This window comes from Pithys albifrons, chromosome 2, assembly GCF_047495875.1.
Source record: "Pithys albifrons albifrons isolate INPA30051 chromosome 2, PitAlb_v1, whole genome shotgun sequence".
Classification (NCBI taxonomy): domain Eukaryota; kingdom Metazoa; phylum Chordata; class Aves; order Passeriformes; family Thamnophilidae; genus Pithys; species Pithys albifrons.
In genome coordinates, this window is record NC_092459.1 from 69,897,110 (window position 1) to 70,185,467 (window position 288,358).

The 288,358-nt window shown below is 38.7% G+C and overlaps 1 protein-coding gene across 6 annotated transcripts; it reads left to right on the forward strand.

Annotated features, from left to right (window-relative positions):
* The first annotated feature begins 433 nt into the window (after positions 1–433).
* Positions 434–156,293, forward strand: QKI (QKI, KH domain containing RNA binding). Of its 6 annotated transcripts, none has more exons than XM_071549423.1 (8): positions 434–670; positions 38,698–38,840; positions 66,111–66,227; positions 107,094–107,237; positions 143,145–143,232; positions 145,516–145,812; positions 148,427–148,501; positions 153,146–156,293. In XM_071549423.1, the coding sequence occupies exons 1-8, from the start codon at positions 529–531 to the stop codon at positions 153,160–153,162; spliced, it is 1,023 nt and encodes a 340-aa protein (XP_071405524.1). In that variant the 5' UTR covers positions 434–528; the 3' UTR covers positions 153,163–156,293. The 6 variants fall into 6 exon arrangements, with proteins under 6 accessions (XP_071405524.1, XP_071405525.1, XP_071405526.1 ...); XM_071549424.1 differs by having other exon boundaries at positions 145,519–145,812; XM_071549425.1 differs by having other exon boundaries at positions 145,540–145,812.
* The last annotated feature ends 132,065 nt before the right edge of the window (positions 156,294–288,358 follow it).

A 288,358-nucleotide genomic window follows, 5' to 3' on the forward strand; every position in this document is an offset into this window, starting at 1 on the left:
CAACAGCGGGGAGACACCGGCGGCGGCTCCTCGGAAGCAGCAGCCGCGCCAGCAGCGCCCGCCCGCCCCGCGCGTCCCCTCCCTCCCTCCCCCGCCGCGGAGACAGCGGGCAGCGCCGAGAGGAGAGCCGCGCTCAGCGTGTGTGTGCGCGGGAGGAGGAGGAGGAGGGGGGACACACCGAGGACTGCGCCGGCCGAGGGCGCACGGAGCAGGGAAGCGGCGGCGGCACCGAGAGGCGGCGGCGGGTCCTTGTGCCCGGGGAGGAGGGCGCAGCCCGCACGGGGGTTTCTACCGAGTTTCCTCTTTTTTTTTTTTTCCTCGGTCCCTGGGACTCAGCGGCGGGTCTGCGTTTGTCTCCGGATTTGAATCCTCCTCCTTCTCCTCCTTCCTCGGGGAAGCTCCCCTCCCCGCCCCCTCCCCTCCCCCACGCCTCCCTGCCCGCCCGGAGCCAGCGGGCGCCCCGTGCCGCGGTCGCGTTGCTCGGCGGAGCTGCTGCGGGCGCTCGCCGTGTCTGCGCGGGCTTGGAATATGGTTGGGGAAATGGAAACCAAGGAGAAGCCGAAGCCGAGCCCCGATTACTTGATGCAGCTGATGAACGACAAGAAGCTGATGAGCAGCCTCCCCAACTTCTGCGGGATCTTCAACCACCTCGAGAGGCTGCTGGACGAAGGTAAAAGCGCTCGCCCGGCCGCCCCCTCCCCCGCCCCGCCGCCCTGCCCTGCCGCTCCCTCGCCGGGGACCCCGCTCGGCCGCCACCCCAGCCTGGCCGGGCGGCGGGGGCGGCCCGGGGCCTGTTCCGCTGCTCCCCGCACGCTCCCGGCCCCGCTGGGAGCCGAAAACAAAGGGGAAGTGCGGGCTCTCCCCGCCCTGGCCGCCGCCGTGCGGTGCCGGGGGACTCGGGGAGCGAGTGGGAGGGGGCGAGGCAGTCCCGGCCGCGCGGGTCTCCGCTCCCCCCGGGGGGTTTCCCTCCTTATTATTTCCTTTCTGATTTTTCCCCCCCTTCTCTACACCATCTCCTAAAACCGGGGGAAGGGTAACTACGGCACGGAGGGGAGGGAGCGAGGAGAGGAGCTCAGGAATGCGCTCTGGGGGAAGGCAGGGAGGAGGGGAAAGGCTGGCTGGCGGCTGGCGCTCCCCTCCCTCCCTGCTCTCTCCCTGCCTCCCTCCCTCCCTCCCGCGGCGGCGGGGACAGAGGGGTCCTGCGGGCGCCCCGGAGCGCTGCGCCGCCCGGCCCCGGGGCCCCGCCGGGGGGGCGGGTGTTTGGTTGCGAGATTTGTCTCTTCTGGAAGCTGCTTGGACTTGAATGACTAAGGCGGAGGGGGCTGAGCTCTTTCTCCAGCTTTAGATCTACCCCACCCCGAACTGGCCGCAAACTAATTGCGATTTTCCTATATTACAAGGGAAGCGAGCGAATTCTTCTTTCAGTTACCCCTTACCTTTTCCAGAAACTTAACTTGAAAGGCTCTTATGTGTGACTTTAGTGAAGAGAAAAAAAAAAGGATTACGAAATTGCCTGGTCTGCTCCTGCCAAATGTCCACCCCAGCCCCGCACCCGCTCCTGCCGCGGGGCGAGGGCTCCCCCCCCGCACCCCTTTCCTCCATTTTCCCCCCTAAAAAACTTTCTTCAAGGTTAAACTTCTACATATAAATAATCACATTTTAGCGGTAGAAAAGTACGTGCTGGGAACTTACTTTGTCCCATACGTTTCCCACTGCAGTAGGAAGACCAACTATGTTAAAAATAAGGTGATACACTTGTTCTTAGTATTTTAAATTTTCTTTAAACTCGGGTTCACAGGTTTGTTTTTCCTGTCAAAGGCATTTCCTTTCTTACCACTTTAAACCTGGGTTTTCTGGAGAGCTAGACCTGTTTGTTTAATCGCATGTGATAGTTTTGTTGAGTACGATAAGGCCATAAATTATTTATACAGTTTCAACTTTTGGGGATTCTTAAAGTGAAATACTGATTTTCGAGATTTGGAGTTAGGATTCTTTTTTGCGGACATATTCCTCCTCATTAAAAGAAGTTTGGGAAGTTGTTGACCTCGGAAGATGAAAGAACTGGTTATATTTGGTAGAACAACTCCCCGCCCTCTCCCAAGACTGTAAAAATGAGATAGCGACTGTAGTACAACACAAAAATAGCATATCCAGAAAATGTTACCCTCTGAAATATGGGATAGAGGAGTTAAAAACCAAACCAAACAACAAACCTGGTGAAGAATACTGAAATACGGACTGCGGGAAACAATATAATGGGAGGTTTTATTTTTATTTTCAAGACTCTTGGAGGAGTTTGAATTTGTATTGGAGCAAATGGGAACGTGAAAAGTAAAACTATTTAAGACTTACGTTCTTGGTCACCACAGCAAACAACCTCTTCAGGATAGTTAGACTCATGATAAACATCAAGAAGAACCTTGACTAAGAAAACTCCTTTATAGCACAAATGAGCCTTCCAAAGGCTTAAAACTGGATTTTTAAATTCCTGAATCTCTTCAACTTAATGTATTTGGCCAGAGGAGGCCCGAAGCCTTTTTTTCTTTTTTTTTTTTCTCAAGAGAACAAAAGGGAAGAAAAACATTTCCCGATACAAAAAGGCCACTGAAAAAGGACTGTCTGAAATACTTACATCTTGTCCTATATTTTGAAATATGGAAAACTCTGGAAGTCTGTTTGTGAAGTACTGGAGTTCCAAAATGAGGGCTCTCAAGACTCTTGCTGAAAAAGTTTAAGGACTGTGTTGAAACTGTTCTTCACACTCTTCTTCAAAAGAAAAATAAATAAAATACAATCTGTGTTTCTAAACAGTCTCTGGAAGAACCGTGCTATCCCTTTAAGCTTTTCTGCTTTTCCTGTTTACGTTGGCGATTCTGTGGAAGTATTGTGGAGGCAGAAAACTTTTTGGAATGTTGAAAAAAATGTTTCATGCAAATCTAGTAAATTGCTTCAAGACTTCAAAATTTGAACACTAAGGGGCGCCAGTTGTTTTTTTTTCTGAGGCGAGTCCGGCCTCTGAGCACCAGCACTGACTCGGGCAGGGAAACTAACAAATGTGGTAGAAGATGCCAAAGAATGACAAAATACTTGTGGATTTGTGCAGGTATCGGTATTTGCGTGCGGTTACATGTGTTGGATGCTTACAGTCAGCATTACAGAGGTGCAATAGGCAATAGCAATGAACAGTTGAGAAGTTGGCTGTTTACCTTTAAAGCACTTACCTGGTTAACAGAGGGGGACTGTTAAATGTCTTGAACTGTGTGCTACACTGACATCCTCCAGCAGAAGGGTTTAGCAACAGCGAATTACAGGTTGGCTAGAAAAGTCTGCAAGACTTGGAGTGCTTACTTAAAAGTATATTATTTAATAGTCTTATCAGTTGTTTCCTGGCACCTTTGAGAATACCAAGTATTTGGGGCAAGTGCTTATATATATAGATATATAATCTAAAAACAGGTTTACAGGGTTCAAGTTCCCTCTTTCCACCTTCTGCCATGTAATTTGATTTGCTTCTAGTTTATTGTTTTGTGCTTTAGGTAGGTGGGTTGGAGTTTTTTTAGTTACTATACAACCATTTTCCTGACGGTTTTGTTTATACTTGAGAATAATAATATTATGATCAGCCATTGTCTTTTATGTTGTGTGCTGATCCAATTGAAAAAATAAAGTCACAACCCTAAAAATTTAAACAAATTAAACAGAATTGCGTTCCCTTCTGGAATGCTGTTTTTTTTAATAATAATAATAATAATTATTTTTATTATTATTATTTATTGTTGCATGCCAGTATTTAGAAACAACCCAAGTGGGCATGTGATTACTTCTTGTAATTGTATGAAAGAAGAGATAGAAATGGATTTGCCCAGTTTAAGTTAACAGTACATCTAATCTGGTTAGGTTACAGAATGTACATCTCCTTTTTTGGGGCCATTTATATGCTGTGTGTCTTATCAAAAACACACTTTCTTTTCTGAACTCTGTCTTAGTTTTTGGTCTTTAAAAATGTTAGTACTTAACTTGGTAGATGGTCTCTGCCTTATGGCATTTAGTTTTGAAGATCAGCTTAAATGTAAGAAGTATATGGAGGAAACTTTTTTTTTTACAAAGAACTACTTTATAATAAAATATGAATGTGACAGTTTTGCTTAGATTACAGTTATTTTTCCATATGTGTCCTTTCAACTTCTTATATGTAAATAAGGCTTTTGTGGATTAACAAGGATGTTTAAAGTGCACATCATAATAACTAGGAAGCTGAATTGTTTTTATCAGACTAGTGCAAACCTGTGGGAAGAGAGGGCTCTTCCTGAATGTGGAATAGGCTGTATTTCCTGTAATTGTTTGCACCGTCAAATGTGACCTGATTTTTTTTTTGTGCTTTAGCTTCTCAGATACTAACTTTTTATGATTATAACCTACATTGTTTTTTCTGACAACTTCTATATTTTAATGCTCCCCTTTGTGGACAATGAACAGAGTTGTACCTGTTTTCTTGCACTGTTTTTTAAATATTAAATTGGACATTTCAAACTCCTGAGTAGTACTCTGCCCTGTTGAAATTAATGAGGTACTTTAGTTGTATTCTTTTAGCAGATTATGAACAAATATGTCTAACTTATTAACTGAGATCTAAGTAGTATAATTATTTTAATTTGTGCCTTGTTTTTGTGAATCTGTAAGTGGTTAGGCTGCTGCACCCGGTTGGAATGTACATGGATCAGACCTGTTTTTAAAAAGCTATTGAATCAGACATCATCAAGAATTAGTTTTTCTTTGATAAACTGTACCTCAAAAACTTACGTCTTCCCATCAAAACTGTGTTGAAGGTGACATAAAAGTGTGTCTGCTTTTAAATGTAAATTAAACTGTGCATCTAGCTGTTGGAGATAAATCTAATTTAAGCTGCTGCTTTCTGCCTACCAGTTATAGCAAAGCTAGCTGTAAGAACATCTAGGTAGGCAATATGAGGATAAATTTTTCTTGGATGTTGCTCTCTTTGTTTTGTTTTCTCACTGAGAGAAGTGCATGTGAACTTGCAGGGCCCACTGCCCAAAACTGCAGTTTTAGTGTCAATGTCGTATTAACCAAAACACCTGCGGGAGCTGGGACTGAAGAACTGTGTCGTGGTGCTGTAAATGAATTCTCCCTGAGAAGTTATCTAGTTACTTTTGTGCATGACCTTACTGTTTGTGATTATGTAAATGTAGCCTGTGATTTGCAGACTTGGCAGGTTTGATGGGGGGGTCTCTGACCACAATCACATTTCAGTTTTTCAGATCTTGCAACAACCCCCCTTTATTTAAAAGCAATGCCTCAATGCAAAGTTAGGAGGGGATTATTCTTTAGGATAAAGGCCTTATGATAGGCATTTGCCCAGAGAGTCTCAGAGTAATTTTTAAACATTGTGTTTTAAAGTTAAAATTTTCAAAACAGTATGTCACAAAAGCATTGAGTATTGTTTGTGTGCTGTTTATCATTAGTGCTCTTTTGATTGCTTTTTAATCATCTTTAAAACTTAATGGTCTGAGGTGTTTTTTCTGATTTTTGATTGTCTTGTAATAGCAAGGTTGTAAAACTTACAGAACTTGTGGTCAAAAACTTTATAAGAGCCCTTCTGGGGTGTGGTATTTATTCTGTTGAGTTTGTTTCTTTTTTTGTAATACCTCAGAGCAGCCACCTATAACATCAGAGCAAAAGCTCCATTGCACTTAAAAAAAAGTGAGACTTCTTTTTCTGACTTGTGGAAAAATATTTAAAACTTCCCCCCTCCACCTCTGCCAGCAACAGTTCATTTAAAAAAAAGTTATTTTTGGAGCTGTATCTGCAGCATTTATAATCACCTGGTATGTAACTTACAAGGGTATTTTTCTGACTGATAGGAAGGAGTTTTAAGTTAGTAAAGTAGTTATTTTAAGCTTGTGTTTTAAAAGCAGTTTGTTCACAGTTGCTTACTAGTAATTAATTATTCAACTGTCTACCTTCAGGGTTTTTTTTACGGAAGAGTAACTGGAACAGACTTAGTTCTGTACAAGAGCTGCTGACAAACATGTTAAACTGAGAGAGACTTGTTCAAATTGATAATTTTTGTTTAGTGCTGCTTGTTCATTAAGGTTGGAAAACAGTTACATTTTCCTCATCTGAAATTGAAAAAATAATATCTAAAATAATCATTGTCATATAAAAATCTCTTGCTATGGTTGGAAACAGCTGAGTGACAAATGCCGATTAGATTAGGGAGTGGCAAGCGATGCTTTCATAATGCACAAAGGAAAATAATGAAGGTCTGTTGGTTAATATTAAAGTGTGAAAAAAACCCCAAACCAGCCACCAACAAGTAAGAACAACTTAATTTTAGGAGAGCACTTAGAATGTCCTAATTATGAAAATGAAATTTGCATGCTTGAAAAGATAGAAAAAAGTTGCTGGTGTTAGATGAGCGCTTTGGGTGTGAAGAAAAGAAATGAATGGTTACTTTTGTAGGTTAGTAAATTCTTTGACCAAGTTACCTGTTGCAGTCATTCTTAAATTAAAACTATTTTCCTCTCACTACAGTAAACAATGCCGAGTCAGGAATGGGGTGCTTAAAATGATGTGAATTGTGTAGGTTTTGTTAGGAAAGGAAGTGCATTTGAATTGTCTTTAATTGCTGTTTGTGACCATAAAGTGTACTGCGTTTAAGAGAATGTGTACTGATGTAGCTACCCTATTAATTAGGTGTATTATTAGATGCTGATCTGGTATATATTCCATGGCTGACAACATAGACCTGTGGCAACGTTAATTATCAGACCGTCCTGACAGCTCAGGCTGATTGAAGTACAGCAGGAGTCTGCCATGGAAACCGATGGTTTATATTTGACTGCATATATGGAATGTTGGGGGGTTTGAGGGGGGGGGACAGGAGGGAAATGTCTTGCCAGGAAAGCTGTGAAGTGATGAAATGCCCTCGCTCAGTGACCCTTGTCTTTATTGAAACATAACTCACAACTTCTCATTCGGGCCATGTGGATTTTTCTGTATTGATTTTAATCGGAATGCTTACTATGAAAATCTTCTGTTGATTTTGACATTTTATTGAATTTTAATAGCCAGTGCTGAGAAAACTAGAAGGAACAGTAAAACTGCCAGGGTTTTAATCTCATTATGCTTAATACAGTTGGTTAGTTCAGTAGTACCACAAAAGTTGCATCTGTGGCTTGGTAGCAGGGAGATGTATGTCTGTGAGGGACATTGGAACTCCTGTTTCAAGCCTGAGAAGATGAGAGATGTAATGTTTATAATCTGATTTACATACGTTTGCTTTGCTGAGACAAAGAGTGGGGTTGCTGAAAGTTAGGCAATGTTACATTTCTTCTTTTGACTTCAGAACATACCCTGTGTAACCTTGTGCAATGCAGTTAAATCATGTCCGGATTTGTGTATCTTTTCCTTGTTTTTCTTGGAACTGTTTAATAGAAGTGGAGTTAGCTTTTTAGTAGAAGAGCTTAGATTTTTGAGGCAGTTTATGCTTGAATGGGCAAAACATCTGCGACAACTTTAAAGAGAAATAGTATCTGGCTTCATTAGTAGAGCTGCCACTGCACTGTGTTACTCGTGTGTCCATTGCAGGCCAGCTGTGTGTCTGAGAACAAGACAGCACAAGTTAAAGTGCACTGTGTTACTTAAACCCGTTGTCTGAGACAGCACTAGAAGTTGCAGCTTTTTTGATCTCTGCAGTTATTTTAGCAGGTGTTAGTGGTCAGAACAAGTGTGTTAATGCTAACAGGTTTTTTTAATTTATTTTATTCTCACGACTTAAAATGCTGAGTCAAAATTGAAAATACGTTTTCAGTTACTTTTCATTTGAGAATTGATTTTTTTATACTTGGTATCAAATAGTAAGTCTTGCTTTTCAGTTCAGTGCAAAAAAAATTGTTCTCTTGAAGAGAAACGGCAGTAAGTAGCTATTAATGCACTTTAATGTTTTTGGTTGTGTATAGTTGGGTAGTGCACTGAAAGTCAATTTTTTGTATCGCTTTAAAGAATATTTTTGATTTTTTTTGCAATGCTTTTACTTTACTCTGTACTGTATTACGAGAGAAGGTTTGTGTTTCCAGCACAGGGTGTACTGGAGCAGGTTTTTAATACTTTGTACTATAATTGTAGTGCTCTAAGAAGCGCCCAGACAGGAAGGTCCTCAGGATGCCCCTTTTTAGAGGGGATAAACCGTGAAGCAATTTGCATGATAACTCACTGAAGTCTGAGGGGATTACTAATCGGAGCAGTTAACACTTCAGTGGTATATAACCTTATGAATGTTTATGCTTCTTTAAGACCTGATATGAAAAGGAAAAGCAATCCCAGCATGACAAATAATTAAAATCTTTTTACCTTGCTGGGAAGTTATGTTGACATAATTCTAAGGGGTAATGCATCAGAACAGCTGCTGATGTCAGAGCAGAGGCAGGGGAAGATAATACAGTATTTTATACCCTTATCTGGTGGATCAGTTTCTGGCTTAAAAGGTCAGCTGATGTTCTGTACTGGTCAGGGATTTTTTGAGTTTGTTTTTGTGTGGTGTTGGCTTTCTTTTCAGACAGATCAGAGCAGTGATCTAACTCCCCACATGTGATCTTGGAGTAGTTGTGTTGGAACAGTGACTGAGGTTGCTCGATACTGAAGATGTAGAGCAGAGCCTTGGGGAAGGAAGTACATTTGCTTAAACGTTTACTTAAAAGTCTGAAACTCCAATTGATGTCAACTGATTGTGCATCTGGTCTATTCAGAATTTTAAGGATGTGACTATTTTCAGGCTAGCTGACACTAGATGGAAGTCAGACTTTGCTGAATTCTTTAAATCCTTTACCTGTTGAAATAATGAACCTCCTTGTGCTTTTTTCTAATTCAGATTAAAGAATTGTTTTGGAAATCTCTGTAACTGTTAGTTGGTCAAAATGTCCTGTCCTAGCTCTGGTATATTTTCTCCATTAATGTCTAGGAGGTGGAATGCACCTGAAATTTTAAAAAGTAAGCAACAGATCTGCTAGCACAAGTATTAATACGAACTTAATGTTCTGGTTCATATATTTAAATTGCAGCTGAACTAAAACAGCCAGCTCATGTTGTATAATACTTCCATTTATTTATCAGACTTCAAAGCAGTAGCAAATCAGTTAACAGTCTTAATGCAGCTTAGTCTAATAACCTGCAAATAATTATGTCAAAGTTGATGCATATTTTCAGTTTTTAGATGCAGAGCAAGCCCAGTCCACTTCTGTTTGCTGTGGAATATCTTAGGTTTGCTTGTAGAAATGGGAAGGAGGAGAACACAAGGACTAAATCCTCTGACACGGTGCTGTTTGCTTTTGGACAGTGTGGCTCATTTGTTCATACTGCTTTTAGTTAGTTTCAGTTTGTCTCATTTTGAAGAAGCATGAGATGCACTCCTGCAGCATGGAAAAGCAGCATGGATGTTTTCTCAGGAAGTTGTTGCGTTGTTGTCAACCCCCTGCCCCAAACTTACTAAATAACTTTGCCTAAATACCACATGTACAATCTACTGACGAACATGTTCTTGTAACGGTTGGTTAGTGTGTTAAAGGTGAAGGTTAAAGTGCTGTAAGGGGCCAGCTGTCTTGTTAAGTGTGATGTTTTTGCTGTGAAGATTCTGTGCAGTGAGAAAGTGGTGTGTGTTAGATGTTGGTAGAGACAAGTTGTTGATAGTTCTTTAATTGCTTAAGTATCTTATCATCTATAAAGATAAGTATAGTCAAAGAGGCTCATATACAGTCAGTTTACGAGGGAATTACTGCTGCTTTAAATCACTTGAGACTTTTATGGAAATCTGATACTGCCTCTGGATCAACCTGAAGCAAGACTCCTTGTACAGGTTCTTGTGTTCCTGCTTTTCATTTAGTTATGTCAACTTTGTGCTCATATAGACTTAAACAAAATCTGGCCACAGATGATGTGGTAAGGATCAGAAATGAATTCTAACCAGGATTCTATCTGGAAGGCTAATCATTGGTGTACTAAAATATCTTGAAAGGAAGGATAATACTTTAGTACCTCTCAGGTATAAAATTAGTGACTGAAATTGCTTTTAGAGGGGAATTGTATTTGGATGTTTTAGTAAGAAGTTTGCAGAGATTTAAGTCATGTTTTGAAATTTCTTGCTGTGTTTTTGTTTTGATTCTCTGTAGATAAGTTTTATTTTTGTGGCAAGACTAGTATAATCCTATGCAGGGAAAAAGCCTGGAGAAAACATAACCTAAAGTTATCAAATCCACCTTAGAAGAAACAAAGACAAAAGATACAACTGTCTTGAGAAAAGCTTACTGAGGTTATGAAATTGAAAAAAAAAACAAACTAGAGTCCTGTGGCATTTAAGATACATGCTGCCATTTTGAGGAGAAGGGGAGAAAACTTCTCCATGTCAACTTAATTATAGTTTAATTGAGGTTAAGTTCTATATGCATCAAAGTATTTCTTACTTCGAATAATTTGGCTGTAGCTTCCAGGGATGGAAGGGGTTGTGTGGAAGCTTTGTCTGTAGGTAATGGGGTATGTAAACCTAATGCCTATTGATTTGGTAACTGTATTTTATTCATAACTATTCATGAGGAATCTTGTTGGTTTCAAATGGGAGGTTTAATGCACACTGAGGGCACTTGGTAGTGCTGTGTTTTAATACTGTTAAGTGTCTTCAGAAAGATACTCTTGCGTCAGTCTCGGATTAACATAGGATGAATAACAGAGCAATTCATCAGCCAGGCAGCTCTGAAGAGTGTCAGCAAGAAAGCTGACGATGATGAATTGGAGAGAAAGGGATGCTGCTGCAGTAGAAAGCTGCTACAGCCAGTGCTGGGGTGTTGAGGGATGGCACTTGGTGTTTAGGTGTATGCTGGTAATTAAGTGAGGAGGGACTGCGCTCTTTTGCTTGACTGAGTAGAAAAGAAACACGTCCCTTCTACATTTTATGAAGGTTGCTGAATTCAACAGCTTAAAATGACAGATGGACAACTGGTTTGTAATTCATTGGAAAAGATTTATGTCAGTCTTCAGTACTGATAAATGTGAATTATGTTTTGAAGACAGACTGGTGAACTTCCCTTGATGTTTGCAGTCTCAGCAACCTTATCTGGCAACTAAAGTTTGGGTAAATTAACTTTAAGGCATGTTTAGTTTATTTTAAATTTAATTTTCCTTCAAGTCCTGTGCTATCTTAAATCTCTCAGCTTTCAGTTAGTTCCAGTTACTTCAATTACTGGTTACTTTCAGTTTTAATTTTTCTCCCCCCAGGGTAAAGAAAATAGTTGGGAATTTGAGGGGGGGATTATCTTCTGTCGGCCTAATAGTGTAACTGAGTGGCTTTTGTCATGTGCACAGGTCTTTCTAGTCCCATTTATTTAGTATGGTTTGTACTAGAATTGTTTTTGCTCGTTGTTATATCAAATTATTGAACTCTTCATACATGGAAAACAGTTGCAAATAATAACATTCAAGTTCTTAACTTTGTAGGGGCTCTTTGTATGCATTTTTTTTCTGACTGCTGACTGACTGTAGGTTACTAAATGTGTATGTACAGGCTTTCTGAGCCCTGAGCAGAATTCAATACTGAAATCTATATCAAAGACAAGTATTTCAGTATGTTATATAGTAGTCATAACTAGTGTAGTGTAATGGTATATTATAAATTGCTGCAAAGATCAAACTACATTCTTAGTGCAGTTTTCTGGATTAAGCCTCTTTGATGCTGAAAGTTTTGAGCAATTGTTAATAACTAAAATGTGTTCCTGAATAATCAGAAGGATATTGTGATCTCTCTTTCTTCAAACTTTCATTATGTGCTCTTAGGGTTAAATTTCAGGTAAAAGATGGGATACTATTAGAGCACTAACATTTAAGGAGCTTTTTTCCTAGTCTAGTCATGGGTTAGTAGTTTCTCATAGTATGTAATATAGTTGAAACACAGCTTATGCTGCTGTAAAATTTTTATTCCTCCTCTCCCCTCCCCCATGTAAAGTGAAGTCATGAATGTTGCTAGCAATGAAATCTGGATACTTTCTAGGCTGTTAATAATGAAACTTAATGCCACAAGTATGGATGCAATATTTTGCACTTATCAATATTGTTATAATGAAAAAATTAACATAAAGGAGACAGTACATTTTGAGAATTCATAACTGTGTAAGTAACTACAAAATTGTATTATATGTCGGATTTGAAATGGCGAAACTGAACAGACCATTATATGAAATGAACAGAAAAATCAGAATAGATTTCCTTGAACTGAAATGTCTTTCTGCTCAGAAAATTTTACTAATTTACAAAAGTTGTACAGCAATTTAGTTAGCCTTCAAATATTATGAGGTTATACATTACACTTTATTTAGGAAAGGAGAATAATGCTGAGATATCAAGCTATCTGTAACTGTTGCAGTGTGAGGTCTGAAGCAGCGTGTCATCTGGTTGGAAACATCTGTTTGGCAGAAAAGTTTCTTCGGCTAAGAGAGGTGGAGATACTTTATATTGGAATTAATGTTTGTACAATCTAATCAAGGTTTTTCTCTGCTTGTATTGTCTTTTTGCCAACACAACCTATGCTATTTTTTCTCGTGCTTGTCACACTGAGCCACTCTAGCCACTCCTTGCCCATACCTTTTCTGACATAGCCAAGAGTTACAAAGCAGGTGTATCTCATTTGGCAGCACCATCAGTGAAACTGTGCTGTCACTTACACAAAAAAGTAACATTAAAGTGGGGTTTTTTTCCCCCAAACCTGACTATAAAGGGGTTGTATTTTGATGTTGCATGAAAACAAAATACTGTTTGATAAGAGACCTTGGAGACCACTTTCTCTCTGAAGTAGACAGCATTTTTTTGTTTGCAAAGTTAACAGAGCTAAGTGAAAAGTTGCTGCAGGTATTAAAAGGGAAGTCTGTTGTTGGGAGATTTAAATAGACTACACTGAGCCTTCACCTGTTTTGGAACTTTTTGTTAGTATCTAAGTGAAAAAGGTTGAAGACCACTGATTTAAAGCTGTTTCCATTATAGCAATTCTTCTTGTCCATGGGCTGAAGTAAAAATTTGGAACAAGAAACTTCAAGGAGATGACAAAATTAAATTGCATCCACCATTATGTGTATTGAAACTTGTTTCATCTATACGCATTTATTCTTTTTTTAGGACTTCCTGCTGTTACATATTTATTGAAGTAGTGAGTATGATGATGTTTTGCCCAGATGAGATGGAGAGAATCTAATGATGTGTCTGTAGAGTCCAATTTGCAACACTGGAACTACAAAATACTAATGTTAATTGCTGAAAGTAGGTATAAGAGGTGTAACCTACCAAATTCTGTCTGGTATGCTATTATTAAAGTATAATTTCAGTAGTAAACTGTCTTTAAGGGTATCTCTGCCTTTCAATTTTAATTCCATGAAAATAGCCACACTGTTGTCATTTGCGAACAGATATTAAAGGAAATTTTAGATGGTCAAGTACCTTTAGCTGTAAATATTTCAAGAAATATTTGTTGTTTGTTGTTGGTTTTTTTCCCAAGAGACAGCTCTATGAGCTGATGGGACCTGTTTTTTGATGTTAGTGATAAATGAACTTGGAAGAAAAAGACCTTTAAATGGGTTTAAGTTCTTTTATCCCAAAGCACTTGAGGTGCAGGTCTTGCTTATGCAGTAAATCTGTTCCTTAAATCAATTCTGAACATAATGTCTTAATTTATAAGGTCATTTCTGGTGGATTTAAGAGATAGATGGGACTAGTGTAATTCAAATCTATACCTGTTAGAAGACTATAAAATTCTGTTAAAAATTACATGTGATGTAAAATTAGCATTCAGTATAAATATTGGATGTTTAGTTTCGGTGATAGGTTGCACTTTTTGGATGCTTTAGTTTGTTCATAAAAGAGGCTGTTTTTAAATTCTCTTAAGTTTGTCAGCTGAAGAGAAAATTTATGATTCTGCAGCTACTCTGTGAAAACTTATCTTCAGCATTCTAATTATGTAAGTAGGAGAGATCTTGGCTACCAGACTGGTAAAATAAATATTGGTTTTGTTTTAATATTCTCTGTCTGTTTCTACCATGTGTGTGTATACAGACACGAGTACACTCTGTCTCCTGTCCTCTCCCTCGCTGCCCCTGTTTTGCTTTTGTCATAGTGGTACTTGTTAATACCTCTCTCTTATAGTAGCACTTACCCACTTAGAAATGTTGGCTCTATGGACAAGAACTAATACTACAAAAAATCATGTTTTTTTCTGATGTGATTAAAAGTTATACATCAGATTGCTGTATTGTAAAGACAAAGGGGAGGAGGGAAGAATCTACTGTTCTAGTTTACATATCTGTGTATGTACTTTGAGGAACTAAAATCTTCTGTGAATGAATGAAGAACATGTTCATGTATCTTAGAAATATCAGAATTATAACACTTTCAGTGTTTTTGTTAAAAATGAAACTATCTGGGTTTGATAAGTAGTATAAACAGATTTCTATTTTTGGCATCAAACAAAATTTATATTTAGTCTCAAAAAATCTATTATTCTTAAAATGCAGTATTGAAATTTACCTATGGAATATGGTGGCTATAATAATGCTAATTCCCATATGGATATTTTTTGTGCTGGTTGTTGCCTCTTTTCTGGTATTTATCGGTGTCTTGTAGAACATATTCCTTGATAATATATGCCATTTTAGTTAATTCTACAGATTCTTACAAAACAACAACCCTTCTTTCATCATGGTTAGAAAAGCTCCCATCTCAGCTTTTGCTGTAATGGCAAGAGGTAAATACTGATGCTGCATTATCTTATCTAGTTGGTAATTTCATCTAATAGTGCCGGGACTTGACGTGCCAATTGTTAAATGCACTGGGCTGTGAAATAATTGGAACTTCAGCTCACAAATACCAAGCTATTGTTTTCGATAAAGTTGAGTTGAAATCTGCTTTCTATGCTGCATTGCAGTGTAAACCAATTAGTTACAGTGTGACAAGATGCCATTTTTTTATTGCCGAAAGAAAGTTTCTGGTAATATTCTGCAATGTGAACAAATTTTTGGCAGTTTTGGCTGCAATTTAAGTTAATTTTATAGACAAATATGTCTAAAGAGCCTTTGGTTGTTTAACTTTGAATTTTACAGTTCATGTTCATCAAATGGCTTCTCAAATGATTTCTCTAGTTTACAGTGCTGTTCATGCCATGCAATATGTACTTTTTATTACTCACTGAAGTCTAGGTGGGAGCTCCATTTAAAGTCATGTGGCCCATGATAAGGAGCAAAACATCTCAGTTGTAAAAAGTTTAATAAACTTTCATATTTGTCCATAATTTACTTAATTTTTTAACGTCTGACAGTTAGATATCGAAGATGGTTTAACATATTTTTCTTATATTTTCAAAAGGCACATAAGAGTTGGCCAGAACAGTGTTACTACTTTGAATGTTGTCTTCACTTAATGTGGCCTTATGAAGTGAAGTGAGTTATGAAGATATTACAGGATAGTTTGACTTTTGAAATACATCAGCCTTGTATGAGATACTGTTTGCTTATCTAATGACAAAAGATTTTTGAAAAGTGGTGCACATGATGGAAAATGAAATACACCATTAGTTAAGGTAGGGGAATAATAATTTAAATAAGCTAATATGTGAAATTGGCATGCTGTGCGTTTAGCTTGGTTACCTCTAATACAGGTTGGTTACCTTTCAGTGTGACTAATACAGTTGTTTCACATGCTAAAATGACATTCTTGTACTTTTTCTTGTCAAATACTAAGGGCTTAATGTTTTTAATTGCTTATTACATATTATCTTTTATTGTTTTACTGTAGATTAGTCTTTTACTCTGTGAAGCCTAAACCAATATGAATTTAACTCCCATCATAAAGATTTGGCATGTGGCTTTAAGGTAGCTCTTATTCCTGTTCATAGATATCACTTTGCTCTGTCTTTCCAGTAGTATATTTTTGTCTTTAAAGTACAAAATTAATATTCTATCCTGATTAGCTTAAGTAGCATTTATAAAAAAGAAGCAAAGTGAAGTTAGGAACATTTTCTTTGATAGTTATTGGAGGAGGACATTAAAACATGTAACGTATTTTACTTGTATTATGGTTACTCCTATGACTTCTGTATCGAGAGAGTAAATATTAATTTCCTTTTTTTCTGAGTATTTTTCAGCCACGCCCAAAGACTTAAGGAAAAATACATTTTATGGAGGTGGGAAAAGTCAGTGTAAACCTGAAAACAAAGTTTGTGGGAAAGAAAGGGATGCTTATTATAAAGAGAGAATGTATAGAAATAAAATTAAGGTAGAGTGCTTTCTCAAAAGTATAAATATTTCAAGGTGATTACATATATTTTAGTAAGGAGTGTAAGGTGTATATGAAGATGTAGTCTATGTGCGGACTGATTTTGATCTTAGAAATGTTTTGATTGATGCAAGTAGGCAAGTTTTAATGTCAACATACTTGTGTTTAAACTGTTAACTTTTAAAAACACTTAATACAGGAGGTGTAACGGTGGCTTTTACTGAAAAAGTTGAACTAAAGGTACCACCTGTGAAGAACTTCCTCTGAGATATACCTGCTGTTAGGGCTTTTTCAGGTGAGCGATAGGTCCTTGCATTACACTGGAGACGCTAATGTCTGAATGGATGTGATGGCTGCCTTGGAATGATGCTGCTGTTAGCTGTGAAAAATGTCCTCCTTATGATCCTTGTGCAGCAGGCCGTGGAGTGCAGCACATTTTTATAATAAAGGTGATGAATTTAATCGCAAACTGGCAGCCAAATGGAAATTGCAGACCTTGATACTGGGAGAAAATTGCCTATAAAGCAACTCCTGAGAGAGCAGGCTTTAAATTTATCCACCCATTTCGACATTGAGGAGAACACAGGAATTGCAGGATATTTGCTTGGCCTGTTTAGTTCAGATGGATGACACTTTGTTCTTCCTTTATTTAAGAACTGGTTACAGTGTTGCATTGTTTTTTTAAATAGAGAAAAAAAGATGACCTTGCTGCTTAAACTTTATATAGTATTTTGGAAAAATCTATTGCTTTATTAGCTTGATATTTTCTCCTATTATAAAGTCGGACCTATTGTGCATAATAACTTAGCAACTGCTTCACAGGTTTCTCCTTATGTCAGATTTAACCCTACTGTGATTTGAGATTTAAAAACTGAATATCCACGTATTTGAAAACTACTTGCATTGAAGCAGTGCCATACATAATTTAACTGATTGTGAAGTCCCACTGGAAATCTCTAATAGTATGTTAATATAATTTCTGGTAGAGGCACAGCGTTTTTCAAAATTGTTCATACTGGTACATGTCAGCAAAATTTTAATCCCTTATATTTAGTAGTGTCAAATGCTGATGTTGTTCCTATATGATACCTAGGAACTGAATGTACAGGTATGATTCCCACATATGATGGGCACTTTATAAAAAAAAAAAGACAAAATACTGTGTAAGGAGCTTACTAAAAGATGGTATGCTTATCAACTGTTCATAGAAAGAGTTGCAGATACTTTTTTTAGAAATAGGTACTTTTATTGGACTCTTAACAGAATGCCCTAACTACAGCATTTCCTTTTTGGGTGCCTCGAGAGGTGAGCATCATTCAGGTGAAAGAATGAATAGCCCTGGATTTTGTTACTGACTTTAAGATGAAGAGAATAGGAACACTTAAGATGGGAAGTGTGGCATCTGGTAAAGATATTCTTTCAAATATCTCATTGGTCCAGTTTCTCCTCTTTAAAGACATCAGAAATATGATCTGTATTAGAATGACTGTCTTGGTTATGTGGATCCCTAAGATAAAATATGGCCTGATTCTTAGTAAGTGTAAGAAATAAGAGCCGCTTATTTCTTGCTCTTGATTTAATTTTGTTATGCTCTTTATGAAATCAAACCTCTTACCAATTTCTTACAGATTTTATTATGTCTTCATTTTAAAATTAATATTTATTTATATTTTTGGTGCTGTAAAGCTTCTTGAGAGGTAGTACTCTTATTACCAGAAGACATGAGGATTATTAAGTCTCTGTGTGACAAAAACAGTTGAGCCTCATTTTGGCAGTAGTTGAAAGTCTGTCAACACTCCGTATCTGTAGTTCATGAGTAACTCATCTGTATTCCTGTGCTTATAGACTTATAGCAAAATAAAATGAGTGGTAGGCAAGTTCTTGACTGTCTTTTACCATATTGGATGATTTTTATTTTTCTATAGAAATCTATGGAGTAATGTTACTATAGAATATATTTTCTACATACATTTCTATATTTTCTGGTCACGAGAAAAACGTGACTTGCTTCAGAAATGTGCAGTAGCACTTACACTGCTGTTATGCTAATGTTCTAAGATTGCAGTAGGTTCAGATGAACATGTTAACTGGAATTCCACACTTTGTTGTGTGAGGGACCAGCTTTTCCTTAGAACTCTTTATTTTGCTGCAGGGAGACATGTTCAGATACATACGGGCATCCAGAGTTACTGGTGTAACATTCACTCCTGTTCCCGTGCTTTTTCTTGCCTTCTGACTGTAAGCATTCAGAGGTACCTATTCGATTAGGAAAGACCAAATACAGGTCTGGAACAGAGCTGAAACTGAAATGTATTTGATGAGTTAACAGAAAAAGAGTTTGTCCAAACTCTTACTTCAAAATAACCGTAGGACCTATTTTTGCTTTCATTACTGGTACACCTTGGAGAGACGTTACGGAAGATAGTTTTGAACTAATTTAGTAGCTTGATGATGCAAAAAGTTGATTCTTGTTTGGAAAGGTGTCCTTGTTACTTCCTGTCTGCTAATTCTGGCATTCAGGGAATTCTTTAGTGATCTAGTTCAGCTCAGTAACCTGGAAGGAAACTAGTCAAGCAAGCCAGAAAATAGATGAATGGTCTTTTTCTCCATTAGTGAGTTGAATTGGTCTGCTAAGCCAGAGCTGGTGTGAAAGATGTTAAGGAACTTCATTTTCCAGCAGCATTGTGGTCTTAAGGTTAGCAGCTCTTCTTACCCTTCCAAGGAAGAAGTGGTATAGCAAAACGGACATTTTGGAGTAATAATCCAGATTTCTGATTTCTTCTGGACTTCTGTGCATAATTTGGGATACGGAGTCTCTTTCCTTTGTAGCAGTGAACCTTCTTGTATTGTCATTTTTTTAATCTATTTTTTACAAGTTTCTTAAGATATGCACTTCTTTTCTGGCATGAGTGGTGCGTTGTCTTTTTAACTATGCAATTTTTTTTTCTATAAAAAGAACAGGTGTAATTTCATACAGCTCATTGTGATTGTTCTTTGCATCTTCTATTTGGTTATCATTAACTTTATTTTCACAATTCTTTCTTCCTGTCAGTTAAATGTCTGTGTAAACTTAAGCTTCTGTACTGCCATTTGCCTTTGCTGAGTTTCAGATTAAAACCCCAAACAAACATAAAACCTAAAACCCAGAATAATTTAATATCCCTTTAAAAATTAGTTCTAACTCGTGTTACAGCTAATGGTAAGATGTAACAAAACTGCCAGTTCTAACATTTTAGTAACATCTACAGTGTGTGTTAATGCTCTGTTATCTTCAAACAGATTGATTTTCAAGTTAATTTTTTTCCTACTGGTTTTTGGGTTTAGGCATATATCAGCACAGAGGAAGTGCTTGTCAAGGCAACAGAGAGGCTGTTCTAACTTCTTGTCACTATTTCTCTGAGTATGGTGCCCTTACGAGCTTGTATGGTCTATTTCCAGTAACAGTGATTGCATTGGTATTTACCCTCTGTAGTTGCATAAAGTCGTCTTTGCAGTTTGGCAGTATTGTCTGTATTATATCAAAATGGGTTTCCTTTTGCAGCTTTTGTTTGATCCACTGTGGTTTTCACCTTGAGTTTCAACATGGAAAATTGGCTTGGTTTACTTTCTTTATGCCAGTGATCTTATCTTGTCTTCTCTATCTTTTCACTAAACTGTTTTGTAAGGTCTGTTCCTATAACTAGATACATTATACTGTCTACTTCCACCTTATTTTTTTACTTTCTCATATTGATACCTACATTGTAAGCTTTCAGAAAGCTTTTTCTTGAGATTGAGAGATTCTTTACAGTACACAGTACAGAAGGTCTCGATGCTGTTGTAAATTGCATTGAAGGCCATCTGTGCCTTTTGACTTTTTCTGGCTTACTTAAACTTGTGTGTTCTGTGCTGCTTGCTTACTCTGTAATGATGACTCTTGTTTTATTTTAAACATCTTCTGTTTTTATTTTCCACTGTTTCCTTAGGAGTCTTAAAATTAATTATGTTTTAAATGTCTTTGTTACACTATTCAGAATGGTGTGGACTTATTTCTGAGTTGTTACTGTTGAACCTTAGCATTGTGTATGAGAGAGCACATTTTTTTCCCCACTCAATTTACTTTGTTGGTAGCATTAGATTTCATCTGCTACACTTTTTATTCCAGTCCTCTTGAAGAGTCTCAATGTATTTTATCATTATCTTTCATAAGTATAATTTATGGAACCCTTACTGTTCATAGTTTATCTTTCATTTTGCTTTGGTGACTGAATTTGTAAAGCTCTATTTTCAGTTTCGCTCTACTAAATACGTATCTTGGCATTTGTCAATAAGGGAGACGGGGCATCTGGTCATTCCCCAGTTAAGGAAATTGATCTGTGCATCTGATAGTGTGCCAAAATGACTTAAATTGAGATGTTACGTCTTTTGAGAAAGCTTTATGAAAGTCTGGGAAGTCCAGTTCTGTTCTTGTTATTTCATTGAGATGTTTTAAGAATGAAACTATCTTCGCCCCCTTCAATTTTTATTTTCATTTTCTTAACCAGATGTAGAAGCTGTGTTAGAAGCAGATGATTTAAGAAAGAAAAGATTACTTACTTAGTACTCTTTGTTATTGAGATGGGGGTCTGAATCTGTAAAATTAAGGTTGCCTTTTGATTATTTTTCTTGTAAGAATGGAAAATGAATGGAAGGATGTAGGAAACTGAATTTCGTCCCGGTTTTACCAATTACTGATTTTTTTCTGAGTTGACAGTCAGTTTACTGAAGTGCAGAAACAAAGTAAATTTTAATAGATTTCTCCAATGCAAGCTCTGTGGTTCAGTCTTGAAATAATTTGGCAAAGTCTTAGTAAATATTAAAGCAGGTTGCTGAAATACACATCTCTTAATTTCATTGCAGAATGTGCTTCTATATTCATACCAACTGAAAACTTTTAATTTAGGGTCTCCTCCCAATACTGCGAGTTGTGAGGAGGTGTCCAGGTGCTTCATCTTGCAGTCAGCATTATCTCCATGTTTAATTTCATTTACTGACCTAAAGGAGAGATGTTGCAGGTGACAGATTATTCCCAAAGTTGTTGGGGTGGTTTCTTTTATGGATTTTTAATTTGCTTCTTTAGGAGGAGTTGGGGGATTATGGCAGCCACTTACCTAAATGGAGTGCAGAGCTCCCGATATTCATGTCTGCTTTTGAAGTGCATGGCTGCAATTTTTAGTTCAGTGTTAGTTTTTCTGGGGTCTTTCTAGATTTATCATGACAGTTGATACCAAGGCTGCTGATTTTCAAAGCTGAAATATAAAACAACTAAGATGTTTTCATTCAAGACTCATCACAGAATTGTACTCATGTAAACTTTTCCTGTCAAGCTGAAATGTATTCAGCATGAATCCAGGCTGTTTTGAATAGGGTTACTGGTTGTGTTTCTAGTTCTTTGCTACGTTGTATGGAGCTTTATAGACTTAACCTACAGTGCTTTTTCTTACTTTAAAGAACACTTTACTGTTCCATGTTCTATAGCAAAATCATGTTGAAAAGAGTTTTTAAAGTGTCAGTGAAGACAGAGGACCCCAAAAAGCTCTTCTGTGGGATTTTTTCTCTCTTCATTTTGGTTTCATTTTTGTTTGTTAGTTTTTTGGGTTTGTTTTTAGTTTTTTTTTTTCACAGCACAATGTAATTGAAAGCAGTCAAGCTCTTACCACATTCTCTGCAGGTCTAGTGGCAGGAGGGGATTGCCTATTTGCCTTTTTTTCTTTATCCTTCAAAGATGATTTAAAAAAAATTGTTTACCCCTGCAGCCAGAATGTGAGAACAAGTGAAAGAGAAGAGAGACAGAAAGTAGCAGAAATAGAAGCGTGAAGGGCTCTTGTAGGTTTTGGCTGCTTTTTTATTCAAAGCTTTTAAAAACAAGTCTTGAATGTTTAATGGAGGAAGGAAATGAAACTTTTCTACTCCCGCTCAACGTAGTATGTGTTAAAATTTTATTTCCCTTCTGGTAATGTAGCTGTAGCTCTATACCATTAGTAGTTGTGCATGGCTGTGATTTAATGAGCGGCGGCTCATCTGCCTGGGCAGAATATACTTCTGGCAATTAATGCTGGAAGCAGGAGTGTAAGCTGGTGTGTAGTTGGGGCGTTGTCATGGTTGCATTTTGATAGTCTGTGTTTGAAGTTGAAATACATTTGGCATAGTGGGGAGCATGGTGGTGTTTTGCGGGGGTGGTGGAAAGGAGGAAGGGCAGGGAGGGGTGTTCCTGTGGAATGTTTGGTGCTTTTTTTTTTGTTTTTTCTTAAAGCAGGAGGTGGTTCTCCTTTTGAAGCATAAGATAAACCACGACACAAAATTCAAACAGTGACTTTATGGGCAGGCTAGCAAATGTGATGTTATCTTTCACTGTAGTATCTGGTACCAAACACTATCATACTGAAAAGGAACACATTCCTAATATGATACCTGTAATCCTAGCTTTTCTAGTGCATAAATTGAAATCCTGTTTCAGTCATTCAGAGTATGGGTGTGTTTCTGAAGAAGTATATGAATTATGTCATGTAAAGCTGCAGATATGATCTCAGGAATGTGTGGTCCTATAATATATATTTTAAATAGCTCAGATACAACTTGTGATTATGTTGCATTATATATTCCACTAAATGGCCTTTTCTGTTGTACTAAATTTGCAGAACTACCTAAAGCTTCTCATGCTTAGTGTGTAGTTCAGGCTTCAGTTAAAGCAGTGAAAAAGTTTTCAAGAATGAATGTGGGGGAGAAGTCCTAGTATTTTAAAACAAAATACACTTAAAATTTTCTGTGAGAGGTTGCTAAAGTGAGTGGTTTTGTAATTTTGTCTGGATTTAAATGAGATAGGTCTCATGTTTGCATTTGAGTATTTAAATGTGCAAAATTAGTATCCTGCTGAGTATGTGCTGCACCTCCATCAAATGTCTCTGACTGAGCTATCCTATAGGATAGGCATGCTTTACTCCAGCCTGAGGAAGCCATGTAATTGCTGCTGCCAGTTTCTGTGGATCTGGGGGGTGGACTTGAGAGAACCGACTGAGTTTCCCATGTTGTAAGCAAAAGCTTTGGTTTTTTTCTGAAATTTCAGCTTTTAAGAAGGAATTGTTTGTTTGTTTTAAACAGAAAGATGGTGTTAGGTTAAGATGGTCTGATGGTGTATCTGTCCTTCGTAGTTTGTGGAGGTAGTAGAGAGTGTTGTGTGGAAACAAGAATTGACTCAAGGAATGAAGAATTGTATGTTGCTAGGCAAAAAATGGGACTTGAGCATGGAGGCAACACAGTTTGGAGTAAGAAAAGTTTTGGAATGAGGAAAACAGTCAAAAAGTATGTGTCTGCTACAGGAAACTGCTTTTCAGAACCTGGAGTAAACTCAAAGTTTTGGAGTCTTGCCATGTCTTTGCTGTCAGGAAAGATCTGTGAAACCCAGAGACAAATTGTCTCATTCCTCCTATGCTGCTGGACAGTATCTTCTTCTGCTGTCAGTTAATACCTTATTTCATGCAGCAGAGGTCTTTGAATGGAAAAATGCCAGTCTAGCTGACTGGTTGAATTTAGCAAGTTGCCAGATACAAGTATAGTTGTTTCGTGACAGTGAAACTGATCCATAAGATGCACACAGATGAGAACTTTCAGGCACGCTTGTTTTGGAAAAGTGATGTTTCTGATATTGGAGAATTTCAGGCAGCAGTTCTCTGAAGTGTTATTAGTTTTTTTTTGTTTGGTTGGCGGTTTTTTACTTTTTTTTTCCTCCACAAAGGAGTAAGAACCAGAGCTGCCTCTGAGAGACTTGCAGGGTCCTACTACGGTGCTATCAGATTTGAGTGATTGTCACAGGTGACTTGTAGAATAACAAGCTTATCAAGGAAACAAAGGATAAGTAAGGAAGGAGGAAAAAATGATCATCATTCTACTTAATGAGTATTAGTCACAATTACTTGAAAATTTGTCCATTACCTTAAATATGTTGCTTAACACATCTGTGGTTTTGTTAATGCTGTGTATGCATATTGTGCTGGATTTTGCTGTCTCAAAGTACGTGTCTTGTAAAAACTGAGAAAACCCCACGAAAGTCATCTGCAATGATCAGATATATTTCAGAAGGGGTCTGGATGCTTATTAAAGAGACCCCTATGCCCTTAAAGCATTGTAAAGTCACATTTCCTTTTTTTTGGTAGATTACACCAAAACATGCTCAAAGTGTATTCAGTTTTTATCTTAAAAGTTAAACGTGTGCACTGAGTGTTTTAACAAGTACTTAAGTTTGGGATGTGTTTTCTAGAAGCAATTGTCTTTAATGTCCTAGGGGAAAAAGAAATCACATCTTTGATTTCTTTATAGTGTTTCATGAAATTATTCATAAAGGTCTTTTTCCTTGAAAAGTACAATTCCTTCAGGCTTTTTAGAAAATGCCTCTTGGTGTTAACAGGAAAATATTAATTTAAAGACAAGGTATAGCCCAAGACAGTGTATACTTATTTATGTGGAAAGAAGCGATGCACTTACTGTTGAGGGTGATACCTTACTGGTGTGGTGTCTCAAAGCAGGGTCTAAATATCCAGTAATGTTAATAATTATTGTTACTGATTAGTAATAATATTTGAGGATTAGAAATATGAATAATTATTTCAATTAATAATGTCATTTTTGCTATGTATTTTGGAACCAAGGGTATATGATAATATTGTCATAGTTCCCAGGCAAGTTACCTTGTGCAGCTCTAAAAAAATTAGCAGCGATTGATCAAGAAATAGTAACCTCTTCACATTCCTGATGAGAGAGCAATTGATGTTTTTTTGAGGAAAGGCTGTGGTTTTGTTTTATTACGTTTTAGTTGGCTGCTGATTACCAGCATATGTAACCATGTTGCTGGGACTCTCCTGGCAAAGGGCCTAAGTTATCTGTGCACCCTTAGATATGTTCAAGGTAGTTTTGACTTGTGCTGACTAAAATACTCCAAGGGTGATTTTGACTGTGGCTGCCTCACTGTCAAGGCAGAAATGCTTAATGAGGGACTGATGTTATATACAAATTGAATACCATGTGTAAAATGAAAAAGAAGGGTGATTGGAATGGCCAGCCTAGTCTGTTTTACTCTGATTAATTCTAGAAATAGTACTTCTAGAGTAGTATCACTAACTGAATACTTACTTCTGTATACATAGTAGGTAGGCCCTCTACAGCCTCATTATTCTGAGTGCAAGCTCCGTTATGTTTGAGGGCAGTGAGAGTGTTCCTGTGCTTGTGGAAGTCCACCTAATAGAGGAGGTAGAACTCTAGTTTTTGAAAAGTGAGTACCTGTTTATCATGTAAAGGAGCAACAGGAATGTGAATCTACCTATACCACTGATAGTCAATGGGATTTTGAAATAGTATAAAAATACTCTTAAATGGAGCTTTTTTTTTAAGAGCTCTGCTTTTTCTTGACAGAAATGGAACATTTAAAACATGGTTTAAGTAGGTTTTTACATATTCAACTGCAAGTTAAGTTAAACATACCATTCACTTTGTGGAATAACAATAAACAAATTAGGGCAAATAACAGTAACTTTCATTGTAGTAAAAGAAACCTAAGTAGCAATGTTCTTATTTCTCACTTTGTCAGAGTGTGATGATGGTAGCAGTAGTTGATTCTCTAAAGTTTTGCTGTCTGTGCATGTTTAGAATGAGTTAGTTGCCTTGCTGATTTCCTGCTGGTTGATAATGTGTTGAGTCAGGTGGCTGAACTAATGCACAGTACAAAAGGATGGATAACAGTAAGATTAGTATACTAACATGTCTCTTCATTTTAACTTATGTTCATGTCTGAAAAAATACTCAGCTTTAGTAAAAATTACAATTATCAACCACCTGCTTTTTTAACCTCCAAGTTATGTCTCAGGTTTAGTTTAAGATTTGGTTTGCTGCCAGGTTTCACTTCCCCAGAGAACCATGTTTACATGGATACATTAATCTTTCAGGAACTTGCTTAGGTGTATGTATTTGCAGTGATTTCAAACACACTGGTTTTTGTGTTTCCTCAAAGCTGATGAAAAATGATCAGCTTTTCAAAGGTGAGTGGTTATCTTAATCACTTCAATGTGATACTGCAGTTGTTTAACAGTTGTAATAGAGGAACTCAGTGACAGTTTTTAAGTAGTGCTATTTTTCTGAATGTACCAACTAGCATAAATACAAGCATTTTTTTAATCCTTTCAACACCTTGGTTAAAGTAATGATGTTACTCAAATTTTTTCTGGTTATATTTCAGATATATAAGTCTTCGTTGCTGATTATGTTTGTATAATAAATTAAAATTTGCAATAAGGTAAAACTTCTTAAGCATATGTAGCATTCTTAATAGATTCTTTTTAAGACTGGTGCTTGAAATAAAAGATCTAATCTTGCTGTACATATGATAGGCATGGGTCCTAGAGCTGTTTGATAAACCATCTGCACACAGAATTATTTACTTTGTGGTGTGTGACCTAATTTGTTTTAACTTGAAGGCTATCTTGGTAAGGAAATCCTATCCCAAGCTATCTATCATTTATGTTATCTGAAAACAGATCATGTTTTGATTTAATTTTTTTCCCCAGGGAAGAAAATTCACTATAGTAAGTTCTTCCAAAATCACGTGTCTCAAATTAAGTGTTTATTACTACTGCACTTGTGGCCAGTTAAAATCTATTTAATTTTTCAACACATGTTGCTCTTGTAACTCTTTTTATGGTGGCACTCCTTAATGTATTGATAATGAGCTAATATCTTTTTTTTCCTTTCCTATGAGTGGCTGTCCATTTTTCCATAATGCAAATATACTTTAATATTTTCAGTATTATTATAAATGAAGATGACTGAAATTGTGTGCATCTTTTTAAGAGTTGCTTGTGCAGTTTTTTCCAGTCACTGTTGAAAATGCCATACAAGCTATGTTGAGATACTTGCTCCTTCACTGCTGTCACTGCTTGGTGTCCCTCCTGGTCAGTGTGTGATTGATAATCGGTTTTGCATCCCATCAGTGTCATACAGAACACTTTCTGTTGGTGGGGGAACCTCCTTGTTTCGCAGCAATAACAGTTTAGAGTGAGATTCCTCTTCACTAATTAATTTTTAGAGATTATTCTGTTCACCCTTTGTGAGTTTTTTTCATCACTTTTGGTCAACCTCCTTATGATTAGTATTACTTTTAACACAGCTATTGTCACTTTGTTTTAGCTTGTACCTGGAAGAGCTTTTCTAGGAGTCCGCCTTTCACACAATCATAGAACGCTTTAAGGAACCTTAAAGATCATATAGTTCCAACTTCCCTGCCATATTTTAACCAAATTTCTTCAGTTAAATTCCATGCAGAGCATTGCATGGGGAACTCACCTTAGCATTGCACTGTTTTCTTGAGCACGTTTACAGCTCTTGTGTTAGTCTAGCACTGTTAGTCTATCTGTGGTAAACTTGTCATTTGCTTTACAGACTTTCACACCGTTTTTTTAAGTTCTTCAACATATTTGAAATTTGGCATAATAATAACAATGGACTAATGTGTCTGGATGGAGTATTTATTCTGGAACAAAGTTTTGGAGTGTTTCCCTGCATGACCACATGTTTGCTTATTGTACTTCCAAATCAGAGCTTTCAGTTTTTCTCTTTCCAACATTTGTATTTGATCTCTTGTGTTCAGATGATTTGCTATCAAGTTTGATTACCTCATCAAAGTTACCTGTTTTGAAATCTAATCTTAGTAATAACTTCATTTGATGGGCATCTCCTTTGAAGTCGTCTCTCCTTACTAAAGCCAAGTGTTGGTTCACCAGGAGTGTAATGGATAAGTTTATCAGTTTGTGACACGCAGGAATATTTGACTAGTGCTATATTAAGAAGTGGTGCCTGCTAATTAAGCTTTGTAGCTTAATAAATATAAACTAAAAGATGTGTTTGGATGTGTATAATCTTTTGACACCGATGGATAATGCTTAATTTTGGTCAGCTGTGTTGTCAAGCTGGTTAAGCTACAGTGCTGGTTATGTATTTGGTTAAGTAGAGATTGTGATTAAGTAGACTTTATGTGCTTCCTATTGTTTGGAAGTCTTCCAGTGCTTTAATTTAAAGTTGCACAGTGGTTCCTCATAATGTAATTAGTGCCAGAGAAATGCAGTTGTTAATGTGTTTAATGTCATAGATTACTAACTTGTTGGTGCTGGTACTTGTCTGTCAAAAATGTTTACTTTCTTAGGCTGGTGAATAAAATGCTAACGGAGCCAGGGTAGGGCAGCATTTAAAACAGTGCCACGTGATGGGGGAAAGTGTGTGTAAAAGTGGGATTGTATTACTGTTGTATGTAGTCAGCAAATAAAAAGTAAATTGGGAATGAGAGGAACTAGTCATTCCTATTCAAATGGATTATGTTACAGTTGGAGTTATGAAAGCCGTCAGCCCAGCCTCTTACCAAATTGTGCTTCAGATATACATAAAGAGACCTTGCTTACAAGTACTGGAAAAGCCTTGTTTTGATAGGCTTGCAGCTTAGAACCAAAAGTGATCAATTAATAACTAATTCACTTGATTATCACTAGATACGCTTGTTTTATCACATTTTGATGTTTCGTATCTTCCAGTATTGGGTAGATTCCTCAGTTGATAACCAACAGTCACAGGTTTTTTATATGTCACAGATAAAAAACTATAGTCCCCAAATCCAGGTTTTTATAATTAGAGTGTTTTCATCAGCATCTCAATGGCAGTATTCTGTTTTTTAATACAGAATGCATAATGTTAATACTTCACAACTAATCAGCTAATACTAATTACTTTTTCTCTCCTTTAACTCATGAAGTATGTAGGTATGGTCCAGATATCTTAGCTTTTCTAACATATCAGGTAATCAGTGGCTGCACTGACTGAGTTTTGTGACACAGAAAGACGTGCAAAACAGTGTGAAAAATTGACAGTGGAAACAGGAGGATATAAATCTTTCCAAAAATTCCTGAAATACTTTATATTATTGATCAAGTTTTGTGTTCTCTCAGATTGGGTTTGCATGTTAAAATGTGCAAAATCTACTTTGGCCTTAAAATAACTAGTAAAACAGAAGACTCACTAACATTACTGTGGTAGTGAATAGGTAATTATTTTTGTGTGATCATGGAAGTAAAAAAATTCCCACACTCCTTTCATACGAAAGACAAAGTGTACATGGAATGTTTTCTTGTCATTGCTATCAGTGGAGGATCATTGTGGGTGTTTTCCAAAGACTGAGAAAAAACCTGCATGTGCTCTATGTTTCTCTTTGTAATTGCTGACTCTTTTAAGATGTGTTCTTGAATAGGGGAAAAAATTCTAATGGTGTTGCTGTTTAGTTTTCAAGTAGGTTTTTTTAGTAGTTTTTACTTCTCAGTTCCAAGAATAAGCAAACCTGAAATTTAGGTAAAATCCATCATCATTTTAATTCTACAGTAAACTTTAAAACTCAGTATTTTCTATTATTGTTTATATTTTATTATATTATTTATATTATTTTTAATTGTATTATTATTCCTTGGCTAGGAATTTGTTAATTACTTTGTTTGAGTTTAAGGTTGTAAAATAGTGTCTTGCCCTTTACTTTCAGGAACTCCTTGCACATACTGGCAGAGCAGCAGAGTGTGGGATTTCTGTGCTAGTGCCAGTGGAATTCTGGTATGAATTAGGCTGCTGTTTTCAGAAGTGCTCAGTATACTTTCTGAGAGAATGTTCTTCTGGCTTTAACTCGACAGCTTTCCATTGCATAACTTCATAGTTGGTCAATATAAATACAGTTTATTTCATATATGGAGAATATACCCGTGGAAAGCAGACAGAAGTTGATTCTGTTGTGAAGGGAACATGGGATAGTGTTTGGGTAGAGCAGGTCCATTGCAGACCAGTCAAGCTACATTGCTCACAAAGATCAATTTAAAAAAACATAGTAAACTGAGGTAACAGATTTTTGCTTAAAAAATACCCACCCAAGGAACTAACACCATAGAAATTCTGTCTGAGCTGATACTGTCAAGCTGATGTTTTTAAATAGCACCAAGTAACATTGTTTTTTAAATCTCATAGAATGGATGACTCCTTTCATTAACCTTTGTGGTGATTAGTCATTTGTGCAGACTTGTCTCACTGTAGATTCTCCCACATCTGAGATATTCAAGTTGTTTATTGTGGTTACCTGCCAGACATGTGATTTATGCTACTAGGTGTGGAAAGGAAAACAAAAACTTTGAATAGATTTAGCATTTTGATGTTCATTTATCTGTGCTAGCTGTAACTAAGGAAGAACATTGAGGTGTTGGAGCGAGTCCAGAGCAGGGCAATGAAGCTGGTGAAGGGTTTAGAGAGTAAATCCTGTGAGGAGCAACTGAGGGAGTTGAGGCTATTTATCCTGGACAAGAGGAGACTCAGGGGTGACCTTATTTCTCTACAACCACCTGAAAGGAGGTTGTAGCCAGGTGGGAGTTGTTTTTTTTTTCTCCCAGGGAACCAGTGACAGAGAGGAGAACATGGTATTAAGCTGCCTCAGGGAAAGTTTAGGTTGGGCATTAGGAGAAATTTCTTCACAGAAGGGTGATTTAATATTGGAAGGGGCTGCCCAGGGAGATGGTGGAGCCACTGTCCTCAGAAGTCTTTCAGGAAAGACTCAACGTGACACTTAGTACCATGGTCTAGCTGACGTGATGGTGTTGGGTCACAGGTTGGACTCAATGGTCTCAGGGGGCTTTTCCAACCGAATTGATTCTGTAAGTATTTAGGGACAACTTGCTGCCAAAGGGAACTAGAGTAGATTTTTGTGATGGCAGTAATTAAGCCTTGATACACATGTGAGCCACCAAATCTGCTTCAGCAGTTGTGCTGTGCTGATGGACTTTACTAATGGCAAATGTTTTGAAGAGTTTGATGCTGCTAATCTAACCCATATTGTAAGGAAATTTTGTAAGAAGCAGAACAGTGTGTGTTCATTTACGTGAACTGAGTTATTGTGTAGGTTTAATCTAGTGCTGAGACTTAACACATATGAATATTCTCTATTAATTTTCCAGATCTTTAATGTTAAGGAAAGTTAAGTGTTTTAAAAGTTAAGTCTTAAAAATTTAGTTTAGTTTTACTGTTTTCTGTCTGTCAGATAGTTACTTACCTCAAGAAACTTTTCGTTTTACAAAGGTACTCATCTGGATGTGGATGGATAGTGTCTGTCAGTTACTGTGTTATGTTAGTTCAATATGCCAAGGAGACTGCTGAAAAGTTCTTTCAAATATGCTCTTGGGAACTTCTATACTGATTCTTATGTTATTTAGGTTTTTGAGTGTAGTGCTGGGATATGAGGAGACACATACAAGAACTTCACGTTAAATGTACAGTTTTTTGAGCTTACCAAGAAAATGAGGAGACGACTGTATTTAATCTTCTTTATGTTATTTTTCTATGCAAATTCAGATTACCACTGTCAGATGTAGTGCAGGGTTGATAGTCTTTTTGCCAGACCTGCTCTGGCCATTTTGATGTATCATAATGTTAAATATCATAAATGCGAGTTTCAGTAAGTGGAAACAACTGCATGACTGTTTTAAATTTGTCAAGTAATTATGTCAGTGTTCAGTGTCATTCTCTAAACCAAAATTGCTGATACATGAAAATTTGTCAAAATTCTGTTTTAGCAGTTTGGATGGTTGATCCTAAGTCTAAATTTTCTTTTCACTCTGTAGTGGTTTCTGAAGGAACGATGCTATGAATCTTCTTTGTCTGATGCTCAGGCGTTTCACTGATTAATGTCGGGGGTGGGAGGTGTAAATGCTTGCCAGCATTTTAGTCTGTGTGTATACTGATGATGCATGCAGGGTGCAGGTCCATGTGGCACAACATTAAAAATTACTCTTTTTTTGCTGGCGTTGCTATTTCTGCTGCATCAGCAATAGTGGCAAATAGTACTGGTGTTAACTGTGAAGACTGTTAAATTGTGATGAATAAAACCAACTATTTCTTTGCCAAGTAAGCATACTAAAGCTGCCAGATTAGAAAACACATGAGTTGCAATGTTCCACCAATAATAAAGCACTTAAAAGCTTTTTGTTGACATTTATACAAAGAGAACAGATGAGTGTGCCCTATTTGGTTTTGATGTTAGTTTAATACAAACCTTACAATTGCCCACAAAAGGAGTTTTGCAGGCTCTTCTTGCAAAAAGAAATGACTGAATTTTGACACCAAGAGTGCTGACAAATTGCTGAAAGTGCTGCCCACTTATCATTGGACTGACAGTTTAATCATTGAAAGAGTACAGCTGGATTGGGCACAGAGGAGCAAAGGAGAAGGACCTATAGTTTTTCCAATGCATTAAAACAATGAATTGAAATTTGAAATGCAAACATTTTTTATTTTGTTGGGTGACATTGTTGCTGACGTGTACGCCATATTCTCAGTGGTGGTGTGCAGAACTTTGACATTCATTTTCATTTCTTCTGAGAGATTGTGGTTATTGATCTAGTGCATTAATGGTGTGGTGTTACTTTGGGTTTTCTATAGGTTGTATTTGAATTTGGTTCATGCTGTGTCAACAAGGTTCTTTTTGTGCAGAGGAGGGACATCAGCATGCCACTCATCTCATAGTTTGAGTACATGCTCTGTATTGGCCTTCATAACACTTTTAAGAGAGGTTATAATTCACTTGTCTTTACAGATTTTTCAGTAAGAGTAGAATATAGTAGTTACATACTTTTTCTCTCCATTCTTAGTTATGTTTTCCATATTGCTTACAATATTATTGGATGCTGTTTGAAGTGCTGTGTATTTTATAAAAAGAACTGGTATCTAGTTGCAGTTTTCTAATTGATGGATAATGCTTTAATGGAAAATGGAATAGTTTGCCTGTATAAATTCTGGATCCATATTCGGTGGTTTTGGATCCTCCAAAGTGGTAGTTATATGCTGGTATATTGGAATGTTTTTAAACTACTAGTTTGGAGACCTTTCTGATTACAAAAGAATCAGAAACAAATGTATTGTGTTGCTTAAAAGTAACTCTTAAGTGCCTACATTGATGATCTACCATCAGTTGTATGCAATAATAACATTTTATAAAAATATTAGCTTACTGCACAGGTTTTGTTGCATTTAAAATTAAACTGTGTAGTCATAAAGAATGAATAGGGACTTGAATCATTTATTTCCCTGCCTGCTCCCTCAGCACAATGCATGTTAATTTTTTGACTTTGATGGACTCACTAAAGTCATCTCTGATAGTTATCAAAATTTTTCACTCCTTGCAAAAAACCATTGTTGAAATACTGAAGGCATTATTTATTCTTCATTTTAGTGCCACAGTCTGTAAGGGAGAGGAAAAAAGTTACTTTTTTTCTTGTCAAATACATAAAATTACGCTGTGTGTAAAAAATTTAGTGTCATTGATATTTTGGGCATAACTTGATATCTGTGAGAAAATAGAAAACTGAAACAAAATATTCTGTGCATCACCAAGTGCTGTGTAGATCTTCAGCTGATGAACATAACTGTTTTTCTTACCATAACTCTTAAACTTTTAGCTCTAAAATTAACTTTATTATTTTTTTATATGGAAACTAGCTTGCGTTTGAGAATCTTTAAAATTGTGGTGCTTCACTTTATTAAGGAAGCATGCCCACTTGTGTTAAAAGATGTTCAGTGGTTTGGTTCACTCTGAATCTCTTGCCGATTTTGGCAGTTGGTTTGCCCCACCCCCATTTTCTGTGTGTTGTGAAAATCATGAATGATGGTTAAGGGTCTCTTTTGTGACAGATAAACACTTCTTATTTCCCTTTTCAAAAATTAAATTCCATGTGCGTTGATGACTGCACTTTGACTTAGGAAGGAAACAGCTGAAAGTGGTGCCACTTTAACTGTTCAAACAGATGTAGCTGAATTGGAACAAATGGGTAACATCAGAAGATTTGTTTCAATTCTTCAAATTCTTAGTTCTGGCTTAAACTGCAAGAAGTTCATTAGTTTTAAGCAGTGTCCAAGTCTGCTGCTCTTCCAAAAGATAAAGTTTTGTAATTTAGAGGAAGCCTTCATGGTGAGAAATAGTAAAGCTGTGGTCACTGGGGATGAGAGTGGTTTGCCAAGTGGTGGGAGAGGAAGAATTTGAACCTTTTCAGTGATTTTCTGCTTTGAATATTTTTGCTGGATGGTTTATGTAAACCTATTTTGCGTTTCAATCCAGCAGACTTAAACACGTGGAGTGTCTTGCTTCCTCTAAGGGAATAATTGACAGCTGAAAAGGAGTAACTTCTTAACAGCTTTTAATGTGATGACTAACACTCAGGAACACTGTTCTTTGTGTGCTCAAGAGGGAAGAACACTTTAAGTTTCATGAAGAAATCTAAAAAGTACATATCTCTAGACCAGTGTGGGCATTAAAAACAGTATGTCCTGCTTCAGGTTGTATCCTAGATAGAGAGATGGGAAGAGATCATCTGTAGCGGTAGGAAACAAAAGATTACATTACTTGTATAGTTTTCAAGGACAGAGGAATTAAAATGCCCTCTGGACCAGAATGTATGTCATTGCTACCATGGCTGACTATGTCATGCCATATTAAGGTGGAAAAAGAAAAATATATTGAAACCAGTTTGTCCTTTTTTGAGTCTGTTCCTCCACTACCCTGCTGTGAGCAAGACAAATTTGTCATTTGCTGCTAAACTTATTGCATAGAACATACGGACCAGGGTATTGTTAAAGGTGTGTAAGGTGGGTTTTGAAATCCTTCATGTGAGTTTCTACTTTCACCCCCAGCAGAGATGAATACTTAAATCTTCTGAAATGAGACTTATTACTGCATTTGCAGAACTCACAGGTTTTAGAAGCGTGGTGAAGCTGCTGTATGCTTTTTTTGCATTATAATTATCTCTCCTTACTAACTCTCCTTTAAATCCCTAGAGTGTTACACAACATAATTACCCCTGCAGTGTTATGACAGAGGTAAAGTACCTAGAATTGTACTTAGATGTTCACTTTTAAAGTAAAGCTTTCCTTATTTTTAAATCAGTTGACTTCCTATGAGATGGAAGAATCTGTAAAGAATTGTAAATGTGAAGGAGCTAAAGGCTTGCCAGTGAACCTGAGAAGTGTCATTTCATGAGAGACATGCCCAAGAAACTACTTGGTAGTGTGTAAGAAATGTGAAATAAGTCTAAATAAAAGGCTGTTTATTTGAGTTTCCCTCTCTCTCTTATTTTCCTCTAATGATACGTGAATTCAGTACTAGAAAATTAAAAGGTGTGATTTGAGGATGTGACCTTCCTACTTTTGTGCTAGTCCTTGGATTTTTAATTACTTTAAAGTGTTTCAGAACAGAATAAAACAGATGCTTGGCAGAGCTTAAGGGAGAGCAGAGCTTTTAGCTTTTCTACATGCTGCAGGTGAGGCTTTCTGGAACCTTATTTACTCCTGATGAATTTGAGAGAGGTACTGAATAATTCTGTAGATTCTCATAGCTGCCTAAAGCTAGTGGCAAAATTGCAAGATACTCGAGGGACTAGAAGCTTGAATTGGATATAATGGAGACTGTAAAAGGAAAGATTGTCATCAAAATTCAATACTTTGTATGGTGTCTTGTGGAGACACTAGCGATGTAATTAACCAAGATGCAGATGAGGTAATTGCTATTAGTCATAAAAGAAAAAAATAAGTATTCTTTAAGATGTGTAAAAGGATTCAGCAGAATCTGAAAAAACCCAGGAGGCATATTGAACAGATAAGTGACATCAGGAGTGTTGTGTTTTGGACAATGCTTGTAGTGGGCTGCACTGATATGTTATGAAGGATGATAAATTGTGTTCTATCCATAGCTATAAGTGAGAGAGAATGGGTGAACTGAGATTTGATCTAATTATTTTGTCACTTAAGCAGCAGTCCTTCAGTTTTGTCAAATGCCAGGTAAGTGAAAAGGCAGGCTCCCAGATAATGCATTACAGAGAAAGAGAGTTTGGAGACCTGATCAGTAGTTAAAGAAAACTGAAAATACCTGCTTGTTATTTTACCTTTTGCATCCAAATGTTTCTTCTGAGGTCTTAGGGAAAGTATCTAAGGCAAGAGACAAGATAAAATGCCAAGAAGCAGCAGAAATGGTATTACTTGAGGAGCCAGTGATACTGCTGAGTTGATCTAGCTGACTGTCCCTTTCCTGATGTTTGTCATTATTACCGCTGACTTGAGTGTGGAGAGAGAAGATAAAAACCTATACAAGCAAAGAAAACTAAATTTCAGGTGTTTGGTCTGTAGTGGAGTAGCAAACCTTGAGTTGGTAGGTGTCTCTGTAAAGTTTGAGGCATGGTAGATAGTTTAGGTTTCACACAAGCCAGAATTGAATGGTAGTCCTCAGGTTATCTATGTGTGTTCTGAATGTTTGACTTTCAAGTGTTACGAATGTGACATAGGATTATTTTCAAGGGAAAGATTAAAATAAATGTTCATTTTCTCCTCTGAAAACTAGGATGTCTACTGATTATGTTCTGTATGAAAGATATGTTTTAGAAGGAAATTTATATTTGGCAGCTACTCAGTAGCTGCCAAATATAAATAAAAATGGCCATGGTGTTACTTATGCCTCAGTACTTCTGCAGACTGCCTATCTTGTTCCAGTGTAGTGTGAATTAATGGAAAATCTGAAGAGAATGAAAAGGAAACAGAGTCTGCCAAAGGATAATAGTATTTGTTCAAAGAGATGTGCTGAAGAATTTTTTTATATACAGAAGCTGGTATAAATACTGCTTGAAGTTCTGAGGAATTTGTACTCATTGCCAAAATTGTCAGTGTAGAAGGAGATGAGGTTTTTGAGCTATGATTCTGTGGTGACAAAATTTGTGTTTTCCATTCTAAACAGGTGTTAACTACCAAATCATGATGTAGCATACATGATTATGTCAGTTTCCAGTGGAGAAACAACTTGCTCTGGAGTATGCATTTCAGAGATACCTCATTTCTGACGTTCTCCTCCTGTCCCACAGCTTTTCAAGTGGTGAAATCTCAGCTATTAATCATTTGCCAGAGAAGAAACTGATTATGAAACAGAGGTTATATTAATCCCTTGTCTGCTGCTAGAGTTTCAAGTGACTTCTTTCTGTGGCTTCCTGTGTTTAGATGAAAACATAAGATTTCTGGGTTTGGTGTCATGTTAATGCTGAAGGTTTTGAAAGCAGATGTAACAGTTCTGAGTAGGAGACTGGAATTGCTGATATCTGGTTTTGCTTTACAGCCTGTGCTATTTTAAGTCTTAATGCTTTGGGAACAATCCTGTTTCAATGTTAGTTTTTATGTTTGAAACTTGGTTAATAGGTTCATTTTAAGTAATTTTTCAGTGATTTTGAAATAAACTCATTGAGAGCTTTTTATAATCGTTGGGATTCCAGAAGTTATGAAATGTGGGATTTTTTTATTCTTTAAGCATCAATTCAGATACCAGTTTTAACAGTTGTAGAAGTAAAATGTAACTTCTTGTTTAATGTATTTTTTGGTTAAAGAAGAGAAGATTTTTTTGACCGTTCTCAGATTATTACAGTTTAGTGGCACTTACCTAGATTTGAATAAAATTATTCACTTTTAATTACCCTGTTTATGACCATTGAACTACAGTTTTCAAGTAAATACTTCAAGGTGTGAATAATACACATGTAAATAGTAGAAACAGTACTTACAAGACCACCTTTGCCATTCCCTGGTGCTGTTGCAAAGTTTCTCGTTACTTTGAAAAGCAGTAGTAGGGCTTGTGGGTGTGTATAGAGATTGCCCAGGTCTCTGAAACTGCACTTGTCTTCATTTTTTCGTTATTTTGCTGGTTGTAGTCAGTAGAACAATATTTACCAGTTTATTGTCACAGTGTGTGCTCAGTAGCTGCGCGTTTTGAGTTGTCCTGTTTCCCATTGCTGAAAGATGCACCATTTAATTTCCAAATATTATTGTTAATCCCTTAGCTAGCAAACAGTACTGTGTAGATGCATTTTTCTACTTTTTTGTGTTAGGTACAGATTTTCAAGTTTTTGCTCTCTAGATGCTTAATTATAAAAAAATACATAAGAAACCTGGTTTTATACGCCTTTAAAATGATGATATGAACAGTCTCATAAAGTGTTCTGTGGAGCTGCACATAATTTTTACTTCAATAGCTCAATTCCATAAACAGGATAAGTAGGTGCCATGTACAGACATGAAAGACATGTAAGATGGGTGCTGAAATAAAACCTAAACAAACAAAACAACCCTGCTACAAGACAAAAAAAGATAAACCCAGAGCAGATTTTTCAGCTACTATGATGTTCACAAGGAGAGGAAGAAAATAGCATTAAGATTTGAGAAATAATAGAAAAAGAAGACTGTCATGCTAGATTATAACATGTTACTATATTTGATGCCTAATATACGTTTTTCCCCCCACAGAAATTAGCAGAGTACGGAAAGACATGTATAACGACACATTAAATGGTAGTACGGAGAAGAGAAGTGCAGAATTACCAGATGCTGTGGGACCTATTGTACAGTTACAAGAGAAACTATATGTGCCTGTAAAAGAATATCCAGATGTAAGTATATCTTTTTAGTCCCTAAATTATTTTTTGATCCTTGTGGTCGTTTTTAAATGTAAATTTCGTGTGATGCCACCCTTGGATCCTCACTGAGTTCCTTTGAACACTTCCTAGGGAATCAGTGTATGTTCCACTTGGCTTGATTTGCAGTGAGTGTGAGTGGAAGCAAGTTGTGTTAAATACCAAACTAGTATGGATTACTAAGCCATAGATCTAAGATCTGAATTATCTTGTTGATTCAGTACTGTCGGCCCTGAGACACTGTGTAGTGAATTTGATGAGGAAAGTAGTTCTTCAGAGGCTGTTTTTTCCTCTTGGTGTGTCTCTAAAAGTCAGCTGGAGAATGCTTAGAGGCCCATTAGAGACCTTTTGGAGACTGTACTTAGTCTCAATTACTGTTTGTCCCATACCTGTGAAACCGGTTCATTTGCATATAGAAGTGTCTTTATCTTAGCGTTGGTTGTCCTGTTTTGCCCCCTTCCCCCACCCTGCTTAAGCAGAGCTTCTTGCTTGTCTGTCGATGTTGTGTTCTCTGTTGAATGTTCAGTTCTATTGCATGCTTACCTCTTGAGGGAGAATGGTTTAATTTAACTAGAAGAACTCTTCTGAGCTCCTCTGGTCTGAATGGTTTCTAAAAACTACTTGGGAAAAATAGTTGTGTCAAAACTACCCCAACTGCCCCAACCATTTTCATTGATCACTGACAAAATAAGGAATTGTAATATTCTTTCCTAGTAATGCTTAGAGCTTCTGTTGCAATGAAGAGTGTAGGGTCCAAGTAAGGCATTTGCACACTGGTGTGCTATAAAGTGGAACAAAGTACTGAACAGCAAAGAAAGGAAGCAATACCTGTGTATTTTAGTGGCTTTTCTTTGTTAATTAGATTAGGCTCTCCAAATTGAGTTTTATTATTTCAATGCTGTTTAGAACATACAGGCCTCTAAATAAAACCTCATTGTGCTCCATTAAGAAAATTAAGTGCAAGTCATTATTCAGAACAGAACATTTAAATAAATGTCTCCTCTCCCTTTCCAGTTTTCACAAAGTTGTTTTGCTTTGGAGTTAAAACGTCTCTATTGGGAAAAGCATTCAAAGAATTTGCATTTGCAGTGAGGAAATTTCTCTCCCCTTCCAAATCAAATGTGTATCTATATACATGTATGTGCATGCATGCGTATCCCCATACCAAACCCAGTGATTATTTTGAAACTCCTTGGAGTTACAGATTTTTTAGAGGAACTATGTTATGCAATTCCATAAAGCCATGGAAGTAGCTCTGGACATAGATACCTTCTTATATCTTAGAGTTGTGTTGCTTAATGGCTTTTATTGCTTTCTTATTGAAATCTTGGTTTCATAACCTGACAATGCATTCTTTGTGAAGAGTTGCCTCAGTTACTTGTTATAGTTGATGCTTGCTGCATGAGGATCATGAGTAAGAAAAAAGGAATTGGATTTCCAATTACGCTTATTATTAAGCTGCTGGTCTAGGGATCAGGGGTTTAGTAGCTTAGCTTAGCTCTTCACTGTCAGTTAATTATCAAATATAATGTAAATAAGCAGGAAATAGTTTCTCTCTAGTTACTCTAGTCAAAACACTTAAGCTGTATAGCGTCACTAGCTATTGCTAGCTCTTTGTGTGTCTTCAGGAGAAAATCCTTGGAGCGTTCACTGATTTATTTTAATAAACTAATGCATTTGGAAGTTGGAGAAACTTTTGGTTTGTATACATGTGACCTAGAATAAAAAGGTAGTTGGTTCTTGTGAGATGATGTGAAATGTGTGCTAGAAAATGTGCACCTTCTACCACTGTGGTGGTACCTGGCAGTTCAAGCTTCATTGTAGAGCCAAGCTGTGTTCTCTGTGTGCTCCTGCTTGTGTACATGCTTGTATTTGTTCATAGCTACTTGGAATGAGATCTTCACGGCCTCGTTAATTGGTTAACTCACTAGGATATACCACTATATGGGAAAAATAGCTATGACTTTTTTTATGTAGGCCCTTTCTATTTCTGCAGGGTAGAAATTAAATAACCTCCTTTGGATTCAGGCTAGCATGGCTTTCAGAAGGTCTGGAGTACAGTGATTCTAACTTGTCGTATAAAAAAAGGAACATAAAATTCGCTTGTAAATTCATTTCACTTGTCAAGATAAATTTGTGTGTAAAGATAAAAATTATCACCTGTGATTACATTCACAGTGTTACGTGAAACTTCTTACTCATATTTAGCAATTAATTGATAGCAGATACAGGAAAGACATGTTGTGCTGGCTATCAGAGAGAGTTTGTCAGATAAATCTAGTTAATTCTTTCTATTGCCATAGTTTTCTTCCAACTGCTAATACTGTATACCTTACAAAGGCATAAAGTTGGATAAACCTAAAGTAGCTCAGAGAAGTGACCAGAAACTTTTTTCTGTTATATATTGAACAGTGTATTTAATAACAGAAATTAAAAAACAACAACAAAACAATCCACCAGTGAAATTTAATGATGTTCTAATAAACTTTTGTTCTGATAAACATTTTTGACATAGAATTTTGAGCATATTGATTAGTTGATTGTAGTGAGTACTGGAGAGTACAATAGTGCCATTTTTGTACGCAGAATCCTCAATTATTTGTGAGGCATAAAAATAATGATCTGCTAAAAGTTTAAACAAACATGTTTCATATATACATAAAAGCAAACATGTATACATATGTGTATAAAAAATGAAAAAGTAAATTTTAATATCCTGCATTGCTTTGATGGTACTGTTTGACTATCCTTTGGTGACCCACAGAGGAAAGAATATATAAAATGGAATTTAAAGGCTAAAATAGTTACATAAAATCCCCTATAATCTCTTAATCTATATATTATATGAATGCATATTGAATATTTTAATATTTATTCAAAGGCCACAGTTGATGCAAGGTTCAACTTCCCAAAAAAGTGATTGCCTGAAACAGCCTGTAGTTTTTAGGTTCTCACAGTTCAGAATCTTAATTTCTGCTTCTGTACTTGTAAGTGGAAGATATGCAGAAATCTTGCTAAACAATTGCTAACTTTCTTTGGTGTATTGTGTTAATAAGGAATATTTTGCCATGATGGAATCACAGTTAAAATTACATAACTATTGAGCTAGTCTGCTTTCTGGCACATTTTTTTTAACTGCAAGCTGCAGTTAGGCAATTGGATATAGTTGTATCATTTTCTTCTAGCATCCTTGAAAGGTGTTTAATCTTTATAGAAATTTTTGTATTAAAACTGAGATTTGAGCTACTTAGCTTTTCTGGACTGTGCATATGCTCTTGACACTTAAGAGAAACTGTGAAGAAGGCACCCAGAAAGTGAAAATCCATTAGTTGTTCATACTTTGCTCTTCAGGTAAAAATGTGTTCTCTACAGTGTAATGTTTGTACTCTCCTGTAAGTCTTTTGGTGTTACAGTTTGAAGACATTTCCAGTTCATGGAGAAATATCCTCCATCAGAGTTTAAAAAAATGCAAAGAAAAGACATCAGAAAAATTATTGAGCTCTTAAGAAGTGGAAGAATGGAGGATAAGCTATTGTTTGTGAGTGAACAGTTCATAGTCTTTAGTGTTCCTTATGCTTCAGATAAATGATTAATTTTCTTGAATTTCCCCAAAGAGCTGAGACTAAACTTTCTGCCTGATGCCAATTTAAACAGTTTTTGGAATTAGTACCTACAAATGTTAAAATGAATAAATGTTTTTTCTATTATAATCATGGCTTCATTATTAATAAGTACCCTGTTAGCTCTGATTAATGTGAAATTCTCTGTTGGAACTCTTCTGTGCCTCTTCTGTAAAAATGTAAGAACTCAGTAATTATCGCATCTAAAGTAGCATGTCCTTTGAGTATACTGAAGCTCAAAGGCCAGCAGTGATAAACAGCTTGTGCGTACTTTCTGACCATTTTAGTTGAAACTGTTTAATTAGTACAACAGAACGATGAACATGGGGATTCATTTTACTATGGGGAACTCACTGACAAAACATTTAAATCCTTTTTCAATTTGGTAATATCAGAGTTTAATAGCATCCCTAATATGGATTAGGAAAACGATAGCATCATCTTTATTTATTGTTCTGGTTCTTTTACTTAAGCTTTTCATTCCCTAGTGGTAAGTAGGGAAAGAGGCTAAAAAAGCTGGCCTTGTTTACCCTTGTAATGGGAAGGAGAGAATTTAACTGTTCTCTGTAAATAAACTTGAGCTACAGAATACTGGCAGGGCTGAGGGAAGATCTGGGAAAAGATCAGCTGCTGGTGAGAGTGCAAATGTATATGAAATAACTAAAGTAGTTTGGTTACTAATTTTCTGTCTGAATAAGATCATTGGAAAAACATCCAAGTAGAAGCAGGGGGAGCAAAAAATTTGATTTTGAACTTTATATCTTCATGAGAGGCTTTATGTGCTCTGGTCGCACATGGTAAGGGAATTGACTGAGCAAGGGCCCATTTGTTTAGATGCTGATTAGATAGAGATATGCCTTAATACTTGTGCAAAAACTTTTTACCCTTTCTCTATAATATTTTGTTGTTAGATACCCTTCCATTTCTGACCACCTGATTCAACTTTGGGCAGTAAGGTTTGCCCCCCCCCCTTCACACTCAATAACTGTTTGGGGGTTTTTTATTTGTTGTTGTTTGGTTTTGTTTGGGTGTTTTTGTTGTTGTGGTTTTTGTTTGTTTTTGGGTTTTGTTGTTGCTTTTTTGGTAGCTGCAAGATGTCGTCATAATTTTAGTCAGAAATAAGCTAGTCAAATCTCCAGAGCATGCTTTTCCTGGGATGGAATGGAAGACAGTCTGAAATACACTGGAATTAAAAACACTGTCCTTCAGTCCTGATAGTAATCTTGAAGGCTCAGCATCAGGTGAGCAGTACCAATTAACCTGGTTCCCATATCTCCATTATTTCTTCACTATTAAACCCTTCAAGAATTTAGTGCAATTAAGTTAGGTGATTACCTTGTCATTTATCTGCTAAGTGTTCTTCCCATTTGATTCTTACCTTCAAATTTTGCTCTTTGATGATACTGTGGTTTTTGTATGGTTGTAAATAAAACAAAAGGAAGATAGGGTGAAGGTTAGACAAGTAAGGAGTAAATAGCATTTGCTTTGACAATGTTTCCCTTAATATTTTTCAAACTAAATTTGGAAATCTGAGAGGAGAAATAATTCTGGTACTGGCAAACAAGTTGGGCATATTTATCAGGACACCATTCTGTTATGGTGACGCTTATATTAGTAACTTCTTCAAATTAGTAGCATAGGATTAAATTTCTGGTTTTATATGCCTGTTCATATGCAAGCTATGCCCAGCATGTATATGACAGTTCTAGCAGAAAGTAATGGGTTTTTTTCTTATTTACGTAGTATACTCCAGTATAACCAACAGCTAATGCTAGGCATTTGGGAGCCTCTGTTCCCCATGTACGAAGAGGAGTGGTTGTATATGGGCAAGCCAAGTGCATTAAGGGAGAATGCTAGTCTAGAAATTAGTCCAAACAGTTAGTTTGAGGATACCTGTTACTTTTCTCTGAAGTATCTAAAATTATTCTAATAAATTAATCCTATTAAAAATTTTTAACTTCAGGAATTAGGAAATTTAAGATTGCAAAGAATGTGTCCAACTGAACTTTTGAAGAGCAAGTCTGACAGTCAACATCCCATCATGCTTGTTTTTGCTTGTACTGTGCCTTCCATTATGTCTCCTGTCATTTTCTGTGCAGAGTCAGGCTTTCAATGGGCAATCTGTTTGATCAAAGCTGTCTTCTTAATACTCTCTTTTGTTTTGCATTCTGCACTTTATGCACATACATGTCTTTCTTTCATGGACTACAGAAGTGTTTGGGTGCATGGTTGCAGTTGATCTGTGCTACAGCTGTGGGGTCAGTTTGTCAGTGCTTGCTTTTGCTGAACTATTTTTCCTCAGAACTTTTACTTTGTGTAGCAGCTCTTGCAAGAGAAGAGTTGTGTGCAAATACAAATAAAGAAAGGTCAGCTGCGAGGCAGAGATGTTTGTGGGATATTGATTTTGTTCTACATTGGGTTTTTGTTCAATCTGTTCTTTCAAATGTTTATTGTAGGAAAGAGGTTTTATAAAAAGAGGAGGAAGTGCTTCAGCATGGTATTTTTTTTTTGCCTGCTACTGTGAATAAGTCAGGTATGCTCGGGTACACCTGCATACCCTTTTTTCTGTAAATTAATACCTGATGTACTTTAACTAGGGTTGGAGACTGCAGTGAACATGGAAATACACCAAGTGCTAAAATGTTACTTAAGAGGGCAAGGTATTGTTGGTGTTTAAAACACATACGTGAATGTGCAAATTACTGTTACGGCATCAGAGAACCCTTAGTAGTTGTACTCCCTTACTCAAAGTCAAAAACAGATCTTCCCTTTCCTTCAGAGAGCTGAAATGGACTCCTGAAGGATATGGGGCTGGTTGGTATTTGAGAAGTACAGTGTTTAAGGAAGGAGGAAATACAGAGACAAAAACCCTTTCTTGAGAATTAAGAGGTTTTTAAACTTTTTAACCCTCCTCTGATTAGTTGACAAAGGAGACCTATAGGAATAAGCTGCAGTACTTTGCCCAGAAACTTACCGTGCTATCTGCCCCATCCCTGCAGTGCTCACTCAGCTTTTGGCAGATGTATGAGATATTTCTTCCTTTTTAGTCATTCTGTAGCTTAGTTATTACTGTGTGTACACTCAGATTTTTAAGGAGTTGCCCTTGCAAAAGTAATTCAATGCTTTGCTGTCAGAGGTCAGCATGAGCTTGGTAACTTCTTATAGGTAGATCAGTGAAATACAAGTCTCTGCTAATTGTGTTTGCTCTGTGTTTTACCAGAGTAAGAAGGCACCAAGCCCCATCCTGAATCGCTATTAAAAGTAGTGTTGAATTCCAGTCAAAATATCAGCTTAATTTATAGCTCTCCTAAACCATGTGCTTATGTAAAAATCAGTTTACATGCCCTCAATACTAAAAGGTCTGTTGTTTATTACAGTGATTTTGCTCACAAGCCTTGTGGGTGCATATTAACTTAAGGAAAAAAGTTACCTTTTAAGCCATATGGTCAACTGGTTTTTAAAAGTGTTTTTAGGTTATGCTGTTTCTGAAGTTCTTAACTCAATAATACATTAAAAAGTGTATATCATTTGTCAAGGAAAAGTTTTAAGTGTAATGTTGCATTTGTAGCATTCATTTCTGATCGGAATTTGTTCCATAATTCAGAAGAACAGGGTTGTTTTTGTCTGCATTTTTGTCTCATCAATGTGGTCACTTTGTCTTTTTACATGATTTTTCTTGAGAAGGAGATTGTACACAAATCCGGCTTCTGGAGTAAATTTCCATTTAGGCATTTCCTTTCTTCTTACATGTTTTGTTTCATAGCTTAGGAACTGTTTACCTGCCTTGGTTCTGAACGTTGGATTTAGAAGAAAACACAGATATCTGTGCATAGGAGATTCTGAGTTTAGCTAATAGGTACTAGCCTAGCACTAGCTGTTGGTCATATTGGAGTATACTAATTAAATAAGAAAAAAAACCCATTACTTTCTGCTAGAACTGTCATATACATGCTGGGCATAAGTTGCATATGAACAGGCATATAAAACTAGAAGTTTAATCCTATGCTGTTAATTTGAAGAAGTTAGCTAATATAAGCATCACCATAACAGCATGGTGTCCTGACAAGTACGTCCAACTTTTGTGTCAGTGGTGTAGCTAATAGGTATGCCTTATCATACTGTGGATCTGTGCAATTTATTAAATTAGTCTTTGCTGTTTTTAAAGGTGACAAGAACAGTAGTTGGACACCATTGGTTCATTTCAGTTACTTTGGTCTAATATTCACGGTTCTAAGCTTTTATGTTTCTTTTCTTTCTTAAGAGCAGTGTAAAGTAGTGAATTCTGTGAAGGCACTGATTCTTTTTGAAATTCGCTACCATACTTTGAAATAGAGCAAATTCTTTTTCTTTCTATACACTCAGTATTTTAAGAAAAATAATGTTGCTTGATGAGTAACCAGTTCCTTTTTGCAACTTGCACTCATTTTGGTTGTCTCTTATTATACAGTACTCCCTCTCAACTGAAAGGCTCATGCACCTGTCCTAATCGTGCACGTTCATCCCCCCAACACTTCATTTGCTTAGTTTGAGTAATGCTTTTTCAGAAGGCTTCTGTTTCTTTAGAGTACTGACATAAGTGTGATCGATATCCCTCAGCTATATGGTGTATAAACAATGAGAACATGCTGACCTAAAACATTCAAGTTCATTCTAGTTGCAAACCTTACAATCTGTGGTGTCAAAGGACACTGAAGGCTTTGCCCTGTTGTCAGTGATACAAGGACTGCTTTCTCTGGGAAGACTGTCAACTGAATTATGATTTAAAGTTTTCTTAAATATGCAGCAGTTTATCAGATTTTTTTCCCCTGGCAAGTACAGGTGGCCTAAAAATGTGAATGCTGCATTAAATAGATATCTCTATATGACTGTTCCAAATTTATTATCATGATTAGTGGAAATGACCAGTTATCTTGCTAATGTATCTTAAGTACTGATGATAATGAATGTATTATTCAAATTAACATATTAAATGTCTGGGTCATACTATTTAACCTAATTGCTTGAGTTTTATCCTTTGAACTCATTTGACTATTTGATTTCTATTGTTTTTAAAGTGACTGTCACTTGCATTGAAAGTAAAGCAAAGCTGCTGCTACTCAACACAAGTACTAAAATGGTGTTTTTTGGGCTTCAATCTCTTTGAGTTTTTCCAAGTTATTCTGGCTAAAATAGTATTTTGCGTATTTGGTTTTTTCCTGCCACAAGTGTAGGTGTTGCCCTTGAGACCTGGAAATTTGTAAATAAGGACATTTGAGTCCTTATGAAGGATTTGAATTTTCTTCTGTGGGTCAGCTGATCGGCAAGATGAAACAGGAGACACCTGAAGCTCTGGCTTTGTGATATAAATAAGGCTGCCAGATAACATACAGCGTCAGTACTGACAGGTAGATTGGCATGTAAACCTGAAGTACATCTCAAAGCTTGAGGATAACTCGTGAGCTGTTTCTCCTGTGGTAAATATGAGGTAATTTCTCTTGCAGTGCCTGTGGTGGTGTTGGTTATCACAGGCCTGCAGAAAGTGGTAATATCCATCTCCTTACTTCAAAAGCCCCAGCAGAAAATGCCAAAGCTAGAAACGAAGCCTGACTATAGTAATTGTTTGTATCCTCCTCTTTGAATTGTATTGTAATTGTAGATATTTGGGGTATTCTTTTCAGTATGATTTGATGTCCAAAGGTGCTGCCACTGCTGTCTTACTAGACTGTAATACTGCTGCTCGATACTGCTTGATGCTGGCTGAAGCACATAACTTTATTTTCAGACTTGTACTCTTAAATACTCCCAACCAGGTGGGCTTTTAAGGTGTTTTATGTGCTTTTCAGTTTGATTTGTTGTCTTTTTATGCATTACCTTCTTACAGTTAGAGCAGAGAGTTAAGGTTAGTAGTAGCTTTTAGCAAAAGTAATTTAGAGCTAACAAGGCAGATTAGATCTTAAAACACCAAAGGAAATACTGCTTTGAGCTATCTTCTGTGTTTCTGACCTGTTCTGCAGTTCTAGGCTTGAATTTTGCAATCTTACAGATTCTGGCAGCTGTACATATAATAGTGAACACTTTTTATAACTATCTTTTTGCAATAAATTATACATTCAATTTTTAACTAAATATGGTCAACACTGAGAAATGAGTTTATTAGTTCTTTTTTAGAAGAAATACTTTTACAACAGCAAGTAGACACTGAGAGCTACTTGTCTTAAATTTCTCAAGTATAAATTTCTTTTACTTGCTTGAAGTATGTCACTCGAGGTCTATAGTAGAACAAGAAATGCTACCAATTATATAATCCTACTTGTTTTTGTTCTAAACTTTTGGGAGGGGAATTGGGGTTTTTTGGGAAAAAAAATTAAAATTGCTTTCTGTGACATGTTTCAATATTTTCATGGCATAAAATTCTAGACTTAGTTTGGTAAATGAACTCCTAATGAACATAATGCAAGTTTAAACTGTGTGCATGGAAATTGATGGTGATGTATGAAGCTCCTATGACTAAGCATGCTCTTTCTGTTTAAAAAGTGAAGTTTTGTAGTTCTGATTGTTGAAATACTTTGGAGTATTTTCAACATGTTGAAAGATATAAATAGGTATTTCAGAAGTTAATTAAGTCTTAAATGAGCTGAGAATTCCGATTTACTTTCCCTTGTGCATTCATTCAGGTTGTTTTCACTGTAGAGCTTTTTATCTGTGAATTCAATTGCAGTTGCATTGCCAATGCTCAAATGTGTGTAACAGTTAAAGGAGCAAAGCAAAAGTTAGATAATATTGGTTCCGATTATCAGTGGCAATATAGTCAGCTAAATTAAGCAATTAAAATCAGTCACATGACTGAAAACCATGTTTATGTTTAGGAATGTTAAATACCTTAGTTTGTCATTCAGTTCAGATATTTGATAAAACACATTTTTTTCCCCAAAATACCTTGCTTGAATATGGAAACTTTTCACAATTGTAATTGATAATGCCTAAACTTTATCCAAAAACCAATACTATGCATCTTTATCATGGGTTTAGTTGCTCTATTGCTAGGTATGGTGCTTTACCACATTATTTCAACTTTGCTTGTCAGTGTGGTATTGTGGAGAACAAAAAGGTTAATTATTATTTTTATAATACAGCTTTAAGGCCTTCTGATTTTGAGAGTGTGCAATTTCTGTGTTTCCTTCCTTCCCATTAGCCTTTCACAGTGGCTAATCAATATATTTTTGCAAACTAGAACTGTAAAAGACTCAATAACCCAGCTTGAAATCTGTTGCCTGAAAGGGATGCAGAACTTCTTCTAAAGTTTCAGTAACTAGTAAGATAAAATAAAGTGGTTACCCAGTACCTCTTGTCTGCGTAAACTTGAGTATAACCTCAAAGCCTGGTTTTGCACCATCACTTCTTTCTTTTGAGAGGAGGAAAAGTGACTGCATTTTTCTGGTAAATTATAAAAGGGAATAGTGTCCCTTAAGTATAGGAATTTCCATTTCTTCAAGTATTTTTAACTATAGTATCACTATTTGCAATGGTGCTGCAATTTAACTGTATCTTTCTCACTTCTAATTACTGAGAAATGGAAGTAGTCTACAGCTAAATTGCCAACTTTAAGTGCCTTGGGTAATGTCACATGTAGTCACATCTAATTAAAAGGTATTATTATGGAAATTAGTTGTTGGACTGTATATCCTGAGGATCCCTTGTTATTGGAATATGAGTTTAATGATGTAAACTGTGAGGCTTAGAGGGCACTGCTGGATCCTACAATTAGGTTTTGGAGACCGATTTGCACACAGCACAACTTGGTAATTCTCTAGATAAATGTGTCACGATTCCCAAGTAGAGCATGGAATTGAACAAGTTTTACTCATCTCCTGGTGTTATTGAAACTGATGTCTTGTCTCTGTTCTGAAAACCTCATCTGAGTGAATAGGATGAAACACATTATTCACTATCTTGCTTAAGCATGCCTACTATTAGATTGTTCCCAGGATCTGATTTCCTGAGAGAGTTTCTGTTAAGAATCTTTCAATTACTGTTTAAAGGTTTTTATGACCACTTAAAGGAGGGAACAACCAAATGGTTCTGTGGGCCTTTAAATAATTGTAAATGGGACTCTAATGATAACAGAAATTCCCATTTTAAAACCATGAAATTGTTAATTTGTCTATCTTTACAGCTTTCTCACTTATGTTGATAATTCTGAGCAATTTAAAATCCAATTATTTCCAAAATATGACAGTAATTAGATTAGTGTTTTTACATGAACAGAAGATGTAGTATAAAATTCATTTTGAGGGATATTATTTTATAGTTATTTGAAGTGGAATTTAGACTACCCTATTAAGATTTTATTTAAACTTGTGGTTTGAGGAAAAGGGTTAATGTTAAAAACAATCTTAGGTGGAAAACAAATGTGACTTTAACATACTTTGTGTTATGTATAAAAAGCAGTGAGAAAGCAGGAATGGAGCAAATAATGTAAATTAATGTAGTACTAATGGGGAGTGTGTGTGTTTCAGTTCTATTACGTGTAGATCCGGTGCTGCTAATTAAATGTGCTAACCCCCCAAATTACTATTTCACTGCAGATCGAAAGTTAATGTTTGGATAAACAATTGCACAATTTATAAACAGTAAAAATTAGTTCAGAAATGGGGAGAGAGAGGCAAAACCCAAAGTGCTTTTTGCCTTGAGTGTCTTTGACAAGGCATGGCTTTTGTCTTTGATAACTGATAAGGTCTCTGGTTTGTTGTTGTGTGTTCCTGTGTCTTCCATTCCGTCTGCTGATCCAGCCTGCAGTGTTGTCAGCTCAGTGAGGAATGTCAGGAGACCGCAGCAGAAGGGACATTAAATGGTTGACAGTGAGGGATGGCAATAAATGAGATGGGAGCTAAATATATAGGTTTGTGATATTCTAGCTGCTAGCTTAAGTCCTGCTGTTTGTTGCTGGGTATACTAGCCTTAAAAAGGAAGAGAATGCATTGTAGCACCAAGAAGAAAAAAAACAGCTGGTGGCTTATCAGTCAGACCTAATGACAGAGAAGGTTAAAGAGTTTGGAAGGACAAACCTTGAAAGAGAGCTTTCATTAATAACACAACATTTTAAATTTAGTATAGTTTTATAAAACTGAAACTTTGCAGGTTTCAGTGGCTTGTTCAGCACAAAATGACATGAATGCTTTGTTGTCCCAATAAAATTATTTTAAAAAATTGTTTATTTGTTTTTGATTCAAGCAGTTTGTTAGGTGAATTTTACAGTGACTTTCCTTTGATGTTTTCCTGCTCCATAATGGGACTTTTGGAAACAGTTTGATACTTGATTAAGTAGCTTGGAGTTTAATGATTAATTTGGAAATAAAAATATTTATTCTTATGATAGATGAAGGCATGAATGCTCTCAAATGGTATAAACTTCATATATCTTTATTATAGAGATAAAGAAAAGTATAGTGATTTTAATTTGATTTTATCTTTGATACATTTTCAAAATGAAAGTTAATGTTTGGGAAAATTGGTGTTTAATTGCTGAAAAGGCTCATATTTGACATGTAACTTACAACTACATCTAGTTCTTCTACATGCCGTAAAGGCTTTGAGAATATAGGACTGAATTAAGTACAACACCTCAGTTGAAAAATTAGTCCTGCTTGGTATTGTTTGCTGCTTCTTCTTGTCTGAGATTTCTACAATTTCTTCTGAAGAACCTGTTTAGTTCCTCCACCCAAGCTTGGTTGTTCCTCCTGGCTTACAGCTGTCAGCTGTGCCAAAGGGAAGTGAGAAGCAAATCCTCACGTGTGGCTCCTCAGCAGGTGAACAGGCAATGAACAAGCCTTTCTGTCCTCTCTTCTGTACTTGTAGTAAGCGTTGGCATCCTCATGCTGAGTTGAACAGGTCCCTGAAAGAGGCTGTGGTCTAAAGGCAGTGAAACTATTCAGCTTAAAAGCTTTCAGTGAAGAGGACTTTGCCATTCTTTTGGTTTTAAAAGTTCCTTGTGTGTAAAATCCTCCAGCAGCATAAACTGATAGATATGATGGGAAGAGATCGGGAAATTCTGGATCTCCTCTTGTTAAGGGGGTATTGGCCCTTCCCTCCAGTTGGTTGGGGTGTTTGTAGAAGTGAGGTGTAGCCCAGCAGCTTTAGTGTCAGCTTTCAGAAGACTGCAACAGTGATAGATGGGTCTCATTTGTCTTAATATTAGAAGCTGGTTTTATTCCCCCATAATAGGAGCAATTTCTCCTTGTTATGGTAGTACTCAGAGTGATTTTCTGTAATTTTGAGGTGGTCTTGAATTAATGTATGTTTCTGTATATATTTATTTTCTCTATAGGTGGTACTAAAATAGGTACGTGCAAGTTCAGGTGGACTATATGTAGCAGGATGATGCACAAGATATGGTTTTCAGGCCTTGAATAAAAGAGATTAGAGAGATTTGAGCTGCTTTGCTCAGGGATTTTGATCTATTATGTTTAGTCAGATTTACTTTTTTTTAATGTACATCTGTGTAGAGAGATTGATGGTGGTGGAGCTATACAGTAATTTGAAACTCTTCTATTGCATTTATATGATGCCATTTCTGAAGTTCTGATTGCCTTTTTTAATTAGCAGAGCAGTTCTTTATGGATCTTAATTTTGAATTTTGAAGTTGTTTAGGTCAGTGCCAATATTACCTATGTGGTACATTTTACAAAAATATGAGAATAAAGGTCAGCAAAACTTTGCTAATTTAATAAATTTGCCATTATTCCTTCTGCCTATCCAATACAAGTGCTAATTGTTTATAGTATTAGGTTTTTTCCCAAGTGATGATTTCATTGGTCACAGTGAAAAAACAGAACACAACTTTTATAGCTTTGTGTTAGAGGTCAGTAATTTAAGAATTATTCTTACATTCTTTCTAACTTTGTAGTCTGTTTCTCTGACTTAGGCCATGTCTCTTTAAAAACACTTAGGGAGCACAACTTCTGCAATGTTTTGAAGTTTCTTGACAATATAATGCAAGGTCTTCATGACAGCATTCATTTTCACAATAAATGTAGATCTCTGTTTGGGTTTGGATTGTTTTCTACCTTCCAACTGAAGGTTCTATTATCTAATGCCAAAACTATATGGTGCAGCTGTAATTCTGCTCCAGAAAAGTGAAAATTGAAAAAAATTTTCTTATGCAATCCTAAGAGAGTAAAGCTCCTTAATAATCACCTAATTTTGAACTAAATGATAAATCTCTTGGCATAAATTATTATATCTTGGGTTAGTTTTCAGAAAATGGAATGGAAGAGAGTGTTAGTTAGAAGTGATAATTTGCCAAATCTAGCAGGCTAAGAGACTTATGTTTTTGGTATTCTGTTACATAGACTCACCTTCAAATTGGCCAAAGAATTCATGAACAAATCTTGTTAGTGCTGTAGCAGCTAAACTGGCAATACCAAACCTTTGAAATTAAAGATACTATCTTTGCATTAATGTAGAAAAAAAATCTTTTTCCCCCACCTTTGATAAGACATGTATGCGTCATGTTTAAAAAACAAAGGGGAATCTTCTGCCCAGGGGAGCTGAAAATATATTTTCTGGGAAGATTTTGTTATATTTGGTGATTGAATATGTGGATGAAAATTATGTTGGTGCCCTAGATAACATTTTGAAGTTAGTGATTTTTGGATGTACGGAGATTATTGCATCCTGAATTTTTATGATTACATTTTGATGATGAATTCTGACCAATACCTAGTTCAAACAGATAACAAAGGAAACTATATTGGCTTCTCTGACTAGTTTTAATTTATACAGTCAGGTGTAGCTACTGCTGAGTTTCAGTGCTAAGGAAGTGTTACTTAGAAAAATATCTATCATTGTAATATGTCATTAAAAATTTTCAATACCTGAATGTAAGAACACAATGTATTTAATTTGAATACTTGGTTGTTTACTCAGGTTTTCACATAAAAGCGTGTTAGGAATTGGGAGAAAAAAGTTTCATACTTCAGTGTAATACTTTCGGTGTTTTGGTTTTGTGGTGGTTTTGGGTTTGTTTTGTTGGATTTTGTGTTTCGTTTATTTTTGTTTGTGTTTTGGGTTTTTTTGGTTTTTTTTTGGTTTTTTGAACTGTGCCCTCAGATATCCTTGTTCTTCAATCAAGAAAGCTGTATTACCATTATTAAAATGACCTGGAAAGCTAGCCTGATTTTCTTCCCCCCCCTTTTTTATAGACCTGATGTAATGTATTTACATGAGGTTTGTAAAGCTGTTTGTCAGTTATACGCGGTCTCAAAGCTTTCAGCACAGAGGTTATTAGAGGTGAATATTGTGGATTTAAAGGATTTAGCAATTCATTCTAAATCCCAGATATACTTCTAAATGCCTTTTTTTTTCCTTTTTAAAGGAGTATCTGAAGCAGTAGGTTGTGGTCTGCTGGGTTAAAATGGTATTTTGACATCACATAAATAATCTGGTTTGTCTGGTTTACAGCTGCAGTGATCAGAAAGATTCTGAGCTTCTTGAATGATCACCATATCAGTGGCTGATATTCTGCTCAGCCAGGGACAAATGCAAGTAATCTGGTAACTGGCAAGTCAACTCTACCAACAGAGCTAACATTGCCCAGTTGGGGTGTGTAAATTGTGGCACCCTTCCAGGACCTGAAGGGGCCCTACAAGAGATCTGGAGAGGGACTTTTCACAAGGGCCTTGTAGGGGTAGGACAAGGGGGAATGGATTTAAACTGAAAGAGTGTAGAATTAAATTAGATATTAGGAAGAAATTCTTTACTCTGAGGTTCAGGCACTGGAACAGGTTGCCCAGGGAAGCTGTGGATGCCCCATCCCTGGAAGTGTTCCTGGCCAGATTTGATGGGGCTTTGACCAACCTGGCGTAGTGGAAAATGTTCCTGCCTGTGATGGGTTTGGAATTAGATTATCTTCAAGTTTCCTTTCAACCCAAACCATCCCATGATTTTATGAAATGGAAAAAGTTGATCTTTCTGTTTTAAGATGGTTATGTTGTTGTGGTGTCTTGGGGCTTTAAACGTATGGTAGTGCTTCATAAAAACAATTTAGTTTTTATTGTAGCAAGCAATATATCTATTAAAATTTATCACCCAAGTAATGTGACTTCAATTTTCTGTCTGAAATTACATGGTGTGCTGTTTTCTTGACACATTCCAGAACACAATTGGTAGTAGTATTTAATTTGTTAAATAATGTTGTGATGGCAGAATACAGGGACTAGCAGAGAGAACTTTATGGCTCAGTAGGACTCAGGATTACCTTTGGAAAACTTAATGCTTCTGATTCTTGTAACTAACAGAATTTAATGTAAGTGAAAAAAAAATCTCAAAAAATCCTGATTTGTTGTATTAAAAAAATCACAAAAGTTCGCATTTATTGAACTGCCTATTTTAATATTACTTAGAGAACATCACTAGTAAGAAACAGTAATAGACAAGTAGTGCTTAAGGTAGAGCAAGCTGTGTGTTGTGGTAATCCATCCTTTGAATAATGAAACGTATATTGCTGATGTCCAAGAAGGAAAGGCAGCAGTTCTTAATCCAACAGGGAGAACAAGGTGCTGCGGTTCCATCACTGATTCTGTACTATCTTGTTATTAAAGCTTTACTGAAAAACAGATAAATTTCTACCAGCACTTATTAAAGATCGCATACAGTCTTTATATAGGCAAGATCTGCTTGGTATGTGTCCAAGGAATGCTAAATGCTGTGCTCAGTTTTGGTCAGCCAGCTGACTTGCAGCGTGCATGTGTTCATTCAAGAGGTTTTATTCAATTCTGAACATAATGTAAACAATTCAGTGTCTGAATTGTACTGATGCCACTCTACCAGCAGTCTCGATGAGGTGAGTTAGAGGTTAAACAGCACTGAGGAGAACTGACTCATGCATGCCATTCAATATAAATGTCAGTACTTAGAACAGGGATTGAAGGTGTTCTTCCCTGCTCCAAATAGCACTCACTAGTAAGCTTGATAAACTTTCTGAAGATCTTTGCCTTCTCGACATCCCATGGAATCTGTACTGTTCTCATTGACCTAAGAAGTTGTGCTTAAAAATCCAATTAAAAATAACGGAATTTAAAGGAATTTAACCTGTTACCAAAATTACTGCTACACTTACTGCATTATACAATACCTACGTTAAATGTAGATCTGGGAGAGAGTAATAGATACAAGTATTTGTATGGAGAGAACTCATGTACTCTGTTACTAGATGAATTTTTTTATTGTAACCTCTGATACGTGTAATAGGCAGAACCTGCTGGTATTTTTGTATAATATATCACAGATGTCAAAACACTGAATGTTGACTTTGTTCTCCTGCTGCACAAATACTGTATTTTAGTGATGTATTAAAATTATGCTCATATCCTTTGTTTTTGCATTAATGCATATTTTATGTACAGAAGTTTTTGAACTAGACTAAGCTGGTCTTACTCCCACAATAATTATCAGTTCTTGCCCATAAAAAGGCAAGTTATTATCTGGCTTTGATGTTGAAATGTGATTATGGTAACTGAATTGGGAACAAAAAAGCCCAACCCTATAAACTATGTTCACAAGTATCCAGTGTACTAAATAAAGACAGGACCAGTCTTAGTGAATTACTTATGTACTAAAAATGATGTTTGTTCATTTACCAAACTGAGGAAAAAAAATCTTTTCATTATCTCCCTTTTCCACCAGTGATAAAGATTTTGCTCTTTTCTTTGTGATGAATCAAATTTTAGAGAATTGGAACTACTTTAAATATTTTTAGCTGTAATGACCCTTTTATTAACTGTCAGGGATTAAATTGCTCACGCTTGAAGTAATCTTGGAGGTATTTCAAATGATATTCTAGAGGTTTTGATTTTGTTACTCTAGCACAAAAGTATGTATGGCCAGACTTCGCAAACGCAGATTTGGGAAGGGCTCTCCCCACGAGCCCTTCCAGCCTGCGCAGTGGATGTTTTAGGTGAGGCACAGCATGTGCAGAACTGGCCCCACCCTTTAAGTCCTGATGTCCATCTGCCACGGCCGAGCGAGCTTGGACAGTGACAGTGAAGTCCTCAGGACTGTCACAGCACCCGGTACTAACCGGGGCTGACCCTGCTGAGCATCCAAGATGTGACGGAATGGGATGGCAGGGAGGCATTGAACTGCCAGGGGACGGTCCCACTGAGACTCGAACTCAGGACCTTGGGACTCAGAGTCCAGAGTGCTCTCCTTTACACCACGGGACCGCCCCAGCACAAAAGTACTTCATTGAAAATATGACAGATCCTAATTTTCTGAAGGTTGATATTCAGTATTTTGGTCCCCAGTACCTTAATGATTTTATTTTTGTGTTTAAGTGATGAACAGATTATTTCATCATAATTTGTAAGCTTAAGTTGCTTACTGCACAGCATTTCTAATTTACTACTTAACTTCATCACTTAAATGCTTCAGTAGTTCTCATTTGGCTTTGATTATAGTATTAGAATGGTATATGTCAGATACACACAGCAAATGTAAGTGGATATATTTGGCATAAGCAGATTATACATCTCATGCTGGTATTCACTATATACGTACTTTGGCCTTTACTTGGTTATTTTGCTTAGAAAACATCATATATTTAGGAATGGAGAGAATGTTTTTCAGACATTGTTGTCTGCAGCATCTCTTCTGTTACCAGTAGTAGGTGGTTTTGAAAGAGATTTCGGGAAACAACTTCACATGCTGTCAGTAGCAGTCTTAACCACCAAAATTGAGTTGTATGTAAAAATTAACTTCTAAATGTGGTTACTATTGTCTGTGTTCACGGTATTGACACATGACAATACCATCTGCTTTCCAGTCTCCTCCCCCTGTAAAATCTTATCAGATTGTCTAAACTGTGCTAAACATGTGCCAAATTCCAGTGGAACATGTTTATTCCTCAAAATACATGCTAATGCAGTTAATGAAAGATTTTACAGTTTCAAAACTATTTTAGTCTTGAAACATTATACTTTCCCCATTTGATTTCTTAAATGGATGCAAGTGGCTGTTTATGTAAACTTTGCCACCTTTGTTTCTACTTAATCTGTGCTCACTAAGTGAGCTTTATGTAATGCACTTGTTTTTATTTGTTAGTAATTATTACTACTTCAACACAAGCTGTGTAGCTGTTTTCTGTTGTGATAAGTTGAATCACTGAAAACAATAAGGCATGGAATATATCTGAGGTTTTCTATTCATGGAAAAAGAAACTTTTGATTTTGTTAGTTGCAGCCTATCAAAACTGTAGTGGTATCATCTTGTGTATGGGATGAGATAGTGGTAGCAGCTTGAAGTATTTAAAGAAAATACTTGTACTGGAAGAAGGGGGTGGGGCCTGTACATGTTAACTGAAAGACTATGTCTTTAATCCATCCCTGCTGGTGTCTTACTGTCAATTTTATTCATGGTCATTCTTACTAAAGGGAAAAAAACATGTGTGCACAGGTCTGCATGTTGGTTGTATTAAGACTATGTCTATGTGTGTTTGTATATGGACATGTACATAAATATAAATAACTACACCTGTGCTTCTAAAAAAGCTAATGCAAAATCCACCAAAAATCCAGATAACAAAAAATCCCCAGAGCAACAATGAAAAGCCTTTTTTTTTCTTTTTTTTTCTTTTTTTTCCCCCCAGAGTTGTCATTGTGGAAATGGTTATATGGCCATGATACATTAATTGAATAGATATTGGAAAATGTTATTGCTGGAAAGCATATTTGGTGTAAGGTAGGGTAAATTGCCCATTTGTTTTTTTCTTTTCCCCTATAAAATGATTCAGATTACTTTCTCAGAAATAACAGTCTCAAAGGTACCTATCTATAATACTATGCTAAAAGTTTCATTTTCTTTATTAAACACTAAACTATCTAACTGAAAGTATACTATCTTCCCTTCTTAAGGTTTAATATGGCCTGTTTTGTTTTCTAGTACCTCAAATGATTTTATACTTGTTTCAAGTTATAGACTTTCAAAAAGTCAAATTAGCCATATGTCTGATTTATTTTTCCCCCATCATTATCTAAAACAACTGAAAGCAATTCAAGCTTTTTCTAATATATGCAGAAATACTTTATGCACAAACAACTATCTTACCAGTATCATAATCCAATATTCCTTTAAAAAGAAAGCAATAAAAAAAACAAGCCTAAATTTTGGTGCATCAGTGAAAGCTTTTGCTGGGTTCCAAATCTCATCTTCTGAATATTTGTTTTGTCAGCCTAGTGCTATTTTTTATATTCTGTGTTAATATTTCCAATTTAAGTTTTCATGTAAATGTTGCAATTAAATGCAGGAGCTATTTTCTTCACACTTAAATTCAAGTACATTTTTTCATTTTGTGTCTTTAAGAATATATTAATACTTCAGAGTAATGCTGATCTTACAGAGAGTACTCACATTAAACAGACAACATCGTGAGTGTCATACACATTCATCACGCTTTCCTTTGAATGCCTTTGTTGTCTTGCAGTTCCTTTGTGTCTCTTCATTGCTTCACATCCACGGTTGGTGTTTCAGCCTGTGACTCTGTCAGATTAAGTTATCTCCTAAATGGTTCTGGAATAAGACTATTACGATCTGAAGCCATAGGAAGTTTTCTCCAGAGTGGCTAAACTGACTGTCAGCATTGCTGCTTAAGATAAAATTACCAGATATTCTCCATTGTAACACCCAGTTTTAAATTGCTTCTTAACCTTGACATGTTTTAACCACTGAACCATGCGGAGTCTTGGTTTTCAGATGCTTTTTATTTGATGGAGAAAATCATATGAAAATGAAATGAGCAAGAAAGACTTTTCTCTATGGCTTCAAAAAGCAAACTATCCACCAGGACATTTTGAACCACGTTTTTGCATTGCTTTAGTTTGTTTGATGTGTCAGTATGCAATCTGAAAGCTGACTTGGCTATGTAGAAGGTTGAGTATAAGGTACAATTTTCTCTCCTGATGGAAACCCACATTAAGCTGGCAGAATTATGTCTAACATAACTGGGAAAAAAATATGGATAAAGAAAGGGCTAAGGTGCTCTCCAACTGATTGGGAAGTCTGAAGTTGTTGTACTGTTACTGTTTAACAAAAAAGAGAATTAATGAAATGTAAAGGTAGTCTCAAAATTGAGAATTTATCTTCATATATGGAATATAACTACTGAAGCTGATTTCAACAGGCAGTTACGAATTAAACATCATCGAGTGGACATTTATAGTTAAAAGTGCTCAGTTGTAGTAATTGCAATGGGTTTTTTAAGGAAATCTTTGGATTTATATGATTTTTCTAAGCTGGAGATCAGAAGGCGAGACCAAATGCCAGATTACTAGAAACACAGACATACTGTAAAACATTTGTTATGAATTATTGGTAAAGAAAGGACTAATTTTTGTCTGTTTAGAATTTTTTCCTGAATTTAGTTGCTTATTATTATGCCTTAAAGTATCCTTAATTAAAGTCAACATAAATTGTAGAGCATCTTTTGGGTTTGGAATAATGAGGAACTACTGAGTTTTTCTTAAAACTTTCTGTAAAATAATGTTTAGGCTCTGCATAAAAAGTACTCAAATGTGCATTGTACCTAAGGAACATAAAAGTTTTCTAAGAGTTTTCTTGATTTCCTTAAGTTGAAATAGACTTGAAGAATAGATTGTTCTGGCTTTTGTCCAGTGATAAGTAACTAACTTTGCAGAATCAATGTTTAGTAAATCACTGGAACATTTGCTAATAAGATGGTAGAATAAATTAGTTTTTAATTGAGTTACATAGAATTTTAATCAAATGCATGTGCTTATGTTCTTTCTTGATGGATTTGGATATTTCAATCAAATTGGATTTTTTCAACTTCATTTCCAGTAATGAAGTAAAGATTTTTTTTTATCCGTTAAATTAGATACTGACACATCTTATTTTTGTGTTTCAAAGGAAAACACAAAATACAAAAGTCATAATAGTTTGAGATTTAGTACTACAGCACAACTTCTTCAGATTTTAACTTGAAAGATCCTTAAACACTTCATTTCCCACACTGTAAAAACCAGACAGACTTCTTTGTAACCTCTTTTCTATTAATCGGCAGCTCTGAGTCTTTAGCATAGTTAATTTTTATTTTCCTTTACTACTTTTGATCTGGATATAGAGGCTGGTGAGGCATAGAAGGACTATAAAAGCACCTGGTCTGCTTGGGAAATAGTTTTTCTCTACGTAGGGAATACAAGATGTTTTTATCAGGGAATTTCTGATACTGTGGACTTGTTATGTAGGTCACTAGATGGAAATTTTGTTGGCTCTTGAGAATGTCAGTTGCTGTGGAATAATCATTATAATATCGCAGAGTAGGTGCAAATATTAGTATATAGAGAGCAGTTTCCCCTCAATACATTTGTTTCTGCTTCAACACTTTCAGTAACAAAAATCCTCTCATACAGTCTCCCAACATACGCTGTCCATCTCCATTTTTAAGGGTGTGTGTTTTGGTCATCTTCTCAAAGAAAGGCAACAACTGTCTGATAAACCAGCAAGATCCTGTAGCGTTTTGTACGTGCTGAAAACTTGAAGCTTGGAAGATTAGCAAACTAAGGGACTGTGAGTGATGAGAGAGTGTGCAACATGTGTGTAACTGGTTGGAACTTAAACACCTGAGCTCCACTAATAATTCTTGGCTTTTAATGAATATTGTTAAGTTGTATCCTTGCTGGTTCCCTCCATTGTTCCTAAAGTGTAGAAGATTCTAGGTGGTGCATAAGATGCTCCTGTGTTTTGTTGTGTCGGAAAACACTTTCCTCTGGAGGTTGTTTCTTTACTTCTAATTTCGAGCTGAGGAAGATTTGAGAACATCAAAACAAAACTTAGTTAAGCTTGGTTAAAAAACCCCAGTAAAACAATTATGAAATACCACGAGCGAAAATGTTATATTAGAAAAATATATTGAGTAGAGAGAGATATTAATTGTTGTGGAAGGAAAGGCTGACTTCATTTGGTTGCTTTTTCTGTGTTGTTGATGTAGAAGTTGTTAGCCTTAGCATAGGCAGCTTCTGCTTAATTTTTAATATGATCTCTCCTTTCAATATGTGTGAGCTTAGGTACGTTCCAAGCAGAGCAGTCTTAAATTGGTCAAATAGATTTCTGAACGACTGCTGTTTCTTTACTAGCAGCTCTCTGGGGGTAAGGTGAATCCTACAGTACTAGACAAATGCAGAGTGAAAAAAAGCTCTCAGAAATTAAAGGAAAATATTCTTAGCTTTGTCTTGGTACAATTGTTAGAGCAAGCAGTATTCTTGCACACGAGTTATTTGAAGGGAAGCACAAGGCAATAAAGAGTGTGATTGGGTGAGTGCGTGAGGCAAAGAACATGAGAAATGTTGAGGCAGATGTTGAGTGTTTTTGAATTTGTCAGATGTGTCGTTCTGATAATTCTGTTTGATAGTCTAGATGGCCTGACAGGTAAGAGAAGCAGTAGCGGCAGGTACAGCTGGATTCTGACAAAACTTTTGCGACTGGTCAAGTTACTCTGTGTTGTGTTCCTGAGTTGTAGTCTTACTGGTCACTACTCCATCTCTGACAAGAGTCAGAATTATTTTTTCCTATGAGTTCTGAGCTAGGACTTTAAGGTGATTGTCTGAGGAACTGAATACTGACAGTGATCCATCGATAGAAAAACTAGGGGATCACTTGTTAAAGTAATGATTGGCTTAATTTGAGATAATTGATTACTGCAAGTCAATTAAGATTGCACCTCAGGTGGGATCCTGCAGAATTCTCCTTCATCTTGGATCTCTAACACATTCAATATTGGATATCAGAAAAAAATTCTTTCCAGAGAGAGTAATCAGGCATTGGAATGGCCTGCCCAGAGAGGTGGTGGATTCCCCATCCCTGGAGGTTTCTAAACTGAGATTGGACGTGGCGCTGAGTGCCATGATCTGGTAAAGGAACTGGAGTTGGACCAAGGGTTGGACTTGATGATCTCGGAATTCTTTTCCAACCCAATCGATTCTATGATTCTATGATTCAAAAAAAACTTGGTTGGTAGGGTAAAAAGTGTGTTTAAAAAAATATCAAATACCTCTGAAGACAGAATTAAAGTTCAAAACTGTGTTGAAATTACTGTGCCTAAAGTCAACCATGTGGAATTTATTACAAAAATGTAGAGCCCTGTTGTTGTAGACTGGCGTAAGAGTTGTATATGAAACAAAAATAGTGAAAATGAGCGAGGGCGAGGTAATGGAGAAGCATATTTGGGGTCTGTGAATGTTGAAACAAACATAAGAACTGAATTTTGGGGAGAGGGAAAGAAGCAGCCTGGGATGTGCTAAAGAAGAATGTGGTTTGTAAGATAGAATTTTCTGACTAACTTAACCTTGTTGAAGTCTCAGTTGAAGTTGCCTTGCCTTGCCTAAGCATCCTACTTTTAGAAATTAACAAATTGGAGGGTCCAAGAGACATAATGAGAAGGAACAGAGATTTGGAAGGAATAGCTATCCAAAAAGTTTCAAAATGTTAATACATTTATTTTAGAAAGAAAAGACAGCATTGAGCTGCCTTGGAACAATTTATGAAAGCTCTGGAGAAGGTACTGGCTTAACATTTAACATAATGTGTTGCAGTTTAAATCAGTGATTTCTTAACTAGAAGTTCTAAATAGTGTTCAAACAACATGAATAAAGTTGCACACTTGAGAGTAATTCAGATTCTTCCTTTTTTTCTTAGGATCTTGTATTGCTCTATTTTTTTAATCCAAATTAGCTTACTATTTGTTTATTCTTTTAATCATCATCCAAATTCATAAAACATTAGAGGCTGCTGGTTTTTTGGGGTTATGAAGAATATAATAATAATCAGCTTGTGTCTTGGTTAAAAGATTGATTTAAACCAAGTTTGCAATATTATTTTAGCATTACTGGTAGAATGGCATAGATAGCTAAAGGTTTAGTGTGCAGGAAGTGTGGCTTTGGAGACAGTCACGTAAGATGCTGTATAATTCTGATATTAAACATGGTATGTGTAGCGTGTAAGATTGTAATAATATTTCAAAGATGAGTGTTATTGCTTGTAGCTATACATTGCTTTATGTAGTCTTACTGAACGTTCCTTAATTTCTTCTGATTCACAGTTTTTGTGTGTGTTCATAAGTTCCTTTAGTCTTTATTCCACCCTGCACACACCCCACACGCCCCTCCAGCTGATTCACATTTCTTTGTTTTCTGAGCTTACAATACTAAGTAACTTTGGGAGGGTATATTCCCTATGAGTAGTTTAGTCACTGTGAAATATGGTTATTTTTGTTGAAGAACTTTAATTTGCTTCTGTTCATAATTTCTGCGCACTCCTAAATCACTTCTGGTCTTTGCAGTTTTAGAAGGATTTCAGATATGTTGAATTGTAGTACTCAAACCCAATTTTAATTAGCTGAGGAAATGAAAACCAACAACTTATTCACAATTCAATTGAATAGCTTTGTTTACCAGGATCTAAAATATTCAGACTTCTGTTCTTACTACAGAGTTCCTGTTCTTTTAAAATCTTCTTTGAATTTAATGTTCAGTCTGGAATTTCTTAGTTTTGGGTGTTGCACTGCAGTTGTCACAGGGTACTGCTGTATGTTTTCAATACTGCCATCACTTAGTGCCTTTTTTTATTTATGTCATAATTTCCAGAGTATTTGGTTGAAACTAATGAAAGGGGAAAAACCCCTTGGAAAAAAAAGTAGGAAATACGTATGGTGGTATTACTGTGTTAAGCATAGGCAGAGGGCTGTCTGCTACAGGTAGCCAATTAAATGTGAAATACTTGCTTTATTTGTATGTACAACTGAGTAAATTATACAGCTTACAAATAGTGGTGGTGCTTGTGTTGTGTTTGTATGTATACATTTATTTTTATATATGCATATTTTATATTTATGTGTGTGTATATATACACGTGTGTGTATGTGACAATACAGTGTTTTTGAGAAATGTTGCCCATAAAATCTAAAGTGAGAATTTAAGAAGCCCCATTTTGGTTTTTTGAAGGAAATGCTGTGGCAGGGTAGATAAAGAAAGGTTTCTCTAGGTGTGCTTCCCAGATTGAGCCCACCCGAACAGCATGGAATGGTGACAAAGAGCATTTTCTGCAGGTTCCTGAGCTGTGGGCAGGGAGCAGTAAAACACTGAGCATAGAGGCCCTTCCTGAAGGTCCTGTGTCATTGTGGGACTGGACCTACACACCTGGCACCTGAGCAGTCCCACCACACAGAAGTTGTGTGAATGTCTGGTCATGCAACCAGACTCTCTGTGTTTCCATGGCATGATGCACATTGTTGGCCTGTACATGAGCGTATCTGGGCATGTTAGTGCTGAGAGAGAGTGGTTTGTAGTTTCTCTGACAGAATCATACATTTTAATGAGGAAAATAGGAATACCACTGCTGTAGACTGTCTAATGTTATGTTTAAAAGACCTAGTTTCACCTGAAACCTGTACCCCCCAAAGCTGGAGTCACATATATATCTGATACATGAAAACAGTACTTGCCTAATTCTTCAGCCTCAGGTATGAACACTGTGGTGTTCTAAACCATTAAACACTTGATACTTTTAGAGACAGAAATACATCTTGTAAAATTTTATATTAATTTTGTTTACTTGCTTTTATAGAAATATTTTTTTTTTTCAGTTTAACTTTGTTGGAAGAATCCTTGGGCCCAGAGGACTAACTGCTAAACAGCTTGAGGCAGAAACAGGATGCAAGATAATGGTCCGGGGGAAGGGCTCAATGAGGGACAAAAAGAAGGTAAGCTCTTGAAGGGTAGCATAGTTTCAGATGCATAGTTCTGCTTTCTCATGGAGGGTAAGCTCCTGTCTCTCATTCTTACTTGTTGTGTTGTCACTGTATGCTTTTTCATTGTCTGGTGTCTTTTACAGACCTAGTAAATAACACACGCTATCTTGAAGTTAAATGTGTGTGTGCTCCGTATTGTTGCAATTGGGAGTCTAGCAATTATAAAGTATTTTTCTGTAATAAGTGCCTTATGATTGTTTCAGGTAAAGGTAAAAATTGAATTTAAATGTATTTTTCTAAGAAAGAGTTGTTAGCCTCAAAGGTGTTACTAATAATTTTCTTGTACTGAATTACAAGAGTAGTGGTTTGTGCAAGTATAGTGTGGATTGAAGAAAAAAAAGAAAAGTTTAATGTATTTCTGTCAGTGAATCTGGTCTGAATGAACCAAAAGGCACTGTGTTTCTGGTTTTGTGTTGTGTTTAGGTGGAGTTGCAGTGTAATTAGGGCTGTTCCTTGCCTTGTCCTGTAATGTGCCTGCTCTGCCCATATAAATAGGGAAACTGCATTATGGAGCCATCCTGAACATCAGGTTGTTCTCTTGGTAACTGTTTTTCTAGGTTTATTTTCTACCTATTTCCAATTTGAAATATGCACTCAACAGTGTTCTTTACCTCTTTGTTCCCAGAAGTATTTTTTTCTTTTGGTTCTCTTAGAAACACTTCCCCCTCTTTTCCTTATCTGTTCAGCCACATAGTGCATTCTATTGATACATGTGACACATTAAAATTACAATAGATAGCAAATGTCTACCCAGTTCAAGGCTTCCTTCCAGATCTTATCACTATCACTTTGAAATTTCATTTGATGCCTCTTGTTTTTGTAATATGCTGTAACACTGTCATCACCCTTTCTCTTATTCTACCTATGGCTATTTTGAATTTTGAGATTTCCAGTTTCTGAGCAAAGATCTAGTCTAACCTAGAGAGGTTTTGGTTATCTAGGTTCTGTAGAAGTAAGACAGTCTGACTATCTGTGTTTTTGTTAAAGCTGTAACAATCTTCATTCTTTTAATGCCTTTCATAATAGGTTGCACTGAAGATGTGGGACCAGCTAGCAATCACGTTCAGTTTCTACAGCATCAGCAGGGCAGGCACTTAGGCACCACCAGTCTGTGTAGCACATGTCCATGCATTACTCTCCACTGCCAGCTGGGATAACAGCACCTTCTCTGCAGTGTTACATGTTCTCACCTTGTCTGTTCAACCTTCATGTATGTCTTGGAGTTGGTGCAGTGCCTGTTACAGAATCACAGAATGGTGGAGGTTGGAGGGACTTCTGGAGGTTCCTCTCTTCCAGCAGTGTTGCTGATGAGCATGTCCAGGTGGCTGTTACGTTTAGAGTCCTGCCACCGCTGTGCTTCAGAACCTGTCCTGTCCTGTGCTCTTTAGATAGCTTGGGCAGGTTTACTGTCTGGGGAAGTGGTGTTTTTGGACTGATTGCCTTCACCTTCCATGGGTTTTTTTGTTACTATTATTTTTTTGTCTGTTTGGAAGAAACTAGGCAGTGGGAGTTACTGACTTTTGTATTTAAGAAAAACCTTAGAGAAGATGAGTCCTTCTGTGTGAGTCGCCTGTTTCTTTCAAAGTTTAATAAGGAAAGAAAGCTTATCGTCAACAAGGGACAAGTATGGCAGATCAGCTGGAACCTCATATACATTAAAAACTACAAATTCATTCAGCCAGCACTTGAATGTCCATTACATCACCTAAGCTGGTAGTCTCATATTTTTGGAGCACAGAGTACTTGGTCACTTAATGAGATAATACTGCAGTTAGTGTTGAATGTATTTGAGTGATATCGTAGTAGAGTATGTTCGAATACCAAATAATATGATACTGGTTGTAAACCAGTTTCAAATACCAAATAATTTTCTTTATAAAACTGACTTTTGTGCCATTCATTCCTAATCTTTCTAAAGTTCTTTTGCACTCCCAAGGTGATTTGTATTGGTTGTTAGTTTATATTTTTCAGAATGGACTTTTTGGTGCTCTATCTTTGTTGATGCTGTAGGAAGAATTTCACGATCCTTGATTATGATGCAGATTGTGATGCACACCAGTAAGAAATTTCTTGTAAAAATAAAGATTTGGAAGCTGTATTTAAAACATGGTGATCAAAACCAGATTAAAGTAAGAATGAGTGATATCTGTCAGTTTGGGGCATAAGTACCTTTCTTGCTTTTCCTTCTTTTCCTGATAAATTACACTTAGAGATGAACTTCTCAGTCTTGCAGTGCAACTTTCTTGATGGTCTGTGCCATTTAATGATAACTACCTTTTTTTTTCATTTTCTCAAAAGGCTTCTCTCTTTGCAGGTTGTACTTCAAAATGCTAGTTCACTTCCAAGTTTAAATACAGAGGTAATAGTATTTTTTCCATGAAAGTTTACACTAGTTCTTTTTTTAAACCGTTCCTTCATTTAGAGTCAACATTGGTTAGAAAAGTCCATATTTGAGATTTCTCCAGTTTTTCACTGAATTGTTCTTGAAACTTGCTGACAAATTTCCCTCAGAAAGCAAGGGAAATCCTCAAATTGTTTATATCTGAGGCTCCGCTGGTAATCAGAACATCTCCCTAGGCAGCTTTTGACAGATTTAAAATCAAAACCTTAATTACTGAGAATATTTTGATTAGAGCCTGGGGGTGCTTGATGGAGATTATTGGGAAGAGGAGAGGGGTTTGCAGGCATCCATCAAAAGCTAGTGAATATGTAACTTTAATAAAGACCAAGTCATTTGGTACTGAGGAAAACTAGTAACTTACACACAAGTTAAAGAATACTCATTAGTAGAAGTGAAGACTGTCCAATGATGGGTAGGAAAACTGTATTTTTTTACATCTCCCTTGCCTTATGTAAGTTCTGCAAAACAGATGTTGACGCACCTTGGGAAGTCAGCCCTGTGCTCTTTAACACACTTAACACATTATCTCACTTAGAGGGGTATGAAACTTTGCAGCATCAGGCTGCTGGCTCGTGGCAGTCTTAGTCAACTGCATTATTTCCCATTTCTTCCTACTTTTAGACAAGAATCTCTTCTAGAACAGTGCATGATGAGAGTGCATTATTCATTCTTACTTAATGAGGAAGCATCTCATTATGTATGATACACAGAATTTTTTCCTTAGAATTGGTTATTTTGTATGGAAAGGCAGGCAGCTATGCAATTCTGAATTTGAAGGACTCTGTGCCTTCATCCACTGTAGCAGCTTCCATTCTGTTGCACTTTATTTCATATTAGGTCATTTGAACTGATTTGTGGTTTCTGACCTACAGCTTACTCGTTCTTACATCCCTGTTCACTTTGAAAGCTGAAGTTACATATGGTTTCATAAAAGACAAGCTCGCAGTTAGTACCAGTCTTGACCTTTGGCTTGTGTAGAGTGGTTACGGTAAATAGATAATTCCAGTTCTTTGAACTTTCTGATTTTCTGTTTTTATAGTAAGGCTGAAAAGGAATTAGAAGCCCCCTGTCCTTTGTACATGCACAAAGTTTGAGGGAAAATTTTCAGAGGGGAAAAACTTAGCTGTCTTGTGGTCAGGATATTTTACTGAATTTACGTACTGTATAGTATTATAGATTTGTAATATTTTAATGGCTTTTAGTCTTTGAAGTGTCATCTGATACACTTTGATTTCCAATGGAAAGTCTTCAGCATTTGGTTTAGATAATAAAGTGATGTTAGATCATATATATACTTTGTCGTGTGTCTTGTTAAAGAAGCTCTGTTATTGCTACCCTATTTGTAAGATGTTTAAGTTTTTATATTTGAGATGTTGAGATGCAAAGTATTTAGCATATGGTAGCCAGTGGTGAAGCTGTTCTGTGTTTCAAAATCGAAGTTTGACCATCCATCATTGTTCTTATGCTCTGGGAATAAATTGCTTGGCTCAGTCCTGTGGCTTCTAAAAAGTGCCTCTGCACACAAGCATGCTGATGGTGTCTGACAGCTTCATGTATCTGTGGTGACAAATCATGGCCACAGTTTAAAATGGCAATTTAGAAAAATTCTGTCACTCATTGTGAGGGTGGGGTTTTGACTATTTGTTAATACCCTTAAGAATTTCAGGGAAAAAATTGCTTTAAGTGACTGGGACATTGACATGTGAAAGTGAAAAGCAATTCCACACACATGACTAGAATGACTGTACTGTTACTTAAAAAAATAAATTTAAAATAATCCCTTTCTGACAATGCTGGTGGAGTTTCTGCAGGTCAGATGCTTACTTTTACGTTTAGAACTATAACTAGCAGAATCCCTTGTCAATATCCATTGTTAAGGGTGCTGGTTACGAAAATTGACTTCTAGTTAGTGGAAGCCAAGTGAGACAGTGCAGAGTAGCAGTTCAGCATGTTTGATATGCTGAATTCTGCTTTGTTAATTTCTGTTGCAAATCACAGCTACAACTTGTGTATGTAAGAGAGTTACATTCACTTTTAATTGCTATCAACTTCTGTGACTATACATTAAAAGTTACTGTATGAGCAGGCTCCTTAGCTAAGATTGATATGTCTTATACAGCATGTGTTATAAACTTGGAATAGAAAATTACTTAAATCATTGAGAAGGAAGTGTTTAAGATGCTATCCTGGTAGCAATTAACTTCAGCATCCAGTATGTTCTACAGTCAAATTTCCTCTAAACACGCTTTCTTGTAAGTATGCATGTCTTTGTTAAGTTTGATTTCTCGAATTGATTGATCGGGCTTGGGAGACTTTCTTCATACTTAATTTTTGACCACTGTAGTATTTGGCCTTTTTTTAAACTAACTCTAAACAAAATCCCACATATTAATATAAACTTAAATGTTTACTGTGTCACAATTGCTATTTTAATAAACAGTGAAAAATGCATCATATTAAGCTGTATGAGAATTTGTATGCAGCTATGTGAAGAAAAATGCTCTAGCTTAGAATCCAAACGTATTTAAGGGTATACTTGGTGTTGATACCACTTTGTCTTCCTAGAGGTTCATTGTAAAACATAAGATGTAATGAAATCATTTCTAGTGGCTTGTAAGCTACAGTTTTTTTCAGTAGTGAGTACTTCAGAAAATAGGCTTTTCTGTTCCAATTTCAAAGCCTTCATTGCATTTGTAACCACTTATTTTGAATGCAGCCAAAAACAGCTGAATTTTATTATTACTATTTTTATTAAAGAATTGTTGAAGCATGGCCTTTTTCCCTTTTCACTGACAAAAACCATGTCTCTTGGGTTATATTGCTGGTAATATTTGAGCAGTGACCCTTTCAAGAGGTAAGAGTTTACACTGTTAGCTAATAGCATAAACAAAGAAAAAATCTTCACAGAAAAAAAATCCCTTTACAAGTAACTGATTTAATAACACAAATAAATGCTAAGGACTGTCTAGTAGAAACTGTACTTCAAAGAATTAAAAATGCAGCCATATTGAAGGTAATAGATATTATTTCTTGAATTACCCTTGACTGAAGGCTGACTCCTTTTAAGCCTGTTCATGGGCATTTTGTAGTCCAGAATTTCTGGAGTATTATCTTTGAAATCTTAACCTGCACACATCTTTAAGTAAAAAAATGTTCAGTTCACATTGGCAACAGTGAAGAATGCAGACACAATTAGCATAGTTATGTATGGGAATGTGAATTTTACAAGAAAAGAACATTTTTCCTGAAGTTTTATGTAGGATTTGACAAACACTTCTTATTTGAAGTAATTTATTGCAAAAGTATTTTCATAGCTGCCAGGGGAATGCTCTTACTTTCAAGAGCAGAGTGATTTTCTTTGGAAAAAAGAAATAGGTGCCAGAGGACCTTAAAAATTACTGCAAGGCAGTATGAGTCTTTCAGAAAATATTATTAATATGCATTTGATGCAATGCATCTTTTAGATGGTTTATTTTATACATACCTTTGCTCTTTATTGCCCACTTACTAAATATATCCAGTATATATTGCATATATGTCTGCATGAGCTCAATACAAAGTTGCAGCTTGGAGCAGATTTTAACACTCTTAAGACATGGGTTTTCCTCTGTAATGTGAAAGAAACTGGAGCCTTTGGCTATGATTAACTTTGCTATCAAAACTTGTTTATATGTCATTTTGTTCTGAGCAGTTAAATTGGTTACTGAACTAATTAAACATGAAAATAACTGACTTAAGAAAATACTTCTTTAATGCCATTAAATATTGGAAAGAGTAGACTGGAGAAGTGTAATCAAAGCCCGTGCTAGTTGAAATCAGCTCGTATTATGCTTTCCTTTTATTTTTCTGTCAGTTCCCTGTGAGGAAAAACCTTATGATCAAGAGGCGAGAGATCTAGATTATCTTGAAATTGGAGAAAAGTAGCGTGAAGTGTAGGGGGAAAAGTATATCAAAGGAGTCTTGAATCATTGCCTGAACATCTGTGTATAAACAAGTCTGGTTTATAAATTAAAATGCTGTGTCTGTTGAATGAGAATTGACTCATCTTACTCAGTGCTATGGCAGAAATTGTCTTTTTGCAAAATTACTCCTAAGCTTTTGTTAGGTGGGAAGCACAGAGAGCGTTAATTGTGTTATAGAAGGTTGACTAGGCTACAGCTCACAGCTGTTTTTATCTGGCATTTGAATAGGAGCTTTGAAAGACTTGGGGGACTGCATTCTGAATTGTTTTGGGGTACTGACAAAATTGTCTTCAAACATCTACCTGCATTTTACTTTGTCTAGCAAGGTAGTAATACAAGGTTTAAATAATGAAAATCTGCTGTAACAAAACTTTTTCCATACTTAGCAGAAAAGGATCAGAAACAAGTTACTGAACAAGGGAGACTTTGTTTTAGCAGCGGATGGGCATTCTTACGTACTGTCATACAATTTCTTAAAACTTTAATCTTCTCTTGTAAGGGTAATAGTGTTGAATGTTATCTAATAATACTAAAATGAGGGAGTTAATTTTTCTGATGTTCCACAAATGACAAGTTCAGCGCTATCTTACCATATTCATCGTGTGCTGTGAAGGGTAACTAGTGGGGTTGCAGATTTTACCATCATTCTCTTTTAATACTACCACTAAACTCTTTCTGGAGTTCAGATTTTTCTACCTTGCAACCTAAACCTGTTGGCCTACCCCTCAGTGAATGATTTCATGTTTGTTGCAGGGCTGACTTTTTTTCTAACTTTCTTAAGAATTAATGTTGTGATAATCCTGCTTATCAGAAATTTGTTGAGTGTTTGTTGAGTGTTGTGAAACTTTGCTTGCCAATCTGTGTTGTAAAGACCAGACTTAGTTTGAGATCAGGGGAATTTTCTTGTCCTGCTTGAAAAGTCTGCTTAAGTGTGGGATTGGAGTTACAAGCTGTTGATTCAGGGAGGAAAGCAACATGCCTGTGTGATTCTTGAGTAGTTATCAGTTCTTGACCCTTTTTGTTCTCCATGGTTTTTTGGTAGCTGCTGGCAGGCGGAATACAGGTGGTTGTTTACTGTACTGGATGTGGCTCCTTAGGGTCAGATTTACAATTTGGCTGAGGTTGATAGACTCTTTTGAATGGAGTAAAAGAGTAAACACAAAGTAAGATATCACTATTGCTGAAACCAAATACTTGCATTACTAATTGAACATTTGGAAGATTGAGTTATTTGACTTTCTGCTATTTTATTGTTTTCCAAATAGAGACAAATAATCTGTTGTGTTTCCTTGTGGCAATACTGGATTTCTTGTCAACTGTATGATAACAATCACAAATTGTAGTTCCTAGAAGGACTGAGTGGTTTACAATTTAAATTTGTTTAAATGGTGACAGTTTTTCACTTTCCTTAGGTCTTTTGGCTTAGTATTAGCCTCTGTCATGCCTGGACTTGGGTTGAAGTGGATGTTGTTAATCACGGGTTGCACTTGTGCTATGTATGGCCTACAGAACAGAGTATTAAGCATATGAGTGAAATTCAAGTAGCTGTGTAGGTGCTAATAGGTGTGTGGTGGGGCAGTATCCTTACTTTACAGTTTATCCATCTGTATTTCCAGGAGTTTGTCTTTACACTTTTCAGATACAGAGGGGATTTATTAATAGTTGCACATTTTTGTTAGTTGTTTCTGAGAGTAATTAGCTGCTTCTGTCTGCTAACTATTAATATGTTTTCCTTATCTTTTTGGGCAGTAAAGGTGGAATGTCTTGATAAATGTAGGACTCACTGAAGTGCAGGCACACTGAATATTTCATTAAAAATGCATTTAAAACTGCTAACAATTCTGAAGTGTATTGAGTATCTGCATGGAAAAATGACAGTTTATTCAAATGTTTGTTAAGACCAGGTACACAAACCTGCTTTTCTGTTAGAGAAAGCTTGTTACCCTTGCAGTGTATATGTATATATGTATGTCCAGACTTAGCGAACGCAGATTTGGGCAGGACTCTCCCCACGTGGGTGTGCCCTTCCAGCCTGCGCAGTGGATTTTTTAGGTCAGGCACAGCGTGTGCAGAACTGGCCCCACCGTTTAAGTCCTGAGGTCCATCTGCCACGGCCGAGCGAGCTTGGACAGTGAGAGTGAAGTCCTTGTGACTGTCACAGCAGCTGGTACTAACTGGGGCTGACCCTACTGAGCATCCGAGATGGGATGGGATGGCAGGGAGGCATTGAGCTGCCAGGGGACGGTCCCACTGAGACTCGAACTCAGGACCTTGGGATTCAGAGTCCAGAGTGCTCTCAACTCTTGAGGTAGTAAAATATACCAAACGATGCTTGGAGACTGTTTAACTTAATAGAACCTTTTAATCTGTGTAAATTACCTGGTTTGTTTAAGTGCCACAATGACAACACACAGTATTCATGGTTTCTTGATGCATTTGTTGAATGTAATTTGAATCACAAATCAATTCAGTACTGTTTTCCTACAAGACAACCAAAATTTTGTCCTCTAACCTTAACAGCCTGAAAAGAAGAAAACAGGCTGGTTTTGGGCATTGAAAATCAAGTCTGCAGAACAATGACTACATGCAGACAGTAGCTCACATATGCCTGACAGAATGGATTAACGGGCAGCTGAAGTAACAAGAAAACTCTGGCTGTAGAAAAACATTGGGAATATCAAATTCTTGGTTGGTTTCAGTAGAATGTGTTACCGAATTATGTAGAAAATTTGATGAGAATGGGTGGACTGAGTACAGGAAGGAGATGTCTAGCCAGTATAAAAACATCATGAATTTGGCACAGTTGCTGGGAAACACCAGGATGTTTTCATGTGTGAAAAACTAACATTTTTGAGGAGTGAACATATGCACAGCAGTATAGAGAGTAATCTAAAATAATTCACAGAGCAGTTAGATTTTCATAGCAAAATGTATGGGAGATTTTTTTCATACAGAGTCTTTGTAGGATCATGAATATTTTCTAATGTTTGTGTTTCTTTTGGTTTGAACCTAGGTCAACTTTTTTTTGTGTATGCGAGGGTTTTTTGTTGTTTGTTTGTTTGGATTTTTTTGTCCTCTTTCATGAACTTCTCCCTTGTTTTATAAATTACACTCATTTTCCTTACTGTGACATAAGGTTCCACTTAGTTCTCTGTAGAAATCTTCCCTGGCTGTCTTTTTCTATCTTGGTCCTTGCTTACCTCCTTCTCAGTGGTCATGTGCTTTATGAATTATTATAATAAAAGGAAGGTTAATTTCCATGGTGCTTCATTTATCCTCTGAAAACACAATTACATGACATGAAATTGCACTAAACTGAGTTTTGGTTTCTAGCAACACTATCTCTTTGCATGGTGGTAGCAAATGATATAAACACTGGCAGTTTAAAAATAATGTTGTAACTGGGAGACTTGAGCAATGCAGGCAAAGAAGATTACATGAGGCATAAGAAAATAAAGGCAGACTTCTCATAACTACAAGTTGAAGTTATTTAACATGCATAATACCATCTTAAGGGAAAGAAAAAATCCAACAGCAGAAATGCATAGAAAAAATGTTTTCTGAGATTCAGGATGATTGAATTTGCTCTGTTTACGTGCCTTGAAGTTACTGGAACATGAACTTTGAGTGCTGTAGCATTTGAAGAGGTGTGGAGAATAGATAAGGATGTTGCTCTCAGACTTGACTAGAGGTTTCTGTAGGCAAGTTGTAGGTGTGACATGAAGAATGAGTAAAAAGGAAAGGTTAAGATTAATTGTATCTCAAGTAGAATACTTGATACCTTTTGATTCCTGACAAGTAAAAATAGGCAACGCAATTATGAACAAAACTGTCCTGGCTTGGATGTGTTGTTTTGCACATGTACCAGCAGCATTTTTGCATGCACAAATGGAAGGAATTTTTGTTTAAAAGCAATGAGCTGTCTGTTAATGAGTGCCTTTATCTGGCATGTGGGCAGTGAGTGCATATAACCTAAATGTTTGGATGTAATACTTACATGACTTATGATAATGTTTTTTCTGTGCGTAATAAGTCTGATGCAGGTGTTGCTTTATTCCTGATCTTTTCATACTGTTCTGTGATCATGTGTTGTGGCACAAGGTTGGTATGGCTGTTTCCAATGAGGTTAGCATTGCATGGAGGCAAAAAGGAGTTGGATATTCTGGTGTGAAGTTATTTAATTATTTGGAGGGTGTTTTTACGCATTACTCTCTTTGATATTGATACTGGTATTGTGGTGGTTTTCTTCATAGGATTTTTTAAACACTGTTGATAGAAGGTTATTTTATAAAGAAAGCTTATTCAAGCTTGATAGCAAAATCAGACCCTGGAGTTATAAATGAAAAGCTGAAAGCTGGTCTTCCTGTTCTCTTGTGTTCCCTTGGTATAGTCTTGAGTGTTGTACGTGTCTTGACTCTACAGTCTCGAGCTCTGGGAAAAATTACTCAAATCCTGTCTAAAGCATGGATGTGGTCACCTAGTTCTAGGTATTTTTTCTCTTCAGTCTCCTGTACTTCTCCATGTTAAAATGCAGGTTCGTTTTCTGTCTGTCAGACTTTTAAACTCTAGATGCCACAGCCTGATGCTTTGCCCTAGATAAACGTTTTTCCTTAGTAAGTGTGATTGTGTACCTTCATTTGTTGGTCCTTGATGTTTCTGCTGTGGTGGTACTTAAAGTGTAAGAAGAGAAGTGCTGACAGCGCTGGGACCGTTCTGTGGGATAAAGTTGCTCTTCACTTTAGCAACTGCATGTTGGTCTTGAATAAGAAAACAGTTTTGTGAAAGATGGGTCCCATTGCACAATTAATAACAGCTTTGTCACTGCTTCTGTACTCTTTGGAGTATTTTTATAAATGGTTATCTGGAATGTTCAGTGCTGCAGCCGTACAGAAGCGATTAATGTGTCTCTGGCAATCAGACAGTGCTAAAGGATTGGAATGACAAACCACATTTAGCCAACTGACTGAATCCACCTGAAGTGCCTGACTGTTTCAATGGATTCACTTGACAGAATTATTGGGTAGCCACTTAAGATGCAGAACTATTGATTTCAAATGCCCTGCATATTTACAATCTTACGTATTGTAGAGAATTTAATTTTTAGGTGCTGGAATCTTGGGGGGTATTTGGTTTTAACTAGCTTGCTGAACTCATGAAATATACTACAATACATGGTTTCAAAAACAAAAAGCTAGTAGTTAACACAGAACTTTTAGATTTAAAATTATTTTTTTAGAGAAACATTGAGGGTTTTCTGTCTTTTCTGTCTTGATAATATGTATTGTATTCGGTCTCCATCTAATAAGTAATCTTCAAATGATCGAGCAGTCATTGAAGTGTCTGGGAAATATTTATATTTCAAGTTGACAATGCTGGAACTGAATGAATTAAATTTTGACTGACAAAAGGACCTACATCTTAAATGTGTTGGCTCACACGGACTCAAAACAGCATTAATCAGGAAAGCTCTTAAGCTGTATTACAAACCCAAATAAGTGATAAATTTTAAAGTTACTGATGTGGTTTGAAATATTGGAACTAACCTGAAAGTTAGTATGCAGTGAGGACACAAGGGTATTGCAAATACCCAAATTGCTTTTTGCAGCCTGACTAGCGAAATTTTTCAGTATACAGTCTTTTAAAATATAAGTTCAATTAAGCTTGAAGTGCACCTTTTTGGAATTGTTCATTTGGTAAGAAAAAAGAAAGAAACCCCACAATTCTTCCTATGTAAGAAATCAGATACTTTGACTTTGCCATGTCTTCTGTATACACCTGCACAAACAAATGTTTCAAAGAGGAAAGCACATACTATTGATTATGTGTTTCAGTTCTCTTAAGGAAGTCTGATTCTATTATTTGGTTATTGCAGGCTTCAGACCTATTATTTGTAATCTAATTCAGTGCATGTTTCCTGACTTATGAAGAATCTCTCAGGTAGAATAAAGTCTAACTTGAAAAGAGTCATATTTGGCATATTGCTTGTGTTCCTGTTAAACCCACTTGCTTTTGCAAGTCGGAGTATAAAGTGTAGTGGATTTGATTAGACAGCGCTGTATCACCACTCTTGCCAGATGCAGAAAGTGCCAGGAATCTGGCATTATGAGTATGCTTTTTGGAGCCTGGTGTTTCACAGCAGTAGATACAGGACTTTCCCAGTGTCTTCCTTGGAGAACCATGTAATAGATGAGGAAGTGTTTGCAGGGGCACCCCTGGGAAGGACTGTTCGGGTTCCCCTTTCAGCTGTATTGTTCTGTAGGTTAGGCTGTAGTGGGTAGGAGTTCAAATATGCAGGATATCTTTGCCGCTCAAACAGTTGTTTATAGCAACCCTTAGGGAAGAAGCAACAGAAGGAATGTAAACATTGCATGGGCAAGCTGACAGGCAATGAGTTTTACCTTACTGGCTGGTTAAGTAAGGCTCCTGTATTGCAAGAGGAGGGAAAAAGAAAATCAGGTTGAACGTTTAAAGGGAAAAAAAAAAAGGAAAATTTTAAGACCCTCAAAATGTCAAATAATTTGTCATGCATTCATCTGTTAGCTTATAAATGTCAGTTCTTGTAAAAAGCCTTTCCAGCTTTTTCTTGGATCTGACTTTGTGGAACATTTCAGGGTCTACAGCTGTGTTGCCGAGCTAAAGTGATTTTTTTTCAGGTTTTTAAACAGATCTCTGAATCAGGCATTTCTTGTAATTCTTGCAGCTTTCCTGACCTTGGAAAAGGATCTGTGCTCCTTGAAGGCATCTTGAAGGGTGATTGTTGATCATGGACTCAACTAGGAAAGCATTTTATTTACTCCTGTTACCTGGCTTAAAAGCTCAGCCTGAGGAAAGAACTGTTTCAGCTTTCCTTGCAAGTGTACATTTTTGCACAGCTGACTCATTTAACACAGGATTGCTTTTAGGGACTTTTTTTTTCCTCTCCTGCTAGCTTGGAAGTGATTTTTGTGATATTTTAGAGAAAAAAAACAACCAACCCCTGCCCCCATCCTATTTTATTCTTGCACTGTAGAGTTTTGCAAGAGGAAATCTTCAAACTATCAGTGGCAGACCATAGTTGTGGGTAAAAATATTTTATAACCTAGTCCATATAATTTTGCAGTAGTTCTTTTTCCTGGTCTCTTCAGAGCTGGTGCCAAACATCCTTTCCCACCATTTTAACCAGTGATTAGTGGATCTGAGACTGGGGGCTGCTTCTAGAGGACCAGTGAAATGTCTCCTAGAGAACTGGGCTCATAAATGTGGTCTGATATGCATGAGAAATTCTACGTCTGCATGTGTAGTAGAACATATCTGTGGGCCTTTCTGAAAAAAAAAAAAAAAAAAGAAAAACGAAGCGTCAAAATGGCTATTCCTGTCAAAATTACACTAATTACATAGTTTCCTAGTGAATTGCTTTATACCAACGTATTGTTAATATACAATGAAAAAGTCACTGATAATCAATTATTCAGAATGGATTTTCTATATACATTGACAAATTACTGATACTCAACAATTTAGCAACTTTAGCTGTGACATTTATTACCAACCAATACGTTTGTCATTAAATATATAAACTAATAAGTTTTGATTAATGTGAAGATGCAGTGAGCATCGATACTGATAACAACAGGAAAAATGACCTAAGATGATAGTTAACCACTAACATGTATATATTAAATTAATAGTAAGATCCATTTCATTCCCTGATGAGCTGAGTTCTGAGTAGTGTGCACTTCCATATTTGCTTCTAAAACACTAATAAATGCAATCTGTTGGAATGTTTTTAAGACAATAGCTATTTAATGAATAGCTTGTGTGTGCAGGAGAAAAGAATAAGCTTGATTGCTTACAATCTGACATTTGAAAAAGCATTTTTTTAGATCTCTTGTATTTGCATATCTAATTGCTATGTAATCAAAACTAAGTGAACTGTAGCTACTTGAAACTAAAAAATGAAAGGCAATCATCTTTAGAGGGGGAGATATCCCACTCATATGCAAGACTGTCTGAATATTAGAATTATATTCTTCTTGTGTTTAATTATAGGTGTTTGACTGAGCAGTAAATTTATGCCTCTGTATTAAAGGAGTGAATGTGACCCTGAAACATCAACTTTCCTTTGTTGAAGCAAAGCATTGGCATTGAGAGAACTTAACAGTGTTGTGTATTTTGGTGATAAGGGATTGTGCCAGAATAGCTGTTAATTACCTGCTTTGTTTGATATGGAAAGTAGTGGTTCCACACTTTTCTTCCCACCAGTGACGGTACTCAATTAAAACTTGTATTAAACAGTGATAATGCTCTCGTTTATCTGCTGGAGAAGACGTGATGTGAAGAAAATTAACAGGATATTTTCAGCTATTTGGAGATGACTTTGTTTTTTCATGGATCTAGGGACAATAAAGTTTTGTCTTTTCTGATGTGGTAGTGTGTGGTGGGCTTTGGTTATTTATTTTTTACATCTTTATGACTCTTACTGTCTAATAATAGTGACTATAGTGGAATTGAAAAATACAACTTCAGTGTAGTAATTAGAAATTTGGCAGATCCTTGCTCTATCCTTACCCTGTTCCATGTCATTCCTCTGTGTGAAGCATCTGTTGCTGTAGGTACTTATTTCACTGTTTTTTGAAAAAAAGTAGCATCTATTGTTTGCATATCTAAGCAGAAATAACAAGACAGAGTAAAGCAAGGAAGTTAACATGGAAAAACTTGGTAGTCTTTGTTTCTTTCGCATATCAGTGCTGAAGAATATTCTAACAGTGAAAACGTACAGCTACATCAGTAGCCAGCCACAAAGGGTATAATAAAATTGTTAGAATAGCAGTTAAATGTTTTTTATTTCATTCATCCACAGAAATTAAGGAATGGCTTGGTTGCTTTCCTTATGAGCTTTGAAAGGTCTGTGTTCAGCAGGCTTGAACGACTTTATTCTGGAGTGAAAGCTGAATGTTTGATGCTAGACTAATTTGGCCAAAAATACGAAACAGTAAAAGAAAAGGAGTAATTACTGTAGCAGCTTTAAAGCGTGTACACGAAGTCCTTTTGAAGAGCTCAGTGGGTATGGCAACGCATGGTAATTCAACTAGAACTTCGGAGCTTCAGCTATTAGGTGAATAGAGGTCACATGCAGAGAGTAAGATGGGCTGCCTGCAGTAATTAGGCACAATTAATAAAGTCTGTTCAGGAGGCACACTGCACATACTGAATGGTTAGCAGTAATGACTGGTCTTAGATATAACCTTATCTTTTGTTAACAAACAAAAATCATTACAGATAATACATTATCTTAAAAAACTTCATAGAGTGTGGAAGCTAGAAAGGTTTTCTTGTTTTGTTAAAAACCTAAACTTAGTGCCATTGTTAAAGAGCAGAATTCTAGATTGTATTTGGTAGTGGAATTTTGAAATCTCACAGGATGCAATCAAACTGCCATGGAAAGTCAGGTTTAGGGGAAAAATGTTTTCATTGTGTGAATTGATCATGATTTACAAAATGAAAACTGCAGAAGGTCATTCTTAGATGAGATCTTATAAATGGCGTGTTAAGTAGTCTGCTTTTCTTTTGAAAGAAGTGTTTTTCTGACCATATTAAGTGATACATTTCATTAAATTATGAAATTGTATTTAGTTAAGAATACAGTTTTACGTGATTATTGGTTACATTTTCTTTAGGTAATTCATGAAGTCAGTAAATGTAGATTTATTCTTATGCACCACACAGTTCCCCTTTCATGCAAAGTAAACAGTGATAAGCATTACATAAGAATTTGATATTTTCTGTTCTGGCATTTTAAAGTAGAATGATTTCTGTCCGTTTCTTTAACTATTTTTTTTGTCCTCAGTTTTCTGTCTTCCGCACTGTAAAAAAAAAGCATGTGAATTTGACATTCATTCAGATTAGCAGAATTATTTCATGGTATAGCAGTGCTGGATTACAGTGTTAGTGTAACGTGTTAGCTCATCCATTTAGGGTTAGTTTCTGAAGCCATTAGATGGCTTCCTATGATCAGAAGTTCTCATTGAATAGTCATTTCACTTCATAGGCGAGTATTGCAACTTAGACTATCCAGCCACAGATAGTTTTTCTGATATTGAAGATAGTTTGGTAAGGCTTCCTCAAACTATCACGCGTTCAGTATAAAAGCCCAATCTCAAAAAATGTTGAGGCCTGTGCTCTTCCAGAATGAATAGTCTTAAATGGACATATCCTACTTTTTTTTCTCTGTGAAGTGAATATAACAAGACTGTGAGATTTTTTTCTCTTTAAATTAAATTGTTCTGATTATGTTTCATTGACTTCAGTCACTGGAAAAAAATTTTCTAACATTTTTTGAGCGTTTCCTTTGTTATGTGTTTCAGTTCAATTTTTCAGGAACTCTTTCAGGTGTTTTCTTTTAGTGAAATTTCCTATTTCAATATACAAAATTTTAAAACAATGTTGTTATATTCAGATCATCTTTCCAAGAGGAAGAAATTTCTGTGTTGAAATTATTTACCGTGTTAAAATGTGGTAAAGGAACTTTCCTCCCTTAGCAATTGCTTTTCCTAGATCCTTTTTGCATGAGCATCCATTTCCTTTATGTACTTCACTATTCTTTTAGAACTAGCAGTCACTTTTGGGATGAAGTACTCTGTCTGATGAACCTCTAGAGTAAGGTTCCTAAATTTAAGGCTGAGTGGTAATTCTCTTTTTCAGACTAAGGTTTGGATGATTGGGGGGTTTGGGGTTTATGGATTGTTTGTTGGTTTTGTTTTGTTTTTCATTATGCCAGATGGAATGCACCAATCTGGTAACTTTATGCACTCACCCCATGGACAATTTATCATGAATTTCATTCAGGCTGGACAAAAATGCTTGTGCAAAGTTATAACTTGGTCAAATAGGAGAAGCTCACTATGTCAGTAACACTGAAGAAAGGTTAAATTTCTTCTACCAAGAAGCTTTAGGACATGAAAAATGCAGAAACTGAGAGCTTTCAGCTCTGCAAATAGTCCTCCAGAAGAACATTGTTAAGCATCCTGCTGACAGGGTTTATGTACCACCTGAGGAAAATTCAGACCCCTTATCTCCCCCTGTAATATGAGTTGATGGTACTTGTCATTTGAAATATATATACATCTTCTAAACATGCTTTTTTCTCTCTGATGAAAACAGTCCTGCTGAAAGCATGCCATAAAACTTGGTTTTATTGCATATGTACACAATGAATCATAATTTCCAGCAGGCTCAGATCCTGCCTATGTACGATCAGCAACTGAAAATGTGAACAATATTTTATTTATGGTTGGGGCCTATCAAGCGTGTCTCACATTCGTACTTCCACTTTTTGGCTACATAACGATGTATTTACATGCATCTGGTATTTGAAGTATACTCTCTAATGAGGTCGCTCTGAGCACAACTACATAAGATTTTTTGAAGTAGATAGCAGTGATGCTGATGTTCTTTATCGCTTCTCTCCCTTTTTTTAGCCGTGGACATTTGAGAGTGTGATTAAGGGGTAGAAATTCCAAATTTACTGTTAAAGTAAGGAGAATTTTTCCAGTTAGCCCTTGTTATGTCTGTGCCTCAAAGCTAAGAATTTTTTTTTAATCAGATTTTGAGTGGTTACAATTCCTTCAAAAATTATAAAGAATCCATCTAGAAAAAACCTTATATTCTGTGTATTAGCAGAGTCAAGTTATGATGACCTCAGATACACTAAACCAATTTTTAATGATTACTGTCAGATCAGTCCTTTTTCTGATGAAAAGTAATGGCCTATGATATACTGGAGGCCAGATTAATCATCCTGACTATTCCTTGTGGTCAAAGTCTCTGAAATTGGGAAAAAAATGATTTCAAGTTAAGCTTAAGTATAAAAAGAGGGATAATGAATAAGATGTACAGAATAAAATTACAATGTAGTATAATGTAACATTTAATTTATCAAAGTTTTTTTACAAATCACAAAACTTTAGTTCTGTATCTGCATATGTGTGTATATATATAATGAATGTGTGTATATTACTGAAGTATGTAACAATTAAACAATCGAGTTTGCATTTTATGTCTTTGGGGCTTTTTTATCTGCAACTCATTTTCTGCATCATGGGCTTTGTAGATTCCTGTATGTTAAAATGAAAATACCTTATTGGAACAACCTAAAATTTTGGGACTCCAGTATTGTTTGTCTAGATTTAATTTGAGAACTAAAACTTCAATTGTGTAGAATATTTTTTTTCCACAGTAGTGCTGATTCTTTGGTCACACTATATGGCACTTCTGTAGGAGCCAGTGCTTCATTAATCCAGAGCACTATTCAGCACCACACTTTAGTGATTATAATGGGCTTTTGTTGTGTGTCTTGTTACTGGCCTTAACTTAGAAAAACTAAAACCTAAACTTAGTTTAAACAAGTAGGGAGTTTGGAGATATTTTGTTTATTTTAAGAAGAGAAATTAAGTATGCTCATCTGTGCAACAAATTTGAGATTCTTCAAGGACTATTAAAGAGAAAAAAGAAACAAGGCATGATCATACTACACAGACAACAGGAAATGGAGTTCTCTGCATCAAGTTTGATGAGGCGAACAAGGTCAGACCTGAAGGATCAGAGGGAACTGAGAACAAGGTGTTAAGTCTCCACGAAATTGTGACAGCAGTGGGAAAAGGATTTTTTTTTCCCCTAAACGTATTCATAAATGCCCATTTATCTGTGATTTTTACACATAAATTTTTTGTGATGAACCATTTCTTGCTTTCTGCAACTGAGATTTTTCAATATATCCAAATAGGTACTTGAATCCTAGTCTGGTCACTGTGTCTTCATTCCAGCAGGTACAGTGGTTGTAGTGTTAAGAGCTATGTAATTACTTGGAGAAGAGGGTGAATATTAGGACATACAGTGCTCGCAGAGTGCATGGATTTCAGTATCCTGGGACTGTCTGGTGGTTGACATATCACAGAAAAATCCTCCAAACGTAGTCCCTTAAGGAAGGGAAATATTTGAAATGCACAAAATTAAAAACTCAGTATGGAGCTTTGTACTAGTAATTTCTTTACCTGGAGTTTCAGGTGTTACATGTTTATTCAGAGGTAATTCAGCTGCCCTTTGAACTCTTTTTGACTAATATACAGCGCAAACTTTCTTTCTTAGTTGCATTCTTTGTTTTCTTAGTGCCTGTACTTAATGTAGGTATATTGGAAAAACTTTGCATGCCTGTGTTTTTGAATCTTTGTGGCATTTTTATGTACTCTTTGATGATCAGATTTAAGAGGTTATTTGCTGGTGTCTTCAGGGTAACGAATTGGACTAACATCTCCTGCCTAAAACAGGACAGTGTTTTAAAACTCTTAACAGGTTTGTTATCCTACATGTTTTATTATGTTAGAGCAAGCCGTTGAAACAGTTTATATGTATTTAAGTGCCCAAATAAAAACATCACATCTTGCTTTGACACACATCATGCTTAAGTTTTTAGTTTGTCTGTGTATTTTATCCTGTTGGTCTGCCTTAACTTGTTCGTAGATGATGAGCTGTACCTAGTTTTTACTTTGCATACACTGCCACTGCAATGTATGCCTTGCCTTGTGAAGCTCGAGTGCTGGTGTGTTAAATAGTTGCGTATTGTGTACTAAGACACTTAAATTTTATTGCAATCACTTTCAGACTTTTTTTGCCCACATTACAAGAATGTGTCGTTCTACTTAAAAAAAAAGTGGAATAAATCTTAATCCTGGCTGCAGGGTAGGGAGGATATGGAGGTTATACTATATGTGCTTGTCTGAGCATGACTTGCACTGAAAACTTTGGTTTTGCTTTTGTTGAATATTACTGTAGTTTGTTAAATAGTCAAAACATCTTTTACCAGCAGAGGGGAAAAAATTTCTTTCAACAACTTTTGCTGATGATTTTTCTCTCTTATGTGAGCACTTTTTTGTGAAGGTACCTTTCCCTGTGAGACCAAATGATTTTGCAGCGAGAAGTTTGAGTATAGGGTCCAGGCATTGTTTGTAAATTACAGCAGGTGATTAATTTCTTTAGATTCCTGGGGAGAAGAGCACTGAAACTGGTAATTGGGATACTTCAATTTTTTATTTTTCAAAAGTCAGTTAGTCACTCCTGTTCCGTAACATTTAAATGTGATTTAATACTTTCTATGAAGTAGTTGCCTAGGCAGAAATGTTGCATGTGTGGGGTGTGTTACGTAGTAAAAAGGGTATTAAAAGCATTATATAAAAAACAAAGTAACATGTTTTTATGTCATTCATATGTTTGGTAATCTTAAAGTGAATTCTACGCAATAGAAATACACTTTAAGAAGGTAGGTATAATGGATATTCAAATAACCGCATATATCCTTATATTAGAATTTAATTCACAGTGTCTTTACTTAAGTTTTCATCAAATTATGCAGGATTGAAGAGGCTCACACACTCTTAAGCAGAGTAATGCCTGAGCTCTGTAAGCTAATCACATTAGTGGTCCTCAAAGGACAAAATCTTGCAATTGCAAAGTACCGAAGGTTTCCTGTGAGTGGTACAGTTATGTTTGGATTGATCTAATGGCCAGTTCCCCTTAGGATATCTGTTGCCACTGTTTCATGTACATCCTTGGGAGTCAATTGAATTTGTGAGTTTCTTAAATTGGCCCCTGCACAATTGTCTAAGCAGCAGGGGCAGCTCAGTGGACTGCTATTTTCAGTGATAGCTGGTTGTTAAGTGGACTCAACTTGCAGAGTTAAACTTCACCTTCGCATTCCAGGACATGAGATACATGAGTGTCTGCATTAAAATGTTTTCACTTTAGTTTGCTATGTCACCTTAAATTTTGCCCAGAGAAGTAAGAAGGTTTTGATGAAAAGATTTCTTGTTCAGCAGAAATGAGAAAAGAGTATAACTTTTGTGGGGTTATTTGGTGGGGTTTTTTTCTATAGTTTGATGCAGTCTTTTGTATGATCCTGGAATCTCCTGTTTTATAGAACTCTAAGTCTCTCTTCTGAACGAAACTTGCTTTTCTTAATTTTGATTTATTTTTTATGACTTCAAATTTGTTCTTTTTTTCCCTTTTCTAAAATTTAATTCAATTCCCTGTTTATAGTTTCATATATGGAAGGAAAAAAAACACAATGAAAAGTATGACTCCTCCAAACAACCAAGACAAAGGCAAAACAAAAACTACCAAAACCCTCCCCCCCCCCGAAACACAAACCAAAATACCTCCCCCTTTGAATTACGCCACTGAACCCTTTAATTAAGTGCCAGTATTGTTTGAATTGGTACCTTTTGACTGTTGCAACTGGAGAAGTAACATTATAATTGTTGGAAATAGAGAGCTGACTTGAGCAATAGACCTGGCGTGAAGAGGCTCAGGTCTTTGCCCTGTCTAATGTTGGTCAGATTTCAACAAGAACACGTTCCATGTGTGAACATGAATGATGAGGAACTTCAGCCAGTTCACTGATTTGACTTAACTTAAAACATTGACTACAACCCTGTACTGGTTGAGCATAGTTTTTCTCTGATACATAGTTTGTGAATTTGGATATATTTTACTTTTAGGAAAATTAGGCTTTTGTTTTTCTTGAGGATTGCACGTATTTCAAAAGCGGTATCTTTAATTTCACTTTTTATAAAACAAATTAATTTGGCTTTTCTCTTTCTGATACAGTAATTACATTGTTGAAATGTGGGTGGAAAGAAGAGAGAAGGGGCTTTGAACAATTTTTTGAATGGATTACCTGGTACCATCCCATCTTGCTTAAAATTAATGAGCTAGTCTACTTCTCCCAACTGTAATGAGCATTAGTTAAAATAAACTATGCTCTTTGCTCATTTGCATCTGGTATAAGTGGGAGTTTTAATTTTATTTTACTCTTAAATTAGCCTCCTGCTAGAAGATGAAATACACTATTTTTTAGGAAAAAACATTACAGCAGCTTTTATGTTCTGATAACTGCTTCACCATAGCATACAAACAAACTGTCGTACAGGCCCTGTTAGTAGTGGAAGAGTTTGTCTCCCTTTTATAGCTAGCCAGCTCATGGTTTTTTCACTCTTTTCCATTTCCAGAGAACTTCTAACAATTATTTTTTCTACTTATTTTCCTATTTTGAAACATAAAAGAGTTCCTGAAAGGGACTTGAGCTTTTTTCCTTGCTTTTATTTTATATTAGAATATTAAAATACAAACACAATCAAATTTATAATGGATTTTTTCCCTTTTTTTCCCCTTTAGCATGCACAATGTTATAGCATAAATATGCTTGCAAATCACCAATAGTGGTAGGGCACAAATACTTAATTCTGGAAAGGAATTTTGAGTTACTCATTGTTCAAATGAAGGAGAACTTGAAGCATGTAGGGATGAGAGGGGGAAAAATTAAGTTTGGGTTTTTTTCTGTGACTTAGATTTGGTTGATTTTTGGCATTGCTTTTCCTTAACTAGGTTGTATTATATTGTGGCTTCTTGAAATTTCAATCTCAGCAAACAAGAAGGAATTAATTTATGTCCATCACAGGATAAAAAATTAAAAAATCCTAATTCCAACACTTAATGCCTCTCAAACATCTTAAAGAAGCAAAATAGGGCACAAGCCCAATTTTTTTTTGCTTTTCAGGTCTCCTTTAAGAGCAGAGACAGCCATGATCCAGCAGTTTTGGAGGTAGAGGCAAGTAAATGTTTTACTTCTTGTAAACATTCCAGTAAGTTTTGCAAATCACTCATTATTTGAAGAGATATAGTTGAAAAAGAATCTCAGCCCTCCCTCTTCCCTAAATGGTAAATTTGCTTTGTATGATGCTATGTGAGGAAAAATATAGTTAAGCTTTTATTGATTATTGACAGGCTTAACATCAGTTACACACTGTTGCAATACCTAACTGCTGTAGAAATATGCAAGTTCAATATTGGTAAGATGTTTGTGATAATAGTTTTTGGAGTTTTTTCCTTTGAACCTATCTTCAAAATGTAAATGTTTGCTACCTCCAACTGCTGGCATTCTAATCATCTCTGTAGCGTTCTCTCTAAGGACAGGTTAACAAGGTCTTGTGTACTGGTACTAAACCTGTAACTATTTCTCTGCTAGGGACATTTATGAGAACTTGGGTTGAATTTCTTCTGAAGGTGTCACATCACCTAAGGGTTGTATTGGAGGTACAGGAAAGAACTATCTGTCTGTTTTGCTGAATTTTTTTATTATCTTCCTCTTCATTATCATGAATAAAACCAGACAATTTGCATCATTTCATAATAATATGGCATTACATGTATTTGGGAGGTTTTCTCAACTTCTCTTTTATGAGGTGGAAACAAATGTTCTAGTCCATGTTAGCTGGTTATAATGGGAACAGGAAAGGAACTAGATTTTGGTCAGCTTATGTGAGAGAATTGTGCAGTGGGATAAAAAAATTTGCTAGTTAAGAAGCAGTATTGACCCCAATTAATAGCTGTGCCAGTTTGGGAAGGGAGAGGAGGGGAAAAAGAAAGGGGCCTGGTCAGGAAGTGGGAGGTCAGCACTTGCCAGTTGGCAGTGAATCTTTGTTACCTACTGGAAATGCATTTTGAACAAAGTGATTATGCTTGTGCTTTTATGAAGAGCAGGAAACATTGAGAATGAAGAAAATTACCTTTCTTCTAGCAGTCTCTCTAGGGTGTGAGCAAAATGTGGAATTATTCTTGTCCTCAGTTCATGTACAGTGCTGTCTTATTTTTGAAGATGGGTGAAACTGTTGTAGAATGTAAGAAAGGCATGCACATAATGACCTTTTCTATGTAGTCTTACCGTCTTCAACTTTTGTAATTCAGAAGTACATTAACTGAAACTGTAAAACTTTCTTTCGATTTTTGTGTGGGCAGATAAGCATGCAATCTGAAAATGTGTATAATAGACAGTTGAACAAAAGAAGCTTGGAATTTGTCTTCTGAAGAGTAGAAGCAGTTAATTTTTTTAATAGCTTTTTGCATGTTTCTGGTAATGTACTGGAATCTGTTAGAAGTTACTCACTTTCAAGTGTCTTCAGACTCTGTTAACCCATCAGGGATTTGCTTTGTGTTGCAGCTTCATACTATCATGACATTCTGTTTGGTTCTTTTAATCTGTCCAGTACTTATTCATGATACTTCTCCCTTCATTAATATCTTTGGTAGCTGAGGGAAATGGCTAGATCTACCCATGTGCTACGGTCTTGAAAAAGTGGAACTTGAAATTTTGCATAATAAGTCTTAATTTTTCACATTATGGTGACTTGCACTAAAGCTGTGATAATTTGGTTAATAATAGATCTTAGTTTGCACACTCAGTTTTACCCAAAAAGATGCAAATGAAGATATCAGGAAAGGAACTATTTAAAGAGCTTTTTCAAAAACTACTTTCCTTTAGTGAATGTTTTTGTACATTTTACCAGAATTTGTGGGATTCAAAAAGTATACGTGAAACCAGATATCTTTTTGGAAGGATCAGATTGTCTCTAAACAGCAGTTGTGGGACTGCTGATTGAATGGGATCTTGATGCGTATTTAGACATTATCTCCTAAACCCAGTATATATGTGTAAACATTGTGATATTTTATTTTGAATCAAATTATGAGTAGCCTTCACTTTCTTTTGTGTTTGTAATAAGCAGGAGTTTTATTATACTTTGTTTTCCAATTTAAAAAGTAGACAGAATTTCCATAATTAGTCCTTTACAGAACTTATTTATTTCAATAATTTAACAAGCATTTTATTTTAAATCTCTTGCACAGGTACTATATAAAGAGATGATGGTAGTATATAGTATTTTAAATTAACTAAAAAATCTGTGGTTTTCAGCTCATTAACTGTAGAAGGTGCAAAGACTTTAAAACCCTGACTTTAAGGACAGATTTGTTGAAGGACCAGAGAGGTCTCTGTGAAGCCACCAAGAGAGTATTGATGTGTTGCAATCTTCTCATTCCAAGGGTTTATTAAAGTCATACTGCTGAAGGGAACTACCCACTAGCGTTTGGGGGTTTGTGCTTGTTTGAAGGGCTTTAATTTATTTTTTGTTTTCTTGGAGGGTTTTTTTATTGTGTTGGGCTTTTTTGTTTGGTAGGTTTTTTTAAGTCACTGGATTGACATCTCCTGAGAGATAAAGAGGGATACCAACCCTGAAGATCCATCATTTCTGTACTGTAGGAAAGGCTTCCGTAACATATTATCACCAGTGTTCTCAAGAGCCTTTGATTATTACTGCAAAACGGGCACTCAGCTATACAGTCTTTAACTGGCAGGATTTACTATGTGTTAATCTTGAGTTGAGAACATGTGGCAAGTGCTGGATACTCCTCCTTCTGCAGTCATTATAATCAATAGAATTGTTGCATGGAATTGATTGTAAAGAAGGTATGGAACAGAGGTCACACTTTGAGTTATCTAATTGGTAGCTTGAGTGTGTCAAATCCCATGTAATTGTAGCAAGGATTTGGGGCAAATGACTGCAATAAGACTAATTACAGACTGTGTGCAAGGTTTCAGTCATAAATACAGGGGAAGCTTATGTGGTGAAACTTTGAGGCAGTAGTTCTGAATTCTTTCAAGGACTCAACTTCAGTTTTTTGGCCAATATTTATTGTCAAATCTGTACTCAGTGACAAATTTCACTTTTCTGTATTGTTTATAACAAAATTTATTTAATTTTTTAAGTAGAAGTTAGTTTATTTAACTTGCAGTAGTATCTTGCCCTGCTACTTTTCATCTTTCTTAGTTGTTCTTCAGGTTGTTTGTTTACAAATAATTTGTGTCAACTGAGTAAATTCCGAGAGTGGAAGTGTTTCAGGAGGAAATGAAATTACTAAACCCAAAGAATATATAAACACATGCTTGTGTAAGCACCGTAAGAGTAAATTGTTATATTTAAGCATAAGCTTGCTGTTTTAATAGTTTAGGGTGGAAAAAAAAAAGAGAATGGAGATAAAAATTAAAGCTACACTGTTACTATTAAACATGTTAAAATCTAACAGTACTGGCAGTGGTTGTATATAAAATGCTGTATTCCTTGTTCCACTCAGTACTGTGCCACCGATTATGAGTCACTGTTGAAGAAGTTGCTTAAGAAATCAGGGACAACAACAAACTATAAAACTACTATAAACAGTAGTTTATAGCACTACTTGGAAATATTACCATAGTATGAATACAAAACAGACAATATAAAGCAAACCAAACCACCTCAAACCACCAAAAAAACCCCTCCAAAACAACCCACAAAAAAACCCCCAAACAACAAAGAAGAAAATAGGGAAGCGCAAAAGCCAAACAGAAAACCTTTATAAATGGAGGCTCAACCTGAAACAAACCCTTGCAATTAACTGGTGAGCTTTCTAGCTGTAGAGCCAGTGAGTGAATATATGGATTAGAATGACCATGAAATTTAGCTTTTTCAGTTGTTTCCAGCTGGTAAAGAACATCTTGCCTTGTCTGGGCAAGAAAATATATTTGGTAACATGCTGTGAACTTACACCACCTTGTAGTATAATGTCTGTTTAATGGCAGTGTTCTGTGGAAAATATTTGTTACATTAATCAAAGAATTTGTTTTCTCCAAAACAGTCACCAACTGTACAAGGGTCCACTATTTAGAGCAGAGCAAACCACCATGTAAGCACTGGGGTAAGAGCCATTGGCTCTGCTTAAGAGTACCTGGTCACTTAGATAAAGACCTTCTGTAACAGAGTTTCAGGAGACCTGCTGACTGCATAATTAACTTTGAGCATCATTTCTGATCTCACTCCTCTCTGAAAGGCAAGGTGTTCTTCTGATGCTTCTACAAATCTGAAAATTCAGAACACAGTACTGTGGGGAGAAATCACCACGTAAAGAGACGAGAGTGAGTAACTGAGGGACATATTAATTATGTAATTAGTTAATGGAAAGCAATTGCAGAAGCCTTAAAAAAAAGCCTTATGTAATGGGGCAGTATTAGTACAGCTGTATGATGAAGAGGGGAAACAGGGCTGCTGAAACCCAGCTGACGTCTCCTGTGAAATTACATACTTCTAAGAAGAGTGTTGAGATTGCAGATTCAGATAGGAAGATGCTAGAATTAGAGTTGCTGATTATGACCTTTTTGTCTATATGAATTTTTTTTTAGAGTTAATTACTATGCTGTGAGCGAGTAGGTTTTTTTTCTTTGACACACCCTTCCTTAAATATATTGGACATAGTCTGCTTGTTTCTCGGGTCAGCAACTGAGATGTAGCACTTCAAGTGAAAGATGCCGATTGCTTTGCACACCGAACTTGGAGTGGAAGCTTGAGTTTTCTGGATACTTAACTTTCAAACAGCAATTCATGTAAGATTACATTTGCCATAAGTGGCACTAATAAATGCCACTCTGTCCACTGGGCGTTCAGGAGCGTGGGGGTCCCCATCTCACCCCCTGCTGGGAGTGGCTGGGCTGCTGTGAAGCCCGGCAGAAGTGTGAGTGAGGCTGGCAGCTTCCTACAGAGAGATAGACCTGTGCTCTGCTTTGTGCTTAGCTTGTGGAATGTGTCACTGAGCCAGTTCAGCTTGCTAAACAGGCAAAACCTAATCCGACAGCAGTAGTTTGCTGCTGTATTGACTGGCTCTGTAAGGCCCCAGCGACAAAGAGGGAAGGACAAAGGAATGCACCCACTTCTCTTGGTGGGAGTGAGCAGTTCAGTCTTGCTGCTGTGTTGAACTGAAGCCTATGGAAGAAACCCTTCTATGCAAGAAACTCATAATAGTGCTGTCTAGGGATTTGGGACAGTTTCTTTCTCTAAAGTGACTGTGTAAGATCAGTGTTCTAATTATAAGCACAGACATTGTGCCTAAAGTTGTCAATATTAATTTAAGCAACCACTTACGAGAAAGTTTGGTTTATGTTTAGCAGTCTGTTTTCTTATTGGTATAGGAGGTGCTTTAAATCTAAATATTCAGGGTAGCATTCAGCTGCCTAGGCACTTGAGTCTTCCTGCCGTCCTGGCAGACCTGCAGAAACCAGAACTGATTCAGACACCTGGTCTTCATTATGCATCTTTGAGGAAAAATACTAGGTACTATCATATTAAATACTTGATACGCTATTGTTCATTGAGGTCAGGATTCCACAAAGTATTCAGCTTATGCTTGAGAGGTGTTGTAACATTGATTACTTCCCCACTCCTCCTTGCCCTGTTTTTGTTAGTCTGACTCTGCCTGTTTTTGTCAAAACTCAGTTATGATTTACTTACACATCCAAAACAGAAAGAACCATTCCCAGACATTGCAAGATACAGATTTGGATCTAAAGCTCTGGCATTGCAGCCATGTCAGCCTGGCCCTGGCAGTAAAAACAGCTTGCTTTTCTGTACATGGACTCTTTCTTGCATATGGCTGCATTCTTGTAGCCCAGAAGTAAATACTATTGCCAAAGTGTCACTGGTTAAAGTACTGAATTTATATACACCCTTTCTCCTCCTCAACCTGCTCCTGAACCAAGCAAAACACTGGCAGTGTTGAATGTTTGTTTTACCTCTTTATGGCTTGTGAAGCTATTTGAGTTATTTGAAGCTTAACTACTGCCTAGATATGTTTGGTTTGAGTCATAAGTATCTTATTTTCGCTCCTCTGCCAAATAGTAAAAATCTAAAGTTCACAATGTTCTAAAATAAAGCTAACAACATATTACTATAAAAGTGATTTTATTTTACAGTACAAGTAATCTGATTTTAAAGAAATAGTAGTAACTGTTCATATTCTTAGGCTGAGGTCACTTTTTTGTACATATGAAAAGTAAAAGCTATAAACTTATTTTTTTACTTCAGTTTTTTGGGAGTGGGGGAAATAGAATAATAGAAGAAGTTTCTTCTGTATTTTCTTAAATTTAGCTTCTGTAGAGACTTCTCCAACTGTATGCGAAAGTTGTCTATTACATTGTGGACTAAGAGGTGGTACTTTTCAATGTTTTTGGCACACTGAGGTTACGTTGACTTGTTCAATCTAAGTTTCTGTTAAAAATATTATGTACCAACATCCTTCTATACTTTTGTGCAAAGATTTGGATTTTTTCTTACAGAGCCTTAAACAGTTTCTGAAAACATGTTAAGAAGGTTAGTAATCATGTGTTATTGTAAATTTTAACAGTGGGAAAACGGGAAAGAATAATTCTCTCTCAAAAGCTTACAATTATTTTGTAACAAAAAAGCGCAAAGGGTTGGCGTGAGGATATTGCAGTTTTACAGAGTTATCTTTTCAAAATCCTCCTTTAAGACCTACACCAGGATTTATGCAGAGGGATCCCTATTGAGAGATCTTTTATTTTATATATATATATGACAGGCATATGCGACTCCTTCTTGAGAAAGTAGAAGTGTGGATATGTTGGCATTAAAATGCAGGTTGTCAGGAGCTGTTTATTTTGATACTTCCAAAAGGTCACGTAGATTTTTGCTTCTCTTCTTTATATTTATTTCTCTTTCTTTTCTTTGACAGATTGGTAAACTAAGTTTGGAAAAAAAAAAGCCCAGTCATTTATTCCTAATTATTAAAGAACAATTGAAATTTCACATATTATGTATGAATTACTGTAGATTTGTCTGCTTCTTAAACTTTTAGCACAAATGAGTGAAAATTGCTGGAATTTATGTTGTGATTAAGCAGGAATAGCACCTGAAGAAAAGTGGGGTTTATTTTGATACTTCTTGACCCTTAGAATTTGTTCAAAGTTGCTTAGATGTGGAGCTGTCATAAAAGAGCAGGATCCACAGGTGTTTAACTGAGCAGTGGATGAATTTCATACTGAGCTCAAATTACTGATAGGGAGAATGTTTATGCATTGGCCAGCTTTGCTATGCAAAACAGAGAGGAAATAAAGTATGGAATAGAGAAATAAAACTGGTTGAAATTCAGTAAAGACAGATGCCACAATTATGTGCAGCAGTACCTGTTGATGAAAGTTACATGACAGTACTTCAAAAGAGGAAAGAAAATGTTTCAAAACTTGTGAAGTTATACTGCTGGCCTAAGAGCTGATCAAGTTATCCACTGAATACAAAAATACAGTTTGTTTTATGGTTTTTACTTGGCCAAGTGCTAGTGGCGAGTACTACATAGAGTGCAGTTTTCCAAATTCAGCAGGCTATAAATGGTGGTCCAAATTGGAGTCAAGAACAGTGTTTGGGGCTTGGGGTGTTAGTTTGTTTGTTTGTTGTTTTGTTTTCTTGCTTGCTTCTTAACTATTGAAAAAGTTACCTAAAGAAATATTTGGAAATATTATACTGTGTATACTAGAAGACTGAGAAACCAATGAGTAGACAGTTCCCCCCCCCCCCCCCCCCCAAAATACAGATGAGGAATAGTGGTAGCACTTCACTGTAAAAAATAAAGTATCCAGAAATGTGAAACTACTGTTTAGGTGTTTCCTGTAAGTTCCCATTAATTAATCATTTAGGTTTGTTGCACAGATGAAAGTAAAAGTTTAGTCTGAATGGAAAAAGGGAAAACTAGGAGGCTTACATTGGAGCTATAAATAAAGTTTCACCTCAGCATGCTGTTTTTATATGTTTTACGTTATTATTCACAACTGCAAAAAGCCTGCAGTCCAGAGTAAAAACCCAGGAACCCAACTCCTGATGAAGTCCTTTATCATTGGGTTAGGAATGTGTCCTATGTTTTTCCCCTCAGCTCCTGGACAATGATTTGCTTGCTTAAAGGGCAAAGTGGAAAGTGCTGCCTCATATGTTTGTTTGACTTGATGTTAGGGCAGTCTTGCAATGTCAGCCTGGTGATGTTGATACGTTTTTGCCTGAGGCAGTACTAGGATCTTGATGCTCATTTCCTGGACCAGTGTACCAACCTATGAATTGTTACATTGCATTTTCCTGCAGTTGCAACTTCTTTTTTTCAAGTTTCTTGAGCTTGACATGAGTTAGTTTTGGAAAGTCTATTGGATTAGGTCCTTTTGAACGTCAGCACTTTCAGATCTCCTAGTTTGAGAAGCCCAGACAAAAAACGCATCACGTTTCAGTTCGATTAAGACCATTTTTCCTATCAGCATGTACTTTAGTGGAGTTGGGGACATCTTGGTAAGTTTTCGGGTGGAAGAGCATTATGCATTAGCAAGGTTAGTAACTGGATGTACTTGTCTTCTTCCTGTGTAGAAGGAAATACAGTAGTAAATTAAAATATAATACAGCTGGAATGCTGCTTAAATAAAAACTGAGATATGCAAAAGAATCTTAATTTACTTTAAAGAGTAAATTTAATACTACTATATAGTAAAATAATACATTAGTGACATGTTTGTCCTACTTCAAGATTAAATACCTTTTTATCTTCATTAAAACTTATGTTCTCTAGATGTGCTTTTCTATTTTGAACTTCCTATTATTTATTGGTAAAATAAAAATTCTAAAGTATGTTAAGACACTGTAAATTGGGTAATTTAGTATCTGTGTATGGTACATAGGTGCTGTGCTGCTTGATAGGAAGGCATATTAAAGAATATTTATTTTTTCATTCTTTCTCCACTTAAAGCTGAATAGCAGAGTCAGCTTTATAATGATTAATAATGCTCATAAACTCAGAGGCAAATAGGTTTATGCAGAAGTGATTTTAGAACAATTGCAGGTTAATTTGAAGTCAATTTTGTTAGTGATTGATAATGAATGGACTTTGGTCATGAGTTGAAGTACATTCACTATCTGTATTTCCTGATCAGAGAATGCTCTGAGGAATGTGTCCACTGTCACAGATTATGTTTTGTTGGTCTAAGCCTTCATATAAAAATGTCTTTTGTACCTTGAGATTCAGAATACAGAGATACTTCCCTTCAAAAAGCCATCTGAAGCTAACTCTGAATCAAGAAGACTTGCATTTAGGATTTATCGGTATTTCCTTATCTTTTGAGGGAATTTAATTTTTTTATTAGTGAGTGGTCAGTGTGTACAAAGTATCACTGCCTATTCCCTTTGCTGTAGGGAAATAAAATCATACTTTGATATCAGTGTAACTCTGTGTCCATATGAAATTTACTATGCCAGGAATACTGGGTAAGTTAAAATGCTTGTCTGTAGTCCAAAGTCAGAGAAATGAACAGTCTCACTCCTGACAGGATAAAGGTTGATACTTCGTGGTAGATTTAAGTATCAATATTAAAAATTGCATTCCTCTCTAATAAATATATCCAGGTATTGAGTTTATACTGCACATTTCCTGTGCTAAATTCTTGTTTATTTCCCTGAGGATACCAATGCATACAAAACTCTTTTACTTTCATCCCACAATGGTAAAATATTCAGTGTTAACAGGCTCCTGGGTTTTGATAGTACTCGACCATACAGCTTTGTCCACAAATACTACTTTTCACACTGGCACAACTTAAATAAGCAAGAATAAAATCTTGGAGAGAGATGCAGCCTTGTTGTGTGTTTCACAGAACTTACCCTTTGCAGCAGAGTCTGTGCTGTGCTCTCTAGAGCAGCTCCTGTGCAGCCGCTGCTGAGCAGGGCCATGAGTGTGCCAGCTGGGAGGGTGGTGACAGGGGCTTCCTCCTCTGTCAGCACATGGAGAGGGCTGGATCAGCGTTGTGCTGTCGGGCTGGGAAGCCCCAGCTTTAGAAAGATCCAGTGTGGCTTTGCGAGCATGTAGGAACCATTTTGACTGCAGGGCAGATCTGAACTTGGGGCGGTGCCTGGTTTGAAGTTTACTGAGCACAAAGTCTGTGTTGAGGCTTGGAAACAGAGAACAGAATCCTCTTGTGTCATTTAAACTTTTAAGTTTTTTCATGCCATTAGATTTTTCTTCAGTATAGTTCTCAACAGATTCTTTTATAATGCCCTTTGACAGTGTTTGACAGCTATCAAGTAGTTTGAAGAGTGCTGGAAGACACACACTTTTTAAATCCAAAATTGTCTTGGAGGGGGCTTAGTATCCAACAGTAATTTATAATTAAAAACATGGTAGATAACACTACATTGTTTGACGTTCAAAACAGCAGGTATGTCACTGCTAATTTAAGCAAATGATCTGTTGTTTCTATAGGTGAAATCAGAGATTCTAAATGAGAGGTAAGCAGCAGTGCCCTCCCTGACCAGGTGCTGCTCCTTCAGAGTTTGTTATAACATTGGTTTTTCTTCACCAGCTCTCTGCTTGTGAACTGCTACCATTAGATGCTCAGTAGGAGCAAGAGTCTGTGTTAATTTGCCTGACTGTAACTGCACAATTAAAGCAGTTTATCAGCAGGGGTTAGGACAATCGGCGTCTTCTGATGCTGATGTTATAAAATTACTTCTGTTGTTCAAATAGATACTGTAATTAGTACATCATTTTAAACTGGTTTTCTGCAGGGCTGATTTGGAGTTTAATCTGATAAAACCCACTATTTTTTGGTACATACATAAGCACTTATTTTTTGCAGGCCTCATCTAAATTAACAAATTCTATTGAAATATTATTGTCAGGACTATATCTTACAAATACAGGTTTGGGAGTGGGTGAGTTGTTTTTTAGGATTTTTGTTTGTTTTTTTCACTAGTCAGTCCTGTCAAGACTTAAGATTCTGTGGCAAAAATGGAAGGAGGAAACTCCCATTTACACTTGTTGCTGTATACTAGCATGTAATACCTAGTTCTTATACAGATGAGCAGGTTGCTTCATACAAGATGATAAAGATGACTGTGTTCTGTCCCTGGCACATGCATGATGGAATTTCACTGAGGATAGTTTCATCACCAGACATGGTGAGCCAGTCTTTTAAGTGGCACTTGCATGTTAAAATATGCTCTCTTATCTTCTCCTGTTCCCAGTTAAAGCACTGACTTGTGTTGGCACTCAGGAGCCCCTTAGGGCCTTAAACTCCCTTGTCCAGCAGAAAATGGAGGGAGAGGGCAGTGCGGAGGCATTTGCTGCTATCGGCATGTTGGCCTGGCTGTGAGAAAGGCTGGGGTGGTGCTGGGGCCAGTCCCAGTGGCAGGAGTAAGGACTGCTTGGCAAGGGAGAGAACTGTAGGAAGTTACACTGGTCACAAAGTGATACAATAGGACAACAGTAAGAGATGATTCAAGTGATTTTTGCTTAATTAGAGCTGGAATTCTCATGAATATGTATCAGCTGATGTCAGCTTATTTGTGGACTGAAACTGAGTGGTTTATTCCTTCCACAATATGTTACAGAAATCTTCTCTCTTCTGGATGTTTGTTTTCCACTGTCTCTGCAGCAGAGATGCCAAAAACTTAAAAATAAAATTTTGTAGCTCAGGTTGGCAGAAAGAACAGTAACAAGAACAGAAGTTGCGTTGAACAACATTAGACAGACAACTCTTGTGGCCCAAGAAAGGCTGGGAGTAATGACTGGAGGGAAAATTACCGTCCTCTCAGATTCCTCAGACTTGGTTTTACCAGTTCAACTGTGTCAACAAAAGGTTGTAAAGTAAGATGTAAACTTTATTGAACTATTGAGTAATGTTTCTCTTGGATTAACTAATTCAGACGTTGCTGCATGGCTAGAATACATATCAACTCTTACTTAGAAAATACTAAAATTAGATCAGGGCTAAAATTTGTTTGTAGTGACCTAATTTGTGAGTTTTTAGTTAAATTTATCTTTAATAAATTAGCATGTTAAGTTCTTTTTTTAATTCACACAACTTCTAAACTGCTCTTTGAATTATTTTTAAAACTTTGAGATATATATATAGGTGTTTCATTATTGAAAACAAATACCTAGAACTACTGTCAATTCTGTCAGTTTACAGAGAGAATAATCGGGCATTGGAATGACTTGCCCAGAGGGGTGGTGGATTCCCCATCCTTGGAGGTTTTCAAACGCAGGTTGGATGTGGCACTGAGTGCCGTGATCTAGTAAATGGACTGGAGTTGGACCAAGGGTTGGATTCGATGATCTCGGAGGTGTTTTCCAACCCAATCCATTCTATGATTCTAATGTACCTACAGCACAATTTCTTAGACAAAATATATTTGTGGTCATTTTACTAAATAGGTGAATTTCTGCTCTCCATGTCTTAGGTCCTCAATTTGACTCTGCGAAGTGGCTGTGAGTGATTATACTGGTTTTTGTATCTTAGGATAATTTCAATTAAAGTTCTCAGAGTGTACTTGAATTAAACCTTTATATGGTTTAAAGGACTTAAGCTATTCTGAAGCTTTTTAATTTTAACATTCAAGTTGACATTACATGAAAACATTCTTCCCTTTTACTGTTTCCTGTGGGTTTTGTCATTCAGTAGGGAGAGCAGCTTGTTGAATAAGTTGGTGAAAACAGAATTTAATAGCCTATCACTTCAAGATGAGCAAGAGTACTAAGGTTCACTCTCACCACTTGCTTGAGCCAGTGGCTTAATTTCTTTAAAAGGTCCCTGCTGTTTGTACTCAGCTGTGTTTGTATCTCTTTAGTTGCCTACATTACTGGGAGTTGGGATGGAGTGGAAAGCAGTGCATAAAGTCACGCCTTTTTCAATACTATAGACAATAGCTTTCAGGAAAAAAATGCCATGTGGAAAACTTCCTTCCCCTTTTAGCACATTGCTTTCTTTCTTTTTTTATTATCTAACTAATATTTCCCTGCCTGCATATAAACAGGTAGGTGCTAGGGAAGTATTTTTCTTTCAATGTTTATTTCATTTTTCTTTAATGGCATTCTGTCAGCTGGAAAAGACTTGATTCTACTTCACCAGTTTTTAATTGTCAACCTATTTTAGTCAGTTGTCCATACTGTGAAGGTCTTTGTGGTGAGAAATAAAGTTGGAGGGGTTTTTTCAGAGTTGATGATAAAATATTTTGTGATGGCTTTCTCTCTGAAGATATTTTCCCCTTTCAACATTTTAATGATTTTAACAGTTTCAGTCAACTTTGACACTTCTTTCCTGGGGGTTTAAAGTCTTTTGGAATGTATTGGCTTGACAGAGGAGAGATAAAACTTAGTACTCTGGTCTAGGTGAGTTTTGAGGCCTCTGCTTTGTGTAGCTTACAGAAAGCGAGTAAGCTGCTCTCTCATTCTTCTTAAGTCAGAGAAATTAAGAAGAAAGCTTTGGGATGGTATATGAAGATGTAAATAGGAATGGCCATTAAGGCCTGAGATGCAGGAGGTGGAAGGCCACGACTTATAATTACTGTGGTATGATGTGGTGTATGGAAAACACAGGACACAAATTAGCAGTGAGCTGGACTGCAGTATTTCCCCTCATGGAACAATCTTCTTAATATTCAAGTTTGACTGTACAGATTCAAGTCAGTTGCATCCTTTGACTGCTTTTCAGCTCACCTCTAAATCCTTCCCTATGAAAATTTCTGTAGTTATGTTACTTTTTTTTCCTTTTTTTTTGACAGATAAATTTTGAGGGGTTGTAGCAAGGTGTAGGAAGTGTTTCCTTTAAACTACCTGATACATTGACTTTAATAGCAAGATAAATATTAAGTAGTCCATTATTGTGTATAGGTACTCTGAGGATAATGAGTGTATATGCACAGGCAAGAGAAGGAAAGCAAATCTATTTGCAGAATTAGGCTATATTTAAGGATACTGAAACTTCTGCCAAACAAGGAGCGCAGTGAAATTTCATCTGCCATTTATGTTTTTCCTAATGTTCTTTAATTTAGCAGACAAGATAGTTTGTTTGTAATTAAACTCTTCTAATACTGTTCTTTCCCAAGGTTGTGGCATAAATCACTTTACTCTGTACTTTCCTGCATCTTCACTGTCTCAGTTTTTCTTGTATAATTCTTCCATAAACAATTTCTGGGATGTAGGGCAACATCATGCTGTAAATCATGTCTTGTGTATGTAATATAATTTTGAATATATGCAATCGAATTTCTTCTTCACCCAGTCTTTCTCAGATTTTCTGATTTTCCTGCTGCTGATTTTTTTTTCAGTGTACATGTGCTTCCTGCTGTAGTAACAAATGTTTTTTTTTCCCAAAATAATTCTCATGTCAATTTCTGTTACTCCTTGCTGCCTTTCCACTAGGTAGACCTGGGAACTGGGCTGAATTGCTCAACAGTTGCTACTAAAGGACAAGGGGCAATGGGCACACTGAAAGAAAAGAAATTACATTTAAATCTAAGAAAAAGCTTTTTTTATTCTTGCTGAGCACTGGTTGAACACTGAACAGGTTGCCCAGAGAGATGATGGAGTCTCCATCCTTGAAAATGTCCAAAACCTGGCCCTTCCCAATATTGTTGAGTTGAGCATGAACAGGAGCTTTGGACTGGATGCTGTTCAGGGTCCCTTCCCACCACAGCCATTCTCTGTATCCAGAGGTGAATCTGGTTTGTTTTAGTTGCAATTCACTTCAAGACCACCTGATCTTGTAGTTTCTTTGTACCAAGTTATGCAGCAAGGCAAGTTGTAGTCATTCTTTCCTGCCCATCTCTTCACCATTTTCTCAAATTAAAAAAAAAAAAAAGGAAGGAAGAAAGAAAGAAAACCCTAATTAACTCTTAAATTCTTGGGGGCTTATTTCATGAGTCTTAGGAAAGATACTTTCCTACTTGTGTTTCAGGTATATTCAGTTCATCTGTTCAGACTTTACTGTAACAAAACATGATTGAGATAAGATATTTTTAAGACTTGTTGCACAGATAATAAGTCTAATATAACTAAAGGTGTTACTTGGGGGAAATATGTTTTTCCAAACTATCTTTTTAGGATTTAAAATAGAATGAAGTAGCATGAAAAATTGCAGTTTGTAACTGCAAGAGGTTGCAGGATATCTCTCTCCCCTGAGCTTAACTCCATTATGTTTTGCACCTGACTTTCTGTTGTAATGAATGAGCTAGTGTAGACCTGAATTTCCTAGTTTTGGCAAAAAAAAAAAAAACCCAAATAAATAATCAGTTATACACATTAGTATAACACTCAACTAGCATTTTCAATAGAACAAAAGACATTTCTTAGGAAACTGTTAACCCACTAAGAAAACAACCCTGTTGGACAGAACAGAAGCGCTGGAGGAATTCAAAGCCCCTGTTGCTTTGAGGTCTGACCTTAACAATACTTGTGCTTATTGGTCTTACATGCAATGTGTCCCACCTAAAAGTTAAATTAGGGGGGAAAAATCTTCTGTATCATTTCTTTGTCCAAATACAGCCTTTTGTTCTCTTTTTAAATTGAACAAAAAGTTCTTGTGCTGCAACACAGTAATTTGGAGTACAGCATCAATGCTTGATGTACCATTAATCTGAAACATTTAAACAGTGAAAAACCAAGAGGCAGGCCACGTTGTTTTACATAACAAAGAAAGGTTTTTTGTCTTCTAAAGGTTAGGAATCATGAATACATCCACTACAACAGTGTGGATTTTATTTTTCGCTGCTGACAGATGGTAACTCCTCCAAGTCTTCCAAGTTTTTGAGACTTGGCACTGTATTATTTTCATTGTGAAAGAAATCGATAGAGCACCGCAGGGCCCCTTTATGTTTGCCTGCATTGTGTATAAGCATGCTTTTTATTTGTTTATTTGAATTGCTACAACTGCATTTAGGCATTCCTTGTCTTTTGGGAACAGAACCTGCTGATTTTCTTGAGGGCATATTTTCTTCTTATTTGTCCATTTGTCTCTCTTGACCTTTCCCCACCCCGTGATACTACAGTAGTACAAGTTGTCATGCATCTTGAGTTAGTTACTAGTACCTTTCTCATTCCAGCATTACGTCAGTGCCAGAAGAGGTAGTTGCATGTTTCTTGCTCTGCCCTCTGCTGGTTTAGGAACCTTCTCTCATTCATCCTGCCTGTAAATAGTATTTTGTACTACCTCCTATTAATATAGCTTGTCACAGTCTTAAAAGGAAACAGCTCATTCCTGCTTTGCATTAAAAAAAAATTAAATAAAGTGGAGTTTTGATCATAATTGAATAAATAGGATGCAAATACCTTGTCATTGATAGTTCTTTCAAAGATTAAATTGCAGCAGAGAACATATTATAAGTCACCTGAACTTTGTGTCAGGTTCAGTTTCATAAATGAGGGGGGGGTTTCTCTCCCTTTTTCAGCTTCTGAAATTCACAGCTATTTTCACAGCCACCTTTGTTTACAAAGTTGGCCAAGATAACACTTTAAAAAAAAAAAAAAACAAAACAAAACAACCTGCCACTGTAGCTGATAGTATGGATTAATGCATATAGGTATGTTACATAAATAATGAAGTTTCCTTCAAAGTACTGATTCTTTTACATAAACTTTCCATACATCTCTCACAATTCTGTTTTTCCCCCCCATTTTTATCCTTATCTATTCCACAAAACATTGCAGACTCAGATGAATTACAAATAAAACATTCTAAGGAATGGTGATCCCTCAGGTATATATGAATATAAAGCACTGAGAGCATTTGTTTGTATTAAATCTTCAAACGTGTCCTCAGCATGTCTGATTTCCTGTAAGAACGTTTCTTTAAATCTGGGGGGGAAGGAGACATTTGTGATTAAAAAAAATTAGGGAAGCAAAGTTAAAGTGTGAGCTGTGGTTAAACCACAAATGTTCATCTTACAAATAGGAAGCTTGTTTATTATGCCCAGTATTTTAAGTTTTAAATAAGTGGGGTTTATTTATGTAGGCCTTTAGTTTCAGAAGTTGTAATTAACATTTCTCATTTATGAAAGTTTTGAGCCCCCTTTTTTTTTCCTTGTTTTATTACATTTTAAATATTGTCAAATTTAAATGAGGTTTTGGAGAAATTCAGCTAGCATTAGTCACTGCTTAATAAAAAAGGAGTTGGGAAGTTTCTTTTGTGTTGTATTTCATTATCAGTTTTTGAAATACTTGAGTGGTTACTTAAATTTATTGGTATCTCTTGTTTAAAAATTATGTACATTAAAAATATTTTGTTTTACTTGCTCTCTCTTTCTGAAAACATTTCTAAGATTTGTCTTTGTGAATATTAAAGTCATGGATTTGACAGAGTACCTGTGTGATGGTGACTGTCTTGTCACATGCTCCTCTGTCACCTCAGTATTAAAGCCCTGCCGTCATCCTCTCTTCCATTCATCCAGTACACACAGCTCTGCTTGGAAAATTGCAACTTCTGGTCATTTTGTAGTGTTTGAGTCTTAATCTTTTCTTCAAGAGTATTTGGAAGTGATTTTTGCACTTGTCATTTGGAGTGATCCACATGGAGATTCTATGTATGGTATCTGTTTCACTTTTCTTCAGAAGATGAGGTTGCTTAACCACTCATATGTCTCTTCGTTTTAACTCTTGAAAGGCTCCAAAGAATATTGAAAGTAAGACTGTGTTTGTAGTACTTCTTGTTCCTTTGTTCAGCTGGGAAAGGTACTCTTAAGAAACAGCATTTGTGTTGTAGTCTTAAAAACATTATTAGCATATGAGGTTCCAAACACAAACAAATCCCCAAAAAGCTATTTTGAAGCTCAAGTTCCTATAAAGCAAAACAGTCTCCAAAGTATGATGTATGGCTGAAAATACAGTTTATACACAGAATTGAATTAGTCTACTATTTAGGTGATTATATGGAATGTAAGTGCTTCATAGCTTCCCTGTTTTAATTATTTTTAGGAAGAACAGAACCGAGGCAAGCCCAACTGGGAACACCTGAATGAAGATTTACACGTACTTATCACTGTGGAGGATGCTCAGAACAGAGCAGAAATAAAACTGAAGAGGGCTGTTGAAGAAGTAAAAAAGTTACTGATACCTGCAGTAAGTATTTGTATGCAAGCCTTTAATTTCCGTTTTCAGAAGTTACTTTTGTAGTACAACTAATACTTCAGCAGTAAGAGCCAGCCTGCAGAATGGCATCTTAAAATGAAGTTTAGGTATTATTTTATAATACTCTAGTGATCTTTAAAATGTGTCATTGCAGATCAAATTATTCCCTACAACAGAATAGTATTTTAAAGAGATGTTGTCTTTGAGTTTTGGTTGTTTTATAGATAATAGATGCAGGAAATTATCACCTTTAAAATTCAAACACTATTTGCAAACACTAGTTTTCTCACTTTATTTCAGGATTAGTATGCTTCACTTTAAAGCTGAGCAAATACGACATGCTTTTATGTTTCGCTTTGGGATTATTCTGATACTTTAAGAAAACAAGGCATGGGGTTTTTTTCTGATCATCACATTAAACACTTTCCAAAAAGAACAAAATCTTTTAGCATCAAAAAACTTGCTGTCACTATACTGGGGAAAAATAAATGTAGGGAAACTGGAAAATGGGTTGTCTTTCTTGTTTCCTGATAATATAAACTGCCTTCTGGCCAGCCAAATGACTTAAAGCCTTTTGCAGAGACCAGAATCGCCCTGTGAGAGCCCTTCTCTTAGACACATTCTGTATTCCCACACAAAGCAAGGTGACTCAGTGTGGCTGTGTAAGTGCATCCCATGTAATTAACTTCTACCTTGTGCTCATTTTTACCACCACTTTTGAGTCAGTGTAAAATGATGAGAATAAGTTATGTCTTTTTCAGAGGTGGAAAAATTTTCTATATTGTGAGGAAAAATTAAGATTACTTTGTGAAAGAAAGTAGTAGGTGATTTTAAAATGACTACTGATTTTGGGTGCTTAGTGAATGCTAATAGATGCTGGCTATGAGGAAATTTGTGGTGACACAAGCTGTCTCTATAAGCAGATTTATTCAGAACACATTTTTAAAAGTTACTAAAGACAGGGAGAGAGACTTAATTTTTGTATTATCAAAAAATGGTGGAATATCAAGCAGGAGGTATGAAAAAAATGTAATTTACACCTCTTCACATTGCATTGTCAATTTCTGAAAGCAAAAGACAGCTAGAGAAAGTAGATCTTCAGAATTTATTCATTTATTAAAGAGCACGTTAGGATTGAGTTTATAGTCAGGATTAGAAACAGAAAAATATGGGCAAAACTTTGAAATTCTTATGTTCATTCTCTAAGTACAGAGAAAAGAGCAAAGAGTTTAAAAAAACATGGAGCTCAAATTTCTGTGTGATATGGAATTCATGTTGTCATACATCCGATTCTTCCACCTCCCTCTTATTGCTAAATAATATGACTGAAGGGTCAACTTGAAGATCACCTGATAGGTCACAAAACCCCAGTATGCCTGAAGTACAAATCCTCTGGGTATGTTTGTTTTGTGGAGCTGTTGGGTGGGTGTGTTTTGAGCCTCAAAAAGAATTTAGTGCATTAGAAGTTATTTCAGTATGATAGTGTCAGACAAATCTTTGTCTTGAACACACTCTGCCTCATTTAGTGACTTAATCAGTTGGGGAAGCACTGTAATCCTCATTAGAGAGATAATTTTTTCCCCCTTTAATAAAAAGCAACAACACAGGGCTAACTATTGTCCAAATAGAGCATCAGTTGAAATACGCTTTGTCAGTTCTCTTCATTATCATCTTTATATATTATGCATAGGCATAAGACATTTAGGGGATGCATATTACTTGAGTGAGAGTTAAAGGTCTGCTGGTTCTAATTTGTCAGAATTATGCCTTGCTGAAACAGGCACGTGTAGGACATACTAATGAATTGCTATATAGGTGAACTTGTTTTTTACACCACCTACTGCATCTACTCAATTAGTAGAAAAAGTGACTGTTTAATCAAATTATGGTTTCAGGCAGTTTGAGACTTGAAAAATTCAGTTTAGTATTAAAAGTTACAAATTGAAAACTTATATTAAAGAAGTCGTAAACTTTCAAATAATCAGGGTAAGCATGAGGAAAATAGGAAATCCTAACTAATTATAACAGTATTGGTGAAATTATGGGTGTTGGAAGATTGCAGAGATACTCTAAAATGTATGAATTGGAAATTCCGTTTCTTGTGGTAGAATATCTGTAACTTATTACTGTTTTTCAGATAAATATCAAAGGATTAAAATTGAAAAAAATATGTGAACACATTTGTTTCATCACAGTCTAATTTGTTTAAAATTTGAAAATATGTGGAAGAGAAGACTCATTCTTGCCATACAGTGACAATTCTTGGAGTTTCTGAGATGTATTTCAGAAATGTGTTAGTGTTCTGGTGTAAAGAGATGGGAATTAGTTGCTAATTTCATGGAATGATCAGTTATTTTTGTACTTGAGATGTTAAAAAGCCTAATTTCTTAAAACAGATTTCTATTTGAATGTACTGAGATGAACAGACACTATTTCAGTACTGAAGTGTGTTTATTTATGAATCTGTATCACTAGTGATTTTTTTTTCCTTGTGGATTTGAATTAATATTTTTCCTTTCCGGTTGCTCTTGGCTCTTTACCAAGATGGTAGTATAGCCAAGCAGTTTATCTTCAGAAGTAAAAAGGACAACTTGAGGCAGACTGCCTGAATAAGCCTTTTTTATCTCCCCAGGAAGGGTCAACACTTTTTTTAGAATGATTTTTAATTTGTATTTAATCTACATTTCTTTGGTATGAAACTTTTTTTCTATTTTTAATTTTGACTGTACTTCAAGTTTCACAGGACTAATTCTTTTCCTCTTCCCATAGTTCAGTGAGATACTGGTCATTATCTAGACCTTCAAGATCATATGGTATTGCTTCTTCCATGTTTTAATTTGAAGAAAAGCAGAAAGAATAAAGTAGTCTGCAGACTTCAGGGATCACATTGAACTGTACTGTCCTTATGCCTCATTCTGAAGTGAATCCTGCAGATTATTGATCGATCTCTCTCTCAACATGAGAGCTTTGAGAGTTATTTGTTATTTGCAAGAGTTCCGTAAGGATGGGTGGATGTCTTGCAAAGCCAAGACAAAAGGTGCTCTGGTTTGTGCACTGCAGAATGTGAGAAAAAACACAGAACTTGTTTAAGTGGACGTGCATAAGTATAGCGTATGAAATTAGAGCATCATTAAGGGTTTGAAGTTGTTCTTTGAGATCCTGGACTTCAGGGCTCAATTCTGCCTGAAATATGCTGGGCTCCTGCATTTCTAACAGCTCTTCTAGCTGAATGTGTTTGTCTAGATATGCTTGTCATTTTATGAATGTCCAGATCTCTTTGATTACTAATTAGGCTTTATATTGTCTCTGTATAGGATGAGGCACATACAACAGAACTAAAATTATGGATAAATCCTTTTTACCCCTTTTTTCCCTTGACTCCACATGTTTCCTTTCTGAAGGAAACATCATATTTCTAAGCTTCCACCTAGGTATTTTAATTTAGTTTGGGATCATTGTTACTCAGTTCTCTGTGTTGCCCTTTCTGTGTTTGGGCAGTTGTAGTTTTACTTGGTTGCTCTCTCCATCTTCTCTGAAGACAACTACAACACTATTAATTAGTGATGCTCCCTGTCAAACTATGGCTATCATTTGCCACTATGACAATAGAATTTTAAGATTGTGATGGGTAGGAAATACCATCTTTAAATTTATCTCTATAGGAAAGTAAATGTGTTGAATACGGCATGATTTTTAAAATAGGAGAGTTCTTGATAATGATGTTTGGTATGTACTCATTCACTAACTGTCCTCTTGTTTACTCCCTGTTGCTAGAGATGTTATTTTGATGGCATTTTTATTTTTGGTCACTCCTATATAACAGGAGAGAATATAATGAAGGGGCAACAGTACTGGTAGAATGGTTTATTTTGCAGTGGTATAAGCGAGAAGAATTTCTTTCCCAAAGACTGTTTTCAGCAAGTATCATGTGGTGGGGCTGGTTTATTAAAGTAAATTTCTAATACCTCCCTTATAGGTGGAGTTGTAAATTTTCATTATAGTTTATTTTCAGCTACTTAGAGTAAACTGAGCTACTTATAGTAAACTTATAGTAAACTGTCCTAATTTTTACCCTGAGAACTTTGTGTTGTGAATTCCATGGTAAAAACCTGATACAGTAGGGAAAAAACCCACTTAATTTTTAACCATACTTTAGCCTTAGTTAAAAAAAAGTGGATATTATAGTAATACTATATAATTTGTTGCTCTGTAATTAAGAGTAACAAAAGCGTGAAATTTGAAAGATATTAGGAGAAGATTTCATTTGTTCTAACCATCTAAAAAACCACAATAAATGTGCATGCAACTTTGGCTTCCCTGAATAGCTCTTTCTAATTCATTCCTGCATGGTGTGTTGGTTTTACATTTTTGCTTTCACAAGTGAGAATTTAGTGCTGCCTTCTATAGTTTCCCTGTTGAAAAGTTCGTCATGCTGTGCAATCTATTGTTTGCTGCTTATTCAATGCAAGTCATGAAATTAATAAATGATATGGTAGCAGAAAAAGGATAATGCTGTCCTTAAAAGCTTTTCAGGAAATTCCGACATTACACCTGTTTTGTCAGTTCAGATCTCACAGTGCATGTCGTGTAAATGATCTGATGGGAAACTGTACCTCGGGTCGTGAAGCAGCCAAAGGTCTTGGCAGTGACTACTGGATAACACGGTAAACCTTTTGATGTGGAGGAGAGGTGATAGTGTGTTATTTTTAGTGGTGTGAACTGGACTTCATGTTTCCATGAATGCTTGAACCAAGAGCTTGCTGCAGTCCTACCATTCCTTCATGATTTGCTGTTCCTGCTTCCTGTTTCACATCAGACAGTGCTGGCCTTCAGCTGACCGTGTAGGGAATCCATTTCACAGAGCACTTAACCTTGTACTGGCCGATTTGCTGTGGAGTCAGGTCTGTTGTAGCACTGACAGGAGTGACGGAATGACAGACAGACAGGGAAAATGGAATTGCAGCAGACCACCCTTAAATAAACTTAAACTTCCATACAACTGTGAGTTAATATGTTCACCTGCAAATAGGATGAGAACAAAATACCCCGCTGCAGTGAGTTTCTGATCATGATAGTGGAAAGCGAAAGAGAATTGTGGGTGTTCCTCTGGGTCCAGTTTTCTGCTGGCCAGTATGTGTAGTGCTTGTAATTTCAGTAGTTTATTCATAAATTGAATAAAGAATTAGTTATGTTGAGCATTCCTTAAGGAAATTCTGCTATCCATTTTAATGGTCTTATTTTGATTAAAGTTTTTACTCCAACGCAAGTCTGAGTTTTAAAAAGAACAAGAATGTCTTACACCAGGTCTCATAGGAAGTTGTGTACTGTGGTGGAAACACTGCAGACCAGTGGTTCATTACCACGAAAATAATGTCTGTTGTTAGAAACCATTTTTTGAGTCCGTAGTTACTGCAACATACCTAGATGATTTTCAACTTAATTGAAATAAGTCTAGTGTAAAATCCGTTAGATTCCTCAACTCTTTTAAAATGATTGTTGTAGTACAAAGGAGAAAACTGATATTACTCATTAGACTCATTAGACTATTGTTCAGGGTGACAGCACTGGAACAGGCTGCCCAAAGAGGTTGTGGATGCCAGACTGTGCAACCTGCTCTGGGTGAACCTGCCTTGGCAGGGGGTTTGGAAGAGATGATCTCATGAGGCCCCTTCGAACCCCAGCCATTCTGTGATGAAAATAATTTTGAAAAGGGATAGAAAACATACTTTTTATGTTATGATTATAAAGTTGTTTTCAACTTTTCATATTCAGAAAGTTGGCACATAGTTAAAGGGTAAATAAAAATTCATGATGATCTGTGCTCTCACATATTTCAATTGATAGTTTTACAAATTTGGACATGTAGTCATAACTAGATATAATTATGTCTAGTTTTATTAGGTTAAACTTAGGTAGCAGTTCATATAGATTCTTGTTCTCCCTAGGCTTTTCTTACACTAATGGGAGAAAGAAGCTTCTTCAAGCTTCTTATTTCTAAAGCTCCTTAATCCAGCTGTTTCTCTGAATCTTCTGGAAATCCTTGATGGCTTCTGGAATGCAAGTAAATCATAAAGTTACTGCTGAATACCCTGTCTCTTTTCCCCCTTTCCTTCTTCTTCTTCCTCCTTACTCGTTTATTTAGGTACAAATGTATAACTTGAGAAATGGTAGTTCTAATTTCTGAAAAAGACCTTGGGAAACTTACAAAATAGTCTTTTCTCAAAGAGAAACAAAGAAGCTCTGTTGCCTGAAACTCAGTAGGCACATGCCCTTCCAAAGCAGGATTATGCATTGATTAGGAGCTGTAATTAGGTTCTGCATGGGTTTTGTCTGTCTTGCAGAAATGTGCTTAATCTCTTTGGGGTTTTTGGGTGCATAGTTGTGGAAGAAAAAATGGTAAAAATGGTATTGACCTGTTGTGGTAATTAATTTTGTGATATCTGTAACCTCTTTTTAATTTTTCATCCCACTTTTTAAACTTTCTTCCTCTATTTTTCCAGTGCTTCCTGTAGTCTTTTTTTTCTTCTTTTTATTTCTTCTTCCGTATCTTTGTTCTTTTTCTGTTGATCTTGGAGCAGAATGTGTAGGTTGGGATTTTCTATAAAATCTTTTAAAACGTATTTATTTAATTTAAGCTAAGGTTCTTCTTGTCTGTCCATCTTAATGAAGATGATGATAAAACTGCAGTGACTTCCCATGCATTATTTTTCTTACCCTTCATTCTAGGTACAGTTGTGTTTTGGTTGGTTGATTTCTTTTTGAAATCGCAGCTTTATACCCAAGTAAACGAAATGGTAGAATTGTGATTCCTGGCGAGATGTAGTATACAGAGGGGGAAATTTTTGTCCTGCACTTTTAACAAATTTTAATACTAATCACTAACCAGACTATATTAAGGAAGGTCAGATCACTTTATGTACAAGTCATTGTGGCAGTGATTTCTGGGAGAATCTAAGCAATTGCAAAAATTTTTTTGTGAAACAATAGTAAAGCAACTAGTAAATGTTTAAACCATTCTTTATCCTAGTGTTAGTTTGGAAATCTAGATTTCTAATAATACAAAAATAAAGCTTGTCATATAAACATCTGTGACTTAATGCTAACTGATACACAGTCATCTAGTTCCTCTACATGGTGCTATTTTGGTATCAGAACACAGAAAATTCTAACCTCTGAAAAAGTGCTCAGGGTTTTTTCACCTACTATTCAATAGAAAAGTTAAGTGTTTCTTTTTAAAAACAGTACAGAAATGCTTGAACTTCCAGTGGGGGGAGTAGTTAAGGATTCTCTTTCTTTCATGAGTTGTTTATAGGCTAAGGCTTTACTATGGGAACATTATGGACCCTGTTATCAGGAGTAACATATGTGGGCATGACACAAGAGATTGTAGCTAACTGTGTTAAATACCATTCTGAACTAGGCCATTTGTAACATACTTTACATTAAACTGGAGAGGGGTAAACCATCCTGGAAAGTGATTAGATGAGATCTTACTGGAAAGCTGCATCACTTGTAACACGGTTAATAATGAGCAGCATTTAAGACTCCATCCAGTAGTATGGGTTTTTTTGTGGTGTTCAAAATTGTTTGGGTTTTAATAATTTTTATCTTATATCTTGTGTATTTTAAAAAGTATTTTAACAGTTCTGCCTTGTTTTCAAACATACTTTTTAACAGGGATAGCTTAATGAAAGCAAGCACTGCCTTCTAAATTTTCAGTATTACCCTTATTAGCTAATTTTTAATGTTTCCAGAATGTCTGTGTACATAGTAAATTGTGGTCATCAGTTTCACCTTGTGTTGAGGTGTTTTAAATTCCAAATTGCTTGGAAGTACTAGATGGAAGAAAATCTGAACACCAGCAAATCTAATGAAAAAGTCAGGGGTCTCTAACATTGTATCTAGTCCTTTGATATTTTAAGTCTTTTATAAATGTATTGAAAGATGTGAGGTTTTCTTTTTGACCAAACACAGCTGTAGAGACTAAGAACTGTAGTTGCTTTATTTATAAATAAATAATTCCAGCCTTTGATAGATATTTTGCTACATCCTCCAGAAATGTACATTACAAATCCTTTTTCATGAGCCTGAAAAAATTAAAGCCCCAAAGCCACCATTTTGAGTTGGTTGTCTTAAGATCATTTGAAGCAGCTTTGATGAAAACTAATTTTCAGTCATGGAATTACATGCATGACTGTGCTCTCATGTTAGAAGTATTTTCTTTGTGATTCCGTCACTCTTTAGCTTGTGTGTCCTAGTTTTAAAATATTCTTGGCAACCATAGTAACTATGCTGATATAGCTGTAATGCAAGCAAGTGATACATCAGGTGAAATGAAATTAAAAGCTGTATGTACTCCCAGGCACTTGAATGCTGTAGTGGTAGAAGGGCAGTTCTAGTTCATTGGTTGGACTTTTGCCTGTGTTAGGCAGCAGATGGCCTTATTTTTCAGTATCTGCTGGTTTGAGGTTTTAACTTTCAATGAGTAGACCTGTAGCTTCATGGTTCTTAAAGGAAAGTTTAAAAGTTTTAAATGAGAACTTTCTTAATTTGTTAGAATTAACAATCAGAATCATTACTGTCAATAGAAATGTCGGTTAATAAAATCTTCATGTGTTGTGTAGAAAAGCTGTTTGCAGAAGTCTAACCACTTGTTTTTTCGTGGAAGATAACTTCTGAAAGGCCAAGGGATCTAAGAAGAGTGTCAGAATTTCTCCCACAGTTTTAATCTGCTGTAGGGATATATAGTAATACTGGGTTAATATGATTTTTCAGTTAATGGTATCTTGTCACAGATAGACTGTTTTTTCTTAATGCCTGGAAAAGCAAAGGCTGTATTTGCCTTTCAGTAGTGATTCCTGCAATTACTGATTACTTTCCAAGGCAGGGCTTGTGCTATGGAGAGGGACTCCATTAGTGATCCTTGCAGTATCAGCTCTATGCTAGTGAACTCTCCAAAGACTTGGCAGTGAGAAAAGCTTCAGGGAAATCTGTTCCTTTTGAAGATCCAAGGGTCTATTGGATTCAAGAAAGATAAACATGAAAAAATCAGGCTTTTAGAATTTCTCACCTCATATAAACACTTGTTATCACCTATGGTAGCAAAGATACTCTTTAAACAAATAAATTTAAATAGATAAATAAAACTTTCTCTTCTGTAAAATGTGGGGACAGTATTATGAAATACTCTGAGGGGTAAATGTTTACTTAAAAATATGAGAGGTTATTACTGGAACACTTTCTTATGTAGCAATTTGTAGTTTTGCAGGTTTTTCTTGAAAACAGAAGAGTGAGCAAAGTTTATATAGATTGGGGATTGTAGGGGAAATTGAAGGTACCTGGTGTTTACACAGAGTTGTGCTAATGAGCGGTTTAATTGATTTCAGCTTAGAATTAATTCAAAATAGTCTTGAAAATTTTTGTTGAGTAAACCTTCAGGTAAATTCTGCATATTGTTGAAGTATTTTTGTGAAGGAACTTTCAACATTATATATAAAATATCTGCAGCTTCGTTCTACAGGTAAACTAGGCATTAAATGATGTCTTCATGACAAAGTAAATGGGAAGAGTAGCAGTTGTGCAGTCACCCAGGGGTCCTGTCCCAACTGGGCAGCCTTAAAGGAACTCTAACAGTATCATTTGAGAAAAAGTTATGTCTTTTTTCCCATGCAGATCATTCTGCAGTGCTTGGAAAATAAAATGAAGCATGTAAGACACTTAAAAAACGTTAAGTAGTGCAATTTATTCTTATTATGCCATGCTTTACTTTCTATATATATTTTACTGCTTTTAGAACTAATCTGTTTGGAGCAATCCCAGCATACAAATGCTAATCATTATTAGGTAATACTTTCTTTCACTACTGCGTGTAGCTTGGATTTTTTTAAAGGATCCTGAGTGAGTCCAATAACTAGATCGCATTAAAATTAATAGTACTTTGTACATCTGAAGCATTCAGACTCTTCTAGAAATCCTAGTCTAGGTTACTTGTAAGAACTGGAAATATGCACAATTGTGTAGCTATGATAGTAATGATCAGTAGTTTAGGTTTGAAAGCTAGGAATTCATTTTTACTGAAATGTCTCAAATTGATTTGAAAACTTTAGTCATCTTTGCTAAGGCAACTTACATGATGTAGTTGAGACAAAATCTCCTACATATCCTAGGTGCTGGTCTTATTTGGTTTTGCTGCATTTTAATCTGTTTAATCAATTTCCTTCAAATGTGAATCACACATACCCTCTCAGAAGTACTAAGCAACCAAGGAATTCAATGTCATTTAATGAAAAGCATCTGTGATTTAGGGCATGGCTTCTTTTTTACTAGATTCAGTAAATTCTTTCTGATGTAGGTGTCTCTAGTAGAATAATAAAGGGAAAAAGAAACCAATTACTCCTTTTGGTGTTTTGATACCAGTTTGGGGTTTTTTTAATCAGCTTTGCTTTTTACTTTAATAATTTCTTTCACAGAAATGTCAAAGTAGAATCCTGTTTAATTAAAAGAGTTTATTAGCAGGGAACTTTAACTGACATAAGAGCAGTAAATATAGCTCCTTTGTGACTTCTTTAAGCAGCTTGTATTTCAAAGGAAGCTTATGTAAAAAGTAGAAAAACTAAGTTTTTTCTTTAGAATGTCAGCCTGTTTATTTGTGATAAAAAAGCGATTTCAGAAAAAACTCCTAGTTTGAGAGTTGTATTTATGAAAAGCAAACATGTCTATATTCCTCTAAAACAGTATTATTTGCACAAGTTACCAGTCCAAACAAGTTAAATAATATACTAAAAGCATAGAAATAAGGGTTTACTGTGGATTCTGGGGGCAAGAGGATCTTTTTTTCAAATCATCCTTTCAGTGCTCCTCTATACATACCTTCATGCTTTACTTTTGGGTCATCCTTTAGATGTCTAACTAATTAGACCAGCTCTTTTCCTGGCTTATGGCCTCAGAATTATGGCTTTACTTTGTCAGGGTCATATTTGTGTTTCTGATATGAAGTTTCTTTTCCTCAAAAGAATATGGATGTGTTGCATTTATGGCAGAAAACAGTATCTGTCCTGTCTGGCACATAAGCCAGCAAAAAATGGCACCCTCCAGAAAGTGTGGTTGAATTTTGGGCGTTTTTTCCTTGTATTTTCTTGGAGAAGGGATGTTGATACACGTGACTAGTCCTTCTCTTGTGTCAGTATTTATTGATTCAGAAGTATAAATAGATCTGACAGTGATTTAAATCTCAGTTCTGCTTCCTCTTGGAAGCACTTAGTGTTACAGTGCAGAGCTCTCCTTTTCTCGTGGTACCTGAAGTGCAGCATCTTGGGGATGGTAGCCAGGGTATGGTTCTCCAGTCCTTTTCTTTTCTAGATGTTAGTTCTGCACAATTGCAAGAGGGAGAAAAACACATTAAAACCAGAGTTTTGCTGTGCTTGGAGAGAGCCCTACAATCTTGAAGGATCCAATGTGAGTGAAATTGCTTCTCATCTCAATAGTGCAGACCTTCCTTAAGAACAATTCTTTTGTACATTAATCTGTCCACATTTGCTTTTGAAGTGGTTTCCTAGGTTTTCTGTGAACTCTCCACCACTTTCCGGAATATTTGTTACGCATTCTCTTTTGTTGCCTTGTCTAAAATATGTTTCTTCCAGACAAGTGTAGCAATTGGTATTTCCAAATCCTTGCCGAGTCCTGCAGATGTTTAGGGAAAAGAATTCATAAAATGGTGTGTGGACCAATCTGTCACTTAGGCCTCTGTAGCTGACGTCCAGACCTTGCACTCATAACTGTGCACACTCAGAAGTTTTACTGACTTGCCCAAAAGCCTCTGCTGTGTTATTTGCTGGTTATCTTGAGTTTTCTTACTTTTGAGGTGCCCTTTACTCTCCCTAGTAAGACTGACAGTATGTTGATCTTAGACTGTTGAAATAAGACCTTTCAAAAGGGTTAAAACTGGGGACACATATAAGGGTGACTTGAACCTTTTAAATGAATCAGTTGTCTACTTGCATAATCAAAACCAAAGCAAAACCACATTTTGTTGTTGGTGTTTGATGGCTCATGGGGTAGCCAAAGAAACAAAAGAACACACTCACTGCAATACAAAATATGAAGTCACACAGTGATTTCAGATGATGTCCAGGTGCACTGATTAACTATTTGCAAGTGGCAAAGCCGCATGAAGTGTGGGTGGTAGTCTGCGTTTTTAACATCACAGTACAGCAAATATATTTGTAAACTGCCAAATACAAGTGTAGAGTATAGTCTTCAACCTAAAAAGTTCACAAAACCCCCAAAATGAAAATGATACTGTGTCCTTATTAAAGTGCTAAATAATAACACTGAGCACTAATTCTTACTTGTTTAAACAAACAGAAAGAATATTTCTGTACTTGAAATTTGATACTGAACTTTTCTTGAGGGAGGATGGGAGTGGTACTCATTCCTCTATAGAAGAATTTGTATACAGTTTTTGGGACCATACTGCATTTAATATCCATAGGTGGTGTATTGCATGTAGTTTGCTTGTAAACTTCAGTGAACTATAGTATGATAAAACAGCTGCTTTCCTAAAAGGGCTTCTGCTGTACTGCTCCTGTTCGGAGTAGCTGATCTTCTGTTCTGGTTGTTGTAGCACTTACACTGTATATAGGGGAATGGGGTGCAGGGTGAGATGCTACAGTACATGTATGCATTGAATGTCTCACAGGCATATGAAGATACACATTGTATCTGGAACACCAACAGGCACTTAATTAAAATATTAATGTAGTTGTCAAGCATAATGTATGGACAAGCATACTTATGCATCAGTATGGTTTTATCTCAAATACTCTTTACATCTCAGATTTTGTTGCATTATGCTGAACTGTTTATACCTGTTCTTTGGTACTAGTTCTGACTTCACTAGCATGCTTATAAACCACTGAATGAATCACATGTAGAGGTCAAATGGAGCAATATAGGAGGGATTTTTGTTGGGTTTTGGTTGGTTTTTTTCTTTTACTTTTCTGTTGATAGAAGTTAGAGACTGCTTTGCTAATTGGGCCAGATGGATCTGACTGCTTTCTTAGATGAGTCAGCCTACACTTAAAAGATGTTTTTAACAGTACAGCTGCATTTCATTAGAAATGTTTCATGATAAAATTGTCTTTGGGTTTCTTATTTGCCACTGCATATAAGATTTTAGAACTAAATCTGTTCTTAAAAATGCAGTAGGTTTAGAATATCTCCATAATTTTTTTAATGAAAGTTACTGAAAGTTTAACTTCCTCAAATGTTATGAATTTAAAGTCATACTTTGAGAAACAAGTATGGGATGTTCGCTATTGACTTTCAATTAGAAGGGAAATGAGACAATATATTTTAAAATTAAATGCATGGCTTGATCTCTCTCATAACATTTTAAAAGTTGGTTTTCTTTCATTTTGAGTAACTTTCTAAGAATGTGTCTTATTTCTTCGCTAGTCCTGGTACGTTTTCATCTGGAGAAAGGAAGAAAAGTTGTTGTAATGTTTAATATGTGTTTTCTTGCTCTAAAAGAAATGGTGATACGACCAAAACCGAGAAAAGTTTATCCTTGTACTTGAGTCGGATAGTTGTTCTTAGTCCTAGGTTTTACAGAAAAAGTCTGTCTTTTCCTGGCTACCATGTGGATTTTTTCCCTTTCAAAATACTATCTTCAACAGTCATCATAACTTCTTTTGCAAAAGTTCATTGCACTTTTCCTACAAATTATTATATTAAGTTTAACTCTATTGCACTCACACCTGTTGTTCCCTTCTGTGCTGTCATCTGGTCCTGGGCGCGTATCTGACATGGCTCTTAGACTTGTGTTTGGTGTTCCTTGAAATGACTCAAAGTGTTGAGTCGAATTGATTTCTTCATCTCACTAGTGAAAATACTCAACGATGCCACATTGTTCTTTTCACGCAGCTTTGATTTGGTGCTTCCATAAGTTTTTCAGAGACATATTCCTGTTCTTCATCTCAATTGCCACACAGCCATGGATATGTTAGGCATGTAAGTTATCCTTGTGATGAATACCTACTGAACAACATTTACAGCTACATTAAATATTTCTTCTATGACACTTCAGCTCATTGTTCCAAAATGCAGTATTTTTTTTAAAAAGACAATAAATGTGTACATGCATCCAGAGGATATGAAAGCTAATTCAGTAACTAGTATGAAAATATTTCATTTCACTGCAACAATGTTTTCTGATGTGAAAATGTCAAAATACTTTGAATTGTGAAAGTATATTCTTTGCTTATGGCAGTGAATGGAGGCCTCTGAGAGAAAGCTGACAACAGTGGGGTTTTTTGAGGTGAAATGTTTGAATGAGATGTGATGACAAATACAAGGCTAGCCAGCATTGTGTACACAAAGTTTTAACTAGGAGTGTGTGTGTGTGTGTGTGTGTGTATATATATATATTATATATATATATATATATATGTATATATGTATGTATAACAATTCTGGAAGACTATTTCTAATGAAGAGTGTTGCAAGAGATGGTCAAACTTCAGAGCAAATGTTGGTAGTTTGTGTGACAAATTGGCCACCTCAGTGAGAAGGCAGTGACAGCCATACAAAGTTAAAATAATACTTAAATTGTGACCATTTAAAATATTCATGTAAACACATAATTTTACAATTATTTGAGTGTTAACTGTTACTAGAAACAAAAGCTATTCAGGTCATGGTCAACAGTAAAAAACATAATGTGACTTTTCTTACTGACTGTGTTGTTTTTTAGAAATGTCAGTTAAATGCTTAGCTTTAATAAATATGTAAGTGAAGCAAATGAGAAAGTCAAGTGTTAAATGGGGAAAAATGGCAAGAATACACAACACTGAAATAAATTACTTGTATCCAGTTGATCTTTAGCATTCAGGAAAAGGGATAAAAAAGCTCCAACTGAGAGGTCATCTAACTGCACCAGTTTGGTTTCTGAATCAGCCTATAGGTATAATATCCTGATAATAGGTTGTTTTAGGCATACTATGCATGTAAAAGGCACTGCAGTATGCCTTATTATCAATATTCTTTCATAAAAGTTTAAATAAAGTGATGGAGTGATTAATAAGCATCCTTGATACATGGCATCTTTCTTTTGTTTTTCCAAGCTGATAAAGATACAGAGCTTAAAACAAAAACAAACAAAAATAATTAATTGTAGACATGAGCAGTGGGGATAATGTGAAGGGGACATTGGTATTCATTTATCTCTGAACCTTGTAGAGAAGATTTCTCAACACATTTATAACAATAGCCTCAACCTTTTTTGTTAAAGTTAAAAATTCAGTTTCATATGTGGGTTTATGAACATTTAACTGAGGCTTATCAGTAAATAGGTTTCTTCTGTGGTATGTAAAGATTTTAACTTTATCCCCTTGTTTGTAGTCTTACAGAAGTAGTAGAATTTATCTAATCATGAGGTTATACAGGTGAAAGGAAAGGAAGAAAGATAATTCAAGATAGATCAGTTATTAAATCTAGAGTTGAGAACGAGTGAGGTCAGGTTTGTATCCAGAGCGTTCTCAGCTTTAGAAGTTACTTGAAGGTAACTCCTAAATTCTACTGAAACTGACACTGTCAACATACCTTTTTAATGTGTCTCAGCCTAATTTTTATGCAAAAAGAGAGAGGCTTTTCTGAAAAAAATGAATGAGTTTAGAGGAAACTTTTTTTGAGTGTGATATTTGCCTTCCTGCAAAGGGTTGTGGGATAATATTACAGTCATGGCCATACCACTTAGTTTAAGATTCTTTAAAATGCATCTTTGGTTAACCACACACTTGTGACTTTTTTCACTGATGAACAGCCTTGTGCAAACTAGCCAAATGCATTCTGAAGTGCAGGTCACTGTCATGGATGTTGTTCTTCAAGTTAAATGCTGTAATAGTCCTCAACTTCAGTGCCAAAATGGTGTAGCAGTTCTGAGACAAGTATCGTTCCTTACACTGTCTGACACTTTCACTGAATGAATCTCGTGGAATCTGAAATGCAGGCTGATCAAAACTAATCCAGGTTCATCAGTACAGTCCAGCAGTAGCTAACTAGGATAGACTGTTAACACAGGTCTTCAAGAGATAACCCCATAACACTGAGGAGTTGCAGGTTACCTATAAAGGAACTGTGGAAGATTAAAAAATAAATAAAAACTTAGAAGCCCTATCTTCTTGTGCTCAGAACTCTTGGTAAAGAGGTAATTGCCACCACTTGAAGAAATTTTTAAGAGTTCAGAAGTTGATAAACTTTGATCTAGTGCATTTTTTTCTCTCCTCCTAGGTTTTGTGGGTTTTTTTTTCAGATACTCCTTTTTTTGGTGTCCATACTGAACCACCTTAGTAGTTAGATCTGCTGCACTAAGGAGGTAAGAAGGTAGTATGTATAGGAGAGCGTACTCGGAATTTTATCTGAAGATCTAGTGCTTGTGTTTATGATCACTTGTAGAAGACACTAATGTAGTTTAGGATTTTTCTGACAGCATTCTTATAAATGAGTTAGAAGTTGCTAGTCTGGGAAGGATAGGATGTTGGCCTTACCTAATTCATCTCAGGGAGGATGTTCTCCTGTCTCGTTTTCCAACTGCTCTACATGTTTACAGTACCCGTGCCTTCCTGTTTTCCACTTCTTCAAAAGTAAACGTTACTTCCTACTTCTTCAGAGTGCGAAGAAAGTAAATTTTACAGGAGGATGGAGACCACTGTCTTCATTTGCTGTAGAAGAATGAGTTAAGCCTGGCTTTAGGCTTTTCCAGTACAGTAAGTGTTGGTCCAGAGACAGCAAATGTTTACTTTGTTTAACACTGAGCTGCTGTTTACATTTCAGTGGAAGAGGGGACAGCTAGGGCAGAAGAGCAAGGGAGCACTCATTAGTTTCCTTCACATTTTCTCGATTAAAAATGACAGGGGAGAAAAGCTTTCTCACCAAAACCCCCACACTCCTTTCTCAAAGTAAATAATAGTATAAAAGAATCTATGTGGCTTTTTAAAAACTGAGACATTCTGATGACCGAGAGACAGCAGACCGCTTACACATTCGGTATAATGATGCAATGTTCAGTATCATTTTCTGTGGTTCCTTCATCTGTATTATAGACTATTGCACGCAGTGCTTATTAGCAATAACAAAATTCATTAATGTCATTTGAGAGGTGACTAAGTATCTTTAGTAGTCAAAACGCTGAAGTTAGTGGCTTCCGTCGTCTCCTTGCCTGCCATCCACCTGGCTTTTTGCCTTCCTTAGTGCTTGTTCTGCACGACTTAGCGGAGAGGAAGGTGCTTTGTCTTTGCAGTCTTGGAGCCTCTCCTGTGAAACGCCGTAATGTGAGAGTACATCCTCTCCTGTACACAAAGGTGTTGCTGCTGTTCTCTGCCGAGCACAGCCATTTTAATCTGAATGGGGAATCTGTCTGGGGACCCGAGTGCAGTAATTAGCAGTCTCTTCAGAGTGTCAGAGCAGAATTACCATTGTAATGGTTTAGCAGGAGGATAAAAGGATTGAATTTGGGTCTGCCTTCCTGCCAAACTAAATGAGTTGCCATGGGAATTTTCAAATATAAGAGGCGTTTGCTTAAAGCAATTTGGCGAGTTTGAATAAACTCATAAATTACGGGGTTTAGAGGAGAGATCCCTGCTTTCCCTGGCATGCGCTGAACAGCGACGAAGGCTGCTAGAAAGCTGCTTACATTCTTAATGAGAATAAGTTGATCCATGCTCTCTTGCAGACTATCAGCTTATTAAGGCTAAACTGTTTCTGCTAAATACAGTACAGTAAGCACATTTTGAGAGACAGAGTTTGCAACAAATCCCTGGAGTAAAAAACAAAATCTGATTGCTCCAAACATAAATTGAATTTCCTTTGCTAGATTAGATCTATTTTCAAGTAATGCTATTAAAAATGGTTCTCTGTATTGTTTCAATAAACATTAACCTGCTATTGATTTCAACTTTCCTCTGTGCATGTAATATTTATTACAACACTTGTCAAATCTGCTTCTGAAAGGGGAGGGAGGGCGTTGAAAGTCTCTTTAGAAAACAAATAAGGTGCAAACTATTTTTCTTTCGGGGCACATGTAAATGTTTTTACAGCTCAGGCCCGCCTTCTCCCTGAAGGGAGCTGGGCTTTGACCTGCTGACTTCTTTGTCAGCACCGATGCTATTGAAATGTGAGAAGATGGACTTGGTGCTTTCACAAGTGCCTCAAGTGATGAGCATCACTTATGCTTGTTTAACCTTCAGCTGTGCTCAAGAAGTCAGCTGTAGTGGTAAGCACTGATGACCAGTGTTTTGCCCTGCTTGTCCGGAAGCATGTATTAATGTTCTCCTAGCCACTTAGATTTGATAACTTAAAGAAACCGGACAGATTATACATGCTTGAATACTTTGATAGGAGCTTTAAAAATGTATATTCAAGGACATGTCATACTTGAAAGCATATGCAATATTTTCCCCAAAATAATTCATATAGCTTAAGGCTTAAAAGTTTTCTTGTGATCCTTTTTAGTACACATCTCAAATCTTTACTCATCATAACTATTAGGATATGGTAGTGGAACTAATTAAAAAGAGAGCAGTAGTGCCGTAATGGCAATAATTTTAACTTTAGTTTAAAGCCATAAAAGTATACGGTTAGAACTCCTTGATGCAATCTTACATCACTAGCAGGAATCCTGTAAATTAGCAAAGGAAAATTGTAAATTTGTGCTGGTGATTCAGTGGTTGAACAGCTGCTAATTCTAACAATTTCCTGAACTGTTACTAATGATGCAGCTGAAGCTGTTTGGTACCCTCAGGGTACTGCTCCTGTGAATCTCTACAAATACCTCCAAAGAAATTAGATGAAGACAAGAGCAGCATTTACTATTACTATTACTCAGAATTTTAACTGTTCATTTAAAGTTGCTTTGAGAAACATTGGTTTATTATATTAATTATATTTTCTCCAGAGTGTGCATGCTTAAGGTTGTAAGGAAATTGATTTTATCATATTTGATCCCCACCCCCATGCTTTCTTATTTCAAAAATGAGTTACTGGAAGGCAAAATGTAAAGGTATTATCTAGTGTAAAGTGGCTTAAGAAATTGAAACTATGAATACTTCTACACTGTATTATAAAAGGGATGCTAAATCATTAGAAGACAGTACTAGCATTAAAGAAAAAATGCTTCGAAAAGGTGATGCTACAGAGTACGTCATTTAGATTCTTGGTTCCAGTAGGTTACAGCAGTTCTGCAAATTGATGCTATGTATAGAAACCAGGCGGTTTAAAAAAAAAGCCATTATTACAGTTTTCGAATTTAATATTCTGCAATTTTTTTATCCATTTTAGAATTTTGGGTTCATAGGCTGTGAGGCTTGATTGAAATCTATCTTATTTCACATCTTGCACCCTCTTTCTCTTCTCCTCTGCTTAATTTGCACAACTCAAGTGGAATTCAGTGGCGGTGGGAACACAGGAACAGCTTAAACTGGTTTTTTTCTGCCAAGTAAGACATTGGGTTAGGGGTATTTGATAACTACTGATAACTGAATCTGGGCTATATAATATGATTTTAGTGTTGCAATACCTGTGAAAGGGCAGGCGGGAATTGCTACCTAGTATTTCACTTAATTTTTTTAATGAAGGATTTTATTAAAAATTATTGATCAGTCACATGTGAAATATCCTGCCTCCAGAGTGAATGAAGACATGCATCAGACAAGTTACCTGATAGAGGATGGATATTTCCTTTGAAGGATGCTCTGTTCTTTGTCTCATAAGCAGTGCGGAGAGAAACCTTATGATCTTACCATCTATAAGTATGGCATGCAGGAAAAAAAATCTTGTCCTAGGTAAAAACTGAAGTGGACTGGCTTAGATCTGAATCTGATTCCAACTACAGTGTGTTTTCATGAGTTGTGATGAGCCTGTTTGTTTAAACAAAAGTCCATTTTCTGCTTCACTGCTGAATCCAGCTGCAGGCTACTTGATTTTTGGATGGATGTCATAAAAGAGCACTCTTCAGACCTTTCTATGAGCTGATTTTATTTACTAAATGCTCGAAAAGTAACCCACAAGTTTTCTGGGGTTATTTGAGAGGAGAACACAGAAGTATCAGGTATATGCACACAGACAAGGTGGGAATACAGTAATGGTGAAGAAGTGGGAAGCTATGCTAAGTACTTGTTCTCTGTGTTTTATTTGTTACCTTTTGAGGGTTCTTGGCTCCTATTGGTCTAGGAATTCAGAGAATCAAAGAAATGTGAATTCTTCTAGACCAGTAGAGGCAGCAGCTGTCTCTTCTCCAGGCACTCCCTCTCTTCCAATAAATTCTAAGTATTTTTATTCATTCTCCCTTTAACTTTACTTTTGCTGTGGCATCATTACTTTTGCCTCTGATCTTTAGATTCTAACAGTTTGTTGCTCCCTGTGATTTTTTCACTTACTAACTTGTAAGCTTTTGGGAGTAGGTTCTATGCATGCATGTTTTTGGTGTCTGAACTCCAGATCAGAGTAGTGTTTATATACTGATACACTAAAATTGCATGCAGCCATGGTAAAATAAAATCCATCATCTAAGTAATTGGCTAAAGAATATCAAGAGTTCTCACTTAAGATAAAGCTATAGAAGAATAGGAAAAAATAGAAGGAAAAGGGAAAAATATTAATAAGGAAATTGATTTTTATAGGGTCCTGACACTAGCAAACTAAGCATTATTCTCAGTTTCTTAACATGGAGCTTTGTAAGTACTGGATATGCTATTTTAACTGGTATGGATTTAAAGTTGGTGGTATAAGGGGTAAAAATTGCTGGTTTAGGATGATGATGTTTTAGAAGAGGTTTAAAATTAGGGGGTTTTCAGTGTTTTTTAGGACATGGAGTGCAAATATCAAAGAAATTCAAAGATCTCTGCAAAATATGAATATGTACCAGTATTTACAGTAGAACATAAATGGTTGAGATTGTAGTCTTTGGTTCTGATGAGCAAATGTACAATGGAGAACGTGTACTTCACATAGTTTAAGGCAACCATAGAGGACCATGATTGGTATAGTTGATCAAAAGAAGCTATGATAGTATTTTTCCACTGAAGGTTGACATCAGGAGAAAAGAAAGTCAGAAAGAAGAATGATTGTAAGTAAAGAGAAATGGGCACAAGCTATAAAAAGCCCTGTTGTAGGAGAATGAGGAATAAGAAAAATGAAATTAAATATTTTAATATGAAAAAAAATTCATTTAGTTGTCAGGTGGTGGTTTCCACTTAGAAAAGTAGGCTGTTGGGCTTCAGTATCAGCAAGACTAAACTCCATGTGGAGTTGAGTCCACTGGGACTCTGCACAGGCGAGGTCTGAGCTCCCCTCAAGACTCTCTTCACTTCTGGTGAGCCTGCAGTGAGTTTTTTCAGTTTCATAATCTGGCAGAAAACTATTCAGGTTAAAAAAAAATGTTGCCAGATTATCAGGTTGACGTGGTTCAGTCATAGATACAGCGATAGGTACAGCAGAGCAACACCACTGGTTAAATTGGCTTAAAGTACCACAGGAGTGCCAGTTGAGAGGCTTTTTACATCTTGAAAAAGAGTTTTTTACTCCTTTGACAGCAAGGTAAAACCTCAGCCTAATCATCCAGAACTAATTTGTAGCCTGGGAAAAAGTCTTAAGGATAGCATTTTAATATTTTACATTCTAGAATTGACACTCTTATTTTCTAGGTAAACTTGATTGAACTTGTTTCCTCTGAAATTATCTTCCCTGAGTTTTCCATGTGATTGATTCCTATTCCATTCTTGGTTTTTCCAAGCCTCAGCTTTCTGAACTCAGTCATGCACTGATGCACAGCAACTTACTTCTATGCATTCTGGAAACAAAATTCCATTACTTTATGCATTTATTTGAATCACTTCAGAATTATATGTCTTTGTTGTCCTTATTTCCCTTGATTTAAGGAAAAAGGACTTCTTGTCTCTACCTGCTAATGATGAGTAAATGAATATTCTTCATTTTCTCTCATAGTGTTCAAAAATTTGCATCCATTTTTAGAGTTTGCTTTTTAACTTTTCAGCCATGTCTTGTAACTGAAAACTTAAAATCCTTTTTTTCTGGTTTTGACTTTGGATTATTTTTGCTATATATAATTTTTACACATGTTAAATGAGGTTTTTACTACAAAGTGCTATGTATGAGAATATAGTCCATAAAGTTAGAGACTATGCAAATGTAGGTATTATTTTGAAATATTCATGAGATTTTTGAAGCTCAGGAGATTAAGAGGCATTAAGGTGATTTATCTTGTTGTAGAAAATGTATTTTAAGCTGCTTTTGCTTATGGGTGTGCACCTTATCTAGTGAATACGGAAGTGTGATTCTACAGTTTCTGAAAGACAATTTAATTGTACATATTTCTAACATCTAACTCTAAAGGGTTTGTTTCTCCTAGTGATTGGATTAGAACAATAAATGTTTAGAGAACCAGAGTGTCTGAACAATATTTAAACAGATGTAGATAGAAAGATATGAAGAATCAAGTAGGAAACCTAGAAGTGGGACAGTTTTACTTGTGTAACAAGGACTCAAGGATCATTCTGAAAGTGGGTAGAAATCACATATCAATATGCAGTCAACGATACGATAAGGAGTCAAGAGTGATGGGCAAGGCATCAGTGGTGAATGTGTAGAAAGAAATTATGTTACCACTGGAACCCTTTGGTGTTACTAGGGAGGATTAATATTTTTAATATCAACATTTCTTGTTCTCTGCAAAGGTCATACAATATGTATCTGGCATTTAAGGATGGTTAGAAGGCCACATAGAAATATTGCAGGAGTATTCTGTCAAGAGCAGTTTCCTGAGCATGACATGACAGCACAGATCCGGGATGGCTCAGTGACTGTGCTTTCAGCCGCAGTTCAGGTGTTCAGCTGCTTAGATAATGAAAAAGGAAAACCATTAAATAAAGTTTTGGTATAATATCTGTTCCAGAGTCTGTAGCAGGCTGTTGAGGTACAACACTTAGGAAACATGCAAAGATCAGCAACAAACAGAAGAAGCACAGAAGTCTTGATTATTTCTGTCCCAGTAATGCCATTAACTTGCAGTGAAATTTGATCAAATTTATACTCTGAATCCTGCTAAATGGTGACTTTGTGTCTGCTGAGAAGGCAGATTTTTAAATTAGAGTGGAGAACAACAGGGAAGAATAGTGAAATTAATTATTTAAGATAGGCCTGATACATGCTTCTTTCATTCTAGGATAGAAAATTACACTTAAAGAACAATTGTCTTGTCATGTATACAAATTAAATTATAATTGGTATATTCTAGTAATGTAGCATTTTAGGAAAAAAAGAAATGAAAAAAATCTGGCCAGTGATTTCCTTGGGAATTCTCTTATAGTTTAATCAGTCCTTAATTTTGGCAAATCTTTAGTCTGGTACCTCATGACCAGTACCTTCTGGAAGACTGCATCATGTTTGCTTTACTACAGTCTTATTTCTATATGTGAACAGTCATTACCTGTACTTGCGTGTGAGAGAGAGAGTTCTGAAATGTGGCCGACATACAAAAGTGGTGGACTGTTATTTATGCAAGGCATTAGAACAGGACACGAATTAAAAAGTGTAGGTTTTACTGCATGTTCCAGAAAACACTTTTTATGGAAACCGTTGTTTTACTGGGGGCTTTTGTTTGGTTGGGTTTTTTGGTGGTGTGGATTTTGTTGTTGTTTTGGGCTGCTGTTGAATTTTTTTGTTTGGTTGGGTTTTTTTAATAAATTAGCTTTAGGAGTATCTCTTACTGTACTATATACATAAATTACTGAAATACAGTCAGGTGGAAAGGTATTTTATTGCAATGTGGTATCTTTTACCAGAATGTAAGAGCATTTTTTTAAAGCACTAGTAATACTTTCAAAACTAAATTATTTTTGCTGTTGATGTCTCCTATTTTGAACAGTGTGCCCAGGTGGCCAAGAAGGCCAATGGGATCCTGGCCTGTATCAAGAATAGCGTGGCCAGCAGGACTAGGGCAGTGATCCTTGCCCTGTACTCTGCATTGGTGAGGCCACACCTTGAGTACTGTGTTCAGTTCTGGGCCCCTCAGTTCAGAAAGAATATTGAGGTGCTGGAGCGAGTCCAGAGAAGAGCAACAAGGCCGGTGAAGGGGCTTGAGCACAAGCCCTATGGGGAGAGGCTGAGGGAGCTGGGGTTGTTTAGCCTGGAGAAGAGGAGGCTTAGAGGTGACCTCATCACTGTCTAGAACTACCTGAAAGGAGGTTGTAGCCAGGTGGGGGATTGGTCTCTTCTCTCAGGCAACCAGCAGTAGAACAAGAAAGTACAGACTTAACCTCTGCCAAGGGAGATTTAAGTTGGATATTAGGAAGAAATTCTTTACAGAGAGAGTAATCAGTCATTGGAATGGCCTGCCCAGGGAGGTGGTGGATTCAGCGTCCCTGGAGGTTTTTAAGATGAGACTGGATGTGGCACTTAATGCCATGATCTAGTAATCACAGTGGTGTTGGATCAAGGGTTGAACTTGACTATCGCGGAGATCTCTTCCAACCCAGTTGATTCTCTGATTCTATGAATGATAAGTATTTATAATCTGGTCTTAAAATATGTAGCAGAATGAAACTTCATATACAAAGTGGAATATCATGAGAAACTACTTTTGTGTTACTACACTGTGAAAAACAGGTGGTTCTTATTTGTCAAAATCTGGATGTCAAGAACTGACCTTTAGATATGTGATAAATTCCCAAAGCCTAAGAGGTGAATATGTTGAAACGTGTGAAGCTGATTTAATTTTCTTTGACACAACCAATGAGTCTTAGTCCAGCTTCAAGTTCCATTTTTTTAATGAGAACTATGATGAATAATTAAAATCAGACTTGCATATGTTTGAATTATTCTGGATGATTACACTAGAAAATTATGTGACTGCATAAAATAAAAAGTCAAATTATCATCACTTGTGTTATTCTGGAGTAGTTACAAGAAACTGAAGTATGTTGCATGATTTTTAATGATTTACTAAGAATACACTCATCTTTTGTAACTAAAATTGCTAAGATTAATGGAATTGATTACAAAATTAAAATCTGTTGCATGTATTTTTTATGTAATATTTGTAGGTGTCAAAAGTATTTTGGCTAATTGAGACTTCATAAGGCTTTTAAAAATATTTTTAATGCTAAATTTCTGTTATGTAGAAATAAACTAATGATACAAACTGATAAGAGAAACTTCTGTGTCTTCCCTCAGCTCCTGTTTGACAGCATGAATAAACATTCAGGGCTAGCTGTAGTCAGTTTACCATCAAACATGCACTTCCCTAGCTGATGCTCTTAACTGATGGACAGCTCCCAGCACGCACCTACGGCCGCTCCATGCCGCTCACACTCCCAACTGGCAGCCTTCATCAGCAAGAATGGCTTGCTTTGCCTTGCCTTCTTGGGGCAGGAAAGGTCGCTTGCTGTCGCAGTAGCCACAGGCTGGGGCTGTGTCTGTGAATGAGGTCACGTGGTGAGTTGGTCAGGTGTGCCCAAGCAGTGGTGTGGCTCCAGGGGAAGAGGCGCTCCTCAAAGGCCCTTTGTGCTGGCCTCTGCCAGGCAGTGCCGGGTTCTCATTCCTGTCTGTGGAAAATAAGGGTTGGCTGGTCTCTGAAAGCTGAAAAGAAAGCTCAGTAAATAGCAAAGAAAGCCTTCTCCCTAGCAACACTCTGCCTTGAGCAGCCTGAGCCTTCGAACGGAAGGTCACATGATTGACATATTTGTCCGCTACAGAGAATGCACACAATTAGTTTTTTCACTTCTCTGTATTTTTGAGCTGTGTGAAAGTGGGTTGGAGCAGCCGCACAAGAGAAGAGACCGGCCAGTCGGAATACTTCTACCCCCTCCTTCTGGGCTTTATCAGCTTAGGGAGTTCAAGAACATGAGAGGTGTCTGTGGTGTTTATGGAAGGGCTAACTTCAATTTTTTTAAACAGTATTTAAACATTGGTGTTAGAGTAGCAGTAGAGTGCACATAAGACACATATGTGATGTTAGATTCAGCAGGGCTATGGGCTGCTCATACACTTGTAAGCTGTTGAAAGTAATTGTGAACTTTTAGTACTCAACATTTTTAGTGGCTGTTGAGAATTACTGCAAGTATATACTGAGTGCACAGCTCCTTTTAAACTTTCAATGATCTGTTTCCTTAACTGGACCCGAAATTTATAAAAAAAAGAAATGGTTGATTTTTTTTGGCATCTTACATCCAAAAAACATTATTTCTCTAAATGGTAGCTTTATACAGAGTTCTGAAGTAACAGTCATTAGATGACTCCACCTCAGAGACTGTGTGTGTGCAGAAGACAGTTATTTTGAAAATAAAACAATTCATGCAAACATTTTTCAAAGGGAATGTAAGTAAAATGCAGACACAATTCTTTTAAGCGCATTTAGCTCTTAAGATTTCTGTTGAAAATGTGAGTAAAGAAGTGTGACCGTCAAAGAAGGTATTGGAACACCACTGCTCCCTGAATACTAACATTTTATAATCGGAGAAGCCTAAACAATCATGGGTTTACTCTGTATTGTAATGCATTGATTTGGTTTATTAGTCAGTATTACATTTTCAGGACATCTCAAGATGAAGATAAAAATGTGTTAAAAGTTACTGCTGCAGCTTGGATTCCCATGTGGTAGTCTACAGCCCTGAATCCTGTGTTTAATGAAACACAGAAGAGAAGGTACACTGGAAAGATGTGTACTAATTCACAGCAACAGTCTTTGTGCTCCTTGCCACCAGCAGTTGGTTTTCTTCTGTTGCTCTAAAAAGAGAGACATCACATTTTTTTCTTGGTTACTAAATTTGATATGAAATGTCATTTTTCTTACTTTTTATTATTTCTGGATAGGAACATACTAAAAACATAATGGGCACGTTTTCCATATGAAGACAAGGGATCTTAGAACCATTTTGAAAATTAATGGCTTTCTTTATGTACTAAACCATTAGCATAGCTGGAAAGAAAACTGTCTGGCATGGGGTCTCTAGAGTTTGCAACAAAATACTAGTTTTGAAAAATAAAATGGAATTTGTCTATGTCCCTGGTCCCATCTTGTGCCCCTGACATGTTCCCACCTGCTCCAATATCTGAGTTTGGTGTCTTTGCACTTCAGGGAAATTTCCAGCCATACGAAGTATATAAACTCAAACTTTGGGTAGAAACCTCCTAGGATGACAGAGGGAAAAAAATGTTATAGGTCAGGCCAGACTTACCTGAAAGTATTTTAAATAATCATTCCATTGTTATATTTCTTAACAACAGCCTCTAATTTGTACCTGTTAGAACAACCACCTTGATTGTAGGTAGTTTGTAGCATATGCTGGTTAAATTGTTTTTATAATTTGCGTAAAACTCAGGATGGATTAAGGAATTTGTCCCAGTGTAAGTGGAATGTGTCCACATTGTCTCACAGTGTTTTGGCACCGTTTAGTCTGTTCCAAAGGCTACAGCTGGAATAAAGATCTAGTATTTATTTTTAATAATATAGGTCTTGTTTGCCTTCTCTGTTCAGATTGCTAGGGTGTCCGTGGTAGTCAGAATGCTGCTGGGAAATTTACTGTGGGAAATTTGTACCAGAGGCTTGCCTGGTACTGTCTCATTCAGTGTCCTTATAGTTGAACTCCTGTTTTCAGAATTAAAGCAGTGAGGAGGAATTTTGAATGTCTAGCATTCTGAAATTGTAAATACCAAAAATAAAGTGTTCAGCTCTAATGGGCATGCACATTATTAAAACTTGCTCTAATGCTTTAGATTGCATTATTGATAGATATTTCATTTGAATATTAATACAAATATCAGCAGATATCTATGCTAACAAATCTGAGTGTATTAGTAAAGTTGCTAAGAGCGTGGTGCTAATAGCATCAAGGTTGTGGATTCAGTCCCCATATGAACCATTTCATTGAGAGATGGATTTCATGGTCCTTGTGGGTCCCTTTCAACTCAGAATATTTAGTGATATTATAATTTTGCCTTTTTAAAAACATTTTGGATGGTACTATATAAATGTGGAGCTTTTTCCTTTAGAATATTTTGGGAGTTAGTGTGTATATATGGTCATGAATATATATATTATACATATATAGTACATTCCTCTTCTGCAGCTTTATGAATTGCTGAAGCCGTTGTGTGTGCTGTATAGAGATTTTTTGTCACTGATTTTATTAGCAACATTAAAACAGTGTTGCAAGGAAAAGAAAATTGATAAGTATAAAAAGAAAACGGCTTGGCAAAAAGCAAGTTCTGAAATTTAGGTATTGTTGCAGGTCTGATTTAACTTATCCAAAGGACCCTTTTTTACTTGAAAGCCCAAACCCCTGTGATTTACATATGAGCCTATCGCAATTGTCCTGAAGAAATGTTTGGACAGACATAAAAATATTTGTTAAGGTCAAGCAGAATGCTACTGGTGATTCCCCCTGCCCCCCCAGTGTGTTAACAGCTAGTACCTAGGAGATATATGATGAAGCAAACATTTAAGTTTCACTGATACTGTATTTCAGCCTGGCTTATAAAATGCACTTCATGCAGATTTTCTGTACCTTATCTGTATTTTCTTCTTGCAGAAATGGGAAGGGAGGGAGGGAGGGCATAAGGACTCTCAAAAAATATTGCTGGTAAGCCAAGTATCATGATTAAACAGGGATATGTCAGATAAGGTGATGGGAAGTGTAAAAAGATATGCTGCCTTTTCCCCCTAGTGTATCTTTAACATTATGACCAATGAATTTGTCAAGTGAAACAGCACAGTCTTCTTTGAATATCATTTGAACTGAGAGCTTGCTTTGAAGAAGATAAGCAGACTGTGTTGCCCAGAAGAAATAATGATGCTAATTTATCTTTGCCTGTCCTCATAGACATAGCAGCGTGTGACAGTGTTGAAAAGGAAATAGAGAAATAGCTGAGCTAGAGTTTACCACCTATTCAGTGCCATAGTATTGTTGATGACATACAGGACTCTGAGCAATATGGCTGGTCTGGAAGTCTGTCTCAAAAGTACTTAAGAAAGTTGCATATAATAAAAGAATAGCTATCAAACTGTGCCAGAATAGACCTCTATGGCAAATTCTTCTCGGCTCAAATGAAGCTATGGTGTAGGCTTTCTGCTCCATCGCCCTCAGAAGTGTGTAGTGAAGGATGAGAAAGTCTGAGAAAGTCTAAGTGACATAGGTTTACCAACAGTTCCTAGCTGTAAATATTTACATTCCTGGTATGGGAAACTTGAAGGTCTTTGCCAGATTTTTTGTGGGAAAGGGATTTGTTTTCTTTTAATACTGAATAATAGAATTGTTTATCAGAACTAAAAGCCCTTAGAAAAGTGAAATCTTTCCAGTAGATAATTGGTTAATACTTGAGGTAGTCCCATTCAGAGTCTTCTAAAAAAGCTCTTTTCTTTGTATTTTACATCTGGTTACCTGTCATCTTGCTTAGGATTTTGTTGCTATAGATACATCAGTCTTCCAACACCTTAGATATGATAATAGACCTTCCAAACATAGATTTTAAGTGTATACACTTCAGCTTCAAAAATTCCAACAAGTGTTAGCCTTGATAGTAAATTTAACAATACCTTGATACCTGAAATCTGTTTTTTTGCTTAATACATGTATGTCTAGGAATTTGTAGTATATTGTTTGTAAGGTTTTTTGTTAATAAATTATGAATGGCAGGTTTTTGTTCCTGAATAGAGACATTCATGTGTAAAGACTGACTGGTGCATGGTATGTTAGGAATACTTACTGATCTACAAGTGAATTGCAGTGGAACATTTTTCTTTGTCAGGGAGATAAAAGCATTCTAGAGCCCTGAGAATCCAGCGAGTGTCACAGGGCAAACTCCAGGCCGCAGCTGTTCAGCTGTATAGCAGCTGGGGACTGCAGGAAGGCAGGGTGGCAGACTCCTGAGGAGCAGCACTGCCTCCTGGATAAGCAGGATAAGATCAGTAACAGTAAAATATTTCAGTGATGCTATTATGTTTTACCAAAATTTGTATTAAGTTAATAAATTGCAGGTGGCTTATACTATACAGATAGGCAGTCTAAAGAGTAATTGAAGTCTTCATATTTAATGTATATATTTCCAGGTGGTAGAAAAGTTATGTTTATTTTATGTGGCAATTATAAATTACTTTTCTGTTTGATGAAGAGTTTTAAGTATCTATTCTTGTTCATTAGTATAGTGTTCTTCCATAACTGCCAAGTTCTCTACCCTTCTCTTTGAAGTGTGTGTAATGCCTTACTTGCATATTGAAAAGTATAGTGTGATAATACAAGAATTCTCTACTTCAAGTAAATGTATAGAAAAGCACATGGACTTGTACAAAATGTGGTAGCTGAAGGAGTTTTCTCTGAGGGTGGCAGGAAAGATGTGAAGCTCCTGTTGAGTATTGCTGTTTAACCAGATGTGGTGCGGGGCAGGCAGGAAGGCAAGTCTGCCTGAAACATTGCTAAGGTGCTTGGAAGGTAAGTGCTCTTAGGTGCTCTCCTGTTCCTGAGGCTGCCTGGTCCTTCTTCCCATGAGCCTGGTGGGACAGGCCTGCTGCAGTTGGCAGGGGGAAGATGTCTTCTTTTTTTTGGCCTTTGTGTTCACCATTGATTTTACCACCATTTCCTCTTCCCACTTGCTGCTCCTGCTCTGAGCCTTAAAGGACCGCCCTGGAACTGTTTATAAAGGACTGGTCCCTTAACCTAAGCCAGATTTGGCTGCACTTGGTGCCAGACAGTAAAAATGTCTGCTGCCTTTCCTAGGGCTGGGCTCACCTCAGTTCATGAGATTGAACTGAAGTGCAGCAACAGGACAGGATTGAAAAAATGTCATCCAAAATGCATGATATTTGGAAGCTAGGCTGTCAGTGAAAGTCACTAATAGCCCCTCAGTAAGTGTATCTGTTTGTTATGAATGTGAGAAAAAAGTATATGTTACATTTTCCAAAACGGTTTAAAAGGAAATGTGAGCATTATATCGGGAAAGTAGCTACATTTGTGCAGATACGTTCAAAGCCAATGTTATTAATAAGTGGAATTGCAGTATGTTCCGAGACTTGGCTGGGTAAGACTGTGAGGCTCAAGGAGCTCTGTCAGGATAAGGTATCCCTGCTATAGCACAAGTGAGTGGTATTTTTTGGTTTCTGAATTAAGTGAGCTGCAGTCATGTTCCTTTTGGGTGCAGCAGCAGTGTGGCCGGGCAGGGGGGGCACTGGCTGTCTCTGCTCGGTGCTGGCTCTCGGATCTCTGTTCTATCGTAAATTTGCTGCTTGATCCTTATTTTATTTTCAGATAGTACTGTTATTCTTTACTGTAATTAATTACAGGCTTGTCATTGTTGCCTGTACACAGAATTTAAGTCTGTCTACCTGTCACCCCTGAAAACTATTGTCATCTTCTGAAGTCCTTCATTGACATAGCACAGTGAAGGCATTTAGGTTTGGAGACTGCATACCTGTCTTCCACTTTGACCACATATGTATCTAGTGTGTGTATGTTTTGTGTATGAATAAGAAGTTAAACCACATGATACTCTTCGGGGTGCAGTGTGCGTGTGAGCATCTGAGGCATTTCATTGCCTAAAAATTATTTCAGAAGCATTAGTTAAACAAAAGGATTTTCTGGGGATCCTGGAATACCTGAGGTTGAACCATAGCTTGGACAATGATAGTGAAAAGAATTAGTTAATGTCTTATCTGAACCCACCATTCCACAACATGAAAAGGTTTTATGAATAGCAGTTCATTATAAAACTGCATTTCCTCTTTTTTTAACAGTCAGTTTTGTCTAATATAGGTGAGATAATTGGGGATTTTAACTGGGCATTCGTATGTCCAGTGCTGTTGTATTTAGTTTGAAATTGTTTTAATTTAGGAAGTGTTTCACCAGAGACTTTATGTAGGAGGCACTTGTTATTACTAGTGTTTTGAGCCTTGCAACTATTAATCCTACTCTGATAAATATTAGAGAGCAAGTTACTAAATATGCTAGTTCTCACTGACATTTGGTCTCCTTTAGGTCTGTGTATTGCTAGCCCAAGTAGAGTTGAGCTATTGTAAGGAGTATGGGGCCATGTGTTCAGAACTCAGTAACCCTTGGTGTCTGTACGCAGTTGGCTTTGTTAGGATTTACTACTTGCATCTCTTCGGCATTTGTATTCAGTGAGCAGTTGCAAGTGCTAACATTTAAAGAATTATGTTTCAAGATACCATTTAGGGGTTTTCTTCCTTAATCTGCATGTTATATTATACATGATAAATACAAGGAAAGCACTGGAGATTTAAGAGGATGAGAGGTTTGAGTCAATCGCTTGAGCTTCAACTTAGTAATGCAAATCTGGCTTTAAATGACCTTATTGATGTTTCCTCAAAGTAGCTTCCTTTTGGTACAAATGACTGAGCTTTGTTGCAGCTATTGTACAGGTAACGTACTGTCCCTTTAGAGATTGCCTTTGTATCCCTGATGCAACCTCTCTTTGCTTTAACAGAGAGTGCCTGCAGAAATGCCTGGAGCTAAGATAGATCGCATGCTGTGCCTCATTTGATCATCTGTCAGCAAAGAGTCCAGAGGATAGGGCAGGGAAAAACAGGTGCCCCTTGCTCTGTCCCAGCACTTGGAAATTTGAGGGCTTGGCTATTGGCAAATTATGTTCGAGTGGAGAGCTTGATGCAGAGAATGAAGGACACGACCAGGTATCTGAAAGAGTCCTGACTGCTTCTGTGGCTTCACCTTGAGGAGAGGTGGCAAGCGACTGCTACAAGTTTAGGGTGCAAGGGGGTGGCAGGATTTGGAGCAGGACCAGTAGGGTGGTGCAAATAGTGCCCAAGTGTCTTGCGGAGATAGTATTGTATAATAAACAGTGCCATCTTCTGGGAGGAGTTGGAATGTTGACCTTGTGGTCAGCATTAAAAGTGTTTTTAAAGTGGCTTGGTTGGGTTTTCGTTTAGGTTGGGTTTTTTCCTACATATGTTCTTTAAAAATCAAAATACCAGCAGTCAAAAGTTAGTGTTAATGTCTGGTTATGCAAGTCCACATCTTAGATCTCTAGTTTTTTGTTGTTTTTTTTTGTTTTTTGTTTTTTTGTTGTTGTTGTTGTTGTTGGGGGTTTTTTTGTTTTTTTTTTTTTTACTGACACAGTCTTTAAGGAAAAGTTTTAAGTTATGTTTTGGGGTCATTTCAAAGAAGAAAAGTTTATCAACTGGTGAGCAGTAGTCCAGAGGGGTAAATCTCAGAAATAAAAGTTAAGGACTTGGTTTGCTTTGTTTGATGAAGTCCATTATTACTTTCATAAACATACTTTGTAAAACCTAAGTAATTGCAACATCTATTCCTATAGAAAGCAATAGTGACTTACAGGGAAACGTTAAAGATTCAAAGTAAGAATGATTCCTTGGACTTATATCTCTTTCTTTTGAGCATGTCAGAAGGGTAAAAATGTTTTCTGTCTCAAAATTTTTATCCTATAAATAGTTATATTGGGAAATACTCACTGTGGTGCAAAATCTGGGATTAGAGTTACTAAAATTATCCTAGCAAGTGGAATGCAAGATTCAGCATTTACTGAGACTTATTAATGGTGTAGATCAATCACCTGAAGTCTTATTTGGAGGAAGCGAGCAATTTTAGTAACGTTAATGGAACTGTATGGGAGATGCAGCTGACATTGTGAGCAGGTTTTCTTGTAGCACACTTTCAAATAAATAAATACATTAACACAAACAAAAAGCCAGTAACAGAATATAACTGTTGTGGAGGGAGGGGAAAAGATGAATCAGTGCTAAAAATAGTCTTTATTGGTAAAATAATTAGGGAAGGTACATCTGGAATGACAAGAATTTGTGAGGTCTGGATAGGGAGATAGATTTGGAATTGGGTTTTTTTGTGTCATGATTGCCAAAATAATTTACCAGCAAAGGTGTGAAATAGTTCCTTACAAAAGTAGAAGATAAAATTATTTTGCATGTAAGTTGTAATTCTCTTCTGAGTGTGTCGTTAACCTTGCTAGAATCAGTATATTTTGTGTTCCAAACGGTCTCATTTTAATGACTATGGAGTCTGAGGTTTCTGGATAGTACAGTACTTAACCATACAATTAGTTTGAAGTTAAAATGGTAATTGAATGTGTATTTACTTTTTCAGTATTAGTGTCAGCTTGGTCTGTCATACAATATTTAATATATAAAGAAAATTTTCAACTTTCAGTATATTCTCAATGTTTAACAGCAACATAACTTGGTACTGTTTGGTAATCTTGGTGTTTATGCAAGTCCTCAGTATCACAGTTAGGCCTTCCAATTTCTGACATTTGAAAGGAATTTAATGTCAACCCATCTTACCATGTTGATTTTACGCTGTTGATAAAAAGCAACTGTTAAATTTTCCATTGGGAGGACTGATGGCCCTTGAGCAATGTCACAATAAGTACTCTATTTGCTTAGATAAAATTTTACAACTATTTTTGTCTTGTAATACAGCAAATTCCTTATCCATAGTTTGGGAGTGAAGTATATATAACAGTACTTCACTGCAAGTTAACCTGAAAATATATTTCCCTATACATTTGGAACACTCCATGTTAACCCATAACTACTTTGAGATGATGCTTCACTGGTGCACTGCTTTAGTGGGCACAAAGTTATTTAATACAAATTTTTTTGTTACTGGTGTTGATTGCTATTCTTTGTGGCTTTTAATTCTGTTTTTCTGTAGTCACTCATGCTCTTGAAAGTCCTAGTTCAAACCATCTGTAAGAGATGTAGCTCAAGAGAGGTGAACAACTCCCTCTGAAATCAGACTTCCAGATTTTCAGAGTGGATGGCACAGTACGTTTTTATCCAGGTTCCCATTAACTTGGAAAATGCTGTTCCAAATACCTGGAAAATATTGTGTGAATAGATAAGTAAAAATGTAGGAAATACAATTTAGGAAAGGAAGTATGCAGTGCAGCTGACAGTGAAGCTGCCCTTTTTTGCATCTGACTGAGAATTTTAGCAGTGGCATTCTGTACAAGAAGCAAGGTGGTAACCTAACATTAAAGTAAATGTTGACTCTCTCTCTTGGGTTTCTTATCATGTTTTCTGCCTGATAGAGTCTAAACTAAATAAATGGTAGTATTTCTGGAAAGACAGATCAAAAAATATGTGGTCTTAAAACTTAAATTACACTATTAGAAATGTTTTCGTTATTCACTGAAAAAGTGAGCCTTTTTTTAGGGAACACTACTTAATATTTATGCAACCTGCATGATACCAGCAGAGTAGATAACTTCAGGGAAGTAATTTATATAGAAGCAAACCCAAGAATAATGTATGCTGTGTGAAATAGTAGGTATATCCTCATCAGAATACATCTGCATGTGCCAGAATTAGGAATTCAGCCTTACAGCAGTTGTCAATATCCTGCCTGGAAAGCTGCTCAAAGTTTGTTGTTTATTTTTTGTTTGTTCCATCCCCCTAGTAGTCAGTATTAACTATAGTGGAGCAAGTTACAATAAATTGTAGTGCTTACATTTTGTAATATCTATTCTTCCTCTGGTCCAATAATAAAACTTTTTAAAATATACCTTTAGGAGTACATGAAAACGTATTTGACAAGAAATTTCCTTAAACACTTTCTGTGAAACATAACTTAGATTTAACTCTATTTTTATAATTTATTTTATGAACCTTTTCCAAAACTCTCTTAAGATATTAGTAAACGTTACTTAATGATAGTCAACAGGCACTTACTTAATTTTAAGGAAAAGTTGACAAAGCTTGCTGGTTTTGTGACTAATGGTGAGTAGGTATTTTGCTTGGTTAAAACTGAAAGGCATTTTATTCTAGGTCTCTTAGGTATTAGTGGGTTCATAATCCTGACTTTCTTCCTACCTTTTCCTACGCAGGCAGAAGGAGAAGACAGCCTTAAAAAGATGCAGCTGATGGAGCTTGCAATTCTAAATGGCACCTACAGAGATGCCAACATCAAATCACGTAAGCATGTCATAAGTAATGTTTGCAGGTTTTGATTCTTAAAGCTGCTTTTTGGAAAATGTACAGTGGCAACTATATTGGAGCATGGAAGGCAGTAAAAACCCAACAAAACAGTAGGTAGCTGTTGGAAAACATCTTTTGGGGATAAGTTATGTCAGTTTGGGGATTTTTTTATTTGTGTCCCCCTGCCTTTTTTTTTTTTAACACTATATCTTGGTTGAAACATTTACAAATATATAGTATAAAAAGCTCAAGCCTAAAGCCAGATTTTTCTGTTACACAATCATTTTTTCTTTAATGCATACAAAGGACTATAGACTCCTTTTCAATTTTATTTTTATAGATCTAATTTTAAACTGTTACAGATGTTGAGAATACTGTGAATACATTTTTCTGTGTTACATTCCTTCCTTTCATCTTGCTTGCATGTGTACTCCCATGTTATGTTTTACCAACAATTCATCAACCGATTTCACAGCTGAGTTCACAGGGATCAGTGATGTAACAAGCCATTTTTACAATTACTTCTCTTACATTTGTGTGAAAACGCTTTTGCAAACGCATGTATGCACAAGTTTGCACTTGATAATTAATTACATGCACCTACTAATGAAGGCATATACCTATTACATGTGATGCAAATTATTTTCTCTAGTCGAAAATCTAATTTATTCTCCTGAAAATGTAGTTGGTGATCCTGTTCCAAAGCAAATTTTTGCTGTAGCTGTGATACAGATGTCAAATGTAAGCACAGTTAAATCAGTCTTTTCACTAAGGACCTACTGATATTTGCAGATTTGTTTTCTCCATACAGTCACCATTTCAGTGTCGAACATGTTTAAAGGTTGGAATGCAGTTAGGTCCATTTGAGAGTGCTTACACCACTGTAATTATTCTGATTTGAAAAAAGACATAAGCAAGGGCTTTTACCACCACGATGATAATGGTAAATCTTTCACTCCTATTAAACACTATAATATTTAAATCTAGTTCAGTTTTAAAAATATATGTTAGTCTCCAAATTATTGAAAAATTGTGAGTAAAATAGCTTTCATAAGAGCTTAAATTGATGCAAACTGTTGCATAGAAACCTTTATGTTAATTTGAACAACTTCTTTGTCTGATCTGTTCCCATTGGTCTATCAGGATAAGTGGGAAGATAGAATTATTTTTTTTTTTATGGCTAGAGATTTCCACGCTAATATTAATTTTCTGATAATAAGACAATTTCACTATTTTTGTTTTGATTTTAGTGAAAAGTTCAAGATGTAGAAGCCATACTGATTTATTTTTGTTTAAGAAAGGAAAACGTTTGAGGGGTTTTGTTAATTATCTGAGCACTTTCATTTAAAACGTAAAAATAGTAAAAAATCTGAAAAACTTCCATCACATTTCTCTTTCCAGGCCACCTGTAAGTTAGCTAAATCCACGTAGATCAAGAGTAGTGCACAGAAATGCATAAATTATAATGCTTTAAGATTGACTGCTATCAGCAGATGTGTTAATGTTTAAGTTGTTGTTCATCTGGTGTGCCAACAGGCTTCAAATAACACTTAATGAAATGTGCTAGCACCACTTAGAAGAACAAACAAAACCACTACAAACAAACAAAAAACCACACTAAAACAAAAAAAGCGCACCTATTTTCTTTAACTTAAGGAAGGTTGTAGTGGACTTCTAATACAAAAGAAGTGTCTTGGTGAAATTACATTTGGAAATCACATTCGAGTCTATTTTATTTATGCTAGAGTAGGTGAGGATTGATTCATGTTTCTAGGTCATCTTTAACTTCACTGATCCTGGAAATTGGAATTGTGTATAGGGTTAAATACAATTTTAAGACATATAAAAACTGTAGACTCATACAGCAGCTCTGCATAACTGAGTGTCTGTGGACTCTGGAGATGCACTAAATTTTGTACTCTGTATTTGTGACAGTATTTTCCTTGTATTTCCTGCATGCATCGCAGTCTCATGCAGTCTTGATAGCATAAATGAAGAAATGTGATCTAAATGGAGCTTTTATACTGTGTAACCTGTTTGAGAAATCTACCTCACTGTTTTACAATGGCTTTTTTATTTTGCATGTTCATACTTAATCACACTGGAAAATGGAAAGCTGTTTGCATTTGAATGGTGTGCTTTGGCACTGTGTGATCAGCGCATGTACTAATGATTTCCTTTTATTTTTCTTCTTTCCTACTTTTTCCCTTTTTTCCCATTCTTTCCACGTTTTGTACTGCTATCTCCATACTTTCCTCTGAATTTCTTTGCTTACTGTAGCAGCCCTTGCCTTTTCTCTTGCAGCAACAGCCCAGGCTCCAAGGATTATTACTGGGCCTGCGCCTGTTCTCCCACCAGCTGCCCTGCGTACCCCTACGCCAGCTGGCCCTACCATAATGCCTTTGATCAGACAAATACAAACCGCTGTCATGCCAAACGGAACTCCTCATCCCACCGCTGCAATAGTTCCACCTGGACCCGAAGCCGGTTTAATTTACACACCATACGAATACCCCTACACGCTGGCACCAGCTACATCAATCCTTGAGTACCCTATTGAACCTAGTGGTGTATTAGGTAAGATCTTTGTACGTGAATGACTGACTGGAGAATGTGTTGCTTATGCTTTTATGGTATATTTGCAAGGTAGACATCATGGAGTTCAAACAAATAAATGTGAAGCAGCAAACATAACTCGGGTATATCAAAACTGACCAGAAGAGCTGCTGAAATGGTGCAGTGTGGATTTAGTTACATTAATAAGGTTACTGAAAATAAAATCCTATTGTTTGTATAACATTAGGTGATGGCTACATAGGCAAGGGTAAAAATAGCTAAATACAAGTTGACTGCATGTCATTTGGGCTCCCATAAATACCAGATTTGTTTGTATTCTCTTTAACATAAATTAATGCCCAGCAATCTTTGCTGTAGTATTGTTTCATTAGCAAAACTGGAGGGAGTGGAAAGGTCTTTTTTCAGTTGGAAGTTTTGCTTCTTTGTTTAGTATGCAACTGATAAGTCTCTTTTCACTGTCAGAAAGCTCTAAACCATTTTGTGAGCAAAAAATAATTTCAGTGAATGAACATAAAGCAAACTAAGTTGTGACCAAAGGATGATAAAATTAGCAGCTCTACTGATGGCTTCTTTTGTATACATTGCATTGTAATGTCCACGATTCCTCATATTTCAGACCACTGACTTGCTATGTGAAGGCAAGAATGATAAAGCAGCCATGACAATTCAGTTAACTGGTCAATATGAAACAAGCAGTTCCAGTGGTTTCTTCCTTCCCTACCCTCTACAGAATCTAAATAATCTTTTCTCTTCAGTTTATTCTGAATTGCGCATGACCTTGGTGCTGCATAATGTTGATTTTATAGGACTTTGATCTTAGTTTGTTCAGTGACAGTTATTGATTTACACAAATTCTAAACATCCCTAATGAACACTGGACTATAAGGTTCAAAGTCAATATTTTGTTGAAAGTATTGCAAAAAAATCAGTGTTTCATGTGACATATATTTGGTGAGTTATCTGTGTGCATGTTTCCACATTATATTATGTACAGTAAAAAGAAAATGTATTTCAGATTCCTGTCTTGCAGGATTAGTGAATCAATAATAAAAATTCTAGTAGGACAAAGTGTGCAGTAGGTCTGTCTTTAAGGAGTTTATAGTTGTTGTCAGTTACCTCACAGCTAAAATTCAGTGATCATATGATAATTTTATCATTTATTAATTTCCCACAAACATGTAAATATTCTCCTTAGCTCCTCTGCCCCCAGTCTGTGAGTCCCCTTGTGATACATCCTGGGGTAAAGTCACAGTTACAGTTTGTCAGGTCAGAGTAAGATGTCAGCTGTTGGTTAGTGGCAAACCCCTGTCCTGAATTCACTTCATAGCAAGTAAGAAAATACATAATCCCAGAGCAGTAGTTTAATACAATGCAAGAACTTCAATTTCTCACAGGATTTTCTCTAAAGAGATAGGAGGGGAAAACTACTCCTAAAATGGTATCTGAAACCATTGCATACTCTTGGGCTTAGCTGTGTGAGGTATGTTGCCCAAAATAGATGTCATCAAAAAACGTTACTTAGAAAAGGAAAAGGGAGAGGGGGGCTGGGAACCCCCACACTTCACACTGAAGTTGCATATAATCAATAACTCTTAATACATTTGCTCTATTATTTGAGCAATACTATAGAGTTAGTTGAATTAAATTCGGGGGGGTTTTGATACATGCTCATTCTCATTTACAGTAGTTTGTCCATTTTTGTGGTGGACCTTTAAGATGTCTTAAAATAATTCTGTTAAAAATGGCAGAGAAATGCATCCCTATCAGTATTTTTGGGGATATTGGTGTTGGGATCAAATTTTAGTTGGTGACTAACTTTAAATTCCCTTCCTTTTATCTTCAGGTATGGCTTTCCCAACGAAAGGCTAAGAATTCAAGAACGGTCTTAACTGATCCTTCATCAGATCTGAATTTTAACAAATGCTTAGTTTCAGCAGCCTTGAAAAAAGCTTGGCCTAGCAGTCAGTGACTTACTTGCACTTTTTTGCACATAGATTTAAAATAAAATAGCGCTATTAATTTGGATTAGGTCCTATTATTACAGAGTAGCTGTAATTTATGAGTGTATAGTAGTATACTGACTGCTAAGAGTTCTATATAGTGTTTGCTTTACTAATCACCTAATTCATTGCAGTTCATACTTATTGACTTAAAGTTTAAAATCACAATCTGTAGGCTTGAAGAATTGCTTTAAAACTTTTCTTTTGTGGTAGAACTGGAAGTGATCTTAAGGTTAGCAAATAATTGTCAGTATTAAAAGATGGCATTATTTAAAATAGTCCTGCTGCAAGAAAGGCACTTCAGTGAATATGTGACTAGTAAAGCTTAAATGTGCTTGGGTCTAATAGATTTCATGAAATACTGTAATTTTTGGATTGTAAATGAATGGATTAAACAGGTTAAGGCCAGGATGTTTAAAATAAATGCAATATTAATCTGCACAGATAAACTTCTTTTTAAGATTAAGATTTGAAACTACTGTGCCTTAACTTGTTGCTTTTCTTAAAATGAACTTTTGTAGTTAATGATCATTTAAATCCATTTTGATAAACCTGCTGTTAATGTTTTCTGTGAATGTTTTCTAACTTTGTCTTGGTAATTGCAATTTAACTAGGTGCGGTGGCTACTAAAGTTCGAAGGCACGATATGCGTGTCCATCCTTACCAAAGGATTGTGACCGCAGACCGAGGTTAGTTTAGTTCTGCAGTTCTTGTTTGTAAGAAGTGCTTTGAGTGTACATGAGATTTGCAACACCACAGCTGGTTAACCAAATTCCATGTTTTGGCCTATTCCCTGTTTTTCTCAAAAATATGGACAGTTAATATTTTAAAGCTTTGGGAAGGCCTGCAGTTTTAAAAAAAAATGTTGTAAATTTGGCTTTCCCAGCTCAAGTATATATATTTTGATATACCTAATAGGAATGTTATAATTGATTCAGTTTTAAAAATGAAAGGTCCAACTGCATCAAACAAAAGCTGTGAAATCAGTGCTTCAATAATTAATTTGGTCATGTTCCCTTCCTCCTTGCCCCCCCAGTTCATTCTTTTAATTGATGTGGAAATATCAGATTGGTGTTGCAAAATGAAATGAATGGATGGTTGCTTAATGAGAAAGAAGTAAAGGAATAAATGCCTCCTGTCTGTGTCTGGAGAAATCTGAAGATTTAGATTCCTTTTTTTCCAGTAAACTTTTGAGCCACTGTACTGTATATTATGAGGAGGATGCATGTTCTCAGATACCTAACTGAACTCAGAAAGATAAGGAGCTGTGAAGATAACTTCAAAAGTTGTTTGAGTTTGAATTAGTAAGGATAGGAGAAGGGAGGGTGTTTTTGTTTGTTTTGGGGTTTTTTGCCAAAATCTATTTCTTGGTATTTTCCTTTTGCTGCTAAAATGTGTAACCTGAAGGAGAAGCAACTTTTGAAGTCCTGTTGGTGAGATGGCATTCAATATTTGGGCATCTCTCTTTAACTTTTGAATGGAAAGTAAATCTTCATTTTTCTCCTGCTCCTCAAATGTCATGCCTTTGGACCCCTGAATGAAGTATTTAAGCTTATTGAGAAAACTGATATTTTCGGTTTATTGACATTGACTAGGAAAGCAGCGTAGGGGACAAGTTCTTACCCCATCCTTGCTGCTGACTCTCTGTGGGTTACGGAAAGTCATCTAATCTCTCTGCGTATGTTTTCCCATCAGTAAAATAAGGATAATAATACTTCCCTACCTCACAGGGGTGTTGTGGGGGTTCTTTTTTTGTACAGGGCTTTGAGGATGCAAAGCATTATGTGATAAGTATTATTATTCTGCTCTCATCCAAATCAGTGTTGTGAAGGTTTCCATGATATTGTAATATTCAAAAGTCAAATTCCAGTGACAGATCTGACATCTCCTAACATTGACTATACTTCACTTCTCACAACCTTCCATACGTTAACCAGGAAAGAATACAGATTTTGATCAATACAGTAAAAAGGGCCCTCTTGGATATTTGCTATATTTATGTAACACTTTCATCTTTTCTATGATCTTTGTGCAGAAAGTGTAAAGCTAATACAGTACACTACTTTAGTTTTGATTAAGATTGTTTTATGTCACTGCACACTATTTGTAGCCCATTGACTTCCTCTCATTTCTTGAGAACTCTTCAGTGGGGCAACAGTGTATAGTCAGTAGATCATAGCCCATGTTTACATAAAAGAAAGAGAATAAAAAAAGAAATAGGTTTTAATATTTTCTAATTTTTTCCTATGTCAAACAAGACAAATAGGTGGTGAGGATTTGGTGGTCTTTCAAAGTTTGACCTGATGTTGCAAAAATCAGTTTTTGCTAGTGGTCTTTCATGATCTGCAATGGTAGTTTCAGGTGACAGGTGAGGCTACCTTTTTGTTTAAGTGAATATTTACCTGAGACACCTAATAAATATACTGATAAAGCCAGAGGGCTTGGGGGTGGTGGTGTCAGGGAGAAAATACCAATTTGTAGTTTTTAAGTTCACCATTGTAATGCTTACTCAAGAAAGATTTTAAATAATTTTCAAAGGGCCTAGATGTTTGATCTGGGTCACTTATAAGTAATTGAAGTTAATCATTAGAAGCAGTTCACCTTCTTTTAAAATACAGCCATTTTCTGATAGAACAGCACTGTGTTAAATAGATAAATAGATACACATCTTACTTCCTGCGGAATAAGTAATGCATACCTCTCTTATGAAAACAATACTGATATTTCAGGAGAACCTTATTTTAAAGTCATACACTTGAGTAATCTCAGTGTGTATTAAGAAACTTACATAAAATTAATTTTATAACTGATCTTCATTGTATATTTAATTTGAAGTCTGAGGTTACCACTGTGCAGATTTAAAGGTTTCAGGAAAGGTTTTGGAGAGAACTTTTTCCACAAGATAAACTGATTTTCATGTACTAAAATAATATTGGAGAATTAAAACTCTATCAGTATTTACCATGTTCACCTATTTGATTGTTTTTGCCACCAAAATAATTCTATAGCTATGGCCATAAAAAACAATGTCAGCAAACCGAAATACTTTTTTTTCGATGAGGAAATTTTTTTTTTTACGTAGTTAAACGTCACTAAATCTATCTCTGCATTCACTGGGTCTAAAATTGGGGGTTTTAATTCTAAATTGACTTTCAGATGACTTTGTAGTACTACTGCATTCACTTTTTAAGTAGTTTTTCATTCTTTGCCTAGGTTTGGGGTTTGTTTTGGTTTGGTTTTTTTTCAGAGATAAGCACTGCATTTAAAGCAAGAATCCCCAAATGTGTTAATGTTTTACAACTAAGCATTTAGAATTGGTGAAGGGTTGGAAAATATAGCTCATTTTAACTCAGAATAAACTCCCAGTTTATAAATAATACAAAATTGAATTTGATGCATATAACAGAGAGACTGACTGATTTAATTGTAATAAACTGTATATGGTGTTGCACAGTTGACAAACCTGTGTGTACTGTAGAAGGCCAGAGACTTGGCAGAGGATGTATCACAGGTGTACTGGTATTTTTTAAAAGTAGCTTGCTTTGATTTTAAACTCCACAAGAATTATTAATACTGAGAATGTTCTTGAATTTATCCAAACCAATTGTCACATAATTTATATATAAATTTTAATACCATTTAATCAAAATTGTAATCAGTATCAAAATGCTTTAAGAGTGTTTCTAGTATACCTGTAAAGTGGTAAGATTGTGCCACATAAAATATTTATTTTTTTTCTTCTTTTTTAAAAACAGCTGTTTTAAACAAATCCCACTCAGAGTGATTCTAAAAAAATTCAGGGAATGTTTGGTTTCATTTATGTTACAGTAGTAATTTTTTTGTAGTGTTATGAACCGCATCCTAAATGATAGGCCATTTTTATCATGTGAAAATAAATGAACCCACAAGAAAGATTGTTAAATCAATGATATCTGTGAATATTACACCTACTGGACTTCATTTTATGTAATGGCACAAATCTGACTTTGCACTGAATACCTTTCTCACTTTCATCTCCTCTGCCTTAGTCAAAATGGCAACAGTACAAAAACTTTTATCAACCTCAGAATTTATTAGCAATAATTAAGCTGTTGAATGAGTCTTAAAAAAAATTAAAAAAAAATCATACTACTGTTAAGTGGACCAAGTTTGGTGAAGGAGAATGCAAGAGAATGATTAAAGAAGGAATAGCTCAAGAACATTGGGAATGATAACTTTCCACTTGAGAACTTTTTTATGTTTTACTGTAATTTGTTTGTGTTTTGGGGTTTTATTTTTTGTTTTGTTGGGAGTCTTTTGGTTTGTTTTTTTTTGTTTGTTTTGCAAAAGAAAATAGTATTTACAGGTGGCTTCTTTTAAAATATAAAAATATAAAGCAGGAATGTATATGAAATGTCAGATTTTATTGTATTTGCAGAGTATTAGCTTTGAAAATGAATAAAGAGAGCTGTTTGTAGTTTTAAAATGCCTTATTAGTATCAATTAGATATTTTCTCTATTTTTTCATGTACTTAGAGCTTTTTAAGTATAGACTTTAAAATGGCAGGACTTTTACAGTGTTTACATGCAAGTGCATTTTATAAGTGTCCTATATCTGTAAAATAGTATTTCGAACAGGAAAATGCTGGCTATAGTAGCAGGCTGAGCGTTTTCCTGGTTCCCACGATGATGCCTACGTTGCTAGACTACAGTTTAGTATTGCTTTGTATCATGAGGCCAAGAAATTCCATGTTGTTTGTAAATAGAATAAATGAAAGGCAATAAAAAATTTATTGAACAAAAACCCTTTGTTTGGCCCGTAGTTTGTTGAACCAAATTGTTTCTCTTAAGTCCAGAATTCCTTAGATGACTTCATTCTTTTAACAACCAGTTAATAATCACATCCATCATTAATAGTTGCTTTAATGCTTGCACCTGAGGAAGTACTAATGCTTAATAGCAGTCAGATACTGATGCTGTGCACTGACTGTTGTTCCAGAAATCTTCTACCCAGTTCAAAAACTGTTCATCGTTTTTTGTTTTCCAATTTCCTTCATCGACTGCTACTAACCATTAGTCGTTAGTCATATTTTATCTCTATTTCTCCTGTTAACCAGTTTTGTGGGAGCGGGCTTCTCCTTCACGTGTCCAAATCATGATGGAGGGCTGTCATGATTTTATTGCATTCTGTAGATGGTGTCGATCAGTATGTCAGAATTAAACAAGCTTGTTTTTTTTATTAGTTGTGATTAGTTTTCATGTTGTCATTAAGCCGTCACTAGCTGGAACTAATCTCTTCTCTATCTTTTCTTTCTTTTTTTGTTTTGTTTTTTTTTTTGTTTCTAACCACCCAGCCGCCACCGGCAACTAACCTATGACCTTCTGACCTCTGAACTCTTCACCCAATGATGACCTGACCATGCCTGCCTGCTGATCAGTTAACTGGTAAACGCCTTTGCTTGCCTGTCTTCAGTGCAGCGAGCTGGGGCACTTGTCCGTTCGTCTTACCATCTAACAAAACAGACAAAGAAATTGTTGTCCTCCAACTCCGCTTTTTGTTGTTCTCCTGTTTGGGTGAAAGTGGTTCTAGAACCTGCACTGAATAGTAGTAAAGCAATAAGGTCCAACTCATCCCTCCGCACTGATCAACCTCTATTGTCCTGCCCCAAGCGAACGGTAAGGAGGCCTCGCACGAGATGGAGACAGATGTCCCTTAACTACCCAATGACAGAGGCAGTTACTGTGAGAGACTTCTAGGAATATTTTTCTTCTCAGAAAAAAAAAAAAAAGTCAAAGCTCTCTCTGAATGTACTGTGTGATGATGCATCATGCATGAACCTTTGGTCAGGGATGTCATTGGGGAAGGGATTCCAAAAAGTATTCAAAATTTGATACGCCGTTTAGTCACTACCAGTGCCCTCAAAGGGCACATGTTGCAGCCTTTTTTCTATTGCCTGCCAAATTGGACGTTTTAAAGGAAAGTGTGCCATGAAATGCAGATTATGATGACTTTTCAGAACTATGTCAATGCAGAGGACAAAATAACAACACTATTAAAGCAAAATACAAGTTTAAATTGTTTTAACCATATTTTAATCTCCTTGGAAGATTACATGAGAACAAGGTACATGCATTATGTGTCACATTACTGGGCAAACTGTTCAAATATTTTTTTTAAACCTCCCTGTATAGAAAAAATTTCATTAAGGATGTAAAAGCCATGCTTGCCTATTTGCTGTATACATGTAATGAAATTGTAGATAAAGTGTAGTGCATTGAAACAAAATGAACAAAAAAGTAGATACTTTTACTATACAAGGGTGCTGGTGCAGAAAAAAAATATATTTTTGGAAATGTAGCATTTTATACTTTCAAGTGTTATAAAAAAACTAAAAAAGAACAAAGAAACCCTTTATTTCATTAAATGATTTTTTCTGGTGGTTGTCAAGAAACAAAAGACCAAAAGAGCCTTTTAGTCTTTCTTTTTTATTTTTTAAGTATTGGAATAAGTCTAAAGAAAAGAAAGTGCCTTATTTTCTTCATGGTCATTTAGTCAAATGTCTTGTATAATCAGCTTCTCCCTCAGACAAGTTACTGCATGCCACTCAGACGCCCAGTATGTGAAAGAAGCTGTGAGGGAAGACAAATGATGAGTTGACCATATTAATTACCTGATTTTTGCCATACTAGTGTGATGTGACTTTGCCAAAATCTCATTATGTGAAATATTTGCTAAGTTTTTGTCAAACCAGCCCGTTTATTATTTCAACCACTCTACTTTTTAAACCATAGCAAATGCCGTACTTGTGCAACGTAAACCAAAGGGTTCTGTAATACAGACTGTCTCATGCTAAAGGAGATTATTAGCTGACAAATGTTTGTAGAGCTGGAAGTATGTCATTTTTGTTCAGGGATGGAGAGGAGTTTTCTTGATTTTGGTTGAAATAAATATACGTCAACTAGAGTAGGCTTCGGCATCACCCAGCAAACGGATGTTCTGTGCATAAATGAAACTGAAAGTGCTTGGCTAGTTTTCAGTTAGTTACTGAGCATGTCCCCAGTTTTCTCAAACAGCTCCTGCAGTGGCAAACAGCATGGAAGTTATTTATTTTTCAGCTCGTCTTTGACTATTGTTAGATCTGCCCCGTTGGCTTTTCTTCAAAAGATAAGCAGGAGAGGGACATCAGCTAGTTTTTTAAAGTCCAGCTATACTTTATTTTTAATCTTTGTTTCCACATGAGGTTCAAGTAGCTGGACGATTGAAAGAGCTGAAGCTGTTGAACGCACAGTATTTAATTCTAAAAACATTAAGTATTACTTAGTGGGGTTCAGTACTAAACTTGGCAAATATCAGGTGATGATTTTAGTCCCCTCTTGTCAACTTATTCTCCTCCTGCAAATCTTCACAGCTTCCAAATGAAAGGTCAATAGTAAGCTAAGAGGGCTTATATTTTTAAGCACCTGCATGGTGACCTCATCTAACATCTTGTCTCACCTGGAAATAATTATCAGTTTATTTACTATGCAATAGACATTCATCCTTTCGTATTCAGCTAGATTTTTGTTTATTGTGCCACCGGCTTTGTCTTCCTGTTACACATACAGTTGTGTTGATTTTATTTACAGTATATGCTGTGCCATTTTGATTTTATTTTGGTTGGTTGAATAAACTTGCGACACTCGAACATTTGAAGAGAGATTTGCTAAAACAATACCAGTATTTGATCCAGTTTCATCTCAACTATGATAAAACCTGGACATTTTAGACATTTATCAAAGGTCTTTTACTAGGGGGGAGGGGAAGTATATGGAGTAGATGTGTGACATGTGAAAGTAATGTTTGCTCTGAACAAACTTCTGAAAACCTAGTTGACAAAATTTTGGATCAACTTAAAAAAAAAAAGCATGACTTTTGAAATCTCTGAATGCCTTGGTTCTCAGTATTATCATTCTTTAATGACTTTTTCTTTATTAAAATAAGTAGTTTTAAGACTTCTTTCTGACAGTATTATGTAATTTTTTTAGAGTGGGTAGATGGGAGTGTCGCTTGTATGTAACCGTACAGATGACATGTATTTGTCTATTCTTTATTATCTTAGTAGTTTCATGCTATGTATGTACCATAACCAACCTATTGCCTATGAGAAACATGTAAGATAATGTATTTACAGCCATTGTTACAAGTTTATAATGTATTTTTCTATCTTGTTTTATATGTATGTTATATAACATTCAAAAGAATTTTTTTCCTGATTGAGAAAAAAGGATACAAAATGCAAAACCCACAATTTTGATAACTGAAAAATTGCCAATTGTTTTGAAGTACTTTATTATATTGGGAGTGTTGTCTTTCTTGGGCTTTTAGTTAGCTACTGGATGAATACATTAGACATATTTGGGTTTTAGTTGGGTTTTTACATAGCTTGCATTTTAATTCTTTGGTTCTTTGCTGTTTCTATTAACCCATAGCATTATTTTAATAAATGTTATAATACCAACCTACTAACTCTGGACTATGTCTGTTCATTAACCATTACATGTTTAATTAAGATAAACAAATAAAGACGGAAGAATGTAAAGTCTTGAGTTACTGGACTAACCCTGAAGAACGTGACCACAGATAACACAATGTGACTTGTTTTTATGTTGTTTGTCAGCTGACATTCTGCACACTACTATTAAGTTGGCTTTGGTCATTCTGGCCCTTTACCTTGGGGGATAGGTGCCAGTAGAAATGGGAACAAAGTAGCATTTTTTGAGGCATTCTTCTTGTAGAGTCTTGCCACTTGCCTTTCAGCATCTGCATTACTAATTCCACACTTTCTTTTTCTTTCTCTAAAATAATTACTGTTGGCTCACAGCAAAAGAGCAAAGATGCCAGTGCATTGGTAAATCATGATGGTGTACAGGAACCAGTTTGATTCTTTGTTGAACTGTTCAGAGGTTGCAGATAATCACACAATAATTTGTCATTTGTTGGTTTTGGCACCTGATTCACTGTTGCATCATGTGATGTTTCTAAGCACAAAATACTTCTGAATAGAATTGTTGGACATTGAAATACGAAATCCGGGGGTTTTCCTTGCCAAAAGTGCCTTATTTTCTTCATGCCACGCTATTTTCAAGTAAATTTTTTTTGTACTTCTGCTTTAGTCTATCAGTATTGCCTAGCTCAGGGGAGTACAATCTGTAAGCCAAAGGTCAAACTGATCTTTTCCTAATGACTGCAGAAAGTACAAAAATACACCTTTCATTAAATTACCAAGCAACAGCCATTTCAAATTCCAGGGCTGCCTTTATGTAATCTTCATCCCTGTGGATGACGAGCAAAGTGAATGCAGGGAATTGAAATGGTGAAAATGCTGTTTTAAATGTACACCTATGCAAATATTTTTACAGAAACGTTTCCCTTTCTTAGAGCTTAATGCTGTCTGAGGCTCCTTTACATTTCCCAGGTAGTCCTCCTAGATTTGTAATCTTGAGTTGACAGTAATTACAGCTGATGTCGAGGGAAATCCTCGATGTAGATAACCTTTCAGATGTCAACAATTTTGTGAAAGCCCATTTTTTTTCCTGTGTATGATGAAAATTCAGATGGCGAGTCTGAATCTGTTCAAATGCCTCCTTTAATTTATGATGTTTCAAACTATTTATCTTGAAATCCATGCAATATAAAATTTTAATTTTAAAGAGTTCTCACAATATTGGTAGTAATTAAAATAGAATGCATCTCTTATTTTATGGTGAAAAATAGTCTAGCTTTCATGATGTGTGTTAGTTTTCTAAGGGCGTGTAGTTCTTGGTTTTACAAAAATCTTAGGTACAGATGAAATATCAATGCATTTGATTATAGTTTCACTTGTACAGATATTTTTTTTTTCACTTTAACAGGTCATGTTGCTATCCTAAAAATCAGCCACAGGCAGATGATAAAAAATTTAGACATTCACAACTGATTATGTCAGGACCTTTTGACTGGATAATGGCACAAGTGTCATTACAGACACAATAATTTATATTCCTAAAGAATTTTATGAGAGGCACACATTTAAGCTGAGTGAAATACTCTGTCCATTATAGGTGAAACTATTGAGATGGAACAAAAGTTTAATATTTTATACTGAAGAATACTTACAGTCCCAGAACTACTGCTTTTCTGTAATATTTTTATTATTTTGTATGTTCATCGATAGATATTAACTGCTGTCATACTTTGTACACAGTGCATTTTCATCTCATTCTTCAGTATATGCCATAGTGAAAGTTGCTGTAAGTTAAAAGCTGAAGGACAACAAAAAAAGGGAAAAACTCTAAAATCAAATAAAATACCAACTGTTGTCCACCAAAGGCATTTCTCAATTTATATAAGTGCCCTGAAAATTTATTTTATACTTTGCCTGCTTTTAGAAAAGAAACAAAGTGGTTTTAGAACTGAATTTAAGGATGACTTTCAATATTGCTAAATCATTGAAGTTAGGTTCTTTTTTATTATTACTATTATTCTGAGGTTAAATTGTCTTGACATTTGAAAAATCATACATTTAAGACAATTATATAATTTCTGTCCAATAAAGTGGGATTTATCTTAGGGTAAATCTGGTTTGGGTTATGGGTTTGAGGTTTTTCGTTTGTTGGGGGTTTTTGGTAGGTCAGAATATAAACAAAAACATCTTCAAGTCCTTCAAAGTAAAATCTGAGTGATGCTCTTCACATTTTAAAAGCTAACTGTTGTACCAAAGTACAACAAATTTGGTTTCTCTGAGAGTACTTTTGTTCATGTTACCAACCCACAATATATTTCATAAAAAGTCTTCAAGGACATCTTTCAGGTATTTTTATTAAGCATATGTTCAGTGTATACTGACAATATTGACCTTTTATTTTAACATATCTTTTAAAAATATATCAAAAATCTACATGTAGTGAATGGTTTATTGCCAGATTGTACTCTAGGAGGGGGACCACTAATAAGTTTTGCTGCCCTGAAAATGCAGGGAAAAAATTACAGTGTGTTGCCATCCATTAAGAAATTACTTAAACTTGAGAGAAACATACTTAAGAGTATATGAAACTGAATTCTTTGTCTCTGAGTAAAAATACCAGTTAACATAAGTAGCACATTGTACAGAATGGAATCTAAGTAACACATTCCTAGGGCTGGAAGTATATAATTGTTACTGGAATTTCTATTTTGTTTTAATGTATTTGATGTATTTTTCTAAAACACTGTTAATGGAATACTGTCCAAATACCACGTGCACCGTAACACTAACACGTGATAATCAATGTTGAATCAAACTGGTTAACGAAAGTACAGCGCTCTTCCTTCTCTGTGCCTGCGCACTAATTGCAGGTGGTGTGGTTCTGCATAGGGGCTGGGGGTCAGACACGGCAGCGTGCAGTTCTCATGTCTTAGTGCCTGCAGTTTGGGTGTCCGTCTTTGACAAAAGGCTGACTGGGAGGAATCTGCCTCCCTAGGCAAAGATTAACTGAGATCTGAAACTCGTAGAAGAATTAATTGAAAAATCAGCAACAATAAAATGACATATATACATATATGCTTTGACTTGTATTATGACAGTTTGTGTGAAACATTTAAGGTTTGTTTGTGCAAAATAATGTATTCTGAGGGGAAAAGCAAACATGGACATTGCCAAAAGACATGTAAATAAAGCACCATTTATGACTGTACATTATGTGCAATAAAGTAACTGGAAAAAGTGCATGTACTTTATCCTCAAAGGTAAACTGACAGCTCTCAAAGCTTTAGCTATAGTTTTATTTTCTGAAAAGTTAAATTTTATTCTGTATCTAAACAGCAGAATAAAGAATGTACATTTTCCCACTTAAATTTTCATTAATGCTTTTAGCATTGTTGTGGAGGATGTTAATTGTGGCTTAAAAAGAGGCTTAAATGTTCATGGTTGTCTGATTATTGGTACATTTTCCTGAACAGTTTTATTGCATATGCTGTTGTTTGTAACTGTAAATGGAGCAAGTATGCGTTATATACCATAAACATGCAATACACTTTTTGCTTATAGATTTGTGGATACACCAATTTATAAATTTCTTAAAAGATTACTAAGTCATTTTGATGTTACTGTACTTTTGTAAGCATAACTTGTTAAAATTGTTCAGAGCAAATAAGGAATAGGAGTACTACTTGAATATAATGTTAACATGCAGGTTTGTTGGGGAGTTTCTGATTACCATAGAAAATTAAGATGACTGCTACCCTAGCTAGTACAAACCTAGTGAGAAACACACATTAGAGATAGATTATATTTTTTTTATATTTGTGTTAATATTTATGTGGTGATACCTGGTTTTAGATAAGGACAATTTCTTTATCAAGGTATTTGCTAAAAATTCCTTGTGCTTTACTGCTGAAATAAGAAATGGTTTGCCTCAGAAGTCAGTGTACAGTAGATTAGGTTAAGTATGGCATCTTTAGAAGTCTGGAAGAGCGGGGGAGAGGAGGGTAAATGCCACCATTAAGGTACTCTTCTTCTGAAGTCCCCCAGCAGGGAAGAAAAATTTGGTATAACTGGCCTTCAAAGATGCCTTCTGTGATGAGTCTCAGAAAGTGGTGGCATTCAGTCATCTGAGCTAGCTTTAATCTCAGTAGTTCCTAGAATGTAGCTGTGCTATTTGGCATGTGCCACTTGAGCAGGTAAAGCAGCCCATGTCATCTTTGCCGTGACTCTGCCAACACAAGCATGCCTGTACCCTGCAGTCCTGGCTTGAAGTTTGGGCACAGCCTTACTTTCTATGCTGCCTTTGGCTGTACTGTGCAAACCCCCTCCTTCATCCACCTGGATCTCTAGAAAACAGAATTGTGTTGACCTTCCTTATCTCTTGCACAAAGTCAGTAATACCTATTTTTGGTCACATTCCTGCTAGGAATTGCATTTATTGGTCTACAAATTAAAGTCAGATGAGCAGTTTAATGACTGGAGAATTTCTGTCGACAGACTTTACTACCGTTCTACCAATACTGACTCTGTGTGTGTTTTGGTATGTTTATGGAGGATGGCCTGACATTACTAGTTGGCTCCTCATTGTTCTTTCTACAGCTACTGGAGTTTCTTTGAGGCAATACAAACTTAACCATTATCTATGTCAAAACAATGAGAGGCGTTCATACCAAAGAGTGCAAAATGCAGTGTTTGAGATGACTGTTTTTCATGTTGGCATTCAGGTCTACCAACAAAAGTAGAAAGAGTCTCCAGCTTTCTCCATGCCTCTATGAAGTTCTCAAACAGTTAAAAATAGACAACTGATAACCAGTTCTTGTTGAGTAGAACTAAAAATTAACATCCAAAAATAATCAGTAACTCCCTTAAAAAAAGGTTTGTTCTTTTTTTGTTTTTTTTTAGTCTCCCACAAAATAGCATAGCCCTTTTATAATTTCTGTTACAGTATTTTTAAAGTGTTTTCATCTTTAGCAATAAACAAGGTTGGTACTTTAATAAACTGGATGAACTCAGAGATGTGGTTGAAAGTAACAAACATCAAATAATGGCATGCCTCTACATTACATTTCAGCATCTCATCAGTAAAAGAAAGTGTTTTCTCTAAAGTTCAGGTATTTGTAAGCCCCTTACACAGACAAGATGTTAAGCAGAGAAATTATTTTTGTTTTTGAGACCTTGTCAGAATGAATTCTATGGGTTTTCAGTTCACTGAGCATGGCCTTTATTAAGCAGGTGGTACTTCCTGAAGGTAGGAAGATCCAGGGTCTTCATAGGTTTGCTTCACTGAGCAAAAAACTGTTTGGTATTAATCCTGGTTTACTTTCATATGAAAAGGAAACCTCATCTTTTATCTTTTTAATATCACGTAGATACATCAGTCTGTACCTTCTAAAGCAGTATTTTAAAGGGATTTTTTTTAAATGGAAGTTATTTTGGTAAAAAGACAGGTTGAGCAAGAGTGTTGAGCAAGGAAATGTGTTAATACATGGTAAAGATACTGGGATCACTATTTTAAGAGTCCCACTGTGTTATGTGCATTAGAAATGCACAATGAAATAACAGTGTAATATCTATCTTGTTAGTTGCCTACATCTTCCCAGTTGTGATTTCCAGACAAGGTGGTTTTCATGGGACTAAAAATGTACAGTTCAGAGGTAGTGAAGTGCCAAGATGCTTCTAATCAGCCTTAGATATATGCCTTTTCACAGAGCACAGCCTTTTCAAAGAATAGTTTTAAGGTCTTTGCCTCGGATATTGGGTAAAACATGGTAAATATGTGATGCAGGGAGCACAGTTTGTTACTCCACCTGCTAATCTACAGTTCAAACATGTTACCAATTTGGAGATGTTATTGCATGTTAATTGCCTTGGCAAATTCCTTGTCTTATTTTTAACATGGGTGCAATCTGGAGAGCCTCACATGCATACTACTCTAGTAAATCCCAGGATCATTTTCATAAAGAGTGGATCCAGTACTGTGAAGGAGGCCACAAGGCCGTTACTTGTATGCCCTTGTGTGACTTTTCCCATATAACCTTAGTGATGAGACAATTTTGGTTCTTTCCCTGAAAGGCAACAGCTTTTTTTTCTGAGAGAAAATAGGAAATGTATAGCAATCTGGACTGAAAGAAGATAAAGAATAACAATAGTCAGAACTCTGAACCCTGTCCTGAACAAATGACTGAAATTACTTTGGCGTTTTTATGAGCCAGGAAGAGAAGACAACCCTTAACAAGAGCAGCATTGTCAAGCCCATGCTATGTTGAGAAGAAGTTCATCAGAGACTGTAGACTGGAATTTTAAGTGAAGAAAATTGAAATTATCTCAGTCCTTGAAGAGCTGGTTTACCATATCTCCCCTTTACCTTAAGCAAACTTATTAATTTCCCTGTTAGAAATTTTTCCCTTCTTCAGCCTAATTTGAAATGCTTTCCTTCTAAGGTTCTCTCCTGTCCCCTTCCATGGTGTTTTACTTTCATAGACAAATTCTCCCTTCGTTATTATAGCCAGGTGGCACAGGTCATTCTTGGTATGGAAAGACAACAAACAAAACTTAAGGTCTAAATCAGGATGTACAAATGTGACATTGTTTAGAAGATCTGTTTTAAATATACCTGACTCCACTCAAGCAGATGGAAGAGAAATATCTTGATAGTGAGGTCACAAATCTAACATTTGGAAGACCTGGATTTGAGATGCTTCTTTCACTTTTGATGATTTGTGCAATTGTGAGCAAGATCTTTGCAGCCAAATTCACAAAATGCCGTCACCTGAAGTATGGAGTGTGGTTAACTAAGTTTCATCATAAGAATCTTTTAAAATGTTCTTCCATAAAAGAAAAAGCCATCACCTTGTCTTCTTTAGTCTGTTTCAAGCAACAACATCAAAAAATAAAATCCCTGGTACCCACAGACAATATACCTGCCTGAGTAGAGAAGGGAAAGTACTGGTCAGTACATCCCCATCTTTCCATCGCACCCACAGATTGGATGCTTGGGTCTGTTTCTGTTGGGTATGTTTCTCCCCATTTTCATATGCATAGCATATATGGTTGTAGGTTAGCCTTTTACATTCCCCAGCTACCCATAAAGAGAGCTACTCTTTCACTCAAGTACCTTTGATGCTCTTGTTTGGAAACTTTGCCCCTCATTTTCCTGTCAGTGAAATGAGGTTAACAGGAGTACCCCAACAGAGTGTAAGCTGTGGATGGCTGCATTCAAGACTAGAGTGCATTCTAGAATTACCACAATGGCCAAGTGTCTTACAATCTTGAATATACTTAGAAATAAAGCATCTAAGCAAAACAAAATACCTTTGACTTCTTACTTAGTTAAATCCTTTAAATAAAGGTTTGCACAATGTTGTAGGCCAGTTGAGTCCAAGTCTCAGACCAGATTACCTCAGTGGGTGCCTCCCACTAGTGCCATTTCAAAGGATGGCTGTCTCAAGAGAAGATGGGTACAAGTCATTCCTGGGAAGATTCTATTTAGACAGAAGAGGAATTTTTTTTTCATAAGGACAGGAGCCATTGGGAAAATCTCCCCAGACAAGTGGTGGATCCTCCAGTGTTGGATACCTTTAAGGTTCAGCTGGACAGGGTAGTAGACTATGTCAAGACCATGCTTTTACCAAGACAAGTTGGACTGGATGATCCTTGCAATCCTTTCCAACCTGGTATTTTATCATTTGGGTTGATAACATTCCCAGTCCTGCAGGCTCACTGCAGGCCTGAGCTGCATTCATTTTTCACAGTTGTCAAGTCCATGGAGAGGCAAAGGGACAGAGATGCAGTTATGAGGAACAGCACTGCTTTGTCTCTTCACCAGTGCAATGTAGAAATGGGGAGCACTGACTGCTCTTGAGACCCAGGAAAGTGGACAAAATGGGATTGTACCTGCTTGGTGGAAGTGAGAATTCCTGAGTATATGTGAGACAGGCATGATGATCGCACTAGGGTATCAATCACACTGCTATTTATTTGTTGGATTGTTAGTTTCATCATACAGCAAAATACTAAGATTATTTAAATTTTTTTTGCTGCCTTTTGGGAAAACATACCTGCTCTGAGAACTCTTTGGTGTTAACAGAGCCCACTGAAGAGTCCAGCACACAGATATTCTCACTGATCTTTGTGTGCTGCTGTTGAACAGCTTTGAGCTTTTGACTGTAGCATTCCTGATAGCATCACAATACTGTGATGGTTTAACACACTATGTCCTTCACAGACCTAGATATGTTATAATAATAAATTCAAGGCACTGGAAAAGACGGGCAAAGCAGCATTCTCCATTACAGTTAAACAAAGGAGCACAAGTGATGTTGGACATAGGAGATGATACCTGGGACATACACCATCTCCATTTGAGAGTTGACCTTAAAATTGAGTGACTTTTTCCATATCCTCATCTTAGTGCTGGATGTTGGCTTTTTTTTTTTTGCTATGACTCTTCCTTGGCACACGAGTTAGCATATAACCATCAGATATCCTCTGCAATCTCATGAGGTTCTCATTGTTCAACTTTCAGGCAAACAAATTTTTTGAAACTGAAGTGCTTTAAATAATTAATTTTGAAGCAAAACCAACAGTGTTTGCAGCCTCAGGCTTTTAGTTGTGAATGGTTACTTTTGGGATGCAAATTTTGCACTGAGATTTCTATTTGCTTTGGAAGGAAAGATATAAATGCCATTTTTGAGAGACAGAGCTTTGGGTTTCTCAAGTGAGAACCAGGGTCAGCAGATAGGTATAAAACAAAATCACCTCATCAGCCATGCCACTAGTCTCAGCAAAGCCCAGCATTAAGCAGTTTTTCCCTGGTCACACTCAACTACAAGACACTTCTGGCCAACATCAGTAGGAAGGTGGAGAAGTGGGGAATTAGCTGCTCAGTCAAGACCCTTCTAAAATTTTATCTTGATGAAGTAAACAACTGCATTTTATTAGTTGTTATGAACTTGACAATGATAATAGTGAAATATTTTAATGATGTAGGACTTTTCACCTGCTCTGGATTTGTCTTCAGACTTCTCTGTGTGAGGGAACCTTGAAATAAATTATTTCCACTCAAGCAAGTGCTTGGTCTAAAACAAAAATGAAGCCAATGAATGAAATGGTCGAACACCTGATTCTTTTTAGGAAGGAGAGAAACAGTACATAATGTTGCCTTAGAGCAATTTCTCCCTTGTCATCTCTTTTCCCTTGCCATTTGCTCACTAATCACTGTGAGCCAGACTGTGCTCGTCAAAGAATCCTTCAGATGAAGTCGGTGGGCCTGCTAATGTGAGTAATTTGCAAAGCATGCAAACAGGGCCATCAGACCCTGTGATATTAGGCTCATTTTGGCTATAAATTCCCTGGGCACGGGCTTGTATTCTTGTCAGTAAAACACTGGATGCAATTCTGGTGCTGTGCTTTTTTTCTTGCTTGTTTTTCCCCCCCTCACAACTTCTCATTTTTTCTCACCTTTTTCTTCCCACAGACAAACAGCACTAGAACCTCAGAGAAGTAGGAGCTTTGACAAGCAACACTAACATGCCTCCCTCCTCTGAGCAATTCCTTTGGGCAATTTAGCAATGTCATTCTGGCTCTCAACATTTCTTTTCAGTCAGGAGCCTCATCAGTTATAGCAGGTTGGGAAAGGGAGAGCCCAGTTGCAAAGGCAGGAAAAAAGTTCCCTCAGTGGCTGGCAGCCAGGAGAGTCTGGTTATACCCGTGAATTGGCTGAACTACTTGCTCCACTTGCTTATTCCAGCCACATGCAGGCATGTGCGGGCAGGGAAAATTCCTGTCTTTGATTGTCAGGAAAGGACCTGCTTATGTCACCACAATAAACTCTGTTTGCCCAGAATAAAATCTCACAAAGCATAATTGCCAAGATCCTGGGATGAAATACTTCTGCTTAACCCCTGACACATCTTTTTCTTTTCACTGTGAGAAAAACAGTCATTTATAGGGTTTTCCCCCCCCAATTTAATTACCAGCTTTGATGTATCTATAATGGAAATAATGGCAGAGAATAAAAGATCTTCTGTCTGCACCGCTACCTATACACTTGCATATAAATAGCACTTTTGTTTCATGGGCTGAAGAGACATACTGACAGTACAGCAGCTTTTTTCCTTTGTACCAGACCTAATAGATTTGCAGTATGAAAAATACTATGTGTGCTTTGCATTTTGGCTGAAACTCACTCTCTGCTGAGGTCTAGCACAGGGCAGAGGCCCCACTTAAATCCTGCTGAGCCCTCAGACAGGCTTTCCATGTTCCCCTACAACAGATACAGGGATTCAGAGGATTTTGCATTCTGTTCATGGATAAAGGCATGTAAATAATATCTTTATGACTCAGGTATGTCTTGAAATATGCAACCTGATGGCAGACAGCTCTACTTTATTGTGCAGATATTTGTTCTGAACCACATGGCTGATAAGTCATGAAATATTAATGGCATGCAAATATTCTCTTCTGTATCACCAGCTTTTGTGTGTTCCTGACCCCTGACTTCCTTTAATCATCTCCTGGGTGTGTGGTCTGTTACTATTCTGAGATATCTTGTGAACAGGGGCAAAGTAATTACTTGATCCCTGCCTGATGCAAAAATCTATTTGAAAAGAAAAAAGATAACTTCAGAGGCGCTTCCTCCTTGCATTAAAATCAGCCCCACCTGCTCGCTTCACAAGATTTCTCTTTTGGTGGCCTGAATGAAGACCTACAGTGTTCAGTGCTATTTTTAAGACTATTAAAAACTGCATTCTTGGATCTCCTAAGTCATGGCCTGTTCCTCCATAGATTAATTAATTTCTGGTCAGATGTCTTCTCCTCTTCTCTCTTTTTCTCCTACTGATTTTTCTGAAGGCATCCTTAAAAATACACCACAACTCCAACTGCCAGACATTTTACTCTGACTTGTTACGGGAAGGCCCGAAGACCTTTCAAAGAGCAGCTGTAGTGCTTGTTAGTTATAGGGTTATCTTAGCCATCTCTCTAATAACTGGAGGCTGAATTAATGCTTGAAATATGATTTTTTTTTAAATTTTTTTAAGAACATGGGTTTTTTGCATAAATCTCCTTTTCTTTCTCTACCAATTTTCTAACATCCGCAACACTGAAAATAAGAATATTATAAATGTGAGGAAATATGGAAATGCTTCTTAGCTCCCTGCCAAGTATAGAAGAGGACAATGGTTTGGTGCCATGGGAGTCTGACAACCAATAAGAAGCAGATGGACAAGCAATATGGCTGTAAAGAGAAAAAACTAATCATGGAACAGCATTTTCCATACGGGAGCAATTTTAGTAAAGCAGAGTGATGAAAGTATAGACGTGAGCAGGTATTTTTACAAATGAACTTGTTGTGCCTGCCAAGGACAATAATGACCACACAGTTAAATACAAGGTTAAGAAATGTTGACCTACATGTGGTTTCTGATTTCTGGAGCAATTTTGGCCAAGTTGCAGGAATCAGCAATGCAGAACCAAAGCTACTGCTTGAAATCGTGGGTTCATGTAGATAAGGAGGTGGGGAAGGCTAGCTAAGGCCAAAACATTCATTATCAGTGAAGAGAAAAAGGAGCTGGGACATGTCAGGTGTTTATAATATTCCACTATGCAAAACCTGGGATGACATGTAAGAAAAACCTGGGATGACACGTAAGAATATTTCTGGGTCTCTATGGTTCAGTCCTCAGTGGCATTTCTGAAAATCAGGTGCAAGCCTGGGATGAATCTGCACCCTGTGTTTTAAAGGTGCAAAGATAATCTACCTCGCCCTTAATTTCATTCAGCATTCAGGTGTCTATGTGTCTTTGAGGACATACTTGTCTGCCATCTTTCTTTCGGACTTTTCTTAAGAGTTTTTTTTTCACCTGAATTGAGCTCAGTGACTTATGGGCCCTGTGAGAAAGGCAGGACCACAGCTTGGCTCACACAAATGACAATTGTAAGGCAACTTTATTCAGTGGCTTAAAGCCTGATAGCCTCCAACCTGGGTACAACCCTTAAATTGACTGTGCCATGTGTATGGAGTAGGAGCCTCCCTCCCTGCGTGGTGGAAAGCTGATGTGCCACCAGCTAATTGGTGCTGTGGGAGCCATAGAGAAACCAGATGGAGTAGAGAAGCCAAAGCATCCCTCCTGGCCCTTCTGCAACACTGGGTGTCTCGCCACAGAATGACTTATGCGTGCCTAAATGAGCCCTGCTGCAGGTCTGGCTCTCCCTTAGCTTGCAAAGATGACAATTGTTAACTCAGATTTTGGAAGGAGGTGAGCTCTGATCAGCTGAAAGAAGCAGTGAGTAATTCTCATCTACCCGACTTTGTAAATAAACTGTGAATCACTCTACTGAGCAATACCAAAAGTGCTGACCTGCTCACCTCACACTTCTTCATTTGAGAGTCCAAGCTAACCTGCAGCTTGCTATGCCTCTGGGCCACCTTTTGGCCAGAGAAGAACCTGGGACAGTGGTTTTGATGCAAACCCTACCAGTAGAAAAAATTCTTTTGTAGGATGTGTGTGTGCCCAAACATTAGGTGTAAGTAATTAGGAAGCTTTAAGTGCTTCTTCTCTATTTGACATTCCCCACTAAAGCGGCAGAGTTGTTTTCTATTTGAAGAACCCTTTCTTAGCGCTAACCATCAAGATTTTGGGTTCAAATCACTTTCTTCTGTCCATGCAAACCTGGCTAGCTAGTACTGGTGGGACTCGTGTGCAGCAACTGCATGGAGGAGCATGTGGAATTATCACTGGTTTAGTCCATGGCCCTGTGTTCCCGGGGACAGCACAAAGTACACCAGTCTCTCCTGTCCTCCCTGCTCTACACTGTGCCCACACTGCAGGGTGCCCATCCTACCACTTCAAAAAGCTTCTCCTTTGGTGCCAAGTCCTGAATGTCCTCGCTTGGCTTTAAGCTCCACCTGTGGTACCGGCATGTTGGAGATGGTGAGAGCCATTTGCTTCTGGTTTGAATGCAAGGCGTGGGCTGGCTGGGCTGCATACAGAAAACTGCTCCACTGGATGTTTTCAGCAGCTTCCCCTGGGTGCACAGCACTATTTAAAGTGAAAGCACTTTGATTTGGAAGAGGTGAGGCTGAAGGTGAAGGCTAATAATGGAAGTTTATAAATGCAGCTGACATCCTAACACTTCATGTCTTTCATCCCATCCCTCATTTATTTTCCTGGTGCTCTATCATCTTTGAATGCTCTAGGTTTTTTTCCCCTGTAAGCAAAGTGCTGTTGAGAGTAACTGGGGTAGCTGAGTTTGATCTGTTTACGTGACTATGGGTATAGTGTGTGCTGTTATTTAACACCGCAAGTGAAATGATCCATGAAACCTCCAGGGTAAACCATACTAAGTGACAGACTTGCATAATCTGTGGATTATATTCTATAGTATACATATATATTATAGAGTATAATATATAGCTTATGACTAATAAGGAAACCCCCTTACAGCTAAGAGCTTCTGAGACCCATCCACATAACATTCCTATATGAGTGGGTGGTGTTGGCACCAGCAGTGGAATGCCTGACTCTAGTCCTGATCTGAGCTTTGCAGCCAGACTCCCTCCCTTGTCAGCTGCAGGACATGGGCAGCTTTAACGGCAGTTCAGCCTAGATTAGGAGGAAAGTCTAATACAAACAAGAAAGCGTTCTTGTCCTCTGTTATCTGCCTGGGTTCCACATGCAGGTGGCTTGGTTAGATGTGAGCCCTTCAGAGAGAAAAACTTATGTGAGGCAAACATGACTCATGCTGAGCCTCTCTTGAAGTCCACAGCAGGTAAGGTAGATGGTGACATCCTGAGTCCTTTTCCACAGCCTTGAAATGGGACTATCCTTCCTCTTCTTGTCTCTGAAACTTCTCTGTCCCTCCTGCCTCTGCTTTGCTGAGTGAAAGTTCATCTGGGAGTGTATAACTAGCTGGTTTATGCTGAAGCCTCATGTGTTTTACCTGACTCCCCCACTGTCCCTCACCCATTGCCTTTCAGATCCCTAGGGGCTTCCTACCTTGCAAGAACAGGGAGAATTCTCTGCTCCAAAATCCTCGACAAAAAGCACTTGCTCAGAGGTAGCAGTAGGCAAAATGGAGCAAGTTCTCCAGCTGAACTCATATTAGATGAATTATCTCAAGCAGTCTGTACATTCTTTCTGCTTAAAATTCATTATTAATAGTCTGAGAGGGAGAAAAATAATTCATTAAACAATCAGCAAGGCATTCATAAGACATTATTGAGATCAAGTCTCAGGGAAACATATGAGCTTTCACAAATATATTAAGTTTTATCTACCCAGTTAAGTCATTTTACACAGGAAAGTGAAACTTAATCCAGCTCTGTCTCTCTAGCTGCTGCTCAAGGGGAAACAAATTCAGATTCACCATAATCTGTGTAATAGGTTCAACACCAACTCCCTCTTGTCAGAGTGAAAGGAGCAGTTTCATCTCAGTTTCTGCAGTCTGCCCCATGCTTATCTACTCCGTGGTGGCCAGATATCAGAGCAGAGCGGTGAGGAGTCCCCTTTCAGGGGCTGCAGAACAAAATGCCTTGCTTTGAGACCCTTCTCTCTTGCTGTAGGCAGTTTGAGGGTGCTTTCTTTTCCATATGAGAATTGCCTGCACCAGACTTGAGAAAAAAGTTTGGAAAAGTGTGATTTCTCCCATAGCTCAAGTGTGTATTCTTGCTTTGGTCAGCAATGAGGCAGTAAGGCACTACTCGGTCAAACAGCAGCTCAGAAAGTCCCCGCTCTCTCTCTAGTTAGGGACATCTGCTATACTTACTTGCCTACTAACCATGCTACTATGTGGTGGGATGATTTGGTTTTGTTGAGAAGCTGGAGCTCACCAACAGCCTCACTTCTCACCCCTATACTTTGCTTTCTGAGCCTCTACCATTTGCCTGTGCTGTGCAGTCATGATCCTGTATGGGAAATGACTTTAAAAACATCATGAAAACATTTCTGGGAGCAGTGAAGTCTTCAAAGGAAAATTCTTGGGAAGCTGGAAATATGGTGGGAGGGAAAATATAATCTTTCTCTCATTTCAGATGAACTTCTGCCTTCCTTGAAATCCCTGTGAATTTCAAAGCCTTTCATAGTCATGAAACATCAGAGAAGACTTTATGCTAAGCAAAACCTGTGTGAAAGCAGCACTACTTCTGATCCCACCAGGAGCTGCTGCACACGCTGTTCCTCTTCCTTATGTTTGTCACCCCCTCAGCTGATGCAGTCAGTCTGCATTTGTCTGGGTGGTCATGGCTGTGCCCTTACTCTGCTGTGTAGGACAATGCTGGAGCAAAACCCATTACAGGACTTGTTTGTGTGGCCAGTGGCCACCCCAGCTGCTCACTTCTGCCTGCCTTGCTGATCCCCAGGGACGGCTGCACTCTGCCCTGGGGTGCCCTGTCTGCAATACAGAGCACAACAGAGTTTGGTTTTGTTCCAACTTCTCTTTACAGGGTTGGCATCAGGCAGAGAGGCCATGGCATGAGGCTTTTCTGAGAGAGATCTGGTGGCACCAGGCATGGGTGGCAGATTTATAGGCAGCCACAAATCACTGTGGATGCAGGCTACTGAAAAGGACAGCACAATCACCCGAGCTGGGGCAGCTAGTTCTTGGAACAGGTACAGCCCCAGAAAAGGCAGTGAGGTGGGGTGAGGAATTTGTTCCATGTAGCACAATCAACAACAGAAGACTGTGCAGAGGATGCCACAGAAATTGCAAGGGCTGCTGAGTTGGAATATGATCACTACAGGCCCATCCTGAAGGGGCACACAGATCTCTGTGAGTAGATGTAGCCTTCCTACTTCCTCCAGCTCACTTCCCAACAGCTTCCAGCAGCACTTGGGGGTGTTCTACCATGTAGTCCTTCCAGAAATGTTGTTGGCAGAGAACAGCATCTAATCAAGCAAAGATGGAGAGAGAAGAACAGAGAACAGAAGTCCTAAGTAGGTGTTTTCTACCTGGGCAATGGTTATCCTGTGAAGACTGATGCATTCATATCTTCTTCATTCAGCAGGAGAGAAGAGACTGACAGGGTGGCTGGGCAATGGCACAGCCAGGCTGGTCCCTTGGGGTCAGCTCCTGTTCCAGCTGGCTGTGATATGTGTCTGCCTCATGCTTTCTTTTCCCAAGGTGCCAGTTAAGTGGAGATGCTGCAGCCTAAAGGGGCTGGACATGACATGGGCACCCCATGGGAAAAAAGTCTAGGGAAGCCAAGCTGGGAGAAGGCAGTGGGAGCAGAGGAGCCTTCCTCCCACCACAAGCAAGCTGTAGGTGAACGACAGTCTACAACATGAAGAGCTGCAGGTCTGAGGCAGTCATTGTTTAATCATTTTGAAGCCATTTCCAGGTTAGACTTACCTCATCTCTCACAACTGAGGGCTTATTTGTGTTTGACCTGTCCATCTAATTCATTGACCTCCAGACATATTTGATCTACATGGTTTGAGAGCCAACGAAAGGACTGTCCATTCTTCTCTCTTGTCTGTTACTGTGTCTGTTTCCTTTCACTCCCCAGGCTTTCCATCCAAATTTACTTCCTCTTCTCTCTCTTGCTGCTGCTTTTTACCATGCTGCTTCTCAGGAGCTAGTTAGTCCTCTGCCTTGCTCCAGCATGCTTCCTGCCTGCACCTGTAGGCTTTCTCTCCAACTGGTAATTTGGTTGCTCTTAAACAAGCTGAAGAATTATTGCACTATTTTTTAAGAGATATCATGTGTTCCACAGCAAATTGAAGCTGGTGCTTTCTGATGGAACAGTGTCGAGAAGTAAATTCTTGATGTAAACCAAATGTAGTTTTAGAACATGTGATTGGCACAAAGTCAGTGAGTTTCTGCAATAAGCTGAACTAAGAAGTAGAACAAGTTGAACTTTTTTTTCACTTGCCACTTTTTTTTTTGAGCTACCTTGGCTGAGATGCTGCCTTTGAACAAGGGGTGATGAGGTCCCCACTGGGTCTGAGGAACAGCTATACAGGTATGTAGGCAGAACTGTGAAGCATGTCAAGAATGGTCAAAGGCCTTGATGACTTTTTCTTAAGACATGCCACAGAAGGACAATGTTATGACTGGATTTCTATGAAACATGGTCAGCATATGAATTTATAACTGAGACAGATGGCTGCAAAATAAAGCAGCAGCATTGTCGAGTTCTTCACATGACTAATGAACAATCATTTGATAATGCTGAACATCACCGACAAACATAAATTTAAGCACAGCTCCTGTTTCCACCCTGCAGTGTTTATCAAGCTGGTCCCCTCCAAAATGGACTAATTTCTGCAGAGCCTGCAGATGTGATTTAGTGATTAGCCAAAGGCCATGCAGAGGAGGAAAGAAGCATATCACCTCAAATTACTCCCCGCCCCTTCTGTGGGCAATGTGCAATGGTTTTTGACTGAACTGTGTTTGAAACACAGTGCACTGGTTTCAACTGAGAAAACAGAAACAGTGCAGCTACCTAACACAGGTGCAGCTACAGCAGTAGATCTGCCTTCACATCATGCCACTTGTTACTGAAAGTTCTACTAAATATGTTTTTCTAGTGTATGATAAAAGTGTCCAGTATACGAGGCAAGTGTGCAGGGGTGGCAATGGGAGAGGAAGGAAAATCATGTTGAAAACTGACAGTATGGCAGGGTGATTTGGAAGACAAATCCTCTAGAGGAATAATTCAAGAAAGCTTTACTGTAAATAAAGAACTGTGGTCTAACCAACAAGGCTCCAAGACAAATTAGGGGTTTTTGACAGGGCAGAGTAAAGCACAGCTGCTGCTTGAACAAAGAGCTAGTTGAAGATTGCACCCATCTTGCAGTAAGTTTTAGGGGCATTTGTTCCTTGCTGGACCAAAGATACATGTTTTCAGGTACAAGAGAGAGATGTGCATTGTCAAAGTCGAGGGGGTTTTTATATTTGCACCTTTTTCTCTACAGATGCAACAGGCCATCTCCACTGGAAGTGTCACATCTTAAGGCCAGAGGGATATGTTTCAGCTCTGGGAATACATGCAGGCAATCTAACTCCTCCCACCATACCATCTCCAAACAAAACTTGATCAGAAATAATCTGTCTGATTTCTAGTGCAGCCAAAAAGTAGCAGATGAGTGAAAAAAGCTTCCCATCACTGAAAACTTCACTGACTTCATGTCACCCAGTGAAAAAAAAATGAATCCAGCTCTAGATTTCAAGGAAATTACCAAATCTGATAGGTGGCACTTGGAGGAAATGTTGGGGGTTGACTTTTTTAAAGATCCTTCTGTAATATTCATTATGTACGTTTCATAATTCCATAGCAAATAAACCATAAATTCCCCATTTGACAAAGCTAACTGTTCATGTGCTCACCTACTTGCACGCAGGAAAATTGATCAAGGTGCTGCCTGAGGAAACGAAAAGGTCTTTTTCAAGTTTAGGGAGACATTGAAAATATTGCTGTTAATCAAAGAGGAGATGTTTAATATCTTTTTGACAATAAATGCAAATAGCACTAGTTCCACTGCCATCCCTCTGGCCTAGAAGTGCTGTTAAGACAGTTGTTGTACAAATATAAATATTATCCACCCCAGTGTCCTTTCTTTTCTTGCCTGTGTTGTACAATGTTTAGTAGTGCAAAATTCCCACCAGTGCTAAGGTCTTGTTGATCAGTCCCACCAATGCTGCAGGTCTTGCCTTTTTTTGCACTTGTGGGTCTGGCCTGTGAAGACAGATGCAGTGACTGCAACCACTCAGTCCCAGTTTCTCCTTCCTCCTCCCTGGCTCTGCCTTTGGTTTTGACCAAGCTCAGATTACCTGCAGTCTGCATATCTATCTCTCTCTCCCCTGTCATGTAAAATCAACAGATATCCATACCTCCCCCATCCCAGTTTCCTTTCTCTGAATTCTTAAATACCTGGGACATTGGCACTGCTGGTGGGATTTCAAAACCCAGCCCAGGCTCAAGTGCCAGATTTGGGCTAAACAGCTGCTGTGTACTGTCAGAGCTCTACATGACAATGATTTGCACAGCCCATTGCTGAACCAGCTAGAGCTATTTGTTTAAAAAATAAATAGACAGATAATTTCAACGCTTCCCCTTCTCCTAGCAAGCTGATATCATGTGCCTCTTAAAAATGGCTTGCTCCAGAATGCATTAGAGCTAAATTATCATTTAGGTTTGTCACAGGGATTGCTAATGTGTAATGAGATTTTAGAGTTAATGTTTTGTACAAAGCACTTAGTGGAGCTTGGAAGAAATTGGTTCAGGATTCTGATGTGGTGTTTTAATTAAAGATATTTTCCAATCAGGGCCGAGCAAACGACTTGCAGAAGATTTTGTACCCATCAGCCAATATACCAATGCAATGCTGGTCTCTCTTTCTGCTTTTTGATTTTCTTCAGGGAATTAGAGGAGAGAGCCTCTCCAAATCTCATGCAGAAGAGCCTTTCTTAGCTACAACCCTTATAGGGGAAGAAATGCATTTGATTCTCAAACTTTCACCTGTCTGGTTCACTGCAGCATGACACCAGCCTTACGCTGATTTGATTACACTGAACTTGCAGCTGCAGGCTAGTGCAATACACACACACACAAACTGAGAGCAATGGGAAGCCCAGTGCTGTGGGATGAGTTCTAAGGTCTTTCTTGTCTGCTGTAGTGGGGTCCTGAGCTCTGACTGGAGTTCCTCATCTCGCTCCTTCTCTGCTTTTTGGCATAGCAGCCTGGAAGGAGGCAGGTAAAAGGGTGATGCAGACCTAAAAAGAGGAGAGGAAGAAATTCCCAAAACTGGACCTGATAAAACCAGCATAGCAATGACTGAGATGTCTCTGGCTTAAACAAACAGGCTTCAGATGTATGATTAAATGGAAACATCAAATGCATGGCTTTTCTTAATTGCTGGATAATAAGGGTCAATAAACAAACATTCTTTTCTTAGATACCTCTGGTCCATGCAGGGAACTTCAACCACTACCAGGTCTTAGGCTGGGATATCAACAAAATCACAGAGGTATAACCAGATATTAGGTGTAGTTCATAGGACTAGTGTCAGATAGGGGCAATGCAAACCTGTTTCAGAAAAACAGCTGTCACCCTCAGAGTTTGCTTTGCCCATCCTACAGCCATGAGAATCTCATCTGGGTGGAGCTGTGGAGGGAGGTCAGCAGGGATGCAAGGAAGTGGTTCCTGCTGAGAACGGGCGAGAGGGAGGAGTGGCCCTACTCAACGCTCCTCACGCTTCACCTTCTTCCTTTCTCTTCCTCCTCTCTGGCTGTGATCAAGGCCCCCCCTTTTCCTCCCACTTCCTGTTTTTTGCCCCACTCCCGTCTCACCAGTCACAGAAGGGCACTGTCCCCACAGCCTGGGGCAGCTCTCCTGGTGGTTGGCAGCTCCACAGACACAGAACAGCACTGCTGGAGACCCACCCTGCATGAGTGTGCAGCTGTGGCACCACAGCATCATTAACTTGGATAATAGGACTGAGCCATAGCAAATCACCCTGGATTTGCTTAGCTCCATGCCACTGTTTATTTTTGCAGTGTTTCTGACCTAAACTCCTTTAGAGCTGCATACCTGGAAACCTTTTGGTTGTATGTATTGTATCCTGCTTGCTACGGTAATAGAAACAAATCCTTCTGTATTTGCTCATGATTTCTAATACATTTGTTTGTTTGTTTGTTTGTTTGTTTGTTTTTATAAGAAAAGAAAGGAAAAAGCTTTCATTTTACAGACAGTTTTGATCTTTTCATATATATAAATGAGTTTTTTCTGGTATTTTTCTCTTCCAGGTTTGCACATTTACAGGTTCCATGACTGTTTGGAAGCAGATGAGAAGTAAGTATGGATTTTAATCCCAAAAGTAAATTGTAACATAATCTGTTCATTAGATGAATTCTTTAGATCAGTATGGAAATTCACCTGAACTATACAAAAGGATGCCACTGACTAGAATAGAGAGGTGAAGGTGAATTTTGCAGAATTAAATCTCACATTTCTACCTCTGCTGTATGGTGAATACATGAATATGCTGCATATTGTAACATTTTATTGTAACATTTTTTATTATAATATTTTCTTTACATAAGCCTTCCATCACAGGATCTCAGGAAATTACAAAGACAGAAGGAGATCAAGCTGCCAATTAAGGTCAGCCCCTCAGTGAAACAGCATCCTACTCCATAAAACATAATACACACTGAAACTTCACTGTAGATCTCTAGGTCAGCTGTGTGAGTGTTTTATCTGCAGGAGCATTGACACACCACTTAATGAGTGGTGTTGACCTTTGCAGTGACAGTGAGGTACAAACATGCATGGGGCACCTTTTGCTACCAGCCCCCAGTGTTCCAAAATCATGAGTCAGACCTCCCTGCCCTGTAAATTATAAGACTATCTGAAAAAATGTTAATGAAAACACCAAACAAATGTGTCAGTGTTCTTCTCTCCCATGAATTTTATTGAGTCAATGGATTTGAGCCCTCAGAGGTCACTCAGGTTAAATTTTAAGTCTTTTGTTCTCTATAAGCAATAGAAAATTCTGCTGATTCATTCAATTACAGGAGTAAGTTACAGAAACTGGGGAACTACAGTGAACTGTCTAAGAGAGGCACCTTTGTTGTGGACCTTCTGATGCACATCTCTGCCAACATTTGCAGAACTGTATGAATTAAATTCTGCAAAACCTCTTAGATACAGACAGCTGGACTCATGTCCACAGGGATGGTACTAGAGCTTCTGAGTTTCTTGTTCACTGCTCACAGTATACCAAACCACTTCATAGGAATAAGTCCCTGTTGTCAGAGATCTCCTCTCTGTGGAGATTGTGGGGTAGGTAGAGAGGAAGAGGAGGTCAGAGTTAATGGAGAACCAGGATAACGAGTCATAGAGGGGCTCCCCATCCTTGGTGTGTGACTAGCATCTGGGAAGAAAGAAAATACTCTGCAGGAACAGAACACACCAGTGGAGAGGCTGAGGTAGTATTTACAGGCTGGTTTTTGTAATGCAACTATTGCATGCCAAGCACCCACACCTCTTTCTGGAAAAAGTGTGAATGAGTTTCTAGTGAAAAGGCCAGATTTTAGCACAGGGCAAAGGCACTGTCAGGTACACTGTGGTGCTGAGCAATGGAGCAGGGGCTTAGGCACATCTGTATGTGTTTCAAGCACTACGTTCACCATGACTTTAGGCACCAGCATCACCACAATAAAGTCTTTGGCAGCATTCCCAGCATTTGGGTGATCAGGTTTGGTGTTATTTCACTGACATGGGGTTTTTACAGTCACACTTTCATTCACCCTCACTTTTTGAAAGGTCAGCTCTCCTGCTTCTCTCCTCTCTGCTCCTAAGAGACCTGTCCCTGCCAAGATGCCCTTGACACCACTGGTAGCCCTAGTGCGAGTGAAGCAGCAGCAGGAACAGGAAAGTGAGTTAGATCAGTGGGTGTACTTGTGCTCAGATGCTGGACTCTGTCTGCAACAGTGTTCCAGTGCTTCCTGTGGTGTTGAAGAGGAAAGGGTGAGAGGGATATAGCAGGTAGAGTTCTGTGCAGGGATTGTCCTTCCCTGGCACAGGAGAGGCTGAACATGAGGATGCACTCTAGGCACATGTGGGCACATGGACCTTAAGCTGTGACTCCTTAAGCTGTGAATTGATTTCAGAGAGCTGCTTAAGGTGAGGGTTCTAGGTACTTATATGGACTAAAATAAGGACTAAATTTTCAGTGAGAGCCTGTTAGGTGCTCAGGACCACTTGAAATCAGGCCATTTCTTTAAGCTGTGTGGTAGCCAGTACCATCCACACTGCTGGTTTGTGTCTCTGTTGGACTTGTTCAGGAAAAGAGGTTCAACAATGTGTCCTCTTTCGAGCTCATTTATCTCATTATGGCTCTGTTCTCAAGAGTTCATGTCTACATTTTGACTTCTGGTTCAGAGCCTTCATTTGGTGCTCACTCTGATAAGGTGATTTTTCTCCCCTCCTCTGCACTGGCTCTTTTGTTCCAGAAAGATTTGGTAGCCTCAGTTTGAGACGTGGATCTTTTATCTGCAGAGACAGAGCTTTTGGATGCTCCAGGTGTCTGGCCTTGAATCCTGCTACATATTGGGGGATGCCAGAGCTGTTCTCAAGGCTGCAGCAACCAATGCCTCAGTGCTGCACTGCACATTTGGCTGTGCCCTTTGGCAGCCTTCGCTTGGAGCTTTAACACCAGAGTTTTGATACTGAAAGTGGTGTCTTTTGGGATCACCTCTTTGTTTCTACTCTGAGTAGCACAAAACTTCTTATTTTATAAAGCAGTGCATTTTCCAAGCCTCTGCAGCAGGAATCATCTTACTCCAGCCATAGATTCACAGGCAGAAGATGCCAGTGGGATGCACTGGTTGCAGCAGCTGCCCATGCCAGTGTGCCTGTTTAGCAAGTACAGATGGAAAATACTGTTGTTTTCCTCTCATCGATCACTGTCCAAAGCATCTGAGACTCCAAGAAAGGAGCCAGACGCTCCAAAGTTTCTGTTCCCACAGCTTTGGTAGTTCCTACCACATCTCAATTTCTATAATAAACTCAGACTCAACTTTGTAGCTGTGTTGGGCCCTCATGACAGGCCTGTTGCACAGAGGTGGCTGCAGGGACCTGAAGCAAGCAGTTCAGCGCAGTTGTAGGGACACAGATTTCTTCAAGCCTAGGTACCTGTTCATCCTTTATCTACACCTTATTTTTTCCCTTTTCTTTCTTGTTGTTGGTGCAGATGACTGGAGTAGTCCAGGCCATTCCTTTGTTTCAAGCAGATAAAAACATCTGTAACTGTCAATATCTACCAGCCCTGTCCCTCTGCCATTTTAATTTTGTTGTTTTACACAGACTTTTACTAGCGGCTCCCTCTCAAATTTCCAGTGAAGTGAATAATAACAGTTGAGCCTGTAAATCTATTTCCCTCTGTAAAGGGAGGAAGACACCATAGGAACAGGAACACTGCTGGAAGGGCTGAGGAGGACACGATAGCAATTAGGCTGAACAATTACAGCAACTTCCCTGTTCCTCCTCCCCAGCAAGCCACTCCTCCACTTCCCACGCAGCCTTCCCAAAGAGGATTTCCTTCCTTCCACGCTCTGCTCTTTCTAAAACCAGTGAGTCCACAATGGGATGTGACCCATAGCCTGAGGTTCCACACTGGTCTATTGCCATTTTGTTGTCTACCCAGGCAGGTTCAGCACCCCATCTCCTGTCCCCCCATACCCCTTTAGTAGTTTTGCCCATGCTTTAGTAGTTGAAGGGGACATTGCAGCCAGCCAGCCCCCAACACCTCTTCACCACAGCCCAGCATGCTGGAGCAAGCTGATGCTCCTTCTGGAGATCTGGGTATGCTGGATCCCAAACCCATGCTGGGAGCTCCAGCATATCTGGGGAGTGGCAGAGGAAGCTGAGCATCAGGGTCAGCTCTCATGCTGCTGCTGGCTTCTGTGTAAGGAGCAACCACCTTGACTTTATGGACACCTGCCCTTGGAAACTGCCCTCTGAAACCTGTCCTGGCATCTGCTGCTGCCGCCTTGGCAGCACACTGTGATAGGAACATCACAGCTGTCTGCATAAAAAGGCTCCATGGCACAGTAGAGGGTTTCTTCCTTTCAAGGCCCCCACTTACCCCTGCACCTCATGATGTCTGCAGGCAGAAGCTCTGAACAGAGGGATGTGCCAGAACAGCTAGATCACAGTCTTAAAAAGCTCCTTAAATTGCTGTTTTGATCACTATCATTCTTCAGAAAACTTCCCTTTGTTTAAAGGCACCTAAACTTTTGCTAAGTAATTGCAGCAGGTGTCTTGCCATTCCTTGCTGCCTGTAAGTAATTAGCTTTCCTTCTTCCTGCTCACAATGGGATCGCTGCTGAGCACTTATGACATGGGACATAACGGAGAACTGCACCAGAACCCCCAGTCCCTGTCTCCTCCTCCTCCACCCACCTGTGCTTGCCCTTGCACAGGCTCTTCTTACAGGAGATGTAGGGTTTTTTTTCTGGAGTGCATATCTTCTTTTCAAACCCCATGAACTCCTGACTACTCACGTGGTGGGGCCCAGCCTGGCTGCTCAGCCAGGAGTGGTTTATTATGAGAAATGGTCTGTCAACTGCTGCAGACTCACAGCAACATAAACGTGTTGTCTGCAGAAACAAGAGGAGTGGGGAGAGTCAGGGAGAGATTAGCTGTGAAGGGAAGGGTGAAGATATGGGGAGAGGAGGTCAGAGGAAGTGTGGGTTTGAAAACAAGACCAGAATGTAATGCCATTGCCCTGTGAATATTTTTTCTTCAAGTAAAAAGGCAGATAACACTGGCAGGTTTTATCATTGGCAAGTGTCCAGAAACTCCTTGCAACACTATTAACTTATCTGTATCAGTTCTGACACCCCCCCTCCTGTCACCACTGCTCATTGGGGCATCAGAGAGTGCTGTCCTAGTGCCTGATCACTTGTTTCTCAGCCATCAGATCATGGAGAAAGGTTTCTGTTTTTTGAGACTTGGAGTAAATTGGAGAAAAATCAGTGGGTCCGTGTCTGGCCACTGACCAAATCAAAGACTTACCTCGGTGTGGGAAGCATCAAAGAGGGTTTTAAGTACTGAATATTTGTCACTGACTTTGCAGGCTCCATTGCTCTTACCCCTAATCTTCCTCTGTGCATGCAGAGGCAGGGACGGATGATAATGGACTTGCAGTTGTACTTGCTGTTCCCAGAACAAATGGCAGTATCCTCACATAAATTGTTCGAACATGTAACACAGCTCTTATTTCTTAACGATAAGGGCTTGGGAGCTGCCCTTTTCCAAAATGAAAGAAATGAACCAAACGTTATCTCTTTGTTTTAAAAAATGATCCCTGCAACTACAACAACAAAAAGCCATTATGATGATCTGTAAAGGTCTTGCAAGCTTTTACAGGAGAGATTTTCCACTCACCAAGTCTGACTTTGCTCCTGCTCTCTTTTCCTATTCCCAGCCCACGTGGCTCAAGCTTTCTAGGGCAGTTCAAGCTCCCAGATACAGCTGAGATGAACAAGCCTGCCCTGGAGGACATGTCAGAGGTCACACCTGGGGGGAGAAGTAATTCCTTTGGATACTGTGCCTAAAGCCAAGTGCTCTAGATCCTGCTCCAGTCCCAAGTGCATCCATCATCAATTATATATCTATACTCACTGTTTACACAAGTTTCTTATTTATAATGAAATATTTACTTCAAGGCTCTTCATCTCCTGTTAAGCCCAATAGCAGTGTGTCTACTCCTTGTACCAAGGAAAAAAATTTCACCATAACCTTTCAGTACTACGACACAGATCTGTTAGGTGGCTGGCACTGGACTCATGCCAAGCTGCCAAGTCAGCTGCCTGCTGACTCTGGCCTGGAGCAGTGGACACAATAGGTGTACTTTTAAACTTGAACATTTCTGAATCTAAAGAAATAAACCCCTCCTTTATTATACATGTAATAGTTCTATGTTTCTGGGCGTAGTGGGGAGAAATAAAAAAAGAAGCCGTTTGAGCAGCATATGCAGAAACACACATGTATGCACACACACATACAGGCTTGCACTGATGAGTGAGGTAAAAGATGTCATGATGTGAACTTGTTTTATGGCCATCTCAAGACAGAGTTTGAGAGGTTGGAGCTGGTCTCATGATCTCTGGAACAGAAGGCCTGAAAACTTTAACTCCTTTGATTTCTGCAGAGCCCTGCTAGCTTAAGCAAGCTTATGTAGGTTAATGAACCTACCGATTAACTTTCCCACTGTCAACTGCTGTTAGTGTATCTGCTTAGCACCCTGCTGGGAGGGAGATGGATGGTCTGCTCCAAATGCCATGTTGATGCTGCTTCTTTTAGTTCAGTCCCAGGAGATACAGATCCTCGATGGCTCTCCCTGAGCTGTGTGTGGCCAAGCAAAGCAGTCTGTACACATACGCTCTCACTTTAGGTTTCCAATTTAACCACACCTCATGCTATTCTTAGGTATATAAAGTGGAAATAATGGTTTTTCCCAAAGTGGACAAGAATGATTTCTTCCTAGGTGGAGAAAAAAGAGCCACTGAGGGCTTCATTGATATCAGCTGAGCCAGCTGCAGAGGTGTGAACTGGTTCCCCAGTCAACCTGGCCCTTATCCACTAAATCACAGCAGAAACCTGGAGTGGGCATGGGAAGGTGCTGGGAGTGGAGGGGAAGACATGGGCAAAAAAAAGAGGGTGATGCATGAATCAGAAGAATGAAGCATGTAAAGGCAAAGTCCCCATCTGTCTGCAGAGACCTTATGAAGTAACCAAATACCTGCTGGTAAGAGTGACTTCCTTCCATGCATTCTGTATCAGGTATTTAGCATGACTGTGTCTCAGCAATGTTTTCCCTGAACAAGACTGTAAGGAGATGGTTATCATCAGTATGCTGCATGTAGAAGAAAGCAGGTGGATTTACTTAGCTGTATGGGTGGCTAAAAAGTGGGAACATTTTGTGTTGTCCAGGCAGGAGTTAATGTGTTTTTCATTGCCTTCTTTTGGATGTGTCACAAAATCAGTCTATGCAAGGAGGAGTTGGGGGAGGAGAAAGCAGAGAGAGAGAGAGAGAGAGAGAGAGAGAGAGAGAGAGAGAGAGAGAGAGAGAGAGAGAGAGAGAGAGAGACAGTGCAGATGAGGGGCATGGTTGAGTGATGAAGAGTGAAAGATGCTAACCAGGCTCAGGCCACACACGAAGGCCTGGCTGCCCTTCCTGACCCTTCCTATCCTGGAGAAAGACAGGCCTCGCAGGGCTGTGGCTGGAAGGGAGCATGCTCTTTTCTGCTCACTCTGTGTGTGAGTACTGTGAAACTATAGGGTCAGTGACATCTTCCAGAAGAACTCCCCTGTTGGCAAGGAAGAGAAGTGGGTTTTGTTTGGCTCCTTACAGAATTTCTGGGAGTGTTGTTCTCACTAGACAGTTGGGTGGAAAGTGTTCCAGCTGCTGCACACCTGCTGCTGGAGCAGCTCCACCTCCACTGCTTAAGAACCTAGCTTGTCTTGGAGGTAAAACCCATGGGTGGAGGCAGGAGAAAACACTTCAAAACCTAAGCTACTTCTGCTTTCCTGAGGTGTTGCTGCTTTGTACAATTAATTTCTGAACTCTTACTGACAATTACCTTAAATCAAATGAATAAGCAGCTGGCTGCAGTTCAGGGATGCTGGGTACAGCCAAGGGTGTTTTAGCTCTGAATGGGGGGTGGAGGAGGAAGGGAGAGAGCTGCTATATCCTGACCCAGACATCACTGCCACTGCTTAACTTGGATCTGTAGTGAGGAGAGGGGAGAGCAGCACTGCCCACCATTGCTGCTCTGCAAGGCTTCAGGGTCTCAGTGCAATGCTGCCCATTACCAAGCTCCTACAGAACTCAGGAGAAGACTTGCTATGGTGTGGAGACATCCACCCATTCTGACCAGAGCAGACAAGGTGGCTTCTCAGTGTGGATCTAAACCCTTCCAAGCAGCTGTGGCAGGGTGGAGGGTCTGGCTGTGCCAGCCTGGCCCTGGGCTGTGCCTGATTTTAACACACATAGCCTTGGCTGTGCCTTGGTTTTGGCAGGTGGGTACCACAGGGATGAGAGGAGACCAGGGGGTCTGCCTGAGTGGGCCTGTCTCATCTGTGCTGACTCAAAGGGCTCTGAGGTGATGTCTGCTGGGGAGTCTGCTATTGTTTGGGAGAGCTGTAGTCATCCCCATGCACCTGCAGCTTCCTGGTACTTGCACAACCACCTCATACCCAGGCTGGGTGAGTCAAAGCCTGGACAAATGTGCATGGAAGGAGCTGTGGCATCCCAAATTTGAGGCTGTGCTCCCATGGTAGCAGTGCCATGCTGTCCTCTAACAGGCACTTTATGGTGCCTGTTAGAGCTGCTGTGGATCCAATACATTGCCCAGTGGAGCACAAAGTGGTATGACAATAGCTGTCACATGTCTCTGGTCTTCCCTCTCCTCCCTGAAAGAAGTCTGAACAGAAGACTACATGGGTTTGTTGGCCCACAGAAAAGCACATGCAGACATGTGTTTGTGCACCCTTAATGGCACAGCCTTACTGGAGGCACAGTCAGAGCCATGCCCTTTGTGGGCAGCAGGAAAGGGGAAGGCTGCAGCAGCCCCTCTCTGCAGGCTGAGCTCAGACTTGGGGGCAGTTCTGACTCCATCATGTTCCCCCGTGTTCAGAAGCTGATGTGCACAAACACGGGGGTGGGAGGACACCCAGCACAGGCCAGATTTTATTTGGTTTGCATGGTGGATTTTGCTGTTTGCTGAGCTCAGGAATGCCGCCTGCTTGTCCGCCTCCCCTAGCACAGCTGCACCTCTCTGTCCCAGCCCCAGCTGCTGCAGCTTAGCTTTGCCTCCAAACACATTCTTGTGCTGGGTGCAGTGCCTCTGTGCTCTCAGACGGAGATTGGCTTGTAGCTGCCTCTGTGCATGACATCTGCTTCCCTCTGCCTTTTTAATCCTCTGCATTTTCCATAACCTAGCATAAACCAGTAACAAATCAGGGATGCATTTCTCCAGCCAAGGGGACAGATCTGGGGCTGTGGCATTTTACATCCACTGTGATTTCTGCAGCAGTCCTCCTTTCTTTTTCTTTTCTCTTTCATTTCATTACGCATCAGACTTGGGAGAAATGTCTTCTTATGTCAGTAGCATTCAAAAGTGAAAAGAAAAGCTGCCAGAAGAGAGCTTTAAAAGTCTGTCATATTATCATTCACAGCAGAATTTTCAGTACCATTATTCTGGAATTTTTCCAATAAATAAATTGTAGAGAAATTTAAGGGGGAGCTTTTAGATTAATAGAAATATTACTTAAATTAAAATACATCCCATTCAGCCATCAATTTCTTTGTCATTGCAGTATGTGTTTAATGTTAATGACATGCTCAAATAAAAAGGAAGAAACCTATTTGTTTTATTGTGTCCAAAGCAGAACACAGTCTACTGTGGAAAGTTAAATACAAGCCAGAGTGGGCACAAGGCAACATCAACAGAAACATGGTTAAAATACACTTGCAGCAGGTGTATTGTGCAGTACTGTGCATGGGAATGCTAAGAAATATGTTTGGCCTGGTATTTTCGATTAATTGATTTTTTTTTTTGTCTCTTAGTGATTTTAATAGGTGGCCTCCTACAGCTTACATGCTCAGTCCCTTTGTTTTTTGGAGTCTCACACAGGGGAGAGCAGATCCCAGATTCCAGCTGGGATAGCTTCCAAGTTCACTCTTGCTCCAAGGAAACAGTGGGCAGCTTGGAGGGGAGTTGCCAAATTCAAATAACGTCTTGAGGTCTCTACACTTCAGAGATGAACTTTCACTAGACTAGAGTTCATGCACCTGCATCAGGCTCTTCTGATTCCAGCTGAGCTGGACAACCTGAGAGACAGCTCTCTGGGTCTATGGAACTGTGCTTCCCATCCTGGCAAGGAAACAGGGAGAAGTGAGGGAGCAAAGGGGAACCTCTCTCATCAGAGACGGTTTCTACATTTTCTGATGTGTGACTTGTCAGCAGTGACACCATCCCTCTTGCCTTGGGATGGACATGAGCTTGGCTGATTGACCACTGTAGAGGTTTTTGTCTTGAACCACCTACTGAGGTGCAGGTGTGTGTCCTCAGGCGTTTCTCACTCCTGGTGCAGAGTCTGCTGCTGGTGCCCTGGGGAGTACAGATGGCAGACGCAGCCTGGAGAGGAGCTCAGTCTGCATCAGATGGGAAGGACTGCATTAGTCTTGGAAAGGGTGGCTCCTAGTTGCAGGGCCAGGGGGAGCACAGACAGATTAGGCCAGCCCAGGTGAGAGCTGTTACATTACAGCAACGTTGCTGTGTTGCATCCCCAGTTTGAGAGTCTGCTCAAGCTTACCTGCTCTTCTCAAATCCATGAGCAGAGAGTACCAGAGATTTTCCTTGAATCCTTGCTGGAAAGCAGCAGGGCTGCCAACACAGAAGACAGGGTACAGCATGTAAAACACCAATTATAAACACAAACCCCACAAAGTTCAGCTATCAAGTATTTAAATGGGCTTGAGATGGATTTCAAGGCAGCATCCACATGTGCTCAACTACACTGAAGATACTTAGTGGCTCCGTTCAGACTCTAATCCATAGATTGAAACATGTTATTCAACATAAGCCAGCACAGAGATTCAAGATGAAAGGGATCTTTGCCCACAGGTATCTTCTATACTCATATCAACATCCAATATCCACATCAGGAAAACTCCAGTAACAGCAGTCTAGGCAACAGCTACTTCCCACCTTTCAGATGACAAACTGGCCACTGTTACTGAGGACCCAGGAGCTGCATCTTCAGAAACACTCCATCCACACTCTAGAAAAAGTGAGCAGGTTTATCTGGTTCCCAGGGCAGTTTGTCCTTGCTGCATTTGGCCTTTACTGAAGGTCTTGGGGCAGGAGGGCCAGTTCCAAGTGGAAGGCTACAGACATTACAAGGCCAGGCCTTAGCTTTCCTTAAATCTCTAAAAGTTTCACCTGGAGCTTGTTCTATCATTCAGTCTGTAAAGCAACATGTTGGGAAAAGCACTGGATCAGATTCCATGCCCCTATAGGGTTTGGGGAATATTTGTAGCAAACGGTGAAATGACTCAATTTGAAACTTGAGGTGTCTGTAGGAGAACAGAAACCTAAGTAGGTCAGTAGCACATCCCTGGGTTTCTCATGCTTGCTTCTCAGGCTTTGCTATGCAAAGTGAAAGGTCCTTTTCTTACTGGGACTAAGAATACCTTCAAGGCCAAGCTCCAAGGTCAAGCCATCCATTTGACTTTCTTCACCTATATGAATTAACTGTCTTCAGCACAACCTTGAGCAGTGCAAATGCTTTGCTGTTAGAATACGTTTAGAGAACAACTTCAGGATCATCGTTACTTGTACAAAGGCAGGATTCCCAGATATTTCACTGCAATTGCTGTTTGGGCTCAGTTACCACAGTGGATTCCCAGTCTCTTTCTTTCAAGGTTACTTCTTTGCCAAAGAACAGGTATTATTTTTTACCAGTTATGCAAGCTGTATTTTCCTTGGATTCCACTGAGTGTTCCTTGCTTACAGTCAGTAGAAGAGAATGTCAAGAGTCTGACTGTTGTGTGTTGTCGAAACTGCTTTTCTATCCTCCTGAAGTAGAGGTAGGCTTTCCCTCAGGGGCACTGTAGCTCATATTCAGTGGGTTTGGGGTTTTTTTCTGTCCTTCTCCACATTATCATGAAAGTGTTCTTGCTTTCATCTTTCCATCCTGCATCTCTCAGATCCTCAGTCTGGGTTCAAAGGAACCTTGTGCCACCACACTAACGCATACCTGGTGCAACCTGTGGAAAATTCATTCCCAGGGCAGTTTAGTAATGGGCAGTTTGTGTATTCTCATCATCCTCAAGGGCTTCCTGCAATGGAAAATACCTTGAGGTTTCCGAGGCTCTCTTCTCCTACAACAAAGTAAGCCTGTGAGCAGATGTAAAATTACCACACCTCTAGTTGTCTTGGCCATAAGCCCTTGGCAGACAATATTGTCTTCTTTGGGAAACCAGTGAATTCCTTTGTATTACCCTCTGCTTCCCTGCACTTGGACTGCCTGCTTTGCAGGACCCTGTATGTTTAGTGCAGTCCAAGGGTGAGATTAGTCCTTTTCTTTTTAGCAGAGTATTTTCTCCATATGACCACTGCTTTTTTGGTTGTGGTTGCCATTCATCGCACTTACAGCAAAGGACCTGCTTGTATCCGTACATACTGACTGCTTCTCATTTGAGAAATGAGCATGGCAATTCTTCTGTCTCTCCTAGGGGCATCCTGAAGAAAATATGTTAAATTACTTTAGGCTGTGGTCTGTATGATTAGTATATGTGATTACTGCCTGTCATCCAGGTAGATTTATGCAGAAAGGCAGTGTAGGATGTAGCATGGCCCTTCTAGCTTTGGGACAACTCATCATTAAGAAATGATCTGCAGGGACAGACCTTGTCTTTTCCTGGTTTACCAGGAACACTCATACTGCTTGAGAGCAAGATATCTCTTGGGGGAATCATGCAGTGGGGAAGAGTCTGGACTCCATTGAGTACATCTATGCAGCAGTCACTTGTAATCATTACTAATCTAATGAGAACAGTAAGTAGTTATGGACTCCTGCATAAATTTACTAGTCTGAGGCAATACCAACTGGCAGAGATAAAGCAAGGGACAATATTTACCAGAAATAAGTGTTGACATTTATGGAAACCTAGAGTGTGTGATCACATCTATTTTGAATATTTTCATGAGAGATACCTGAGAAGCCTCCATTATGGGTTTATTTCCCAAGGAGTAATAAGTTTTTCTCTTAAGCTAATATTCTAAAGGGATAGATTGAATTAAAGGTTCATTTAAAAACTGTTTCTTTTCCCTTGGAAGGTGAATAATATTTTTCACTTACACTGCTGCAGTCCATCATAATATGTTTATTTGCATGTGTAGTTATCTGGTGCTATTTCAAGCTCAGTATTATTCATTTCTGATGAGTGAAGAACAATTTGGGCCATGGTCCTATACATTAATCTTATAAATTAATCCCACCAAATAAAATCTTGCACCTATAGATGCTGACATTAGAAATGTCATGGATGTCATTGGGGTCAGGGTTTTATCCACTACTTTTACGCCTAAACCCACACGTAAGGGTTTGCAGAGAACACATTCTACTGACCATCTCTGTGCCAGAGGTTCTCCTTGTGTTTGGCCAGCAACTCGTGTCCTCCACTGCAGAACCTTAGGAGAAAAAGTCAGTTGAAAAAATTCAAAGTCTTGTTACAAAATGCTGACCTGCTTTTCATATTCCAAGAGTGGAACCAGTTAAAGCAGAGAAATCTAGTCTGTCCACACCATTTGCATGTAGTTGTTGCTCAGGGTCAGTGTTTCTCTGTGCAGTCAGGCAGGGATTGATTTTTATTTGTACAGGTCTGTCTCACAGCAACAGAGAAAGACATAGTAAACATGCAAAATATGATATTATAAAGCTGGCAATTGAAACCGTTTGGTCTTTTAGAACTAATATATATATGCATGCATTTAATGAATGGTATATTATGTCACTGAGAAAAAAAATGAAACAGAATTGTGAAGTGAAACACTGGGCTATGGATGGATGCTGACTAAATAAACATACTGATGTTTCCTGACTAAATAAAAATACTTAGTGGTTGGCTTAGGTTTATTTTATGTCTTTCTTTTTCACTCTCACAATTCAGTAGAGGTTTCCTGGACTCTTCAGAGGAGTAGAGGTTTCCTGGACTCTTCAGAGGATCATTTTCTCCCAGTGGCAGCAGAGAATCTTCATCCTTTGCCTGTTCACAGCTGACTGGGTGCACTGAAGGGTTCTTATTCTTCTTGTTTCTGAAAAAAAACTTAGTTGTAGAGAGAAAAATGAAAAAAGAAGTTCAGCTAACTGGGCAGGTCCCTGTAGGGAACTCAAGGACCTTGCTTTTGTTGAAATTGTTTGGAGCATCATGATGTTAATATTTTCCATCTGATAAGTTAGCCAGACATAAGAGATCAGTTTTTACTAGAATGAGAAAATAGTTGTTTTGTTGGGGCTTGTTTGGTTTGGGGTTTTGTTTGTTTGTTTTAATTCAAATAATGACCAGTGCCAGAACCATATGACAGTGTCTTTGCACCCAGCTTTCTGCCAGCATTAACACAAAATGATAAAATGGCACTTTTTCATGTGTTTGTTTCTTTTTTCCTGGGCAAAAATTCCCAGTTTGTGTGTCTTTTTTTTTTCATGTTCTCTGCTTCCCTGGAGTATTGCCACTCTGCCTCAGACACAAGGCAATAACCAGATAAGCTCTCCCATTTTCACCTGCATTTACTTGCCTGCATTTAGGATGGAAGCAGTGAGGAGCCCTTCACAAGGGCTGTGCGTGAAGGACAGCAACTACATTCAAACGGCAAGAGTCTCTGTGTGCAAAACAGAGATCATCTTCCCCTCTCTGCTTCCAATAACACCTACCTACTCTGCAAATTAATCTTTAGGTGTCTCGAGATGGGCATCCAGAAAATGAGGTACAGGCAGTGTCAGGGCATGACAAATTTAGATTTTGAGCGATCTGCCACAGCCAGAGTTGCTTCTCATTTCTGAACTCATGGGCAACAAATACTCATTGACAACAATGGGAGCACATTGGGGGCCCCCCCTTGCCCACAGTTACTATATTAAATGACCTGTAACTCAAAAGGTGTTGGATGGAATTTATTATTCCACACCCAGCACATCAGTTTGCAGTGATGTTTAGCTTCAGAAAAGCTCTGAAGTGATAAGCTAGTGGAAATCAAGAGAGAGAAAGAGAGAGGAAATAAAAAATATAAATTCAATCTAGGTAATTTTATTAATTATTTTTTAGTCTAAATACCTCTGGATTATTTTGTTCCAATTCCACAGAAACAGTCCCTCTCTGTAGAAAAAATTACAGATCGTACAATTTCCAAAACAAACCAGGGACTTGAAAGGTTTAATCACAGAAAGTGTGTCCATTGTTAAGTAAAGAGAATTTCCCTCTTATTTCTCACCATTGGTATAGGTCCTTAGCTGACCTTCTGGAGTTTCCCAGGAGCTTGCTGATGGCGCTAGTCAAGAATATTATGCCCACTGCTGTCTCCAGGTAGGTGACTTTATTGACACGTTCTGAAATGGCTTCTTCAAACATGTTCTATTTTTTTTCAGTTTTGGAATGCAAATGGAAAGTGTATTCACTCCTTAATATAGCAAGAAAAATGGAAATTATATTTTAAAATTTTTAAAGTGGTTAAAATAGCCATCACCACAAAGTGAGTTTGGTCCATTTTTTAAAAGCAGCCCCCCAACAGCAGGTGAATTACAGGCTATTATACTCAGATCCAGTCTCCCTGCACATTTTGATGAGATTTTGTGACTCTTTCATTCATTTATGGTAACACATCAAATTATTCTTTAAGAAAGTTATAAATGAAGACAAGAGATGCTGCTTGTTTAAAAGTATTTTGCATAATGCAATGGCTTTTAATTTTGGGTAATGACAGAGATTGATAATGCAGTCTAGAAGCAAATAAAATGCCGACATCCTCTGCAAGGTTTCCTTCTGTAGATAAATATCTTTGCTGCCACAGATAAGTGCATCTTTGTCCAGCTTTGTCTGGCTGTGTGCTGTAGTACAGAGCCATCATTTTATTCTTTGGACAGACAAAAGTCCTGAAATGTATAGGCCAGTAATTTGTTATACTTAGTGGCCTGATAGAGATTTCTGAATGTTATGTGGACATATCAAAGCAAAGAAATAGTCTGATGATCAAAATCAACATGTATAGGAGTACTTCTTGTGCAGCATCTTGGTGGCTTTTTTCTAGTTTGAAACTAGCTAATGCTTCAGATGTGTATCAGTAACAACTAAGATATGTTTTCATAACTGCAAGTGGCAACCCTGCAAGGATTGCACTTTGGCAAATGACATTTTCCCTAAAAACAGTTGTTTAGAAAAGTAATGAATTATTTAATTTATTCTTCCACAAACAAAAGACATTTAAATTATTATTTTCTCTTTTCTTTTTGGTGTCTTGTTTAGAAGCCTGTTTTTTTGTGATAGTCGTCCTTCTAATTGCATTTTGTAAGTGTATTCCAGCACCCTCTGTCTGACAAGTCTTCTAAAATACCCTTCAGAAAAATGGTGGCTAAAGCAGTCTGGGAAAGTACTCAGGGCTGTGAGAGTATTTCTCTTATTTGTTGGGCATGCTAGTCATGGCAAAAAAAGATGATTTCACTTCCCTGGTCCCTGTCTGCTTGCAGGTATTTTGAGAATACCAGCAAAAGTGTCACTGGGCCCCCACTGCACTGTGGGGCAGTAGGACCGAACCCATCCATCAGCCTGTAAAGGCATGGCCTCAAATGCCTTGGGTCAGTTTTCAGGGGAACAGTTTGCCAGCAGCTCAGCAGGAGCAATAGTGGTGCCCAGGTTCGTGGCACTCTCAGTCTTCAGGTGGTCTGGGAGGCACAACTGCCCTGATCCCTCCCAAAACAACAGACCCAGCTGTGTGGGTTGGGAGGCTGGGTGATCAGCATTCATGGAGGTTAGGTGACCAACATTCAAGTGCTGCTTCTGCTGAAGAAATGCTGCAGTATAAAACAGTGACCTAGAATAAGCTGAAGGTCTCAACGTGCCATAGTAGGAGGCCAAAGCACATGTCAGCAATCAAAAGCAAGCATTGCTTGTGGTGTCTCATAATACTCTTCATCTTTTTCCCTCCTGGTAGACCTAGATACTAGGCAGTTTTAACTCCATTTTAAATCTGCTATATCTATGACTGAAATAATAATATTTATGCAGGGTAGTTTTTCAAGAAGCTTAGTGGATGTGAAAACAAGTTCCTGGGTTTTCCCCTTTCATTGAAGCAAGCTGAAGGTCAGATTTACAACATTTCAAGCTACATTCTGTGCTCATTTACACAGCTGTAATCTTGAGTTATGCCATTGAGCACAAGCAATTGCTCTAGACTTACAGGATATAACTGACAGCAGAATTTAGCTTGGGGTTGCCAAAGCTCAACAGTAAAGGAGCTGTGAGGGTGGAATTTGGTGTTCATGAAGTAGCTTGTATATATTCAAGAAATGCCTGAGCCTAAAGATTTATTAGTAATGTTTCAGAGCATTATTGAAATTTGGCTTAATTATCTGTGTAATTTGCTGGAACCAGCATTTTAGCATTTTTGATCAAGTATATGCCATTAATTTTAAAGAGATGTACCAGGCTGCTCTCAAAAAGTGAAATAAAAAAAATTTAAAAAGAAAGCTCATAATTTCTAAATTATGTGTTTCAAAAGTTTCAAGGTTGTTGATGGTTGTGTCATCTTCCTCCCTTTGCAAACAAACAGATCATTTGCAGCCTAATCATATGGAAGAAGGTTCACATCACTCCAGAGGGTTATTCCAGCAAGGAGGAAAAAGAAATGTCTCCTTGTTCCCAGGCTTGCCTACCAGGTCTGCCAGTCCTCTCTCTTCTGCTCTTGTTCCAGCCCCATGAAATGGCCCCATGCCAGGAAATAGTGCTGGGTGTCCTTGGAGTAAGGAGCAGAAGATGAAGCTGTGAGCAATAACCTACTTGTTCCTTTGCAATAAAGAAAGTGCAAAGCTCCTGTTCAGACTCGGGCCCCTTTCAGACACACTTCTGTACTGCTTGTTTTGGAGGTATCATTTCCATGCCTAGACCACTGTTTCTACAGTGTTTTCTTCCCGTCCTTCAGATGAGTTGTAGCCTGTGGTCATTTTCTGCTGGTTTCTGTGGAAACTTTGGGTAAGATCCTTTGCTACTCTCTTTCTCATGTATTTCACAGCAATATTAATACTTCCCTCTTTCTCAAAGTGCACTTTGAGAATACAGCCATTATTACGTAGGAATAGCTTGAAGCTTACCTGAACACTGTAACACTGAGGGCAAGAGGAAGGCCAACGCAGCCAGGTTATTAGCTGTCATTTTGCCAAACCTGTTCCCAAAGAAGCTTTTGGTTTGGGACAGCTGCTGACTGGTGGGTTTTCATGATCAGCGCTTCAGTCATTTAGATTTTCACTTTTTCTTTCTTCTTTATGCCTTCTCACCCCCTGCCTCTATGTAGGTCCCCAGCAGCACTCACGTGGTCAGAATATCATTTTGGGAGGCAAGCAGTAAACATGAAGGGGGAGATGCTGTTACTGTTCTACACAGTGCCTCAAATGGTAAAGCATCAGCTCTCACTTTCCCAGTAAATGATTAACTTTTGTTTTCATAGAGGAGAGAACCACAGTAAGAATGCAATTAATTACTCCGTCAGCCCAGCCAGGCCAGCAGCCAGCAGTGCTCTCACTTGCAGCTCCTGGCTCTGCAGGTCTGATTTGAGAGTAACTAATTAAACGCAGGTGCAGCCTGGAAGACTTGTTGAATTAATGCACAGTGTCTTCTTTTCTGTGTTCCCAGGCATTTGTAGCTCACAAAAATAGACCAGGCGCTTGGTGCTACAAATAGAGTGCTGATGACAGAGGTAATTAATCCTTTATTATTCTGGTGTGATAGGCTGCTGCTAGGGTTGCCATTCAAGTACTTCTCAGGCAAAAATATGTCTCAAAGGTGAAAGAACATGGAGTAGGAGAAAGAAAGTGTTTTAATGGACTTTCTGGTGTTATGGTTACAGATACATGTCCAGGGTTTTGGCAAGATTGTCAAGATCTGGTAGTCAAAACTCAAGACTGGACATTCATTGCACCATATTCTCAGCTCTCTTTGACTCTCCAGAGCACTTAGAGAAAGGCAGCAGCTTAAAATGAAAAGTCAGGATGGTTCAAATGATACATGGTCATGAAAGAGAAATGCAAGGCCATAACTGTAGCTCACTGTGACCTTTCTTTGCTCTTTTATTGCTTCCTGAACATCTTCAGTTGGCCACCGTCATTAACAGGCTACCGACATCAGTGGGCCTTAGGTTAATCCCAGCACTGTTCTTCCTGATAGTGCAGATGATCTTTCAGTGAGGGAGACTGGCTTAGAGTGGAGGTAATACAGACATATAAGGAGCTGCAAAAATAGCAAATAGTTGGGTTGTTTATTACCAGTAACAAATGCTGTTCCCCTTACTGGTGCAAATTGAATTCCAGGACTTAAAAATCTTTTCCAGTTAAAATTAAGGGTAAATTATGAGAATGTTGTCAGCCTTCTCTCTCTAGTCATTTACTTGCTTTTAATACCCCTTTCTTCCAGACACAGGAATTTTGTGATCTTATGAGATGTTAAGGAGGAATCAACCTTCAGTGATAGCAGCCCCAAGGAGTGCTAAGCATTAGGAGACTTCAGCCTCAACACAAGGGAATACCTCAAAACATAGCATTTACTTTAAAGACAAGCAGTGATTTCGTGTTCTTCTTGTTACTTCATGATGAAAACGGTCCAAAGTTATTAGGAATGTTTATAGTGGGAAAATAATGCCAAGTCTAATAAATGGATTGGATAGGACAGACCATGTTTTATTCAGTGTGGGAACCAAACACTGCCATATTGTACAGATTTGCTGATCTGGAAGAATTGTTCTTGCCTTACGGAATGCAACTCAAAAGCTGAGCGCATGAATATGACAGTTTTCTCTTTTTTAATGCAGAGAATTTTAAGACAGAAACATTGCTTGGAGAGTTTTCTAAGGCATTCTGATCAACTTACGTAAGTTTAGGAAATCAGAAATAATTCATTATCCTGTCATATTTTCCAGTGGCTTTTGTTTTCCTTGCACCCCAATTCTTATCCCATTAGAGACAAATAGTATTCAAGTATTTGGATGAGGGCTAGTGCTCTGTTACAAATTTTAATGCTAACTCCATGTTAGGAAAATAGCTGAGAGCAGATCAGCAAGGATAGTTTCTGGTTTGTTTTTAATCTCTTTGGTAGTTACCTGTGGTCCTGTGGGAAATTTTACATGGTGGAGTGTTTGCCCTCACACACACATAAAAAGTTTGAAAAAATGCTTTTCTACCAGCATTTTTATTTTATAACAGCAAGAAATCTTGCTGATTTTCTCCTGGCAGTGGGTCCTGATAGGAGAGAGCTTGGGAGTCCGAGGCCCTAAATTATTCCTCAACTCATAGGAAATTTAGTTGTAGAGCATGTGTGTGTATGCACAACCAGGTGTTGTGCCTGCAACAAGCATATTTTTTGTTTTCTGAACACCATGCCTCTGAAATTTTCAGGAAGCTGGTCTTTGCTGCTGACAGTCACTATAGAGGTGATGGCAGCAGTGAGGTGGTTTTTGTTCACGTGTTCTTGTCTTTATTAGTTTCCAGCGTGTCATTTCAGCTGAAAATATGCAGTTGCTGTTAATATGTTCAAAAGCATGATGTTGGCTAGGTGGCTATTTATGTCACAGTAAATATTTGATAAGGAGGTGTGTTATTTTTAGGCACAATCCTATTATTGGAATTTATAGACTTGAAATAGGTCATCTAACATGATTGTTTGTTACCTTTACAGTTTCCTGAGGGTTTTCTGTTTTCCTTTGCAATTTGAACTGAAGAGGTGGTGATTCAGAGAGTGGTGGTAAAAATTGTTGCACATAAGCTGCATAATAAGAGCAAACATCAAGACTCAAATTACAGGTCCCATGCAGATGGGGGATGCTGCAGCCACTGAAGCAATAAACCCAGAAAGGCTGTGCAAATACGTGAATATACAAATGCATCTCAAAGCCATGATTTTCATATTCTAGCAATCACTGCTGTAGGAGTGCATGACTGACAGCACAAAGGACTTAGATTTACTGTAGAGAGATGTAAATTGGTAAGCCAGTAGACAGCCATCATTCTTCCTTTATTCTCTTTCTGTATCCCATGTCCTTCTGTGCTGGCATAATCAAAACTGACATAGTGCATTCTATACCAAGTTATATTTTTCATAATTATAAGACAGTACATGAGATCTGAGGGAGTTATTCAGGAAATGGCATGAAGCTTACTGAAATACAGGCTTTCAGATTGATCCTCTGATAATATTGTTTTTCACATAGATTCTGGATACCCAGACTCTACATCTATGTCTTTAAGCTGTCTATGTGCTTTAAGAAGGGATAAGTGCAGTGGGAAAAAAAGTGAAGCAGCTTTTCCTTTTGTGCAGAAGAAAATATACACAGTGTGAGATACAAGCATTCTTTGCCCTCACTCTGAGCTGAATCTGAAGCATTTTGCCACACCACATATATTTCTAAAAAAGTTTGTGGGGTACTGACTTACGGTGAAGAGGTAGAAGAATTGAGGACACCAGAACAGAGAGATCATCTGTGAAGACCTAGATGAGCATTCAGCCTTCCCCTTAGTTGACTGATTGGTGTGTCACACCTCTCATGTCTTGAGGACAAAGGGTCCTTTTCCACTGATTCATCTCATTAGGCTCAGCTGTCTCTGACTTGAAATTCAATGTTTTTAGATCTAAAGAGAAAAGACTATGAGATATAATGGAGTTGTTATAATATAGATAAGTTTGAAAATCTCTTTTTTCCTCAGGTCTGAAAAAGTAAGGTAAAATCTGAAGCTAATATTGCAGCTCTTTGACCTCAAATACATACACTGAAAAATTGGATCCAATCTGGATTTAGTGAATGTGTACCTTGGAAGAAGCAAAATGAATGAAGCTTTCCTTGTTCTGGAGCTCCAGCAGGGAGGTACTGCAGACCACCTGGAAAAATTCCAGGGCTGTGAGTAATTTTCCATATACTTTCACTTTAAAGCTTTCTAGTATTTTTATTGAATTAATCAAAATAGCAAAGAGAAAGAAAAATCACATTGGATATTTTACTTAAGTCAGATTGAAAATAGTAGGAAAATTGGGATTATTTCACTTGATAAGGAAGAGATTATTATTTTTCATCCGAACACTGTTGTCTCTTTCAATGTCAACCTCCCTCAGACTTATTTTCACTTCCAGAAACAGAGAAAGTTATAGCTATACTTCATGGTATGAAGTATATATACTTGTCTGCTCACTGCTACACAGGGTCACCACAAGGGCAGGAAAGCACGTTTTTGTATAGTACAGGTGCATAAAGAAAGAGTAAAGAGGGATGAGTGGTATACATTCCACATAAAATTTGATAGCGTGGTCTCATATTTAGCTTGAATGCAGTTCAAGCTCTTCCTCCTGCCTTTGCTAAACCTGGGCTGCCTTCTGTGCTTGTTTTGGTCCTCTCTAGAGTGCCAGGCAAAATCTCCCCGCATTACAGCGAGGACTAATTTATTTATTGCTGCTAAGGATGCCATAGATACCAAACCAGAGCAAGTCCTAGAAGAATCAAAGACTGATATTTGCTTTAACCTATAGCCCCCCCTGCCCCTCTGTCTAAATGGATTCTCACACATGACACCATTACCTTTGCTCACTGGGGTTGACACTCATGGTACTTCAGGTCTTGCTTTATGTCATTAACTTACATGCACAATGACCATAAGGTAGAAAGCAAGGTCTTTCTCTCCCTTTCATCTTTAAAACAGGGAACTTCTTACATCCAGTAGCTCCTCTACTTAAATAGAGCTAACAGGTAGTTTCAGAGAGGCAGAATTAGTTTTTATTTTTTTTCTTTTAAGCAATTACATCAAGTGCCAGTATTGGGAGTCTTTTTATGCTAAATTGGCTCTGTAGTTGATGAAGAAAGAGAGATGCCTCTGATGGGAGATGCAGATCTTAGATGCCCTTTGGCAGCACCTGGCTCCTGATGCAGGTGGTACCTGATTTTAGCACCTCAATTTTAAATGCTTTAAATTAAGTAGGATGGACCTAGGGCTCTTGATGCTGCTGAGAGCTTGCTGAGGACATGTATGGAAAAGCACTGCTGGTCACGCACTGGTGTCAAAAAGCAGTTTCTTGTCTTATGGCAACTCATAGAATTACAAAAGCAGGAAAAGAGTCCAAATATTTTTGGCTATAACTAGTGAATAAAGCAGCACATTGAACTACAACTAACTTAAGTGGGAGTGGCTGTCTGAAATACTCACAGATCAGTTTGGGCGACTCCCATCAATTTGACTGCTGCTTAAACCTTTTGCTTGCATACATTACACCTTATTGTTCCTGTCAATGTAGGACTTTTCACCGGAAACTATGTTTTTGGAAAAAGACTGAAATTTCTCTGTAATTCTTGCAGTAGATACATAGCTCTGTAAGAGCTGCCCAACTGGACGCTGCCAAATGATTTTGCATATGTCACTGAAAAACTCTATGGAATAGGTTTGCCAACTTTCTATATGCACAGACTAGTTTCAAACACAGGAAGAAAAAGGCAAAATCCTATTACCAATTTCCTAGGCCGTCCAGTTCATAGGGCATTCATACAAAAAATGTTTTTACTGGACTATATTCTTAACAGAGTCATTATGTTTCCTTCAAGGTAATTCCTAAAGAAAGAGTTTATTTCTTCTCACTTCTTCATATCTGTGTCTCTGGCAGGAACAGGCTTTTGGGAGCTTCTTAGGAGTGAAAGTGTAAAAACCCAGAATGTGTGCTGCATGTTTGTTGCTGCATATTCCTTCAGAATTTGCTTTTAAAATGCATATTGGTTGCAAAATAAACCCAAATGAGCCATTATACTCTGGTGTGTAATTATGTATTTAGGACACATACTACACACAGCTTTAAAAGAAATCTGTATGGAAACAAATTGCATTACATTTGCAAATAGCTGAAGGTAGCTGAACAGCAAACACCTCAAGCCTTTCAAAATACTGAAGTCATTTACACCATTTTCTGAAGTAATTATCTCCCAAGCTCAGATTGCAGTTTCAGTGCCTTTGCTGCATGGAAGCTGTAGAGGCCTCAATATAGCATAAAAGACCCGAGCTTGGCTGTCTAACAGTCTTGATGTAGCTTTAGTGCTTCTGCATGATATGCCATCTCGAAGCAGGATTGTTGGCCTTTGGGAGGGAGTGCTACATGAGTCTAACACACTGCACTGAGAGTGAAGATGTGCCCCAGAAAGATGCAATCCCCAGGGGCAAGGGTGAAATCCAATTTTCTGTCCCTCCAAAGACTACTGAGGAGCAGAGGTTTGAGTCTTGGATGAATGGTTCTGGGTTTTACTGGAGTGATGGATGTACTTATATGGCTGGCCTAGAGAATGGAAAAGTCTCTGGCTTCTTGTTTCAGGGACTCAAACTGCCACTAGATCAGGACAGTGCATCTCCCCAGCTTTGACAGTGTTGTACCACTTATTTTTGCTCTTTAACTGGTACTTGGCAAAGTACCTGCCTCTCAGGGGGCCAATGCTTGGAAACAGTCGTGTGTAACAGAAATGGCAGCAGTTGCACCCATAAGGAAGCTGTGTGCCTGCCTGGGTCGATGATATGGAAAAACATAAAGCATGTTTCCCTGCCTTGAGACAGCAGTTCCCACATTAAATCTACAAGATGCCTTTCTGTGCACAGTACAGTTGGAAATGTTAAGAGTCACGCTTATTAGCACTGGCACATATAAAGCAGAGCTGCAGTAAATGAGTTAAGTGTACTGAAGATTTGAGGACTGGGGTGTTGTTTTTCCTTTTCTGGAGCTGAGCACTCAAGAGACTTTCATTAAACCTGGGACTTGGCAGATCCTCATGCTGATTCTGCCACTTATTTGTTGTTCGGCCTCAGGCTAGTCACTTAACCTCTAGCCGCCCTAATTTCCCCATCTGGAAAATTATATTTACTTACCTCTCCTGGGGATTGCACGGGGCTTAATGAATGCCTGTAAGGGATTTGAAGATCCTCAGATCTGAGATGATACAGGACTGCAAAAGATTCACTGCATGTGCAAGGAGGAGGGGGTGGGTACCAGGCAGGAGAGCCTGCCTATGTTCCTGGCCTGGAACCAAGTCAAAAAATCTAATCAGCAGGGGAGGGTCGTACTCTCTTTTTCAGATTAACTCCTCTTCCTTGTGGTCTTTTCAGATTTACTGGAAGAAAAAGGAGGCAAGTGGCAGAATGGGGAGGAGGGCAGCTCAGGTTAACTGCTTTCTCCTGTTGGTCCCCTGGATCTTTTTGTCAGTGCAATAACAGCTGGATCTCCCAGGAAGGTAATGATCTTCCTGGATACTCCATCTTGCTGCAGGCTATTAGTGAAGCCAGGCAGCCCCTTTGCTGCCCATTTCTTTAGCAAGGAAAAATGAACCTCTAACCAAAAAAAAAAGTTCTTCCATATAATTAAGCAGCATTAGAATGAGGCCTGTGCCTTTGCTGATGAACTTCAGTGAAAGCAGATGGTCACAATGGTATTAAAAACTAAAGACTTCAGTCAAGCTTTTAATTGAAAACAATTGGACCCTGCTGGATGGTAATTACCTTGGCTGCTTGCAAATAATATCACAGCACTGCTACCTATGAAGGAAAAATGGAGACTGAGTTAATAAGAACTGCTTGATCTGCATATAATAAACAAGGAGCATCCAAAACTATTTTCTCTGGTAGCTTCTCCCCAGCAAGATGCTTTCAAGTGGTTAGCAGTGTGAAAAGGAACACAGAGTAGTAGAAATTGAAACGGGTGAAGCATTCGCTGGGTTCATAAAATAACTTGAAGAGCCCATTTCCTCCCATCTCCCTTCTTTTTTTTTAACAGCTGAAATTCCAAACTGAGAAAAACAGCAAAATATAATAAAGTGGAAAAGCTCTAGATTATCCAGCATTCCTCCTCTTCTGAATGGCAACGATAACAACAGGCTGCCTTTATCTTGTTTCATCTGTTTTCCCTTGCCTGATAATTGGAAGGCCTTCTAAACACCCAGAGTGTTTTTCACTGTGTTCTTAATAGGATTTTAATGATCATTAACTTAATATGCTTCAATCTCTAACAAAGAAAATGTAGTATGTGGCATATTTTGCCTGACACTTTTCTCACTCCTCTCCCTTGTTCTAAGATCAGTTGAGGCTTCCAGGGCTAGACCACCTAAAAGGGTGGTCCCGGTGTGCTACGTGTTTGTTGACACAACATGACATTAATACCACCTTACAATGTCTTTCCTGCTGTGCAAAATGGCCTGTATTGTTGTGGATGTGAGGGTGGAAAAACCAGTCCAAATGTTGTCTCTTTCAAACACAGATCCTGGATGTGTACAAACTCAACCAAGTCTTGTCACCTTCCATGTAAACACTATTTTTCATGTGGCAGTGTTCTTGGGCATAGCTTTTTGTCCCCATATGAGCAGGCAAGACACTTTCCTGCCCTAGTAGACCTCAGAGAGCAGCAGCTGCTGCAATTTTGCAAAATTAATGTGGCTGTGAACTGCTAGTAAAAGTGATGCAATGATTTTCCATAACATATCATTTTAGAAGCAATGACTTTACCCACTCTTTCTTTTCCTATCCAAATATTTATCTTCTCAAGGCACCAGCCAAGAGTTTGTCTTGTCTTGTCTTGTCTGGCAGTATGATGAAATGAACTTTTCCAGTGTGTTTCATTTGGATTTGATGATTTTATGCCTGGAGTTCAACACTCATTCACTTAAAGCACCATGATTAATGCAGAAGGTGAGGTCCTGAACTCGTGAAAGTCAGTTGAAGTTTTCACACTGTCTTTGGTAGGATTTTACTTATGTAGTCAAAATATGCTTAAAGCTTTATTGCTGTAATGCCTCTGAAACTGCTGAGCACAGTCACATAACATAAAATTTCATAAAATCATTAAAACTGATGTTTTTAGTTCCTGTACTACCACCTAAGTTGAAGTATTTTTGTTTGCACTTAGGACTTGCCCTTGGCTCTTCCTCTGTTGCTGGGCTCATGGAGGACAGGTTGATGGGGCAGGTGTCCTGCTTTGTCTCCTGACCTTTCTCTTCAAGCTGATGGCATGATCTGACCAGAATTTTGCTCACAGCTTTCCAGCCCCGCCTTTATCACAGAACTTGGGACAAATTTGAAGAAAGGCCACCTTTCAAAAGTGTCTTATGCTGGGGGCTGTGGTGATTCTATCAGTTTTATAATAGCTACTTACTTTTAACTCTACAAAGTACGATCACTTATTGTAATTACTGCTTGCAGCTTCAAGGGAGCTGGTATGGGGAATGCTATTTTAAAGGTATAAGCTCTATTGATCAAAAGTATTCTGAGCGATAAACAGCTGCTGGGGTTGATTAAAGCTGAAGGGAAGCTGAAGCATTTAATCAATCTCCAAAGCTGCTCCAAGTATATTACAAAGCAATTGCGATTATTGCTATTATATGACAAGCTATAGAATAATAAAGAAAGAGGGATCATTTTTCTTGGAAGCATTTAGAGGTGGTGTGGTGCTTCTTCTCAGCCTGCCTGATGCTGTCACCTCTGAAGCTTGGCTAAGTGACAGAGTGTGCTGGCTCAATCAGACTAATCTTGAAGGGAAAATACAAGAGCAGGGCCTTTCAGCTCCCCAGAGTCTTCTCTTCCCTGCATGTAACTGTGGCCGACAGCAAGTGGTTGGGGAAGACGAATAAGGCAAGTGTACAGTAACACTGTCCACATTGTAACTCACACTAATCCTTGCATCCTTCACAGCTTCGGATGTTCTGTGCTGTGGGATAATTTTGTGCCTGTCTAACAGCTTGGAAGGAACCTTTTTTCCATTACTTTTTTTAACCCCTTCTTGAACCTTTGGACAGTCTTGAGCTTCACACATGGGGCCTTGTAAAATAGCACCTTTTTGTTCTTATTTTTACACTGTCAGCCTGATGTTTTCTTTTAGTACCTTCTTACTTCTATGTTAAGAAAAGCAATGGATAATAGTCATCTGTCACCTTTTCTATTTTGTAAACCAGAGATGTCTGCCTTATTCTGCTTTGTTGTCTCGTTCTTTTCCAAGGCTCATTTAGCCTCCCTTTCTCAGAGGCTGACCCATTCCTCTGTTGATCCTTGTCACCACAGCACCTGTCTTCTTCCTCATTTTGCTGCATGTTCCTTGAAAGGGTGTAATCAAAATTTCATGTATTACTTTTCTAAGTTTATTATTTCTTCCTTTTTCAGGTGTTCAATGATCTGTATTTATTACCTAAAATCTGCATACATCATGCAATATTGAAGACTTGGATATAAGAAAGATTTCTGAAAACTAAGGTGTTTCAGGAAATAATCTTAGGTTTAAAATTTTTCTTATATTGCATTTAAAATATAAAATTAGAAAGTCTATGAACAGATTTTCCCTTTAGAAAATGTAATATGTAATAACAAATTAACAAATAGGTTTATTAAACAAAGATTAATAAGTGAATAGACATTTTAATAGATAAGTTTATTAAACCTTGTCCTTGCTGTAATTGCAACAAAGAAATTAGAGGATTTTAGCCTGGCTAAAGCAAAGGCTAACTTTTGTGGAGAATGTCTTTTGTCAATCCTCTCAGTGGTTTCTTTAGTTTTTCTCCACTGAATATAGTTAAATTGTCTCTCAAAATCAGAAAGTAAAAAATAAAACTTAAATGACTCATCTGATCTTTATTATCCCTCTGAGGTGAAACACCAAAAGTAAATGGAGCTTACATAGTGATAAATTATTTAGGGCATTAGACAGAGATAAAGTAGAATGGCATTAGGAAGCCATAGGTTGTACTTTTTATTATCTATATTAATTCTAAATTGGCATTGCTCTTCTGTATTTTATTTCCTTGTGGGAGAAGGTGACTTGCACTGAATCCCTTTGGTCAACTGCTGTTTGCTAGTTGGCTCACATTGCCAGCTGTTGGTGGAGATGAACTCCTTTGAGTTAACTCTTTGAAGTAATTTTTGAAAGGCAAGGGTGAAAGGGCAGACCATCCTCTGTTTCTGTCTGTCTTGCTTTTACTCCAGCCTTCAGCACAGTCCATGCTATGCGAAGGGACCTCCAAAAAACATGCTGTTGCAAGCTTCTGCTTTTGCTGAGTGCACCTCATACAGGCAAGTCAGATCCCTTTGGATTAGCAGGCAAACACAAGATTTTTGTTTTTGTTTATCTATTTTGTTTATCTATTATGATATCTCTTTTGAAACTTCAAAATATTTGAAGCCTCTCATGACCTTCATGTGAAACTTTATGCATTGCTCTAGTGTGCTGGAGGCTGAGTCTGGTGCAGTTATCTTTGTTGAATAAGATTCTTCTTGCAACAACTTAAGTATTCTTTATAGTGGTTTCACATGAGAGTCACAAGTCTTCTGGGAAGCTTCTCCTGAGTTTCACTTTATAATGGTATGAGCATCTTGTGAGTCTTGTGAATGCAGGTTTTTAAATGAGAGTTTAGACCAGTAAATAACATTTCATTTGGGAAATCCTGAGGTCCTCCATGGATGGTGAGAGCTGGAACACTCATGTTCTGAGAGGAGGTGGTGAGTCCTGGGTCTGTTCAGCTGGGGGAAGATGTAGCTGCAGGGAAGCCTAACAGCAGCTCGAGTCTTTGAATTGGATATGGCTAGTCTCAATGTGCTGAATGGGTTGGACAGCTGGAACTACACACCTAGCTGTCAGAGGTTTCCCACTGGAAAATGGACCATTGGAGTCTATCGACAATGGCCTTCCTTTCCTTAGGATGCAGTTTGAGGAGTATTTCCTTTGCATTCCTCTGTTAACTTAGTGGTGCCAGCAAAGGTCTGGTATGGCCACATGGCAAATCATCAGGAGAACCAGTTCAGGTTAAAGACAATCCTTTATTTGTTTGTTTGTTTGTTTGAACCTTTTTTTAAATTGATTTCTCCCACAGCTCCATGAAAATTCATCTTGGTGCCCCTGAGGCAGAGTGCAACAGTAGGAACAGCCAGCAGAGAGTGCTTCAGCTGGTGCTGGCTTTCAAAAAGGCATTTTTCATACTGTGGCTTTACAGTCAGTTTTAGGAGCCACCCAGAAATATCACCCAATTCCATGGCTCCACGGATTGCCAGCTGAAGATGACTATTTGTGAAACTGGACCTCAGGCATAGTCTACAGCAAAATAGACTGCAAAAACAATGAAACCCAACTAAACACTGTTATACAATACTGCTCTTACTCTGTTTTGCCATTTTTTTGGGGTTGCAATCTAACCATCTGTTAATTGGCTGATCACACACTGCTATGGGATGCTGAGATTCCTAGTAGGTCTGCAAGATGATCAGTGTTTCCCGAGCCATTCAGGATGGGGCCTTGCAGCTTTTCAGGTCCTGCTGCTATTTTACACTAACTGCACTAAGATTGTCCAGCCCAGTTGCCATTCTCTATCTGACTGGCTCAACATCATTGCTATTTTATAACCAGAGATTGTGTTTGAGCAGAAGGATGTGAATGCATCACCTGCTTTCAAGAAAATCTGTCTGTGCCAAGGAGGACAGGATTTTTTGGCATTGTGACTGTCAGTTAGTCTCATCTGAAAAAAAAGTGTGATGCTTTGTGTGAGGTGGGACTGATCCTGCACCCCAGTGCTCAACCTTGGCATTGCTTCTGCCGGGATCAGGGTGAATCCTGGCCAAACTGAGACCCGCTTCGGTTTATGCTCCTTTCTAAAACTAATCTCTCTTTTCTCCACTATGCATATTTTCACATTTGTAGTAATGAAAGCACTGGATTGTTCCAGGGGATTGCATGGAAAATATCTATGAGCTTTGGCCATCTCTCTGAAATACTACAGTCGATTTGGTGTTTGCTTTGGCGTGTTGCTGTGAAAGATTGTAAAGTGCGTGTGTTTATATGCGTACAGGGAGAGAGGGCTCCTACTCATTGTGCCTTTGTGAGGCTGCCAGACTGTCTGGCCCCATCTATTCTACTGTAAGTGAAAAGAGCCTCGCGAGTGCTTGCTGTGTGCTTGCACTGGGCTCTGCTAGGTACTACGCTTGGAAGCAGTTCTGTCAGCTTGAAAAATATCTTTCTGCCTGAATAGTGCTTTTCCTTGTTGTTACAAGTAAAATGTAAGATTACTTGTCAGTGAAGAAATTTTTCCTGCTTCCCTTTGTTTCTTCTGTGTACTGGACAATTTTGCATTCCGTGCATTTTGGTGGCCCTCCCAAACCACGCGGCAAGTTGCCTTTGAGAACAGAGAGAGGATCTTCCATACAGAAGAATGAGAAGTAACGTGTGAACATCAGTGCTAAGATGCATCCCTGGTTGAAAGACCTGGACATTGCCCTTGACAAAGGACTTATTTTCCTCCTGTAGTCCATTGCTTTCTGAAGTAAGAGGAGACAGAAGTTTTCACGTGGAAGGCATTTCTGTTCAAAGAGGGATTTCTCTGCTCTGTGTGGAGAGTTTGTTCAGCTGAAAGCTCCCACAACACCCTTTGAGAAGATGAATAATGACTCCAGCAACCCATCTGTGAATTTTCCTGTCTGTGAGAAAGCTTATTCTAAAATTTAATGATATCTGTATGCTCCTGCTGAAAAGTCATGGGCTGCAGGACCTGCACTTGACTAGTAATTATAAAGTACTTTGATATTGAACTTGGGAGTCTGAACAGCGATTGTAGAATTCACATCTCCTTTCCTTTTTCTAGTGACAGCAAGCGTTTATCTCAGATTCCCTCTTCTTGAAGGCATAGCTGGAAAACAAATGTGCATTGATGGGAATTGCCTGGACCCAACACATAACCCATCTAACCCTGAGTCCTGTCTGTAGCTGCACTGAGTATTTGGAGGAAGATGCAAGTATTGCTAGAATGGATGAGTGCAACTAACCTGCAAACAAACTTGTCCATTGCTTCCTGGAGAGCTTTGTCTCAGCTTTTGTTTCAAGCAGTAGCTCTATTCATTTCAGCAGGGGAGGTACAGTAACTGATGTTTAACAATTAAACGGACTTTTTCAACTGTCAAGATTTGCTAACCAATTTTGCTTTACAAAATCTGTAAGTAGGGAACATTGGTGTTTTCTTTTGTACTAGAGACATGAAGGAATTAAAGGATTCAAGACTGTAAAGCCTTCATGAATAATTTAGGCTCTGTTTCCAACAGATATTCACTCTGCTACACACACAGTGATACTGCGCTCAGACATTTTGGTATCAGCAACAGAAACAAACCCCCATGAACCAAAAATGTGCTTTTATTCAGTATCAAATATCAATCTATTTCCAATCTTCAGGACATACTCCTGTCCATTAGAGGCTTCTGCTTGAGAAACCTGCCCTGTTAGCTCTGCTGCTCTGCTTTGTGTTGCTCTTGTGAATAGTATTGCTGCACACGCTCAGGCCAACATAAACAGTCACTCAGCTGCTCCTGCTAAAGTGGCTGAACTACTTGAGACAGAAATGGCAAGAGTCTTCTCAAAAAACCCCATTCAGTGAGCTTCTCTGCGTCTTGGCCTGATGGTTTTGAGGGATATTTTTGGTGTTAAAAAGATTAAAGAAACCCTGGAAATCTGTAGTTGAGAGGTAGCCCACGTCAGATTCTCTTACTCTTGCCCCTAATGCAGTGTGAGACTTTTAGGCAAGGATTTTCCCTTTTAGTTTTTTGGTTGGTTAGTTTTTTGCTTGTTTTTGTTCTGTCTAATGTTTAGAAATAATGAAAGCAAATTGTAAGCAGGCTTGCTTCATTAAGAAAGCACCTTACGAAAGCTCTACTTAGTATAAATGGATCAATCCTCCAAATCAAATGCTGTTTCATACTCTATGCCTCAAAGCTTTGACCGCCCTAGCATCAACAACCAGCAGGGTGAGGAATGACCAGCAGGCCCCTGTATTTCACTAGTGCAGGATTAAACATTTGTTTCCATTTCTCAAACCACCGTGTCTCAGGGCTCAAAACGCCGCTGTGCCTGCTTGCATCCCTCCTGCCAGGGCATGGGCACAGGCTTCTGTAAAACCTGTCAGAGGTAAGCTGCTGCTGAGAGCTACACAGCATTGAGTGCAGCCCTGTGCATTCGTGAAGATAAATGAACCAGGAGGAAGAATGCTTTTGCTGTGCTGCTGCTATTTCAATGTGAAAGTGAGACCCTGAAATGCTCTGTTCTACTTCAGTAGCTCTAAGAGGTGCCTTTCTCCAGAGGTCTCCAGTACCCAGACTAATTGAAATAACTCCAAAGGGCTCTTTTAAATCTAATTACTCCTCCATGTTTTCAGTATCTTATTTTTTCCCCCTCCTGTCTACACCATCTCTTGAACAAAAAGCTTTAAAATTGTCTTTTGGAAAGGACTCGAATGTAATTCAGATGAAGTTAATGTGAAGTCAAGGTTGATTGCTCATCTCCCTGAAACCACCTGCAGTGGCTGAGTGCCGAAGAGTGTGAGATGGGATTTCAAACATAGCTGGGAAACTTGTCAGCAATCTGACCAAAGGGTGGGCTGATAGCTGGGGATCACCGCTCCCCTCTCCCTCCGTGTGAGTCTCTCAGCTCACCCTGAACCCTTTGATCAGTGTCCAGCATGGGGTCATGTGGCAGCCTGGGCTGAGGCCAAGGATGTATACATGGGTGGAGGCTGCTGTAATCTGTATATGCTCTTGATTCACCCTGTACCCTTATTTCCACAAACACTGTCTCATATCACAGTGGGGTGTATTGCTGCTGGTGCTCCTTCAGCTGAAACATGGGACTGTCCCTGCTAAGCACAGCTCCCCTTTCTAGAAGGGACATTTTCAACAAGTGTGCCTGTATTTAGTAACCATGACTCTATTTTTACCAGGTGTGTTTCTATTTGACACTGAAATCTAAGACTGTGACTACAATAGTGCTATTCAGTGCACAGAGTTTGTGTCTTCCAAAAGTGGCTGTCCTGGGAGAGCTGCATGGCCAAACATGGCTAGCTTGGAAAGGTGCTGCTCATGACAAGAGTAAGTGCCAGAATCATACCTCAGGAAGCATGTTCTCCAGACCACCTGCTTCAGCGCAGTGTTTCACCTCCATATCCCTTGAATAGGGATTTCACTGTTGGGTTCAGTGTCTATTAAGAACTCTTGAGTCCAAGATAAGTTCTTACAGATGTGCTATCATTACCATTCATACTTAAATGTTGACATAGTAATCTGCAAAATGAGTTGAAATTCTTGAAGAAAAAGGCTCATTGTCTATAAGTTAAAGTGGATGAGAATCAGTGGTAAACAGGCAAGCTGTGGTCCCTTGTGCTTGTCAGTTGCATTTATCTGTGGCCATTCTTCCAGCATCAGGTAGAAAGAGGGACCTGGTTCTTCCTGTCTGTCTCTACCAGTGTCTTCTGATGAGTTGCTGCCAGCACAATCTTTGGGATTGAAGACTGTCAGCAACATGTGGCACATCAGATCTTATGAAAACCTCTGTTTTCTATTAAATCCTACAGCAAAACTGATATGGGTTCCACTCTTCTGTGCTATTTCTTCTCTATTTATTTTGGAATGTTCAGAGGATCCTAGAGGAATTATACCATTCCCTATCAAAGTCTCTCTAGCTCAGTCATGCATTGCCCGCTTGTTAAATGACACCAGGTTTCCCCAGGTGGTAGATCAACTGCTCCTAGCAGGTTGCACGAAAGAAGTTGCAACTCTGCAATTATTTTTCTCGTGCAAACACTGAAACAGTGTCAAAGTGTCTCCTCATTCCTCTGGGTTTCTACACAACAGGGCCAAAACATACACACAGGCAAGTGCCTGGAGCCTAAGACTTGTGAAACTGCCATGAGCCTGCCCGTGCTGCAGCTCAAAGCCCAGGTGAAGCCACCAAGAGGGGGCAAGATTTGTCAGGGCAATTGCCCAGGGCTTGAACATGGGTAGTGGTCCATGCTGTGTGATGCTGGTGATGCAGGAGAGCAGGTCTGACTTGGTGGTGTGGCTGCTGCCTGGCACCCCATGGGAGTCTTGCCTTCTCTGTCCGTTGCTTGTGGCAGTGGTGCAGCCAGGTGGGCTCAGCCCCTGCTCTGGGACAGCAGTGCTGGCTGCTTTTCTGGAGCATCCCCTGTCATGTTACTCTGGTGTAGCACCATAGTTAGAGACAAAAATCCTCTGTTGTAGATGAAGATAGGCTATTTCATGCTCAGCCAGGGAATAATCCATCTCTTTGTATTGGGTAGGAGATGAAGCTGAAGGAGCCTAGGGCATCTTTGTGCTTTTTTACTTACAACTGTGTCCACACCAGAAACTGTGGTGCTGCATTAGGAGGCAGGACAAATGCCCAGAGCTGCTCACTGTAGAATGTCCTAGAGCTTGATGTCACCCCTGGTGCAACCCCCAGATTGCTCTGCAGCAACCATCAGATCTAGAGACATGGATGAGGATGTGGCCCTTATCCTACCTCACATCTCCAAGTCTGCCCTGAGATGAGATGCTGTGGTGAGTAAAGATTGAGGGGAAAAATTAATATGGTTTAGGAGAGCTACCTGTCTTTGAGATGATTTTAAATGTTCACATTTTTATGCAGCATTTTAGAACATTTCAGCTGCTCCCATTTGGAATTCAATTCCTCTCCCTGTTAATCAATAGCGGGCTTTGGCAAAACAATATCTCACAGGAGACACAAGCACACAGTGCTGAACAAAGCAAAACAGTCACTGGCTTACAGCAACAATTGCTGCTACACAATGAGTTTTCAAAGCTCAGTATATATTTTGTCCCTAGTGGGAAAACTATAACAAGACTGAATTAGTGGCTAGGCTTGCCAAAGGGAGAAATTAAAGTGTGACTGCTTGTCTGCCACCTTGAAGTACCTTTATTTATTTTGGGGGAGAGGACAGTGTGTGGAAATCAGATGCCTATTAGGGAAAACTATTTTCTATTGATTTTTGAAGTGTATAGCAGTTCTGTACACCTGAGGGCTTGATCCAGGTCAGGGATCATGAGTACCTTCTTGTGAGAGGGTTCCTGAGAAGAGCTGACAAGTGTGAGGATGCTACCTGAAATGCTGGGGATGTGCAGGGTGGACGCAAGATTGTGGCTTTCAAGGGTAGGATGGTCTGGGAGTCCCTTGTCCATGCCAGGGAAGGCTTGGGATTGTTTTGCAGGTGTTTGCTTGGTGAGGGAGAGAGAAGAGGGAGATACTGTGTGAGAGTAAAGCAAATTCCCTTCCCTGTAAGTGGTTGTTCAATTCCGAGCTTGCAAACTTAGCTGCTCATCTGTGGATCTTGACAGCTCCTTGCTCTGGCACTAATGGGTTTCAGGAGCTCCCAGTGAGCTGTAATCACCTTGGTTCAGAGCTCAGCTTACACCTTTACAAGCACCTTCACCCCTTGCTGTTAACCTGTGGTCTCCTCTATTCGGCAGCTAAGCTTGTAAATTCATGTAACCAAATAGCTGGGCTGTTAACTGCCTGCATGAAAGTGAACAACACATCCATCTTCCAATGCCCAGCCAGCAGCCTAATGACACTGCTCACCGTGGTCGTGGGCAGCCTTTCAGACATAACTAACTCTGGCACTGCAAAAACAGTTGTTTTAGTGCTCACACAGGCCATACGGCTCATCTGGGTGGAGAAGGGAGGTAGCACAGGCAGAAGGCTTTCCACGGATTGCCCATGTGCACCTGCGCCCTGTGCCATCGTCACCACATTCCATGGTCTGATGGCTGGTGAGGGAGACTGTCACCCTGCTGGTAAACTGTGCCTCATGCCGTGGAGCAGCAGCCTGCTTGCAGTGGTTTTATTTTAGGTTGTGACTGATGTTTGACAGGTCTCTCTTAAAAGCCGTACCTTAGTTTTGCTGTCCATAACCTGAGTGTAATTTTCTGAAGTAAAGTGCCACTGGGAGGACAGCTGCTATGAAATACTAAATGGTGCTGATGTTTTCTGGCTCTCTAATTCTTGCCAAAGTCTGTGGCTTGAATCCTCTAGTCTTGAAATTAGTCTTGTCATGCAGGTTGTCTGAATGCAGATCTGGTTTCCCATGACCGAGGCTTGTTGTGTCTATGTATGTGGGTAGATGTGTCAGACCCTTTCCAAGTTGTCTCCAAGAGCTAATTTCAGCCTGGTGAGGCGAGAGCTGCAGCATTCACGGACAGTAAATCCTAAAAACTCAGAGGAAATCGTCAATGCAAGCTCTTTCTCTTGCTTCCACCGTGGAGCAGGCTGGGCTGCAAGCTCACTCTTTGCTAGACGCACAAAGGAGCTCATCTGGGGACACCCCTCAGGAGAAACAAGGTTTGGCTGCTTCTGCTGTTCCTTATGTTACTACTTGTTATCGAAGGAAAAAAGTGCAGCTTTCTGTCTGCAAGTAACTTAGACCTGCCATTGGTGGAGATCTGATATGTTCCCTTCCTCGCCCCAAAGCAATCACAAGCAATCAAAGTTGGGAGCACACGAGCTAGCAGGGGTGGAATGGTCATTGCTTTTCTTTATTTGCTGGCTGCTTACCTGGTGCAACAGGCTCTACAAGAGAATTTCTTAATTAAACGTGCTGTGTCCTGGGCAGCACATGTACACAGCCAGTGGGCATTATAAAAACATAGTTATTGCACTTTGGCTTGGGAAAGGCCTCGGTGCAGTTGTACTGTTAAGGAAACAGTCTTGAAGGAAGGCAGAGAAGGAGACCTGGTCTCCACTCCAAAGACTGTTTGTTGTCTTAATGTTAAACATAGCTGGATCTAAGCTCGGGGAGGAGCAGGGTTAATTTGAGTTGCCTTTGAAAACAAATTTGAGCAATGCACAGCAAGATCTTAGGGAAACAATGTTTATAATCTGTATCCTGCCTCAAATTGCATCGGCACAGCGCTCCTGCCCCACTGCCAAAATTAGCTGCAGTCATCAGGAAGCAGCTGGTGTCCCAAGCATGAGCCCTTGTGTACAGCCATTGCTGGGTAGCTTTTATACAGTTACGAAGAGAGAGTTTTTCCTGGCTATTGAGCATCACCTACTCTTTGCCTTTACAGTGGCAGCAGGAAATTTCTCATATGTGGAGTCTGATCCAGTGTTCTTAATCATGCACAGGTCCTGCTGATTTTAGCAGGAGGCTTGCTTCACAGTGCATAGTAGAAATGTAGCCCTCAAAAAGCAGACTGCCTTCTGTTCTCTCTAAAAGAGGGTGGGGAATGCATTGCTTTGCCAGCTGTCTGCCTGTACGTCATCAAAAGTGTACAGGCTGTGATACACAGTCCTTAGACTTAAACAAAAATATTAGGGATTTTGCCAAGCTAGGTAATATTGAATGGAGTATGTTTGTCCATTAGCTTTCCCATCCATTAAATCCAGATTTCTTTCGGCTTTTAATACACTCTGCATAAATTAATGCACTCCTTTTTTCCTTAGTATTTTGGAAAATTAATAGTTGTTTCTTCCTCCAGTCTGGACTTTGGAATATTTGAAAAGTGGCAATGCATTAATTTCTGCCCCAGAAGAGCTTTGCAGGGGAAGCAGCTCTTTAGGTTGTTCTGTGGCCACAATACATTTGAAAGAGTTGGAGTCAGAGTTTTTTGTAATTATTTAATAATGTAAACTGACAAAAACAAGGGAAAATAACGGGGGAGGGGAGCGATTCCTCTGCTGTGTCAAGTTCAACTCTGACAGACCCGCTTGCTTTCCCCAAGGTAGAGACTTTTATCCTGTCTTTGTGACTGTTTTACATCCCTTTTCTACTGGGCAAGGGACAAAGCAATAATTTTTGCCTTTCTTATGTTTCTTCATCTTCACCAGAAAAGAGAAGATGCCAGGACCTTGCTCATTCTTTATTTTTTTTCCTTTTCTTTCTCATCACCAAAAAACGGAAGAGGGAAATGATGGCAGGCACTCAATATCCACTCATTTTGTCAATCCAGCTCTTTAGCTCTTTAACTGCTTTCGTATTATCAAGTGGCATGATGGTCTTTGGCTTATTATTTACTGGCAGTTTAATTTAAATATATTCCCATCAGGGAGCCAGAGATCCAGTCTTAGAGCATTTTTGCATGATTTGTCTAACAACTCTCTAAATTATTTAACATGGCTCTGAACCACTGGAGTTTTTTTTTTCTTTTAAGCGTTATGATTTGATCTAAAACATCTGTAAAAAATCACAACTGACCTTCCATCTGGGCAATAGCTCAGCTCTGTCCCAAACCTGGGTAGGGTCAAGTGTGTGAGCTCTGTTTCAAAAGCCTTAAAATTCCTGACATAGTGAAATTATTTTCTTACATGTTTGTTGACAGAAGCTAGAAAGGGAAGGGAATGCAGGGCAAGGCAAGGCAAGGGAAGACAAAATCATGATTCTGTGCTGCTGGGCCAGAAGTGAGCAGAACATCTTGTTACGGAAATAGCCATGAAAATGCTCCTCCCTGCATTAGAAAATCAGCTATTTAAAGAAGGATCAATTGTCAGTCCTCTGACACTCTTGTCATTTGGATGTGGCATGTGCAAATAATATTTCCTCATGAAAGAAAACTTCCAGCAATGACAGCACTCCTCTGGACACATCCCATCCCAAAGGGGAGAAATCAGCTTGTTGTTGGAAACGGTGTCTCCCTCTGAAGTGAAACACCAGTATCTCTGTTTTGTTTTTCCTCTAAGATTTTAGGTTAATGAATTTTGACCCCCAAGTGCCATCAAGGTAATACGAATTTGGCACAATTTCTAAGATGTGTTTGGGCACTGGAGTTTTATAGGACGGTATTCACATGAAAGTAAAAATACATGGAGAAAATGAACAAATCTCTGTGACTGAGAGCAAAGCCCACTTTCTCCTCAGATATATATATAACCAAACTGGCAATGTGTGCCTTTGAAACAGATTGCTCTACCTGATGTCAGTGAGCAAAAATGCTTTTATTCTCGGCTAATCAAAGTGGAGTCACATTTTTCAAAAAAATGGAATTATCAAACATAGATTTTCCAGGGAGATGAACCCATGCTCAGCTTAAGCACCCTCAAACTTTCCACAGGTTGAGATGCACATCTGTATCCCAGCTCTACAATTCAAGCCTGTTGCTCTTTGTTATTGTTTGCATTGCTTCAGGGCCCACTTAGGGATTGTACAAAGTGTTCTTTTTAAAATAATAAATATTGACTGCCTGTACAGCATTTGAGAGAAGCACATTCCTTCTGTAAGGTGCTGCCTCCCAATCATTACAGAAGTACAGAAAAGAAACTTTGGGGGCATGTAGGACACTGACGCTTGGGGAAAAAATGTTTTTACAGTATTAATGTCTTGGAGTTATCCTGATTTCCAACTGAAGGGAGAGCAGCAAGCCTTTGAGAAGCATTCATATGTTCTATGTAAGGGAACTTACAGAAGTTACTGGACAGAGGGATTGGATGAGATTTAGGCCAGTTGAGCCTGGCTTTTAGAGGTAAGGATTGATTCTTATTCTGACTAATAAGTCCTAGCAGAAGAGTTGTTGATCAACCCTGTTACTGAGCCCTGAAGGCTATGAAGATACAGCAGAGCTGCTGAAGATGCCAGAGGTACAGATCATCTTCTTGTCTCTCCTGTATTTGCCTCCTTGCCTCCAAACTTCTTGTTTTATTTTTATTGGGATTTTCTTCAGATGAACCCTATTAAATTCATCACTAGCACTGAAATTTTTCAATGCCAATAAACCCATCTGTTTTATTAACTAACCGCAGTCTCTGGAGTGTTTCTCGCTGGCTGAGATGCAAGCAGCCCTTTCTGCTGTTTCCAGCGTTGTGTGTCAGCCCAGGGAACAATGGGAGGGGACCCAGGAGGTCGCTGGCAGGAAGTGCTGCTTCCCCTGGATAATTAACCGGCTGGGAGACTGAGGAATGAAGATAGCACATGAGACACACACAGTACAAACTGCTAAAACAATAAACAAACAAATCAACGACCATCACTTCCTTTTCTTATATTGTTAGAGCCGCTTCCTTAACTAGGTTGCCTCAAACCCACCCCTCAAAAGCAGCCTTTTAGGATTACTAATTCTTAACCTCTTCATTGCCAATTCTTGCTGAAGGCATAAGTCAATGTTTGCCAAGGGGATGGCCAACACAGGCTCTACAGCTCCTCCTTGGGGCTTGCTGGAGAAACTGGATCCCTGGTTCTGAAAGTGAAAAAGGCACTTTTACAAAAAATTCAACCAAGAGAGACTTAGTTTAGCCATAAGGTTGCATGGCTGTAACATCCTGGCACCAGGACTGCTCCTCAGGTAGGTACCAGCTGCCAGACCTGCAGGTGAATCAGCCTAGCTCTGAAAAGGCTAATTTGCAGAGAAGCTGGCTTCAGAGCCAAGACCTGGAGGAAAACTGGGTTAGGGCTTTGTGCCTCAAATCCAGCTTTCATATCAACCCTCTAGTCATCCTCCAGTGTGCTATTGTTTCACCCTCTCTGTCAGAGGGACGTCAACTGCACCACCAGTGCTCACTGTGTCAGTGAACATCCAACTACACATGTTCACCAAGATCCTCTCCATTGACTCCAGGTCAACTTGTTTCCATGGTCTTCCTCATACAAACCAGTCTTTGGAAGAGTTGCTGTTTTGTTGTTTCTGACCTCTTAACATCAGAATTATGAAAGCAGAAACAGGGCAGTGGCCAACCTCCACCCATCCCTTCTCCAGGTAATTTTTCTGTTGAAAAGCAGTCAAGGATTTTCTTTGTTTTTGGGCACAAAGCATCATGTATGTATTTATCCTATGGATGCCAGTGCTAGTGGTGCCCAAGAGCTGAGGTGATGACGTAGCCCACATTCATCACATGCTGATACCAATCTATTGATAGCACTTCCTCATGTCCTCAGCAAAACACTGACAGGAAGAAGATGCAGCTGGGGATTGTTGGGCTCAATTACACTGATCCCGCTGGAACTGGGAAATTGCTTTTCAGAAGAGATGCTCATGCTTCTCTTCATCAGCCTAGAGATTCAGAGCAAGGTAGAAGCAGGGGTACTTGGGCAGGGGGCCTGTGGCTGGTCCCTGGACCGGCCTCCTCCTGGCAACACTGAAAAAGGCTATCCTGGGGCAAGTCCTGCCTGCTGCTGAGTGCTCACAGCTGACAGCTTATTTGTTATTACTTTAAATACCCAATGTTTGTGTTAGGAACAGCAAGAAATCTAGTAAACTGAAATGATGACATTTAAAAATTGAAGTCTCAGGTAGATGTTTAATCTTTCTAATAAGGAAATAATCTGCTAAATATCATGTTTAACAGTTATGCAATAAGTCCATATCATACAATCATAGAATTACAGAATCGGAGAATCACAGAATCATAGAATAGTTTGGGTTGGAAGGAACCTTAAAGATCACCTAATTCTAACTCCCACTGCCATGGACAGGGACACCTTTCACTAGACCAAGTTGCTAAAAATGGCATTCAAACTGCCCTTGAACACTTTCAAGGATGGGTCATTCACAGCTTTCTGGGTTGGCTGTCCCACTGTCTGGCTGTCCTCACAGTGAATAATTTCTTCCTAATGTCTAATCTAACTCTACCCTCTTTCTGTTTAAAACCATCCCCCCTTTTCCTATCACTATGCAACCTTGTAAAAAGTCACTCTCCAGCTTTCTTGTAGGCCTCCTTTAGGTACTGGAATGCTGCTCTAAGGTCACCCCAGAACCTTCTCTTCTCCATGATGAACAATTGTCACTCTCAGCTTGTATTCATAGGAGAGGTGTTCCAGCCCTTTGATCATCTTCATGGCCCTCCTCTGAACTTGCTCCAACAGGTTCCACAATCTTCTTATGTTGGGAACTGCAGAGCTGGATGCAGTATTCCAGGTGGGGTCTCACAAGGGCAGTGTAGAAGGTCAAATCACCTCCCTCAACCTGCTGGCCATGCCGTTTTTGATGCAGCCCAGGATACAATTGGCTTTCCAGGCTGCAAGTGCTCATAGTTAGGTCATGTTGAGCTTCTTGTCAATGAATAACTCCACGTCCTTCTCCTGAAGGCTGCTCTTAAGCCATTCTCTGCCCAGCCTCTATTTGTGCTTGGGATTACCTCGATTCAGATTAAGGACCTTGCATTTGGCCTTGTTGAACTTCATAAGATTGGCACAGGCCCCCCTCTCAAAATTGTCAAGATCCCTGTGGATGGCATCTCTTCCCTCCAGTGTGTCAACCACACCACCCATATCAAAACACAGATAACTGGTGGGGCATATTTTAGGGGTTGGTATTTAATTAATCCATAAATATTTTTCTGCTTATTCAAAATTACATTTCTATCCAATAGATTAAGGTTCAGTGCAGGAAATTCTTCCAGTAAAACAGTTGCTTTAGGCGCTGTGGCACCTGAGACTCTGGAGTGGCTCTGAGCATGGGGGTAACTTTGTGCTTTGGAGTGCTGCTCACAAACCCTTTGAGCTGAGTTGAGGTCTCCCTTCTCCCTTCTGCTCTGCCCTTCCTGATAGAGAAACTGTGGCTACCATCATCCTGCCTAGCACCTCCTCAGAAGTCCTCCCTGGTGGCTTTGTACTCTCATTGGAACATAGTTACAACATCTTCTTCCACCAGCTCCAGCATACCATCCTATAGATGGAATCAAGCATATAGTGAAAATCTTCAATGCTTCCTGTGCCTCTAGCTGAATAAATGAGGACAGACATGGGACATAATGCAGAGGCATAATGAAAACCAGTTATGGAGATTAAGCAGTGTGATAGAAAACCTGCCACAATTGTGGATTATCACAGAAATGAGAAAGATTCACTGTCTTCTGCCATAGATGCTGTTGGATGCCCTTCAGCCCTGCTCAGAGTTGGAGCTCCAGCAGTGCTCTGCAGTACTATTAGCCATGGCAGGCCACCTCAGCTCAGGTCCTCTGCTGCCATGCAGGAACTGGGCACTTGGAGAAATGGTGGGTGGTGTGGAAGGGATGAAGGACAGCAGGTCCTACTGCTGTACTATGACCGATATCTGCTGTGTGCTCATGACATGGTTTGTTGAGGAGTGTGGGAGTGGGTCTTTGAGGAACAGCTCCCCTCCTCTCTGTCCTTATTCCTCTCCATCTTGGGGAGATCAGGCTCCCTCTCACAGAGAAATGCCTCTCCTTGGCAGGTTTTTGTACTTAGTGCCTGGTATATTTTGGCATGTTTAAGGGCTCAGTGAAGTGTTTTTGAAGCTTTTTCTTTTCTACTGCCAAAATCCCTCTGTGTCACAGTGTGTGTCTCCAACAATGCAGAGTCAAGCAGAGATGCGATAGATTTGCACATTGAAACTGCAGTGAAAAGTAAGAAATGTAGAACAAACTCTTCCTGAGTACAAGTCCTTCAATTTCAGGGGGCTTCCCATACCCAAAGAAATTTGTATGGTGCAGATCCCCTGAAATCTGAAAAGTGATGCTGTGTTCAACCAACTGCTGAAGTGTGAGGTGGAAGAGTGGTAATATGGAAACACCTTTGAAAGGAGCTGGGAAGGGATTGGTGTGCTGTTATGTCTGGGAGGTGCTGTAAAAGCTCAGTTCCTGTTTTCATTTCATGAATCAATTCTTTGCTAACTGATTCATTACTGTATGTCATGCTAACAGCAGGCTTCTGCTATATGCCTCTTTTCACAGTGTTAAACAAAATGCTGGCTTTTACAGTTTAAATAAAATAGCTTTATTTCTTGTGGAAAAGATAGGATGTGTGCTGTTTAGGACTTTATATGTGGCATGGGTGGAAGTCCACGAGATTATGGAACTGTTTTTTCAGACAGCAGCAGTCTTCATTTGCCCTCTTTGTAAATGCTCAGTGAGTCTGTACATTGAGGTTGCTCTGAGAGCCTTAAGGAACAGCATAAGTAGCTCCCTGTTCTCAGAGGACCAAAACACAGTCCCTACCTGGCCACGGCACTGAACCAAACATAAACCCACTTTCATCAGAAGGCCCCAGATTCTCAAAACGCTCTGTATGATGTGCTTTAGAGACTTCCAAAAGTACAGAAACTTTACTTGCAGTCACTGGATTGGAAAGGCAGGTTTTCCTTCCTTCCTCTCTCTGCTGTGTAGTCCTTGTCGGTTTACTTAGCACCCTGAGTCCATGTGAGACAGCAAATGTCACTTAGGGAATGACCGGGCTAAAGAAAGCATGCATGTTCTGCTGCTGGTTTTTTCATTCCTTGCACCTCTTACTGAAGAGTGGAAGAGGCACCCAACTTTATATATTAAAACACACAACACAGGCTAGGCCAGTGAGGGGCTCAGCTTGCATACCAGCTCTGACTGTGAGCCCAGTGGGATGGCTGAACAGGAGGAAAGAATGCAAATTGAAAAATACAGCTGGGAGATGTATATGTGTGTATCACTTGTCTCCTTTACAGCTTTGGGCAATGAGAATTGAATACTCCAACTTTGTCTTGTGCTGAATGAAAAACAAAAAAGGAGTGCTTAGATCTCACTTCCTAAGATTGCAGACTGCAGGACACTAGTCCTACTAGAAAATATTTGTGAGTACTGTACAGTCCCAGCCAGTTGATCCAGACCCAGAAAGTTGAAAGTATGTGTCAACTTGTGTATGGCATGTCAGAGTATTTTGATGAAGATAGAAGATCATAACATACTTCTTGATTTATCTGCTCTATTTAAGGTCAATCTGGCCTTTTAATTACATGTCTGCAAAGGAAGAAACTCATTCATAAGTGGAGAAACTTTATTATCCTGGACTGCAATAAGTCTGTAATGATGAGATGAGGTAAACATTTGAACCCAACAAATCCTTTCCTAACTGATGGGAATGTCTTTGTCCAGAAGAGATTGACCTTTTGCAAAATATCTACCGTAATGAAGACATTGTCCATATAATGCTTCCAAACTAAATTTTACTAGCCATAATGCCTTGAGCCCCTGCATTTTGTGTTTGGTAGAGTCAGGCAAAAAAAAAAAAGGACCAGTTTTGCAGCTACTGCACTGCTGCAGAGGAACCTTCAGGACCAATATTCAGGCCCTACACTGCTTTTTTATATAGGCTACTAGTAATAAGGAGTATAATCTCAAACTACAAAACAGCAGCTAAACAGCAGTGGAAAGATGTGCCACAGTTGCACTGCTGGCAGATGGAGGCAGTGGTATCCTCAGCTTTTCCCTGTATCTGCACCACCATGATGCCTTGGATACACAAGGGATTTTGGAACTCTGGCTTTCGTTTCTTCCCCCATAGCAGGGCTTGCAGTGCAGGGTGGGTGACAGGGCTTGGTCTTTGCAGGTGTTAACTGTTACGTGATTGCCTTGACTGCAAGGGATTGGCCTGAAGGAGCCTGGAGCTGCTTCCCCATCCAGTGCTCCAGTGATGGTGTGGCTCAAGGTCAGGATGCTCACATCAGGCTTGGGTGAGCCCTCTTGTGAGGGTTGGTACTCCTGAGAAAAATGGTTGTGCCCTGGTGCTCCTGGCTTCTCCAAGAGTAATGACAGGGAGGTCTGCTGCAGTCGTCTCAAGTAGCTGTCACACCGACCTAAGGACTGCATGTATTCAGAGGAATATATAGACACAGAAAGAATTTCCAGAGCTGATATGCCTGCAGACTGGGATGTAGGAGAGTTATCAGAACTGTGAGCACTGGAAGATGATTTCAGCCTCTTTCTGCAGTGCGTGTGTCCACAGCAGGGTGATGGGCAGCAGAGAGAGGAGATAAAGGCAAGAGATGAGCACTGCAACTTTCTAGCATTCTCCCCCATGAAGATACAGCTTGATTCAACTAATGGCAGTAATTAGAGATAATACTTTGGTGAGAGTTCCATATTTTCTTTATAATTAATCCCAGGGAGCTTCTATTTTTTTTCTCTACAATAACCTGTCATATGTATGGTGAGAATTTGTTGTCTCTTTTTTCAGGTTTCCTTTTTTGCTTTTCTGACCCGTGTGCTCCTCCTGCCTCTCCTCCCCCCACCCCGTTCCAAGACAAAGTTTGTCTTTCTCCATTCAAAGATAAATGGGGCATTCACTGATGGAAATTGCCACCTCTTATATCTGTGAGCTGATAAAGAGGGTGTTTTGGATCCTGGACAAGAGTGGCACCTATAAAGTCACTGTTAATAGCTGCTGTGCTAAAGGCATAGGCCAAAGGTGGAATGGACATGTTAAGTGACTTGGTGATACTGCTTCTAGAATTAGAAACACTTCAGGAGCTTGATGTGGCTGGTCCTCAAAACGCATCTGAGAAGAAAGTTTTTATAGTACCTGTTTTCCTGGTGGGAAGATTACCTTGGACAGCTAAAGCAGAATTTAGGTTTAGATGTGGTTATTTATGCCAATTAATCATTTGCCCAGATTACTAGTTTCTAACCTGAACAAGCATTAATACACCCAGAACTGATCTGAGACCCAGTCAGGGCCCTGTTTTCTTTTGCCATCTGTCTCTGATCTCAACTAGTCCACACCATCCATGCCCAGTGAGAAGGACATATACATTACTAGCAGATGTAGGTGGATGTCTGCTCAGTGACTGTCTCTGTCCTTCTTGCAGGATATCCTTGGGTAACTTGAAAGCTTTCAAATTTCCTGAAATTTAAGTTAGGCCCACATCTTTGGATTTAGCCTCAATTTCTGTCTCTTGCCTATAATTTTTTATAATTAGCACCCGAATCTGCTTGTGCTTTTGGTCTTTGCACTATCCATTGGCAGTGAATTTCACAGTTTAACCTGGTGCTGTGTGAAAATATACTTATTTTTCTCCTTTTTACCTTGCAGCCTGATGATTTCTATGACAACTCCCACCTTTTGCATTGCAAAGATTAGTGAGTAATATTCCCTGCTGAGTTTTTAGAAGCATTTCTGATAATCATTCTTGACATTCTGCAGGATTTTCTTCAATCACATATCTCCTTTTGCAAACTAAGGAGTCCTATACTGTTTAATCTTTTCTTATACACCAGCTACATTGCTAATGATAATTCCATAATTAGAAAAAATTCCAGGTACCACCAAGAACTAATATATTGCCTGAACAGACTGAGAGAAGAATTTTGCTTTCCAGCCTTGTCCCACAGAAGCCACACTCAAGACAGGAGGAGATGCAGCATAAAACACAACTGAAGGTTCTCAGAAAAATGGCTACCTTAGCATAGTATAATGTCTTGCACTTTTTCAGTAAACCACAGTTTTCACTACCAATTCAACAGCATAGAAACCTGAGGAAGTGCCCTAAAATTGTTGTCCAAATAAAATATTTCTGAGCATTGCCCTTTCAGTGTAAGATCTGAAATGAGAATTAGTATTTTTCAAATGTTTCATATGGTACATGATCATGAGGAAAAATTACACGTGTTGTACCTGCAAATACGAATGGCCATGTATTTTTAATTTAACTCAGATACTGATGTTAGTAACCAGAGACAACACAGATGCTTTGGGTCTCAGACCCAGATGTTTTGGTCACTGTGACAACACCTGTGTTAACTCTGTTGGCAGCACAAACAGCCCCAATACAACTGCTGTCACTGCACAGTTCTCAGTGGAGCGAAGAAGCCTGGTCCTCTTGCGGCGGGGCCTGGGCAGCAGCCTACACCTGACACACAGGTTTTTCTCTGTTGCAAAGTTACCTCAGAAGCTCAAGGGAAAGCACAAGTGAAGCTGTTAATATTTTACTTCTTTTGTTCTCTGAAAAGAAGGGGAAAGAAAGATATAGTTGTTGCTTAGAACAAAGCAAGTGAGGTTTTTTTGGCTTTAGACTTTTTCTCTATTCACATTAGAATTTGCAACATGGGAAGGGTCAGAGGTGTGGACATCCCAGTCAGGCACCTGTGCCAAAGTGGGGAAGAAATGGCAATGGCTCAGATGTTTTGGCAACCAACGATATGGGGAATTCACCTAAACTGTAACTTAGACAGTGGGCTCCCCTGTGTAACCAAATCTTTCACAGAGTCACTGGAGTGATTTAATCTCAGTGGTTTCATTTCACACTTGCTAATAAGGTTAATAAGTTAGTCTTTCTTTCAATGACTTTGCAAGTATACCTTAAGAACGGCAGGCTAAAGGTGAAAAGTGCTTGAAATACACTGCTTCTTTATATCTGTGTGTTAGTAAACATTTTATTTCAGTCTCAGTACTTTATATCTGCACAAACACAGGTGCCAGGCAGGGATGTTCATACATATCTTCCAGAGAGGAGCATCGCTTGATATTTTGATGAGATATCAGTACTTCGTTAAAATTCTCCAGTTATAACCGGGCAATTTCCTGTAATCAAATGAGTAGCTAGAGGATACAGGGTTTTGTTTTCAGTTGTCTTTGTTTTTTTTCTTCCACAAGCAGGTTGTTATTACTGCTGAGAAGATGGGAGATATAATGCAAATGACAAAATCTAGATGATGGCTGTATTACCAAGAAGCAGAAAAAACAATCAAATGGAAAAGAGAAGCACCAGGAGAAGTCTTGACAAGGTCATACTGCATGCCAAAGGACCTGCATGGCGAGGAAGGTGTATCATATGTAACACAATTAACAAGGCTATTTAAATGTGAAAAAAATCATTATTCTGTCAAAATTTGACTGAAAGCATTTGAAGAAAAGTATCCATCAAAAATGAGCAACAGAGAGCAGGGAGGAATGCACATATATATATTTTCCTTGTCAGTAAAGTGTTTTCCAGTCATAAGAGTGTCTTGTGCTGCATGCTGATCTCACAGATGGTGCAGTAAATCAGGGCTAACTCTGAAAATGTCAGTGGAATTATCTGTGTGCAAATGGGATCTGAATTGGTCCCTAGCTGTGAAAGACAAGGATTGCCTTGGGACAGAAACACAGATAGGAAAACTGAAGGGTTTGTTCCTCCCCCCCCCCCCTTTATTTATTTTTTTTGTTACTTGGAGTCTGACTCATTTTATGGCTTTGAGCATTTTGCATAATTCTTTTGCCTTGGTTTCCTCACTGCAAAGTCAGCTGATAGTTCCAGAGAAGCTCTTGAGAAGAAAAGTTTGATTATGGAAATTGCTATGGAAATGCTTGTTTATTACTGTTAATAGAAGTAATATAATACGTTAGAAAATTCTACAGACTTTGAGGGCAAAGGGCTCCACAGATTCACCAGTATCTGTTTTTTGAAGTACCAGTTATTATTCCATATGATGAAGGGAACTTTCAGCTTTGAGGGAAAGGTACCACCCAACAGTGAAGCAAAGAATCCAATCCTGTGACTGCATGGGTCAGACTTCAAAACTCGGAACAAGTTCCTTGTGACTCACATGTGAATTCAGTGTCAGGCAGTAGTGACCACAAGCCCTTCTTCTTTGATGTCTGTTTGGTTTATATTAAATTTGAGCATGTTCTGCAATAGCTTTGTAGATGCATAGGATTTTAGAGGTCTTATCTCTTAAGGAGAGTCTGTGGACAACAGTCTGATGCACTCTCTCTGTCTCCTTCATTTCTCTTTCAAAAGTCACACCTAAATTTTGGTTAAAGATTGTGAGAGTTGTCTATACAGTGTGATTAATATTCATTAAATCATGTGGACATGTTACCACAATAATCTTATTTAAATTGACACAAGGGATGCCCACATATCAAAAATCCTACCTGTGTACTACATAGGGGATGTTGTGCTGCCAGAATGGAGCAGCAAACTGGCAACATAGTAGCAGTGATAGATCAAAGACAGAGAGTGATGTTATCCTAATGTCTCAAATAAATAATCCACGACTAAGTAGAGGAAAAGAGAGCTTCTGCATTTGCACAGTCTCTGGAAACAAAAATTCAGAAGCCTGCTCACCATGAATGGATCCTTCAGCTTTCTAATAGAGGTCACTGGAATGTGTTGGCAACAGAAGTTTCCTGGCCTTTATTATGACTCTGGACATTGAAGATGGGATTAATTTTGCCTAAATCTGTGCAGGTGTCTGGCCTCCTTCCACAATCAGTGAAGAAAAAGAAGGTGATTTATACAACCTTTCTCTATCCCTGGGCTGTAGAGGGAACCTAGTTAGACCAAATACTAACTCACAGACAAAATTAGCAAGATGAATTGCTCTTTTACTGCTTCATATGTTTAACAAATTGCACACTTTCCCCACAATTGTGTATAAGGTCTCTGTTTTAGACAGAGAGGAAAGTGAGGCTGAGGCGAACTGACTTCCCCCAAAGACAGATAGCAACACAACTGTGGTTCAAGCACAGACACATCTGACTCCAGCCCCCACACTTCTTCTTTCCCTTCCTCCACCCTGCTGCCTTTTAGCTTATACTGCCTCCCAAGGACAACAAATAACTACTTGCTGTGCAGGAAATCATTTCCACTACTCCTCATGGTCATAAAGGAAGGTCAAAATTATGGCTGAGTGGACAAACACAGCCAGCTTCATGAGGCAGGTTTTGAGATTTAGGATTGCTTGTGGGACATCCAGGACTTATTATCAAACTCTGCCAATTTCAGTTTCCTAAAGGTAGGGTGGAAGGTTTCAGAAAATTGGGTTTGCAAAGAATTATGCAGTGATTTACCTGGCTTGCCTGACAACAGCATTGCATCGTTGTTGTTGCTCTGTTTGCTGAGCATATGGAAGCTGAGTGCTCCCTGGCTAGTATCCAGACATCCAAAAGTTAAATTGATGGGAATTGCCATGAGGGTTCTGGCTAATGGGAGACATAAAGAATGAAGCCTGTTTTATTTTTGCTTGTTTCTTCTCTTATGAGAGTTTTCTTCACAGAACAAACCTAGATATGACTGCGTGTGGCATATTTCTTCTGTGTTTTCCTCTTGGGGATGACTTATGCCAAGTTGTGATCTGTTTTGCCGTTCCAGCCCATTGGGCTCATCAGTTTAGTCAACTGACTTTTTAAATGACCCTATTTTTCCTGACTTTGGAAAAAGTGGCAAGAATCTAATTGCACTTCTGGGCATAGAGTGTAGTGTCAGGGTGATGGGATTAAGAGAGGGGAGCACTCTGCTTCTCAGAAGGAGAAGAGCTCGCTGGTCAAATTTATTGAGGTGGCTTGGGTGATCTGCACGTCAGTCATCAGTATATAGGATATGCTTTAAGCCACATAGCTGGTGTCTGTACAATCCAGTGTGGGATGCTTAGTGGTTTCTTATCCGCAGGGACAGATGTTACAGAGAAGCTTAGATATGCAACTGTAGCTAGATTAAACATTTGAGGGCCTATCTTCTTCAAGCCATTAGAGCCTGGGGTCCCTCTTCACAGACTGCTGTATGTGAACTCTCTGGACCAAACTGTAGATTAATAGCTCTGCAGATGGAGAAATACTTTTTTTTTCCTAAATCACAGTTCTGTTTCATTTTATGTTGCTTGCTAGATTAAGTTTTAGAGCTTTCTCAGGTTTGTTTTTTTAATGCGAAGTAAGACCAGAAATTTTTACTGTTGTACAGTTTTGAAAGCTTTTTTTCTCTTTTTGCCATAAGCAAGTGCTCAGGAAATCAAAGTTGATTCATTTTTAAGCAGCAAGTGATTTAAACCAAACAATGCTTTTTGATTTATGATAATGAAAAAGATTGCAGAGTGATGACAGGTCAGATGAAAACTCACACTGCACCAATTTTTATGGTAAGTATCATTACATTCATGCACTCAACTAATTCTCCACTATCAGCTTTATTTGTGGGTTTTATTTATATGAAAAAAAAATTATTTAGAGAATTTATTGCAAGGGTGTGATTGACAGCTTTGGAAAAAGCAGTGTGCTATTCACAGAATAGATGTAAAATTTCCTCATGCAGCCCTGCCAGTGTGCCATAACTCATCAGGACCACAACAAAAGAACATGAGACCATTTTCTTTGGTCAAATTAAAAGTATAGCCTGGTATCTTGTCTTCTACAGTGACCCATAAGAGCTACCTGGGGGCTCCCATGAAAGAAAGGGAAACACACAGGGTGACATTTTCTCCCAAATACTTCCCCAGTCACCAACAATTTGTGGCTCAGAGATTTCCTGTGCTCACACACATAGGCATGCTCACGGCATTGCCACACACACAATGGATACACAGAATCCTGTGACAAGATATTCCACTTTCTTATTTGAATTTTCTGTGACAATAAAAGAGGTTTTGCCCTTTTTTTTTTTTTTTTGTCATCTGCAGATCTTGTGTGCTCCCTAGTTTTGGGCTGAAAAGGGTGTACCAATGTCCGTATCTCTGTGCCACTCTCTAGGGGGCCCATTTTGTTTCTGTACCTTTTCTTCAGCAACAGAATTTGCTTTTGTACTAACTTTGTGCCTAGATTTGACTTAGAGGATGACCATTAAACATTAAATGTTAATGAACACTAAAAAGTGCAGTTAGTTCCAATCATAAGAATTGTTTTATCAACTGCTTTTTGGTTTTTAAGCTAAATAATGTATTTTACTTCTCTTGTGGATTTATAGCTGCTCAAAGTACTTCTCTGTCATGCTTTTGAACTGAGTTGGTTTTTTTCCTTGCACTATAAATTTAGACAGCTTTTTGCTTATTTAAACTTAGCTTTCATGAATCTGCTTGACTCCAAGAGCCAGAGTTTTAAGAAATGGGTCAAGTACAGTAAAACTGAAGAGAAAGCTGTAAGAGCTTGTAGTACTAGGATATTTTCAGTGTTCTAGTTGTTTTCTTTTTAGAAAACTCATTCAGGAAACATCTAAACCATGCTGTACTTAATGTAGGCTGCTTCAGAGAGCTGCATCTGAATTTCATGTTTGGAAAAGAGAAGCAGTAAAAAGTAGGTCTGAAAGGCCCTGTTAATATCATCTGGCTCACACCTCTTTCTGAGATATGATTTCTGTGTGTTTTGTTTGTCCAAACTGGCCTTAAATTGCCTCCTGTCACAGCAAATCTGTGGCCTTGCTTAGATAACTTATCCCAGTGCTTAACTATCCTTATCACTGCAAAGTTTTTCTAATGTCTAAACTAAGTCTCTCTTGCTGCAGCCTAAGCTCATTATTTCTTATCCTACTCTCAGCAGAGATGAAAAATGTTTATTTGCTTGTTCTTTCCAACAGCCTTTAGAAAAGCATTATCATGTCCTTTCTTGATCCTCTGTTCCCTGTCCCAAACAACATTATCCTACTGTTCCTTCTCACAGACCATAGTTTCTAGCTCGCCAATGGTTCACCTTTCCTTCCTTTCAATTCCCTTGTTTTGTCATGTGTCCTTATTGTGGCATGAAAGTGGACTCAACTGTTTCTTTGGAGAGGACACCATGCCTGTGATGGTGCTGTGGTTAGAGGATGGACCATTTGTCACATCCTACTAACACAGCCTTTCTGCTTAACCCACAACAACATTTTATTTTACCCACAGCAGCACCTGAGCCATGCATGAGAGCTTTTTTTCCTCTTTGTCCACCACTTCACACATGGTTGCTACCCTGCCAGCCAGTCCCTCCCACCTTCTCCCACTTAAAGGCAGCATTTTGCGCTTGCCCTATACTTCTTTCCTGCACTGATCTGATCTGCCCAGCCCACTGATGTCTGACACATTTTGGAGCTTTTAAAAGCAAGGCACTAAAAAGATTTATCCACACCTTTAAATGAGGTATCTTTCTGGCAGTCAGTGGTTTTCACCTCTGTCTGACCAGCTTTCATAAGGAGTTGCTCCATGCTTGTTGAATGATGTGGAGCACTCGGTACTCTTCTGCTGTACAATGCAGATCCCTCTGGGAAGTCGATGAGTCACTTTGGTACTACTCCTCCAAGCCACTGCAGCTCCCAGATGTCAGCAGAGCCTCCTAGGAGAATGATACTTGGCGTTTCTGACAAATCTGAAGGAATTAAATGAGGACCTTTTATTACTGTCCATTGCCAGGACATCATCAAACTGACATGATCTCATTCTTACACAAGCACAAAGCCTGCAACCTAATGTCAAGGATTAAAGGAAATCCTGGGAAATTTGTGTGCTGGTACTGTCTTGCCATTTTCTTCTTGTTATTCCCTACAGCACTCTCTCCTCAGCCCCCTCCCCTTCCTTCTCCAAAGAGGACAGGGCAGAGATGAGGAAGATCTGACAAATTGATTGAAATGGCTCTTTGCAAGGCACCTGATAGACTTTATTCGGTTAAGCAGATAAAACTGTCATTCATGAAAGGAGCATTAATGAAATCCATCAGTGTCGTGTGTGCTGCTCTTTATGACTGTCTGTTTTTTTTATTTTGATTATTTCCAGGAAGATCATAGATCTGGTGCATGGGCAACTGGCCAAAATAGAGGAAGAATGAGGGGTGGAGGAGATATTCGGTTGCAGATAAGATTGCCTGAAGCATACAGGTTACAAATTTCATGATTTTCTGCAGAGATTGAGACTGAGTTGGCTGAGACTGTAGCTGTATTACCTTCACCTAAAACCATCTCATCAATAGCCGTATTCTGCAGGCCTGTCAATCACTCAGGCTTGTCAAATTACGTCATGTCATTTTTATTAGCTTGATGTCTGGAGAGCTATCTTAACCATTAGAAAAGGTGGTTAAAACTACATCAAATGATTTGTATGTAACATAACATTGCTGTTGGGTTGCCAACCACTAAATAAAAAACTTTCTGATATCACCTCCAGTGCATCACTTGCGAGTGATTAGCAGCTTTTAATATAAAATAAAAGCCATTAGCAATACTATATGCTAAAGTGCTCAGAAACTTGCCTTACTCATATTTTGTTTGGCTGCCAATAGCTTTAATCAGCGTTACCTTTTCTGAGTCATCAGTGTGACTAATACCCTTGTGAGGCCACCTAGAATAGACTTTCTCTGAAACAGCTTGTCCTCTTCCCATAGAGCTACTCTGATCCATAAAGCTGACTTTGGCAAATCCCTTTTGTCTTCAATTCTATCATAGTCTACATCACAGAAGTAAGACAAGTAAGTAAAAAACCTGATGTGTTTCCTTAGGGACATCATTAAGTGTTCTGCTGAAAGAAGTACTGTTTGTCATTTTTGTTGCAGAATAAAATTAATAAAGCGACTTGCCCAAACTCCCATTCTGAAGTGGTGACAGACCTAGGATTATGATCAGTCACCTGAACACTAATAAATAGATTTATTTACTAAAAATAAAATAAAAAATCTTGGCTTCTCTAAACTGATCACATTGAATTTTCAGGTTCAGTCTAATTGGGAATATTGACATATCATTCCAAATATTCCACCCTGTTTATACTTCCCCTCCTCAGTACACCTCAATTACCACATTTCTGTATGTATGGACCATGTGTTAGTTGTCTAAAAACTTTTAATTCAAACAGAGATGCAGCTTGTTTGTAGGTATGGCAAAGAGAAGAGGTGTATTACCAGACACGGACCTTTCTTTCAGAGTCAAAAGGAAGATTCTTCAGAGTCAGAGTCATGATCCTTTCTGTCCTTGGTGCAGAGTGCAGTTGAAGCCTTTTACCACAAGTGGGTTATTTGGAGCTTAAGGATGTTTTAGGGAACATTATTTTCATTGGAGTTCAGTTTCTCTGAAAGGTGAGTTTTACATGTTAAACCCATGACAGTCCAGCAGATCTTGTTATAGATAGTCAAGGCACTTGTGTACTTTGAGTGGTTTGAGAATTTCTGATAGCAACCTAGGCATTTTATTTTTAACCTTTTTATTGATAATGGTGGAAATATATCAAAAAGCATTGTGGCCTCACACATGTCCAGCTGCTTTGATACAAAATTTGCTCACAACTCTACCTACAGCCGTGAGTGTGGGTGTGAGTGTGGGTGAGTGTGTGTCTCCCTTTGTGCAGATGCCAAACAGTGCAACCTTGGGACTGCTCAGGCTAAAAATTAGTTTGTTTGTGTATTGCTGTTAATCTAGCCCATGATGATGATGATTTTTGCTGGATTGGCACATGGCCTCACAAAACCAGCTGGGAAAGCAACACTGATTCAGGGCTTGCAGGAGACTGAGGAGGAGGAGGAAGTGTGAGAGGGGGACAGTCATGGGGGAAGGGTTTTCCAACACAACAATAGTTAAAGATTCTCCATTCTGGCACGTTGTGGATGCATACAGTAGAGCAGTTTCTTTTTTTTTTTTCCAATATTTAAGTGATGCAGTCACTGGAGGCATTGGGTGGCATCAGTCATGGGTAGGCAGCATAGCCTGTGAGACTGCTGTGGCACCTCAGCTGTGTAAGCTAACATAGCCTGTGTCAGCAATTTTTAATTTAAATCCGTATTAAAAGATTCCTAAATATTGTCTGATAAATACACATATAAACTTGTGTATATACATGTGTGTATATATATGCCACTTAAAAAGGCTGTATGTCTTCTGCCTTCAACAATAATTTCACAATCCAACAGAAAACTATAGACATGTTTGTATCTAATTAATTAAGATCTGATCTAGGATTACCTATTTTTTCCTTCTATTTAATAAGATTCCTCTAGCAAGATCTGGGAAATAGTCATGATTTTTTCCTTTTTCCTTTGTGTTTTAAGAAACCTTTATGCTTCCATATGGCTTAAGTGACTCAGAGTTTATAATTTATAGAATAAAAAGTTACAATTAAAAACCTACATAAAAGTAATGAGTTGAGCATGGCAGACAGAAGTATTCTTTTCTTAAATGAAATTCTCACTACATTTTAAATCTGCAAAGGCATAAATTCACACTGCAATATTGATTACAAAGAGTTCATTTGTCTAATGAGTCAATTCTGAAAAATTCTGCAATGCCTCACAAATGCAGGTTGCATGGCTTGGTGTGGTCGTGTCCTTCTGCATTCTTTGCTTCATCATGTCATGAAAACTGCATTATTCTTGTTAAAGATGCTAAATGGTTTTTTAAGAACCCATTCTTTAAAGCAGAGGATTTTTTGCCATTACCCAGAGTGCTTATGCACTGTGCAGTTGTCATTCAGTAGTTTTGTATTTTCTGTTCTTGGTGGGTAATGTTCACCCAACTTTGATTGACTATTATTTGTAATAAAAATGTGCTGTTCTCAAGTAAAAGAATATGTTTTCACAGTACTAAATTAAGACATGCTTTTCTCTTTTATCTTTAACTTTCAATGCTTGAGGTCAAGTAATCCTAACCATGTGGTGGAATGCAGGAAGAGAAGAGGGTGTGCTGTGGCTAGAGGGTGAGATACAGTGCTGCTAACCTACTTGATGTTTGTGTGTTTCATCCAACCAAGATACTTGGAGATTGTCGAATTGCTGTTCTCTTGCTTTTGTTACATATAACCTTATCTCAGCAGCTGATCTCAGAGTCCACACCACACCACACCTGAACAGTCTTGCTTGTCTGTCTGTCTGTCTGTCTGTCTATCTATCTATCTATCTATCTATCTATCTATCTATCTATCTATCATCTATCTATCTATCTTTTAGTAAGTACAGATTTGTCACAGAGAAGGAAAACTGAGAGAGAAGCAGGTGTAAATTCATGTAGTGGAGAAGGTCTTGTGATGCACAAATCTTTGAATTCCTATATGTGCTGGGCTTTGGCTTTCCCAGAACCATAAAAAGCTCTAACTTAATTTAAGGGAAGAGGTGCTACAGAAGAGAAAAAACCTTCAGGGAAATGTGTGTGTGTGACCCTCTGTGCTACCAGTTAGAGGGCAGAGCTCTGCTCTTCATGAAAGCACAGGTCCCTCTCCTGAAGGATGCTCTGGACTATCCACATGAGTAGTTTCAAGAGCTGCTGAAATTTGAATGGAAGTTTCATGTTCTTTCTCCTTCAAAGAAGCATGTTTTTATTCAGGTTGCTTTAAATGACTTTTCATTGATCCAGATATTTCATACTCAGGATGTTTCATACGCAGGCTAAAATATAAAGTCACATACAGTAATTAAAAATATATTCTTCTTGTGAAAACTGAAGGAAAAATTTAAGCTTTAATTTAGAAAAAAATATTGAAAAGCATAATTTTCTTATTCAACAGTTATTCCTTAATGTACTTTGCTTTGGGCACGCACACTCAAAGATACACTAATGCATTTATTTGCTTTTTAAAACAATTATTAAATATGTCACAAGTTCTTTATCTCTGTGTGCAGTCAGCAGGTGAATGAAACATGAGCCTGGAAGAATTTTGTTAAGAAATTTAAAAATTGCTGTGGTCTAAAGAGAGTGACAGACATTTCATAAATGTGTGTACATGGGTCAGGATAGGTCAGTATAAAGATTTTAGCAGTGGGATGACTATTATATACATGTTTAACTTCTCCCGGGACACCCCCTTGTCGCGGGGAAGAAGCTCGCGTGCCCTCATGAGGTTGAGAGCTATGCTGGAGGTGGTTTGTGCCACCGGTAGGGTCTCCCATGCCAGACAGGTCTCAGCTGAAGGGTCAGACAAAGTGTGTCCACGGGCAGGATGGGCTCGCTAGCCGTCTGGCAACCATCCTAGGAGAAGGACAACTCCAACCCCAAACCCAGGCAGATGGAGCTCGCTTAGCCCTGTAAGGCCATCCATCTAAGAGAAGGATACTCTAACCAAACCTACATCCCGAGGTATTCACTGTCACTGTCCAAGCTCGCTAGGCCATGGCAGATGAACCTTAGGAGTAAAGGGTGGGGCCAGTTCTGCGCACGCTGTGCCTCACCTAAAAAATCCATTGCGCAGGCTTGAAGGGTTCACCCACATTGCAAAGCCCTGTAGCGACAGGCGAGGGTCGAAAACGGCAGGTGATAGGAAGCAGCTGGAAGCTGCAGACCCAACCCTGCATGCAGGCGGTTCAGGATATGGGTCATTAGAGACTTGACCCTGGAGATGACAGTCTCTTGCGGCAGCATCCTGAACGACCAAGCAGCCTTTTCTAGGGACAGCACTGCTTGCTCCACACGGAGAGGGGCCTAGCAAAGGTGGCCTAAACAAAGCTCATCTCCACACCCGGTTGGATAACCGCGGCCAACCGGCATCTTCCATGCCGTCAAACAAAAACAAAGAGATTTCAAAGGCATACACCTGCCTGCAAAGGTGTGCTCAACTAACACTCGCATGTTGGAACATCAGAACCATGCTTGATACTGGGGATAGTGGACGTCCTGAGCGTCGTTCTGCTCTAATTGCCCACGAACTGTCACGGCTCAACATTGACATTGCTGCTCTCAGTGAAGTTCGTCTTCATGAGGAAGGCAGCCTTATAGAACATGGTGCTGGCTACACACTCTACTGGTCAGGCAAACCCAAAACCAAAAGACACCTTTCAGGAGTTGGCTTCATGATTAAAAACTCCATTGTCTCCAAACTTGAAAATCTGCCGACAGGTCATTCCGATCGCATTATGTCCTTACGCCTTCCCCTACACAACAAGCAACATGTTGTTCTTTTTAGCGTATATGCCCCAACTCTCCAAGCTGACCCAGCGGAAAAAGACAAATTCTACACAGACCTGCGCTGCCTCACCCAAAATGTTCCTGCAGATGATACGATCATAATCCTTGGTGACTTCAACGCCAGAGCAGGTAAGAATTCTGAAGCCTGGAAAGGAGTCCTGGGCAAGCATGGCGTTGGAAACTGCAATGACAACGGACGCCTCCTGCTAGAGTTTTGCGCAGAACGGCAGCTCACCATCACCAACACTATCTTTCAACAGAAAGACAGCCTGAAGACAACCTGGATGCATCCTCGATCCAAGCACTGGCACCTCATTGACTATATCTTAGTACAACAGAGAAATGTCAGTGATGTCCGTCATACTCGAGTGATGCCGAGTGCAGAATGTCAAACAGACCACCGCCTTGTGCGCTGCAAACTTAACCTCCACTTCAAGCCCAAACCTAAGAAAGGCGGCATTCCAAGGAGGAGGCTCCAAGTCAGCAATCTTCAAACATCTAAAGTGAGAGACAGCTTCCAGGGAAACCTTCAAACTAGACTTAAAGATAATCCCATAGATCCCTCTCCTGAAGTGCTTTGGCAACATATTAAAAGTTGCATCCTGCAGTGCTCTGAAGAGTCCCTAGGGTTCTCCTCCAAGAAAAACAAAGACTGGTTTGATGAGAACAATCAAGAGATCCAGGAATTGCTGAAGAAGAAGAGAATTGCTCACCAAGCACACCTTGCTCAGCCATCTTGCCATATAAAAAAAGCTGCCTTTCGTCTTGCATGCAGCAAGCTCCAACAGAAACTTCGAGACATCCAGAACAAATGGTGGCTCGACCTAGCAGAAAAAACACAACTATGTGCAGATTTGGGTGACCAAAGAGGATTCTATGAGGCCCTGAAAGCAGTGTACAGACCCACACACCAGGTTCAAAGCCCCCTACTCAGGGCAGATGGTCAACTGCTTCTAACAGATAAAACCTCCATCCTGAACCGATGGTCTGAGCACTTTCAGACTCTCTTCAGTGCCAACCGTGTAGTCCAAGGCTCAGCAATTCAGCACATTACACAACAACTGGTGAAACATGAATTGGATGCAGCCCCTACTATGGGAGAGATACTCAAGGCCATACAACAGGTGAAAACTGGCAAGGCAGCTGGGGTTGATGGAATTCCACCTGAAATCTGGAAGCATGGAGGTCAAGCACTCCATGCCAAATTCCACGAGCTTGTTGTGCGTTGCTGGGAACAAGGGGAACTACCACCAGATCTCCGTGCTGCAGTCATTATCACCCTGTACAAGAAGAAAGGAGAAAAATCAGACTGCTCAAATTACCAAGGTATTACTTTGCTCTCCATTGCTGGTAAAATCCTTGCAAGAATACTTCTGAACAGAGTAGTACCCACTATTGCAGAAGATCTTCTACCTGAAAGCCAGTGTGGTTTCAGAGCCAATAGGAACACCACAGACATGGTGTTTATTCTCAGACAACTGCAAGAGAAGTGTAGGGAACCGAACAAAGGTCTCTATGTAACCTTCGTTGACCTCACCAAAGCTTTCGACACTGTGAGCAGAAAAGGCTTGTGGCAGATCTTGGAACGTTTAGGATGTCCCCCCAAGTTCCTCAAAATGATCATCCTGCTACCTGAGGATCAGCGTGGACAAGTCAGATATGGCGATGCACTCCTTGAGCCCTTTCCAATAACCACTGGTGTGAAACAAGGTTGCGTTCTTGCACCAACTGTATTCACAATCTTCTTCAGCATGATGCTCCAAAGAGCCACAGCAGACCTCGATGAAGAAAACGGCATCTACATCCGATATCGTACCGATGGAAGCCTATTCAACCTAAGGCGACTGAAGGCCCACACCAAGACCCTGAATCACCTTGTCCATGAGCTGCTTTTTGCTGATGATGCCGCCCTCATTGCTCACACAGAAGCAGCTCTGCAGCGCTTAACATCCTGCTTTGCAGAGGCTGCTGAGCTTTTTGGGCTGGAAGTCAGCCTGAAGAAGACGGAAGTTCTCTACCAACCTGCACTTCAAGAAGTCTTCCATCATCCTCACATCACCATAGGCAATTCAGAGCTTAAGTCAGTCCAGCAGTTCACCTATCTGGGAAGTATCATTTCCTCAGACGGTAAGATTGACAAAGAGATAGACAACAGGCTAGCAAAGGCATACAAAGGCATACAAAGAGTCTGGTCCAATAAACACCTGAAGAAAAGTACAAAGATTAGTGTCTACAGAGCCATTGTACTGTCTACTCTTTTATATGGGTCTGAATCCTGGGTCATCTACCGCCACCACCTGCAGCTTCTCGAACGCTTCCATCAGCGCTGCCTCCATTCAATCCTAAACATCCACTGGTCTGATTACGTGACCAATGTGTCTGTTCTTGAACAGGCAGGGGTCAGCAGTATCGAGGCCATGCTGATGAGAACGCAGCTGCGCTGGGCAGGGCACGTCTCCAGGATGGAGGATCACCGCCTTCCGAAGATTGTGCTCTATGGTGAACTCGCCACCGGCTGCCGCAAGAGAGGAGCCCCGAAGAAGAGATACAAGGACTCCCTGAAACAACACCTCAGCCTTGGCCATATTGACTGCCACCAATGGTCCACTCTGGCCTCCAATCGGGATTCATGGAGACACACCATTCACGATGCTGCTTCTTCCTTTGAGAATGCACGGAGAGTCAGTCTTGAGGAGAAAAGACAACGCAGAAAGAACAGTTCCTTGCCAATGTCACCTAGGGAGACATTCTGCTGTGCCTTTTGTGACCGGACCTGCCTATCCCGTATCGGCCTTTTTAGCCACCAGCACACTTGCAGCAAGCGTGGGTAGTGCCCTTCTCAAATCTTCGTTCGCGAAGCGTGGACATGATGATGATGATGACATGTTTTAAAGCAAATTCTCTGATTCTTTGTGTGCTGTGTAATTTTTTAATGTAACTATGTATGACCTATCTCCCAGAAATGAATGGCCTTAGTTGATGTAGGGCCTCAGAGAAGCATTCTGGAATATTTAAAAAAAATACATTTCATATATCTATATCTATCTCTATCTATACCATCTATAGCTATATCTATATATCTATATCATCTGTCTAATATATCTAATCTATCTATCTATCTCTCTATCTATCAATTGCCAGTCTTTACTCCCTGCTAACCTCTTGAGACCATGTTTCCTATCTCTGACAGCCTCCAAAAACACACCTCATTTCTGCAAACCCAGTCCCAGATCTCATCCAGTCCCATTCTTCATCTGTCCTGTTTCACAGCAGGATGCTAAGGCTGTGCCCACATGTTTTGTTTTAAGAGGTCCTATTAATTTGCTTTGCCCTCAATTTCCATTGAAAAACAGAAAAATTCAGCTCACACCTGAAGCATGTATTTGCCAAAATTCATCTTGGGGGAGTTTCTGAAAGCATCATTTCTTTATTGCCTATGCCACAGGGGCAGCTGTCTCCTTTTCCTTCTCTGGGAGTTGACTGGAAAGAACCTGTTGCTTTTACAACTGTCAAGTCCATCTGACAGTATTTGTCCTTGTATTCACTTGCATGCTGCAAAATGCTGCAGAAGGCAGATGCTTCATCCTTTTGTTTTCCTGATCTCAGATTCCCAGGAGGTTGAAGAGAATTAAGTAAAACATAGAAGAAGTTTAGCATCAGAGGTTTCAGTATGTTAAGGAGTTTAATATATTGTAATTGTTCAAGACTTTGCTATTTTCTTGTGGGTCTGTTTCTCCCTCATTATGATTAAGTTCATGGTGAAGTCTAGATAAATATGACATTTAATACAATCCTATTCCTGCTGCTATGGAGACATGCCCTGTTGAGTGTGTCTACCTTACTTTGGTCTGCAAAGCATGATATGTTCAGCACGCTTCTGCCAGATCTTCATAGCTCCTGTCTCTGTAGTTAATAGCTAAACATGCATGTAGTATAATACTGGGCAACTTAACATTTGTCTTCATTAAAGCACTTTGCCAGTGCCAGTTAATGAACCCCTGTCAATGTGGGTTTGGGAGGGAAAGGCCTTTTACAATACAGGAAAAATGGTGAAATTGAAAGACAGAGATAGCTTACGTCTTCTGAGGTGTTCAGGTGCCTAAGAGCTGGATTTCCTGTTTTGGTCTCTCCAGTGACAAAGTCATTTAAAAATTTTCATGTTTCCTCCCACAATTCCACCTGCAGTTTGTCCTTCCCCTCAGCCACAGCAGTTCTGGAAGGCAGATCATCAGCAATGTGCTGCTTAGAGTACATCCTGGCCCCATCTCCTTATCCAATCCTTAAGGAGGATTGATACCAATGGAAATTTTTTCTTATAAAAATGAAAGCAAAACCAAATCAGGACTCCAGATTTTGCTCATAGTGGCAGGGTGACAGTCCCTTTCAAAAGAAGCATGTGCTCTTTGCTTTGCAGGCACAGAGGGAGACAACCTGTCACCCTGCCTAAATTGAAAAGGTGTTTTGTAAGGGTAAAACAATGCAAACAGCCCTTTTCAAATTTCCCTGTGTTTGTTTTTTTAAAATATTGTTTTGTTTACTTGTTGTTTGTTTGTTTTTTTAATGGCTTCCTTAAGCCATGACTTCATGAACAGGGGACAGGTAGGAGTAGGAATTACTTCCTGAGATTAGAGGGAGGGCAAGAGCTTTGCCAATAACAAATTCATATTTTGGAATAATTTCTGTGGCAATTAATGGGAGTTTAGTATAGAAAAACTAGAGCCAATGTGTGCGCAAATATGTCTATACTAGGTCAACATGACTATGAAAATCTCCTGTTGGTCACAGCTCTCTACTTGACAACTTAGCAGGCTGGGATATGGGGTCCCAAGCTTGGCTTGCTGTTTAAGTTTGGAACTCCCAGTGTCCCTAGGAAAGAAAGGGCAAACTTCCATGGAGCCAGCATGTCACACTGCCTACACCATGGGGTCCATGTGTGGTGTCAGCTTTATGCACTGTTTCACATAATTTTTGTTTCTGCCCTTTTCATATAGGTTCTAATAAAGGACATGTTAATGAGGACTGAATGACATTTATTATCCAGACAGCATATCATGGCCAGTTAACCTGATGGATTGGTAAGAACAAGTCTCAGCTCCATACCATTATTCAGTCCTTAATTAGGAATTTTTCCTTAGTAAAGGCTGAATACCACACAAGGCTTTAAGATTTTCCTTGTATGCTTCATAAGGGGCATGTGCTTCTTGTGCACACTCCAAAGAAGACAGTCTTTCACCAATGTCCATGAAGGGCTTTGCTCTAATTTCTCATCCAGAAGACTTTAGTGCACAAGGATGTGTCTGCATGTAGGAGAAGACACAGACAGATGTAGCAGTACTAGTTAATCCTTTAACTCCTTTAATTTTAAAATGTGTTAGAGGTTCTTTGTTTCTCCAAGTGTGGAAATTGGGTCATGCCTGTAGAATATACCTAGGACTTACCTCTAGGTGTGTGCATCCTCTTTATATCCCTAGTCCTGTTAATTGGGGTTTCTTTCTTTCTTTTTGCTGGATGAGCAAACCTCTAGTTGCATGGTCAGAGACCTGTCAAACTGCTGTAAGAGCTGAACTCTCTCTTCTTGTGGGGTCTGAACAAGATACTTGTCCTCCCAGAAAAACCTCGTGGGCATCTCTTGCCAAACTAAAGCTCTGGTGCCGTGGACTATTACTGCATCAGGAAAGACCACAAAAACTATTTCTTTCTGCGAGCAGTTGATGCAAAATGACTATAACTGCAAACTGATAGCAATCACTCAGTGCCTTCTATCAAGTGAAAGAAAATTGCACTTTGATGCTTTGGGAGATGCATTTGGATGTACCTAGTCATGGAATATTTAAAGGAGCCTTGGGGGGAATTTCTGGTGAGAGTGTTGAGTTGCAGCCACTACCTGTGGTAGCTGCAAACTGTCATGTTTATTTTTCCTCTCCTCGGGAGATAAAATCAAAGACCGTTTTCAGAGATGATGGAGGCTTGTCCTGTAAAACAACTCTTTCTGTATATTACTGTAGTGTAATATTTGTGGGGAGGCAACACTGAGCAAATCAGATTTGTTTACAACAAATAGAACTTGCTCCTTGGAGGCTGTTGTGATGCAGCTTCCCCAGTTCAAAATGATGCTCATTTGCTCTCACCTAGTTACCAAAGGGAGGCTCTGTGATTCAGATATGTCACCTGCTGGAAATGACTAGAAGAGTGAAAATACGTTCAGTTCCTCAGGGAGCATTTTTTATCCTTTTAAATGAGTTTTTGTGTGACGAGGTATTTGATAGACTATCCCCAGTGTAAGATAAATAGTTTCCATGAGTTCACGACTAATTATCCTCAGGGACACAACAGACTGAAGAGCTAGATGAGCCAGAAATAAAATGGTATCTCTTGGCTGTAGTGGGAAGCAGACAGTTACATTCCTACCCAATACGATTAGATGGCTATCGAGCTTGTTACTGTTGGAGAGAAAATGACCGGCTTTCTCATACAGAGCTTCCACAAATAACAAAGCACATGTGAACTGCAACAGCACTCCATCTCTGTTGTACATATATAGATGTATATAACTGGGTGGTCGGATGTATTTCTTACTCAAGGATGAGAAAGCATGCTTTTGTTGTTCTTTAAAAATTCAGGAATAAAATGAGGTTTTGCCATGTTTGTCCAGTGCTTGAAATATTTTTGCATTTTCTTTAACTCTTCAGTTTTTCTCAGATATTTTTCATTGACAGCTCAACATTTGAGGCTCCAGGTTGTGACTGGAAGCAGAAGGGAAAATGCATGTTGAAATTGTTCTTGTAGTCTGAATCAAACCAACCTGAAATTTAATGAGAATTCCAAGGAAAAATTAATTTTTACAGCTTAGGGTTAAGGTGTTTTGTTGTTTTTTTTCCCTCCCCTCCTAAGTCAAAACTCTTGTTAAAACCAAAGGTTTAAGATGAATTACCTGAGGAAGGATTCCAAGATCTGGCCAAATTTTTCAGAATGAAAAGTTCATTTGCTTCTTAAACTCTGGATAAACATCTGAACTCGGTGCCACATTTCTAAATTAGGTCATTCCCAGCACAAGCCTCACTTCAGCAGAAACCCAGCCAGGCCATGCTGTGGGCTGTGCTGGGGAAGGTTCCCACGGGGCGGAGAGTTATCTGTGGGGCCACACAGTGTGTGTGTGGAACATCAAGACCTTGCAGTAGGGCAGGGGGACAGAGGGAAAAGGGAGATGAGAAGGCAAGAGGTGTGCAATTCACCCTGTCAGGATTGGCCGTGTGCTAACTCACCCACCAGTGCTGTGGTCTTCTACCAGGAGGTGAGAAAAGCCTGCAGCATCACAGTGCTGACCCCAGACAGGAGGGATGGGCACAATCTCTTGACTGGCTGAGGGCACATCTCACTGTGGCTGCTATTTATATCTGGGGCAGAGGAAGTGGTATAGCACACACAGCTCCCATGTGGCTCACCCTAACTGTTTGAAGGGCAAATGCCTCCAGTGGAGAGGGCAGTTTCTCTCTGAACTCTTTTAGATGCCACTCAGAAGCTGTTTCTTCTACCAGAGCTCATTTGTATCAGTTTGCTAAAACTGGGGCTTGGGCCAGAGCAAAGCACTGTGGGAGCAAACACCAGCCACAGCGGCCCTCCACCCCACCTCCTGGGGTAGAGCAAACACATTAGCAACGAACTCCTCTAGGGACCTGTTTGGAAGTGTATGTTGATGAAGTTGCCAAATAGAGAGACATAAAAAGAAGAAAAACCCCAGCTTTAGCGAGTGGATGCTTAGCATGGTATATTAGCAAACTGTTGAGTCTGATAGCTCAGACTACCTTTGAGAGCAAGATGTGCCCAGGGAAGTGTGAAAATAGAGCTTGTCTGGCTAAAGTTCTTTTGACATTATCCACTCCTCCAGGCCCTCCAGATGCTGCTGCTGTCAGCACTGAGGCACTGCTTCCCAGCATCACAAGGATTCCTAGATTTTAAAGAAGTGTTATGAAAGTGAAGGTGACATTTATAAATTAAGATTCTCTAAGTGGATTGCTTGTGACTTTTGCATTCTCATCTTGCAGTCAGAAAGCCATGAATTTTCTGATTTTTGTCATACTCTGATAAGATTAAAAAAACACAGTTATATTTGATCCTGCTGACTGAGTTGCAGAAGTAATTTCTTGTTCAATTGAAATCTAAAACTTTGGAGGTTTCCTGTCCACTGGGATGTAAAGTAATTTATCAATTCCCATGGACTTCAGCCACCAATCAGGAAAGTTTTCTTTTCATTTTAGCAAAAAGGATAATGTATAGTATCCTCATTTTATACACTGACAGGAATTTCAAAATGTAAGGGCTTTCTGTCTGGAAAAATCCTGTTATTTTTCTAAGTAAATCAGGGCTTGGTATTTGGTCTGCAACTTTAATGAGGAAGAGGATTCAAAAGTCAAAACCTGTATGTTTTGAGACTTGCCCACTTTAAGTAACTTTGATCACCTTTGTGGGAGCTTTTGGCCTTTAAAGCCTCTTATTTTTGAATGTACACATCTGCACTTCTTTTGGATGTTGCTCTGCTAAAACACAAACATTTATTAATGGCCTTACTGTGCCTGCAGGTTGCATATTTTCCAAGGCAGGCAGGCAAGAAAGGAGAGGTTGTCAATCCCTTACAAAAACAAGAACAGTGATATGAACTGTATTCATTTCTTTTAAAGATAAAGAAAACACAAGAAATGCAGAGAAGAAGCATTTTGAAGGTTAATTCTCTGAAATTCCTACATTAGAACATCTGAAGAAGTAGAGACGTTTTATTAGTCAGCTGTATTGATTTCTGCCACTAAGGAAAGTGGGAGAAAAAGTATTTACTGTGCTAAACTCCCGGAGCTTTCAACTAGTTCATATTGAATACTGTGTCCTGAGATCTCTCTTTGGTATTCCCTCTCCAGAAAGGATGACTGGATGAGATACTAGGGCAGAGCAGGGAGAGGGTGCTGTTCTGTGCTTGTCATCCTCGTCAAGGGAATCAATCACCTTCCCATCACTGTTAGCGATGGGTCACAAAACAATCTTCATGATTGTGACATATAGGTCTTGCTGTAATTAAAAAGTGATCAGCTTTGCTTTTTGTCTGGTTCCTCTACATGGCCTTCTCAAGTGCTACAAGTACTTGCAAACATAGTTGCTAACATGGTTAAAAAAAGTTGTTATAGTTGATTTGCTTCAAACTGCTTGATTCTTACGCTGAGTTTCATGGGAAATTATGTTGTTTTGTGCTTGGGTAAACTGGAATAAGTGTCTTAGTTTTTAGGGGGGGGTTGTGATTTTCTGCTCTTTTGTTTACAAATATTAAGTTTTTAACATGAATTGTTTGCTTTCTTAACAAAAGACAAGGAAAAACAAGCTCAGACTTTTAACTAAACTCTTTGAAGTTGAAGATTGACAGATGAATAGGTGCATTTTATAGTGGGGCTCTGCTCAGAAAAGCAGCTGTCTAAAGATGGTGTCTTCTTCCCCAGCATGACTGCTACTTGTGTGCATTCAGTCATCTCTTTGACTTTATGGCAGAAATAAGTCTTGACTGCTTTTTACTCATTAGTCCTGCAGAGGCTACATAGCTAAGCAGCAGATAGAGCTAACGGGCTAGATTTTTCACTGATGAGCATTGAAGCCTCAGCAGCTGAGACTTCTGCAAACTATTGATTGCTCCTTACATAAAGGGGATAGTAGCCAAAACTCTATAGTTCTCAAAAGAAATTAATCCCAAATAAATCCAAAAAGGCTGCCTGTGTACTTGACTTTTAAGTTTTAATACAATTCTAGGTCTGAAAAAAATCAAAATGAAACAGTAATGAAATGGAAGGCTGAACTTGAAAGACCAATCTTAGGTTTACCCTTTCAAGGCTATACTTTAGGTTACGTTTATTTTCACTATTATTAAATTTTTTTTAAACAATAGTTCTTTTAATACAAATTGGATTTCACATTGGCACTAAGTAGGTGATATATTATATAGAAGACATCCCAGATTTGATTATTAAGGCTTTTGCTATAAGAGTTCAATGTTGAATCATTAGTGTTTGAAACTGCAGTACATGGTAAGTTGCCCTAATGGATTTTCTGTGGTGTTCCTGAAATTAGTCCATGAATTTGTAATCTCATTTCAAATAGATGAAAATATCTGCTGTGACTGTAAAAAACTGAAACAGAGACTGAAAAGATGTGATATTTTGTAATTTTTGAAAATTATGAAAAATACAAATGGGAGAGTATGAAGAGTTGTAATGGGAACTGCATGTTGTAAGTCCATTTTTATTAGTAGAGTGGTGAAGCAAATGTTAAGGGATGCCACCTGATGGACAATAACACCTTTATACATATCTAAATAATCTGTGACATTCTGAATTGATACTTTTTTTTCACATTACTGAATTTGTAGCCAGTGGTAATGATGACATTACTGAAATAGAGGCATTTCTCAATATTATTAAGAATTTGACAAGTTACCCCAAACTGAACAAATATTTCATAACAACTTGTGTATAGGTATTGTCTCATGAAAGGAAAGAGTCTAAATAAATGGTGGTGATTTGCAGCAAAAAATTGAATCCTGGGAGGTGCCCAAGTGAGGTGGTGCTGGGCAGTGTAAAGTAGATTTTGTTTACGGTGTTTATTAATTTTTGCAAGAGAAGTGTAAATTGGGCATTAATTATGTTCCACAGGGACTAAATGGGGAGGTGTAGCAGAGGATGGACTAATCACTTTATCACTTGCAGAGCAGCCTGAGCTGGTATAATTTAGTATAGTCCAACTAAAAGTGGGAATAAATTCTCCCTGATAGGAAATTTATTTCCTGAGCTGGTATGTGGATCTGAGCTTTATTCCCTTCTGACATTATGTATCTATTCTTATATGCCAGGCTTTTTTGTTATTCTGGGTTTTAGGAACACTGAATAGTTCTTAAACTGCTGGTAGATGAGAAGTGCAAATGAAACAATTTTATTAATGATGAAAAGAGGAAGCGGATAAATATTGAGGATCATGAAGTGACACAAAAAGGATCAGAAAAGGCTGGCAGAGTGGGGACAGGCTGCTGCTGAGCCAAACACTACTTTATTCTTTGGGTGCAGTAGATTTACAAGGTGTGCTCACTGCCATGCTGGGGAGAATAAGGAGGGTATAATATGGCCATGGAAAAATCTCACACAAAGGACACAATATGTTGCTGCAGTGATTTTTTGTAGGAAAATTCCTCCAGTTATTTTAATTCTGCTTCCACCTTTGCAAGGACCCCTGACCAAGGGCACTGAGGAGATCCAGGTCTCTCATGGGGCAGAGGAGGAAGCAGGGGAACAGAACGTCTCCTGTGCGGGCAAGTGTTTCTCAATGAGAACCTTCTGGAAAGGAGGTATTTTTCTGTCAAAAATGAGTTTTAAGGTATTTTAATATCTATGTAAGACCTCAGAAGACTCTGGATGTGCCTGGAGAATGGCAGAATTGTGTGGGTGACTGCAGTGAGAGCTGAGCTGGCTTCCATCAGAGCATCTCAGGTGTCAAAAGCACTGAAGTTGCTGGGTACAATCTTCAGCTTCTGGTCAAACTGGCCAAGCTAAAATGAGGCAGCTACTTGTGCTCTGACTGCATGAAGGGCAAGTGCAGGTCCTTCCCCTAGACCTTGTTTTCTGTAAGAAAAGAGTTTAGAAGGGGAAGTTCAAAGGCAGTCTGGACAGGCAAGGCTGGTGCATCTGAGGCTGCCAAGAATGGTGCCTGTAACTGTAGCAGTATTTATCACATTGCAGTGGAAATTAAAACCCTGTAAGATCTTTCAAAGACCCTTAAGATGCTTGGAGACAACACAAAATTTTGATTTAAACCATTGGCTTAAGTTACTTAAGGCAAGAAGAATGCCTTGAAATAGTTTAGGTATGGGCACACATTTTGTCCTCTTGCCTCTGATGTCAGCATGAAAACTTTTAGAAGTGTAGAAAATTAGGTGGTTGGACTGACTACATAATAAACTTCTAGAGGGATATCTTGCCTACAAACTCCTAAAAGGCTCTGTGTTATCAGTGGTTTGAGCTAGTGAGATGTCTTATTTATTCATTTAGAATTTTCCATATTAATGGGACTTAAATGTCCTTTTACTAAAATGTCCATGAGGTTAAGTCCAGCATAAAAAGTGCAGTAAATTCTCCCTGGCTCCAAAAGACTCTTTAGCAGTCACTTACCACTGGCACTCTCTCACCAGGATCCTGTAATCAGGTACTATCTGGCACTTCTGTGTTAGTTCCCCTGCCTTGTCTATTCTTTGAGCAAGTACTGGAGACAACTGCATTTGGCTACATGCACCGTCATCTGTCATGTCCTCTGTCACTTCAAGGCTGGAAAACTTGTAAAATAGAGCGTACTGGAATGGGGATTGAAGGTCATCATGCTACTGTTTCCAGCCACAGGCCCAAAACCGTAGAGGGGCATCTGCTCGAGCTAACAGTAAAGAAAGAGGATGGATTAACATTGTAGCATGTGCAGGGTGATGTTACCCTTGCACAGCGTGATGGGCATCTACCTAGCAGTGCAGGAAATATGCCTGGGATTTCTCTACATATAGGGGACATTCATCCGATGGAATGCATCCTCTATGGCGTCTTCTGGGCTGCTAAATAGGATTCAGGGAGGATAGATGTGGTCCACTTGCTCTCAGTTGCCATGTGGGACACCACCTACCCACAAAAGGAGATGTTCATGACCTTCTTTCAACGTGGAGATTGCAACTACACTTTTCTTGAGTGTCCCAAGTCAGGAGTCACCTTGTTTCCTCTTTTCTCAGAGACATAAGACCATCAGACTCTGCTTTTCAATCACGAGTGGCATTCAATGGTATGCCTTGTCCTTTCATTGAGGAGAACCCATCAACCAAGGTGCCTATGCCATTACACTCACTTAGACATGCCTAAGTTACACTTCACAAGAAGTTAATGTGCCACCAGCACCCATCTGACTTTATTCTGCTTCTCCACTGCTGCAACAGAAATAATATGGCTGAAAATCTTTCATGGTTCTTGGACTGAGATGTATCCTGAAAATGTTAAATATGGTCTGATGATGTAGTGGCTGGAGGCCGCCTGGGGCATAATGACCATGAAATAATAGAATTTTCAGTCCTCAGGGATGTAAGGAGAGCCACCATTAAAACCTCTACTTTGGACTTCCAGAGAGCAGATTTTGGCCTATTCAAAAAACTGATTCAGAGCATACTCTGGGAAACAACCCTTAAAGGCAAGGGGGTCCAGGAGGGATGGACATGTTTTAAGAAGGAAATTTTGAGTGCACAGCAACAGGCTATACCGCTGTACCGAAAGGCCAGCCGGAGGGGAAGACGGCCAGCTTGGTTAAATAGGGAGATTCTGCAAGAAATCAGGGATAAAAAGAAAGTTTACAGACTATGGAAAAAAGGGCTGGCTACTTACGAAGAATTTACAGATAGAGTTAGGACATGCAGGAAAAAAATTAGGGAAAGAAAGTGGAATTTGAAGTAAATTTGGCTATTTCAGTTAGGGATAACAAAAAGTGCTTTTATAAATACATTAATAACAAAAGGAGGGGCAAGGAAAACCTCCATTCTCTGTTGGACTTGGAGGGAAATATAGTTAAGGAAGATGAGGAGAAGGCTGAGGTACTTAACACCTACTTTGCCTCAGTTTTCACCAGTAGGACAGGTGGCCCTCAAGACAACTGGCCTCTGGAGTTGGTAGACAGGGAGAGGGAGCTGAATAGCCCTCCTGTATTCCAGGAGGAAATAGTTAGTGACTTACTGAGCCAGCTGGATCCTAACAAGTCTATGGGACCAGATGGGATCCATCCCAAGGTGATGAAGGAGCTGGCAGAAGAGCTTGCCAAACCGCTCTCCATCATCTTCCAACAGTCCTGGCTCTCTGGGGAGGTCCCATATGATTGGAGGTTGGCGAATGTCACCCCAATCCACAAAAAGGGCTGCAAGCAGGACCCTGGCAACTACAGGCCTGTCAGCCTGACCTCCGTGCCTGGCAGGGTTATGGAGCAGTTCATCCTGAGTGCAATCACACAGCACCTTCAGGGTGGACAAGGGATTAGACCCAGCCAGCATGGGTTTAGGAGGGGCAGGTCCTGTCTGACCAACCTGATGTCTTTTTACGATCAGGTGACCCACCTGGTGGATGAGGGGAAGGCTGTGGATGTGGTCTATCTGGACTTCAGCAAGGCCTTTGACACTGTCTCCCATAATATACTCCTGGAAAAGCTGGTAGCCCATGACCTGGACAAGTGTACCCTCTCCTGGATTAAGAGCTGGCTGGAGGGTCGGGCCCAGAGAGTGCTGGTGAATGGAGCTGCATCCAGCTGGCGGCCAGTCACCAGTGGTGTTCCCCAGGGGTCTGTGTTGGGTCCAGTCCTGTTTAACATCTTTATTGATGATTTAGATGAGGACATTGAGTCCATCATCAGCAAATTTGCTGATGACACCAAGCTGGGAGGGAGTGTTGATCTGCTGGAAGGCAGGAGGGCTCTGCAGAGGGATCTGGATAGACTTGAGAGATGGGCTGATTCCAATGGGATGAAGTTCAATAAGGCCAAGTGCCGGGTCCTGCACTTTGGCCACAACAACCCCCTGCAGCGCTACAGGCTGGGCACAGAGTGGCTGGAGAGCAGCCAGGCAGAAAGGGACCTTGGAGTACTAATTGACAGGAAGCTCAACATGAGCCAACAGTGTGCCCAGGTGGCCAAGAAGGCCAATGGGATCCTGTCCTGTATCAAAAATAGCGTGGCCAGCAGGACCAGGGAAGTGGTCCTTCCCCTGTACTCTGCATTGGTGAGGCCACACCTTGAGTACTGTGTTCAGTTCTGGGCCCCTCAGTTCAGAAAGGATATTGAGGTGCTGGAGCGGGTCCAGAGAAGAGCAACAAGGCTGGTGAAGGGACTGGAGCACAAGCCCTATGGGGAGAGGCTGAGGGAGCTGGGGTTGTTTAGCCTGGAGAAGAGAAGGTGACCTCATCACTGTCTAGAACTACCTGAAGGGAAGTTATAGTCAGGTGGGGGCTGGTCTCTTCTCCCAGGCACTCAGCAATAGGACAAGGGGGCATGGGCTTAAGCTCTGCCAGGGGAAATTTAAGTTGGATATCAGAAAAAAATTTTTTACAGAGAGAGTAATCAGGCATTGGAATGGGCTGCCTGGAGAGGTGGTGGATTCACCATCCCTAGAGATTTTTAAACGCAGATTGGACGTGGCGCTGAGTGCCATGATCTGGTAAATGGACTAGAGTTGGACCAAGGGTTGGACTCGATGATCTTGGAGGTCTTTTCCAACCCAATCGATTCTATGATTCTGTTATTGAATGCTGCCCATGGTCTGATTTACCATATGTTTGTTGGGCAAACCTCCTGGTGACATGACTCCTCCAGTGAAGAAAAGTGGATTTTAGAGAAAAAATGGTTTGAAACATTTATTGGGAAGCTAGTTTGAAAATAATAACAAGGGGAAACCCTTTTGTGTGGAAGACTTTAAATTTCTGACCGAAGTATATGGCAAATTTAAAGTTTTTTATATATTTTTTTTGCAAAATGTAATATATCTCGATCTAGATATATATACATACTCCTCTTGAAGGCAAGACTTGGGAATTTCAGGGTTTTGAAACAGTTTTGTCTGTCAAGGGCACAAGACCATAAGTTGTGATTTTTGGATCATTGTGCTGTTGAGCTAGTCTAAGTCAGGAAGGTGGTAAACATTTTAAACTAGCAGAGATATGCCTGAGGCAAGCTTCAGGCATATTGGCATCATAGCTGCCTCACTGCTTTGCCAACAGAAAAGTGCTAACATATAGACAGATTAGAGGAACATGGATAAGGGAAGGAGTATAGGATTCCAGATAAAATAAACACATAAAGCCATATAGAAACAAGGTTTTTTTAGGTGTTTGATGTTTTTTTTTCCTGTAAAGGTTTTTCATTTTTTACTGCTATATTTTGACAGTTTGTCATCAACTACTGTGCCAGTTTAGCTTGAAATCCTGTGACATGGCAAGGTTTAACTAAGACCACTCCTGGTTTACTCCTATGTGAATGAGATGACTTGCAAGTGAAATCAAAGACATTTCTTGTGGAAACCATGGTTTTGTGTCAAGTTCTTAATTGCATACAACAAATTGGGTGAGAGTACATTTTGTACCTTGGTTTTGATGACATGTTGCAGTGCAACACACTTTTGAAATTCATATCCACTTATGATTTCTAAACTTGGATAATCTTTTAGACTTTGTATTCTTTGATTTGGATCTATCTAAACATTAAAGATCCACATGTAATGCTCTGTATATATAAATGTACTTTTTGCTTTTCATTATGTAGCAACCACAGGTAGCCAACAAGATGCAGTCAAGTTCCTCACAGCATTGCATACAGATTCAATAAGGGAAAACAGGCATTAGTTGAAATGAGATGTTCAGTTGGCCTATAGTCAAAAAATGGCACAGGTTGTCCAAAGAGTCTTTATCCTTGAAGATTTTCAAGACCCAGATGGAGAGCACTTTGGTCAGATCTCAATTTGACCCTGCTTTGAGCAGATGGTTGGACCAGCGACCTTCTGGGGTACCTTCCAAGCAAAATTCTTATGATTTTTAATTGTTGGTTGGTCCAGTCTAATTAAAAAAAATATTATGGTCACTGGTAGATGAAGATGGACTCCCTTTCCCAAAATGGAAATAGTTTAGAAATATAGGGCACCTGGGATGCTGCCATTACTTGATGAAGATTAATGTTCAGGAAGACATGATTATAAATCACATAGATGGGAGCTGAACTTTCTCTGACAGTGGCTGAAATGGGATTTCCCCATATTTTTAATGTTGTTCTTTGCTCATATTGAACAGGGGCTAGGCTCCATTCCTTTTGCTTATTCCAAAATCCCTGTCCTGAACTCCCGGCCACTTCTGACCGTCACATGAATTCTTTTCTCCAAAGGACAAATTAAATCCAGCTCTTACCCCACTGATTTTAGTAGATTTACTGCTGGAACATGAATATCTTATTGTCTTTCACTCCTGAGTACCACTAGTACTAAAATAACTGCAGTTTTATGAGCTTTGCGTTTCGAGATTGCTATTAAAAATCATCATTATAGTACCCTCTGATATTTGAGCTTTACTGTGGCATTTGTAGTATTTCCTACAGTGAGAACAACAAGTACTACAGTAAAGACAAAATTTGAGATACCATAAATGTTAAATTTATTTTAAAGGACTCATTGCAGCCTAACAAGAAAGACAGACTTAATATTCTAGCCTATAAATATAAAAATTGATCCAAGACTATCTCCCAGGAAAGTGACAAAGAAATAACTTTTTTTTTTTCTCTCACAGAAGTTGCTTCTTGTATGAATGAGTTATCTCTAAACCTTCCAATTTTTAAGTTATTTCATGATTAGTGACCTTCAGTGACAGTATCACACTTGTTCCTACTGCCTCTTCTGCTGTCAGGGGAAGACCATTTCTGCAAGGACCTAACCTTCACACATGGAGGGCAATACACACCTCTGAACTGTGATAGCTCCAAGTCTGAAGAAAAAGTGCGTTGTCTGAGTCGTTCGACCCAAAGATCCGAGGAACTGTAACTTCTGCTGATTTAATTCTGAGTATAAATAGGGAAGCAACAAATGCATAAAGCTGGCTGCCAACAGAAAGGGAATAATTTTTAAAGCTGCTAACATAGGTGGAAATTTAGGGAAAATTTCCAAAGCTTTTGAAAATTGCTAGTGTTCTTCATGAGAGGATTTTTGCATATGTTGCTGTTTTGAAGGGAAGACAAACCAGTTGAGTTCATAAAGAAAAAAATCCTTTTTAGGAAGAAATTACTGCCATACAGACCAACTGCTTCCTTTGTTGATGCAAGAATAGAGGTGCTTTGGTCACAAACCCTAAGAAGAGTTATGGTATTTTTCTGACTGTACGGAATGTGAGGAAGAAAGAAGGATGCTGAGAGTCCTCTAGCCCTCCCCCCTTTGCTGGTAGTGCCAGTGAGTGCCACAAACACCACTGTACTCTTCAATGCAGCTTTAAGTGCAACTGTGTATGTCCTCATTTAGATCTTTGCCTTCTGCTTCAGCCTGATATCACATTGATACTGCCTGGACATGTTGGCCTCTGAGGATCAACATTCTGCCTTGTACCCACCTCCTCAGCTGCAGCTCATGCCAAGATCAGCATCCAGATAACTATAACAGCCTATGTAGCAGCTGGGCAAGCTTAGCAGTGCATGGTGAACCCTGTTGAGCATGTTTGTGCTTCTCCTGTGGCATAGGATTTTGCTACCTTGGTTTTTTCTCTGTAGTAAAATGCTGTGAGACAGTGTGTGCAAAGAGATGTGAAAAAGCTGTTGCAATGCCTCACTGCTTCATGGTTTGAGTCATGTCATTAGCAGTCCCCTGGTGCTAAGTCATTCTGTGGAAACCAAATTAAAATACAATTTGGTTGTAAAGGAACACTTTATAAATGGAGTACTGATTTCCACTTAGGTGTATTTGCAGTGCTCAGGAGCAGGACTAAATAAAAGAATCTTTCCTGATTTGAGCTAGCAAGGTGATTTCTTTTGTGGTGGTTTAAATCCAAGGTAGTGAAAGGTGTCTAGCAACTTTTGGTGCTCAAATCAAAACATTTTAGAGAGGTGTCATCTTCAGAATAAAGTGTAGAACATGATTTAGAAACTGAACTGTTAGGGGTATCTCTGTGAATGTTCTGTGAATCTGCAATTCTTTCAAGAAAACCTAGACCATAGGCTTTTGAGGGGAGATATCTGTATTGTCTTTGTGTATGCAAGTTGGCTGGTTTAATTAACCACACAATTTCTCTAGGATCCTTTTGTAAGGACTGGAGATACAATGTATTCCAAAACTGGGGCAGGGGACCAACAAAGAGCATATTAGGAGTGCAGAGAGAGTAGCCACTTACTGCAAATGGCTGTTAGGTGGGTGGGCAGTGCCAACACATCTGAGAATGTACATGGGTCCTGGATATCAGCATTGTTGCTTTCTTAATTATCCAGTTATGGGTAAAACTATTTAAATATAGTTATGTGTCCTAAAATTAGGAAACACTAAAATGTAGATGGTATTTAGATAGTACACCAGCTCCAGCATTTGAATGCTACATTGTGCTTAATTGTCCCCAGTCATTAAGGAAATTCTCTGTGTGAGTGTTTCTGTGGGCATACATGCACATTCAGCTCTTTCCTTGACCCACCTGGTGGAGTCTGTTAACTGCCTCAAAGAGTATAGGGTATCTTTAAATCTATGTTATGCCACATTTATTTAATTTGCTTTTTTAAAAACCAGAAACATTCTTCTTTTAAACTTAAAACCCTCCAATTTTTATAAGTGCTTTCCATAAAGCTAAAAGGTCATTTAAAAGTTCAAAGCAACTGTAATAACAAAAGCAAACCCAGAATTTTTCCCTGAATTGAAATATGGAGAAAAATCTTTTTTTTTGCAAGTGCAACTTTCATGTGTATCTTACTCCCATTCTTTTCTCTCCCATTGGACACATGAGGAAAGAATTGTGCTTGTAACATGAAGTAGAGAAAAGCCAGTTCAAGTTAATATTAACCAAGCATGAAAGGAGAAGTGGGGAGCGATTTCTGAAGTCTGAAATGCTTTTTGGAAAGGACTGTGACAACTTCTTCATCACCAGTAAATAGAACAAATAGAATGCATTTTAGCTCGATGCTTCTTCTGACCAAACGCTCCTGTATCAAGGCAATACCCATCTGGTTTGAGTTGCAATTCCATTTGGTTCTTCTGTCAAAACCTCTTGGGTTCATGTATTCAGAGGCCAGAAATGCCTATGATGACCTCCTAAATGAAGCAAGTGGTGGAATTCCATCCACTGATGTCTGCATAAAGTCTCCAGCTTTTATTTGAATATAGCCTTTAATAGACAATCGGTTTTGTTTTGAACAAATCCTCTAATGAGAAATCTACTGTATCCCACAGGAAGCTGTTCAAATAGTTATCTCTTTCTCAAAAGCATGCATTTCATGTTGTGTTTGAACATTTCTAATTTCATCTCCCTGGTGTTTCGTATCTCATTATCCAAAGATTTTAACATGCATTCAACATCAGGCTGAGATGAGATCATTGGAGAAAATGTTGCCCCATCTGCCCACCCACGCCCTTCCCAGAGGCTGCTGCCCACCAGAGCAGGGATGGCTAAATGTCTCCTGAAATGACACAGTTTACAATGATAAACTGATCCTGGCCAGCAACTTGCAGGAAATGAAGACTGAACGGGTTCTTACTGCAGCCATACAGTTTGATGTGTGACTGCATTCATGTTAATGTTTTAATGTACTAGTCTGAGGTACTCTTATCTCCATGGATGTAGTTATGATCAAATATCTTCTTAACCTTCTATTTGAATAGACTCACCTCTGAATCTTTCACTGTAAAATGTGCCTTTGAGCCCCTCAAATCTGTACCTTTTTCTAAGATATATTTCAGCATGTGAACGAGAGACCTTGATAACCATTTCTGGACAATCATTCTGCAGTATGTGTTAATCTACATAGACATCTGACAGAAAAAAGATGAGCCCTTCACACAGAGGCTTCTTAACAAAAAAAGTTCTCAATTCTGCAAGTATGATGTGGTGCCAGACTACTATGGAAAAATGTGGGTAATGGAGGTTTGATATTTAAATGCGCCCCCCCCCCCATTTAAATGCCACTGAGAAACAAAAAGTAAATGGCAAAATTAGGGACATTTGAATTACATTTTATTGTCTTTGTTTTTCACTGCTACAGTGGGAAAAGTTAACAAATACAAAACTTTTGCACTGAAAAGGCTTTTTTTTTTCTTCCAACAAGGGGTTAACACTTTAAAGAAGGATATAAGGACTGTCCATTTCCACACAGAGGTTCACTGGAGCAGATGTAATACATTGTGTGACCAAATTAATATGTATGAGAATGTTCAATATATGTATGCAAACCCTCAATGTTTTTATGGTAGCTCGTTATGCAGCAATTCAATGAAGTCAGCAGTGTAGTCTGAATTCAAGTTACTTTGCAGTGAATTGGAAATCAGAAGTGTGAGCTACCTTGCATTGTGGGAGTAGGTGAAGTTCATGTTCATTTTCGGAATGATTTAACGATGAGCAGTTGATACATTGCCAGGTCATAGTCAGCTCAATATCAACTGATTAGCAGGAAACTGAACTGTCTGAGTTGTTCTGAAACTTGTGCCTCAAACACAGTTATGAGAGAGTCATAATTTTATTAAAGGAAAAAAGTTTTTGATAAAAGAAACAATATTTTAAAAATAAGGTGAGAGTTTATATAAGTAATGTTGGACCTGCCTTGAGATTACTCTCCAGGAGTCTCCCTTAAAAAATGCAACATGAATAACTAGGTATGTCAGTGTCTGTCATGCTAACACAAACCCACTTCTTTGTAACTGCTAGATCTTATACATTTAGATCTAGGAAATCAACATTGAATTTAATTTAAATTCAATATGCAAAACCAAATCAGTAACACCATATCAAAAGCACAGACTACATCTGGTCTCAATCAGTTTGTGTACAACATTCAATGCACTTGGAAGCACACCACCCACAACAACACCTTCCAGCATGCCGAGAGCTTTCAATGCTACCTTCTCTGCTTCCTTTTTCTCCTTTAGAGTGTGTTCTTTAAAAAGAGACAAATAAACAGACTACATTTTCAGGATTCACATTTTCCATAATCCTGGACATGAAGCACTGCCTCCACCTATTTTAAGCTATTCCTGCATTCCTTCATTGATTGTCCTCAGACACCAAACAATATAATCCATAAATTCCATTCATTTGGCATGTACTTTGCAGTTCCCAAGAGATTTGGACCCCACAGACTCATATCTCTTTCCAGATATGTTATTTGGGGATCCCAAATACGTGAGATTATCTTTTAATTGTTTGTTTAACTAAAGTACTGATGTATTGACTTAATTGTGTCTGTTCTCATTCATCTGCTTAAAGAAGCAAAAAATACTATAAGATAACATTGTTGATTGATTTGACTGTGTGACTTTTGATGCATTCCATGTGGGCCACAAAGTCAACATTAGGTTTGCAATCACTACAAGTTTTCTCAAAAATCTCAAAGAAGAGGAAAGCTGGTGGTGCTGGGAAGAATGCAATTCCTGTAGTAAAGAATCATTTGTTTTGGTTTATTCACCCCCGAGACATATATGATGGCAATGTCAGTAAATCAGCTGTCAGCTGACAGCAAAAAACTTCACTCCCCAAAAAAATAATTGCGAAACTAGGATCTGCCAGTTTCATGCCTGGTAGTTTAAAAATACCAATATAAACAAGAAAACCTGTGACAAGAAACTGATTTATACAAAACAAGCAAATCTCTGTTATTTGTAATGTAAAGTTTTCTACCTCTCAGAAATGATCCCTGAGGAAAAAATCATAGCCTGAAGAACTCATTATCCTATGAATATTTAAAGATTTCCTTGTCCAGGTCTGGACTTTGGGAATGGATCCTACTTTTCCCAGATAAGCAAAACAGTGGATTCTTGTGTGTTTTTTGCCTTTTAGGTGCCTAGCCAGCTCCTGAGGCTTAAGAAAAGAGAGCAGAAGCTGATCATGTTTTTGATGCAGAGGTGTTGTACTTTCCCTTTGCAGGCAAGCCAGAAGTTGTGAAAGAAATGGAAAGAGATGAGAGAAGTGAAGCCAGAAAGTCTCAAAAAGAATGCATAAGAAATATTTCTTGAGTTTTTTAATGATTGTATCAATTATGAGCATCTTGAAAAAGGCAATTTCATTTTTCTCCTCGTACATTGCATTTGTTCAAGTAGAGACATTAAAAGCATGGGAATAATTTGTGAGGCAGCTTGTGACCCATGCTACTCTTCCTTGGCTTCTTCAACCTAGTTAAACTTTAAAAGCTTTGTACATTATTGTCAAATGCTTTTCCAGCTAAGAAGATAAATGCAGCAAATCATCTCCTGTTAACAGGTGAATTACAGGTCCTCCCTACTGGAAGAGCCAACAAATGTTTTCTGTACAAGGCAGCAGTTTGTTTTCATTGAGCTTGCAATGAAAAATGCAGATAATCTCTGAGAACTGAAACAGTTTTCAGAACAGAGAAATGGCAAATTAGAAACTTAATGTTTCATTGTTTACCAAGAATGGTTGTCATACTATGCCAGGCACTTTAATGAAGAAATTAGCAATAAACATTTAGGACTGTGTTCTCAAGAGAATTCTAACCAACTTAAGTGTACAAAATGCTTGCACTGGAGGCAGTGAAGGTAAGCTGATGAGGAAGGGATGTGCTATTACAACCAGACCAAGTAAACAGTGCAGGTAAAGAGAGGTTATGCATTTCTATATTGCAAGCCGCTCCTGTTCTGCAACTTGTAAATTTTTCTTCATTTTAATAACCTTGTGTAGGCACTTGGGTCTCTTTTATGGAATGGGAACTACTTCATGATGAAGAATGTATTTCAGAATAATGAGATTTATGTTTATGTCTCTTTTCCATGTCTGAAGTGTACTGTTTTTCTAGAAATAACATACAGTTTTAATGACAGGTGTTAATGTTTTCTTGAGGGTATTTGATGTTGGTGTTAGACACTGTGGATACAGAACTGCCAGCTCAGCTATAAATGATACCTGGCCACGTGAGTTAGGGCTCCAGAAAGACAGAGGCGATGCTACTGTTGTTATGGTAAAATCAAAAGTGAGCAATTCAGATCTATAGAAAAACCCTGTGAGACTGAGCTATCAGCCAGAAGCAGCAAAGAGCTCAGCTGTTGCTGGCTGATAGGGAGGAGGTTACTCCCCAAGAATTCACATAGAAGGAATTCACAGGACTCTGCAGGAACACGAAAACAGCCAGGATGAAATAATATACACATGGTACTTGTGAGAGATAGGCTTTAACCAATTGAAGTATCTGGCGTGGTGGTGTGTTAACTCTTTTAGCCAATAAGCTGTAGTCCTAACCCTATATAAACTGTGTGCTTTGTGTAATAAAGGGTCTTCACTATAAACTTCATAAGCTTGTTGGTGAAGTCCTTTCTCTCCACTGAAAATTGTTTACTTTATGCTACCTCCTTGTCTGCCCTGCTACCTCCTTGTCTATCAGCTGTTGTGCAATGCAGCCTGGCTTGGCCACATCTTTGACCTCAGCTTCATCACACAATGCTGTTCTTTCCTCTGCTGCAGGAGGCTCTCATGAATGAAGCTAAATACTGCTCCTGTTAGTAACACAAGCTACTGTTTTTATTTCATGCAAAGCATGCAGAATCTCCTGCATTTTCCCTTCCTCCTTTATAATTTTTAACCTTCTCACTAACCCCTACAAACTTGAGTTGGGTGGGAAGTCAGCACTTCCTGCTCTCTAATGCCAGGCTCTAATGAATGCATGCTTTGCATTGTGTTGCAGCCTTTTTGCTGGATTTGTTTCTGACATAAGCTGGTAGGACAAGCTGTCACTTATCACTCTTATGATGTTTTTCTTGTGGATGGGTTCTTTGGCATCCTTTTGCCCAAAAACCAGTCAGACACTCTTCTCTTGCCTGCTCTGTTATCTTCCAGTGCTTGCTGTTCTGATTGTGCCAGATGCAGTAAGGCAGTTGCTACCCTTTAGAAATTTGCAGTAGGTATTAACCTAGGACACTGAGATAGGTATTTTTGTGGTCCAAGGAAGACATTAAACAGCTGAGGTAGGAGGGGGTGGTGGTGGTTGTACCTATGAACAAAGCTGGTGCCCTGTGGAAACCTTAGCTAATTACCTCTGGATGAAGAAACTGTCAAGCTCCACTGGCTGAGGCGTTGCAGGCTGTTACCTGAGCAGTTCCATTGGCTCCGGGCAATGAGCCAGTGCAGCTCCCAGCCTTTGCCAGTCCATTAGCTGCAAGCTACTAATATGACACATCCCTCACGACTTGTGTCCTCTGAAACCAGTGCTGAATTCTGTCCCAGAGCCAAGCTCCTACATTATGTTTATTTTCCAGAATTTCATTTTTTTATTAGCAACAAACCACCAGGCACAAAAGCCTAACTATTCCTCTCTGCTTAAAAAGCACACACATATGAGATCACTTGGCTGCTTTGGTGTACAACAGTACTGATGAGAGGTATGAGCACAATGGAACCTCACTGTGGTGCTGATGCTGTGGACCAAAATTCCATGACACCATTCCCAAAGCACCACCTGAGAAGCATGAGAAAGATATGTCAGCCCCAAGCATGCAGTTTCAGGGAAATACCTCTACAGGCCTGAAAAACCTTGAAGTGCATGTAGAGGAAAAAGAGTTTGCTTAGACCTTGCTTGGCTGGAATGTGAGGGTGACTACCCATGCTAATGCCTACTAGGAGGCAGCAGAAGGCATCAGCCCTAGCACAGCATCCCCTGGCTGTGCTGGCAACAGGACAAGTAGCTTAATCAGTAGTGCAATGACTTCTCACAGGGACAACTAACGCACACTCTCTTTCTAAAAGGACACCTCTCCATCTGTGTGGGGCAGCTCAAAGCTATTTTAAGCAGGCATTGGCTTTGTTCAGGAAAGCCCGGGCAACACTGACATCTCCAAAGGTGGGAGGAAAAGTAGCTGAGTGAACACAACAGTGAAGGGTCACTATCCCGGTTAGCCAAAAAGTATATCTGTCCCACACTGGACATTAATCTCACAGAGTAATGAGAGTCTGTAGAAGCTCTTTCCTTTCCCTAGTGGAAATAGATAGCTGGGCACAGTTCTGCCAGAAACACAGCACTGGTTAGTTTGTGGGTGACAGAGTGCCTGCTGGACAAGCAGAGGGCTCCTGCAGGAAAGCTGACCTGTGCCAGGGCCAGGGGCTGTGCTGGAGGACCACAGCATGGTCTTTCAGAACTGTTATGGCTGGGTTGCTTTGCTTTGAAAAGGAGTGGAGGCATTCACCAGTTTGGATGACAGCTGAGACAGCTAGAAACAGCCCTGCAGCTGTCCAAACCACTGCTGTGTCAAAACATTGGTTGTCTTTGGCTTTTGTAGTTTTGGTCTCTATGGACTCCTTTTTTATTGAAGGATAAATTCCTGCCACAGTCTATAGCATTTAAGCAACTTTTCCTCCTGGAAAACTACTGCATAGAAAACCTCATGGTAGTGACAGGAGGAAGATGGAGCCATGTTGGCATGCTGGCTTCAGACACAAAGCTGTCACACACATACTATTTGTAACAACCCAGCAGTTTTGGCCAAGAGTGCTTTTTTCATCAGTCTTCATAACCCCAACCCCCTTGTTCTGTGGACTCCTTTGTACCAATGAAAAGATGCCATACATAGGCACTGTCTGCCCCTACTCCACCAAGGAGGGGCAGCTCCATCTGGGTGTGCTGTGCCCATGCAACTGTAGTAGATATGCTCATTGCCTTCTGCATGGACAGCAGTGGCAGCAGGTGGCAATAGGTCTGTCAGCTGAGGCAATTCTATTGTTAGTGATGCAAACAGCTGGACCCATTTGTGATCTTGCCATCCTCAATGTTACTGGTCTTCAGCAGGAGGTTGTCAACCTGCAGCTAAACTGATGAAAGAACTCAGGAAAGCCCCTCCATGATTCTGTGTTGGGTTCATGGGGCCCTTTGGTTTCTTCTCTGTGGTGAGTGAAGCTTACCTGTCTGGGATATGAGGAGAATTGCTCCCATAGTCTGTTTGGCCAGGTTTGTTTTGCCAATTTGGACCTTAAGCTGGGACACTATAACTGGTGGTAATTGTGCAAATAATGTTTTAACCTTGTACAGCTGATTCTGCAGCAAGTGACCATGGACTAAGAAAGGAAGGAATTTGGTCCATGTGTTATTTTAGCTTTCTCTGCATATACCCATGTTGTTATTTAATCTTGCCTTTGATTTTCTGGTACCTATAGTTCTTCAGATTTTGGACATGTTGGCTTATACTCAGGAACAGACTTGGTGCATGGTTTTTTCTGTACCACCATAATTTTCTGCTGAGAGCAAGAGTAATGTGCACTGGTACCAGTTTCAGTTGACTGTGGCAGATTAGACAATAGACACAGACAGCTTGTAAAGGATATGTGCCTTGTGTCATTGGTACCCTCTGAGGGGGAAACAGACTGGCACAGGTGGCAGCTAGTGCTGCTGCCAGGGTTACTTTCTGCCCCACAGCCCTGTTGTGCACCCAGAACTGACATTTGGGTTAGCAGTGTGGGACAGAGAATGCTGTAAAGAAATACCCACTTCTCAACCCATTTCAGCCAGCAGAAGTTACCAGTGCTCCAAGCTGCCCATCAGCCAGGATAGCTACTCCTGCAGCTTGTTTGGTAGAATTTCCTTACTTGGCTCCAGCTAAACCAGGTACCTGAGCCCTCTGCTCATGCTCTTGGAGGACATGGATAACCTCTGATGCAGGAGCTTGTGAAGTTTCTTGATGAGCACTGGGGCTGAAGGGCAGAATCACAGAATCATTGTAGTCCTGCAGGCAACCAGCTTGGCCTCAAGAACAGAGTAACTATTTTTGCCCTTCTTGAAATGATATTTCAGGAAATAATAACCCATGAAAACTTAACTAGTCAGATTAGGACCACAGTCTATCAGGTTCTTTGGTGTTCAGATAGCCAGGAGGAGATAACTTGCAGTGTTTCATGCATGTACATTTCTGATTGTAATGTTCCAATAACATCTTTCTGGCTGTGTGTATAATCAGATAAAAACTTCTTGTAATATTACACAGTTTTTATAAGACCACTCTTCTGTTTTGTGGTAGCTTTCCCAGTTGTTACAATCACTGCTTTGTTTGGGTCAGGCTATAATCTTTCTGAAGAAACTCAATGTCTCAGAAAAATTATGGGTATATCAAAAAGCAGCAGTTTAATTTTATAGGCACACCTGTGAATTTAATTCTCTCTCTAAAACTTCTCTTAAGTCCTTAAAGAGTCATTCCAAACTCAAGGGGGGAAGTTTTGATTGCATTGTCTCAGTAAACTGCACGATATATAGACATACTGAACCTGACAAGTGAGTGTTCATTAATTTTGAAACCTGGCCAAGTCACTTGTAGTTCAAAAAGGCACTAAATTTAAAATGAAAAGTCCCCCTTATGATAAAGGTCCATTTATTATTTCTTTATTATGTTTCTTACTGCCGTCATTCATTAGTAACTGCCAGCAGCTGCTAGGAAGGTCATTGGAAGTTAAAGGTTTTCCTCACCTGAGGAAATGTCAGTGAACTTTAAATTCTAGTTCACCCTCCTTTCTTAAAGTGAAGTAAAAAGTTTTTATACACTACTTCATTTCAGCTCATAGAAAGAGAAAACCCATTGTCTTGAAAAATTGGTGGTACCAATAGAACAACATGTTTTATAGATTGCTTTTAAAGTGATCCGGTATGGTAGTGAATATTTAAGTTTTCTTAACAGGGGCCTAAGCCAAGCCACATTTCAAGTTTATCCAAAAGTTTTCTAGAGGGGAAAAAAATAAGAAAGCAGATGAAAAAAATGTGTTTGTCAGCATAGTCAGCACCTAAAAATCTGGGGAGGATGACAATGATCAGACAGATTAAGTTACTTGAGCACTAGTTAAATCCTGACTAAAATATATTTGCTTTATAGTTCAGTTAATGACTATATGTTTTTATTCTGTGTTCAGTTTAACCTAAAGCAGAAGTACTTACAAGTTGTAGTCAAGCTTCTTTATGAAGTACCTGAAATATCTGGAGTGTCTATTCTTGAAGATATTAACTGCAATTTTGTAATTTTTTGAAATTTAAGGATGGTAAAATTGCCACTCTGAAGTCTATGTGAGCTCTGACATTTACTGTAGTAGGCCCACTATTTGAGAGTCTGTTACCTGAGAAGCTCCCTCTTTACGAATGGTGGGTAGCCCACACGCTTACCAGAACCTATGACATGCTTATCTGTGGAAGATTTTGTCACTAAATATGAAGCATATTGATCCTGCTTTTTGGTGGAATATTTTTTTTCACACTGAAAAAGGCTGAAAAGGCAAAGGGAGAGAATTGCCATGATTAAACATGCATCTTAGTGAAACTTCAGTGCCAGTCCACCTAAGGGTGCTGTCTCAAACTGAGGGGGTAACTGAGAACCTCTGCAGGGCAATCCACATGCTGCTGACAAGCCCTGTGCTTACAGGCCTGGGTTAGACAGAAGCTCATTAAAGCTATTACTAGGTAGAACAATTTAATTTGTCTTCAGTGACAAGAAAGCAGTTGAGACACCAAGGTATTTTTGGTTTTACTGGAAAGTGAATTAGCTGAGGTTGAATTGTCAACCTCTGTAATAGTGCTGATCTTGCCTAGCTGTTGGTAAAACCTGCAAGCACCTGTGTCCCCTTGCAATTTAAAGCAAGATAACTGTCCCAAATTGAAATAAAAAAGCAAACATCCTCCCCACACCCAATACCTTTGTCATAGAGAAGACAGTACCCTCAGTCCTGAGAGACCTCTTAGTCATCTGGCCTCAATAAAAAATTCTCTTTATGTATTGTCAGTAATTGAATCTTATCTCTAAGAAAGGAGAAGTGAGGAAAGAAGGACTATATGGGATTAGAAAAAGAGAGGGAAAGTGCAAAGGGATTGAAGAAAGATGCAAGAAATCTGATTAATACAAAAATCAGCCTGGAAAGCCCTGAAGTATTCTGATTTCTACTTTGTCTTATTTATACATCTTAACACTGTTTTCTCTTTGTTCTTTAGCTCTAGAAGATGATAATTGCTCCATACTTTGCAAATACTAATGACTGTAATAGATTAAATCTGTGGTAATGTCCCTGCAAACTAAAAAACTCGATAGTTCGTTATGCAGGGCATTAGGATTTCTGTCCTTACTGTGTTGGCAAGAGAGAATATGACACAAGTGCAACAATTCTTAAGAGCATGTGAACAAAACCCAGGAAAGACTTGTTAGTCTTCTGACTCAGAATTAAATGAATTTATAATGAAACAGTCCCCACAAAGAAAAGCCCTTATTTCTTCACTGAATGTTATTTTCTAGAGATATTTGACAGTGTTGCTCATATCTTGGAATCTAGACAGCAGAGAGAAATGATTTTCATTTCTTTTCCACTAAAGCATTCACTTGATGTTTGAGTTCAGTTTTGGTGATACTCTAATAGGTTGCACTTATATATACAGCTTTCCATTTTGAAATCTGGTGTATCATATACTGAATTATCCCTCACCCTCATGGTGTTGGGCAGTTGTGATACCCTTGAATCATAAGAGTGGAAACTGAGACATTGAATGTGAATTTCATTAGTATGCTCCAATACACCTGAGGCATAGTTGAGAGAACAGTCCAACAGATTTCTTCCTGGCTTTTTTTTTCCTCCACATGTACCTTGAAGCTGGATATCTCCTTTACTAACTGGGATCCTTCCCTGTGCTTTTCTTCCCAGAAGAAGAGCCTAGGATTGCAGAAACATGTCAAGGAAGAGTAGTAATAGAAAATACTGATAAACCTGTCCATGGGTTGGCACTGTGATAGAACATGGTGCAGAGATTGGGATTTTCAGAGAGGCATGAGTGGACATTTAGCCTGAACCAGCATGATGGCTGTTACTGTCCATGGGCACTACTGTCCCTAGTTGTCTTTCCTCTGCCTGTGAAGAGGAAGGACTTACTCTTGCCTCAGCTGTTCCTGTGCAAATCGTGTGGAACAACAATGAAAAAATAGCCAGTATGCAAGCAAGTGTGCCTGAGAAAGGGCATGTGGTCTTGTCAACATGCTACTACAGAGGCAGCAACTTCTGGCAGAAAGTGTGGTTAGCTGGAAATAATAGTGTTTTAACATGCTTTTTGTGTACATGTGGAGCTTGAAGAGCTGAAACACAATGGATTCCTCCCCCTCCAAAAAATCAAATGTGTTATGTCTGAATGAATTGTTTCATTTTACCTTTGTCTTCTGAGCTCTTTTATCCTCTTTATAAGAGTGGGTTTTTGTCTTTTTATTTGCAGAATTCCGAGGAAGAGGTACTAATCAGCTTGTACATGTACTTGCGCCCTGCTATGTGTTTGCATACGGTAAGCCGCTTTCACTTCTAATTAAAATCATTGTGATTGTTTTATGAAGCTGTTTTTCAAAACTTCTGTCACTGAGCTGTGGACAGAAAAAAAAACTTCTGAAAATTTCACTTCAGTAATGTGTGTTACACACTGCATTTGAAGAACTTTTCTGATTTGCTTCGTCCTAGCCTGTAAATCCTCCCATCAAATCCCCTTTATATACCAACTGCTGGGCACCAAGTAAGTAACTATTATGCTTCTTGGTTCTCTGATGTATACCCATAAATGGCTACCACCTGTCTTCCTAAAAAGACAAGAGATCACTTTGTATAAGGTCTGACAGGAAAGAAGAGAAAAAACCATGTGATCTCTCATACAGTTTCCTTTAGTGTCATCTAACATACTTATTTTAACAGGAGAAATAATTTTAGTCTTTTGTGTGTGGATAAATGTGTTACGATTAAAATATGAGTCTATATCCACAATACCTTGAATGCATTGTCCCAGAATACTGCATCATATTTAATCACATATAGGACTGGATGGACAAAGACCTATTTGATCTTCTTTCATCGCCTTTACTCACAATGGAACCTAAAGCAGTTTCCTCTCCTTAAGCTTTGAGAGGTTGTTTTTCTGTTTTTACACACTGATATGGTGTTGCAACAGAAATAGATGCCAGCGCTCTTGAGTTGAAGGATCCATGAGAAGATTTAGCAAGAAGGTGTTTATGTTTCATTAGTTTCACCCCTATCTTGGAAATCAAAATTTTATGGAACGGATGAGTTCCAGCAAGGAACAATTACATGGGGGAAGCTAGAACGTGGATTTGCCTGTTGGTGGGTGTGGGTGCCAGCATTTCATCTAACTGACTACTGTTTCAAAATAATTTGGTGAAAAAAGGAAGCTGTAGGTTCTCATAGGAAACACAGAAGTGCTGATTTCAATGGTTGCTTTTTGCATGTCTGTTAGGTGATCTCTTTCCTCTCTGTTTGCACGGTGCTTACTGAGGAGCAATGGCTGCTTCCTAGCTGATGAACTGCAACTAACTGGTGATGTCAGTGCAGGTGTCAAATAGCAGTGTTCATTCAATGAAAACTGTCTCTTTAAATACACAGTTCCTGTGTTTCATTTGACCTCTGGAACTACTCTAATGCTCTTCCATTTGCCATGCTTAGATTTTTAAGAGTTTTGAATTCAATAATAATATTCCCTTCAGCAGATTCCACTGTCACTTTGCTACATCTTGTACAGTTTGATTCTTCTGTTAATGAGAAAGAAGTCACCGAGCATTGTTAATTCCTTCATCTTACGACTCTTCAAATCATTGAATAATAAGAACCCATTGTGTTGTTTATGTTTATTCTGGGTAATAATAGTCCTAATAGTTATTTTTAAAATATTTTTTAATAAATCCTCACCTCCACCCACAAATTTTAATGGTTGGATGACATGGGAAGAAGTGACTCACTGTTGTCAGGCTAATGCGATTTGTAATAACAAGGCTTATGAACTTCTTAAGCTTTAAATACATTGTGGCAGGACATACTTATGTATCCTATAACTCTATTTAAAAGTTTTCTGTTTATTCTCTCCTGCTTTTACCCTTGATGAAATATCTCAGGTGGCTCAGCTGTCTGTGGGTCTAATTTAATACTGGACAATGCACACAACTAGATTTTTTTTTTCCACATCATGGATATGTTGTAGATGGATATTCATACAATGATTTTAGTCTAGTTGCATCATCTGAGATGGCGAGTGTAGTAGAGCCAAAGCCTGAGACAGGAAGGCTCATGACTCTGGACCTGGAATAGGGTAATGTAAATACCACAAGAGTACCCCAGGAGCAGGGTTAACCACAAGAAGGTGGGTGATTGTGGGAATACAGTCTACTTCCTCCTCTCATTTGGTTCCCACTTAAGTACTTGTAAGTTGGTGTTTTGGTTTGGTTTGTTTTTTTTTATTTGGTTTTTTGTTTGTGTTTGTTGTTGTTGTTTTTTTTTTTTGTGGTGTGTTTCGTTGTTTGTTTTCCTTAAAGGAAATTTAGGTAATGGGTAATATAGTAAACTTTGATTGTGGATGGAAAACAATAACAAAACACCAAGTCTACTACATGACTGACTGAAAATCCTTTCTTAGCCTTCAGATTCACCAGAAACTCTGATCTGAGATTACCTACTAACTGGCCTGAGCTCTTGGAAAGCTTTGCATTTGTGATCAGTTTAATAATAAAACTTTAAATAGCTGTGTTTCTCTTGCTTTAGGATTTTCATGTCTTTTGTTCTCCTTTGTGTCTTGCCAGGCAAGCCTAAAGTGTAAAGAAGATGAATGTTTTTTTGGGGGTCTCCATATAACTTTGATCTTTGCATTGCATTAAATAAGCCATAAAAGTCTTGGCTTGGTTTCTCTTCCCATTTCCTTCTTTTGACAGCAGTATCTGGTGGGAAGCTATACATCAGGTTTGCTTTTCCTTTCCAATCACGGCCTATAGCTCAAGGCCTGAATGTTGTGATTCAGTTTGTTCTATCTCTGCCTTTTTCCTCTTTACACCATTCCCTCAGGAAAAACTGCCCAACTGCTGTGTTGATTATGCTGGACCTCTGAAGAGTAGGACACCAGTACTCAAGCAAACCACAAGTCACTCATAAATAAAGGCATGTTGCCTTGATGTTATATCCCTTTACTGTTGGATTTCTATTGTTCAGCACTGCCATGAAGATCTTAAGAGCACTGCTTCAATGCAGGGTTCTGCTCTGACAAAAGTACTTTAGAGCAAGCTCCTTAAGGATGACTTATGAAATAGCACAAAATTAGTAAAGTAAAAGACTGCATTATGTTTAGAGGTGAAATGAAACTTGGACTTTCCCATCCTTTGGAATATTTGGGAAAGGAAAAAAGTCTGTTTTGTGTTGAAGTAGATGTTTTGAAATATTTGTAGAAAGAAAAATCAGGGAAAAAGTGTGACAATTTGGAAACAGGTTTCTTACATAGCATCCAAATCTAAGAGTGGAGTTTGGTCCAGCTGAGGTTTATAATGGGCAGGACAGAAGTCCAAAGCTCTTGGGACTTCCATCCTCCTGGTAAGGACTACTTGCTTTGTCTTGGGGCTCTGTCTCAGGAAGCTTGGAAGACATTTTGCCTTGTTTCAGAAGAACTGGGCTTCTTCTAATCATTTCCTCATTGTTTTCTACTCTCTTTTCTTTTTATCACTGTAATAAATAGTCTATTCAAACATGTCTTCTGCAGTCCTTTTTGAAAGGAGAAGTAATTAACTGAAAGCTAGGGGTTTGCTACTTGCAAGACTTTAACATACAGATCTATAAGACCTCAACATCTCTCTTGTCTCAGGTGCAAAACGAATCCTATTTGATGATTGACCTTCCTAGGAACAGAAGCTTCTACAGAAAGGCATCGGACCTATTGGTTCCCAGCTGCTCCTAGGTAAAAATCATTATCAGAGCACAAGGAAAAACTAGTTGCACTAGCTGCTTAGCTCATTGAATATTTCTTAGAATAATCCCTAAAATAATATGGACCAACAATGGACATCTCTGGTGGTTGCATCTCTGGCCCTTTGAAGGGAGAAGGCTGATGTTTATTATTGATGGGATTTACTGAGGGGAGTAGTAGAAGTCAAGTAGTTATAAAAAAAAAAGGCACTTCAGAGTTTAGTCTTCTTTTGTTGTCTGCCTGTTCTTGGAAAAGTGGATGACGCAGGTGAGAAAGTCTCTCCCTTGATTGGCAAGCCTCTTGCTTTTTCACTTTTTGTGTAAATGGACTCACTGTGTGCTCAGTCTGCATAATGGATTAATTCTGTTAATCACTTTAATTCCCCATTAATAGAGTAGATGAAGATTGGATAGCAGCACCTCATACTGCAGTCAGCTTTTTGGGGTTGGAACAGTATTCGCATGTGATGATGACAATCTCCTTGGGTATATCGGGCTGAAATAGCAGGACCTTAGTCTAGTCCTTTAAACACTTAGTTTAAATGGCATGAATTGCTTAATGTCACTGAACTTGGTTGTGACTTTACAACTTCTTCCAGCCATAGACTGAGGTGAAACTTCTCAGCCTGGGCATTGTCCCTCTTGCTCTGATAATACCATGTTGCCAAAAAGTGCACTGAGAATTTTTTTTGCTATTCTGACCCAATTGAGTTGGCTGCTGGCAAAAGACAGGAAGGGACAGCAATGAGCCAAGACCCTCCATACCTGTAAAAGGAGAGAAGAATGCTTTCTCCTTCACTTGGAGAGCAGATTTTGTCCTTGGGCAGCTTTTGGAATAAGGAGACTGACTTCTTGTGACACCTTTTTCACCGAAAGAAGTCCTAATGTGTATGACTAATTCTGTCTCATCAGCTTCAAAGCAATGTGGAAATCCTCTAAAGATAGCAGAGAGTTATATTCTATTACCACAGCTTATGCTTACTTCCTGCTCCCTGCTAAACAGCTGAAAGGGAAAAAAAAATTCTCTATGCTTTTAAAAGAAAACTATTACAGTTAATAGTATATCTGAGACTAAAATTAGAAATAGTCATTTGAGAAACAGTTGAAATGATGCTTACTTGTTCTCTCTTCATTAACATTTCCCACCCCCCAACATACACATACCTACATATGTAGCCCTCCTTCCCCAGCTCATACTAAATACTGTCTTCTGGTGAAATGCAATATAAAGTAGGATAGAGAGCATGAATCTAGTAAGACTGTACTTGGTAATCCAATTCTGGGTTGTTTGGTTCTTATCCTTTATTGCTCTATTTTGTCCTTATTGAAACTCCAATATGTTGCCTGTATTATTTTATATCCCCCAAGTTTGCTCTCTAATGGCTGGGTATGCCCAGGAGTTACTGCCTCTCGGTTCTGTTCCTTTCCTTCAGAATAGAAAGTTCAGGTTTTTGGTAGGCTGTGCTGCACCATTTATAGTCCTCCAACTTTTTGATTGCAGTAATCACCTACTGGATGGCTTTGCAATATCAGGACTTGCATAAAAACATCCCATGAGGACCAGGTAGAACTGGTTTCTCTAAATTTAAGGTGAATAAAGTCCTCTCACTATTGCCTCTTATAGGAGAGTGAATGTGGAGGTTTGTCTTCAATTGGATTGCGAGTCCTTAAATTCTCTGTAATTTTGTGTAACTTTACATTTTGTGCCTTTTTTTTTTTTTGGTAAAAAGCTCATTCAGGGGGTGGTCTAAGATATACAGTATCATTCAGGTTCAAAGGTACAGCATATGATGTTGGGAATTCAGATATGAAATGGCTGGCATACTGAGAATAAGGTTTTGTATATAAGTTTAGGGAACAACCCTAATTTTAATTAAATTAAATTACCATAAAATTGAAGTTTTTAATAACTAATTGTCAAAAACAAAAAAAAGGACTGGAAATACTGAAACTATGGGTTTTGAACAAAAGCTCCACCAACTGGTATCCAGTAGGCATGTCCACATCAGTTACTTTGAGTTAAGGTTTTGTTTCAGTCTCTGAATTTACAGTCTCTGTGAAATCAGTAAAATGTTGTGGAAAAGATGCAGAGGAAAAATGCTGAAGCTGTGCCATTATTGCAAAGCTGAGGTAATATATCTTTGCAATAAGTCAATACAGCTCAAAAGATTGAGGATGCACTGACACTACAATTAGGTGGCTGCGTCCATGTCAGTGCTGTGCTCGCTCATGTACATTCGAAGCTGAGATTCTGGGGCTCTTACTGTCACTATTATTACTGAGCTGAGCTCTTCTGTCGTGGCTTCTCTCTCTGATACTGCTGAAGGGTTAGGGGAGGAACTGGAGCTGTTGGCTTTGCAGTTATGCTTATTTTCTTCCACTGTGAAGCATGATGATGCAAATGGCTCATTTGTACTGTTTGAGTGGGCCTTTTTTTAACCAGCAGCTGAGTCCTCATGAGCAAGTTGCTCAACAGAGCTTTCTTGGAGGCACAGTCCAATGCTACTTTCATGCCGGGCAGGAGCATTAGTAGGGACACTTAAAACTCATCCTCAAGAATAAGTTTCAGGATTGTGTCTGGATGAACAGGTATATTCTCTCTGCCCCTTTTTTTTCCCTTCCAAACTTTGTTCAGATCTGTGACTTTTGATGTTACTCTCTCAGAAGTTTTGACATTGCCTGTGACTAATTACATTGTCCTACAGTCAATGACGCACACAAATTTTTCTTAAAATTCGTGCATTTTTCTTGCATCACATCAACAAAGGCCTCTCAGATTGCCAGCCTCGGTTGAGCCCTGAGCAAACCTGCTGAGCTGAGGAGTCATGACTTTTTTCATGGTTTTGTTTGTCTTTTTTTACCTCTGTGCTTCATGGCTTGATATGTATTCACTTCATGTTTTAATCTCTTCTCCCTGAGAGCTTAAAAAATTAATAGTAAAGAAACAATGAACATGAAAGATGCTTATGTGAGTCCTCAGCTGCAGCTGTGATTAGAGCACTAGATTAATAATATAACCCTACAAGGTGGCAATGCCACACACACATGCCCACATCCATTCAACAGACCTATGGCGGGGGGGGGGGGGGCAGTTAAAGGAAGTGTGGGGATGGTATCAGCAAGAATATTACATGTCATGATATTAATAGAGAATGACTCCAAAGCTGTCTCTGTAGGTCAACAGCACATGCTATTTCTTTATACATCCATTCAACAGACCTTCCTTTCCCTGAAGGCAACTGGCCCTAATTGCCTCTCTTGGTGCCATTTTCCTGGTAAGCCAGGAAGAGCCTTATTTTTCCCCCTCATCCTCAAGCCCCATTACGCACTGACGGAGCTGCGGGGCTCGAGCAAGGCTAGAGTGCAGGACTGGATCCTGCTGTGGTGAGGAGGAGCAGAATTGGGATACAAGCATTAAGCAGAGATATTGGTGGCAGTACCGCTGGCAGGACATGGCAACCCCATGCATGTGACAACCCTACTCTTACAAGTAAGAGCTCTGCAGGCACGTGTTGGCTATTTAGGCTGCGGTGAGTATTTCTTATCTCTTCAGCTACAAGATCGGCAGATTACTGCTCACTGCAGGGTGCTGACCTGTGCAGCTAACTGCTGTGCTGGTTTCTTGCTCCAGGTTTGTAGTTTTGGTTTTTTGTTTGGCTGCTGCCATTATATTAATATTAATGTTATTTACTAAGAAGAATGAAAGCAGCAAAAATCACCTGGGTCACCAAGTCCAGTCTCTCTTGACTGCCTGCAGACAGAGAGGAGATGTTGGTCTGGAAAGCATCTGCTGCTCTGGCTTCACAAACATCCTGTCACATGCAGGGTGGCTTTCAGTAATGAGGGTCAAGATTCACTTCTGTACAGAGCACAACAGTTCATAAGATTTTCACCATCCAGATACGCTATTCATTTAAATGCTAATAAGATTCCTGTTTTGTTTTGAAATGCTGAGAGGATCTTTATTCTTTCCCCTTTAATCCTCTTTCTCCTGTTTCCAATCTTGCTTTAGTGGTTCAATCCAATATTACAGATAAGAAACATCCTTGATTTAGCCAGGGTGAAAGTATCTTCTAGATATACTTTTCCGAGGAGCACATGCTGGATGTGAGCAGTTCAGGCATGCGCAGCAGAGCTCTCTCCACTTCTTTAGACTTTCTCTAGGACAGCAGATTTTGTTTTGTTTTTAGAGCTTTAATATGAAGAACAAAGGCCTGTTTTACTCAGATAGGCTCTTATGTTTTACCCATCGATCTCTTACAAAGAGAGCAAATGCAAATTTAAGGCTTCCAGAAGTGGCCACTGGGGACTTGCTGCTTGGAGAGGGTGAATCCAAGATAACTGCATAGTTTCCGTGGGAGCCTGACTCCATTTAGGAAAGGATGGCGCTTTCCCCATAATGTTAAGCTGGACCAGAAATAGAAGCAGGCTACCTCTGTGTACCATGTGGCTTTAACAACTTCATAACAATGACATGAGTAACTCCTGTGAGTATGCTGTAAGATGACAAGAAGCTGGAGATAGTGATGTACATGGTCTTCTCATTATGTATTTTTGATGCAGAAGGTAACAAGAGAACATGAGTCTGAAAGTATATGATTTAAATAAGGTTCTAGCTTTTCTGACATACCTCTTGGGAATATACATTACAATGATTAGAAAAAAAATTGGAAAGGTCCTGCTAATATATGGGGATCCAGAGGTTCCACTTTATCTTGGCCCAGTCTATGGTCACATACAGGCATGTATTAAAAAACTTCCTGACATCACAGCCTCAGATTATATCATGATCCAATGATAGCTCTATTTTGAGTTTAGGGGCAGCTGCTGTCCTCCTTTTCAAGTGGTAGAAGTGAGTCGGAAGAACATCCTGGACCCTTCAGGTATCCATCATACAGAAGAACCACTGAATCTCAGCAATGACAGGGAAAAAAGATATAAAGGAAAACTTTGACACAGCTACCTTGAGTAACTCTGAAAAGGCTAGAAGAGAGAGTGTTTTTAGACTGTGCTGATAGGAAGATGCCAATAAATAAGAAATCTCCTGTCGTGTGACACCCTCAAACCCAGCAAATGGAACTTGGTGTTCCTTGTCAGAGAGAAGAGTTTCTATAACAGATACCAGACTCCACTGCCAAATGCTTCTTCTCAATGGAACAATTTGCAAGTTCCTAAATTTTGGGGAACTGTTGAGTTCAGGGAGAGTAGCAACACAGCTGAAAGTGTTACATAAACAACATATGTTAGATGTCTGATGTGTGGAGCTGGTCTGCTCTACAAAGAGTGCTAGAAACTACGTAGACCAGAGGAGCCCAATGTCCCATTTTATCAGTGCAAAGGAGCACTAAAAAGCAGAATTGAATTTTATAGTTAGATTTTTTTTCTTATAGTGCTTTTTATAGTTTTCTTACATTTTTTTTCTCTCTCTCTTCTTTTTTTTTTCTTTTCTCTTAAATGTTTGCATAAAGGAAACCAGTATGTAAGTTGTATTTGAATGAAAAGACCTAGTCAGAACATAGGCTTAATAATTAGGTTTGGAATCCTCTAAAATGTCACTTGCCATCAAAAATGTAGCCATTGGGCCTACGCCAGTTGTCTAGGTACCTGCCGTAGCTGGGGGAGTGATATCTCCTAAGGACAACTCAGTCCTTTTTAGAAGGACTTTTAAAACAACTAGAATGGTTTGTCATCCAAAGGTGATTTTCTCTTTGTTACAGAGAAAGCTTTAGAGGACTTGTTTGTTCTTACCCTTTTAACAACTTTGATACCTTATTTAAACCTTATGCTTACCCTTTATATAGTCAGTGTCTCAAAATCTCGTTTTAAAATGTTCAAGAAGGCTGTATTTGAGAGCTGATTGAGTGGCTGTTTTACAGCTCAGGCTTTCTGCAGGCTGGTCAGAGCCCTTCAGATATCCACTCTGCTTCCATGGCAGCAAACAGTGAATTACTGCCACAGCACTAAAAAGTTCTCTGCAAACTGTTATTTTTCTCAGTCTTGACTTGCATGTTCTCAATCGATTGCAGTTTCTGCTTTGTCTTCAGATTCATATTCAAGCACTGTCATATTTTCTGGTTTTCTTATAAATTGTGCTGCTCATGCTCTGACAACTGAGGGCTGCCTTGGTGGTGGCATTACTGCAGGGCATTTATGCTGTGCCTACAATGACAGAATCTGACATTCAAATCTTGGCTTCATCCAGTTACTTACAGGGGGTTCAAGAGTGAATTCTTGCCTTCAAGCTGCAGCCTTGATGCCAAATCTTTTAAGGAAGCTTGTATCTCAGAGGTGTGAGCTCCCCTTCTTCCTGCTCATTAGGTGGTAGGATCTGCTACAGTGGTTTGACTTTTACAATGCCACAGGCAAGAGTTGCTGCTGCTTTTTGCATTTTTACCTGAATCATTGGCATTCTGCCTCTCTGCTTTTGAGACTTGGATTAGGTATCAGATTCAAGAGGAGGCTGTAAGACACAGAAGCATGCAGACTGCTTTCTAAATCAACCCTGATAAGCTATGAAAGATTAATTTCTCTCACACATAATATATATTTATGAAAGCATTGTCTCTCTGCAAACATTACCATTTTTACCAACTTATTAAAAGTCAGTCAAAATGGATCATTCTTTGTGTGTGTGTATATTGTTAAACATTACTGCATTTTGTTTTTATATATTTCTGACCGTTTATATTTTGTAGTGGTGGGGTTTTATCCTTCCTTTTTTTTTTTTTTTTTTGACTTGATGCAATTGATCTTGGTGCCTTGCTTCTGATACCTAGCACTTGTGCTGCAGAGGAGAGAGACAGAAATAGAATGTCAGGTCCCTTCTTGGTTGGGAAGGCATTTGTTCCCTTGCAGCGATAAAGAGGGTGACAGCTACTCAAATGGTGGTGCGAGCAGACATGTGAGGGAAAACCCAAGCCAGCTGTCATTGCAAAGACACTGTAGAAACCTTATATGCCAAAGCAATATAAAGGACTAGAAAATGAGTCAGAAATTCATGCTTTCCCTCCGCCCAAGTAAAAGTTCCATATAAGCATGTGGATGCAAATGAAAACCAAGTCTGATCCTGATATCCTTGTTGCTCCAGGTCTGCTCAGTGAGCTAGCTTGCTGCCTTGTTTGCTTCCTTTGCTACTTCATGACTCTTCTAGGGGAGGAAAATGGATTTTCTCTTTCAAGTTTCCCACACTCCACTTTGACCTGTTAAGTCTTCAATAATTCCCCATTTCTGCTTGCCCAATTGCCACCTTTAATAACACATATAGGTATGGATTTTCTTTATTTTTTCATACTCCTGAAACCCAATGTAAATTTAGACCATAAATAATGCTTTTCTACCACTTTTTGGAGCTGTACTCTGGATTACTTCACTACCTCTTTTCTCATGGTCACTCTCTGTTAGCCCTGAATGGCATGTGCTCAGATACAAAATGAGAAGTTACTGAGTACCTCCCTGCCCTTTTGTATTAACATTTTGAACATTTTAATACATTTTGATTCTGCAAGTGACCTCACAGCTTATGGATGTCTTTCAAATATCCACACATAGAAGGAATTTCTGAAACTTGTCTTTGAGCTGCAGAAGTTGTGTTGGGTGAGTTCAGGGTTTGTATTATGTAAGGTGATCTGTGATGGGATCTGTCTAAAAGCCCTTTTTTAGGGCTTCAAGTAGATCATGCACTAGTAAATCAAGTAAATCTACCTCTGAGGGTAGAAATGACCAGAATGGGAGGCAGAGGTGGCCTTCCTCATGTTGGGGATCTCAGATGGGAGTGAGGGGCAAATGGATTTGGGGGAAAGTAATTCTACCATCCCTAGAGCTCTGTGGCTAGCATTGGCTGTGGCAGTATGTCTGGGCTGTACTGTCCCTGTCTCTAGGGCTACGTGCCAGGATTTGGCAGCAGGTCTCCACAGAGACTCAAAAAAGTGTTATGAGTGCCTCTAGCTGTTGGTACATATTACCACTGAGGCCTTTGGGGCTGGTGTCTTCCAAAACATTCCATCCTCCTTTCAGTAGCTCAGGACCATTCTCTTCAGCAAGGCTTCCTTTGTGCTGTGGGACAGTATCTGGAGACAGTTAAAAAGGGCATAGGTTAAAATGCAAGTATATAGTAAATGTGACAGGAATTTTGAGATACCTGCAAAAGGTGTCAAAGAGGAATGAGCCGAATTCTCAATCGTACAGGCACCTTTGGGTGCCCAATGACAGGTTGTTGAGATTGGGACAGTTTATTTTTTTTACTTGTATTATAGTAGTGCCCAGAGGTCCCAGTTGGGAACTAGTGTACTCCTGTGCAAGACAACATCAGCATTTCCAGATCACTGCTCCCACCCCACATACAAAGAAATAGGCTCTCCCCTGGTTTAATCCAAGTGAAGAATTTTCTATGAATTTTCCCTCCTGTAATTACATAAGGCTAAGTAAAGTATCTGTACTGTTCAGTCTTAAATAGTTTGAACTCCTCACAGTCTGGGTCCTGGCAGAGGCATTGTTGTTGGTTGTGCCTATTGAACATTAGAAGACAGTTTTCCTGATGGGACAAAATGACTGCTCTCAAAGCACTGCCCTATCTGAATTTGCTCAAACTTGTGTCATGAAAGGAACTGGTGCACAATGGCCTGTTTCAGCCTTTGTCAGGGAGGGTAAGTTGAATCACAGGTAAAGCATGTGCACAAGGAGTTGCACAAAATCAAGGTAATTCAGTATTTGCTGAGTGGTGCTTGTGTGGCCTTTGTTGGGTGGTGTGCATGCAAAATGCATGCAGCTCCTGTGAGGTTTTGAAGTAGTCCTATGCTATCAGGCAGGCTACTGGTATCTTGTCGGAGAAGCAGAATTTCTGTGTGGTGTTTATCTTCTCTTTTTTTGATAAGCAAACATAGATATTTTAAACCCTGCTGTATCCTTGTGGTTTTGTCATGGCTGTAGTCTTGCATACAGAGCAAAACGTTCAACGGACTATTTGTCCTGCTGTCAGATAACAAGCTAGGACTGGCTGTACACAAGGAGATTGGGCTGGGGTCAGCTTGAACTGAAATTTGCATGTGTTAAGTCCCTGAATTAAGACAAGCCAAAATCACTTCAAGTTTTCTTGGTTATAAAATGGGGAAAAGATGGATCTATCCTTGTAAGACTTAGTGGTAAGTACTGCTAGAAGGCATCTTGTCTTGGGAGCATTTTTTCACTCTTGGCACTAAATGATTTTTTTTCTTATTTCTGTTTCTTAAAGCAATTTCATGCTTTGATAACATATATTAATTTTGCTATGTAGTCTGTAGTAGAGTAGCCGCTCTTGAGCAGACCAAATATATTTTGTTCCCTTCCTGTCCTTGCTGCAGTACAAAATACCAAAAGTAATTAGTCTACAGTATGGATGAATTGATTAGATTTTCAGCTTGGGGAACAGATACATTTTAAAATGAGAGCCTGTGGAGCCATCTCCCTCTCTCTAGTACAAAGTTGACTAGAACTCACAACAGCACTATATTTTGTGTGTGTGTGTGTGCGCATGCGTGTCTTTAATTTACTTGTGCAATTTAACCGAGTCATTTAAACTCACCTGCCTTGATTTATCATGTATTCTGTTCCACCTGGGCAAAATAGAGCTGTGCAGAACAGGAATTCAGTATGCGGGGAATATGTAGCAACCCTTCATGATGGAGGGGGTGCTCTGGTTTGAAGCAGGGTGGGATGAAAAGAGTTTAGTAATCAGAACCCCCACAGTGCTTATTCTGTGCTCCACACTGTCTGTCTGCAGTGGTTGCTGAAGCAGCTGGATATTGCAGAGCAGCACGAAGAAGCATAGGCAGCCTATTTGGGGAAGACCCAGGCCAGCTCCTCACTGGCCCTGCTCTGGATTGAGTGTAAGGGGGAATGAACTTCCCAGTTGCACTGAGCAGCTTATGTGATGCCTCAGTACTTAAAGATCTTTCGATAAACGGTACAATTAAGTCCTGACATTATTCTGTAACTTAAAAATGGTTGAAACACTGCTTAAACCCAAATTTAATTAACTTTGTCTTAAACAAAGATTATTGTAAAACCTTTATCCAGCTGAAGCTTTATCTGCCAAGTTTCACTGCGGGCTATGCATTTGCATAGCAGGGTTTTACACACTCCTGAAATTTGTGGTTTGCAATGGAAAACCTGGCAGACTTGGTAATATCAGCATTAGCAGTCATTCAGTATAATTGAAAACACTGTCCCTTGCCAAAAATTGTATTGTAAGAGTTTAATAATTTTTTTTTTATTGCATCAGGTCCTTCAAGTTTAGTAATGATGGCTGCACCTCAGTTTATACCTGGGCCTTATGTGGCTATGAATTCCCTCTCCATCTTCTACCCATGAGTTTGGGGTGAGAATGCAGCCCTCCAGTGTAAGAGTTGCAGTACTTCTTCCCAATGTCCCAGGATGGCCATGTGTATGTGATCAATGACCAAGGACATTTTAGAACATTCTATTTCTCAGGTCAAGCAGTATGACGCCCTTTGAAAATCCCTATGTCAGAGAAGAAAGACAGAGGAGAGGAGGGAGGGATACTCGTGTTTCACAAAGTCCACAAACTGCAGCCAGACTCAAAAGCTCTTAAGTACAGCCTGACTGCAAAAGGAATTCAATATTCCATTCTCCAGAGTGAATGACGCTGATCAAAGAAGCTGTGTCTGAAAAGACAAACCCTCTCCTGTCCCCTTCACTCTAGACTTGAAGGAAAAAGTATGAGAGATCACTGTGCTGCAGGAACTGCTAACACTCATTTCCATGGGGAAAAAATTTCTTTTTTTCCTGCCAACCTTCTTATCTTATATGAAAATAGTATTTATTTTTAAAAAGGGAACACTTAACTTTATTTGTACTGTAAAACTGGCTTTAAAAGGGTAGGATAAATACAAAGTAGAAAAAACCCCCAAAACACTAGGAGCTGCTAAGCAGCTCTAAACAGAGCTGTAAGTGCAATTTCCAGATAGACAGTGGGAGAGTACAGCATAGAAGGGCAACTCTGTTCCTGCCCCTGAGCTTCCAACCACATCATGACACCTGTTCTTGTCCCCAGGCAGCTGCTACTGCTGTTGTCAGTCTGGTGAGGCAGACCTCTGGTTTGACAGAGGACAGACATCACATTGCCTTACCCTGGTAAACGGGGAACAAGATATTGTTCCTTGCTGCAAGGAAGGGACAGGAGCACTGTGTCATGGTCCTGCCCATGTCATCTGTCCCCCTGAGGACTCATCCTGCAGTTAGCTTTCAGGAGCTGATAAAGCTGTTAGTGCCGAACACCTTCCCTAAGAGCATCCTGCTTTCCTGGCAGGGCAGCTGCTGTCCAGAGATGCTCTTTGTGGCTGTGGTCATCTCTGCGGCCTTTGAGGTGGATGTTTTCAAACTTCTCATTCCTAAACAAGAGGGCAGAGTATAGGAAACACTTCTGTGCAGGAAGACAGGTATAATCATCCACGCCTCAGAAGGATCCTCAGAGATGTTTACATTCAAAACACCAATGCTGAAAATATAGAAGCATAAAACTGCATCAGATCAAATAGTCGTAATTATAGCAAGCATATGAACAAAATGCATTGTCATTTATGTCTCTGGGGACACCATACTTTTTGTTTAAGCCCTATTATTGATGAAGTATGAATTCTAAAATTATAATAATTAAAATGATGATTATAAAGTCTTGGGGATTGTAATTTTTTTAAATAGCTGGGAACAGCCTGTTCATTATTGAAGCAAAGATTTGGCTTTAAATTCCCATCAGTTTAAAAGACAGTGAGGCGGAAGTGTGTTGATGTGAATGCAGTGAGTGTGCCTGATTGCTGAGGCGCCTTCTCTTGCTGCAGATTAGGTCCCCTTTCACCTCTCTCAAGCATGGAGAAGAAGAGAACTGTGGTGAGGGACAGCCCGGGACAATGGGCTGGAAATGTGTCACTGCTTGAGCTTCTGGCAACCCGCTGGTGACTTCTGGTTTGTGAATACCAACTGGATGGCTCCTTCAGCTCATGGATGGCATGTAGGAGCAACACATTATTCTCATTTCTGGAAAAAGAAGCTGAGAATGAAAAATTGAAGAGAACCACTAGAGGCATCAGCAATTGGAGCACAGGAGCCCTTGATGTCAAATGCATCTTCAGTACATCACTTTATATTGTGTGTCTTATGCTGGTGCTGCTTCTTATTGCAAAGTCCTGTGTCTCAGGGCAGAAGGTGGTGTGTTTCTGACTGGGGCAGCAGTCTCTGCCAAATGTGATTTGTTGCCAGGGCTTGACCAGGTAGCTCATAAACCAGAATGTCTTGAATGCCTGATATTCAAAATAATTTGCCTTTTCATATTGGCTCAGCTTTTGGGATGAAATGGCCCCAAAATGTCAGCTATGTCTGTTCTGTGTCAGAAACAAATGAAAGCTGAGATGACTGTTGGCTTCGGGCACTCATCCAAAGCTGTGGGAGAGAGGAGGAAATCTATACCATGGATTTCAAAAAGCCCATATGTCTGATCTAGGACTTGCTGTCTGTCCTTTGCTGGATCAGGCCCACCTCTGTGAAGAAGAGCTGAGGGATGGAAGGGAAGAGGAGGAGAAAGGAAAGGGAATCAGAGAAACATTGATAAATTCTATTTAGTGAATACCACAATGCATGTAGCAGCACAATGGCCTTTTCTGCAGGAGGATTATCCCAGTCAGAGTCTTTGCTATATTAAAAAGAGCGGGGAAAATAGAGCACCAAAGAAAAGGAAAGGTGGGCTGTACAGCAGCAATCAATGCTGCCCTTTGTGCTGCCTGACATTTGAGGGACTTGTTATCAACAATTGCTGGCTGCTTTATCTAAATGTATCTCCCCAGCTGCCAGGCACCGCGCTGATAGGAAGCGGGACGTGCCGATGGCCCCAGCTGATACTGCAGCCGCCCAATTCACCCGCCAGCCTTGCTATCAGGGACAGGATGGCTTCTGGCTCACCACTGGCATGCTGCACCTACACCCCAGAGGAGAAGAAGGGCCATTTCATCCTTCTGCCCCCCTTCTCCCCATCCTTACTAGCCATTTCTTTGTCTTTTTAAAGGAGAAGGAAACAGAAGGAAACAGTCCAAACAGGCCCAAAATTAAAAAAAAAAAAAAAGAAGTCAAGAGACTTGCGATGAGGGAGGGATATTTTGGGGAAAGGAAAATTTACTTTATTTTTTTGTTTGTCCTGCAACAGCTCTGTCATCTACTGCTCTGGCAGAAATTGCCTTATGCGTGCTTGTCTTCTTTGTCCTGCTTTACTGCAAAAGAGTGATAAGAATAATCTACTGCTTGGCTGCTAGATTGTCTCTTAGCGTGGAAAATGCCTGTCTAATATTTTTCGTTTGGTTGTACAACATATATACTTGTGTCTATGTAATGCAGGGAGCTGTACACACAAGTTTGCATGAAATTACTAGAAATTGTTATGACTGGAAGATTATAAACAGGCATAAAATACAGGTTAGCTTGTGGCATCTCCTAAATCCTGGAAAGTGTGTGTATTTAAAAAAAAAAATGTGTTGCAGTCTAATTCCATCCAGAAACTAACTGCTCTTAGGTGTGCACACTGCTTAAAGCCAGTTTAATTATTCCTAAAATGTAGCCAGTTATTGACAGGTTTTAAAGTATGAAAGCTCTGAATTTGTGTGGCCACTTATTCCAAGAGACAGCTTAAATTATTACCTTTATGGCTAAAAAGGTTTTGAGGTCTGCATGGAAATGTCAGCTCATAGGTTTGCATGCATATTTACTCTTGCTGAGTACTAATGAAGCCATTAAAAATGCAATATGGCACAGCTGAAAGATTTCTTAAAAAAGAGCATTTTCTGGTGTCTGTGACTTCTTCTGGTGAAGCATTTGGAAAACAAAGTAACCTATAAGCACCATAATAGAGGCCACTGCATTAACTGATCTACTTTTAATGGTTATTTACCAAAGTCTGAAAGTAATTAGAGCTTTCAAAAAGTAGATGATTCCAGGAGAATTGAAAAAATTCCTATCCGTCTCATGTTCAGCTGTTTTATGTTAATTTGTAGATTTAGCATGCATTTATCAGTTACAGACCTGATTTTAAAGTGTGTGCAAATTGCTACCTTGACCATAGTTGGAAACTTCACATGTATGTAGTTAAAACAAATATTGGTAGCGTATGTTGAGGAAAGTAGGGCCTATTTGAAGGACATTTGTTTTGGTTGGTTTTTTATAATCACTGTCTCTGGGAAAAAGTTCTGGTACCATTGTCCTTGCACTCCTGCATCACTTACACCTACTTGCACCAAAAGACCCAATGAGAAGAAAAGCAAGCATGCATGAGCAGAGGTGTTGCACACCATAAAAATCCCTCTAGAGAGCCAGAGACAAAGCATAGGTACCAATCTATATATATCTGTTTAACAAAAGAATTGCAAGATGTTAATAAAATACTGTATTTGCCTTTTAGAAATGGCACAGTTGGATGTTAGCACTTCAAGTGTCCAAGCTGAACATGGAAGATGGTGAGGGATCTTTGAGAAAGCAGCATGTTCAGAATCCAACTCACACATCAGAGCTGGACACCCTCATCCCTGCAGCTCCCAGTTTTGGCTGGGTCATGGAATTCTTTGTGGAACCAATGCTAATCTTCTGTATGAGAAATGGGAACAATTTCACTATGCAGCGTGGAGTAATCTTAATGGAAGCTGTTCTGCTTAGCTTCCATCGTAAGTCATCCAAAATGTAACAGAAATGCTTTTAATTAAAAAATGCTGTCCAGCATCGAGTCCATTTGCCTTTCTGCCTGATAGCACTGAGCAGGGGGAGAATATTCCACACTCCCTGTTACTCTTCAGCCTTTTGCAGCTGCAGGCAGTACTCATAGAGCACAAGTTCAGATGTGCACATAGTATAACCTTCCTGAGCATTTCTCTTTCTGTGGCATTAGGAAGCCAATTCCTCCCAAGAGCATGTTTATATCAATCTAAAATTCATTTCAGCTGAAATATTTATGATTCTGGAGGGGAGAGTCAGGAGGTCTGGGTGTTGAACGTGGTCAGATCAAGTTAGCTTCAGCTGGCAAGGTTGACACAAGTAGCAATCTCTCTGTCCCTCCTCCCATACCTAAATGAGCATTTATTCCAAGCCCTATCTTAATGCTGTAACATAATTCATTAGGACAGCCTTAATGAGCTGGTAATTAGTCTGGTGGGAGGGGGTGAGGAAGGGAAATGGAAATGCTAGACAGAGAGAAAGTCGAGCAGGCTGGGACACCTTAAAGAGCCCTGAGAGAGCCTTTTGTCAACAAAATGGATCAGGCTTGCAGGCAGTAAAACTTTCAAATGACCTTCATGTCAAAATATTAGGCAGCTATTTTTCGCTAGATGGTGGTTTCATAAACATAAAAAGTGCACATATCATTCAGAGTGCTGTTAGATTTGTCTCAAAGATGCAGTCTTTTCTTTCTCACTCTTTTTTTTTTCCAAAATGAATATCTCCTCTAGTGGTATGAGTGGGGAGGTGAGGAGAATGGCATCTAGTATCACAAACTTCTGCTTAATCAGAACATAATGTTAATAGCAGCTCATCTTTGTTTCAATGGTTTTGAGTACTTGCTCTTTCTTTTTTCTGGAGGAGGGGGAGGGGATATAAAGTATGTAAAATAGTATACATGCCAAAGATAGATATTGAAATGGCAGTGTTTTTACTTGTAAAAGTCAACGAAATTACTTATATGTTTACAAATTATGGCAAAAGCTAGATGCTAATATTGCTCTGTGATTTAGAAGACAGATGTGGTATAATAAATATATCACAACCAGCAACTTACTTCTGTAGAAATGAAGCATCAAAACATGACTACTTAAGTACTTTTTTGTCTGTGAAATCTGTATTTTCAAGGTTAAAATTTGACATGGGGTTGGAGGGTAAAGGGGTGAATGTTTTCTACAAGGCAAGGAAATGATTACTCAAAGCATCCACTCATTTTGTATTGTGCTTGTCTTTAAGCTCCTTCCCTTTCTGTCCTTATCTAACAAGCCCCAGAGCAGTGGGACTTGTGTAACTTGGATAAGTAGTAGAAGACTGATAAGACATCACTTGAGTTCAACCATAGGAATGTGCAAGCAGCAATAACTGGTGTAAATAGCCAACTTAACAAAAGCAAAAACCAAGGAGATAGCAGAAAGATGGAAAACTTGACTTACTGAGCTGTTGTGGGGTTAACTATTTCATTCTCTACCATCACACCATGCAATGCAGAAAAGCCAAGATATTCTGTCTCTGCCTCCTGTCTTCCAAGTGTATTTCCTCTCTGAACCATTTATCATCGTAAACAGCCATTGCAGGTGATGTACTGGCAGCTATGTCACTGCCAGGAGTCGAAATCTTCCCCCAAGAGATAGCCCTGACTGGTGATTACAGAGCTTACATAACAGAAAGCCAGGGCTGGGCTTAATGGATGTCTAGCTCAGCTGTCCAGTGACTAGTTTCTGACTTGGTGTAGTTGCTTGGTATTTCGACAGACATCATATGAAATGTTTCTGATGTGTCTGAAGTATCAAGACTGACCCTCGGACTCCCAGATATAAGTAATTTCCCACCCCTTTGGTGTGTGAAGCAGACTTGCCTATGGCCATTTTGTGGCTGAGGCTGGAGACTGGATGGGTCTGAGCCCACATGCAAAGAGGGGCAGGATGTTTTGGGAATCTGTGGTTTGATGGGCTTTGCCTTTGAGATCTGAAGGCAATCTTTCGCCCATAAAACATGAAATGTGAAGAGAAATCTAAACAAGGATGGGATGATGCTTGACTTCTCCTTATGGACCAGAACAGAACAGGAAATTTTACTTGCATTTGTGAAAAATCAAACTCTGTAGTTTCACACTGCTCTTTTATCCATCGTGTGGGAAAGAAAACAATTTGGATTATTTTTTCCCTGACTACTATAATTATTTTCAAGTACTTTGCCAGGGTTGTAGTTGTGCTCTTTTAGAACTGAATATGGATCAAAATCCTTTGGAGGACAAGTTGTTGAGTTAATAAATGAGGGGAGTTTTTACATTTATTTTTTAAGCTAACAGGAAATATGAGGTGCTTTAAAATATAGTGTAACATACAGACACATTCAGGGAGGGTCCAGGTGTGATCAGTTTCCCTTGGGGCAAAACAGTGATGTCCTCCAGTGACATTGAATCCTGCTAGCTGGCTACATCAGACCTACCAAAGAAACTCTTTTCCATGCCTCCTATTTTTTTCCTTTTCTTTTTTTTTCTCCTGTTTTTTTGTTTGTTTGTTGATTTGGTTTGGTTTTGTTATTTTCTTTTCTTTTATTTTAATTTTCTTTCTTTTTTATTTTTTTTCCAGAATCTACTGAAATAGGCAACAACTT

Coding starts and splice junctions, on each gene's coding strand:
- QKI (XM_071549429.1), top strand. CDS start 529: ATGGTTGGGGAAATGGAAACCAAGGAGAAGCCGAAGCCGAGCCCCGAT. Junction 38,841..66,110: donor CTGTAAAAGAATATCCAGAT/GTAAGTATATCT, acceptor TTTTTTTTTCAG/TTTAACTTTGTTGGAAGAAT. Junction 107,238..143,144: donor AAAAGTTACTGATACCTGCA/GTAAGTATTTGT, acceptor TTTCCTACGCAG/GCAGAAGGAGAAGACAGCCT.